Below are 288,358 nucleotides of genomic sequence, written 5' to 3'. Positions count from 1 at the left end.
ATGCTGTATTGCTACCCCGCTAGAGAAATACTCCCTCACGACTGCACCTCCTGCATTTCCTGGAAGCTATGGGATTGGTGGACATGTGGAGGGTGTATCACCCACCAACAGAGACACAATATATGTTCTGGGGTCCACAAAAGCTTTTTCCGCCCAGATTACATCCTCGCCCTGCGGCACCGGTTGGTTATGTCAAAGAAGTAAGACACCAAGCTTCGGGAATATTCAACAACTCTCCAGTTTGGCTACACGTGGAGTATGGGAAGGGAGACTGCACTCGGGTCGCACCTATTAGACCCTGATATCATTGAAACCCCACAATTAAATCAAAGTTAGAACAAGAAATTGAACACTACTTTGCTGAAAATGACAGCATGGTTGTCTGGGCTCGGGTCCATCGGGAGGCCTTCAAAACAGTGATAATGGGGCACGCTCTGTCTCAGATCTCCGGGGCGAAAAAAGACAGACAGACTCCGATTGGAGGAGGAAATTGTCAGATTGGAGGAGGGCCTCGCGACGTCAACAGACCAAGACGCAACACATATTCTCTAGTTGACACAAGAGGAATATAGATCAGAGGCGAGAGAACCTGCCAAAACCATGCTCAGCCACAAGTTGGGGAGCATATACAAGTTGAGACTGTTACCGGCTTAGACAGGAGGGAAACAGCGAGCCGACTGGTCACAGAACTCTGGCCAGCAAACCGGGAAAAGCTCAACGATCTGAAGAACATCGCGGACGAGTTTGGTAAATATTATGACTTGGTCTACACTTCCAGGTCCATCAGACAGGAGGAGGAAACTAAAGAACTACTGGCGGAAATGTGTCTGTCGGCATTGGCTGACGAGGACAGAAGGTCGTTGGAGGGAGACATTGCCTCAGACGAAATAGCACAGGCTATTCGTTCCCTGCAGACCAGAAGAGCAATGGGCCCTAATGGCCTCCCAATAGAATTGTTCAAAGGCCTGATAAAATAGCCCCTACCTCAGAGCAATGTTCATAGAGAGTCTTGAGGAGGGATCCCTTCCCCAGGACCAAAGATTGGCCACCCAGGTAGTAAAACCTAAGAAGGGGAAACCAAGAGACAGCTGCACGTCATACTGACCCATATCGCTGCTGAACGCCAAGGCCAAGATATTGGCCAAATTGCTTGCCACCCACTTGATTTGCATTCTTCCAAAGCTGGTCCATCTGGAACAATCTGGATCTATGCCATCGCATAACATATTCCTGAATTTAAGGAGGGTACAGGGTATTATGGGAAGGGCTGACACCATAATGTAAAATGCAGTTGTGGTGTCTCTAGACGCCACCATGGCGTTTGACACCATAGAGTGGCCATACCTGTTCGCCATCCTGGAAAGGTTGGGATTCGGTCCTAAATTTATCCCCTGTTCAGATCCGAAGCCACCAAAGTCATCTGCGGCGTTCCACAAGGATCATCTATCAGCCCCACCCTCTTCAACATCTACATGAGCCCCCTCGCGGCCATCGCACGCCAACACAACCTCAACATCATCTCCTACGCCGACGACACCCAGCTGATCCTCTCCCTCACCAACGACCACGCCACCGCCGGAGCCAAACTACATGAAGGGATGAAAGACGTAGCCAAGTGGATGATGAACAGCCGCCTGAAACTGAATTCAGACAAGACGGAAGTGCTCATCCTGGGATCCTCTCCCTCGGCCTGGGATGACTCCTGGTGGCCCCCTGCCCTGGGCAGCGCACCCATACCAACGGACCACGCACGCAACCTGGGCTTCATCCTGGACTCCTCCCTCTCGATGACCAGACAAGTCAACGCCGTCTCATCGTCATGCTTCAACATCCTACGCATGCTCCGAAAGATCTTCCGATGGATCCCCACCGAAACCAGGAAGACGGTCACCCAGGCACTCGTCACCAGCCGACTGGACTACGGAAACACCCTCTATGCCGGAACCACATCCAAACTACAGAAAAGACTCCAACGCATCCAGAACGCCTCCGCTCGACTCATCCTGGACATCCCCCGACACAGCCACATCTCCGAACACCTGAGAGACCTGCACTGGCTCCCCGTCAGCAAGAGAATCACGTTCCGACTCCTCGCGCACGCACACAAGGCCCTCCACGACCTGGGACCCAGATACCTCAACAACCGCCTGACCTTCTACACTCCCACCCGCCAGCTACGATCGACCAGCCACGCCCTCGCCGCCGTTCCACGCATCCGAAGAGCCACTGCGGGAGGAAGATCCTTCTCCTACCTGGCAGCCAAGACTTGGAACTCCCTCCCCATCCGCCTCCGTCTGACCCAAGACCACCTCTCCTTCAGGAAGCAACTCAAGACCTGGCTGTTCGAGCAGTAGCGGACCCCCCCTCCCCAAGCGCCTTGAGACCCTCCGGGTGAGTAGCGCGCTATACAAATTTCTTGATTGATTGATTGATCAGTTAGGTCCAACTTTTATACACTGACCCACTAGCGCAGGTAGTAGTCAACAACGAAAAATCTGCTATATTTCACCTCCACAGGGGGACTACACAAGGGTGCCCCCTGTCCCCCCTGCTGTTTGCACTTACATTAGAACCCATGGCCTGCTGGATCCGATGAGACCCCGTAATAAGAGGGCTGCATTGGGCTGATGACTGGGAGGACCAGACATCACTTTACGCAGACTACATTTTGTTATAGTTAGCTTCCCCAAATCGATCCCTGCATAGAGTCCTTAACACCTTTACAAATTTCGGTTCATAATCCGGGTACATCAGTAACTGGTCAAAGTCGCACATTTTCTTACTTCAGGGCACACCGCTGGTCCTACTGCAAGAATATCAACTCAAGATAGTGACAGAGGGGTTTAAGAATTTGGGGATTTTTATCACTAAGGATCCCAAATTATTTCATAGTGCTAACCTCTTACCACTGTTGCAGCGACTGAAGTCTGATGTAGAATATTGGCAATCTCTTCTGTTGTCACTATTGGGGAGAGCCACATTATTTAAAATGATGTCTCTGCCTTGGTTCTTATACGTCTTTCAAAATTCACATGCCCTGATTCCCACATCATATTTCACACAGGTGGAAAGTGTGCAGTGAGCGCTTCTCTGAGGGATTGGTCAGCCGAGAATCGCGTTACCGAGGTGAGTGCGGAGCTGGTGTGATGGGGGTATCGGTTTGCCAAATATTAAAAAATACTACTGGACGGTACAACTAGCATCTATCAACCACTGTATATACAGGTCTCCTACAGATCCTGGCTATGCCATGCATAGGTGACTCCTCCCCTGGGGGAATTATACACAAGCACTATATTCTAAATCGACAAAAATTCCCCCTGATAGGTCCTACAAAGCACTCATTACAGGTTTGGCACCAGGTCCAGAAAGATATGGGATGGACTAAAATCATAACACAGATTACCCCGCTATAGGACTCTGAAAGACTGGGAAGACGAAGGGGTTTGATAGGTGGGACATGATAGGGATCTCTCGAGTGGGCGATCTCTGGTAAAAAGGAGAGGTAATGCCCTTCGCAGCCCTCAAACACAAGTTTGAGCTTGCAGACACTGAAAGATTCAGATACTTGCAGGTGCGACACGCACTATACACTTCATCCCGAAGGGGGAGACCCCTCCTGAGACCTCTCCTCTCGAGGATAGGCTTCTGGACGGCTATATGCCCAGGAAGGCAATTTCCCTGACGTACCTAAAACTTATAAATCATTCACCTGATCCCCTCCCGCGGCTCCGTGCAACGTGGGAAAGTGACCTAAGAAAACTTGATGAGGAGGAGTGGATGGAGGTGCTGGCATCCCCGAGGGAGGGGGCAATATCCTCAAAGTTGAAACTGGTGCAGTTGAAAATACTGTTTAGGATATATGTAACCGGGCCGGTTTAGGTCAAGATGGGGTATGGAAATGACATCAATTGCAGACGGCGATGTGGCCAAGAAGGCACATTTTTTGATGTACTGTGGGAATGCCCTCACATAGCTAGATATTGGAGGACAGTTACCTCATGTATGGGAGAAGTTCTGTGGCAGACAATTACAATGGAGGCCAAGCAGTGTCTCCTGAACATATGGGAGCCGACTGACTTGGGCAATAAAGAGGAAATCTGAGTAGCACAAGGCTTGATGGTCGCTAAGAGAAACATTGCAAGGAAGTGGGGAGTCCACACAGCCCCAACGCTGAGAGAATGGGAAGGTGACATGGATTGGTCCATGTTTCGAGAAAAAATGGTATATGTCACAAGAGGATGCCCTAGAAAATGGACACAAATATGTGGGAAATAGAACAACTATAGAGGTACCATATGAGAGCCACCCATGTTAACAGCACAGCCCCTTCCCCCCCCCCCCCCCCCGGAGGATCTAATCATTTAATGTTCTATCGTACACTGTAAAGTATACTTCGCAGGATACTGTGGAATTGTGTGTAATGTGTCGCTAACTACCGTGCCTTATGATTTCTATCAAATGTAAACTGTGACAGGACAGTGTTTTGGTTAACAATAAAAAGAATTATATATATATATATATATATATATATATATATATATATATATATATATATATATACACACACACACATATCTGATAAAACAAAGGCCAATGGCCAGTCCATTTCAGCACACTGTGCCACAGCACAAGGATTTGCCACCAAACTTGCCCTTACTGGCATTGCCAGGGAACCTTCTTACAAAGGGGCATAGCAGGCTCCTAAAAGATGGTACTTTGGAAAGGGGGGCTGAGGTTTAGGGAAGGGTAGGTTAAGTTTTGGGAAAGGTCTTCTTGGTTTGGGGGGTTTTGGGCTGGGTTTAGGGTGGTGGGGATGCATTGTTTTAGGGGTGGAGTGGGAAGTGGAAGGGATAGGTTTGGGTGTGGGAGTTTTTTCTTTTTATGGCTAGGTTTGGGGGGTGGGGATGCTTTTGTTCAGGGGTGGACTGGGATGTGGAAGGGTTGGGTTTCGGTGTGGGAGAGGTTTTTGAGACTTTGGGCAGGGGTTCAGGTTTCAGAAGGGTAAGGACAAGGGCAAACATGACATCCTCATGGGGAAAACAGGTAGGGTCTTAAGGATGGAGTTTGGATTGTGAGGAAGATGGAGTGGAAGTGTGAGCTGGGTCTGCTGTCTGCACTGTGTATTGTGCTAGTGTCTGTTGTGGGGGTGACTGTGAGCATTTGCGTTTATTTTGGAGTGACTGATGTGGATGTGCTGGGTGTTGTGGCGGGGTCAGTGAGTGTTGGTGAGGTGTCTGCAGTTATGGTTGTTTCTGTGGAGGGGTCAGTGTGTGTTGGTGTGGTGTTTGTGGGTATGGGTGTGTCTGTGGAGGGATCTGTGTGTGCTGGAGTGGTATCTGTGGGTATGGGTGTGTCTGTGGAGGAGTAAGTGTGTGTTGCTGTGATGTTTGCGGGTTTAGGAGTGCCTGTGGAATGGTTCTGTATGTGTTGTTGTGGTATCTGGGGGGTATGCTGGGGTGGTGAGCGAGGAGAGTGCCTGCTGTGTGAATGTATATTTGAGGATTTTTTTTCTACCTTGCATTTGTGTGTGATGCTTGTGTCTGATGAAGTGTTTGCATGCTTAGGTGTGCGTGTGCTTGGGATAGGAATGGGAATAGGGAATTTGGATGGGGAAGGGGTGAGGGGTAGAAGGTTGGAATGGGTGGAGGGCTGCCATGAGGAAGGAGACCAGAGCCTGAAAAGATTTCTGTAGGCCAGACATGGCAGAGCGAATGCCTTCCAGGTAGGCAACCATCTGGGTCAGCTGGTTCCTTTGCCCTTGGATGGCATTCAGAACTGTGGTCTGGCCCTCAGAGATGCTCCTCATGAGGTTAATAGCTTCCTCATGCAGGGCAGCAGGGGCTAACATAGCAGGTGGTGAGGTGCCTGGAGCGAAGGCGATCGCTCCCCTCTTAGGGAGGTGGCCAACTTGTGGGGTTCAACAGGGAGGGTGGCGATGGAACTGGGGTGGTGGAAAAGGATTAAGGTGGAACTAATCCTGTTGCTTCCGTCACCACTTGAGGATGACTCAGATGATGACGAGCTTGAGCTGCTGTTTTTCCGGGCTACTCCTCACACCTCCCATGGTCACTGGGTCCCTTTGTGTCTGACGTCTTACGCCGAGAACCGCTGTGACTAGCTCTATCCCCACCATTGTTGCCCCTTCACCTCTGCTTCACCTGGATGTATCTGCATTGAACAGGTAACATGGGCTTATTGCAACTGCGTTTCCAGACCTGGGCATCACAAATCAACAGAAAACATTGGAGAAGTCCACATATCAGCCACCTTCATGGTTTCCTCCATAGGCTTCAAAGTTAGCATGAGCACATGCATGCATGCTACATAACCTGCAAACAGTTGGGTCCACTCATGTCATAACCCCAGACAGTCCCAAATGCCTTGTTGGAATTGTCTACACTCCATCCTTATGTCCATACTAGGATAGTTGATCACCGTGTATATTTTGGCACTTATTGTAGACCATTTTAAAACAATGTGACCAAATAGGATGGATCCAAGTGTGAGATTTACACAATGCTCACACAAGACTCAGAGTCAAACAAATGTAACGATTATTCATAACACATCATGATGTCATAAACGTCAAGTTGAACACCAATGTGCCATCAATTGGTGTTGTGGCAGACATCATGTTACATGCAAATGCTTATTGCACACTGTTGACGCTTTGCACTCCAGATGTCCGCTACCTGAAAATTCAAATGAAAGTTGTACACATGTAGTTTAGCTATGTATCACATTTAGCAGATGATGTACCCTGGTCCCAACATTTTGTAGACAGATACTCTGAATTCACACAGCACAACACTCCATGTAGCCATATGAACCGCCCCAATCCTGCCTGGTACAGGTGGTGAGGCCAGTTGTAGATTGTATATCCAAAAGCCAATACACCTTTGAAGATTTTGGGTGTCCATGAACATCTATGACATAGAGATGTGGGATCACTAGTCCCAATGGACAGACACATCACACCACTTTTTGGAATTGCATAATCTGATTGCCTTGTATCGATCCCTGTAGACACTCACATATGGTCCCCACAGTTCTACATCTCACTCCATCAAGCATGTCACCAGTCAGTGCATGAGTGTTTTGAAACACTATTGCAGATGAAACATCAACTCACAAATGCACGCTGGCCAACATGTAGGCACTAATGCTGATGGCACCACTAGTGTTTGCACTCTCATTTCACTATATGACCTATACTTACCAATGGGTACTGCTGTACAGTCACTGCATGTACTGTGCACTATATGTCATGTCACATGTAATAGGGCCACCATCACATGAGAGACTGTAGTGAGAAAACATCACCGCTCACACAAGAAATACAAGTTGCCTCTGAGGTACAACTGTCACCCAGATTTACTGAGAACATGAGATGATTACTCACTTCACTCAGCCATGAGTCTGCTCAAAAGGAGAGAATTTGGATGTGGACAGGACTCTGCTGTGTGAGAAAGTGCCATCTTTCTTGCATTGGTATGCCCCCACTTTTTTCTGACTGCTGATGTTCTTTGACTGAGTGTGCCCTGGGCTCTTGCCAACCAGGTACCCAGGGCCTGTGTTCTTTCCCTAAAACTGTGTTATAACTAAACCCCAATTGACATCTCTGGCCACCTGTGAGCCCCTAGTAAATGGTTACCTAGGTACCCAGGGCATGTTGACCAGAGAAGACCCCTGAGGGCTGCAGCACTTATTGTGCCACCTTCAGGGGCCCTGTACCCTGACACCCACACACTGCCTTTGCAATCTGAGTGTCTAAGTACAGAACCAAAGAAAGAGTCGAGATGGCACACATCCCTGTGTGCCATGCCCACAGAACCCACTGATCTGGCGTACTTCAGTCACCCCTCTAGCTGGGTGCCATATGCCAGAGGTGTGTGCACATGTTCATGAGCCCTGTGCCTCTACAGTACCCAGGGCCATTCCTGGGCACTGTAAGTGCAGTAATGCCATTAAGAGTATATGGTGCTGTGAGGTTGTCATTACGAACTCCACAGCACCATAACGGCTACACTGAAGACTGACAAGTTTAGTACCAAACTTCTCAGCATATTAAACCTGCACTGATGCCAGTGTGGGATTTAATGTAAAATGCACCAGAGGGCATCTTAGAGATGCCCCCTGAAAACCTAGCCTACAATCCACGTCTGGGCTGAGTGGCTGCAGAGGCTGCCACACAGCAGACATGTTGCTGGACCCCTGGGTGGAGAGCCCCCGCTCTCCTGGGCCTGCAACAATGCACATCCTGGGCGAGGTGCTAGGTCTCCTCCCGCAGGATGGGCAGGGGGAAGTTTCAAAGGCATGCCGCCTCTGTGAGCTTCTCCAGGCCATTTGCTGTACCCAGCAACTGGCCCCACCAGTCCTGACCCCCACTCTGGCGGGAAGACTGGCCGGAAAAACTACGTCATGAAGGGGGGGTGCCAGCCTGTGCCAATCCCACCCCTCATGTGGGGGAGACGAGGTGAAGCACAACCCAGGGCTCCGGCCATCTTGAAGATGGGGAGCCCTGCCCAACCACAGCTAGGCTCCTGTCCCCCTCCCACAGGAGAGGAGCAGGCTAGGGGGTGCACTCACCCCAGGACAGGGACCTATTGGTCCCTGTCCTTGCCCTACCAGTAACGCCATTAGATTCAGTATTTAGGGGCTTCCTGAACCTTCCTTACTCAGATCCCAATAGGAAAAGAAGTAAGAAGATCAAGAAGAAGAAGACCCACCATGCAGCTGGTAACACCAAAGATGACAGGATTGAACTAACGTGGTCAATAGAAGAAGACACCATCACATTCCTGGATGTATTGATCTCAAAAACACCCACAGGTTTCGAAACAGATATCTACAGGAAAACCACTGATCGCAATAATACGTTGCATTTCACAAGCTTTCATCAGGGAGCCTTAAAAAATCATCTCCCATACTCCCAAATGCTAAGAGCGAAACGTATTACATCTAACACGGAACTAGGTGAAAAACGCATTAAAGAGATGGGTGAGAGATTTTCAGAAAGAGGATACCCAAAAAACATCATAAACCAAGCAGAAAACAGAGTGTCAAAAATCACTAGAGAACAGGCGCTAACAAAAACCACCAAACCTAAAGAGGACAGAATTGTCTTAGTATCAAAATTTTCCACAACAAGCTCCACATACAAAAAAATCATTTTACGACACTGGTCAATCCTTTCTTCAGAAACTGAATTCAATAACATCTTCAGCAATCCACCAATTTTTGCATACACCAGAGGAGAAAATATCAAAGAAATACTATCAAAAGAAACCAGTATGAAAGAAAAGACAAGAGGAACTATCCCATGCATGAATTGCAACAACTGCAACAATGTCATTAAAGGGGATGCCATCACACATCCGATGAGAGGCCAAACCATCAAACTTCGTGTAAATGCCACATGTGACTCAATGAACCTAATATACCTTCTCAAATGCCCATGTGGGAAAATTTATATTGGCAAAACAGAAAGAAAAATAAAAACACGGTTGAATGAACATAAATCAAATAGTGAAATCTAGTGTAGCGGTACACTTCATGGAACAGCATCACAACATCGCACAGCTGAAATACATGGTCTTAGAAATCATTGAGAAACGGGAGGGAAGGGACAATAACAGATTCCTACTCCAACGCGAAACGGCATGGATATACCGTCTACAATCAATGAAGCCCTTCGGGCTTAACGATCGGACTGAACTCAGTTGCTTTATATAATTAAAATTAAGAGACTCTGACTAGTGACATCTTTGCTGCCCATTATACTCATCTTTGTATATATTGCACAATGGTAAAACATATTTTATTTCCATTTATTATGTTATTTCATTTCAAGTTGTGACACTATAGGTTATCCACCATATAACTTTACACACACCTATCATGACACCCGGGCATCATAGTCCCCTTTTTATGTTTACTTGCGCCATGTGACCCTAATCATGTGATCATATCACATGACTGACACACCAGTGCCCGGAACCAAACACACCGCGACCTCCATAGCCGCTGGTCATGAACCGTGGACAGGTTTTTTAACTTAAGAAGCACCCAATGCCTAAGTAAGTCTAAATACGTTTTCTACTTTTATTTGAACCCGTTATCCCACCACGGATATTACAACCCGTTCTCTCATGTTTGTTATAGATAGAACCCGATCACGCACCCACATTGGAACTTGAGTAAGTACAACTTACACGTCATTCCCACCGTACCGGCTTCACTTTTCGTTCGTTTTTTTCGTATTGCACGTTTTTTCCAGCATGCACAACACACCACACGCTGTATATATTTGCATGTATGCTTGCAATACTAACCTAAAAGTCAAACAGTATGTTTTCATGGAGTAACATTGTTGCATCACAAGAAATGTCCCGTTTGTTTTTTGCTCGCAGAGCTCCTGGAAAAAGGGCATTGGCCCGAAATGCATTGGAGCATTCAAATATAATTGTGGATACAAATATGAAAAGAAAAAGTTTGTTATAATGAATACACAACGGATATAAAATGAATATCAAGTGAATATAAGAAAATAAAGAGAATACATGTGCATCAAGCATTGAGGAGTCTATGTTTGAACCTAAAAGTGTGCCCAAACACAGGGATGCACCTACTGTGATAGTGTGTGCACTTCTTCTGATTTCATTAACTAACGGAGCAGGACGGCCCCGTCACCTGTAGGAGCACCTAACCATACTGATAGTGAGCTCAAATCAGAAAAATTTATAAGAACTTTTGAAAGCTGTGCAACACCCCAATTATATGAAGTCTAACAACAGGACGACAACAACTGACTTGACCCCAGCCCTACTGGCTGTCGATCCTGGAACCTGCTCCTGCCTAATCCTGGCGACTCCTGCGGATGGCAACCTTGGGACACCCAGAGGACCTGCCTGCCTTGACCCTCTTAAAGCCTGGGACTCTCATCAGCAGAGGCTCTGCTGCAACAACACCCCTGGTGCCAGCCAGGAAGCTCTAGACCAACCCACTCTGCACCCGCCGAGCCCGGCCCGTGCCCGAGTGATCTAGGACCACGAGGATCCCCCGGGTGACTGGGACCTGAAGTCCAGTGCCTAAAGACCCTCCTCGACGACTCCGACACCACCTGCAGCCTCAGGACAGAGGACCCCTCTGACCGCGACCAGCAGGGGGTAAGATTTCCCGACCTCAAAAGACACCCCTGCACACAGTGCCCCATGCCCCCCTGTGCCCAACTTCTGGGTGCCTACCTATCCTCCAAGATCCCAACTTACCCCCCAAAGTGTTGGTCACTCGAGAAGATCCTTCGTCCCCGAACCTGCAGCCTTTGTTCCCTTTTCAAGTTCCTCAGTGAATAACATTGAGCGCCTGACGGCTCAAAAGCACCCTGCACCCAGCCGCCCGAGTGCCCCTGGCAGTGCAACCTGTACCTCATCCTACTTCCCCCATTGCCCAGAGCAAGTGACCAGGAGCCCAGCTCCCACAGCCACGTGGCCTGCTAGCCAGCAGCCACCAACCGGAGGCCCCCTTTCCCTCATTGGATAACATTGGGCCTAACTACCTCTGCACCCGTCCGCCCCTGTGCCGCTGGGGGTGAACCAACTGTACTTACCTGACCCTGGGGGACCCCTGAGTCTATGCCCAGAACCCTAACATCACCAGCCAAGTACTCACCTGGAAACCGATAACTCACTTACCTGCCATTGGATAACATTGACTGGTTTGACTCGAAAAATCTTTTAAGTGTGAAGTTTTGGAAACTAAAAATATTCATATAAAATCACCCGAATTCCGAAGTACTCACCTGTGATCAAGGGAGAAGCCAGTACTGTACCTTGTAGCTCAGTACTGAACCGCAAAAGTAATCCTTACCGGGTTTACAAGTAATCTGTATTTTCTCCATAGGAATCCATTGTCTGCTTTTCTATGAAATTTCTTCTGTCTACTTTTGAAAATTTGAAATATTCTGTAAAAATCATACGAAATACTGAAACACAATTACTCACCTGTTTTAAGTTGAGACCCCAGTGCTGGACCCAGGAGCCTAGTACTGGATTACAAAAGTAACAAGAGCATACTTTACCTGCAACCTGAACTTTCTCCCATTGGATAACATTGCCGGTTTTTCATTGAAAAGTTTCTAAGTATGAACTTTTAAAACAGCTTTATATTCCTGAAAAATCACTACCATAACTAAAACGATTTTACCAAATTGGTTTCAGCTTAGACCCCAGGACTGAACCTAGGATCCATTCCTGGAACTACCAAAGTAATCTACAAAGTAATCAACTGTACATATATGATGAAAACCCATTGAGCTGAATGCTATAGTGTTTAGAATTGTGTTGCCTACTGCAACCCCTGTATCTATTGTGTTCACAAAGTTTATTGCCTCTTGGCAAAGTAATTACATGAGAGTACTCATATTGTGAAAAGTATATTTTTATACCTGTTGGTTCTAAAAATAAAACAACTATATCTGTTGATATAAAAACAATTGGCCTGGAGTTCAGTCCTTGAGTGTGTGAAACCTTTTGCTGACTGAGTGTGTACAACACATGCTTTACACTGTCCTCTGGTACTGCCTTACTGCTCGACCAAGCTACCACTTTTGAGAGTAAGGTAAGTTCTGAATGTAACTTCTATTATACCTCTGGGGTACCTTATTCTGGTCCAGTACATATAGAGCCACTTTCTCACAGTACCTACTACCACACTGATACTAACAATAACTTATCTTGTGTGTGGTACATGGGCTACCACCAATAAGATTGGTGAAATGCCTGTCTGTAACACTCAAAGTTGGCAATATGACATGCATGACTCTAGCCAGGACTCGCCCCCATGTAGTTGCTGTTGGGCCCTCAACTGTCCATCAATCCGGGAAGGCCACCACCAATATGCAGGCCATAAGGGGTCAGGGTCTGGCGCGTGCCCCTTCCACATTGGAAGGATTTACCCAGCTGGACCTCCATGATGTTCCAGTCCATCGCCGCAGATCCTCCAACCTCATTCTGCAGTGAGCACTACACCTGGTTAAGATCCCAAGGCCCACATCTTTTGGGCATTGGCTCTCCAAATGTCCTTCTTCTGATGGGTGTTGACCTGTATGGATGCAATGGAAGTAGTAATAGATTGTACCTGGAAAGGCTAAGCACAGCTTAAGCATGGATACAAACTTTTGTGGTCATCTGATGACTAACCTCATCCCTGGTCAAGACCTACACTGACTGAGGCAGCCCACTTACATCGTGTTGGCTAGGGTCATCCTACATGGAATGTGAGGTGAGGTACCATGACACACAGCACACCATTTGGACCTTCTGAAGGGTAAACTACCTGTGCATGGCTGTCCAGACACCTGTACTGCCAGGCCCATTGCATTGATGCATATGGTCCATTGAAGCAAGTAACATAGTATACATAACATCCTAAGACTACGGTCACATGGTAAGGGCTGGTATGTGTGACACTCAGAGCTACTTCTCTGCGGACTGTGTGGACATGCGGTCTACTTATATGAAAATCCTAGCAAGTCATAATGAGTTTGTGTTAATTGTACTGCCATCAAAGGACATCCCTTTTGCCATATGTGGCACTGTAACACGGAACACAATCAACATACCATTGTATGTGTAGTGTGATAGGGAATATTGTAGCCAAGCAGTTGATTTACATTTCTACATCTATTCAAAACTAACCCACTATCTACACTGTTCATGTCTCAGATGTGCAAAAGACCTGGGTAGTGTAAGGAACACTATTAGAAAAGTGTTAACACATCTGTGTTAGTCAGGGGACAGTCATTAGTGACAGACACACATTGACACTGTGGGTCAAGGGAAAGAAATATCAGGTCAGGGGATCACCTCAGTCATCATGCCTCATATTATCCATGTAACAGTTATCAGGGCTACTAAAGGTACAGATATGTCTTTCTGGGAACATACATAAATCAGCAGGCCTACAGGGACATTACTATGTGCATCAGTTCTCCTGCCACAGTCAGGCATAGCTCTCTGAAGGCTGAGGCTACGTATACCACATAAATCTCACATTTACCCCAATTCAATATAGAAAAGTGAAACTTCTGCCCACCTCATATGTGAACATAAGGCTGTGTGGCACTCTGGAGAGGTCTGCAAGGTATACTACCTTCCAGACAACTGTTTTACGAAGTCTGATGTATGCTAAGTGATCAGTGCAATGGTACACTTGGCTAAGGTCATCCTCAAATTCTTGTAACAGTATACAGACATGGTGTGAACCCTTTACATAACAATTCACATATACCATGAGGTGTTTGGGGAACTAATTGTAGCTACTATGAAGCTGAGTCCTGTATAGATATATGTATGTAACACAAGTATAAATCACCCTTATCACACATTCCAATGGTGGCCTTCTCGCCACAAAGTCCAGGACCCCATATTCCATTACATGTGTGCCCTATGTAGTGGCTACACAATGTAGGCAATCAACATAATGCTTACACTCTGACACTCAGAGGCACATTTTAGCCTATGGGAATAATAAGAAAGCAGTAAAATAGAGTTCAATGTGTATTTGAGAAACTTACTGTTCCTCTTGTGAGCCATACAGCTTGGCATACTGGGCGAAGAACCCTTGTCCACCACGGCATCCAGCTCCTCTGGAGTGAAGGGAGGAGCCCTCTCTGCTGTAGTGTGTGCCATGATTGCTTCCAGAGGTGGCAAATGGAGGAGGTGTTGATAGCAGCAATGTCAGGAGGCAAATGTGCTATTTTTCCAACCGTTTTGTACATGTACGTCACATTCGCGGTCATCAGCGTCTGCGCGCACAGCCATTGAGCATGGCCATCATTATCCCCAATGTTAGGCTATTGCTGTGTTCGCCATGCATGCGGCCACGTACCGCGTGGGCGACTTCCATCGGTGGCATACGTTTGACATGTCCTTTTAGTGAAATCAGGCATCCGCCATATTAGTGGTTGGAAAAACTGTATTGGCGATAGTTCAGTGCGTCACCACCACTACAAAATTAGGATAAACGTGTTCACATTTGAAATGCCCTGTTCCCACGTCATGCGCTGTCCAAAACTTCGAGTGTGTCGAGCGTCACTGTGCACATAGGCAAAATTTGCACAGCGCGCTGTATACCACGGTTGATGGTATTTCACATGAAATGTTATGCTACCCTCACTCTAGTGGCAATTTACAATTTCAGAATTGATGATGTGCAAAGTTCTGTTACAGACCTGTGAAGGCCAACTTGGGAATGACAGGTGGATGTTCAATATTTGACAATGATGACATAAAATGTGTACTGCTTCTTGAAGCATTGATGTTCAGACGCATGACTTTTGCCTTACTCCTCTAATGTTACTCTACACACTATGACCAAAATACATGTTTGTGTTCCACCTCACACAGGTACCCTGGGAGAGGGAGGAGACACCAGCCTCCAGTGTGCTGCCCATTTCCCGACCTACACACCAGGGAAGAGCGACATGTCATCCAGAAGTTCCGTTTGCATTGGCAAACAATCCTGGATTTATGACATCAGTTGGAGCCTGACCTCCTACCTCACATCAATAATCCTACATCAATACAACCACTTGTTAAACTCATGTCTGTTTTGCATTGTTTGGCTACAGACTCATTTCAAGAGGTGCCAGCAACACTTTTGAGACATGTGGCCAGCTACATCAAGTTCCCCAGATGGGAGGCTTTAGCCACTGTCAAGGTGTATTTCTATGGATTTGGTCACATCCCACATGTAATTGGGTCCATTGACGGAATCCATATTGCCTTAGTACCACCGCAAGCCAAGGAGTGAGTGCACTGGAACAGGAAGCACTTCCATTCTATCAACAGGCAACCTCCCGGCTTACCGGATTTGTACATCTCAAACATCTATGCCTAGTTCACAGGATCTGCACATGATTCCTTAGCACTGTGGAACACACCATAGCCCAGCTGATGTCACAACTACTACCGGAGAGGACCTGTCTTGTAGTAAATGTGATCTGTCCTACCTTTTTGTGAATAATGTCAGGTACTATGATCTGAAAATGTGCAACTAAATGTTGCACTTCTGTCTATCTTCTATCTAGAAGACTTAGCGTATCCCAACCGTCCACGGTTTTTTGCACCACTGAGGAATCTTACAACGCCAGAGAAAGTCTGCATCAATGAGGTCCATGGAAGTACACGGCAGCCAATGAAGTGGGCTTTTTGGCACCTGAACGCCAGATTCAGATGTATAGACAAGACTGGGGGAGCCCTCCTCTATTCAACTGGGACGGTGTGGAAGATCACCATGGCCTGCTGCATACTCCTTAACATTGCATGTACGACAGAACATACCTTACATCACAGAGGATGCAGGTCATGAAGAGCCAGCGGGTGGGTACCCTGAAATGCCAAAAAAAGATGATGATAGTGGTGGAGAGAAAGGAGCTGCCTGCGTCAAGATCTCATCCAAAACTACTCATGAGTGTAAGTATGGTATTTGACTATTAATGCAATTCTTGAAGTGATGTTGTGAGGAGGATGTTAATGCTACATGCTAGGAACGTATGGGTCTGAAAACATACAGGGAAAGGTGTTTGTTTTTTAAGTGCAGCTTTGTTCTGCTGCAAATTTTGTCTCAAACTGTTTTCTCTAGTAGTTGCCAATGTGATGTGTGCTATATGCATATTTTGTTAGCTAATCTCTCTGTGTTGGTCTGTTTTAGGTCCCTTCAACATGTCATCTTCATTTGGACATTTCAGAGATGTGACATTAGCAGGTATATGAAGCTGTTCAGATGTACGAAGTGGACATGGATTGATCCTGGGAATGTCTGTCACAGAGTTTGGGTGCAAAAAGCCGGTACCAAGACAGCTTGCACAGCGATAGGATGGAAGTTACTTGGCTTCCATTGGACTTGTTCCTAGTGGTGTGTTGGTCCTAATGTAATATGTGTGCCATCACGTGATCCAACACAATGTTGTGTTGTGTCCAATTCATGCTATCCTGCCTTCACATTGGCTAAATCCTCATTGTGTATGAACTGGATGTAGCTGTTGATGTGTCTCCTCGTTGTAGGCCAAAGTGCTTGTGGCACATCACTGACATTTGTTTATGACATTTCAGCAAATATGACAAGTTACATCACATGTGATACAACGCATGCCATTACAACGCGGTTGTTACAACGACCACGTTGTGACATCACATACCATTACAACGCAAGTCGTTACAACGACTTGCTATAGAGGGCACTGGATGTTGGAATAGTATAATTCACTATTCTAACTCCAGTATGTGCAACAGTAGGGAAGGTGTTGGATTTTAAATACTCCACATTCTGCCCCCTACAGCAAGTCGTTGTAACGACTTGTGTTGTAATGGTTTGAGGTGTAACAACGCAGTTGTTGTAATGACCGAGTGGTAATGGCATGCGTTGTATCACATGCGATGTAAACGATGTCCCCCCATTTCAGCAAATGCAAGCAACACTGGATTGAAATGACTCTGTGACCAGAAACCTTTATACTGACATGTGTTTGTTTATTTGATGTAGGATTCCTTTCGTGAGGTAGGCAATATGGCCCCGGCTGATGATGTAGACCTAATTTATTGTTAACAATTGAGTAGATTTTTGTCCGATATATCCCTTCCTTATATGTTGTGAAAGTCTGCAACTGATTATGTGATCACTGACACAGAATCACTGAGTCATGGCTTATTTGCTATGTTTCTGAGATTATGTCAGCCTATGATTTGAACAATGGAATAAAGATTTTCTCAGACCGGACACTTCTATATGTGTGTTCTTGTGACATGGTAGCAAGCCTGAGTTGGACATTGTTTACATACAACATATCCATGCTTCCAGAAGTCCCTAGTTTTGACACTGCATAGGTAACATGGTAGTACATTCATTATGCTATACGTGAGAATCGCAAAAATAGACAATGATTAGGTGACGTCTGTTTTAATGAAGTGAAAAAGGATAAGATTACGAGATTCATTTAAAATTACTCAGTGTAAACAAAAAGTGAAATCTTCAGTCATGGTGGATGAAAGTAGTAGAGTCCAAATTGTCAGGTGTCCAAAGCTCAACATACTCCTGCCACCATATCTGGAAAGGTGGACAGGAATAGTCCACAAAGTGAATGTGTAGCACACAAAAGGAGGGCATAAAGGGTAAGGTTTCTTCCTGGCGGTGGTGGGTGTGGCTGTGCACCTGGATTTTTGGGTGGAATTCTCTTCTTTTTGTCAGTGGTGGAATCCAGAGCTACTGTGACAGGGGGGCGTACAGGCATGGGCTCCTCTGGCAGGGCCTCCCTTCCTGGCAGTGCAGCAGATGTGGACGTGCCGGGTGTTTTTCTTTTACAGAAAGGGGTAGGTACAGGTGGAAAAGCCCTGCAGAGGTTGGTGTTGCTGTTCCACAACACCCCAACCAGAGAGGCCATGTTGGTGTTCATGCCGGCCTCCTCGGTGTAAATGCCAGCCACCCTGGTGTGTTTGGTGTCAAAATCCCGAATTTCAGTCAATATCTGGCCCATGACACTTTGGGAGTCGTGGTAGACTCCCTGGACTTGGGTGATGGCAGTCTGGGTGTCGGTGTCCCCAGTGGGCTCCATCTGCAGGCCCACAGTTACCCTCCCACCATGCCTACCCCCATGGCCCTGTTCCCTTGGCACATATGGCATCCTCCCACAGGGTCCTGGTTCCTCCATGACTGGGGTGGTGATAGCCAGCTCAGAATCCAGAAGTGGGGAGGCACAGGATGGGAATGACTGTGCTAGGTGTACAGTTTGGGGGTGCAGTCGTTGGCTGTGTTGTTACAGCTGTGGTGAAAGGTATTGATGTGGGCACAGTGAGACCCTCTGTTATTGTCTGCCGAGGATCGCCAGATGGGCAAGGACCATCATCCATCACTAAGTACTTAATCCTGGGATGGAGAGGAACTCTGTTCTGTTTCCAACCTCAGTGCAGGTGCAGTGGCAGATTGACCTGCTACGAAATAGAGAACATTGTTAATGGTGGAAGTGAGGTATCTAAATCCACCTTGTTTGTGTCAACGTAAATGTGGACCTAGAATGGAACAAAATAGATAGAGATTAGCATTGTCATCTATTTGCATGGAGTTACAATTGGTTACAAGACATTTATAGACATTCAGTAGATGTAGTAGATTTCATCAGCTCATTAGATGTGTGAATAAGTCACATTTTGGCTTTAGGGATAGCCATGGCATCTCCAAAAACCTGCTATAAACACAGTGTAGTCATAACATGTGTATTTGTCCATTCCAAGGCCTAGTTGTATATAATACAGTCAAACACCCAGCTTGGTTGTATATTTAGCATTGTTCATCATGTGAGAAGTGCAGCGCCAAAGGGTCACCTGCCACTGCTAATCAGCCGAGTTTCTTTAATTGCTCACATATATTAAGGGTACACTGTTGTAATGGTGTCACTCGTGCCATCAATAGTTGCCATTGATGAGATCAGGACACCATCAAGCAAAGTATTCAGACGTCTGAGTGGAGCATTGTCTGTATGTTGCACAGTCCATGATGGGTGAAGATTAGTAGTGACACGGCAGGCGTGAGAAGGGGCAAAAGATGACTAGCATCTTGGTTAGAGTTGCAGTGACAGGGTCTGATGATAGTTGTAGTCACTTCAATCTCACTTTATCAACACTTGAAAAATGGTAAGCTGCATGATGAGTGAAGCTCAGTAGTGACATGGTAGACAAGTGTGAAGGGGCAAAAGGAGTCTAGCTTATTGGTGAAAGTTGGAGGGAGAGGGCCTTGTGGTAGTTATAGTCACTTCAATCTCACTTTACCAACATTTGACAAATGGTAAGCTGCATGAAAAGTGTGACGCTCAGTAGTAAAATGGCAGACAAGTGCAAAGGGTCGAAAGAAGTCCAGCATTTGTTTAGCGTTGAAGTGATAGTTGTAGTCCCTTCAGTTTCCCTTCACCAACACTTGAAAAACGGTTATTGTACCATAGCTGTTGGAAACATGCATTTGGGATGGACCATACCTTTAAATATTCATACATATCATGGGTCCTGGATTTATATTTTTATGGTAATGCACTTACAGACAGCATTGCAACATGTCATGGAGTTGGAAACCATATGCTCTTATGCGCAGCAATACACATTGCCACAGGCAAATCAACTTCTCAAATACTTGAGTATTGCATGTTAGGGAATTAGATAGAGAACACAATAGCAAAAGCAGAGTTGAGAGCGAACAGGACATTGTGATATTGTGGCAGTTATTGAAGTGTAACTTACCAGAGTCCACTACCTCATCTTTTCCTGTCAAATCCTCAGAATGCAGGCTGGCCAAGAGATTCTCCTCCCAGGGAAATAATTGTAATGGTAACTAGGAGGGCCACCACCAGTCCACTGAGCCTCCACATGGTGGTTGTTGTACCTGGTATGCACCCTCAACCAGAGGTCTGTCCACCTCCTCCTAATGTCATCTTGTCTGTGCAGGGTGGGACCAACAGCATTCACACTATAAACTATTCTGTCCCACATTCCTGTGTTCCTACTTGGGGGTCGATTACGATGCCATTTGGAAGGGCTCCGAATCAGATTCGTGTTTGCCAAATCCGATTCGGAACCCTTCTTTCTGACCGAATCGTACACATTTCCCAATGACCAATTACGATGCCCGGAAACCGTTCGAGCTGTCCATTTCGGTTCCAAAAGGCCTTCGGATAGGTCGAGTCTTTCGGAGCCGAATCGTACAGCTCTAGGGGCACGGTTTACGAGCAAGCGATTACGATGGCGGATTCAGACAGCCGTTCTGATTCTGTCTGCCTGAAATGAAACAGCTGCCGGAATCTGTCTTTGGGGGCCTGTAGCAGGCCCCCCTTCACCCAGGGCCTTCCGAATGGGGCCCTTGGGGGTATCTAAGCGACCCCCCTTTCCAACCATGCACAGTGGGACAGGCACCATTGGGTGCCCGCCACAGGGTGCACGATTTTCCCCAGCCACCCCTTTTTTCAATGGGAGCCTGTGTTCTCATTCGGAACACAGGCTCCCATTGAAGTCAATGCGAGTCCAACCGAATCGTATCCGGAGGCATCCAGATGCATCGGAATCGGTCCATTGTATTTGCAGAACCCGATTCATTCGGAAACGATTCTGAAACCGATTCGGTCGGAAGGGTTTCCTAACGAGATTGTAATTGGCCCCTTAGAGGAGTATGCTGGAATTGGCTACCAAAAAGATGTGGCTTTACTTTAATGATTTCATCCACCATGGCTGTCAACTCTTGCTCAGTGAAGCATGTTTTTTCTTTCCTAGGCAGAGTAAAAAAATATATTTGAGTGAATATCTGAATGAAAAAAAAACAAGTGATCGGGGTAAAAAGGTGCACAAAAATGAGAAATGGTGCAGAGTGCTAAATGGGAAGATGAAAAAGTGTAGCTGAGAAAAGGGCTGTCTGTCTTGCTGTGCTGCAGTTGTGAAGCAAAGGATGCTGGTCACGGATGGGATATGTTTTATAGTGTAATTTGTAGGTGTGTCCACTTTCCAAAACACATCAGGTGTCGTTTTTAAATCTATCCAATGATCACTTTTGTGGTATTTGCTTTTTGCGTGTACTGCGGTGGTCATCAGCTATTGGGTAACCGCTGTTTGTTAAGCACAGTAGGGAGACAGAGAGTACGACTGTGTAGTCGTAATACGCTATGCGAGTAGACTGTGGACCTGACGGCATCAGTAGACGAAACGTCGACGTTGCAGACTGCTGCGGTACCTGGGGTACGACCGCCGTATCCAACATCTCAAACAGCACAACTCATAATACAGCAGGCGTTAGATCACCAGCACAGCGGTGTCATACAGGACGCTGCAGTTGGACCGTCAAACTCGTAATGAGGGTCTAAGTGCAGAATTTTTGAGGTGTCTCCATATACTTTGATTGATATGATAGTAACAGCCTTGTATGACAGTGTGAGGATAAATGTTTAGAATGGTTTGAATCACGGCTAGCTCAATATTTTTGGGGGGTATTAGTTATTTGTTTTATGTTTCAAATGATTTAAGAGGTCGTAGTCAGTGCTGCTTTGTAGGTGAATCATGGCTTCCTTGATCTTTTTTGTGGTAGTAGTTATTTGTTTTATGTTTGAAATGGGTTAAGAGGTCGTAGTAAGTACTGCTTTGTTTATTTGGTAGAAGGGCATATCCTGGAATATATCCCTTACTTCCATTTCTGTTCCATTATGGGTGTGGTAGTGCTCTCTTATATGAATTACAACATCATCTTTTGTGGTTGCCCTCCCATAGCATGCATTAGAATAATATTTATACATTTCCAGTTCATATTTTCTGTTGATGCATTTTCTTGGCTGTAGGTGTAGCCCCTATCATTTAGTTTGCCTTTCAATGAAGTGATATGCTTTGTGGCCTCTGTCATTGCATATGAATACAGTGTAATAGTATAAATATATATAATATTGTAAAGTTAGTACATTTGTTATTCACATGTAAAAATATGCCACTACTTCTATTTTGTACACTAACATGTATGTTCTGTTTAGATGTATCACACGGTTTTGCAGATTTTCCGTTGGAGGTGTTCTAATGTGTGCTTTCTTTCCGGTTGCGTTGAAAAAAGACCATATGTTTCATTTTAAATGTTAATTTGTTGGTTGTTGTAGAGGTCATTAGGTTTTGTTTTGCTTGCAATGTGGATGGGTTTATAGTTTTGTATAAAATGTATATATTTACTTACTTTCTATATCTTTTTCCTTTTTTTAGGAAGTCTATGTAAAGAGGTAGAAGTTAGGGAGTGTTTTAATAATTATTTGCTATTTTAAGTTTTTAAGATTAATAACAATTATGCTTTTGCTTAAATATAAGTTGTACTTACTTTGTTAGTTAGTTGTTGAGATGTATATATATCTCTTCTTTAATAGTCTGGTGAGAGAATCCAGCAGAGTTTCCTAGCCTTGCAGCATTTGTTGTTTTTGAAGTATTTAGGCCCTTATAACGACCATGGCGGTCAGACTGCCAGGCCGCAGCATCGGCGGTCGGAAGAATGCCACCAAGCCGGCGGAATACTAACCACCTCATTTAGAGTTCACCATCGGGCTGGCAGTGTGCCGGTGGCTGTCTTGCGGGGGCAGCAGCTTCGGCTCGCAGAGAGAGCCTGAAGGCAATGGCACCACACTGCAGCACCTGCACTGTTGTGCGAGTACTGTTGCCATGCACCATCTTGTCCTCGTCTTAAAAAGGTCTGCCGAAACAAAGGTCGTGATTAGCATGGCTGTGCCTGCATTTGCACCACCTCTATTCCCCACTGCTTTCCCAATTGCCGCTGGATTCAGAATTTTGGCAGTGGTCTTGTGGCAGTTCGACCACCATGTTTGTAATCGGGTGGTTGGGCCACCAAGGAGGCAGCGGTCAGACCGCCACCATGGGTACTGCGGTTTTGGGACCGCCACACTCGTAATCAGGCATTTACTTGCTTATTTAGTGCACCTTTAACATTGTTGATTTATTGTTTGATTTCATTGGTTAAAGTTGTTTATAGTTTTATTTTATTGGCTATTTTAATTTTAGTTAGAATTTTGTGTATTAGTTAATTCCTTCTATGGCAAATGCTAATTTAGGTTTTGTTTTTGATGCATGATATCTAGTTTGTAAGTTTGTTTTTAATATAGCTGCGTTTAAACATATATTTATTAATATTTACCATGCTGTTCAAATGTTTGTAATTAATGCTCATTTTGGGGGGGTTGTATTGTTAATATTTTAGTTATATAATTTTTTAGGGGTGAATGGAAAATATTTTGTTGAAGTAATATATTTTGATTTAATTTCAATATGTGAATAAAATGATTTTTATTTATTTGAAGCAATTTGTTTATGTAAAAAGTTTTAAATGTATTTATTGATGATTATGTCGTTATTTTTGGTGATAATATTGTAATCGATACTGTCTGAATCAATACTTTTGGCATTTATATTTTTATTTAAAGGTAATTATATTTTTTTCAGATATTTATGTTTTCGATATACATAAAAATCAATATTCTTAACAACGATATTTGTGTTCTCAATATCTGTGGTTTTACTAGTTAAGTATAGGAAGTTGATATTTTTATTATCAATATTTTATTTCTGATATTTTTGTGTTTTGATACTGTATGAATAGATATTATGTCAGTGATCCATCTCAACAGCCTGGGACATTGCCTCTTGCACTACCAAACAAACTTCTTCAAGTTCCCACAATAAAAAAAATTTAAAAATGGGTCATTCTCTGTTCTCAACCCCATCCTAAATGAATAATCTTCTTAGGAGCTCTGCCTGATCTCTGATTTGTTTTTATTTCAGAAGAACAAATAATAATCTTTCTTCTATTCAGTATATGATGTGATGAGGGTCTCTGTTTTTTACAGCTAATGCTCTCCAGCACCAGGAAACCTTGAATCGAGCATGTGCCACTGCAGCAAAATTCTCTGCTCACCTCCAAAGAGGCCTAACTGGTCAATGTACATCTTGGGTCCACAAGACCTGATGCGCCAGGCTCTTTGCCTAGTTTCAAACGGAAGACAGTTAAATAGCTCCTTGTGGCCACAAGAGTGGTACTGTAGACAGGCAAGGCCCTGGAGATGTATAAATGTATCTGCTGGTCTGGTTTAATCTTACACATTTTTCTATGTCCAGATAGGTTAGGAAAGCCTGAGTGATTCTTTCTAGAAAGAGGCATCCCATCTTCCAGGGTTGCTATGAAGTGTTTATATTCCATAAGCAGTCCTGTTACCATTCTTGTAGTCTTGTTTCTATCTAGAAGGTGATAGCAAAGTGACATTTTAAGAGGGGTTAGGTTCCGTTTTATTTGTATTTGTTGTATGTTCTGAATGTTGAGAGTTCCTTGATGACACTTATTGGTCTACTTTCTTAAATGCCAATGTTTTATCAATTATTTTGGATTTATTTGGTTTTTTCCCCTTTTTCTGTTGGCTGTCTGTCGACTACAAAAAATATACAGTAAATCTATACTCCACAATATTCAATATTGACTTTCTTACATGATATTTGTGTACTAGATATTTTAACTATAATTTATTTTTTAGAGTCAATAATTTTTATTGAGCGGGAACATGGCATGAATACACAGCCCAGCTGCCTACGTCAACTTGCCGGCAGGGCGAAAACTCAGTGCATTGACACAGCGTAAGGGCCTACACCCCGGAGATCGACCCCGCGTTGCGTACTCGGGTCCTTGACCCACCTGTGCTGCAGTGTCCACTTTTTATCAAAAAGACAAAACAAAATAAAACAAGCCAACCCTCTCCTTTCCCCCGTGAAACAACCCCCCTCCCACTCCCACCCCACTCCGCATCAGCTTCTTCCATCACAGGGCCTTGCTACCATCACTAGGGAACCCAAAGAACAGTCAGCCCCCTGTCTTGGACACTGGTGGCTCCAAGGGGATGAGTTGCAGAATCTGTAGGTATTTCGGGCAGGTTACCTCCCGAAGGTCCTTCGATAAGAGCTGCAGGAATGGGCTCCAAAGCTGAGTATATTCCGACCCCTTCCCATCCATTCCCATCGAAAGCCGTTCCATCGCTAAAATGTGCCAAAGCCTTTGGAACCAATCCCGAGGGTCGGGTTCTGCCGGGGAACGCCATCGCGCTAGGAGCCCCAGCCTCGCAGCTAATAACGCCAGCGCAATCTGTCTACCTCTTAGTGACGGCAGGGGAAAGACTTTAGGGTAGGGAAGCTCTAGCAGCGTGTACTTGGGAGAGCGGGGAATGTAATCTGAAACGCAGCATCTATCTCATTTAAGACTGTCGCCCAGTACCTCTTTAGTTTCGGGCAATGCCGTAACAAGTGCGCCAGCGTCCCGGTTAGGCCACACCCCCGCCAGCAGAGGCCCGACTTGGAGGGATCCCACACCTTAATGCGCGCAGGGGTATAATACCAGTACGTAGCTACTTTGTAGGCTGACTCGGTACCCGCAGTGAAAGCGGCCGTGTACTGCGCTCGATAGAAGACGTGTTCCCACTCCTTTTTCATCAGCGGGCGCCCTAACTTTGTTTCCCATCTAACTTGTGCCGCCGTACGCTGCCTCCTAGGCTGATGTACTATCATTGCATATAATTCCGAGATAAGTTTCCGGTCGTCCTTCTTACAAGCCACCCATTTTTCCAGCGTTGTCAGAGGGCGGGACATGGAGGCCACATTAGCTGGGCGGGTGACCCAATGTGCCACCTGGGAGTGATGAAAAGCATCCGTGACCGGCAGCGGAAAGAACTCTGTCCGCAGTCGGGCGAACGGGATCAGACCATCTAAGTCAAAAAGGGAACCAACACTGTTACAGCCCTCCTCCCGCCAACGATGGAAGACCGGGGACGCACGACCCGGCAGAAAGTCCAGGTTATCCGACGATAGGAGTCATCGGGGAGGGGAACGAAGTCCACCCTTTGCGTTGAGCCAATTGGTCCCATGCCTTCAGGGTCGGAGCCGCCACCGGGGAGGAGTATAGGCCCCAGGATCTTTGTTTGCGCGGCAGCCAAAGCTCTCTCCTGATATTACAGCATGCTACCGTCTAGTCCATAACGTTCCAATGTTTGCTGGACATGGGCCTGTTCCATTCGACTATATACCGCAAAACGGTCGCCTGGAAATAAGCCATCAACAGGGGAAAGCCCAGTCCACCTGACGCTTTAGGCATGATTGCCACGGATAGGGCCTGCCACGGCCGTTTGTTGTTCCATAGGAACCTGTTGAGCAGCCCCTGCAGCTTCCGGAGGACGCCGTGCGGGGGGGCTTAGCGGCAGAATTTGAAAAAGGTGCAGTATGCGGGGAAGCACCGTCATTTTTAGAGCTTCCAGTCGTCCATACCAGGCCAGATTGAGATGGGACCAATCCACCAGGGCTTTCGTAACCTGCTCCACGAGCAGCGCATAATTCAGGGATAGCGTTGTGGCAATAGAAGGGGCCAGTCGTATACCCAAGTACGGGATATCAGAGGAAGCCCATTGGAACTCAAAGTCCCGCTTCAAGTCCCGGACCTCCGAATCTGGAATCGATAGGTTAAGAATTTGTGACTTGGAGTAATTAACTTTGAAGCCTGCTACTTTCTGGAACTCAGCCAGTTCCTTCGAGAAATTGTGCAGGAAAGAGTAGGGGTCAGCGAGCTCTAAAATCACATCATCCGCATAGAGGCTAATCTTATGCAGGTCAGCCCTAAATTTAATCCCAGCTACATCCCCGTTTGACCACACTCGCTGAGCGAACGGCTCCATATAGAGCGCAAAAAGCAACGGGGAGAGGGGGCACCCCTGTTGTGTCCCCCTCTCGAAAGGAAACAGTGCCGACCGACAGCCATTCACCCGAACCGCCGCCCGAGGAGCCGCATAAATACATTGAACCCACCTTGGAAAGTTTTCCCTCACATCGAAGGTCCTCAACACTGCAAACAGGTATTCCCAATCTACATGGTCAAAGGCCTTCTCCGCGTCTATGGAGAGCAGGAAGGCCTGTGTCCGCGAGCGGTGAACCCTGTCCATGAGATGCAGCAGTCGCTTCGTGTTGTCTCACCCTTGCCGCATGGGGACAAATTCCACCTGGTCTGGTTCAATAATCCCATCCATTAAGGGGCTTAGTCTCGCCGCAAGCACTCCCGCAAAGAGTTTAGCATTGATATTCAATAACGAGATCGTCCGATACGACCCACACTCCGCGGGGTCCTTCCCAGGTTTCAGTATGACCCTAATGGCAGCTTCCGACATAGACGGAGTCACCATCCCCGTATCCAGAAAAGAATTAAACAGACGGGCCAAGAGAGGAGCCAGCTCCCTACAGAAGGTCTTATAGCAAGTGGCCGTGAGGCCATCGGGTCCCGTTGATTTCGTAACTTTGAGTTTTGCAATCGCCGAGATGACTTCTTCTATTCGTATTGCAGAGTCCAAACTCTCCGCCGAGTCCCTATGCAGGGGGGTTATCCCAGAAGAAGCGAGGTCGTCCGTGATTCCCGTGGCAGGTGTACCCTCCGCCTGATACAGGGTCTGGTAGAAACGGCTGAAGGTTTTTACGATAGCAGAGTCCATGGTATGCTCCACTCTCTGCGCATCCCGCGCCACCTGCACCATATGCAGTTGAGAGCGTGCCCGAAGCATATGCGCAAGCATCCGCCCTGACTTGTCGTCGCAGAGATAACATTTGTGGCGTAGCGGTAATAGGGCGTGCATAGCTCTGTCCATGTCGAGGTGTTTCAGCATGCGCCTCTTCGCCTCCATATCCCTCCAAACCCTCGGCACCCCAGTCCTCTTATGAATCGCCTCCAGGGCCCTAACCTCCCCCTCCAATTCCGCTCTCTTCTCCCTGCGCAGACGAGAGAACGTCGCAGCCAGCCCGCTAAACTCTCCCCTCGCTACCAGTTTTAGTGCCTCCCAGACAGATCCCAGAGGTGTATCCACCACCTTATTCTCCGCGATGTAACGTACGATAACCTCCCGTATCTTCGCCACCACCGATTCAGAGTGCCCTACTCCGCGCCAGCCTGCGGACGAGGGGCGAATCCCACTAGAGGTAAGCACTACGGAGATATGCGCGTGATCCGACAAAGATCGCAGTGCAATGTCCACCTCGGATAAGTGGGCCATTAGGGAGGACGTAGCTAAAAAGTGATCCAAGCGCATTGGTCTTCTGAGTAGTAGGTGTAATCGTGTTCCTGGGGATGCTGAGTGCGCCAAACATCATGCAACCCTCTGTCCCCCAGCCACTGCTTCCCCCCTGGGGTCAGCGCCCCCGCTTGGTTGGACCTCTGTCCCGATCTATTGATGTTAGCCCCCATGACAATGTTTAAATCCCCACCCACCGAAACGAGGGCATCCGGGGATGCCAGGGCCTGTGCCAGCGCTGTTTGCACGAAGGGTTCTTGGTTTGTATTCGGGGCGTAAATGGACCCAACCGTGATCACTGTCTCCCCCCACTGAATCCGCACCGCTAAGTACCTGCCCTTAATTTCGCCTATCTGTGAGATGACCTTACAGTGTGCACGCGCGCTAAAAAGAATTGTCACCCCATTTTTCTTGTTAGGACCTGAAGACCACAGCTGAAAAGGGAAGCGTCTGTTCGCCATTTGTCGGATATCTTTAGAAAGGAGGTGAGTCTCCTGCAGCAGGCATACGTCCCCCTCCCTGCCTTCCAAAAGTGATAGGACAGCCGCTCGCTTCACCGGGCTGTTAAGGCCGCGGACATTAAGGCTCACCACCTTCAATTACCTACTCGGCATGACCACGATTGAGACAGAACAGCAACCCAAGGCTCATCCCTGTAACATGGTTGGTCCCATAGCGCCCCCGCGGCCCTTTCGGGAGTCTACCTCCTGCCCCCCCCAGCTGATGCGGAGCCCCCAACACAATCCCAAACCCCCCCCCCCAGGTCCCCCTTCCTCCCCCAACCCAAGAAAACCCCAAAAACACAGGGTACAACAGTTCAAGAAAAAGGAAAATACGATAGTTAGTAGAATAGGCCCCAAAGGCATGGGAACATGGCACCAATCTGCCATACGCACAGTTCCTGATACAGGACTCTCCTCCAAACCAGGACATAGAAGATCTAGTTGGTTACCTCCGGTGGACTGTCACCTCCGGCGCCAGCTACCGGCCCTGCTAGGGCCCAGCGAAGGGTCCATACCTCAGGTCCCAGCCGCAGCTTCCGTTACCAGAGCCACAGAGGCCACCGCAGCCCCACGTTCCAGCAAACTCGCTGATAGGTCAGGTTTCGCCGCGGGAGCAGGCTTACCAACTCTCTGCCATTCGGTGGATCGCCGCCGTCACCTGCTGGGAGAGCCACCGGCTTCAGAAGAGGGGGTGGGCCGTTCCATCCCCAAGAAGTCGCAGGCCGCTTCTAGGGACCGGACCTGGACAAGCTTATTCTTCCACTTAAAGATAAGCCAGAAGGGATGCCCCCAGGAATAGGGAACATTCTGCTCTCGCAGGTAGTTGGTGACAGGCTTGAACTCCCTCCTTTTTACCAGCGTAGAGGCTGCAAGATCCTGAAAAAGCAAAGGAAGGTGGTCGCGGAACTGAAGGGGAGCGAGGTCACGTGCTTTCCTCAGGATCCGCTCTTTGAGCTGAAAGTCGTGCACGCACACTAAGATGTCAGGAGGAAGGGCCTTAGGTCCCTGCAGCAGACCAACTCGATAAACCCGATCCATTTAAATATCTTGCAGGTCCACCTCGTTAAGAATGTGCTTGAAGAGTGCCTCCACATATTCTCTCAGATCCTGCCCCTCACCCTTCCAAGGCACAGCCCTGATCCGGATATTATTGCGGCGGGACCTGTTCTCTAAGTCCTTGGCGTGGTCCTGCAGGTCCAGGTTCTGTTCCGTCAGGCGGATCACGTCTTGCTGAAGTTGATGGATATCCCCTGCCATCCCGAGATCATGTTCCTCCAGCGCCGCGACCCGCTCACCCACACCATCCACGTCCCAGCGCATCTCACGAAGATCCGACGCCAGCTGAGAGCGCAGTTCCGAAATGTCCTCCTTGATCGCAGAGAACAGCTCAACCATGAAGGCCTTGGTCGCTGGCGCCTCAGGATCGTCTCTCCGCGGGGACTTGTCTGCCACCGGCGAGGTGGGCTGTACCAGCGCCTTCTGGGCCCCATCTTTCACCGTCTTATCCTTCTTGACTCTGGTCGTCACCATTGCCATCCCTGCGGCAAGCGATGAAGGCACACCACCCAGACTCACTCCGTCAGCAGCGCCGTAGACCTCCAAGTAGCTTCAAACCTTTGGCTTCTCATAAGTCAGCCCCAGCCCAATCGCCGGTCTAGCTCTCAGTCTCCAGGCGGGCGAGCCACATCGCTGGGCGAAAAGCAAGAACGATCAACAGGGCCCTATGCACAGCTGAGTGCCGGCACTGACCGCCGTTGGTTGCGGCGTGACGAGAGGCAGCAGGGAGCCACATCCAAGTCCAGACCTCTCCCAACCGTCTCAAACCCTCTCGAGCTCCAGGGGGTGGGCTGACAGCAATCACTGCCACCCAGCCTCGCTCTGCCCTCCAAGCGGGCCAACCACCATCCACCGGCCCACGGACCGAGCCCCAGGTACCTCGGGGGACCCCCGTCACCTCCAGCCGCCTTCCAAGGCCAATGCAGGGAGACAAATGCCGACTATGGGCCTCAAGCGTCGCAGGGCTCCTGCTTGCTGTGCAGGAAGTGCCCGCTCCGGTATCACCTCCGCAGCAGGGACCCCAAGATTCTCGCCCTCTCCAGGTACGCTCAGCGCTCCAGGGCAAGGGCAAACCGGGTGCTACTCCTCAAACACCCCCCTGCTAATGGCCTCTCGTCTAGGGCCAGCCAGGGACCTCCGCGTTGGTGTAGCTACTACCACGGCAAGTCCCGCAGGAGACCGTCACTCCTCAGCTCCCCTATGTAGCAGAGCAGGTCCTTAGGTCTTTCCCAGTTCGAAATCCCCCGGGGCTAAGCCAGCTCAATCGTCGTCAGCTAGCAGGCGGGAGGCGGCAAAACAGTCATAAGGCCCACCGATCCTCCTCTCTGCGGTGGGATCAGGTATAGGGGCGGGGAAGGGGCCTCCCCTCCAGCGCTGGGCCTCTCCAATGCGCTTCAGGCCTCAGGCCTACTGCAGTCCCGGGCCGCCGCCAGGGAGTCGCGCAGTTAGGCCGGCTGCCCTGCCCTCTGCCAACCCGGGGCACCGCTCCTCACCTTCAATCCGCTTCGATCTGCTAGAGGCGTCCGCCGAATCGCGGACCGAGCTACAGGCGCCTCCGGTGGGCCCCTATGTTCCCTGCACCCGCCGGTGCCTTAGGATGGATCAGCGCCGTCTCCGGGCGTCAGGGATCACCAGCGCTCCAGCTCACTCGCGGCAGGCCCCGTCACCCCCGTCACCTTCACCGCGTGGGGCTCAGCAGGCCCCACCGATGTACCGTTGCCGCAGGTCGCTCACTTCCTCCGGGACCAGGAACACCCGGAGGGAGTCCTCCGCACCCCTGCAGCTGCCGCTCCAGGCGCTCTCGTTCCGCCGGGCAGACTACACCCCTCCGGGGCCGGCAGGCCACCTCGCGCTGCAAACCACGAGGCACCCCCGGTGCGCCACTCGTTCAGGCCGCACCTCGCAATACCACCGTCCGCAGGCTCGAGCTTCAAATAACGGGCACCAGACACTGCCGGACTACACCTGGAGTCGCGGCACCGCAGGTTCTGGCTCGGATAGGCGCCTAACAGGGCGATATCCAAGGCTGTGTGACATGCGGCGCCGGAGGGGACTGAAAGCACATCCTACTCCGCCGCCATCTTAGCCAAGCCCCCTATAATTTATTTTTTAGACACAAAAGGACAACCAATATTCTTTTGAGAGCTTGGGTGAGTGTAATACAGCAGGTAGGAATGTCAGCAAGGGAATTGTTCAAACACATATACTTATATGTAAAGTTTTAAATGTTTCAATATGTTAAAGCTTGACATTACAACTTAATTGAAGGCTGTTTTCAAATAACATAAAAAGAAACAAAACTTCAAAAGCAGGTGTATATATTGAAAAAATGTCACTTTGCTAACTATGTTTGTTAATGCCCTCGTACGTTGCCTCTTTTGCTAAGAATGGGCACTCCAGCAGTCTTGTCCCAGCCACTAATCACCCACCATCAGCCATTTCCTCATCCACATTCATTCCAGAACACAGGTAGCACATGCTACATCCCAGAAGAGATGCAAGACATACCATAAGGGTTATCCCATTTTATAAAAAAAAATCACCTGTAGACAACTGTGGACCATGCATATTAGATGGCAACATGTCATCTGAGAAGACAACTCAACTTCTTGCTCGGAAGGTTGGAACATACTGTGTGCAGGACGGGGCCACTCCTACCCTTGCCTGTGCACAGTTGAGTTTTGTTGAGTATACAGCCACCCCAATCCTTGTGTGCACCAGAGAAGCCAACCACTCCAGCCTTCAACAACAGCAGGATGTTGCTTCCATGTGAAGAGAAACCACACTAGCACTTATTTACAATAAGATGCAACAACCATGCAAGCCTTTGCTTACATCATCATTCTGGATCACTCACAGGCCATTTACGTAATTATTTGCATGCAACTGAATGTTGAGTATCTTAAAGGTGACAAGCAAGTCAGTCTGCAGCTGCAACCGAGTGATATATCACACAGCGGAAACAACTAACAATTCTTTACTTGATGCAATACACTACAAGACCTGGAGGATGCATTCACTGCGGTTTTCTGCAACACATTGGATGGCTCGTCACCTAGAGAAGACAACCACTCCACTCTCTGGCCTGTAGGAAACCAGAAACTGTGAAGAGGGGGCAACCAGTCTCATCATCTGTAGAAAGAACCATGAGTGTCTGGAGTAGACAGTGATCCCAGCTTTTTGCAGCAGGAGAAAGCGACTGGAACACTTAAAGCGACTGAGACGGCTGCCAAAAAAAACCCAGCTTTCACCTTGAGAAGGACTCATTATCGCTTAGAGGAAACACCCACTGCCCTCCTTGATGGCAGAAGGATGCAAGATGTCCCACGGGAAGCACTACAGCTTTCTACATTAGGAGAAAGCACTTTAGGCCTCACAAACGTAAGAAAATGCCATACCAATACCAACACAAAACAAACTCAAACTCGCTAAGTACAGACAGCCATTTCAATACTTGCCTATGTGAGAAGGCAAGATTAAACATAAGGACAGCCACTCCTGTCCTCACCTTAAGGAGGCACACTCATTCACGAAGCTGTTTCCCTCCCTCGTTTAGACACTGTACCCTCCCCTGGTCCCTCTTTTCTACCTTTCCTGTCTCCACTCAGCTAGGGTGATCAGACGTCCTGGATTACCCCAGACAGTCCCGGTTTTCAGAGGACTGTCCCGGTGTCCCAACGATTTTCTTAATGTTCAATCCAAGTCCCAATTTTTGGGACAAAGGCAGTGCAGGATTTACATATAAGCTACACAAGCTATAGCTTTGGGCCCCCCAAAAATATTATTAGTCCCAATGCTGCACGTCCAGGACAACCCATACTCTTCACCCAATGTTTTTAGCGCGTCTTTTAGAAGAACAAAGCGCTATTTGCCTAGGGCAGGGCAGGGTATCCAACTCCAACTGGTCGATCGCGAGCTATCGGTAGTAGCTCGCCGACCCTCTGAGAGTAGCTTGCGCTGCTATCTAATTATTGAGACGTCATATAAGGCTTTATAAGCATTGTATTTTGTAATCCTTCATTGTCTTTCACTGCTATCATCGCCCTTGCCCGCCCTCACACAAACCAGCTGCTCCGATTGGCTGAAGTGAGCTTAGCTGGGGTGGGGCGGGCTGAAGAACGTGATGTTCTTCCTCTTAGTCATGCGCCACCTGTCATTTCCGGGCTGGCACCGCGATTTGCAGCCTGAAACAGTACATCGCAGCCTGGAACCACACTTCGCATTTGTTTTCGATCTGGGCCTCCCGGAGCAGCTGTGAGTTAAGTGGGCCCCTAATCGAGCAGTTGCAGAGTCTGTAAAATCGGACAGTTATGAGGTAGGTGGGCCTCTAACTCAGCCGTAGCAGCATTGATAACATCGAAGGAATGCCTGAAAGGCCCCTAAATGTTAACGTTGGCTGCCTCTGCGCTTTAGATCTGCCTTCAGTAATAGAGCGCAGCTTGCGCTGCGCAGGGTCAGGCAACGTTAAAATTAAAAGTCCTTTTAGGTACTGGGCATCCGATGTTAAATGCAAGTTTCTTGCCTGCACTAATCCGCTTTCACTGACTTAACCACGCTTTCATTTGCCTTTGCGTAGTAGTCGGTGAAAGCGGCTCAGTGCATGCAAGTACCTTGGATTTTAACATCGGCTGCCATGCCACCGTGCATTACATCTGCGTTAAGGAATAAAGCATGGTGAAAGCAAAGGTTAACATCAAAGGTCCTTACAGCCAGGCACTTTCCGTTAACACGATGGCCGCCAATGTTAAATCCAAAGTGCTTGCCTGCTCTTATATAGCATATATATTTTTTACGTTTTTTTGTCAGTATAACAACAAATTGTAAGTTTAATATATAAACTTACAATTTGTTATTATTAAATATATATTTGAAAGAACTGCACATTAAAAAATACATATTATTTTGTTTTGATTGTATTAAATTAAGTATTAATGTATATGTTAATTTTTTTCGTCGTTAATTTAATTAATTAAACTAATATTAAAACTTGAGAGGATATTGTTAATTTTCTCTTTGCATGTTTATTTATTATAAAAATATCACTTGCTGGTAAGTAGTGGTAATATCACAGGAAATTTTCAATGAAAAAAAAATGTCATGCATTATATTACTTTTAAATGTAGTATGTTTATAGTTATATTAAATATTCTGCCCACAGTTTGCAAGATGTCAACCAGAAGTTATAAAAGTGGAGCTCAAAAGAGGAAAAAGAAGCAGAGAGCTGAAGAAGAGCTTAGCAAGTTAACAAAATTAATTTTTCTTAACAAAGAAGAAGATAGATATGGGGCCTGATGAACCAAAAGCCTCTACCACAGTGAGTCAGTCACGGGATATTCACCCTATTCCTGATACAGAGCCTGGTACATCTAGTTGTATAGAATCTACTTCAACGAATGAAGCAACAAATATTAAGATTTATAAACCAGAGAGTAGTACAAGCACAGATGATTCAGCATCAAAAAACAAACAGAATGATGTTGGGGTATGGGGTGATTTAAGTAAAGATGAGATTTTATACTGGGTAGAAAAAGGTCCGTCAGAATGTCAGCACTCAAATGGCTCATTTGAAAAATCAAAGAAGCTTTTTGCAAACCAAGACAGATATTGCTCGAAAAGCTTGTTCTATCCCAAACGGGCTAATGGTGAAAAATATTGCAGAGAATGGTTAGTATATTCGCCAGCAACTGGTCGTGTATACTGTTTCGTGTGTAAACTCTTTTCAAATTCTTCTACACCATTATCATCTGATGGATTTTGTGATTGGCTCAAAACCTATTTAGTTCAAAGTCATGAAAACTCTGCAGACCATAGAACAGCTTCTGTAACATATCTTACAAGAAAACGTGGCTCAACAATTGACTGCCAACTAGTAGAACAGATAAATAATAAACGGCAGTACTGGAAAAATGTTCTTGAACGAGTTGTGGTAGTCATAATTACTATGGCAGAGCGTGGTTTACCTTTCAGAGGAGATAAGGAAACATTTGGTTCTCCTCACAATGCAATTTCCTTGGATTACTCGAACTTATAGCAAAATTTGATCCTTTTCTAGCAACCCATATAAAAACATTTGGGAATAAAGGATCAGGTGTCATATCTTATCTTTCTAAAACAATATGTGATGAATGTATCCAAATTATGGCACAGAAAGTAAGAAACTCAATCTAGGATGATTTAAGAACTGCAGGGTACTTCAGTTTATCTGTAGATTCCACTCCAGACCGGTCCCATATTGATCAGCTCACTGTTATTGTGAGGTATGTTTCACCAGATGATGGGCTCCCTATTGAACGTTTTCTAACTTTCCTAGAGATGGGTAGCCACACAGGGGAAAGTGTGGCTAATATGGTGCACAATTACCTTACAAATGAGTGCAAAATAGATTTTAGTAAGTGTCGAGGCCAGTCATATGATAATGCTGCCAATATGTCTGGCAAATACAAGGGTATGCAAGAAATAATATTGAAGATTAACAAGTATGCTATGTATATTCCATGTGCTGGTCATTCCCTGAATCTTGTTGGTAGAGCAGCATTGACTTTTGTTTAGATGCAGTAAACTTTTTTGAAATTGTTCAAGAAATATATAATTTCTTTTCATCATCTACACATAAATGGGCAGTACTGTTGTCATTCTTCAAAGATGATTCAAAAGTTCCAAAGTCTTTGTCAAAGACTAGATGGTAAGCACATTCAATGGCCACAAGTGTAATACTTGATAGTTATGATGGAATAATGTCTGCATTGCATCAGCTGCATATTGATACTACAGAGAAAGGCGAAACAAGAAATCAAGCCATAAACATTTTGAATAAAATAGAGGCGTTTGAATTTATGGTATTGTTATATTTGTGGAGTTACTTGCTGGTTGAATTTCACAAGACTAGTCAATCACTGCAAGACCCCAAAATTAGTCTAGATGTATGTAGGAAATTGTATGCTTCACTTTCGGATTTTGTTAAAGGTTCCTGGGATCTTTTCGATCGTTTTGAAGAAGAAGCAAAGAAAAAATTGCCTGATGTTGATTACAAGAAAAGAAGATATAGAAGATGGCATATCAATGATGATAAAGATGATGCTTTAGAGAACCTTGAGCCAAGAGACAAGTTCAGAATCAAAACATTTATAACTGTGATGGATGCATTAGAGTCAAGTCTGGCACAGAGGGCCTCAGTATACAATGATGCTGTAAAAAAGTTTTCATTCTTAACAAAGCTAGAAGAGATTCATGAAGGAGGTAGTGCTTTATGCCAAACATATCCTGAAGATGTGAACATGAATCTTGTAGGAGAAGTCAAGCATTTTCATCAATATGTTAGACATAGTCAAGCCCATGGTTCAGCGGAACAAGATAGTCTGACACATCAGGATCTGTATAGGGTAATATTTAACGATCGTGTCCAATCAGCATTCCCTAATGTAGAAGCAATTTTGAGATTGTTTCTTAGTATGATGGTTGCAAATTGCTCTGGAGAAAGATCTTTTTCTCAGCTGAAGAGGATAAAAAATGAATTTAGAACAACAATGACTCAAGATCACAGGGGTAGGCTTCGCGCGTATCCAAGATGGACGCGTGAGCACAGGGCTCCCGAGACCCATTCCGCCTCCCGCATCTATCCTGTAAAGAATCCTGATTTGGACGACGGGTACTTTTCGCTGATGCCCTGCTGATATTTTAACTTTTTCCGAAAATCGAATTGGCCACCGGGAACCGGACTTACTGCACTTTGAAATTTGCGGCCTATACCGAAGACCATCCAGGGGCTTGAGTCCCCGAGGTGCCCAGGTGGCAATTGAACAACAACGGCTGGTGCGACACGTCTGCTGCCCCTGTGGTACTTTCGGTTTCGCTCTTGGTCATTGTTGACGGCGACTTGCTGCCGATCGGCACGGCTGCCCTGATTCTGCTGCCAGTCCTACGCCGGCCTTTGATCCTCGCCCTCTCGCCTCTACAGGCCAGCCACGAAGGTAATCATTCTGACCAGATCCCAAAGGTTCCGTCAGAGCTCGTCGCCCATCATGGCGGGCAGGGCGGATGTCGAGAAGCGTTCCACCAGAGGCCCATCCCGAGGAGGGGTTGCTCAATCCCAGACCATAGATCGCTTCACTCGCCCGAAAGGATCCCCAGGCGGAGCGAGCAAGGTCCTTGAGGAAACTGGTGATGGTCCTCCCGATACTGAGGAGCCAACTTTGAAGGATGTTATGGGCGCCATCGCAAGTGTCCGGACTACTATGGGCCAGCAGTATGAAACCCTGGCAGCTAAGATAGACACGGTGGCGATCGAAGTCAATCTTATCAGGACGGACTTGGGCAAAACCAATGAGCGGGTCAAGTCGCTGGATATCAGGACCGCGAGCCTGACCACGGATGTCTCGGATCTCCAGACCGAAGTCCGCAATCTCCGAACGTCCAATAACTTGTTTGCCCGTCGGCTGGATGATTTCGAGAGCCGGTCCAGACGCAACAACGTCCGCATTGTAGGTGTTCCGGAGAACTCCGCGGACTTGTCTACGGACATTCTGGTGGAAGACCTTGTTTTGTACCACTTGGCACCAAAGGGCCTCAGTAAACTTTTTACGGTGGAGCGGGCTCATAGAGTCCCTGGTGGGAAGCCCAAACTGGGAGCCGCTCCGAGGCCTATAATAGCCAGGATTTTAAATTTCCGGGACAGAGACGCTATCCTGCAAGCCTCACGTACCAATGGTCCCACTAAATTTGAGAATGCGTCGATCAGTTTTTACCCGGACTTTACACAGGCGGTGCAGAAACAACGTATGGGCTTTACGGGGGTGAAAAGGCGACTCAGGGAAATGGGACTGAAATACGCCATGCTTTTTCCGGCCCGCCTGAGGATTGAACATGGAGAACGTGCGCTCTTTTTTGACCGCCCCGAGGTGGCCAGTGACTGGTTAGACACTTTGTCGACGCATCATACCAACCCGGAGAGTTCGAGGGGCGCCGAAGGCGGCTTGGAAGAACAGGAGTAGTGAGTCTACGCCGGCGAGCCCAACTCTATGGCAGTGGCTCTGTGACTGTTATGTCTATACAGTGTGGATACCCGGGGGGTGGAGGATTCGGGACTCTTCCTCCTCTGGGGACTTTTTTCTATCTTCTTGTAGGTTAGTTTAATGGGGCGACAGGCACACTGCAAGTTGGGGTGGCTTTTTGGTCTACTGCTGGGGTGCAGGGTGGGAGGTGTGTGTTTTGAGGGTTCTTTTGGGGGTGGTGGGGGGATCTTTTCTTCTTGTTTGTATCGAGGCTGCGATTTGTTCCATATATTTCTGCTGTGTGCCTGTTTCGTGGCGGGGGGCAGAATGTTCATTTCTGGGATGGGGGTAGGGGGCTGAGGGTACTGAGCTGGAAAGTCAACGGTCTTGGTGATAGGATAAAACGGGGGATAGTTTTGGAATATTTGAAACGATGCTCCCCGGATGTGGTTTTACTCCAGGAGACACATTTAGTAGGGAATACGTGCCATGCACTGAATAGACGGGGCTACCGGTTGGTGGCCCATTTTGGATTTACCACTGGGTCGAGGGGGGCGGGCGTCCTGGTCAGGAACTCCCTCCCCCTAGAGATAGATGACACAGTGCTGGATGATAGAGGCCGCTATGCAGCTATTACGGGTCAGTGGGAGGGGAAGACGGTCTCCATTTTGTCTGTGTATGTTCCGCCTGGTCTACAGTCCACCACATTTACTGATTTGGGTAGGGTGGTTCTGGGGTTCCCTGACGGCTTGTTGGTGGTAGGTGGCGATTTTAATTCAGTTGTCAATGGGGACGAAGATCGTAGCCCCCCGAGGCTCCTTCCCACATCGCAGCTATGGCTGGGGAATTTTTTGGACATGTTGGGTCTAGCGGATTGTTGGAGGCAACTGCACCCTGGGCAGCTCCAGTATACCTTCCACTCGGGAGCTCACGGGAGTCTCTCGAGACTCGATTATATCCTCGTACCGGCGGTGCAGATGGTCTCTGTAAGGGAAATCAGGCATTTGGCTAGGGGGATTTCAGACCACTCCCCACTCTGGCTCACTATTGACGTACAGCTGGGAGCCGGGGGCCGGATTGCCCCGATCAACCCATGGCACCTTCGTAACCCCAAAATTAGAACGGAGGTGGTTAAGTGTATGGATTTCTATTTTGCTGAGAATGAGGGGTCGGTGTCCTCCCCTGTTTCCTTGTGGGAGGCTTATAAAACTGTGATCCGTGGCCAGACTCTGTCCTTGATTGCTAGCGAGAGGAAGCGTAAAAATGAAGAAGTGGTGGGCTTGGAAAATGAAATCACTGGGTTGGAGGAACGGATGGAGTCTGGGGCTACACCTGAGGGACTGCACTCTTTGGCTCTTAAGCAGTCTGAATATAGAGCTCTGCTGACTGACGCGGCCAAGGCATTGAATCATGAGCAACAGGGGCGTTTGTATGATGTGGGTGACAAGGCGGGAAAGTTGATTGCTTGGCTAGACAAAAGGGATAGATTGAATCGGGTGGTGCCTGTTGTTGAGAGAGTGGATGGAATGCGAGTGGTGGACCCGGTTGAGATAGTTGAGGCCTTTGCCCAGCATTTTCAGAAGGTTTACGCGCCGATCTCGGATAGACCGGAGGAAGACTCGCACTTGTTGCTCCGGGATATCGCGTTGCCTAGCCTGTCAGAATCGGACAAGGAGCTTATGGAGGCGGAATTTTCCACCGATGAAGTTGCGCTCGCTATCCGCTCACTTCGCTCGGGGAAGGCCTCCGGTCCGAACGGTATACCAGTCGAACTGTACAAGCTGCGCCCTGACAAAATGGCACCGTATCTTCGTCAGATGTTCTCGGCGTCGCGAGACCTTGGGTCCCTTCCTCGGGATCAGAGACTGGCGTCTGTTGTGGTCATCCATAAAGATGGCAAGCCCCGTGAACACTGTTCATCGTATCGGCCGATATCGCTTTTGAATGCGGAACCTAAGATCCTGGCGAAGCTTTTGGCAAACCGGCTGATAACGGTGATCAGTGACTTGATACACCCGGACCAAACTGGCTTTGTCCCCCATCGGAACACCGCGCTCAATCTTCGCCGTCTTCATGGCGTCTTAGCGAGGGCGGGGTCTCTCGATGAGCCGGCCATCTTGGTTTCTCTTGATGCCTCGATGGCCTTCGACACGGTGGAGTGGCCATATCTGTGGGCTGCCCTTGCTAAGTTTGGTTTTGGCCCTAAGTTCATCGGGTGGGTCAGACTCCTGTATGAGCAACCGCTGGCTCAGGTGGTGGTCAACGGCAGGGCCTCGGAACCCTTTCTTCTCGGACGCGGCACGAGGCAGGGATGCCCTTTATCGCCACTCCTTTTTGCGCTTGCCCTTGAACCCCTTGCTGCGTGGCTCCGCTGGGAACCCTCGCTCAAGGGCATTCGATGGTCCCCTGATTTCGAGGACCGTATATCGCTGTATGCCGACGACATATTGTTGTACCTGACCTCTCCTCGTAAGTCACTGGGAGCCCTATTTGACGTCTTGAGTTCCTTCGGGAGGAACTCCGATATAGTTATCAATTGGGCCAAGTCCTGTATCTACCCACTTACTGGAGAATTACCTTCCCTGCCCCGCATTTGCCCGATACCCGTTTCTAGAGGCGGCTTTAAGTACTTGGGGATCTACATTTCATTGGACCCCACAGTACGCTATGAGCGGAATTTATTACCTCCGCTTGCCCGGCTTAGGTCGGATGTTGCGGCGTGGTGTGGCTTGCCTTTGTCCCCTTTGGGAAGAGCGGCCCTGTTCAAGATGATGTCTCTTCCTCGATTCTTGTACGCCGTCCAAAACACACTTGATCTGGTGCCGGCTAGCTATTTTCGTGAAATTGAGGGCCTCCAGAGGAAACTGGTGAGGGGCGGGCGACCCCGCATAGCATTGGCAAAATTGACTTTGCCCTGGTACGACGGCGGTATAGCGTTGCCTGATATTAAACGGTACTACTGGGCATCTCAACTGAGCGCTGTTAACCATGCCATGTACGGTCCTGTTCCGAATCCCGCATTCGAGATGGATAGGTGGCAGCTGCCCGGGGGCGACTATAATAGAGCGCTCTATTCTAGAGCCGCCAGGAAGAACCTGACGGGTCCCACTGGGGTGGCGGTGCGAGTATGGGGTAGTGCAACTACGGCTACGGGGTGGACGGATAGGCTGACTAGAGCAACCCCCCTATATTTTGCGAAGAGACTGGGTGGTCTATGGACGTCGAAGGGATTCGATAGATGGGACCTTATTGGCATCAGTAAAGTGGGCGACTTCTGGGCCAAAAACAGAGTCAAGACTTGTGATGAACTGAAACAGGAGTATAAATTGAGTGATAGGGAATATTTCCGATATCTCCAAGTCCGTCACGCACTTGAATCGGTTTTCCCAGCTGGTACTGCGATCCCGGAGTCCTCTCCCCTGGAAGACAGAGTGCTGGACGGACACGTACCTGACAGCACTATCTCTCTTATCTATAAAAAACTCATTAATGACCGTTCGGACCTCCTTATACAGCTTCGGGGTGCATGGACTGGCGATGGACTGGAATTGGACGATGAAGACTGGCAGGCTGCGATATCCTCCCCTAAAGAGGTCGCGATTCCGGCGCGTCTCCGACTGGTACAGCTGAAGATTCTGCACCGTGTCTATGTCACGGGTCCACGATTGATACATATGGGTTATTCTACCGATGGGCTGTGTAGGAGTGGCTGTGGTATGCTTGCTACCTTCCTCCACATTATATGGGAATGTCCGGAGGTAGTGGCTTTTTGGACGCGAGTGCATGCGGTGATGGGTGAGGTGACGGGTGTTGGGTTATTGCCTGAGGCCAGACGCTGTTTGTTGAACGTTTGGGAGCCGAATGACTGCATTGTTGCTCAGACTCAATGGGTTACACTGGGCAACGTGATTGCGAAAAGAGACATTGCTCAATTATGGGGATCTCAGAGGGCACCATCAGTCCTAACTTGGAAAGAAAACATGGACTGGTGCATGTTTAGAGAAAAAATTGTGTATGTCTCCCGTGGTAGGCCCAAGAAATGGGGAAGGATATGGGGTCAATGGAATTCATACAGAGGAGAGATTTGCACTCCCCCCCTTACGGAAGCTCTCGACACTCTTTAATTTCCTTGACTGTACGTTTCGGTTTCCCAGCTTCCCGTTGTATGTGATGTATTGCTTGCTCTCGGCCCCCCCCTCTCCCAAGATCTCCCTTTCTTTGTAGCAATACTTATTCTTTGCCTTTCTCCCCCTGCCGTATGAGACAGTCATTACATTGCATGGTACCGCCTCGACTTCTTTTTGTGTTTTATTCTTTGTTATTTATAATATATAAAATGTGAAAACCTTTTATTTATCCTCCTATTGCCGCGAGCTCTAGATAACATCGTGCCTCTTTGCTGCCGGGCCCTCGGGATGTTGGCTGATGAGCTGTGCATTATTGTGCTACTGTTTTTGGGTATAACTGACCAGCCCTGGTGGTTGTAGGTCTGTAACTGTATTCCCTTTCTTACAAATAAAGGTTTTTGAAAAAAAAAAAAACATTGACTCAAGATAAATTATGTTCCCTCAGTCTCATGTGCATAGAAAGCGACAAACTACGCAGTTTATCATTTGATGATGTCATCAGTGACTTTGCTCAGGCAAAAGCAAGAAAGAAAATATTTTAATTTAATATAATTCCTTAATCCTTATAACATGTTTCAAGAGATTAGATAATAAGCCTTTGTAAATTGTGCCTTTTAAAAGAACTTTTGTTTCTTTTTACCAGAGTTTGCATTTTTAAGTTTGTTATGAATAAAAATGATTTTAAGTTAAAGATTTATTATTTCACTATCAATATACTTCTTAATTGTATTTCAGTTTAACCATCTAGGTATCCGAAAATCATATTTGTCACTGACATAGTCACATAAATATCTGGGCTTATAAAGGGCCCCATATTTCAAATAGCTTAGGGCCTTATCAAGTCTAAATCCGGCACTGGACAAAGGTCAATTCAGCCAGCAAAGGAGAACTGAAAGGTATGCCTTCGTTAAATAATGTATCTGTTTCAGGAAGTGCGGGTTGATTTGAACTGCATGCATGCTGCAGCAGAGAGGAGACAGAGAGGAGTTGGGTTATTCGGAAAGGCTTGCTATAGCTAATGGGCCCATAAGTGTATCTTGTAAATTTTAAATATAAATATATATTGTCTTCTACAACAGGCATCTTCGTGTGATGTATGTAAGGCGGCCAGCCTGGGTCGCCGAAGGCAACCCGACGCTGTCATGGCGTTCCAGTGAGTCCGTCAAACGGGGGAGTTACATTTGGAACAGGAGCCAGTTGCTCAATTCATCATACAGCGGCGCCTGGTTGCAGCACATCAAGCCCCGACCCACATGGGTAATACTTAAGGTGACTATTTGGTTGCAACAGTGGGCAAATCACTTGAATAATACTGGCAGAAATACGAGAACCACAAGGCCACAGTGTTGGCCACGCCCACTGGGGCAGGTCCTTGGAATAGAAATAAGAACTGCCAAAATCCTGCTCAGCTGTTCTTTCTTCAGCCCGATTCCCCTGAGGAAGTGATCCACGAAACGCTTTGGGAAGGGACCTGAGAAAAAATTTGAGCAGACTGAAGTGCTGTCCTGACGCTGCTGTCTTTGAATAAACCTATTGTTGGCAGAAAACATCTTGTGGCGCAGTTGTCTTCTACAACAGGCATCTTCGTGTGATATAAATATATATATATATATATATATATATTAATCTAACTGTTTTATTTCTATAACTGTAAATATATATATATTGCTGAAACACGTCTGTCGCTTTTTTGCTGTGATTGGTCACAGAAAGCTGAATAAAGTGCTGTGAGCTGTACAATTGCCTGGGAGTGCGGTACTTCTTTTCGTAGTGGCACTACGAGTGAGGAAGTGGAGCGTGAGATATATATATACATATATTTATTTATACCTGAAATGGTTATAAGCAACACCGCAACCCCTTTCTAAGTAGAGCAAAACACTGTTTCAGGGGTTGCTTTTACTCATTTCACGTTGGCTTGGTTGGTATTTTACCAATTCAAGGCTGTAATACTGTGCCTGGAGTGATAAATGGCTTTTGTCATTTTACAGCTCGGCTAGGATAGTAATGTGCTAGTTCTATGCTTAAAGACTTTGCTGTGAAAATGGCAAAAGACTTTGTCCCTTTCTATTTCGGCGTGGATGGCAATAGGCTAATCCCATGCTTAAAGACTTTGATAGAAAAGCAGACATTTGAGATGAGCAGATCTAGAGTGTTGCTGGTGTTGAGTGCTCTATACAGGAGCTCGTTTCCACCTAAACTTGAGAACTACCCAGAATTCTCTGCTTGTTTTTTGCAAAATGTATGCGTCACTCTATGCCTGAAAGGGTTTTGTTTTGATTATATACATATATTGTTGGACCCGGCCTCATGGCGTGGTCCTACCCCTCCCGCATGGCCGGCCCAGGACGACATCGGCCCTCCATCGAGCCACGGTCGCCCCCTTGGCGCTACCCTACACGAACTACCGACGAGAGCAACCACCCTGGCAAACCACGGCTCTCCCCCCTGGAACACGGCGAACCCTGCACGCCCCAACACTGCCGGTCCGGCTACCACTCCAGACCACCACTACAGGCCCGACTCCATCTTGGGCCCATCACGTCCCGAGCACGTGGCCTCGGCCCCGGCCAAGGCCCCAGCGAAGCCCCGACATCGAGGCACCAAGATCCCCCCTGGGTGGTAGAGTGGCCACTCAACGGATCCAAGAGGAGGGGAGTTTCGATGGCCCTCCAGCCGTCCCCGGACGCCTGGTATCGATCGCCCTCTGGCCTCCCTGGGCGCTGGCTCCACCCCCCTGCTGGGTGTCTGGACACCACCATCCCGGCCCCTCTGACCCCCAGGCGCGAGGGTCCGGACATCAAAGGACTCGACTCCTAAATCTGGGCCAGCCCTGGAGTAGAACGCCAGTTGTATCCCTGAGTCGAGAGCCCTGCTGACGCTGTCGCGGCTGACCCCGAGAAGAACTCATTACCCTGAAGCCTGAAACCATCTTTGGAGCCTGCTGGCGCTGCCGCGGTCCATCTTCGTTGAAACCATCTTTGGAGCCTGCTGGCGCTGCCGCGGTCCATCTTCGCTGAACCATCTTTGGAGCCTGCTGGCGCTGCCGCGGTCCATCTTCGCTGAACCACCTTTGGAGCCTGCTGGCGCTGCCGTGGTCCATCTTCGCTGAACCACATTTGGAGCCTGCTGGCGCTGCCGCGGCCCATCCTCGCCGAAACCACCTCGAGGCCTGCTGGCGCTGCCGCGGCCCCTCTCCGTTAAAGACCACCTGCCGAGTCCTGCAGGCACTGCCGCGGCTCGACCTCTCGGAACCCCCCAGCTCGAGGATTGACAGCTGTGCGCAGGGTATCCCTTCCTTCACCAGAACTGAGACTGTCCCGCTACCCTGTTCCCTGTTTACGAGACTTTTCCGATCCCTCGGTCTGCCTGTACATATCGCTGAAGATAATCAACCTTTATTCTTGATAAAGCCTAAGAACTTATCCTCTTGTGTGGTGTCCATTTGTAGTGGTGTGATTACTCTGCTGTAGGATCCTAGGAGAGGACCCTCACCCAGGAGGCCTCTCGATAACGCTCAGCTACTTCTAGAAGGAGGGGTGGACCTAGGGGTGGTCAGTCAGACATCTTCTGCCTCCCCCGGGATCGCCTTTCTAACATATATATATTTTCAAGGCTACGGAAAAGCAAAAATCGGGACAGGCCAGAAATAGAAGTAAGGCTTTAGTCCGACTCTTATATCTGGCCTGTCCCGGTTTTCCCCTCTCAACATCTGGTCACCCTACATTCAGCACTTTGAGGCGACCTTAGGGTGACAGAGAGCTATCCAAGCTTCCAACATGGTATAACATCAAGGCACGACTCAGCGGTGCACATGGGTACTCGGTGTCTACCCACTATTTTCACAGGGTGGACACTGTCCACCCTGCTAAGAAGTACGGCCCCACAGAAATATGTTGAACTTGTCCCAATGTAATTTTAAGACACCAAGACACGTTCATCAGCTCCTGCACGTTGTCTGATTTCGATTCCCAGCAGCAATGTGCAGACAGCGAGCCTTAAGGTCGCCTTTTGATCGAGTATGGGACTGGAGGCATCCTGGAACCTCACAAATGCAAATGTACCAGCAAGGAAACAAAAGCACACAGCTTGTTCTCTCTTCACAGGTACTTAGGAGATGAATGCATTTTACGTTGTTGTATATGAGCGCATGTACTGTAAGAATATCAGATAGGTTGTTCTGTCTCAGTATTTAGACAAATAACAATTTAAATAGCACTATTACATTTATTTTATAGCGCTACTTATCCCAATGCAGAATGTTAGAGCGCTTTACATAACATACACATTACCCATTCCAAATATATCATCTAAACGTGTAAATTAATTCAAGATGTGTTAAATGAGTCAGTCAGGGTTACAAGTTGTTGGAGTCAAATACCCTTCATAGCTCACTGTGGTCTACTAGAAGGATTACTATGTATTAACTGCAAGTAACAAAAGGATCTCTGTTCTCAAAGCAGTAATCCACTTACGGTATGCGATTTACCTATCTACATAAAATAAAAATCTGTGATCTGCATGTTGCATGATATGCTTTGCAGGAGACAACTTTTTTAAACATATTGTATTGCATTTTCCGTTGCCATATGTTATAACATACACCTTTCAGAGCATCACTTCCAGTGAGGTCCCTTCCTGTGATGCCACGTGGAATGTCAGGCGTCGTGATGTCATGTGCTTTGATGTTAAGCGTCATGTCACTTACATACTGCCTAACTTGGTCCGCCCCCCCCAACTTCTTTTATTAGGTCATATGCCCTGTGTATCATTACATTAAAAAGGTCAGAGGATACACGTGGTCCACCCCTTGACTGTGGGATGGTACAAGCTGTTCCAGAGGACAGTCACTTGAGAATGATCTCGCTCCGAGGACCTGTTGTGGAAAGTTTGTAAGCCGTTGCAGGGTGTGTGTGAGTGACTACCGCCCTCCCCGCCCGGCACGCAGGAGGCGAGGAGGAAGTGTAGAAAGCAGAAGTTACAATCTGTGTTGAGGGAGGAGGAGTCGCTGCACAGATAGGAGCCAGCCCGGGGAGCTAGCGGGGTAGAGGCGCGTTTACCACCCGCGGAACGGACGGCTGCGGGGCTGTCTGTCTAACCTGCCTGTCTGTCTGTCTGCCGGCGTACCATTAGCCTATTCCCCTGTGTTAAACTCTCTGATTGTCAGCCTGTCTTCCTGGTACCCATCTTTCTTTCACCCTATCTCTTATCAACCTGTCTGTTTCCCTTTGCCACCCTGTTTGTCTAACTCTGAGTGTGCACTTCTGTGTCTCTCTCCTGGTGTTTCTGTCTACCCAACAAACCAACCCGCCTCTAGCAGTCTCTTAACCTGTCCCTCAGGCGCGCCTCTCTTCCCGTCGCCCCTCAAACGCGGGGTCTTGTCTGCTCCAATCCCGCAGAAAGATGCAGGCCATAAAGTGTGTGGTGGTCGGAGATGGGTGAGTGACCTTGAACATGTCTATCACATTGTGTGCCGTGGTTTTCGGTATTTTTGTAATGTTAATAGGTCATCTTTTGGCGGGCACTCTCAGTACTGTTCGGTGCAGGGGGGCGGGGAGGGAGCTCGGAGCTGGGGACGGGTGGGTGGGCATGGAAGTCTGCTTCACAGCTGCAGCAGGGGGAGGCTCTTGAAGCAATGCAGTGCTCTGTCGCTTCTCCGGGCCCCAGCTGTGTGAGATTCCTCTGCTGTCAGTTGTGACACAATATCAGCAGTTTGAGATTCTTCCAGTAAAGCACTGCGCGTGCCACGACTGCGGCACTGTGGGCTTCCTGCCACAGAAGGCACCAGCAGCGCGAGCTTCCGCTGCTAGCGGCCGCCAGTATCACACCTCAGCAGCGCGAGTTTCCTCCAGCAGAGTCCTTTCAGTGACATAAGGCACCACCAGTGCACGTTTGCTCTGCTAATGTCCTGTCAGTACTATAATACCTCAGCAGCGCGAGTTTCCTCCAGCAGTCCTTTCAGGGACATAGGGCACCACCAGTGCGCGTTTGCTCTGCTAATGTCCTGTCAGTACTATAATACCTCAGCAGCGCGAGTTTCCTCCAGCAGAGTCCTTTCAGTGACATAAGGCACCACCAGTGCCCGTTTGCCCTGCTAATGTCCTGTCAGTACTATAATACCTCAGCAGCGCGAGTTTCCTCCAGCAGTCCTTTCAGTGACATAAGGCACCACCAGTGCACGTTTGCTCTGCTAATGTCCTGTCAGTACTATAATACCTTAGCAGTGCGAGTTTCCTCCAGCAGAGTCCTTTCAGTGACATAAGGCACCACCAGTGCGCGTTTGCTCTGCTAATGTCCTGTCAGTACTATAATACCTCAGCAGCGCGAGTTTCCTCCAGCAGAGTCCTTTCAGTGATATAAGGCACCATCAGTGCCCCTCCCCAATTGATGCCCCCTTTGTTAGCATCCTTCCTTCTCCAGGGATTCCCTCCCTAACACCTTTTAACAGTATCCCCTCGTCTCCTTAACCACGCCCTCTCACATGCATTTCTGCATGCAGCTCTTTGATGGCAGGCAATAGTTCACTGTTCAATATTATGATTTTAACTTATAAACTGCAAGTAACAAAAGACTCTCTTATCACAAAAACAGAAACCCACTGAGCTATTTACGTTTTATGCACTTTGGGATCTGCATGGTGCATGTACTTTGCAGCTTAAACCCTCTGCACTGTCTTATGATGAGTCAAAACTTCCATCAGACAAAACTCTAACTCTCTCTCTCGAGCAGCTCCATTACTCCGATAGTGCCTCTTCAGTCCTGAGACTACAGCAGTGTGAGATTACTCCTAATGGGCAACTGGAATTATGCGGCAGCGGAGAAAGTCCAGTGCTTCATTTGAGCCGGTGGTTTCCAGTGCTCAGCACTGGCTTTTAACTGGCAACACTGGTCTTGTGACAGTCTGCCACAAGGTGGCGCTGTCTGGCTAATTTAGAGACACCACAACAGCAGTTGATTTTAATTCAATATGCATAAAAAATGACTAGTACCTGCCGTCCAAGCCATTCTTCCAGCTTTGGCGGCCAGAAATAGTCTGAATTGTCACACTTTTAGGAGTGTGATGGTTAGTAGTTGTGTTGTTACTATCATTGGCAGCATGGCAGGGGCAATATGTGGTGCAAGCTGCAGAGGCCTCCTCATGCTAGCCCTGGCACTTATTTTTTACAAATTAAGTACTGGGCGAAGGACATTATGTGTCAGGTTACCTAAATTATGAGGCAAAAAAAATATGTGATTTAATGCTGCACATTGTATGGCAACATTTCCTCATTATTTTGCAGTTTCAGCAATGCTTCAGAAGATTGCAAGTCATTAGTATCAATTTAACACCTAAATGCAGCAATCAGCAGAAGAAAGGTGGCCTGTGTGTGCTAAAGGGTCTGTCACTGTCCAGCAACAGTTGTGGCAGCGTTTTTATGACTTTTGAGCTGTTTGAGTTAGAAACACTAGAAGGTGCAATTTATGCAGAAGATGATGGATTACGTGCAAGTGCAACAAGTTGTTAATTATGCATAAGATGCGGGCGTGGCCAAGCAACATGTCCCGACAGGACGTGAGTCCTAAGGCTCCCGGACGGCCTGCTGCATTATCCTGATAATATCCTGCAGCTGTGCGCACTTGGGTGACTTCCAACGGCTTAGGGGGCTCCTGATGCTTTGGGGACCCTGCAGGAGAACCTGGGGCCCTGGAGGTGCGTCTTAGATAGGGGAACCTCTGAAGTGGGCCGCCCAGACTAAAACGGACTGCGCGAGGCGGCGCGGCCTGACAGGAGCCGGACGAGGCCTGCAGGCATCGGGGGAGGCCCAGACGAGGAGAGGCACGGATTCGGGCTGCTGTCCCGATCGGATGAATTGGCCCTGTAGCTGCCTGCCGCTGCATCCCGCGCCGGTGCCTAGAGCAGCCGCGGCCGGTGGTGGGAGTACCTGCCGGGCGGTGACGTGGGGAGGGGCAGGGTGGGGGGTCGTAATGTATGGATTACGGAGTTTAACAGGTAAGTAAACATATAAACAAATAAAACTAATTTTGTTGCGCGCACTGCATTGCATTTGGTGGTGCAGTGCACGCAACGAAATTCGTTTTATTTATTTATATGTTTAGTTACCTGTTAAACTCCGTAATCCATACATTACTACCCCCATCCTGCCCCTCCACTCCCCACGTCACCGCCTGGCAGGTACTCCCACCACCGGCCGCGGCTGGCCTAGAGAGGTAGAAGCCTCCTGACCCTGCCCGGCACGGGGTCTCTGCAGCCCTGACGGGATCAAGAGAGCCAGCAGCAGAGCCGGAGACAAGTGCACTGAGCCTGGGGCTGCCCCACACCTGCTGCCGCTGGGCTTAGAGGGGCGATACTACTGGGGACCTGCGGCTCGGACATGGCCAGGATATTGACGGCATTGGGATTGCGTTGCGGCAGAGGAGGAGAGGCCTGTTAACCCTGTGAGCTCCTGCCCCGGGAGTGCCGGCGACCCTTGTGGGCGGAGCCCGACGAGGTGAGCAACCGGGGCCCCTGGCTAGGAATCATGGGACCCCTCATCCGGGATGAACAGCACCTGGGGAGAAGTGTTAGCCCTGATTGAGGAGCCTGTTGGGAGCTTGGGAGCCCTGCTGTCGACCTTCTGGTGGGCATCCCCTGCAGTCGGAGGGAGGCAGAGGAGCCATGACGGGAGCTGTGGGGGACCCTGAATTAAAAGCGTGGGGGTACCCCAAAGAGGATTGGAGCAAGGGAGGGCCTGGCCTGTTGAGCCACCTTTGCCCTGACCGGGCCTGAGGCCTGCATCGCGCCTGGGTGTGATGCGCACAAGCTGAACCATAGGGCTGGATTGAGTTTGTGGGCGGGCTCCTTCTGAGGTACAAGCGCGAAGGAGAAGCCGGGAGGAGAGCCCTGGGGGCCCTGTTCTGACAACACACAGGGATCGTGAGATGCACTGAAGCCAAGGAGGGTCCTACCTGCCGGAGCGCCTCAATCTTGACCGGGCCTGGGACTGGGAGGCCCACATGGCAGCGGCGCCAAGGGATTCGTCCATGAGAGGCCCTCATTGGGGGAATGCCCCCCAGTGAACAGTTGTGCAGGCAAGTTGAGCCACAGATTGAGGCGGGACTCCACACACCAGCAAATCTGGCCTGACACTCCGGGTCTTCGACGGACCTCGCTTCTGGGCATTGGAAGGCTACCATAGCTAGGGCACAGGAGCCTTAGGAGTGACAGGGGTCAGTCTAATCCCACCGGTTTTGGGAGCAACGGAGAGCTGAGTAAGCCGATAGAAAGCTGGGTGACGGCCCGGTTGCCACCCCTGTGGGCAGGAAGAGACAAAGACTCAAGGTCAGGAGTTTCATTAAGGGGGGAACGACCTGAGAAAAGCATTTGAATATACCAGGGGCCTGCAAAATAGGGAAGGACAAGCCCGACGGCAAGTCCAACCCCAACACGATCACCCAGTACACCACCCAGCGCCTCCCTACGCAATGAATTACAAGGCAGTCTGGACCCGATGGGGACAGTGAAGCTGTCAGCGAGCTTTCTCGAACAGAGATTTAGGGGTCCAGAAATGCCCTGGAGAAGCAGATCGAGACTGTATCAATAGACGTGAATCTACTCAAGGCAGACTTATGAAAGGTCATGGATAAAGTATCTACAGTGGAAGGCGACATCGTACAGCTTCAAGGTGAGGTGGCGGCCCTAAAGCAACAGGTGACACAGTTGACCAACACCACAGGGGCACTGGAACATCGAGCCGAGGAGGCGGAGGGCCGGGCCTGATGCAGCAACATCAGAGTCCTGGGGATCCTGGAACATGTTGAAGAGGGCAAAACTGAACGCTTCCTAGAACACTGGTTTAGCACCAAGCTGTGCCCCAGGGGTTTCTCGGAGGTGATTGTGGTGGAAAGGGCGCACAGGGCGTTGGTCCCCCCGCTGTCCTCGGGGGCCCCTCCCAAGACCATCATTGCTAAAATCCAAAATTATTGGGATAGAGACTGCATCCTTAGGGCTGCCCAGGAGGCCTCGGACTTAACCTACGACAACACCAATGTTTTGGTATACCCTGATTACACCACACAGGTCCAGAAGCAGAGGAAATCGTTCCTTGGAGTGAAACAGAAGCTTCAGGAGTTGCACCAACAATATATATGTTGCTTTACCTCGCCAAACTGAAGATGATCTCGCAAGGGAAGGCCCACTTCTTTGAGTTCCCCGAGGAACTGTGGAAGTGGTTGGAAATTCGAAGGGACGCTAGTATCCAATATCAAAATAATTCTACCAAGAGCTGCAGTTCACCTAGTCGTTAGTAGATGTCCCTCACGAGTCAAATGCAAAGCATTGAAATTATTCTTACATCAAGCTGCAGTTCCACTAGTCGTTACTAGATGTCCCTCACGAGTCAAATGCAAAACCATTGAAACCCTTTCTTCAAGCATTTGCATTTGACTCATGAGGGACATCTAGTAACCACCAGTTGAACTACAGCTCTTTGTAGAAATATTTTGATATTGGATACTATATAATATTCACTGCCCACTGCTAATCTCATCCCATAATGCTTTGCAGGGTATTTGGTTGGGAATGTTTTTTTGCCAATTACTGTGTTTGGGGTGGTCCTAAGAGGATGGGACCACCACCAATAAATCGTTCAATAAGATGTGCTTTTTTGTTTTCAAGGCATCTGTTTGGTACTCCTCCTAGGTTAGGGAGGATACCAAAATCATCACCTCTCTCACTGCTTGCTAATTTTTCAGTTTCACTTTTGGGAAAGTACTATACGCACTTTAGCATGTAAAGATAGAGATACTTATGTTATCATAACTGGAACTGTGCGAAGATGCCATTTGCAATTATTTTGCAATATTTGCACAGTGCAGACAAGTACACATGTCATCAGCTATGCAGACTATGTGAGTGATGGTAGGCAAACATTTAAAGCATACATAAGGCATACTCAACTGCACAGGCAGAAGGGGGGTGAGGGGGGCACCTGGGGGAGGGGTGGGGTAGGGGTTTGGGATTCAGCAGGTATCCTGTAGGCACAGAGGGATGCACAGGGAGGCCGCGGACCTGGGATGGCTGGGTCTACCCTAGGTTGGAGGCCGCGTAATCCGCATACTGATGCTAGTGGTTGGGCAAAGCCGGGAGCCTGAAATTGTTCAGGGGAAGTTCTACGGCCCCTGTTGGGCTGATGCGACGGCTGTGCACGTCCTGGCACAAGCATGGGGTGGGCATACACGCATGCACTGTTGCAGCTCAGTTGCCGTGGGTGGGGCGGTGATATTGGGGGTTATTTACATAATGTATTTATATGTTAGTTAAACAGCATACAGTAGGTAGGCCAACCGCACGTGAGAGGGAGCAGGGGCACACCAACACAGTACATCATAGGGACAATAGGGACTAAGATCATCAGCTGGAATGCAAGAGGGTTGGTCACATGCACAAAGCGTTATAATGTCCTTTCATTTCTCCGGCAACACCACGTTTCGGTGGCATGTCTGCAGGAAACCCACTACAAGGAAGCCGGAGCCCAGAGGCTGGCGACAAAATAGAGGGGACAGATTTTTCACTTATCATACTCTTCCTACGCCAAGGGGGTGCTAGTGTGGGTGGCCCCGGGGATTCCGTTTGTCTTGCAATACATGGAGGTGGACATAAATGGGAGATACCTTCTCCTGAGAGCCAAAATAGATGGGAGGGAAGTAGCAATACTAAATACATATGCCCCAAATGTAGACAACCCACACTTTTTCCAAGCCCTTCAGGAAGGGAAGTCTTGGTTTCGGAATTAGAGGCGCCTCTTATATGGGTGGGTGAATTCAATTGTGTGCTAGACCCCGAGATTGATAGGTACCCACCTCATAGAGGGACAAAGCCACGGATGACGGAGAAACTCAGGTCATGGGGAACTTAGGGGCACAGGACGTTTAGCGACGAAGACACCCTACCCAGAAGTTGTACTCTTGCCACTCCCCCACACATAACATCCACAGCAGATTGAACAGGGTGCTGGTAGCGAACCTGGAATCTGATATGTTCATTGAAGTGACCCATCAGGCCCAGTTCCTCTCAGACCACTCCTCGATTGCCTGCACGGCCGGATGGGGGTCCCAGGCCCGACACCCGAGGGCCTGGAGTTTGCAGTCGGAGGTACTGGATGATCCGCAAGGTAAACAACACATTGAGGGAGCACTGACTGACTACATCACACTGAACTGGGAGGGGGCAGCTTTGTGTAGGGCCACAAAATGGGAAGCCCTAAACGCTGTGGTGAGAGGAGCCTGCCTTAGCTTGACGTGTGTGGTTCGCAAGCAACTCCAGCGGGACCTGAGGGAAGAGGAGGCGGCCTTGCTAGCACAGACCCAGGACCGCTTGAATCTTTTAGTGGGGACTGGGGAATAGGAAGTACAGACACGCATATGCAATATCTGGGACAGGCTAGACAAATATACTTTTAGCCAATACCAACATCGCTTACACAGGGAGGGGGACAAATCAGGCTGCTTACTAGAATGGATCCTCAGAAGAGAGCAAATCCCCGACCCAATAGTGGCGCTGTGCATGCCTACAGGCATAATGGTCCACCCTGAGGCAGAGATACTGCAGGCCGTCCGGTCTCATCTTCAGTCAGTCTATACGGCGGATTCGACGGTGAGTGAGGGAGCTTATCTTCCCTACCTACAGACCATAACCATGAAGACACTCCCCGAGCAGGCTAGGAAGAACTTAGACGTTCCGCTATCCATCGAGAAAGTACAGTCTGCACTTCAGCAGCTTCCGGGAGCTAAGTCCCCGGGTGGCGACGGTTCCCCCCCAGAGCTTTATCGGGCTTTCACGGCACCTTGTCCTGAGCCCTCCTACAGCTGTATGAAGAGGCCTTTGAGTAGGGTATCCTCCCACTTAGCATGAGACAGGGCGAAATATGCATGATCCTGAAGCCGGGATGGGACAGTTGCGAACCCTCATCATACCGCCCAATCACAATGATAAATACGGACACAAAAACATTGTGTAAACTGTTAGCTTCCCGTCTGGGTCCACACATGCCTCACCTCGTACATGAGGTCCAATGCGGCTTCATACCGGGACGCAACACAGCAATGAACCTATGCCGACTAAGCCACATTATGCATAAAGTGAGAGACCGAGCGGAAGAGCTGCTTCTCGTGTCAATAAACCTGGCTAAGGCCTTCGACGTGGTAGACTTGGGGTACCTCTTGGAAGTCCTCAGGGCCTTGGGGATGGGCCCTAAATTCCGCCGGTGGATCCAAACATTGTACAGTGAACTGCGTGCTCGGGTGAGACTGGGGGGGGCTCGCTCTGAGGAGTGGGTGCTGGGATGATGCACCTGCCAGGGGTGCCTGCCCTCGCCCCTATTAATCACCTTAGCTATTGAACCGCTGGTGGTGCAGGTAAGAGCAGAATTAGACCAGTGGGGTGTCCGGGTGGGAGACAAAAATAATATTATCTCTTTATGAGCAGATAATGCGCTCTTTTATTTGGCATGCCCCTGGGTAGCCATCCCCGAACTGCTGCGTCAACTGGATAGGTTTGGAGAGGGCTCTGGACTAAGACTCGACCACAACAAATCATTGATCTTTCCTTTGGCAGGCATGTCTGCGGTTCCTCTGGGGGACCTCCCAGACTTAGGGCTTAGATGGGAACGGGTACGTTTTAGGTATCTGGGGGTCCAGACCACGCTGAATGATACTCAGGCAATCGCCCTGAACCTGGACAAGACATTCACGACCCTGCAGCGTTTGGTGAAGTTCTAGAACACCCTTCTGTTGTCCTTAATGGGAAGGGTAGTTATTTTAAATATGGTAACACTCCCTAGGTGTCTTTATGCGCTCCAGAACTCGCTCTCCCCGATCCTGACGGGAGTATTCAAGCAACTGAACACGATCCTGACCTCACTACAGTGGTCGGGGAAGAGGAGTAGAGTAGCCCTTAACATTCTGACAAGTAGCTATGAGGAGGGGGACAGGAAGCCGCATGATCTGATTTATACTACTATGCCGCCCAATTACAGCATGCGGCGCATTGGCTGATGGAAGGGGACAATTGGGAAAAGCAACTGTTGGTGGGTTGCGCGGACCCGGTGGCCCTCCAGATAGCGCTGATGAAGGATAGGGAGTGGAGGGAGATTTCCCCTATGTAGTGCGACATACTGTGAGTATTTGGCAGCGGTTTGTGGAGAAGGTGCTATGTAGAGCGCCATTCCATAAAGAGCTGGCGTTCTGGATCCTTGCCCCATCAAAGAGATGGGAACACACATGTCATTTCAGGTCTGGAGGGATGGCGGCTGTGAGGTCCTTGCAGACCTATTTCCGAATGAGACTTTTATAACACACGAACAGGCAAGTGAGAGTTTTGCCCTTGGGCAGGGTCATTATTTGCAATATAGGGGAACCCAGGAAGAAGTTAAGGTCACCTGGCCACAATACCCGGATTATGTCCCTCCTTTACAAAGCCATGAAGCAGGACTCTACTGCTCTGACACCACCATCAAGGGCTGCCTGGGAGAGAGACCTCAACACACAACTAGACGAGAGGGCTTGGGCGACCATTAGCGATCTCACGCATACAGTCTCCTGTAAAGCTAGGTTCAAACTGATACATTAAAATTTTGTACACTGTACTTACCTTACACTGGTGAAGTTAAAACGCATCTCCCACAACAAGGATGGTAAATGCCCTAGGTGCACCGCAGAAAACGCAGACTTTATCCACCTAGCGTGGGAATGCCCAGTGGTCAGACAGTTCTGACGGGGTACACACATTCACAGGTCTTCTGCTAAGGGAGGAACCATTACAATGCCTACTGGCCTAAACAACGGAAACTGTCCTATAAATTACTGCAATTGATGCTAGTTTTGGCCAGACATAGGGGGGGGCATATCGTGGATGGGGCAGAAAGGCCCAGAGGTAACGGTGTGGCTCAGAGATATCAGGGAGTGGGCGTTAACTGAGGAAACACACATGAAGCTCACATGCAAGGATGAAGGGCTACAGGTAGACCTAACAGAACGGAGAGAACTATGAAGCACAGGTCTAGCAGCGGGAGAGGGAGGGCCCGAGCAAAGTACATATGAGAGTGGTGGGAGCGACACAGGCGCGGAGGATCACCAAGAGAGTGATGGATTGGGTGACTAGCTGTTACAGGTGCATGCCCCAAGGCAGAAATGTTCTAAATTAAAGTCCTGCATGATACTGCAATGTAAGCCAGCACCTCTGTGGAACTCAAAAGACGTTTTGTGGCCCCCAGCATTGCAATCCCATATTCAAGGGGGTTACATATTTCTGTATGCTGTAATGTTGGTGTTCTAATGTCATGTAAAAATGAAAAAGAAAGTTAAAAAAAAAATTTGCAGAACACGCTGCAGAATTGTAGGATTCCAGTGGCCCAGCAGAGAAATAATATAAATCCTGAGCAATGTGAGCTTCCTTCAGAACTTTGAGCTTCCTTTAGCAGTGCCATGACAGTGCTATAAGACCTCAGTAGTGGGAGTTCTGATAGCTTGAGCCTCCTCCAGAACAGCCCTGCCCCTTCCAGTGCTGCAATCGTCAGGCAGTGTCATGTCAATGCTTTAACCCCTTAGCAGTGTGAACTTCTTTGGATAGTGGCCAGTCATTGCTATAAGACCTCTGCAATGTTCACTTCCTGCACCAGAGGTGGGACAGTATTATATGGTCTCAGTAATGAGCTTCTTCCAATGGTGTCTTGTGGGTGTTATAAGACCTCAGTAGTTGAGCTTCCTACGACAGCGCCACCTCATTCCATACAGTGGTCGAGGCGCATTTAATAAAAGTATGGGAACTGTGATAGTGAATGCATTGGAGGCAGGGGTAGTGAGAGCTGGGGGTGAAAGGTGTAGCTAAAAACACAAAATATACTGTAATTTTTTGGGTCTTTCACCTTTGGGTAGCTGCATATAAAATAACGTGCAGCTTAAATGAGGAATACATTTTTAAAAAGTTACATTAATCAGTCTGAAGTGCACTATAGTACACTATGAAACCTCTATTAGTTAATGCACTGCAGAGATCTAGGTGTAACCAGAGAGCCACATAATTAAATCTTGATTGCTGGAGTGGACAATAGAGAATTGTGTATTTTTATTGCTAGGAGGTCCCATCCTGTTACAGAAAGCAATCTGAAAATGTACATAAATATTTTAAACTTGCATTAGACAAAGTATAAGTTAGACTGCTACAAAATGCAAAAAAATGTTTAGGATAAAATGGTGCTTCCAAAATATAGGTTTTAGTCAGTGGCGTAGGAAGGGAGGTGCGGTCCGCCCTAGGTGTCATCAGTGAGGGGGGTGACAAAGTGGCAAAATATGTGTTTTAAATACATATTTTTGCCATTTTGTCATTTTCTGCACCGGGTACCACCTGACCCTGCTACGCCACTGGTTTTAGTAATACCCAGACTGTGTGTAATGCAATTTTTTTTATATAACTGTCCCTTAAAAGCAAGTACTTCAAAGCTCAGTTGGTAACTCCCTTGCACCATCACTCAAAAAGAGTACATCTTTGTCATCACAAAGCGCCAAATGATTCCATCAATTAAAGCCAATAGAGGCTTCCAAGCACCCTTTACATTTGCAGATTAACCAGTTGTGCACATCTGCATTTCTTGCAAGAAGGCTTATTTATGGTTTATCGGTCTGCCCGCTTTCGGTTTCACATCACAAGAGATTCCCTGAATGAAACTTCAGCTGAAGCATTGAACCTATCAAAATTAACCGTCCCAGGACGTTGGTCTTTTCACAAAAAAGTAGGGGAACAGTTTTTCATAGATTAAAAAAAGTATGGGCACGTGGTGCTCTTCCGATCCCGCCCACTTCGACCTCTGCTTCTATAACTCCATAGCGTGCCTTTTCTCAAGCAGTGCCAGGTCTCTCCTATAGGACCTCAGCATTATAAGCTTTCTCCGGAAGTTACCTATCAGTGCTCTATAACTTCATAGTATTAGCTTCCACCACCGCTGCTCTATCACACTTCATCAATGTGAGCATCCTCTGCAAGTGCCAGGTCAGTGCTGTAAAGCCTCAGCACTGTGAGCGTCTTTCATCAGTGCTTTAGCTTCTACCTGCAGTGCCATTTCAGTGCTTTGGGCCTTAAGGAGTATGAACTACCTCTGGCAGTGACTTGTCATAAGGTTCTGGCAGTGTATGCATCCTCCAGAAGTGACCTCCCAGTACTATAAGATCTCAGCAATATGAGCTTCCTCAAGCAAAGGACATTTTATATTCAAAGGGCCTGATTATGAGTCTGGAGGTCCATGGACTGCCACACTGGTGGTGTTCCGTCTGCCAGATTACAACTCTCTGAGTCAATCCGGTGGTGGACTGACGGCTGCGCCAGGGTACTGCTGTTCCCTGGCAGTGGCGCGGCAGAGGGGTAATGCAATCTGCTAAGCGGGACTGGTGCAGTCCCACCGAGCATATCACAAGTTCCTCCACCGGCAGTCCTTTCATGGCAGTGTGGCCGCTACGAAAAGGCTGGCAGTGGGGGTCCTACATGGCCCCTATGCCTCCCCTGCCATGGGGAAACATTCAAGAGGCACAACATATGTCCCTGCCTGCTTGCACCTCCTGATACAGCACTGCATGAACTTCAAAGTCCATGCTGTGCCTGAACATTTTTGCCGTTCCCATTGTGGTGCCCTTTTTCAGGGCACCGCTGTGGGAAAGACAAAAGGATTGTCTGCCTGCATTAATTCAGGTAATCAGGTCGGTGGTCCTTGTGTGGCTTTGTCGCAGCCGTGCTGACGGAGAGCCGGCGCAAGTGCACCAAAGCTGTAATCAGCCCCTAAACTCTCAGTTCCAGCACTAGTGACTTGTCACTATTGTGCAGCTTCAGGAAGTACAAGCTAAATGAACAATTGAAAATGTAAAAACGTACTGTCAATGTCAAGGAATTTGAAAATTGAGGCAAAAAATAATATTAGGATCATCAGATTGATTTGTGGGAGCAGTGCAAGCGCATCAAACAGAATATAATATGTACGAAGAGTGGCCTCAAGTGAATTTAGGAAAGCTCCAACCTTTCTATTATTATTGTTATTGTTTTTATTTATGTTTTAGCGAATTAAATAAAATGGGTCATCATTTGTGTATCTGTTTGATGAATGTTTTTTTCTCTATTTTTTGTGTATTGTTTTGCAGTTCAAATCATGGACAATGCTTAGGTCGAGGTCCAGAAAGGACTCTGTTTTCTTTCCAATAATAATTCATTGGGGGTACCACGGGTCCAGTAACGATTAATTAATGGGGTCCCCAGAAGTCAGAAGGTTATGAACCTGCCTACACTACTATAGAGTCCAGAAGTTTGACCTTCCTCCAGCAGTGGGGATTATCTAGGATTTACTGTAATGGTAGAAGAGTTTGCCCGAAATGCATTGGGTTTGAACTACCATCAGGTTTGAACAACAATCCTTTGAAAGGAATTTTAATTTGATTTCAAACAACAATGTTGAATAAACATCACTCCAATGACTACCTGTTTTCTATTCACTGAATAAGATTGGAGGAACCTCCACATCAGAGTTTGGCTGTGCAATCCTGGGACGTTACCCGGCTGGATAACGCTTCCTATTCTCATTGAATCTCTAGGAGTGCCCTGTCAGACCTCTAGCACTCTAACAGTGGAAGCATCCACCGACAGTGTGGGCTCTCTCTATTGCTCTATGACTCAAGCAATGCAAGCTTCCTCCAGCAGTGCCTTCTGAGTGCTACAGCACACCACTGCTGTGAGCTTCACCAGTTCCCCCCAGCAATGCCAGTTGCCTTCAGCACTACAAGGACATATTTAAGATTTTTGGGACAAGACATATTTTGGGGCCTCTGTTTGGAACAACTTTAAATGCATTGCTCATTTTTAGGTAATTCAAGTCCTCGAGAAGCTAAACCATATTGAGTTATATGTTAAACTTTTAAAAGCAGGACCTATGAGACACCAGAGAAAGCTGATAAGAGGCAATACACAAGATCCGCAAAAATACAGTACACTTAAAGGAAAGTTCATTTAGTAGGCTTTGTAGGTTTCTGTGCAAGTCTTTATTTTTCAAACATCCTTGGTAAACAAGTGGAAATAGCCAACGCATTTCACCCTTCACAAGGGCTTCTTCAGGGCATAGATAATGTAACGAAGATTTGCATGTCACTTTAAAGTGTCGAGCTGTAGATATGCTTGTAAAGCGTCCCTCTTGGTAAACGTTTTCTCCAGAAATGAAGGCATTAAGCCGGTAGTTTGTGCCCTTATATCCTTAGTTCAATGGAAATATGCAATGCCTCCAAAGGTTAGAGAAGTAACTCCTGTGGCACTAGTAAGCCTCTAGTGTATTCAGTAAAAGTAGTTGTGCGTTCAGTCATCTATGTTCACAGCAGGCCCGTGTCCGGCAGCCGCAGCAGTACCTTATCTTTTCCCTGAAGAAGCCCTTGTGAAGGGTGAAACGCTTTGGGTGTTTTAACGTGTTTACAAAAGATTTTTGAAAAATAAAGACTTATAACAGAAACCTACAAAGCCTGCTAAATTAACTTTCCTTTAAGTGTACTGTATTTTTGCTGATCTTGTGTATTGCTCATCAGCTTTCTCTTCTGTATGTATTTATGGTCATGTGGCAGCTGGCCATTTGAGGTGGGCAATACAATGTGCAATTCACTCTTGTGACTAGCCTAGATAGTGCAGTTTCCGTTTACCCTGCTGCCTTTTGCTTTTATTGATACCTATGAGACTCCAGCAGGCACGGCATCTTCCAGCAGCGCCCTCTCAGAGCTACAGGCCTCCTTGACGTCGGACTTTAAATTCTTACTGACTAGCGTCCGATTCCTTTGTGGGACTAGAGTGCTGCTTTTCTCTGTTTCCTAAGTTCCTGTTTGTGAAATATCAGCGTTATTGAGGTTTATATGAGGAAGTTAGACATGGCAAAGGGTGATACCGGGGCAGTGTGTTTCTTTCAGACTCTCCGTGTCCATCACTGCAGCACAGCACCTGCCGCCAGCAGCTCCAAGAGAATTTTCTGTCTTGAAACGTGTGCAGGTTCTTTTGGCCCATGTTCTTCGAATATTGATCATTTTTTATGTTGGTTTGTTTTAAATGTACTTTTTTTGTTGCGAAGTGTGCTCATTTCTTGTTTGACGTTTCCTAAGTGTTGATCAGATAATTAGATTTACCTTCACACAAGGCAAATGCCCAGTCATATAATTTAACTAATAATCAATGTTTAAACTGATGTCACTGAATGTATCCCCACCATTTTATATTTCTCTCGCTTTTTCTTTCCTCTACCTCAAACATTCTGCCTCTTACTCTCTCTATTTCTCTCTCCTCCTTTCTTCAGTGGCCTGTTCTCTCTCGCCCTCTATTTTCGCACTTTCTCGTTCTCTTTGTCTCTGTTGTCCCCTCTGTCACATTCTTTCTCTCTTCTTGACTCCCCCTTTTCTCTTCTCTCTTTCCCTCTCTTCCTTCTCCTTCTGCCTCACTTTCTCTTCTCTCCCCTCTTTTACGCCTCTCATACCCTCATTATCTCTCTTCTTCTCTCCACCTATGTCTGTGTCCATCTCCTTTTCTCTCCTCTCTTCCCTCTCCATCTGTCTCATTTTCTCCTCTCCCCTCTTCTCTATCCCTCTCATACTCTCCTAATCTCTCTTCTTCTCTCTCTCTACCTCTGTCTATGCCCATTTCCTGATGCTCTCCTTGGCCCGCATCACCTCCGCCTCTTATTTCTCCCTGCTTACCAGACCACACTGGGGCCCAGTGGCTGCAGTCATTATAATGAAGTCTTGTCTTTTTTCTCTTCCAGAGCTGTGGGTAAAACGTGCCTGCTCATCAGCTACACCACGAATGCCTTCCCAGGAGAGTACATCCCCACAGTGTGAGTACCAGACTGCAGAGATCTGCCCCGCCCTCACTCTCTACGACCAGAAACCCAGTAGGCTCCTCCCCAAGCAGATGCTTTTTGCAGAATGACTGTCAAGCGTTATCGGATGAGATTGGTGCAAAATCTTCCTAGGAGAGGCCCAGGATTAGGCCTCGGTCAAAATAAGGATCCTGGGAGCATAATATAAATACACTGGGGAAAAAAAGTCTGCCTGTAGTATAAACGCAGCTGTTTATTTACAGGCACTCGGGACCTGATTCACCAAATATTCTTACAGCGGCATCTGCAGATGGCTAATTATCTCAAATAATCTGCGTGCATCCGGGGCCTCTCGGGGGCTGGGCAGAAGCGATTTCCAGAGAGTTTTACGTTCACGAGGGATATGCTGAAATGTGTGACTGGCAGCAGCTCCGTCTAACTTCGGGTTGGGAATTTAAAACTAAACTATGAATAAGCCACTCGGTGCTCCCATGGGTGGTGTGGATATGAGGCTTCGTGCCGGCTGACATCACCAGGCCCACGCGGGTCTTGTGAGCCAATGATTAACAGCTCTGTATGCGCGCGCGCGCTGCTCTTCACTCGTGGAACGCGGGACCAAAACCTGCAAGCGCAGCATCTGTGCTTCTGTGCTTCCTGTCTGATGAGCCCCCGCCCCGCCTCGCCACCTCAGCTCGACGGTGAATGGAGAAACTGCAGGCTTTCATGCCGCAGGTGCACAGCGGCGAAAGGGATTGTTTTAGTACTGTTAAAAAGGGAAGACTTGTCTGCTTCTAAATCTAATTCCTTACCCACCTGCCTGCCTGGGGCCATTTATTGAGTCGTTTTAATGCGACAGGAGCACAGTGGCGTATTGCAAAATGATCCTCCCCACTCCTTGCAGAATGTGACGAAGGGCCCCTGAATCTCCCTTATCTCACAGATACTATTGGCTTTGGGTGGAAACAGCCCAGGTCCTCTCAGGACAAGTGGTGGGACGTTCATTTGGCACTTCTTGCATTCTCCACCTCAAAGCAACCGGCCTTTGAGAAGTTCGATCAGAAAATGGGTAAAGAGTTAAAAAAAAAATCCACGAGAAGTGCCCAGGCAAGTGAGCTATCAGCACACAAAAGGCCCTGAGACTTGGGAACTCTTCCACCGATTTTTCAACAAAGAATCCTCACTAATGCATCATAGAAAGGGAAAAGGTGAAAGGGCAAATTACGCCGTCTACTCAAAATCCCCAAAACGTAAAAGCAAGACCTTAAACCAGGTATTCTCTTGCTGCCAGACTGTAGAACGTTTACGTTGCACCCCTTGCGAAACTGATTGAGTCATCCGGGGTGAGAGTGATCTCCTACGCTGATGATACTCAGCTTATTTTTTCTTTTAAAGATCACTCGCCCCTTGGTTTTACAAATTTTAGAACTTGTCTTTCTAATATTGTAGCCTGGATGACCCGTAATACGTTAAAACTTAATACGGACAAAACTGAGGTGCTGTTTTTTAATCAAACGAGTCCCATGTCACCGGCCACCTGGTGGCCGCCTGAACTCAACCCAGCGCCTCCCCCGGTCATGGTGGCGCGCAATCTTGGAGTTCAGTTCGACAACGAACTATCTTTTAAACCCCAGATCCAGAAAGTCACCTCGGCATGTTTTGGTAAAGTCCACATGTTAAAAAAAATCGCTCCCTTTCTCCCTACGGAATCACCGAAGACACACGCTTTAATTACCTCGCACTTGGACTACGCGAACAGCTTATATGTGGGACTTCCGGCCTACCTCCTGCATCGGCTGCAGATCGTGCAGAATGCCGCGGCCAGGCTGATCTGCAAAGTTCCCTTTCAACCCTCCATCTCACCCTTCTTGAGGAAATTGCATTGGCTCCCGATCTCTGTTCGTGTTAAATTCAAGGCCCTGGTACTTGTTTTCAGGGCTCTGAATGGAAAAGGCCCCAAATACCTGAGACACACACTAAAACCAGTCCACTCTTCTCTCAATCTCAGATCCAACCACCTTCGTCTCCTACTCCCTCCTAGATTTCGACTTGTAAGGAAAGGTGGTAGAGCTTTTGCTGTGATTGCATCAAAATTGTGGAACGCTCTCCCTATTAGCCTCCGTCTCATTGACATCGAATCTCAATTCAGGGGCAAACTAAAGACCTTCTTATTCTCTGGCTGCTAACTTTTCCCTCAAATCTGCAATCTCAGCGCCGGGATACCCCCGTTGGGGGTAGCCGTGCGCTTAACAAATGTCAAATAATAATAATAATAATAATAGAAGCAGATCCCAAACCTTGTCTCTTTCAATCAATCAGGGTTTCTAAAGCACGGCTACTCACCCCGTGAGAGTCTGAAGGCGCTGCAGGAGGGAGCGGGTGAGGGGGGCGCAGCGAATCAGACTAAGTGCTGAGTTCATACGAAGAGCCAGGCCTTGAGGTCATTCCTGAATTGCATCAAAGAGGGTGACTTCCTGAAGAGAATGGGCAGGGTGTTCCATGTCTTGGTGGCGCAATAGGAGAAGTACATTCTTTCTGTGCCGGTCTTGCGGATTTGTGGAACGGTAGCCAGAGAAAGCTGGGCGGAGCAGAGGTGTCTGTTGTATACTTGGATTGTGAGGCGTTGATTCAAGTATGCAGGTCCGGCGTTGTGAAGAGCCCTGTATAGCATGGGTGAGGAGTTTGAGGGTTATTCTTCTCTCGACTGGGAGCTAGTGGAGGTCGCGGGGGTGTTGAGTGAGGTGGCTGCAACGAAGGATGTTAAGGATTAGTTTTGTTGTGGCGTTCTGGACATTCTGAAGTCTTCGGAGGAGTTTCTGGTTGACACTAGCGTAGAGTGTGTTGCCGTAGTCGGGCTTGAGGCTAATGTGGGCGTGGGTGACTGTCTTCCTGGATTTGGTGGGGATTTATCTGAAGGTTTTTCGAAGCAGGTGGAGTGCGTTGGAGACAGTGTTTATCTGGCGGTCCCTTGTGAGCAAGAGTCCAGTACGATGCTGAGGTTCATGCGTGGTTTGTGGGGGTTAGGGGACTTACTACCGCAGACGGCCACCAGGAGTTGTTCCAAGCGGAGGGGGAGGCTCCCATGATAAGGACTTCTGCCTTGTCTGAGTTGAGCTTCAGGCAGCTGTCCTTCATCCAGGCGGCAACGGCTTTCATTCCTTTGTGGAAGTACTTCCTGGCACCAGTGGGTACTTTGGTGAGGGAGAGGATCAGCTGGGTGTCATCGGCGTAGGAGACAATGTTGAGCCTGTGGTTCCTGACGATGGCTGTGAGAAGGGGGGAATGTAGATGTTGAAGGTGGTGGGGCTGGGGGATGAGCCCTGGGGTACTCCGCAGCTGATCTCTGTCGGTTTTGAGAGGCATTGTGGGAGTATAACTTGTTGTGTTCTGCCGGTGAGGAAGGAGAGGATCCAGTTGAGAACCTTGTCTCGGATACCGTTACAAAAGGGGGTGGTGATGGACGGAGCATCTGAATCAATCAAACACTCACACCCAGTCAAAAGATCTGGGTTTAATCCATCACTGTTCTTTAGCCCACTTTGCCACCCCAGTTCAGACATGGCTATATGCAAATCAGTCTGACCCTGTGCCTCATGGGAACATTCCAGCCCGAACTGCCAAGCCATGTCTTCCCTGGACCGGAAACAAGCTTCCGAGGACCGGTTTCTGGCATTCCAGCCGTCTTCAGCCTGGCTTGCTTGAATCCAGTGGCAAAGTGAGCAAGGGACTCACGTCTGAGCATACCCTGCCACACTTATGGCGGCCAAAAACGGTACAAAAGGGGGTGGTGATGGACGGAGCATCTGAATCAATCAAACAGTCACACCCAGTCAAAAGATCTGGGTTTAATCCATCACCGTTCTTTAGCCCACTCTGCCACCCCAGTTCAGACATGGCTATATGCAAATCAGTCTGACCCTGTGCCTCATGGGAACAGTCCAGCCCGAACTGCCAAGCCATGTCTTCCCTGGACCGGAAACAAGCTTCCGAGGACCGGTTTCTGGCATTCCAGCCGTCTTCAGCCCGGCTTGCTTGAATCCAGTGGCAAAGTGAGCAAGGGACTCCCGTCTGAGCATACCCTGCCACACTTATGGCGGCCAAAAACGGTACAAAAGGTGGTGGTGATGGACGGAGCATCTGAATCAATCAAACACTCACACCCAGTCAAAAGATCTGGGTTTAATCCATCACCGTTCTTTAGCCCACTCTGCCACCCCAGTTCAGACATGGCTATATGCAAATCAGTCTGACCCTGTGCCTCATGGGAACAGTCCAGCCCGAACTGCCAAGCCATGTCTTCCCTGGACCACCCCCTTTTGTACCGCTTTTGTCTCGGGTACCAGCATTGTGGAGACTTGTGGCTTGTGTGTTGTGGAAAATTGTGTTGGAGGCCGCCGAGAGGGCCAGTAGGACGAGGGCTGTGGTTTCACCCTGGTCAAGGAGGGAGCGGATGTTGTCGGTGGCAGCGAGGAGGGCGGTCTAGGTGCTATGATTGCTTCAGAATCCAGATAGGGAAAGGTCCAGTAAGTGGTTGGTTTCGATAAAGTTGGAGAGCTGGGTGCTGATGGCTTTTTCAATGACTTTGGCTGGGAAGGGGAGCAGGGAGATGAGCCTGAAGTTCTTGAGGTCCGTCGGGACCGCAGAGGGTTTCTTCAGGAGGGGGTTAATCTTGGCGTGTTTCCAGTCATCTGGGAAAGCATTGGTCTTGAGGGAGCAGCTGATGGTTCGGCATAGCTCGTGTGCGATGGCATAGGCAACTCTGTGGAAGATGCAGCCCAGGCAGGAGTCTGAAGGTGCTCCAGAGTGGATGCTTTTCATGGTCTTTATGGTGTCGTCCGTGGTGAGTAGGGACCAGCTGTGCAGAGGCGTTCTAGGGGTGGAGGGGTCAGCATCGGTTGTGGTGGTTGCTGGTGCGGTGAGGTGGTCCTGGGTGTCGAAGTTGTCACAGATAGTCTTGATCTTGTGGTAGAAGACGGTGCAGAGTCTGATGCAGAAGTCTTGGGAGAGTGGGACGTGTGTGGCCTCGCTGTCGTGTTTGGCAAACTCCTTGATGATGTTGAAGAGTTCTTTGCTATTGTGTGCATTGTTGGTCATCCTGTCTTAGAGGGCCTTCTTCCTTGTGGTTTTGATGAGGTGGTGGAGTGCGATGATGGCTAATTTAAAGGCGGTGTGGTCTTCCGTGTTTTTGTTGTTCCTCCATGTCTTCTCGCGCCATCTACAGTTAAGTCTGGACTCTTGAAGCGCAGGGTGAACCAGCTTGCTTTCCTGACATGTTGTTTGCTAGTGGCTTTCTTGAGGGGGCAAGGGTGTCAGCACAGTTTGTAATCCATTGGTGGAGGTTGCATGCTGTGGTGTTGATGTCTGAGAATGTCGGTGGTGATGTGTCGTTGAGGAAGGTGGTGAGTTGAGCTTCTAAGACTCTTGTTCAGCTTCTCCAGGGTTAACGGTGGCCATGCTGGTGTGCTGTGGGTTTGTTGAAAGAGAAGTGTATGTAATGGTGGTCGGTCCAGGGGAGTCCGGTGGTGTGGCTGTAGGAGACTCTGATTCCTGTGGCGTAGACGGGGTCAAGTGTATGTCCTGCTGTGTGTGTGGGAGAGGTGACCAGCTGTTTAAGTCCTATGTTGGTGATGTTCCCAAGGAGGAAGGAGGTGTTGGGGTCGTTTTGGTTGTTCAGGTGGAAGATGAGGTCTCCGAGTAGGATTTGGTTGGTGGATGGCAGGGTTTATGGTGCGATGAGGTTGTCAATGGCGTCAGTGAAAGAGGCACAGGGACCAAGTGGTCAGTAGCCAAGGGTGTCACAGAGGGTGGTTTTCGGGTTGATCTGGATCTGGCAGTGGAGGTGTTCCAAGTGGGTGGTTGGTTCATTTGAGTGGTGAGGCGGAGGAAGCTTTTGTGGACGGAGGATGGCGATGCCTCCTCCTGGCCAGATGGGACGGTACTTGCAGATGATCTTCTAGCCGCTGGGGATGGCGGAGGAGATGTCTGGCATTGAGCTGGAGTTCATCCAGGTTTCCGTCAGGAAGGCGAAGTCGGGCGAGGCGGTGTCGAGGAGGTCTCAGATCTCGGTGGCATGTTTGTGGAGGGATCGTATGTTGAGGAGGATGCACTTGAGAGGCTTGGGTGTGGTGAGGGTCAGTAGGTTGGGGGAGGGAGCCTGTGTACGGAGGTCGGTGAAGGTGAGGCGGCAGTGAAGGCAGGAGAGTGGGTCGTGGGTGTTGGTTGGCGTTGAAAGCTGACAGTTGTTGCATCTGGGTTTGAGATCATGGAGGATGCTGGCGTCATATCGGTGGTGGGTAGGAGGACCAGGGTCCCTGGCGCTGGGCGCCGTCAGGTTGCAGTTGGGTTGCAGACAGGTGCAGACTGGCTTGCATTTGGTGCACCTTTAGCATGCCAGTGGCGCGTCTGCTGTGCGTGGCCGCCATTAAGCAGTGTGAGGGAGACAGCTGGTCAGCTGGGAGGCGGGAAGCAGGGAATGTGAGAAACAGCGCAGTGGGGGAGGGAGGGACGGCGGGGTTAGCAGCTGCGGGTAAACGTGAAAGCTCTGGAGGGCAAGAAAAAGAGGCAACAAGAGCAAAGAGGCAAAAGGAAAACAAGAGTTACTGGTCCAAGTTTCATTTTTTGAACGAGAGGTGATAACTCTTCCTTAAATACTGTGTTTACTACTGTATGCCTACTGCTAGATTCAATATCCCTTCAACTAAGCTGCTATACATAGTGGTGCCCTCTTCCCATTTCTTCTGTTTTACAATACCTATATTTCTGTTATATTTGGACCCATTTTCCTCGATAACTGTTAGTCGTCATTGTTTGCAAAATGCCTCAGGTTGCCAAGTGGCTAGGGTTACCCTATGGAAAAATCAAAATAAACAAATAAAAATTAAATAATGCCTCCTCTCTTCGTTTCCATCCTGTTCCTCGCTATTTCCTCTTCCCTCAATTTCTTTCAATATTACTCTCTCCCTTCAATGTCTCTCTGTTTCCCTACCCTTTTTATTTTTTGGTTACTTTTACCCTTTCTCTGCCTTTCCACTCCTGTTTCGGCCTCCCTTCCCTCCTGCCTCTGACCTATTTTCATGTGCTGGTTCCAGGTTCGATAATTACTCCGCCAATGTGATGGTCGACAGCAAACCAGTGAACCTCGGATTGTGGGACACGGCAGGCCAGGAGGACTATGACCGGCTGCGACCCCTCTCCTACCCCCAGACGGTATGTAATACAGGGGCTTGCTTGGGTCTGAATGTATCAAAAAAGTGTTTTCTGAACACTGGCTGGCCGAGAGGGTAAGGAAACACAGAACAAAGACTATTAGGCTATTTAAAGTAAATAATCAATGTTAGTAGTATGAGAGTATAGTAAAATGGGACCCATCTTAGTGAAAGAGCAGTTACCTTAGGAAGCTACTATAGGGTCATCTCTAGGATTGTTTTGGGGGCCTGGGCAAGGCATTTTTGGAGTTCCTGTTCACAGCTACTTTGAATTTTATTACCCACTACTTCAAACATCCACGATGCAAAACAATATTGAATAGTACTTTCAAAAGTGGGGATCACTCAAAAACATCCAAAATATTTCTTGGTTGGGGCCCCTAAATCCTTAAGATGACACTGGGAAGAAAGAGACAAGGTTGGAGTTAAAGGTAGGTAAAAAAGGGAAAGAAGTTGAGATAGAAAAATAGAGGTGTTATACAGAGAAAAGCCACTTTCCCAGAGGGCCCCTTGGAAGATGGGCGGCTGGCCAACTGCCACTTTTTGTGCCTGGTCTGGTAACGTGGCCTGCTGTGGCAGCGACGATCCAATGCTGCACTTCACTTAAAACTTTTTTTGGGGTGTGATTGTTTAAATGCTACATACATGCTTGGTGCCACGGTCTGCAAAGAGATGTTCGTCTCAGAAGGTTCTTTTAAAGTTTGCTGGCCTAAGGAAGACATTTTATGTCAAATTACTGAAAAGTAATCTTTGCAAATCGGCTATTTTTTAAATTTATTGGTGGGCGATTCATTTTCATATGCAATTTTGAGTGATATATGACCATACTGCAATCAACAAGTACACCATGTAAATGTAGCTCCTTTTAAATGCAACTTTATCCAGTAAGCAAAGACTAAGTTTGTCCTTGGACAGAAAATAATAGGCATTTGTAGGCTTTCTGTAACAGAATCCGGAAAAGCCAATAGGTCTTGCCTTTGAAAGTCGTTAGCCAAACTTTTGGCTTCAGCAATGCTTGCCATCCATGCTGAGAAGAATAGGCAAAAATAAAAACAATTTAAAATAAAATAAAGACAATTTTAAAAAAATGGTGGTTGTTGATGTTCAGCAGCCGTGGCAAAATAACCCAAAATAAATGGTTCCAGAGTGATGACTCTGGATGTGTGCGTATGCAACATCACACATACTGTGGCAGCAAGGAAGGGAAGAAAGGAAGAAAACACATGCACTCATATGAAGTACAGAAACTTAAAAGCAAATAGTAGACTCTCATATGTGTCATGGAAGAATACAAGTTATCCAATCAAAAAGATGATAAAGGAGCTGCTTCCCACCACTCCACCCCAAGGAGAAGGACAAACAGAAGCAGAGGAAGGGGAAGCTGCTGAATAAGAAGCAAGCACACGAGATTGACAAGAAAGGCAACGGGGTGCCCAAAGTCAACTTTCAGGCACGGGGCATCCATTGGGGCATTGGGGCGTAGCCCCACCAAGCCTCGTGGTGTGGACGCACCGCGCCTGAAAAGCAGCACTGCAGTCAGTCAGTCTGTAAGTTCAGTTGTCACCTCACACCCGAGTCCCAACACAATATGGGAGCGCACGGCACCAGGGGAAGGGGCTGGGCTGGGCTGCTGCAGCTTGAGTGACAGTCCACACTCAGCTGCAGCAGTAGTTCGCATATGTATTTTTGGGCTTTGATCAGCCCGCACATGCGCTTACTTCTTCCCCCTTAGAGAGGGACCCAAGGGGTGCTGTTTCATACAGCACCCCCAGGGCCGCAGCCCCTGGGGTTGAAAAGGGCGAATGGTATCTGTGCCCCCCTAGCCAATCCTGGCGCTGCATGCAGCGCCAGGATTGGTTGGTCAACCGCGCAGCAATCCATATTGGGCACCACGCGTGGGTGGTGGCACACTGCAGCAGCCGCACTTTCTATGGCCAATCTCTGTGTGACTTCAGGTGAAGCCATGCAGTGATTGGCCATTTTGGGAGGCATGCTGTCTGTCTGGCTGCTCGCTTCCTAGTCTGTCTGGAGACACACACCGGAGAGTCTGCTGGTGCCTGTCCTGCTGCTCGTCGTCGTCGCTCGTGGACTTCACTTGCAGTTGGACTCGTGTAGTCACAAGTGAGTGTGAGTTCATAAAATCAGAAGGAACATGGGGGTCGGAGGAAGAGGAGCAGGGCCTCAGCGAAAACACACAGCTGTGAGAGACTAAACTTTTGAATAGGCTGCCAAACACACTTCTACCTGAAAACAAGCTCCTCGGCGGGAGAGAGGGGTATAATGACAGTGCAACAAGCAGTGGGATTGGGCTGTTATGTGTATCTGCCCCCGGCAGTCCGCATTGGGTCGTGCCGAGGAGCTTGCAGAGTACACACAAACCAGCATGTAGTATGGATTCCCCCAGAGCTGCAGGACACCCACAAAGCAGGGGTGCATTGCCTGGTTTAGTACTAGGCCTTCACGTGTCAGTGTGATGTGAGGGATTTAAGAGGAGGAGAAGAAGACAGACGAAGCGGCCACGGGAGAGGCGCAGGGAGAGGAGGCTGGGAAAGGGGCAGAAGAGGTGAAGAGAGTAGAAGAAGAACACAGGGCAGAGTGTAGACGGGGTGCATCAGAGTGTAGAAGAGGAGGACAAGGCAAGAGAGGATCAGAGGGCTCAGGAGGTACGTAAATCTCAGGAGGTACGTAAGGCAGAGGAGGCACGGAGGGTAGAAGAGGCACGGAAAGCAGAGGAGGCGCAGAGGGCCGAGAAGCAGGGAGGGTAGAAGAGGCACGTAAAGCAGAGGAGGCGCGGCGGGCCGAGAAGCAGGGAGGGTAGAAGAGGCACGTAAAGCAGAGGAGGCGCGGAGGGCAGAGGAGGCACGTAAGGCAGAGGAGGCTCGTTTAGTGCTGTAAGATATGGGGTATTTTGTAATGTATTTGCATTTTTCATGTCTACACTTTCAGAATTGCTTTCTAAACATTTTGCCCTCTCAAATTTGCTGTAAAATGCTCCATTTGCACACACTTTGCAAGTCCCTCTCCCCTCGAGTCCCTCCTATGATAGTCGGCTTGCTCGCTATCCACATAACACTTATCATCAACTTTTATGCCCCACCAATTTCAAATGTCACCAGCCACCCCTGTCAACTTTAAGTATTGGTGTTGTACATAAAAGGTGTTTCAACAACTGACAAGTATGCAGGACCTAAATTAGAGTCAAGAACTAAAAATGTGGACAGGATGATGAGGTAAATTAGTGTTATTTGGCCCGGCTGGGCTAAATTCCCTTACAGAATACAGTACCTAATGGCCCAGCAAAAATATTGTGTGAGATCGGCTCACTGTTCAAGTCAAGTGCCTGACGGCACCCTCTCGATACTACCAGGAATCAAACCATATTTGGTATTTTTGAAACGAGAGGTCTTAGTTTTTTATTTTCCCACCAACCACTGTGTTCCCCCATAACCAGGTGGAAGAGCAATGGCATTCTTAGTGGTGCGTCTGAGACTACAACAAAAGTTACTTTTACCAGACCTTGCACAAGGGGAGCAGGAAGTGTTGACCTACAGCCACAGTAGAGGTTGTTGTGCAATTCATATATAAGAGCAGCAGACTGCTGAGCTGCACCTGCCTACCCTGTCCGCTATAGACTATGATAAACCAGTGAAGAATATGGACTGCCTCCCTATGCAACACAAAGAACCTCCTCACCTTGGAATGGATATGACCGAAATAACAGGGCTTCAGCCTAAATGAGAGAACACCAAACATCGAAACAGCATTCACCATTCATTAGTAACAGGACCCTAACATTAGTAACAGGGTGCAACCTATTTAAACGAACAGCTGTCTTGGTTATATGGACCCATAGGACCTGGTTTTCTAACAGAGTCCATTCTTTGAAGCCCAACTGCAGACATTCGTTTTTGTTAAAGCCCACAGACTTAGTAGCAAAGTCTAATCGTGAAAGCAGGCCCTAAACTTAGAAAACAAGCCCCTATCTAATTTACAGCCCGCCACCCAACCTTATTAGCAGAGCTTGACCATAGATACAGAGCCTCATCTTAGTAACAAAGCCCCCATTAAAAAAAATACATTGGCAACGTCCACAGGTGTGGGTTTAATTGGCTGTTGCATGCAGTGTTAGCACATTTTAGCGAGACACACAGGAGGGAGCCAGAAGGAGTGAACAACAAAGATTATAGTTGTAAAGTAGTCCCCCATGCAGTTCAAAGCAACAACACACGTGGAGGCAAAAGGATACACCCAAACCACCAGTAGCATTGGCTGAGAGATAAGCACTCCACTGGGCTGAAACAAGATGTAATTCATAAAGACTCCAGCCAATGGCTGAAAAAAGCCGGTTGAAGAAAGCCATTGAATGAAAGGGGTTGCCCCCAAGCCAACTCTAAACCTAATATTAGGAATACGTTTTTTATTCAGATGCACTGTCAAAGCCCAGGCCTTAGCAACCACGGTGGCAGGGCGCTTATCTTGGTCACTGTGACCCACACCACTGTTAATGTATCTTGTTAAAAGTGTCACCACTGGCACAGCTACCAAGTGATCATAAGTCTTGGATGATACCATATGCCAGTCCTGGTGGGTTTGTCGCCATCAGCACTTTTAATCCCAAGACTTGTAAGCCAACACTTAGAAGGGGAAATACAAAACCTTGACAACTTTATCCATGATGGATACAGAGACTTACTTGCCAGATGTTTATATGCTTGGGAGCTAACCCATAGGGGCTCCTGTTATCCTTCATGGTTTTAGCTCAAAGCAACATTTACTCTTTTCGTGCGTTCAAAGAAGGTGAGGTCACTAGATTTAGGAGATCTGTTACAAACAAATATACCCACATTTTGCTACATGAATCAATGTGATGCTTCTGATCACCTTTAAAATTTCTACTACAAACAAATGGGCCCTCACTTGTATGGTGAACTAGTTGGCCGAAGAAGCCATACGTTTCTTTTTTACTAAAATGTTTCCAGTCTAATGTGGAGTATGATGATGATTGGAATCATCCAATTTCCACCAAAGCCCCCAAATCTGAAGGAGAATCCATGGTGGAGGTTCTTTCACTATACTATCCCTATGGTAGAGGACATTCCACTAGCATATTCGTCACTATAAACCTTTGACCACAAATCTTGGGATTTCCCATTATCGCCCGCTCTAAATCAGGTCCTTAGAATGAACTGCCACAAAATTGCTGCCACAGATCAAGACTCAATGGAGCAGATACAACAGGATTGGAAAGGTTCAACTGGACACTTCTGGTTTACACCTCGAGTCTATCTAACATCATTCATGAGTGGCAATAAATGAATGCCAGGAATAGCTTGTAAAGGACATACCAACAAAGAGGTCACTCCAGCACGAACATGTGGTGTGATGAGAAATTAGTGACAGATGATAATGGAAAATAAATCAAGTACTGAGTGTAAAGTTGGTAGTTGAACTCATCAACGGATACTTATTAGGTATAGTTACATGGTCTCTGCTCCATTCAAGTATGTTGCTCTAGCATCTGCAAGCACTTGCTGGTGTTTTATGGATGCTACTGTTAGTTATAAACTTTTGTACTGTTCTACTGTCCACCCATTTTGGCTGAAGGTTTTGCTCCTGTTAACAATATTATCAACGTATCTACCCCTTTTAAGTGACATACATAATGTTGGGTCCTTTCTTGTGCTACCTGTTTTTTTCCAAAGCAAACTACTATCTCAGGAACGTCTTTGATCTTGATCAAGAACCCATCAGGAAATACAGCATAAACGGCTAAGGCGGTATTAACATTACCAGCAGCCATGACTATTGCCTCTAAAAGTTGGGAAACGACTTCCAGTAATATTGTTATCATTGGTAACTTGCAGAATTTCATCCCAGCACACTTATGGAAATTGCCAGGAGGCGTGTGGTATTACAGACTCACCAGGAATTTGCTGTCTATGCTGCAGCATTACTACCAGGATCTAAATGGGCCCTTGATAGCTTTAATACCAACTTGTGGACCACCCAGCATCTGTTGGCAACTTGGAATGGCGAACTCAGCTGCACATTTTTAGAATACAGAGAATGTAAGGGAGAAAATCAGTGAAAATAAAAAACAACCATTGTCAAAGCTAGGAGGTTTGGCTTAGACTGCCAGCCTTTTGCCTTAGTCCATGCTTGTTTTTATTTCATCATGGTTTTTGTAAATCTATATGGGGCAGATTTACAACCCCCTTGTGACACATTTACGCTGCCCTTGCTTCACTGCTGTGACACATCGGTGGCGTAAACCATGCGCCATGTTGCGTCTTATTTACAATGTCACCCATCTAGGGAGATGAGTCACGTTGTAAAGCCCTGCGCCACATTAAGCCTGCGTCAGGTTTAATGTATGCAGGGTGGGCGTTCCGTCGGAAAAAGCCTCGGAAAAGTGACACAGTGAAATTTACAAGATTTCACTGAGTCACTTTTCCGATGCCGCTGCGTCAAAACTCTGCGCCTGCTTGAAGCAGGCGTAAGGCGTGACGCAGCATGTTAGGTATGGGCAGCCCCTGAGCATTGCTGGAGTTGTGTCGCGCTTGCTACACGACTCCTGCAATGCACCGCCCTTACGCCATCAGATGCGTCACGCATCTGTTTATCCTCGCGCCACAATGCACCGCATTGTAAATGCGGCGCATCTGTGGTGGCACAAGGGTAAACTTGCGTGACGCATCTTACCTGGCGCATCCCTGCTGATATGCAGGGATGCGCCAGTCCTTGTAAATCTGCCCCTATTGTTGGAGAAAATGCTGGGCTATCACCAATATAAAAAAATACTTTGGCTGAAAGCAAAAATATTTCTTTGTTCTCAAAAAGCCCACCTTGCAATAGTAGTTCATGGCAGAGAAGGACTCTACATTGTAAAAGAGCAGAATGCTATCACCCACAGTGGTATTCTTCAATGGCTGAATAGGGCTGTTCCACTGCTCCCTGCTTTATGCTGTAATGGGCTGAAGAAAAATATGAATGACACAACGGTACACCAATTGATTAAGAAGGCTAGCTGAAAGCCCCTATAAGTATAATATATGTATAAATACTGTAAAATCAAAAGACCTTGGCTAACGGCACCCCTAAAAAGCAGTTGTTTGTCAATCAGCAGCGAAAGGGATTCCAGAATTTTCTCTGCTTTATGATGTTCTGTTATGTTTTGAGATTTATTCAGTGGAGAGCCCCTTTACAAAATCCGTTGTACAAAAATTCCCTCCAGGACAGCCCTATTAGTTTACAACCAGCACAGCTAAAGGACAGCGGTTCCCAAGCCGTGTTACAAGAAATGAGTCCCCATTTGTGTGACACCAAAGTTCTATGTTAACACGAATACTCTTTTGCTTTAATGCTATTGCATGCATTTGTAAATTCAGATTGATGGCTGCCTGTCAGACTGCTGTATGCCTTCCGCTTCCCACCCTCGAACCAGTGTCTGTATTGTACAAATCCTCGTCTGTATAAGAATCCTTAGAAAGTTTAATGAAAGTTTTCCCTTTGAAGGCCACCACTTCCTAGGAACCTAACACTACTTTCCAGATAAAGGAGGCTTTTTTTGTTTTTTAACCCCATACATAAGTCATTTCTTCAAATCCTTTCATAGAAGGCAGCTTAACTTGTGCAGAGAGCTTTCCATTCTCTAGATGTGAGAAGAGTATCTAATAATTTTTTTAGAGGAGACACGGATGTCTGGAAATCTGAACAGCTGTTTGTCAATTTAGCCCAATCAGAACCGATCAATCTTTCTCATCCGTCCTTAACGAGAATGAATGTCTCATGTCTGTGTGTGTGTGTTGGATTTGTAAAGCGCACGGCTGCCCGTAAGCGTCCCGGCGCTGGTGACCACTGGGGAACCCGTCCTGGCTTTCCCTGTGAGGTGGTCCCTTCTGGGTATCTCCAAGGTGAAACCAGGCATCCCCGGCGTCTGTGGGGGCCGTTGTAGAGATGAGGCAATCTTAATGCCCAGAGTTGCCGAGTGTGATCCCTGGTTAGAGTAGGCGCCGAGGCGAGAATTGTCGAGTCCGCTGACCCTGGTCCACGACGCCGCGTCGGGAATTGAACCCTGGTCCCGGGCCGTTCTCTGCTTCCGGGTCTGCCGCCTCTAACCAGTGAGCCACACCACTCCACTCTCATGAATTATTAGTCTATGTCACCCAAAAAATTAGCAAGTTTGACCCATGAATGCTCAGTGTGTCTCCAGAGAATAGGCTGCTGGGGTTCTTTGTACCAGGCCATGCACATTTTAGGTCACCACTCTCCTGTTACAACATGTTTTAAAGTAATAAAACGGAAGGCCTGACCTGTTCCTTCTTGATGCAGCAACACCATAAATTGGCGCCAAATATCGTCTTTTGCTCTTCCTTAGTGTTCACGTCTTCTTAATGCAATCAGGTGCTTGGATCATTGTTTCTTAACCTGTGGTATCAGGGCCACTGGGGGTCAGAAACGCCTACTCAGGGCGTCTGCAACTGTTTGAAAAAATAAAATACCATTAAAATTAATTTATTACAATTATTAATGTGTAAACAAAGAATCAAAATTGAAAATTTGAAATCTTTCTCGATATTTGATTATGAAATAAAATATTTCAATGTGTGTTTTGTGTATACTTGTTTCTGTATTTGTGTGTATTGGTTCAAACCATAGAAATTGCTTAGGTCGGGGTTTCTGGCTTCCAATAATGACAGAGTGGGCGGTCCCCGGATTCAAGAAAGGATTCAGTGGGAGTCCGTAGAATTCAAAAGATTAAGAACCACTTCATTAGAAAATAAAGAGAGGCACCACAAACTTTTGTCCCCTGAGCCCCTAAGGTGTCTGAAATGCCTGGAAATGTTTAGAGTGCATCCTGCAAGGGGGGAAACTATGGCTTAATGAGAAATATTCCTATTGCAGAAATGTACAAAGTTTCCACGTAGAGATCAATTCATTTTTCACTAGACCCTATTGTCTCGATTCAGAATTGTAGTGTAGCTCCTATTTTCCCAATAGGCTCTGCGCATTGGAATAGTACCTACAGCAGTAAAGGCCTAGGCCAGACGTTAACTAGGTCTACTACTGTCGATACTAGACTTAATTTTTGGGTTTGCCAGCTAAGCTCAGAGTTCGCTAGAAACTTTCTCGAATGTTCAAGGAAGGATTAACTTCCCTGATTAGACAAGAAGGGATTTAGTTTCTGACAACCATAGAACATGACAACTTTGCTCTCCCCTAATCAAGAGTCAATCTCGAGAGTCGTGTGAGCACAAGGCAATTATTTTACTCAGTCAGTACGTGCATTCTTAGTCTCATCAGAATGTAGAGAAAAGGAAGAGACGGGCGTGTTCAATAAAAAGGTGTTATTTATTGATCAGTCTCTTTTCTCGTACAAGAGAAATGGATCGATATTATTGCAATACTTATAGTTAAGTAAAGTGCATACATTAGAAGCAATAGTATAAAATAATACTGTAAAAACATTGATATGGTTTCTGAGCCATATGATGTTAAAATGATTAAAATATATTTACATACACATATACATTTGACTAAACGTACTCAACTGGTGTTTCTAAATACGCCTACCCCGTGTACCTGACCTAAGTCTAATGCGTGGGCGGGAATAGAAAGTTACAGTTTAAGTTAAGTTTGTTTTTGCCAAGTGAATAACTAAAGAATTCTCTGTGAGGGGTTATTCAGTTCTGTACCTGGAAGTTTAGGATGAATGAGGAATGGTATCTCTTTCTCTGCTCTCGATATTCCAGGCTGCCTGCGAGGGCTGCCCGAAAGCGCCGGTGCTGGGTCTCTCGGCTTGAGATAGCAGCGCGTCTCTCAGCGCGTCAGGAAGGCGGGGCTGCTGCCAGCGGGGTCTGCTTCTGCTCTCGGCTTCGGCAAGGATGGCTGCTCCGTCTTGTCACCACGCGTGTGTTTGCATAGGGCAAGGTCGGCAATATTTATACCTTAAAGGTGCCGAGATTGACGTAAGGATGGACATAGATACGTCAATAAAGATGTCATACGACTTGCTCGTTAGCACATTCTTTACTAAAGTTCTCTGTGAAATCAAAACAATGGCCGCACGGATTATCCAGGTTGTCATAGGTTTGATTTGTTATGAGAACGTCGTATGCCTTATCAGGGGCTGGAGGAATGTCGCTTGTCTAATTAGATCTCAAGCGTTATGACCTAATCAGATAACACGTTCCTGTGCCGTAGTGTGACTGCGTCAGATAACGGTATCTGCATCATGGGGGTTTTCATGCCTCATGGGCTGACTGTTAGTTAACTTGATAGTTAGTTTAACCAGAATAGGGTCAGGAATAGGGGGACTGATTCAGAACCTATAGAAATACACGACACCCACTCCACGCTAACTATGGTCATATCTACTAATCTATGCATAGTATAACATAGTACAACCTACTATAGAGTATAGTGTATACCTTACCACCCCAAAATACATAAATGCATTTCGAAATTTTCAAATATACTGAAAAATTGCAGTCATATATATTGTATGCACTTAAGCTATGAATTAAATGCAAAAGTAAACACGCATTTTTATGCATTATTGCTTATTGGTATATGAGAAATACACATGAAATGGCTCTTAATATGGCTATACAGAAAGGAAGTCCGAGACCATTTCATCACATAATAAAATGTATGTGAACATACCAGCGGGCAGCTAAAGTCTATAAAGTATCTAAAAATAGAAATTTTAGTTCTCTAGGAATAGTTTCTTACTTTAAGCAGAAGATCAGTGTCCCGGGAAAAAATATGTAGAAAAATATTTTAAGGGGCATGCTGAAAAAATTGCTGTCCGTGAACTGGAGTGAAATTGTTCATGTGACTTTATTTTTAAAGTTGAAGGCCGAATTCAGGGAACGCCGTGTGCGAGTTTACTCAAAAGTCTCTATTTCTGTTCTGAAGAGAACATCATATCATTCAGGCTTTCGAAAAAACTGTCAACAGCTTCATGGGAAAGTTCCACTAAGTCGGAAATAGGGGTAACCATGCATTCATGCGCATGATTGTCTCCATTGACATTCTGATTCGCATTGCTGACAGAAGGTCGTACCTGTTCGATGCTGCTTTCATCTTGAACTTCACTACTCTTCAATCGCAGTGGTGAAGATTCCAGGAATGCCGTCATCAGGATTGGCAGCCTTTGAGGGCAGCACAAAGCGTGAACCTTGGTAGGAACCAACAGTGTATCTGCATCCACCGGCGCATCCGATTGTAGCGTCAGACAGGTGTCTAACACGCATTCTTCTCCGCATAGCAGACACCTTAGTACAGGTAAAACACACCTTTGCCACATTGGTCGAAATGATAGAAACCAAGTCATGTTCAGGTCTCTAAGCCGGGAGAGTCCCAGGATTTTTGATATCCGGTCCCGGTATCCAATGGCTAGGATCGTATCTTCCATTGTCGCGAGAGTTTGATCTGTGACATGGGTTGCCATAACGAAAAATAAGGACTAGGAATAGGATTCCTGCAATTAGTCCCAGGATCAGGGGAAGTCCGCCAAAAATCGAATGGACGAAATCTGGAAAAATACCCAGTATGGCTTTGAATGGTGTTAATGCCATCGAAAATACTGTCTTAAATACCTTTGAGACCCCAGTGGTATCAGAAATATTTAAGATTTCGCTCAGGATTTCCGCGAAATGTACGGGGGAATTAGTTGATAATAATGTATGTATCTCTGCAGTCGTCCTTGCGACTTGTAGATCATACGTTTCTTTTGATGACGTGAGCCTTGTAGGCGTCTGAAGAAGCACTGTTTTCATTCTGCTTAAAGTGTCTATTCGAATAGAAGTAATTTTCAAACTGGGCCATGCCCTTGCCTCCCTGTCTGGAAAGGAGCTGGGGAACAAAGAACGTCCACAGCACTTGACCTTCGCCGTTGTAGTTACTAGATAAGGAGTCCCGGGCATAAGACTGCAACATCTGCGGTCTACAATAAGAATGTAACTCCCATTATAGAGTCTTTGAAAGAATGGTTCTATTTCAGTTGCAGGTGCGCCTTGCTGGTGACATGAAAGGTTGTATGAATTCCCTTCACAGGCTCCGTGCAAACTAATACCGTTACACAGAAGCGTGCCGCTTAGTGACATAGCACAATTGTTGCCACTAAGAAACACTTTCTGTCCTTTATTACTGACACATGCATGTGAATAGGGCAGGTTCCAAGTTGTTTTAAGGTACCCCTTTCCCAATTTCTCGTACATGCCAGCCTGTATATATTTTTGGCAGTATTGAAACCTAAAGGTTGAGATTGGAATATTTATTATTCCGTGGATTATCCATTCACTGACAGGTCGTTCTGACATTGTCAACGGTAATCTTTCTAGTTTTTCAATGCTCAAGATTGTATAATCAGCACCCTTTTGTGCCATACCGATTTGTCTATCAGTAAGGTTAAAGATTTGGAATAGTGACGTTGTGTTGATTAAACGCCAAGGCACATAGCCTGAACGCAGATTTTGTAACGTCCAGCCAAGCTGTACAATGGAACGCAATTGTGACTGACCATGTTGTAAAAACAGTAAGTCTTGCGATAATATATCGATTGCTGAAGACACAATGCTGTCCAATGAAAAAATTCTGGAGGACAGAGTCATTAACCCATTGTCCACTACAGAAAGTGATTTTTCCAAATTAATACGGTCAATTTCCCGTATTCTTTCTGCTGTTTCAATTTGAGTAACCTTCCAGGCCTCATTGTATGCTGCATATACAGAGGCTGCTATGAAACGCTTGTGACGCTGTTTGCGTGGTCCCATTATGAAATCACGCAAGTCAGCACCATCAGTAAGTAAAGTTAGGTGTTGCTTAATTTCAGGCAGTGTGGAAGTTTGAAGCCATTGAAGGCATAATTTGCCCACACTGTAGGTTGCTATTATCCCTGGGTGATGTCTTTGGGGATATCTAGGGTCTGGCCTGGTCATTTTGAAACCCTGTGTTTTATTCAGGAATCTATCTTGACAGTTATTTGTATCTGTGGGCCAGATCAACCATTGTTTCCAATCAGGATGTGTTCTGTTTTGGTTAAGTATATGGTTTACGTCTATTTCTTCATCTGTATCAGAGTTATTGCTAAACATTGTTGGCTTTGGAATAGACGGATTATTTAAATCTTTGATTTTGGCTAAGCCAAGACAGGTGGTTTGTTGAACAGTGTCATTTAAAAATATCATTTGTTCTGGGATCATGCAGGCTCTAAACAAAGCTTCTAAACCCTGTACTTGCCATTCTTTTGTACCCCAAACACTTTTCAAATCAACATTTTTGTCCCAATAATCAAATCCAAAAGTATTCATTTTTTCAAAGAATGAATCTGAATATATCAATTTTGTGTTGGTTATCATGGTTTTCATCCCTGTCTTGTTTGACAATTTAAAATAAAATGTTTCAGCATTACTTATGTTAAAACCTGAAAAATATGAATATTTGTCATACACGGTTCTAGAGCTCCCTTTTGGAGGTGTAGCGCAATGTTCCCATTGATTATAATTTAAAACATTTCTAGGTTGTGCAGATTTATGCAAAAAATGGTTACCATAATGGTTATAGCAATACATACTATCATAATTTGTAGAACCTTGCAAATAATCATGTTTTGTAAATTTAGCAGACATTACTAAGTCAGACATCATGTTGTTAATACTTTCGAAGTCCCAATCATCAGCAAATGAGTTTGGTTTTGCAAAGTCACTCAAGGAGATCTTGATTTGGTGTGGATATTTCAGGATCTCGACCGGACCATAAATTTCATAGTCAGTGTTGTCCCAGGCTACCCCACCAGGTATCGGATTGGCTGTGAAGTTGGCTGAAGAAAGTTCTGGAGAAAGTTCTCTTTTCTTGACATGTGAAGATGTGTGTGGTTTGAGGACCAAGTTGATGTTCTGACTTGCTGTGTCCATTTTAGCATATTTTCCCTCAATGAAGCGTCCCAAAGTAAATACCATGATGAGCCAAAGTATGAGGATAAATGCGCCAAAACCCACCCAAAATTCAATCCATGGAGAAATCAGATAAGTTTCTTTCAGTTGTTTCAAAAGATCCTTAGCTTTGTCTTTAAAGGATTTTGATGATGGCTGTGTCTTTGATTCACTGAAGCCTTCAGAGGAATCATCGAAGTTGATGAAGTACCCGGATGCAGTTCTGTCAATTGTTCCAATTGCTTCAGGATTTTTGTTTCTTGCATTTTCACTTGGTACTTCAGTATAGATTGGTGTGTCTCTGCTAAATGTCTTTATTTGGGTTTTAAGAGGTCTTAGTTCTATTGCATTGTTGCATAGTCCTTCTTGTTCTTCTGTAGGCGTTTCGAATGGGATGAGCCTCTTCGTTAGAACCTCTGTACTGGTAGCAAACCTTGGTGTTCTGCTACTTATTGGGAGTCCACTTGGCCTACTGTTTGTTATCGGCCACATGTTGTGGTTTTACCAGGTCGATGGATACAACTCGGTTCTCCTTTTTTCCAGCAAGTGGCGGTAGTACAACTGATCTTGTCCCGTTGACAGACAAGACAGGAACTGCTTTTCTGTAAGAAGGCCCAAATTCCTTCTTTACCGCGATCTTCTCCCTGACTAGATCCCCGACTTTTGGAATCCAGACAGGTCTTGCTGGGACAGGTGGTGATTCTTCAGTGGTTGTTGGCTGCTGTTTCAACTGTATGTTGCTCAGGTCTTTTCTTGTTTTGTTTAAGTCCTGCAAAATAGCCAAACGGTCTTTGACATCAAAGGTTTTTTCTATTACCACTGAAGTCTGACTATCAAGGTCAGAGATCAACATCCTAGTTCCGAATAATAATTCGTACGGACTGAATCCCTTCAGAGAATTTCTTGGCAAGTTATTTAGACTACATTGGACACTTATTAGATGTTTGACCCCCCCAGCTCCCGAACCTAATATCCTTTCCATTATAGATTGCTTTCTGCCTTGGTTTTTTCTTTACACCATCCCGTACCCTCAGGAAGGAAGTGAGAAGATTCCCGCTGGGCTGTGCTCATTTGGCCATGTTTCCCCCCCAGGCTGGATTGCCTGAGTGAAAACAATGGTCGAACGTAGCATGCTCTTAGCGTATATGCCATTTAGACTCGCAAATCTTTGTATAACAGTCCGGACGTCAGCCGAGTGCTGTGGATCTACATTATAAGTGGAAACTAGCCTGTATATGTTAATCGCAAGCCATTCTTTTTACTGGTGATGTTATCTGCAGTCAGATTCCATCGTATTTTATTTTTTCTCTCCCCACTGCGATTTCTGTTGCAGTTTGGGCAGTTTTTTACAAACATGGTATGATGTAGGCTCATGCCTGGCCACCAGTACCGTGATTGTAAATCTTCCAGAGAATCTTTTAGTTTGAGGTGTCCAAGACCCTCACCCATATGTGCGTCTGCGATTAACAAGTTTCTCCTGTCCATGTTTGGAATCACTCTATCCCCCACTCCAGGGATTCGAGCAAAAGGGACGGAGTTTGCATCGATTATGTATGTATAATTGAGTGGATAGTTGATCGGTAACGCTGAGCAGTCGCCTTTTGATGACGTTTTCACCGCCAGCATTGTTTCACCGTCAGTGTATTTTAATGTACGCTTTTTTCGATCTACGGGAGCCGATTTAGTGGCTGCCGCTGCGGCTGTTTCAGCCAATGAATTCCCTACAACGTGAACGCCATCACGTTGATGACTCAGTGAGTGAGTCACGTGAGTCTTTGGTAGTTCTTTTTGTAAAAGAGCTATTTGTTCCCAGAGCAGTCTCTGCTTTATTGGTGCATCTGTGTCATCTTTGTAACCGTTCTGAATCCATGTCTGCAAATCGCTGTTATATGATTTGACGCAGTAATATGAATCTGACACTATAAGTGTCGGGAATTCGCGATCCGCATTATCTAGCGCCATTTTCAATGCGATTATTTCAGTTTGTTGTTCTGAATTAGTTTCTACTGAGTGTGATTTTGTTAATCGAGGTTTTAGTTTACCTCCGCGCCACACTTCTTTTGTAATATCACATGTGGGGTTGTATGCTTGTTCTCCCCAAACGGAGGGTTGAGCATGTCCGTCTGTATAGATTACACAGGCGTAATGTCGTAGAGGCAGAATGTCGATTGGCAGAGGATACGTCTTTTCATATTTTAGATTTTTTAATTCTTCTAGTTCTGGATCAAAGTAGTAGTATACTTTGTCCGTTGTGATTGAATTCACCCATTGTATCCATTCCGGATTCAATGTTGTTGTTGGTAAATTACACGGTGTTGTTAGTGCCTCAAAGGCTGATTCTGCTGTTCTGACTGTGATATGTCTACCGTCAGCTATGTCTTTTTCTCTAGCTATTGCGGTTTGAACTGCACGAATGATTTTTTCTGTATTACTGAATTTCTGTTCAGCTTCTGTGTACATGTGTGATTTGAATGCAATTGGTACCATTTCTCCCTCATTAGAGGTCAGATATGTGAATCCGCATCTCCCTGGGATGACTCGGATCACAAGGTTGCGTGTGTTATCACGTGTTTCTAATTTTGTTTTAATTAGCATGTCTGTTTGTAAGGATCTCAAAATTTCTGTGTGTGTTTGAGTCCAACTGGATCTTTTAAAGTCTGGTTTAATTAGATCATAAAGGGGTTTGACCCTTTCTGCGTAATTTGCAATGTATGTTCTTCCGAAATTTAGGAAGCCTAGAATTGACTGTAGGTTTTTTAGTGTTTTAGGAGCTTGGATTACGGCACATTTCTCCAGGAAATTGTCTGCCAGGCTTTTACCTTCACTTGATAACTCATATCCTAAGAATAGGACCGTCAGATGGGCAATTCTGGACTTTTTGAAGTTGAATTTGTAACCCTCTGCAGCGAACCCAAGTATTATGGTGTTCACCCTTTTCAAGTGAGTCTCCAAGTCATCATCTGTTAAGTAAATGTCATCAACATAAGATAATGCTTCATCATCATATAGTTGTAGTAATTCTGTTACTCTCGCTGAGAATACCCCCGGGCTGTTCTTGTACCCCTGGGCTAACCGACAGAATTGCTTTTGAGTGCCATTTACTGAGAATGCAGTTAAATATCTGCTCTCTGGTGCTATGTTTTGACAAAAGAATCCATTGGAGATGTCCAAGGTTGTTTTGTATTTTTTGCGCACTATGTTATTCATTAGTGCAGCACTGTGTGAGGTTTGCACTGCAAAGGTTTTGCAACATGTGTTAAGGTGTCGGTAATCCAAAACTAGACGGTACGAATTGTCTGGTTTGGAGACCGGAAACAAAGGATTGTTCATTTGTGAGGTGCAAGTTTCAATCACCCCCTGGTATTCTAGCTGATCTAGTATTTCATTTACTTGTTTTTTAGCTTCTTGCTTAATTGGGTACTGCCTTTGTGCAGTAGGTTGTGATTTTAACTGGATTTTGTGAGGAGGAGAATCCTCATCCCATCCTACATGATTTTTATATAAAGCAGGTGCTAAGGCCACTGCCCACTTTCTAGCAAGTGTGTATTTTTTATGAATCGGTATTTGATTCGAGAAGGCAGGCATAATTACTTCTTCGCCATGAGGGCACTCCCTGACAAACTCTGGTGGCCAGTCTTTTTCAGCTAGAAGGATGTCATAGCCTTTGGAGAGGTTATCCCAAAATAGTCCCCTTATTTTCCTAGTCTTATCTCCCTCTATACGTAATGTTATCTCGTATATCTTGTGGGGCTTGCTAACTCTGGTGTCTGCAGTTTCCACTTGAAGGTATTCATTCGTGTCCACTGTCTCCAGATGATTCATAAGGACTTTGCGAGCTATGCTCACCTCTGCTGCGCTGTCTAGCATTGTCTGAGCCCACTCTCCGTTTTTCAGTTGTGTCCTCAGTATTCTCGGCATTGTTAACTACCTTGATACTGGCTACCTTCTTTTTTGGAAATTGTAATTTCTTTTTTTGCTGAGCAGCTTCCTTGTCTTTGGACTTGGCGTGCTCTTCTGATCGTCCTCTTCTTTCCGATTTCTGCGAGGAATTCTGAAAAGATTGAGAGGGACGTGTATCAGTGTCTTGATATCTATCAGGTTTTTTAATATTATCCCTATTTCTAAGGTTATATCTATTCCCCGAGGGGTCACTCTGCGGTGACCTCTGTCTTAGGTTTGGAGATTTCTCTCTTCGCCTGGGAGACCTTCCTCGGGACTGGAATTTCTTTTCTTTAGGATTGGATTGTTTGTTTCCATCCCAGTTCTTTTTTGGTGAATTATTATTATTAAAAAATATTTTTTCTGGACTTGTAGTCAGTTGCGGTTTTACTGGTATTCCACCTAGACTATCTCTGCCTAGTTCTTCATAGGATTTTTCTATGATTCTGGCTATTTCAGCTGGTTGGTCTGCTATATCTGTCTCTTTTAACCTCTGGCGGATCGCCACGTTTGCTGCTTCACCTTTTATGTTGGCTAGTAATATAGCCGAGACCTGCTTGAAGTCTTTTAGTAATTTCATACCAAGAGTTAAAGCAGGTTCTGGACCGTATTCATCTTGAATTTGTTTTAGCACATCTGGTATTACCGAAATGGATGGAACACCGTGCGTTTTTGTGTAGATGGAAGCAAAGACTGTACCCCAAGTGTCACAGTCCTCAATGTGTGGTGCGATTCCCATTGGGAGACATATAGTCAGAATCCTGTGTTTTTCCAGCGGGGTGGTGTCAGGAAACACCGCCTCTATTTGGGTGATTTTCTGTGCCAACCAGAATGGTATTTGTTCCCGTTTAGCTGGAACTTTACCTAGGCAGGATTGGATGTTCTGTGGTGTGATTTTATTTGTGTTCCCCTGGTGAGGGGTCAGCTGTGGAAGTTTAATCGCTGGCTGAATTGTTGAAGTCCGCATTACATACTGAACTAATTGTCTATGAATTTTTAGTAGTTGTTTTAGCTGTATTAACAGCTCTGCTGCAGGCATTCTATCGATGTCTGGATGTGGTGTGTATCCGGCTAAGACCGGCCACGTTGCTCCTGGTCTTCCTAAAGGACCGAGCCTTGTAATGTGATTATTATGTTTTAGGGCGCCATCAAATAAGAGCAAATGCTCTTGGAATTTGAGTGGTACTTCCACCTCCTCGAAAGGAGTGTACTCATTAGGAGGTTCCTCTATTTTGTAATAGTGGAAGTACTTTGTTACAGCATTTGCTGCTGGAAAATGTATCCATGAATAGTATACCTCTGTCTGCCGATATTCGTGTGCCTCGATTACGAATATGACTGTGCCACCTCTAGGTGTCAGTCCATTTTCTATAAGTTTTAAGGTTATAGATCTCCTTTTAATGACCGGAATGAGTTATATTCGGGTCTGCTGCTTGCATGGTAGCATCAGCATCTGCGAGTTCAGTAGCTAATCTAACTGCCTCTCTTTCATCCTCATTGTCAGACATTTTACTGTCAATAAGGTTATTTTGTTTGTTTGCAGATCAGGTTTCTTTATGGAAACAGAGATTAGATGCACAATATTTTGGGAATGTTTTTATCCTTCAACGTTGACTATACCAAGAACCATACATAGGAGTTCCCTCCTGCGAGGTTTTGGAGGATATTACCTTTCACCCACTCCAGACGTCTTTGGAGTATTTGGGGAAAAAGGGGTCTGAGTGAGAAAGCACGACTGAGTTACTCTAAATGTCTTACGTTAGTTTTATCGCCCTTTCCAAACGCGTTGGGCGCCATGTAGTGTAGCTCCTATTTTCCCAATAGGCTCTGCGCATTGGAATAGTACCTACAGCAGTAAAGGCCTATGCCAGACGTTAACTAGGTCTACTACTGTCGATACTAGACTTAATTTTTGGGTTTGCCAGCTAAGCTCAGAGTTCGCTAGAAACTTTCTCGAATGTTCAAGGAAGGATTAACTTCCCTGATTAGACAAGAAGGGATTTAGTTTCTGACAACCATAGAACATGACAACTTTGCTCTCCCCTAATCAAGAGTCAATCTCGAGAGTCGTGTGAGCACAAGGCAATTATTTTACTCAGTCAGTACGTGCATTCTTAGTCTCATCAGAATGTAGAGAAAAGGAAGAGACGGGCGTGTTCAATAAAAAGGTGTTATTTATTGATCAGTCTCTTTTCTCGTACAAGAGAAATGGATCGATATTATTGCAATACTTATAGTTAAGTAAAGTGCATACATTAAAAGCAATAGTATAAAATAATACTGTAAAAACATTGATATGGTTTCTGAGCCATATGATTTTAAAATGATTAAAATATATTTACATACACATATACATTTGACTAAACGTACTCAACTGGTGTTTCTAAATACGCCTACCCCGTGTACCTGACCTAAGTCTAATGCGTGGGCGGGAATAGAAAGTTACAGTTTAAGTTAAGTTTGTTTTTGCCAAGTGAATAACTAAAGAATTCTCTGTGAGGGGTTATTCAGTTCTGTACCTGGAAGTTTAGGATGAATGAGGAATGGTATCTCTTTCTCTGCTCTCGATATTCCAGGCTGCCTGCGAGGGCTGCCCGAAAGCGCCGGTGCTGGGTCTCTCGGCTTGAGATAGCAGCGCGTCTCTCAGCGCGTCAGGAAGGCGGGGCTGCTGCCAGCGGGGTCTGCTTCTGCTCTCGGCTTCGGCAAGGATGGCTGCTCCGTCTTGTCACCACGCGTGTGTTTGCATAGGGCAAGGTCGGCAATATTTATACCTTAAAGGTGCCGAGATTGACGTAAGGATGGACATAGATACGTCAATAAAGATGTCATACGACTTGCTCGTTAGCACATTCTTTACTAAAGTTCTCTGTGAAATCAAAACAATGGCCGCACGGATTATCCAGGTTGTCATAGGTTTGATTTGTTATGAGAACGTCGTATGCCTTATCAGGGGCTGGAGGAATGTCGCTTGTCTAATTAGATCTCAAGCGTTATGACCTAATCAGATAACACGTTCCTGTGCCGTAGTGTGACTGCGTCAGATAACGGTATCTGCATCATGGGGGTTTTCATGCCTCATGGGCTGACTGTTAGTTAACTTGATAGTTAGTTTAACCAGAATAGGGTCAGGAATAGGGGGACTGATTCAGAACCTATAGAAATACACGACAGAATCCTGACAAGTACAAGTGAGCCAGGCATCTTTGAATAAACTGTCTGGGTAGCGTTTTTAGGATTATCAATAAAGACCTCATGATGGTGAAGGAACATATACTTCTAATCCCAGCTATCCATCACAGAAATCTTCAAGTGATAGGCAATCCTACCTTCCCCACCACTCCACCACCACCACCATTGCCACCTCCAGGTCAGTTTACAATTTGGCATTCCATAGGCAAGTTAGATTCACAAACCTATTGTCCAATGGAAAAGGAATTGGGAGATCAACTGTCAATGCTGAGCTATCAATGAGGGTCCCACGAGTAAGAATGAGTTTCCTACTGTGTGCTAATGTTTTGTGGCTCCAAGATTATAAGTGGGAACTGATGTAGTGTTGGATGAGAACAGAAAATCCTCCAATTTCTGGAAGAAGCGCTATATCTGGAGGAGATTTCACCAGTGGAATATCTCTAGGCTTGTGGCTGTGTTTTCATTGTTGGATTCTTTCCATTAATTAAGACTTCCTTCAGAAATCAGAGCATTTTTTGGTTACCATCCAACTGGAAATCGGGCCTTAAACATGTGCATCCTAATAACCCAGCTGACATGATCAAACAAAGCAATTGTCTAGAATGCCTATTGTTGGTTATTGTTAGTATGCATTTTTTAACAAAGGGATTTGTGCTTTTATTTCTCTACTCTGGAAAGCCCCTTTAAAGCATATGGCCCATATATTATTTATGTTTTTAGGTCTAGCTTGATGGAGCATCTGTTGCCAGGTATTATGTAATCAACAAACAAGAGCTTTCAGAGTACTACTGAGAGAGAGGGTTTTGCACTGCCCACATAACTATAGGATTAGATCGGGCCTACATTGTGTGCTTTCATTGAAGAGTGCTTGTATTGCACCTTTTGGCTTGTGGCACAGCTTATACTCAATAGAGCAGAGCTGGGTTGGTTATGATGGCAAGCAAACTATCAAGGCTATAGGCCTGGTATGTTTATTATGCAATGTTATGAGAACAGCAGTAGGGTTGATACTTTTATAGTGAAACACATAGGTTTATATTAATTCATTTAAGGGTGGGATAGTGCTACTCTGTATGAAAGCCTGCAGAGAAGAATTTTGTTACATGGACCCTCAAAGATTACAGTAGTAGGCAAGAGTTTTTCTGTTTGTTACCCCAGTGAAAAATGGTGGATGTAGAAGATTTGTTCCTGGAAAATCCTTGATAGGCCCTCTTACGAGAGATAGTATTTTGCTTAGCCAACTGTAATTTTGTATTCTTTTGGAATTTTATGACTGTGTGCCACAGGTTTGCCGTGTGGGAAAGTTTACGCTCAAAACAATAGGCCTGAGCTGTTTATTGCCACAAGCCATAGGCCTGATTGGAGCACTGGAAAATTTAGTTCCGATGTCAAAGGTCGGATGTGCTATTTATACAAATTTATGATAAAGGCAGTAGGCACTGCTTATTTACGGCAAAAAGTATTTGTTCAAACCACTAGGCTTTTAACAGTGTGTTGTTATCACATTGTGTTACAGGCTATGTGCATGTATTATTTTACATGTACTCTCATGAATTACCTTAGTAAGCAATGGGTTTTGTGCTTGCCACCCACTCTGACAAGCCCTGGCAGTTTTCACTTTCTTGTTAGGTTCTGTGGAGAGGGGTTGTATATTGTTTTGCAATCTGTATTTTCTACATATTTGTATATGTCTAACTGTATGCATGACAGTTGCCAGTGTATTTGCACTTAAACAGTACGCTGCTTGGTTATGGTGTGAAACCACTAATCAAAGCACTAGACATAATTGGTTCATTGGGAAAAGTTATGCCAGATTGTTAGAAATGGGGGTCTCTGGTTGGCAGCAGTAGGTACCTTAGTCCAAATAGGGACCCTTGCTTCTAGTCATGGTAAGGGGGATACACACTTTAGATAAACCCTGCTCACCCCCTGGGTAGCTTGGCACGAACAGACAGATTTATCCCAAAGGCAATGTGTGAAGTATTTGTACTCAAAACACACAGTAATAAAGTGATAACACCACAAATGGACACCACACCAGTTTAGAAAAATAAAGTATCTTTCGCTAGACTTAATTCCAAAACAACAAAAATCCAACATACATGTAATAAGAATATGACTTTAAAAAGGTTTGAAACAACTTGGTCCATAGAACACTATGGATGCATGATTCTACACAAAGTACCTGTAGATGCACCAAAATTCACAAGGCCAAACAGCAGCAGAGTAAGAAAGTGTTGGCAAACACAGCGATGCATCAGTTCCTGAGTCTTTGGGGAGGCGAGGCAACAGTTATGCTGCACACAGGAGAAGTGATGTGTCGAATCTGTACTGTAGGGGGAAGTGAGGCGTTGAAATCCAAGACGATTCTGGTCGGCGGTGATGCGTGGAAAAACTTGGTGCACAGGTACAATGCGTGACACACCGGAGGTGATGCGTTGCTTTGCGAGGCTTCATGTCATCCGGCGTCGGTGCTGGGAGCTGCGCTGCGAGGCTTTGCGTCGCCCGTTGGAACTCGGCGAGGCTTTGCGTCATCCAGCATTGGTTCCGAGAGGCTTTCAGCTGTTTGGCGGGACGCGGTGAGGCTTTGCATCGTCCAGCGTCGGTTCCAAGAGGCTTGGTGCGGTTTCGCAATGCTTTGCGCCGGGTTCTTCCAGAGATTAGCTGCAAAACCCATCTTTGTAACGGGAAGGAGGCACCTCAGGCAAGGTTAGGACTCACAGATGGCAGACTCCAGCAGTACCAGCAGATTTGCAGGAAGTCTTTTGTGTCCCTGAGACTTCTTAACAGGGGGCAAGCACAAGCACACACACAAGCCCTTGGAGAAACATCACATGCAGGATACACAGCAAAGTCCTTTGTCCTTTCCTTGACAGAACCAGCAACTGCAGGCAAACCCCACACATCACACAGGAAAGGGGCAGTACTCCTCCTCACAGCTCTCCAGTTCTTCTCCTTGGCAAAGGTTCCTCTTGATTCCAAAAGTAATCTAAAGTTCTGGAGTTTAAGGCTACTACTTATACCCCATTTTGTCTTTGTTCTCTTTGTGCAAGGGGCTTTGAGCCCAGTCCAAACCAGTTCTGTCCTCACTGGTGCAGAAGGACTACAGGGGGAGGAGGCAGCATTATGCAAGGTAGACAGGCCCTATACAGGTGCACGGAAATCTCTTCCCACTACTGTAAATTCAGCCAAGGTCTATTCAGCTCAGCTCCGAGTCGTCCAGGAACGGCCAGGCACATCTCAACCCCCCTTGCCCCCCAGTGGCTGTCTGTAGTGAATGCACATTCCCAGCCCCTGTCACTCCAAAATCAGGCTGTCAATACACAAACAGGCAGAGGCACACAGAATGGTTAAACAAGAAAATGCCTACTTTCTAAAAGTGGCATTTTCAAACACACAATTTAAAAAATATATTTGCTAAAAGATGTGTTATTACATTTTGAGCTCAGAGAGCCTAAACTTTACTTCTCTATCTTATCCCAATAGGAAGTTATACTTGTAAGATATTACAAACTATTTCCCATTCTATCCTAAGGGGCAGATAGCCTTTCAATAGTGAAAAACAAAATTGGCAGTATTTCACTATCAGGACATGTCACACACACCAATACATGTCCTACCTTTCACATACACTTACCTGAAGGGTGACTCACATGTAATAAAAGGGAAGGGTAGGGCCTGGCAAGTGGGTGCACTTGCCAAGTCGACATGGCAGCAAAAACTGCGTGCAGACAATGCAGTGGCAGGTCTGAGATACCATTTCAGGGCTACTCATGTGGGTGGCACAACCAGTGCTGCAGGCCCACTAGTAGCATTAAATCTACAAGCCCACTTACTTTGGACTTACTAGTAAATCAAATATGCCAATCATGGCTAACCAATCATGATAACAATTTACACAGAGAGCATATGCACTTTAGCACTGATTAGCAGTGGTAAAGTGCCCAGAGTCCTCAACATCTACATGGCACCGCTCGCCCACATCGACCAACTGCACGACCTCAACATCATTGCCTATGCCGACAACACCTTCATCCTCTCCCTCACCAAGGACCCCCACACCGCCAAAACCAACCTCCACGAAGGAATGACGGCCGTCGCCGAATGGATGAGGAACAGTCGACTAAAGCGGAACTCGGACAAGACGGAGGTCCTCATCCTCGGATCCACCCCTTGCGGCCTGGAACGACTCCTGGTGGCCGACCGCACTGGGAACAGCCCCAACACCCACGACCACGCCCGCAACCTAGGGGTCACCCTCGACTCCACCCTCTCCATGACCAAGCAGGTCAATGCCGTCTCTTCCTCCTGCTTCAACACCCTATGCATGCTCGGCAAGATCTACAGGTGGATCCCCACCGAAACAAGAAAAACTTCACCCAGGCCCTCGTCAGCAGAAGATTGGACTACGGAAACGCCCTCTACGCAGGAGCCTCGGCCAAACTCCTGAAACGGCTCAACGCATCCAGAACGCCTCTGCACGCCTGATCCTTGACATCCCTCGCCGCAGTCTCATCACACCCCACCTAAGAGACCTGCACTGGCTCCCCGTCAACAAGAGGATAACCTTCAAGCTCCTCACCCACGTGCACAAGGCACTCCACAACACCGGTCCAGCGTACCTCAACACCCGACTCAGCTTCTACACCCCCACCCGCCAGCTCCGCTCCACAGACCTCACCCTGGCCACATTCCCCCGCATCCGAAGAGCGACCTCCGGTGGCAGATCATTCTCCCACCTCGCCGTCAAGACCTGGAACACCCTCCCCATCCACCTACGGCAGACCCAAGACCTGCTGTCCTTCAGAAGACTCCTCAAGACCTGGCTCTTCGAGCAGTAGCAGCATCCCCCACCCCCCAGCACCTTGAGACCCTCACGGGTAAGTAGTGCGCTTTACAAATGCTATGATTGATTGATTGATTGATAGCCAACAACAACAGGTCAGGAAAAAAATAGGAGGAAGAAGCAAAAGGTTTGCGTATAGCCCTGCAAAAAGGCCCAAGTCCAGCACAGATTCTATAGGTTTAATCTGTTTATCATGAAATGTAATGACAAACTCAATACGCCTGACTTATTTTTGTGAAAAGAGCTCTATAGGGTGGATTTTTATTACACTGTTTAAAGCCTGTAGGCAGTTATTATGCTGTATGGAATCTCAAAGATCAAGGGAGTAGGCAAGGTTTGTGGTGTTGGTGATCTACCTGAACAAACTGTGGGGAGAGAAGATAATCCTTATTAGCTTCTCTGAGTTCTGATTTAATATTTTGTGATCATTGTAATTGTTTACATATTTATAATTTTATTACGGCCTGCCTCACATTTGCCTTATGGGAATAGTTATCCCCAACCCAGTAGGTCTGAGTTAGGTATAGTGACTAGCCAATGTATAAGATTATGGGCTTAATTGTCTGTTGTGAAAAGATATGGTAAAGGCAGTATGTTAAGCATTTAAGGATTGATTGTGATTCCTATGTATTAAAGCATACTTTGCTACATGCAGTGTCACATATTACCATAGTAGGAAAGGGTCTTGGTGTTGGTTAATCCTCTCTGTGAAACCTTGGTAATAGAAGATTTGCACTGTGAACATTTTTATAAATGTATGCCTGAAGATTGCATTGTGGGAAAGCTTAAGTTCCATACAATAGGCCTGAGTCGGTTTGGAGACAAGCAAATTTTAGCAACCATGGGACTGATTGGTGTGCTTGGTCCTCTTATGCCATATGCCATAGGTCTGGTTCTTTATTATGAAAAGTTGTGGCAAAGGTAGTAGGATTGGCTTATTTATTGTTAAAAGCAATTACCAAAGCCAGTAGGCCTCTAACAGAGGATTATAGTCACACTGTGATACGCACTGCATACAGGTATTTTATACATGTAATCTTGCAGGTTACTATAGTAGGCAAGGATTCGCTGATAAATCCTGGAAGTTTAAGATTTTCACAGTGATTATTCTTATTGGGCCCTATTGAGAAAGGGTGTATATTATGTTTCCAGATGTAATTGTGTATTTTTATAACTGTACTAGCAGCCCGTCCCGGTGTTGTCCGGGTATGAAATAGAATGTGTGTAATGTGTGTATTTGGCAAGGGCAATTTATTTTAAAATCTCGTGGTAGACAACATTTTTTGTTTCATTAGAATCGGGACGGAGAAGGCCTGGCTACAGCCCTGGTTGATGTTAGCAGGCGCGTGTAATGTCGTTGAATGAGAGAGTTATCAGCCGCGGGTAGATCCGTTTAATGAGAGAGTTGAGTGACAGAGAGTAGGAGAGGCTGCAGTAATTGTCCCCACAGACACGCTCATTTGCGTGTTCCTCCGCTTGAGGCCCAGATGCAGGCCTGATTGATGTTAGCAGGCGCGTGTTCCCCGCTTGAGGCCCAGCTGCATCCCTGGTGGATGTTATCAGGCGCGTGTAATTAGTGTACTGATCCGCCGCCAGAGCCCGGCTAGGGCCCTGGTTGATGGTATCAGGCGCGTGTAATTTCGTTGAATGAGAGAGTTCAGTAACAGCGCGCAGGAGAGGCTGCAGTAACGTTACTTACCACACCTACAGCTGAATGTGTTTGTCACACCCCCAGCACACAGCCACAGCAGACGATCTTCTGATTAATATACGACCCACATGGCATGAAGGGCGGAACGTAGCACACGCTCCCAGCATTTCTCACGCCCCCAGCGTGCCCCTTGATGCGGCGCAATTGCGTTCACATGGCATGAAGGCCAGACACACGCCCCCAGTGTTTCTCTCGCCCCCAGCGAGTCACGCCCCCAACGTGCCCCTTGATGATGCGCAGCAACGTAATTGGCGCTTGTATGTACGACTCACATGGCATGAAGGGCGGACACACGCCCCAAGCGTTTGTCACGCCCCCAGCATTTGTCACGCCCCCAGCGTTTGTCACGCCCCAAGCACACGCCCACAGCCCACGATATGATGGCCGTACCACACGCCCTCAGCGTTAGTCATACCCCCAGCCCACGCCCACAGCACAACGCAGACATGCCCACAAGGGACTACTTTGCTGGCACGGTTCTTTTACCGTTTAAATGTATATGGTGTCCGTTTGCATAGCCTATGTCCTTCTGCTGCAACTGCCCTTTACAACGCTGTATTGGGTGTTGGGATTGGAGCTGTGGTTACTGAGATTACCCGCCTCAAAGGTTTGGGCTCTCTCTTTATAATATTAGTATGGATACCTAATGGTTGCCTTGTGGAAAAGAGTTTGCTTCAATACAGTAGTCCTGAGTTGTGGTGACACACCAATGATAACAGCTATAGGCCTGATTAGTTTACTACATAAAGGTAATTCAGATGCCATAGAACTGATCTGCTTATCACAAAGGCAGTAGGTCTAAAGCCAATAGGCCTTGAATAGTGCATTTTTTCTGAACCTTGTTAAAGTCTGCCGTCAGGTATTTTGATACATGAAATCTTAGATTATCTTTGTAGGGTAGGATTATGGTGTTGGTTCACATTTTAAGAAACCCTAGGAGTAAAAGATTTGCACTGTATTAATTCTTGCTGGAATCTCTTGCTCTGTCTTTTTTAATTTCAAAATATGTTATTATTTTTTAGGATACAGAGATAGAGAGAAGGGTGATAATCAATAGCAGTGGGGACAATGCTTACAGCATAGGATTTGCAACAAAGCCTAGATCATTAGGATATATAATGTTGTTCATTGCCCAGGAAGTCCCATGCGGGAGGTAGTCCATTGATTTTGACTTTAGGGTTGTTCCAAAGGGTTTGATTGTTGGATTTTGTTGGGGAGTTTTTATCATGGGATTTTAGGGCTGCGATGGTGTCTTTGAATATGATCTGGGAGTGTTTATCTATTTCAAAGTTAGCAATGAAATTAAGGAGTATGGTTTTGCAAGGAATTCTTCCATATATAGCCAAAGGGGTTTGTCTGGGGTTTGGGTGTGAAACCACCAAGTAGCTTTTTTGATTAGAAAGGCAAGTTAGTATTTATGAAAATTGGGGATTTTCAGGCCATAGCAATGTTTGTTTAGTTTTCATTTGTTAAGGGCAATACTTCCTCTTTTCCCTTTCCATAGGAAATCGAATATTATGGAGTCAAAACTGTTGTAGGGGTAGCATGGAGGTGATAAAACGTATTTGTGAGTCAATTATCATCGTGGTACATTCCGTGCATCATCACCATATCATAAATGTAGGCGAACACAGAGTATTTCTTTAACTTTTTTAAGAAGGTTTTCTTCAGCTAGTTTCCTTGTATTGTCTATGTTATTTTTGAAGTGTATTCCTAAGTATTTAATTTGTGAAGATTGCCTGTGTAGTTTAGTATTGTTCACAATGCAGGGCAAGGTTAGGTTGTTCAGTGGTAAGACTTCAGTTTTTTCGAAGTTTAGGGAGTAGCCTGAGACCACCGCACAGGAGTTGATTTAAACCAAGATTGCAGGGATAGCGTTTTCAGCATCTTACTTGAATCGTCTGTGTATGCAGCAATTTTATACGTTTTGTTCCTTATTGAGAGACCATTAATATGCGTGTTAAATCTGATTGGGGATGGATTGCTAGAAGATATAGCAGAGGGGAGAGTGGGCAGCCTTGTCTTGTCCCTTGTGCAAGGTTTATTTTGTCTGAAAGGTAGCCATTGACTTGAATACGAGTAGGTGGTTGAGCGTAATAGGCAAAGACCTGGCAGATAAAGGTATCACCTGGGTTTAATTTGAGCATTACTGCAATAAGGAATGTCCATGAGACCATATCTAAGGCCTTTTATTCATCCAAGGCCATGGCAATTGTGGGCAAAATGAGAGATTTAGCTATTTCAATGATGTGGCAGATCAACCTAATATTATGTGATCCAAGACTGCCTTTAACAAATCCGGTTTGGGTCTGATATAAGGGACGGGAGAACTTTTTCCAGTCTTGTCACCAAAATTTTACAATCTTCGTTTAAGAGGGAAATGGGCCTGTAATCTTTTACCTCTAGAGGGTCTTTCCCTGCTTTATGAATTAGGTTATAGTGGCCTCGGAGGCTGTACCTAATATTTTTCCATTCATTTCATAGTGTTGGAAGAAGGATTCCATGTGGGGTAATAGTTTGTTTTGGAAAGTTTTATAGAAGTTGACTGTTAAGCCGTCAAGGACAGGTAGCTTACCAGGTTTTAAAGAGTCAATCGCATTCTTGATCTCTGCAAAGGAGAAGGGTTGGTTGAGTGTTGTATTGTTGAAGTGAGCACTGGAAGTTGAATTCTGTCAAGGTAATTTACACAGCTAACCATCGAAAATGCAGTTTTAGGGGGGCTATTTAAGTCATTGTAGTAATCGTGGAAGATCATGACTATTTCCAGTGGGTCAACGATGGTTGCTCCCATTTTGCTCCTGATTGCAGAGATGTAGTTGCTGTTTTTTATTTTTTATTTTAAGTAATTTGCTAGTGTTTTACCAGCTTTGTTGGATTCTTTAAATTCTTTCATTTAGTTAGTTTGAACCCTGGTGCATGCCCGACCACTTATTATTTGCTATACTCGTATTTTAGTGGTTTTAGCTGGAATAGGAGCTCTTGTTTTTTTAGTTCCAATGAATTCATTTTCTTGTTGTTTGATTAAGTGTTCTAGTTTGTTTAGTTTTTTGTTTGTGCTTTTGTTAATGTTAGACATGAAATTAATGTGCTCCCCTCTAATCCTAGTCTTTATGGCATCCCACAAGGTTTCTTTGGATAGCTCGTTAGTGTCATTTTCACGAAATAAGTTATTGATGGCTAGCCTTATTTTATCTATAAGTGTTTGGTCTTGGAGTATTTCATAATTGAATCTCCAGTGTTTCATTTAGGGGGAGTTGTGGGATATTTGTAATTCCACGCTGATGCATGCGTGGTCTGAAACTAATATAGGTTTGATAGTTGGTGCGGAGGCAGTTGGGGTGAGAACGTTGTCTGTGAGTATGCAATCTATCCCGGAGAGCATATTGTCTGACTGATATTTACACGCATCTTCCATCCACTATAGTGTTTCACAAACGGTAGTGAATCAGTCCACATCAGTCTCTGGCTTTCAAAATGAGTTGACTTCACTGTCAGGGCTGGTTGGTCAATCCTCTGGTGTCAAGTTTCTTCTTTTATACTTCTATTTGCATTTACTTGTTTCTCCTTGTTTTATTTTAATGTTTCTTAAGACGATACTACAGCTTCAGGGGGACTGCTTGTTTGTATAACATTTACAGGTGGTAGGATATTGATACTGTGGGATAAGGTTTCCTTACTTTTCCATGATGTTTGTGGGCTGACTGTGGTGGTTAACCTCTGCAATTATCTGCTGCAAAAATGGACCACGAAGAAATATTATAGAATTTTGAAATTAAGAAAATTAAAAAGTTGTGGCATTTTAATGGCATTTCATGAGTAAATCTTGTATTAGTATTTTATGCTATTTTTAAAGATTGTTATGACAACTTCTATGACGTTGTACTGTTGTACTGTATTTACGCGTAATGCGGAACACATTTATAGGTATACTTATAAGAACTGTAACCATACAAGTGCCATTGTTGCATAACCAAGGACCTGTCATCTCATTAGCTGTACCTATGTTTCAGGAAACTGAAGACACAACTCATCATAAATAACTACGTACACTGGGACAGTGGGTGTCACTGGCAGACACACTGGCACAGGAGGACACTGGCAAGTACATTAGGACAGGAGACCCTAAAGTGCTGTGGGACAGGGTGGACACTGGATGCCACACTAGGTGCCATGCACACTGGTACAGATGACACTGGCGCACATTGGGTAAGGGGGCAACTACAAAGCTCACTGTGACAGGGAGAGACTTCAATCAACACTATGACAGGAGACAATCACATCCCCGTTGGGACAGGAAGACACGGTATACAGCCTTTACAACGAAACTTTTACAACAAACTACCATTACAACGCAACTTTTACAACGCAAACTATTACAACGCATAGCGCTGGGGGGCGCTCTAGGATAGGGAATAGGTTTAATGTACTATCCAACACCTTCCCTACTATCCACAGGGACTGCAGTTGGAATAGTAAATTAAACTATTCACTATCCAGCGCCCAAAAGCATTATGCGTTGTAATGGTATGCGTTGCAAACCTTGCGATGTAAAGGTAGGCGTTGTAAAAGTATGCGTTGTAACGTCATACATCCGGAAGACACACAAGAACAGGGGAGAGTGACATGCACAAAGGCAGGGAGGGACTGACAAGCACACCGGGGCAGGGTGGCATTTTCATACAAGCCTTTCGGTCATACCAAGGATGAAAAACAACTAACATAACGCGATTTAACAACATAAAATAGCAATATCCATAGTGTATTGCAGCGTGGCGCACACTGCAATATAAAGCTCGACTGGCAGGCACTCTGTTTAATAATCTCTCCTTCCTGTAACAGAATATGGCTCGCAGAGTTTCCTTGTGCAGCCGGTAAGTCCCTGGGCAGCCCCCGGGGACAATCCGGACCAGGAAATAGATGCTGGACCTCTGGCCTGGCTGCTTTGGCTCCGGACCAGGGTTCGTGCTCCATCAATGAGTTACCAGAGCAGGCCCAGCCCGAGTTTCCTTCACCCAGACAGGGCACGGCCTGGCAACTGGTCTCGGCAAGGGCTCGTTAGGGGAATATCACCGCACGTGCGAAATATATTCACGGAGCGTGCACTGCTCATTCGCAACGTGAGGGTCCTCTCATTGGAGAAGTGAGGAGCACACCATTTCCAGAGAGAAGAGAATACTCGTGGGGTCAAACAGGGGTCAAAAGGGACAGCTCCCTAGAATGCCTGGCAGAGGGGTCTGCGGGGGCGCGGTGGAAAATGAAATATGTTCTCAGAAGGCAACATCACTATCAGGTCCTTTAAATGTAAATATATAAGTGCGGGTCCTCGCTATTTAGAGTACCTGCTCGCTCATGAATAGTGTCTGTACTCCCCCGTTAAATGTATTGCAGCAGTGCTGAGAAGTGCGGGTACTCTGACATTCAAGTGCGGGTACTCTCAGTCAGTACAGGACAACGCCTGCCCATGTAAAGCATCGGTACTAGCAGCTGCGGCCTTTCGCCCACTCTGATTCAATCAGGGGAAATGATTGATAAGGGAAAGGCTAAGCGGACCTTAGCCTTAGTTCGTAGGAGGGAGCCCGTGCTCTCCACGGAAAGGCCAAGGACTGAATGGGCTAGATGATGAAGTCCCTTACCTCCCCTAAATATCTTGTTTCAGTGCGAGTCCAGTGGGCATGGGACTGCGCTTCCCTCTTACTTTCTTGAAGTGGTTCTTTGAGAGGTCAATGATTGAAAGGGCATGAGGCTCTATCCCCTCTCACCAGTTAGAGGCCATCCTAGAGAAACATAGAAAGAACTGAAGACATCTTCCCTGCCACCCCGAGACATGATCCTATCAGAGAGAGGCCAAGAAGTGGATGTGCATGTGGGGCCGAACTTTCCACTCGCTTTTGGAAAGGGGTGAAAACGTCTTGGCATAGATTTATGGGTATGACTGTATGGCTGTTGGGTGAAATTTAAATAGGTATCCTGAGTGTAGAGAGCCACCCGGCCTCTATTCCAAGGCACAGCCATTGTATCACTCCCCGGACAGAGTGAGGCCCGAGTAGATAAATAAAAGGGAGGAAGGGCGCTCGTGGCCTTCACATATATAGGTTGACCAACCGTCCGTAAATTTCACAAACCGTCCGTCATTTTGGTGTGATGATGTCCATTGTCAGTAATCATTCCTTTTATGGACGCCTTTTGTATATAATTTTGGACATTAATTACAACGTTCCCTGCGAGAAGCCCCAAGATATTAAAAGTTCTCAGGGGCCAGCCCGCACTTCTATGTTGAACTCCAGAGGCTGCAGCAGCCCCTCCCTGAGCTCTCACAGACTGAGGGCAGGCCCATTGTCATTCCGATTGAGGCTGATTATCCCCTTTTGAATGACAATGCGCCACCACCTGCCTTTAGCATATCATGTGCCAGTGAGATCCAAGTTCCTGATTACAGAGGAGCTTTCCCCAAACAGAGTACTGTGGGGAATTGCCACCTTGTGCAATTTGTCAATGTTGTACACAGAGTGAACAGGGCAGGAACAGTGACAGGACAGAAGAGGACAGGAAAGGAGAGGTGATGGGGCAGGAGAGGTGACCAGGCAGGAGAAGTAACGGGCAGGAGAAGTGAAGGGGCAGGAGAAGTGACAGGGCAGGAGAGGTTTCGAGTAGGAGCAGTGACGGGACAGGAGAGGCGACAGGAAAGGAGAGGTGACGGGGCAGGAGAAGTGACGGGGCAGGAGCGGTGATTAGGCATGAGCAGGAGCGGTAACCGGGCAGGAGCAGTGAAAGGATAGGAGCAGTGAACAGATAGGAGCAGTGAACAGATAGGAGCAGTGAACAGATAGGAGCAGTGAACAGATAGGAACAGTGAACGGGGCAGGAGAAGTGATGGGACAGGAGTATTGATGGGGCAGGAACAAATATCGGGCATGAGCAGGAGTGCTGACCCGACAGGAGCAGTGAACGGGCTTTTCTCCCTGCGCTTGCCCTCAATTAAGCTGCCTTACGCCAACGCAAGGGTGCCTGTGTTGAGGGGAAGATTGTTTATGTGCAGGAAAGTCCCCCTTCCTGAACATAAACAATCATTTAAAATAAATGCAACTTCTATGTGTGCTGCAATAAACAGCACACATAATAAATTACAAAACTGCATTTAAAGATTGTTGAACAATCTTCCCCTCAACACAGGCACCCTTGCACTATGTTACAAGGGTGCCTCAAATTGGCGCTAGGCAGCTTAATTTAGGGCCAGCACATGGGGAAATGCAGGGTTGCACCATATTCTAGTAGATATGGTGCAGCCCTGTGTTCCTAAAGTGGCTAAGCGTGTTGTTAGCCTTCTTGGCTTAACGACACGCTTCACCACTATCTTGTTAACTATGCCCCTAAGTTTCCCGTGCTAGAAGTGGTGGCATCCACAACATTCTCACATGTCAAATCAGTACTGGACAGAACCTTCGCAATGTTAGGTCTACCAGACGAAGTGAAGTCGGACAATGGGCCACCCTTTCAGGGGCGTAAGTTTCAGGACTACCTCGCATCTCTCGCAATCAGACACAGAAAAATCACCCCGCCCCCAGTGGCCTCAAGCCAACGGGGCGGTGGAGAGGTTCATGAGAACTCTGAACCGGGCCCTTCGAATTATGGCGAACTAAGGTGAAGATGCAGAGACATGTTGACACCAATTTTTAAATGCCTACAGACAGACCCCACACAGCACAACCAACTGTGCTCCAGCTCACCTTTTATTCTGGAAGCCTGCTCGAGACAGCATTCCGGTCGATCCTGAGTGGTGGCCAGCAGACATTGATATATAGGCTACTCAAGCCATGCGAGTGATCACAAATAGAAAAGTAAGCATGCGCCGGATGGCGCAAAACCCCTCACTGAAAGTAAGGGCAACCGTGGTAATCAAAGACAGATACCCAGGCTGGAAATTCAGGACCCCTTATGAATCCGATATCTGGATTGTGACCCAGATTGATGGCACAATATTAACTGCTCAGAGAGGCTACTGCACCATCACAAGAAACATCTTGCGGTTCAAAGAGGTGGCACATACCCCAGAGAACATTTACGGATAAGAGGGGGAGTCAACCAAAACTTAGAATAAGATTTTGCCAACCTCTCCTTTGAGGGTAGGGATGGACATGGTGCATCACCGGACAGGAGAGACCCCCAAGAAAACAATCTATGTTCAACCGGAACCATGGCTGAACACACACCAGTGGGAGGTCTGGCATGACAGGGCAGGGCTTTAAGTGGGCCGGGTCTCACCGGGTCTGAGCACCAGCAGTTTTTTAAAGGGGGCCTCGAATCGGGTCTCTATCGGGCTCTGTTTTGTGCCTGCTGTCACTTCAGTCCGTGTTTTTTTCCGGACTGCAGTGACAGCAGGCACATTGATGTGCGCTGCTCACACTGCTCCCTTCTCACCAGTGGAGAAAGTACGGCATGACGTCATGCCAAGTGAGCATTGTAGGGGAAGGCAAATCCTTTAAAAGAGAGTGATTTTCTCTCTGGACTTCCCTTCTCTTTTTGATACTCAGAAGCAACAACATTGTTGTGGTGTCACGAGGGCTTTAAGTGGAAGCTTTTTCAATATTATATACAAGCCATAGTTGCTGCTTATTTATCTTCTGAAACTAACAACCATCGACAAAGCCAATAGGCCTGACTTGTTGTTGGTATGATGTTACTTGTTGTATCATATATCTGGATGCAATGACAGAAACAGCAAAATACAAGACGGACGGCACACCATGCTAAGCACAGATTTTTAGCTAATGTATTTTTAAGCCATGCCCTGAATTACATTGGCCACAGCAATAGAGGAAGAGTCCAAGTAACAATGTTATTAATGATATAATAATATAGTCCATAAACAAATCAAAATTCCACTCAAGCTTCCTTGTATATTGTTTCCGTAGTTTGATTGTTTTATGATGATTTGTGCTTTATTCATCTTCACATAATTCAACAAGCTGATATTCCCACCAATGTACAAATGTCTTCTCCACAGCCTACGCGTTTCATCCCTCACGGGACATCATCAGGGCTCCTATTCTTGATTAAACCGATCCGTCATTTTAGCCTACTCAATTCAGTCTTCTTTGATATAATAATTCACTTCCTTTTCACCTAATATCTTCCTACACTTCATGTGCCCCCATGCATATTCATAAGCCTTCCTTAGGGAACGATCTCAAAATATTGAAAAGTATATATGTATCCACCTCCTATTTTGATCAGACAGATCAGTCACTGAGGAAAGTCAATTCAGTCTTCTTGGCTATTTGTATTCACTTCCTCATTGCCTCATTTCTGGCTAACTCGCTCCGTACGTCCTTCTCCGTCGACAGCTTGGCCCGATAAATCCTGCTGTACACCAGAATATACTCGCTGTGTGCACAAGTTATTCCCGCATCGTGTGAGTAGTTCTGAATTACATTGGCCACGCCCCTTTGAGAGCCCCCCCCCCAGTTTTTTCATCCCACTAAAAGCCCTGTGACAGGGGACCAGAAGCCTCTTCCGCAGCCAGAGGTATGATCTTTGACCGAACCCTGCCCCCAGCCAAAGATTGCGAGACTTCGTATGTCAGAAGCAGTTCCCATGAGGTTGTTTGTTTTGTAACTTTCTCAAGAATGGGAGGGAAGTAGAGAGCCTCTCAGTCTCTATTCCAAGTCCCACCCATAGTGCCCACACCGTCATCCGCTTCCCCCTCCACATTTTACATTTGCCCATACAATGATTACACCGGTCACATTGTTTATGGGAAAAGAACTGCTGCAGGTTTATTTTTCATATAACAAAAGTATGCCATTTTGTGGGTTATCTTACGGGCGATCCAGGGCAGGCAGCCCCTCGCTTCCCCGCCTGCCTAATGAGCCAGCCGGCACGGTGGGTCGACGCCCGGACAGTGCAGCACCTTTGTAGATCCCCTTCCGGATCACGTGATCATGTCTTATACTCCCGCCCCTTTCAGGGCGGAGCGGGTATGGCACACCCCCGGTTGGTCAGGCCCCCCAACCGCCCGAAGGACTAACGGGGCGCCGTCACGGTTTTCCAGGAACCTCCCTGCGGCTCCCGGTCTTTGGCTCTGGCACCCTTACTGTGCCAGGCAGAGGTACCCTTACTGTACTCGTCTGCCGCAGAGGTACCCTTACTGTACCCGTCTGCCTCCAGATCGCCCTGTAACTCCGCCTGCAACACAAAAGAAAACATTAGAACATCCAAATATGCATGCCACCTGCCCAGCTGCTGGGTACGAGGATAGGGTGGGTGCAGCGAGGCAGGCAGCAGGACGACTGGAAAAGAGGCCGAACAGGAAGCGGCAGGGATCTAAGTACCCTGCCCACCCCCAAGTGTCCCCTCCCCTGGACACACGTCACTGGTGCACCGCCCAGGGGAGGGCTTGGTGAGGCCGCCGTGAGCCTCTCCCTCCTAGGGGACAAGTGGGGTGGCTCCGACTAGTGGGCACTAGAGGGCTGCCCTGCTGATGTCCCCCTGCGGGAGACGCTGGCAGCTGTATAGTGCTCACACCGTCATCCGCTCGCCCGCCACATTTTACATTTGCCTATACAATGATTACACCGGACACATCGTTTATGGGAAAAGAACTGCTGCAGGTTTATTTTTCATACAACAAAAGTATGCCATTTTGTTGGTTATCTTACGGGCGATCCAGGGCAGGCAGCCCCTCGTTGCCCCGCCCACCTAATGAACCAGCCGGCACGGTGGGTTGACGCCCGGACAGTGCAGCACCTTTGTAGATCCCCTTCCGGATGTCTTATACTCCCGCCCCTTGCAGGGCGGAGCGGGTATGGCACACCACCGGTTGGTCAGGCCCCCCAACTGCCCGAAGGACTAACGGGGCGCTGTTGCGGTTTTCCAGGAACCTCCCTGCGGCTCCTGGTCTTTGACTCTGGCACCCTTACTGTGCCAGGCAGAGGTACCCTTACTGTACTCGTCTGCCGCAGAGGTACCCTTACTGTACCCATCTGCCTCCAGATCGTCCTGTATCTCCGCCACAGCTCTGGAGGAGGCTGCTGTCGATGTCAGAGCCCCCCCACCTCCCAGTTCCTTACTTACACCCCGCAGCTTCCAATGCATCCTGTACATCAAGGAGAAACATATCCATCCCAACTTTGGACAAGTGCACACCATCTTTTTCATAATAACCTTCCACTCTTGCCTGTATCAGGGCATGCCTGATGAACCCCAAGCCTCTCCGTTCCATGAACTTCTGCATGGCCCTGTTGATCCTTGTGCGTGAATGCTCCACCGCAGCTAAGGACCTGCTCCCCCGCCACTCCCTACGTGGAACAATCTCTGACCACCATAGCTCGCATGACCCCAATCTATTGCTGATTGCCACGAGGTCTGTTTGCAAGGCCTGTATAAGTGCCCTCCTGCCCATGGTCACCAAGTCATTGCCACCCAAATGGATAATCAAGACATCGGGTGGGGGTCCCCCCAATAAGAGGTGTCGCTCTAGGCTGCTTCTCACGCTGCTCCATCTCATCCCGGGGAAGCCCATCCATACAAACTGCGTCCGTGCAAAACCCCGGGTCCAATTCTTGTGTGTTGCCCACTGTGCCAACCTGGCAATGTAAGAGTGTCCCAACAGCCACACCTGACAACCTGATGAGTAAAGGGGACGCCATCTTGTCATAACTTGTTTAATTGTTTGAAAACACTGCACACATTAGTCATTGCACATTATTAATACTCACAACACACATATTTACACTTCATAAGCTCCATATATTTAGGGACGAATGTAACGCTGAAAACAATTTGATTGCCAGCGCCCCACGCTCTTAACGCCATCCGGCCCCATGCCTGCTTTGAATGCAGCTGTGGCCGCGCCAATCCTAAACGAGTGGCTGGAAAACTTTCTACCTAAACCTGCGAGACCCGCCTGAGACAAAGCGGCGGCCATGATGCGGTCCATCTGAAACCTAGTCAGGCGTGCCCTGTCTGCATGTATAAGGAAGTGCCCTGTAGCCGCCAGTCTTATTATCAAGTACTCCCTTACCATGGTGACCGGGCAGTATCTGGAGTCCCCCAAAGCTTGTAGTACTACTGTCCTACCCCGCACCGCCTGATCTGTTTTTGACCTACGAATATGTAGTACCAGTCTTTCCTTTACACAAACATCCTGGAGTGCCAGGGCCGCCCCTGACGTGTCTGTCTTGGATTTAGTGACGAGCTCACTCACCCTGAAGGCCCCGAAAAATGCTAGGCAGAATGCTGTCGTGAAAAGCCTAGCCTCAAAGGGGGAGTTGGTGACCTGTGGTAACACCTATCATGCCCTGCAAGGTGGGGAAATCTATTGGTGCCCTGGCGTCTGGGATCCCCACCTCATCCCTGGCCGATCCCTTCAGGGCAGCCCTAACCTTGAACGAGCCAGTGGGGTCGTAGCCCCCGTTAAGCTTTGTGTCATGCCTCAGAGCAGCCAGGTGGCTGCACACCCATGAATGGCTCTTGCCGGTGTCCTTGGCCCACACCACAAAGACCTGCACCTGTTCCTCCAGTGCCATTGTCTCAGCTTTCACAGACTCTATGATTGTCTTAAATGTTCGCAACTGTGACCCATATTTCTTCCTGGTTGCCTGAGCCTGCGAACGCTCACCCATCATCTTCAGTCGTTCGCCCACCGTAGTAGTCGCCATAGGGATGCCGGGAATGGCGTCATCTCCACCATCGCCCTCGCCCGCGGCCAGGCCTCTCGGAAACGGAGGTACTGAAAGCGAGAGAGAGCGTCAGCTGCCACATTCCTCACACCCTCAATGTGTCGTGCCCTAAACTCGATGTTGCTGCCCAAGCCCACCCTGACCAATTCTCTCAACAAACTCAACACCAGGGGGCATGTGGCTGTCAAACCATTTATTGCTTGCACTATGGCCATATTATCCAACCAGAACACCACCTTCCTGTTGCCGAATGTTTGTGGCCACAAATAGAGTGCGACTATAATGGGAAAGAGCTCTAGCACTGTGATGTTCGAGGTTATCTTTCTCTTCCGCCAAGCATTGGGCCACCTCATCGCACACCACTCCTCCCCCAGGATAACACCAAAGCCTTCCCTACCTGACGCATCAGAAAAGAGACAGAGTTCGGGGCTACTAGCCCTAGGGGCCCTCCAAATGATAGTCCCATTAAATTGCTTTAACACCTTCAGCGCTACCGCGTTTACCTGCCCTGCGCTGAGAAAGGAGTAAATGGCTTGTTTGTGACAAAGCCAGCTCGTCATGAGCGCAGGGCAGGTAACGCCCATGACGAGCTGGCTTTGTCATTAGCGTCGAAGTGGTTAAAGAAGTCCGCCCACATCTCCAGGTCGGCATTCAACCCAGGGCCCAGTCTCACCAAATTATGCTTATTGCCTAAGTTGGTCGTGGCCTTGGCCAACCTGCGTGAAAATACCCTGCCTGCTGGTATGACTCGGGAAGCAAAGTTCAACTTGCCCAAGAGGCTCGGGATCGCCCCCAAGGTCGCTTTATCCTTGCCCAACAGCGCCTGAATGTCCTGCTGCAGATCCAAAACCTTGTCCGCAGGGAGCCTAGATTCGCCCTTGATGGTGTCCAGCTCAATGCCCAAAAAGGTCAGGACCTGCGCAGAACCCTCGGTCTTACCTGGGGCAAGGGGAACCCCGAGGTGCCCAACCATTTCCTCAAAGGCCTGCAGACCCTCTGCACACTCCTGAGTTCCTGCCTGTCCAAAGAATAGAAAATCATCTAAGTAATGTGTCACCTGCGTTACGCCCTGTGTAAGAGACAGAGCCCATTGTAGGAATGAACTGAATGCCTCAAAGTAAGCACACGATACTGCACACCCCTTTGGCATACAGCGGTCAAAAAAGAACTCACCTCCCCACTTAAAATCTAGCAAATGCTGGCTGGAGGGGTGAACCGGCAAGAGGCGGAAGGCTGACTGGACGTGCAAGAGACGGCTGAATGCTGGGCACCACACTTACTGCAGTTATGCGTGAATTTGCATGACCTACCCCAGGTGCAAACACCCCCATTGAAAAGCCTGCATGTTCCTGAATTGAATTGCTTGCGCCCTGCCCTCTGGCCCCTCCCTTGACCCCCACGAAAAGGCTGCTGGAATGGCCATTTGGGAAACTGTCGCTCACCTTTCTTACTATCTACCTCACCCTGCGCCCTGTATGGCATCTTCTTCTTTTCGTGGGTAAACCTGCACATGTGTTCCACCCAGAGCTGTATCTCTTTCTGATCCCACCCCAGATCCGGGCATATGGCCATCCTTTTGCGGAAATCCTGGTCATAATAAAACCAGCCCATACCCCATGACCACTTTGCCTCTTGCTGGATGGTGCTTGCATATTGCATCAAGGCCTCACCTTGTTCGGGGAACTTCTGAATCACTACTGCCGCTAGAATGTTGAAAGCCGCCGTCCAATTCTCTAATGTTTTTTCTGGCCAACGCTGATAACGCACCTTTTTCTCATCTTCCTTCCCCCCATCTTCCTTGTATCTACGCCTGCCGCCCCATGCATAAATAATGACAGGATATCTACATATTCGCGCCTCCATATTCCTTCCTTAGCTGCCAATGGCACTTGCCATGCCAGGGAGCAACGGCCCAAAGCCAGTGGCACCTGCGTGACCAGCGGCCGGGGTGCCCCCCCGCGACTTCGTTGTGTGTCTCCCCTTGGCGGGGGAAAGTACCGGGCGGGCCGGACTGCGATGCGTCAGTCCCTGCACTCGTGACTTGTGAGTGACCGCTGGGAACCCCAGTGGCGCTGGTCTGGGGAGGAACACTAGGCAGGTTGTCAACGGATACTGTGGTCGGAGCAGCTAGCATGGCAGTTCCAGGAATCCCAGGCATAGCGGGCCCAGTGGCTGCCCCAGTGGCGACCCCCTTTCTACTCTCTGCGCCAGTTGCGTCTGGGGCAGTGGCCTGACCCTCCCAAACTTGCAGCACCGTCGCCGGTCCCACCACTGGTGGGGCTGCTGGCACCACCTGTGGCATTGCCGACATAGAATCCAATCACTTCTGAAATACCGCCATGAGGCCCAACATATCGTCCATCGCCTTACCCATTTGAGCCAAGTCAGTCAGGCCTGTGGCCGAGTCCTGCACTACTACTGGTGCGATCACTGGCTCAGGGGCCCGCGGGACGGTGGCCGGCCTCCCTTTAGCCGGGGGTGCCTTGGCCGGAAAGTCCTTGCTAGTTTGCTTGCGCTTCTGGGTGGACCTCCATGGCTCCTGGGTCAAGAGGCCCGCCGCGTCGTCAGGTGGGGTAACGGCTACTATGCCCGAGTCTTCCTGTCTGCGCGCCTCAATGAATCCTTGCGCCCACGCTAGTCCCTTTGCTTTAGCTATGGCCATGAATTCCTCCCACACCCCATCTTGTGGCGAGCCCTGCTGTGATTCGTCCACACAGGTTACTTGGGAGAACAGTGGAAACGTAGTCCCCAGGCCGTCTATCCGAGCGGTCGCTTCTGTCCTTGTGGGTCCCTACGGGTGAAAAGGTATATGCATGCGTGATCAACCCCCCCAGTCCAGGGCTGCGACCATGGCTGACCCGCCGAACACCTTGCTCCATTGCCCTCCACCAGTCCCCCCACACCTTCATTACTTACTTCGTTTACTGCTTCCCAGCGCACGGGGAGAGGACGTGATTGAAAAGGTCACGACACACAGCGGGCGACTGTCCTCACTTTATTGGGTGCCCGTCGCTGAACTGAACTCTTGCCCTGCGAGAAATAGTAGAATATTAATTACCATGCAACGGTTACTGTATCCCCATGTGCATCCTAACACCTGCATTCTCACATAATTGGCCCTGACTAACATCTCTCTCCACACGTACTGTAAATGACATTTCAAGTAGCGGTCAAGGATTTAAACTCGCCCTACTTCAAAAGGGCGCTGTGAAGCCTGTGTCATGTACCCTACTTACAACCTTACGACAAGCGCCTGGTGGAGTTAAATTCTAATTAACATTGCGGAGTCACGCGTAAACACTCGTTGACGTGGAGTAACACCTAGCGAGTGGCAGCCAATGCACCATTGGCACTAAAGCCAGTCCCCCCATGACCCTAGTTCCCACCCAATAGCATGGCTATGGACAACGGCGAGGGAGCCCCGGTGCGCTTCCAAAATGGAGGACGGGAGCACACCCCGCCTCCAGGCGACAGGTAACGTCGCGGGACTCCCATGTGGGGGAGGGAGCACCGGCTCACTGCCTTGATGGAGGGCGGGAGCCCACCCCGCCTCCACCTGTCCGATACGTTGCGGGGCTCCCCTGTGGTGAGGGAGCCCCGGTACGCTGCTAAGCTGGAGGTCGGGTGCCCACCCCGCCTCCCTGCGCCATGTACATTGCGCACATATCGTTGCGGGACTACCATGCGAGGAGGGAGCCCTGGTGCACTTTTCCACAAATGGAGAACGGGAGCCCACCCCGCCTCCAGGCGACAGGCAACCTTGCGGGACTCCCCTGTGGGGGAGGGAGCCCCGGCTCACTACCTAGATGGAGGACGGGAACCCACCCCGCCTCCATGCGCCTGGTACGTTGCAGGGCTCCCCTGCGGAGAGGGAGCCCCGGTGCCCTTCTGAGCTGGAAGACGGGAGCCCACCCCGCCTCCACACGCCCGGTACGTTGCAGGGCTCCCATGTGGAGAGGGAGCCCCGATGCACTTCTGAGCTGGAGGACGGGAGCCCACCCCACCTCCACGAGCCCTGGACGTTGCGGGGCTCCTCTGCGCGAGTGAGCCCCGGTGCTGACGGGGACCCCGGCGCAGCCGTACCAATGAGGCCCGGGCGAGGGAAACCGCGGCACACCCTTCGATGGATGGAGCTAGGGCCGGCACGTTGCTAGGTCACCTGCGGGGTGAACCGCGGTGAGGGCGTAGGCCACGCGATGCATAGAAGCATGGCCCGGGCTTAACCCAGGGACGGGGCAGGGGGGGGAGAGAAGTGCGGCACTTACCAGGCTATAGAAGAACCCGGAACGAGGGACTCGACGACGACGACGGCAGGCAGCAGGACGACCAGAAAAGAGGCCGAACAGGAAGCGGCAGGGACCTAAGTACCCTGCCCGCCCCCAAGTGTACCCTCCCCTGGACGCACGTTACTTGTGCACCGCCCAGGGGAGCGGCTGGTGAGGCCGCCGCGAGCCTCCCCCTCCTAGGGGACAAGGGGGGTGGCTCCGACTAGTGGGCACTAGAGGGCTGCCCTGCTGATGTCCCCCTGTGGGAGCCGCTGGCAGCTGCAGTGTATCACTCCCCAGGCCAGGTGCATCCAGAGGAGATAAATAAAGCGGCGGAAGGTCCACTGTGCCCTTCGCCGACACAATAAGACAGTCGGGCAATCCCCCGGTGCGCCGCACAGGTGGGGGCTGGTTTTGGGCCCCTGGGGCCGATTTTGTTACAGGGCCTGCAAAATCGGCCCTGTAACAAAATCGGCTGAAAACCGGCCCCGGCAAAGAGCTCGGCGGCACCCCCAACACCGGGGGGAGGGGGGGCGGACGATCTCTTTGCCAGGGCCAGTTTTGGTTCCCAGTCCGGCCCTGAAGACAGTGTGCGTGTCACTTCATGTAGCGCAGCGCTGCAAAGTGCGAGACCTTACTCAAAGGACCAGCCACCACTTTACACTGGGGTCGGAGTCCTGAATCCTTCTAGGAGCTGTGGCATCCTCTTCAAAGCACAAATTTACTTCGAAACTCCCAAGTCCCTTGACCATGTCCTCTGCACTTCAATCTGTGGAGCAGTGCACGCAGGGCCGGACTGGGAACCACAACCGGCCCTGGCAAAGTGCTCGGCCGGCCCCCCTCCCCACTCGGGGGGTTGGAGGTGCCGCCGAGCTCTTTGCCGGGGCCGGTTTTCGGCCGATTTTGGTACAGGGCCGCAAAAACGGCCCTGTAACAAAACCGGCCCCCAGGGGCTCAAAACCGGCCCCCATCCGTGCGGCGCACCGGGGGATTGCCCGGTGCCCGCTATGGCCAGTCCGGCCCTAAGTGCACAGCTCACACTGTACGGTCGGATGTATGACGTTACAACGCATACTTTTACAACGCCTACCTTTACATCGCATTTTTTACAACGCATACCATTACAACGCATAATGCTTTTGGGCGCTGGGTAGTGAATAGTTTAATTTACTATTCCAACTCCAGTCCCCGTGGATAGTAGGGAAGGTGTTGGATAGTACATTAAACCTATTCCCTATCCTAGAGCGCCCCCAAGCGCTATGCGTTGTAATAGTTTGCGTTGTAAAAGTTGCGTCGTAATGGTAGTGCGTTGTAAAAGTTTCGTTGTAAAGGCTGTTCACCTGTACGGTCACCTTAGGGGTTATAACAGGAAGGGTCATACTCTTGCAATATCAACTTTAATGCTGACATTTAATGTTTTTTCTTCTTTTCTGACCCTTCTTGCAGGATGTGTTTCTGATCTGTTTCTCCCTGGTCAGCCCGGCCTCCTACGAAAATGTGCGCGCCAAGGTAAGCCATGGGTAAAGGCATTGGGACAGATTTTTCAATACATTCATGGTCTGGGGGTGGGTGTGCATATTTACATGGGTGAGCCAGGTGTGATCTAGCCCACATTAGAATACACTTTGTAGAAGTCCTTAGAATGTAAGTGCTTGAAGCTCTCACAGTAATTTTCATGATTAAAAGGAACATTTTGGAAGGATTTTTCTCCAAAGTGAACACTATTTACCACTTCCTTAATCTACATGATGTGACTTCTGGCCTCCTCATAGCTGTGTCTTGGCCTCACCACTGGAGTGTCTTAGTGCTCCAAGTTTACTTCCAAAATCTGAAGCTAGATTTTTCCAATGTCCTTCGCATAATGGCCGTGAATACAATGCTCCCTCGAGTCCACTGTCAGTTTGTATGAAACCAGCTGAAAAGTTCTCATGGCAGTAGAGGGTGAGGGATGTGAGGGGCGAGGAGGAAAGAAGGAGAGTGTTGCATGGGTGATAGGAAAGTGATAAGACTGAAAGTCCTGATTTCTTTCTTCAAACACTTTAAGGAGGGGGAATTCTCAGGTGGTGGAAACGTTACAGGGACATCTCAAGGTGGGGGGAGCTGGTGATTGTTTACCCCAGGGCCCTGCCAGGGGCACAACTTAGTCAGTGAGATTCGAGGGATGTGAATCTCAAATTTTCCAACTAAAACAGCAATGGGCCACAGGGAGAATGTGGAGGCAAATAAGCTTTAGAGTGGCTGTTCCCATGAGAAGCACTGTCAGTACTGATTTGCATTAAGACGGTCTTGGGGGCTGAATCAGAGTTTGGCAAACAGGTACTATGTTGCATAGGTGACTGAATACCCTGTCCACCAAACTCAAGGTCCACCCGCCCGATTGTGAGTCGGGAGGACAACAAGTTTTATGCCAATGGAATAAAATGTAATCTGTCAGTATAAAACTTTCTTCAAAGGCCCAAAAGAGTAAATGCCATGGAAAGTAAGCATCTGAACATCCGCCCTGTTTAGGGAAGGCGGTCAGATAGCTTGTTTTTCTTATTGTCCGTCACCAACAGGTATATCCTAACAGTAAGGGATAGTGGAAAAAAGAAAAATTACCTCCACACCATGGGAGAAAACTAGCACGGGGACTATTCGTTTTTTTATTTCTCAAAAATAAACTCCCGCCTTGGGAGTTTGTTTTTGAAAAATAAAAAAACTTAGGAAAAGTTTGGCAGCCTGCTCTCATGTTTGATGCAGCTGTCTATTAAACTATTCCTACTATTACAGGAACCGCCATGACAGCGGTTCCTGTCAAAGTACAGAGATCTCCTCTGGGCTGGTGGACATCTCTAAAACTGAAAGGCAGAGTAAAGGAGTAAAGTCCTCTACCAAAATGTCTGCCTTTACTCCGTCTGCTTAATCCTAAATCAGGCTCTCTGTCTATAGAGACACATTGGGCAAAAAACAATAGTTTGGATTGCTACCCTGAGGGATACCCAGTGGTTAGACTATTTATAAACATGTGTCCCATTATCTTTTGTGTGTTTGATTGCTATTCCATTGCTGTATTATGCCTGTACAGCTGAGCCGGACATAGCTTTCCAAGCCTAATACAGCCAATATCTGTGAATTCTAAAAGGGGTACTTCTATTGGCATTTGCGTGGCTTTGCAAATACCACAAAGGGCTTTGCATTTGGCTCCGTCAAAAAAGTGACGCAATCCTTATGCAAATTCTTTGTAAATCTGGGCCCATATACATTTAAGCTACAAAAAATGACCATGTAAAAACTTCATAATGATTTTTTTTTTAGAGTTTTATATAGCGCGAACTAGACCCGAGGATATCAGGTATCAGAGCCCCTTACATGAGCATTAGTTATGTTACAGATGGACACATTTATTTTTGTTAGGCACTGGGCGACTAAGGGCCAGATGTAGGTAGCCCAATACCGGTCGGTAACGGCCGAAATTACCGAATTTCGGCCGTTACCGACCGGTATTTAGGCTTTGAGATGTAGGGAGGCAGGTTTAAGAATTCGGTAATTTAAGGAATCGGTAAATTACTGAATTCTTAAAATACCAATTCGGCAAATTACCGAATCCTTAATGTAGGGAGCACTCAAGTGAGTGCATATTTCATTTAAGGATTCGTTATTTACCACCAACTATAAGTTGGTGGTAAATACCGAATACCTTTAACAAAGCAATTATTTGCTTTTTTTTTAATGCCATGTGGCAGACATACATGCCCTTAGGGCATGTATGTGTACCACCTGTGCACCCATGCACTATTCAGGGGTGCAACAGGGTGTCAATGTGACATCCTGCCACCCTTGAAAATGGTCCCGAATCGGTATTTACCGATTTGGTATTTACCGATTCGGTAATTCCCAATCATTCCTATGAGCCTGCAGACCCATAGGAATGAATGGAAATTACTGATTCGGTAAATACCGATTCGGTATTTACCGAATCGGTAATACCGAATATTACCGATTCGGTAAAATGTACCGAATTTTTATCTACAAAATTTACCAATTCTGAAATACCGAATCGGTAAAATTCGGTATTTTAGAATCGGTAAATGGGAATTACCTACATCTGGCCCATGGTGATTTTCACAGAATAACAGGATCTTGAGCGTCGTTGCCGAGACACAAACCCGTTTCCCCAGCTTCGAGGTTGACCGCTGTAGCCGTAAGGCTACATCCTCTTCCCTAGTTGAAAAACCAACATCGACATAGCAGATCTCACTCGGGCCCCAAGATTAAACTACCAAGCCAAGAATATATTTATTTGTGGCATGTTTCACCACAGCACCCCTAAAACACCCCCACGCTGACACTGATGAATGTGTTTGCATATTGGAAAATATGACTTATTCGTGATCAGACATTGAACGTCATTCGCAACGCAGCAGCGCCATATACTGGTAAGTTTCCAGGGCAGGGCCCACTAAAGTTTCTGACAGCTCTAGCAATTTATGCACTAGCTTGAGAACATATGCAGAGAAGGCCTGTTTGTGGATTTTGGGTAAAAGTTTTGGGTTGAAGCCTGAACATCATAGACACAAGAGTTACATGGTTGTTTCCTAATTGGGGTTCTGAGTATATGGGCTTGGCGTTCCAGATTGAGCGGCCATACTTTAAAACTACACACCAGGCTTTCACTGAAGAGAGCTGAATGAGGAGAACCAGTGCAGCAGCTTTAGAGTTTGTGTGATGTGGGTGGTTGGTGATCATGTGACACAGTCTTTAGGGGAAGCAGTGGGGAGCTCTGAAACAGACTGAGGGACTGGACAGTGCAGCAAGGTCAGGAGGAGGGGTCATTTGGTTGCTGCCCCTCCCCCGCACAAGGGCACAGGGATAAAGCCACAAAAGGAGGGAGACTAGTTCAGCTTCCGGGAGACCTGCTGAGAGCTGCAGAACCACGTCCAAACAGAGCTCCATCTGCACTTAAGCAAGTGCCCCGAAACTGGGGAAGCAATCATCATCCTGAAGTAGGGGCCAAGAAGAGAGGTGAAGGAATGGGCAGCTCGCCTCCATTTTATTTGTTTGAATATGTTTATTGCTTTTTTCTTTTATGGTTACAGTTCCAAAAAAGAACACAGTTTACAATAATGATGTCAGCTAAAAATTGCGCGTTAATACCTTACAATAGCATGATGATGAATTACATTGTTAGCAATATTTAATGTAAACTGAAAAAAATAATTTGCCAGTCCGAATACCCGTACTATTAATGGAAGACAAGTCTGACAGGAAATGTATATGTGAATCATAAGAAGTGGTACTGCAACCGGCTGCTTCTTACATCAAATGAGCATTTACTGTTTGCAACAAGGAATAATACATAATGACAGAAATAAACAGTTGAAGGTCTCAAACAAACAACAATGAGAACGCTTGTGGAGAAATACCCTTAGTAGTAACTGTCATGTCAGCCCTAGCTCCACCGTCAGCGAACCCCACCCCGTCTAGTTGCTAAATGAATTAGTCATGTCTGTCCCGTGTCCCCAGGTATCTCATCAGTGGGGCCATTTTTGGGCAAGGGGCGCTCGTCGTCCAGGTCTAGCACGCACATCTACCCTTCATTTTGAGGATGTAAAGCTCCCTTTCTTTCAGTGGGATGACTGCAAGCCTATCACAAACCCTAGCACCCTTTTGCTTCCACTCCCCCAGAGGGATCCAGTGCTCCCTCACAACCCCTCTAACCTCTGTCCTTGTCGGTGATTTCTGGTGCTGCCCTACTCTTCCATTCTCTTCTCCCAATTTTGTTGTTATATTCCCAACATCCTTTATCACTCCCAGTGGTTCTCCATATCCTTTACATGCCTCACTTTCTCCATCTCCCAGTTGCTGCTGGGTCTTCTTGTACCATCTCTCTAGCTCCACGTCCTAATGCTTCCTTGAGCTCCTCACAAGTTCTCTCTTTTATTCCCCTTCCCAGTGGTACATAGAGGTTCGCCATCATTGCCCCAGCACCCCTGTAATCTTGGTGGGCACCAAACTGGACTTGCGTGATGATAAGGATACCATTGACCGGCTGAAGGAGAAGAAGCTGTCCCCTATCACCTATCCACAGGGTCTGGCACTGGCCAAAGATATAGGTGAGTGGTATGTAGGCTCTGTGTGACACAGACACGCCATAGAAAACCCAATGTACTCACATTTCTATGTATGTATGCAATATTTTTACAACATGAACCTAGCCAAAAGACAGCAGTGTTCTGTGCAAGGTTAAAGGCAGGGATGGCACCTCCATTAGGGCAGAGGAGCGTTGCCCCACTGCTTTACTACCATTTTATGTTTCTGTTTCTTGCACTGCGAGAAAGCAGAAGGGTTGGTTGGGGGTGGGCAGGTCTGCTCTATGGCAGGGGAGGAATGGCTTGCCCACTGCTGAGGGCGCTGACTGTTTGCACGGTCATCTAGGACCGACCAAATCAATCATGCACACTCTGCCTTTTCTCCATGTAGGCTGCATGCAGCCTATATGGACTGCCGGGACCCGGCAGGCCAGCGAACAGGTAAGTTATTTTAATTTATTAATCCCCCCTTCCCGCACGAACCTCCCGCGCAATACCCCATGGCCCCCCACCCATGATTAATGCCAGCCGCGACTGGTTAAAGGCAAAGGGCCAGTCAACAGGCGATAGGAAGAATAGCTGGTTTGTGGACTGCTGCTGCATCATCATGATATAGTGTTGTGTAACTAGGTAAGCCCAACTCTTTCCTAAACTGAAGCATGTTTGGGACAGTCCTGATACAGGGTTTTTGGGATACAGATATATTGTTACAGATCCCAGCTGAATAGGTGGAGAAAGCATGTGGCCTCTTTTGTACTTTGTTTCACTTCTTTGTCTCCATAGGCTCCTGGCTGCAGGTTTACAGAAAGCCACTGCACTTGAGAGGCATGTATCTTGGTCTTTGTTGGAAATTGGCCCTCTCTGAAGGGTCACCCCAAACTTTTTGCCTTCCTCCTTCTCTTTTCCTGACCTTAGTTTAGTTGGCTTTAAGACTCTGAGAATTGTGCTTCCTCCTCTAAGCATGGTAACATTGGCTCATACCCAATAGGCATATTTAATTTACTTATAAGTCCCTAGTAAAATGCACCACATGTGCCCAGAGCCTGCAGTACTGACTGTGCCACCCACTTAAGTAGCCCCTTAACCATAGCTCATGCCTGCCACTGCAGAGTCTGTGTGTGCAGTTTTAAAATGCCATGCCGACCTGGCAAGTTAAACCTCTTGCCAGACCCAAAGCTTTCTTTTTAATAAATGTTGGTTACCCCTAAAGTAGGTCCTGGAGAGCGCAAAGGCAGGACACAGTGTATTTAAAAAGTAGGACATGTACTTTTAAGTTTTACTTGTCCTGGTATTGAAAAACTCTTACATTTGTTTTTCACTGCTGCAAGGCCTATCTCTCCCCTAGGACAACACGGGATTATCTTATTATACAATATAAGCGTAATTCCTAATTGGGAAGACATAAGTCCTCCAAATCTTTTCTCTCTGGAATCCCAATTTAAAATCACAACTTATGGTAAAGTCGCATTTTAAATTGCAATTCTGAAAATGCCACTTTTGGACAGTTAACATTTGATTACTCTATGCACACAAGTTAAGGCACTCGAGAATTGTATTCAGTTACGGTATAGTATCCCTCTCAGCACTCCTTGATAGGAGTGCTGGACTCACACAAAAAATGTAAAGGGTTGTCCTCACACACCACCAGGTGTCATGCTTCATCAAAGGACAACCCTCGCTCTCCAAAAATAAGGTTTGATGGAGAGCGGGCCTAAACCTGTAGACAGGGAGGCACTTCTAAATTAGAATGGGTCAGTATAAACAGTGAATTAAAAAACAATGTGGCATCCTAAATCTTATTTATTCTTTGGACAAACCACTTGGCATTAAAAGATGAAAATGTGGGGATAAGGGGAACTATTACCCCATCACCATTATTACCATCGCCAACATGTTTCTGCCTTGTGGCTCTACTGAGTCGGCAGCATTCTTCAAGACGAACAAACGGGCTCCTGATGACTGAATGTTGTAGTATGAATTACCTCATTAGTAGGGTGAACTGTGTCTACCTCTAATCTAAAATGGTTCATAGATACCTCTAAATACATAAATGATTTATTTAGGTGCCATTATTGAGAAAAGGGAGACTTAAGTAACGCCTATATGATATGTAAGCATGCACATTGCATGCTAGTGTGATATTGTGACACTTCACAAGTGAGGAGATCATAAAAAGCTTTTCTCTACTAAATTGTGAGACCATATTTCAACCTTACCCCAACGAAGGGACTTCAATGCCCCATGGAAGAAGTGCTCAGGGACCCCTCTAGTTACATGCAAGGGATAGTAAGTTTTAAATGTAAAGGAAGTTCAAGTTAGACTATCGCACCCTTACTTGCATTCAGATATATCCAGGGAGAGGCTCCCTGCACTCATTCATTCTCTTACTGCCTCAAGGTATGTTCCTCGCTGTACACCTACACGCATCTGCTCCTTCCTCCCAACGATGAAAGAATGGAAAGGAGGACGCGTTTTTAAACACATCTCATTTTGTGGGAAATGTACTGCATCTGTAGCTAATTGTTCGTGCCAGTGCATTCACATTGGATGCACACGCGTGTTTTCTGGTGTCTACAGTGATGCCGGACTGGGGTGTGCATGATGACGTGTCGGCCCCAGCCGCCGCTTTTATCCCATTGCTTCATCAGAGTTGTGGTCTCTAGATGCTGAACGGCACTGTCAGATTATATTTAACTTCTTTCAGGCTGTATAAAGAAATGCAAAGAAGTACTTGATGTTAATACCGCTTCATACATGTTGGATGCACCTGTGCATTTTATTATTATTATTATTATTATTTATTTTTATAAAGCGCGATAGTCACCCGGAGGTATCCCAGCGCTAAAGAACCATGAATTCACCAGGTCGAAGGGGGAGAACTAAGCAGAGAAAAAAAGGGAGGGGGAGTACAGATTTAGGGAAAAAGATGGGTTTTTAACAGTTTCCTGAAGCGCAGGTATTGAGGTTCAAGACGTAAATTACGGGGAAGTGAGTTCCAAAGGCGGGAGGCTTGTACTGAGAAACGTCTACCTCCTGCTCGGGTTTTCCTGAATCTAGGGATGTTGGAAAAATTTTCTGCATTGGAGCGGAGGGACCTAGAGTTCCTATAGGGAGTGATGATGTTACTGAGAACAGGAGGGCCTTGATTCTGCAGCGTTTTATGAACAAGACATAGGGCTTTGAATTTGACTCTCTCCCTTATGGGGAGCCAATGGAGGAGTTTAAGAGCGGGCTTGGCAGATGATCTAGCCGGGGTGTTAGTGATGATCCGGGCAGCCGTGTTCTGAATTATCTGCAGTCTGGTGAGGGTCGCTTCGGGGGCACCCATGTAAATCACATTGCTATAGTCCAATCTCGATATGATGAGACCTTGGACTAAAAGTTTTTGGGATTTAGGGGGAAGAAGGGGCAGAACTTTCCTCAGAGATTTTAAGAGGCCGAAGCAGGTCCCTGCCACCTTCTTTGATTGTGAGGTAAAGGAGAGAGCGGAATCGATCCACACACCCAAACTTTTCACCTCTTTTTTTGGATCAGGGGGTGGACCCAAACAGGCTGGCCAGCTGTCCAGGGGAAGTGAGGCTCCTTCCGGGCCTAGTATAAGGACCTCGGTTTTTGTCCCGTTGAGTTTTAAGGCTGATCTGTTCATCCAATGATGGACCTGCATAAGGCAGTTGAACAGATCAGCTTTCTGTTGCTTGGGATGGGATAGAGACACCACAAGTTGAGTGTCGTCGGCGTAGCTGACGACGCTCACTCCGAAAGGGATGATAACCTCCTCCAATGTGGACATATAGATATTAAATAAAGTGGGACTCAGGGAGGAGCCCTGAGGCACACCACATTGGAGGGGCATTTCGGAGGAGCGGGCGTTCTTTTCCCAGATCTGGTAGGACCGTTGGGCCAGGAAGGATGAAAGCCAGGATAGGGCTGTACCTTTCACTCCCACCCCAGCCAATCTTTTGATAAGAAGTTGGTGGTCAACTGTATCGAACGCTGCACTAAGGTCGAGGAGGATCACTGCCACTGATCCTCCCCCATCCAATAGTGCTCTTGCCTCCTCTACAGCAGCCAAAAGGGCGATATCCGTGCCCTGTCCAGGTCGGAAACCTGTCTGGGAGCTTTTTAATTTATTATTGGCCTCTAGGAACTGAGAAAGTCTCCTATTGACCAATTTTTCTGCGACCTTGCTCACCCCCGGCAGTAGGGAGATAGGTCGGTAATTAGTTAGGTTCTCGGGGTCCAGTGTAGGTTTCTTCAGCAGGGCTTTCACCACCGCCTTCTTCCAACTTAAGGGGACGGTTCCTTGTTGGAGTGAGGTGTTAATCAGGTGGGTAAGGGAGGGGATGATGGTGGGGGCTACCTCTTTAAGGATACGGAGGGGAGCAGGGTCGCTAGGGGAGCCGCTCTTCATAGAGTTGAACACATTACTCACCTCGTCTACCGTGACCTGGCCCCACGTGGACAGGCAGGTGGTGGTGTGTGGACAAGTGATATTTTCCTCAGGGCTGGAGGGGGGAATAGATTCCAGAATTAGTCTAATTTTGTCGTGGAAGAAATTGGCTAGTTTCTGGCATTTCTCCAGATCGGCTTTAGGATCGGCCGTGGGTCCCGTTCCTTGTCCTTGGGGTTTAGACAGCTCTTTAAGGATTGCGTATGCTTCCTTACTGGAGCAGCCTGCTTTCTCTATTCTCTCCTGAAAAAACATGCTTTTGGTTTTATGAATGGCAGTTTTATAGTTCAGGAGAGAAATAGAGTAGAGGTTCTTGTTGGTCGATGTTTTGTCGCGCCTCCAGGAGCGTTCGGTTTTTTTACACTCTTGACGTAGAGTTTTAAGCTCAGTAGTGTACCATAGAGCTGGTGATATTCTTTTAGGTTGTTTCCGAGTGGTAGTTATCGGGAGCAATGTATCCAGAGAAGAAGTGATCCAGTTGCTGAATTGACTGTCAGCTATATTGGGATCAGATGAGAGCGCAGGGGTGGACTCTGCAAGAGAGGTGGCCCAAGTCTCCGGGGATAGTTTGCGCCATTGTCGGTCGGTGACTTGGATTTTAGGGATCGAGTCAGTGGAAGTGGGGATTTCCCAAGAAAAGGGTACCAAAAAGTGGTCAGTCCAGGGTAAGGTCACCGGTGGGTTAGTAGTCATAGTTGCTATGTTGGTGAGGATCGGGTCCAATAGATGGCCTTTCTCATGGGTGGGCTCTTTATTCACTAGACGGATGTCTAGAGATGTTAAGTCGCTCCTAATGTCCGATGCTGCTCGATCCGTGGGGTCCAAGAAATGAAAATTCAGGTCACCTAATATAAGGAAATTGGGGGCAGAGGAAGCTAGTTGTGAGCCGGATTCAACAACAGCATTGATGAAATTACCCGGGGCCCCTGGCGGGCGGTAAATAAGAAGCCCTGCCAGGGTAAGGGCTGGGGCGACTTGGATGGAAAATTGGCCGCTCTCACAGTCCTCAATACCAGCATTGGTCATACGGCAGGTAAATTGTTCCCTGTGGATTATGGCTATCCCGCCTCCTCTCCCTCTGGGTCTATTAAGTGTTTGACAGATATACCCGGTGGGAAGGGCCGTGACAACATCCGAATCGGTATTGTCAGAAAGCCATGTTTCTGTTATGAACAAAAGGTCAAGCTCCTGGTTCTGAATTAGGAGGTTCATTTCGGTGGCATGTTTGGGGAGGGAACGGCAATTAAGAAGTCCTAGTCTCAGGACGATGGTGGGTGGTTTCAGGATAGAAGTCAGATTGCATTGTGAACAGGTCAAGAATGTCTTACCTGCAGTAAGGTGTCTAGAACGATGCCTGCCTTGGATGCCTGTGATGACGTAGCGGCCCTGGCTGTCGCATTTATCCCATAGGTTCATGGGATTTGTGGTTTTTAGATGCCGAATGGCATTGTTAAATCATATCTAACTTATCTCAGACTGTATGAAGAAATGCCACAGTGTACTAGATTACCGATGTTTGGATATTGTGTTTTGGTCTATATACACTTAATCAGTGTACGTGGCCCATACGTCATGGGGTAACATGACAATGTCCAGTCACATTTTTCTCTTCGTGGCCAATATAAAAAGCTTTTATATATAGTAGGTTGGAGGTCAGCTCACCTTTGAGACCCCATGGCGTCTAGTTCCCTCCCATGGATATCCCAGGGAGTGTGTGTTGACATTTTCTTACTTTAGCCGCCTACTGTATGTCTCTGTTCAGTCTCAGGTAGGTGACGCCTGGGCTTTGTGTTTTCCCCCTAGACAGCCACACACAGAAGGCCCTTAGGTGTGACTCGATGGGCCATCCTGGAAGATAGGAGGGAAGAGCTCGACACAGCCTGACATAACATCTGAACAGACCGTGTCCCATCCACACACAAAGAGCTGCATACCCCCAAGTAGTGAGTCTGGAACCAGGGCAGGAAGGGAGGACCATTGTGCACTTCAAAGACTCTTCTTTGAAGTCTCCCCCCTTCAAAGGCACACTGGGTAAGTATTGGATCTACGACGCTGCCACTTCAGTACACTTCTGGACCTGAAATAACTTGCCAGGAAGAAGAACTGCTGTGCTAAAGGACTGCCACTCTGCTGGACTACTGCTCTGGAAGATTGCTGCCTTGCTGTATTGCCCTGCTGCTGTCTCTGACTGGGTAATGACGGAACCTCCATTCCTTGAATCCTTGGTGACTACAAGGGCTAGCTTACTAGCCTCCTGATCTGAAGTCCCTGCTCCTGGACCAATGGAAGTGGGCCAAATGTGCTTGCTCCAGTAGAACTGACGCATCCTATGCTGCAACACCAGAATCAATGCATTGCCGCTGCTGGGGGAATAGGATAAGTGCATTGCACTTGAAACCAGTGAACTGTCAATAGAACCATTGCATCAGAACAACTGCATTGTCGCCACTGCAGAGACACGATCGAGGCATCCTCTCGACTGCGTGGAGAAACCCGGCACATTGGCTTCGAAACCATCACATCTCAGAACCAGTGCATTGTCTTTTGAACCAGCGCATAGTCATCGTTGAAGGAAAAACACATCATATCGTCTGCGGGTTTGAAACAGACACATCGCTCGGCTGCACCCCGCATCTTGGCTGCTGCGGCCAGGATCAAGGAACTTTTTTTCAGTGGGCCTTGCGGTGTCCCTGTATCCGGCCCGTACTTCATCACGGTCGACCTGAACTTTTGACTTTGTCCCTGTCTGGCGCAACCAGATCCCCTAAATAGGCGCTTATTGTTTCTAAGTGCTATTTTCACATTTAATCTTTAGAAATTCAGATCGCGACTTCTACTTATTGGATTTTTGTTGTTTTGGTCTTCTGTTATTTATAAAATTAGGAGCTATTTTTCTACCCTGGTGTGGAGTCTTTTTGTGGTGTTTTCACTGTGTTACTGTTTGAAGTGTTGCACAAATACTTCACACATTGCCTCTTAAATCTGACTGCTCTGTGCCAAGCTATGAGAGGTGATCACAGGTTAATGTAGGGTGTGTTGCTGACTTACTCTGACTAGAATTGTGGTTCCTGTTTGGTAAGGGTGCATACCTGTCAACCAGAAACCCAATTTCTGACACTCTTAAAGAAGGGCAGTGTGAATTCTGGGAAGCCAAGGAGTAGGGCATTGCCACTACCAAATGCAAGAATATGGGGGGCTTGAACAGCTCTTCTGAATTTGCTTTCTGGGAGAATGTTACATTTTGTTCAGGAGAAAGAGTTGGTACCAGGCCATCGTGGTTTTGTTGGTGAAGTGCTCCGTAAGGGTTAGATCGGTGTCCAGAGGAGAAACATCCTTTACAAAGAAGGCAGAACCATGACCTGCCTTTACAACGCAGTCACTACCCTGACTGTGATATTACCTCTCATTCCTCATACCCCGCAAGTTGTTACAATGACTTGCTTCAGGGAACGCGATGTTAGACTGGTGTTGGATTTTAGGTCCAACACCTTCCCTACTGATACACCCACTGGATTTGTAATAGTAATTTATACTTTTCCAAAGTCCGGCACCCCCTAAACCAAGTTGTTGTAACGACTTTCGTGGTAAAGGAACATGTGGTAATGTCGCAGTCGGGGTACTGACTGCAGTGTAAAGTAATGCGTGGTAAATTAATGTGGGATTCCGTCATACAACAAGCCAGAGTGAATCCTAATTACTTCTCATTGAGTGAAAGTTTGTGTTTGAATCAATCAAAGTTGATGTCATTGAGCCTGGTTTGGACTAGTTCTCGTATCCCTGGACTTCATGCTCTTTTCCCACTGCTTTCCCCTTGTTAATGGGTCTAAGTCAGTGAGACTTCTATGATCAGTGGTACCTAGAAGTAAACATTAGGCTAGTTGGGTTATCTCAAGCTCTGGAGTTCATGAACTGCCACTCCAATTCTGAATGAGCAAAGCAATGGACAAAGAACTAAAGGACAGAGAACTAATCTACAGCAAGCTTGGTATCATTCTCTGAAAGACCTCAATTATGAGCAGCTGCTAAATTCATATATGTGCCAGAACTGCTGTTACTGCATATGTACATATTCAGCAGGGGTTGATTTGGAATCCATCAGTGAGCAGAATCCCTAAGTGTTTTGCTGTACCTGTGCATAATAACAGGATCGTATGGCTTGAAGTCTCGAATAAAGGGGTGAGTGTTCATCCCACAACACTGTGACTCACGCAAGACCATAAAGGTTGCACTTTTTGTTCTCACCAGAGACAGCATATGCACCGTCGTTTGCGAGTCATTTTGTTGGCTTAAAAGGGGCTTAGAGCGTGCCCTTACCATTGGTAACTTCATTGTCACTCATTTGCTGGCTACTGTTGCGTGTCGGCTTCACTTCCGCCTCTTGTATTTCTCTCTTACCCCTAGAGGATGTCCCAAGTACTTCTTCCTTCCTTTGTGAGTGTTCTTCAGCTGCTCACCCTTTCTGGCACAGGCTTTTTTCTTGCACTAAGAATGCATGCGTCTGCAGGCAGTCTCCCCTCCTCCCCATCTTGCGTGGCGCAAGTTGTCGCTTGATTTGTCCCCCTCCTGCTTTGTTGCCTCATTGTCGTTGCTTCCCCATCCCCTCCCCCCTCACCATTGTTGCTTTGCTCCATACCCTCGTTCCACTCTTCCCTCACCATGTTATTGCTAGCCCCATCCCCCAACCCATCTCCCCGTTGTTGCCTGAGCCTTTTAACTCCTGCCCCCTCTCACCAGAAAGAAACAAGCTATGATACACCAGTGCTGGCTCTGCCACAGTCCTTGTTATCCTAACTTTTAGCCATGCTGCACAGCACCTGCACTGCAGTACGACATGGCTAAAACACACTGGCATAGCCAATAGCTCTCGCATATGCAGGGCCCCTGGAATTGTCCGGCAGGAGATGACCAAATTACGCAGCAGGGTTGGGTGTATTTTGAGGCAAGGAAAGGCAAATTATGGAGCACATTTTAGGATAGTATTAATTCATTTTTTAAGTTGCTTTACTTTTGTGGAAGTGATCCTAGCCCATGAAATGCAAAACTTTACGTTGCCACCTTTCTTCTTCATTAGTCATAGGGAACCCTCTAGCTGTTGGGCGAAAAGGAAGAAAGCTTTTGAAACTTCGAGCACAACTATGTGGTCCTAACATGGGTGCTAACGCGGGATTTCTGGTTACTAATTATCTTACCAAATCCCATTTCCTGTCGACTGAATCGTTGGTACCTGTCTTGAGTAAAAGGTAATCTCGCAATAAAGCAATCAATTTAAGAACTTACACCACTCTAAATGACCACTGACCAAAATTAAGTTTTAAAGATTTAATATAAAGTCAAAGATAACTGAAGATACAAACTTCTCAAAATGAGATTAAGAAGATAAATCGGTATCACTATGAACATGAACTTTTTGAATAGTCTGAGTCTGAAGAACAAAATAATGAGTACAACTTCTAATAACATGAGCGTTGCCAAAATGAATACAAGTTGCAACTTCAAAGTCATTACAGAAAAGAAAATTAAGGTTAGTCTGTCCCTACACTATACTAAATGACATCCCTACTTAGCAAGATCTTAACCCTCTAGGTGTCAGCCGTGGTGACTTCCTAAGAAGATCACGCACTTCTCTTTGTCTCTTCTCTGATAATGGGTCTCTCCTGATCAGCCTATCTGCCTACCCATCCGCTTCCTTAGGCTCCCAAAATCATCTGCTCTGCTCTCCTCCCGGGTCACTTTCCCTAATACCAAATCACATTTCCAATAGAAACGCCCCTTGGGACGCCCCTCACGTGGTACATCTTTGCGCGGTAAACTCCATGATGGTACTCTTGAAGACCCTCGTTATAGTTGACCTTGGTTCCCAGGCTCCTTCTTCCGTGCGCTGATACCCCCTGAAATTCCTGGAAACTCCTACAGGCCTGCGCAAGGCGCCACTGAACAAAGTCCCTTTCATTCGAGCTGATTAGGACCCTCGCACCTGCATACAGCTCGTCCTGCAGTGGGCCTCAAATTCCAGCCTTCACCATATCTTAGGCCATAAAACACTCTCAGAGCTCCATACTGGACACCTCACGACCTCTCCTCTAACGAGCACATGGCAATTTAAACTACATGACATTATCTGCTCTGGCCTACTTGATTTACATGCAGCAGGTTCCTGCACTCTTAAAACGTTAACTTGATTTAAACAGCAAACATTCTTAACTAGCATACGTTTCTAAAATAACACATCTATAAAGCATATACTTTTAACCCTAAGTTCAATAGTACATTTTGAAAGAACCATGTCAACTTTATCTCACATTAATTTAGCAGCACGTTCAGGTTTGCTGTGAATTGCCCTAAGGCCTACACATAATACTGGATTTTCTAAGTTACATTTAATTCGGACATGATTCTTTTAACATGAGAACATGAGGTTTTCACATATAATCCAACATTTCTACATTTAATCTCACACTGTTATAATTATGGTTACTCTACTTAACATTCTATACGTTTCACTACTGAATATAAACCACTCTGTATATTTCACTCCTGGATATAAAATACTCGTGTGCAAAACATGTTTAAACTAACTACGTGCTTGTAAATATGGCGTACTTATACATTTTTTCTCAAACTTGTGCTCTCTCAGTCCCCCCTTTGATGACCTTCAGGGGTCATCATTACCATGACACTAAAATGTAGAAGCTTTTAAAGTGAAGTCAGGACAGTACCACTTCTTTTCATACTCTCTAATGCTTTCAGACTTTTATATTGAGTGTCCTGCATCGCTGTCAACTCTTCTTCCTGTTTCTTCATAGCTCTCTGTAACCTATTTGCTCTATACCATTGATACAAACGCACCAATCCCCACAAAGTGATTACACAAATCACTACTATGATGATGGGTTTCAATATGTACCAAACGATACCCTTTCCTAAGTTGGCAAACCAACTTCCAACTTTACCCATTCCATGGCCTACTTTTTCCCACACATTTACCTTTGCCAGGTCCTCAATTTCGTAGTGTATGGCAGTGATGTTTTGTATATACTTCTCTAGAGGCTTTGAATTGTCTGGAATGTAAGTACAGCATTCCTGGACCTTCAAGGCCCTACAGACTCCTCCCTCTTTTGCTAACAGAACATCTAAAGCAAGTCGGTTCTGAAGAACCATTGCCCTAATCGATTGCATCTCCCCTTCTATCAGCATCAAGGATCTTGCAGTACTGGCAGACAGTCTATCTACGACTGTAGCTAACCTCCTGATCTTAATGTCATTCATTATCAATCCTAAGAAAGGGAATGCAGCACCTATTACATCTCCAACTACTTCTGCTGCACCCAGCCCTCGCTTCCATCTAGTTGATATTTCTTTCTTAGGCGTGTCTAAATTCTCAACATGATATATTTTAGGAAAGACAACAGCCAGATAGCATGATCCGTACCAATTATCTGGTAACTTCACATAGGCATATTTTCCACATACAAAATATACATTTGGTATTGCTTGCATCCCTTTCATGAAGTCCTTAGAGTAGTACTCCAATTGAAAGGCATGTTCACAATTTACTTGTCCTACATAAACGTTTTCATAATAGGAGTAACTCCTGTGAATGCACAGTTTCCCCCGTTTCTCCTTATCCAAAGCAATTGGACCAATACTACCTTTTCGTTGTTGTGCCCTTTCCTCCTTGGTCCAATCTGTTTCTCCTTGTCCTGATGCCTTCAATACCTTCTGCTTCCTGTATCTAGTATCTACCTGTGCTATAAACTTTTTCTCAACTTCTGATATTTGACAAGTCAGATTGTTGATTCGAGCATGTGAAGTATCTAACGTTCTCCATGGAATAAACCATTTGTGTAATCTGTCGTCGCTTTTGTAGTAGTCCCATTTGTTCAAATGCTTGAAATTCGGAACCTCTGGCAATGTCGAGTCGAAATTCGAGAAGTAATACTCAAATCCGTCTCGTCCATAAAACATACTTAACAATAAACTGCACGTTATCCCATATGTCAACGGGAGATGATGGTATTTGATACCCTCCTCCACCGAAATTGGTAATTGCATACAGACATAGCAATCCTTTACCTCCATGGCATCAACATATTCATAAAGCAACTTAGCATAAGCATTTGACTTGTAATTCCCCTGTGACTCATCCATGTGTAACCTTTTTACTTCTGCATCTAACAACGCTTTGTCTTTCTCATTGATGTTTCCCTTCTCCTTAATAATGGTGGTTCTCGGTGTTGACACTCCCTTATCCTCCTTAACTGTGGTTCCATCCCCTTCGTGTCCCGCTAGGAATGAAACAGTTACCACTAAAATTATAAGAGAAACCACTACTCCTAAAAATGTAACAGCTATACATTTTGCCCTGCGGTTCGGGTTGCCAGCCTCCATGTTCTCAAACAGTGTAGTTTTCGACTTTCTTCCAGCATTCACTTCCTCTTCTTTTCAAACAAAGTCTTTCTCTCTTGCAATGTCTTTCTTGGAACACTTGGAAGCTTGACAATTTGTTTCCGCAAAACAATTCAAAGTCCAGTAAAAATAGACAACCCTAGCCCTTCTCCATCCGCTAAAAGGAAACCCCTACCATTTTTTCTTCTTCCACTCGGCGCTAGGTTATCTTGCAACAATTTACAATTTCTTTTCAAAAGTCTTATTTTCGTCTGAAGTTATGTATGACTCAAGGAGTGACACTACTTCTTCATAAATGTCCATCCGAAGTATCATTCCCTCAGGTTCTGGACAGTTCGTACCACACCATGGAAAGTCAACTTTTTCTAGGATTATTCTCCTTATCTCGCTCAAGACAAGTGGACGGACAAAATTGAGAGTTAGCGTTTTTTCAATTTCCAATCCTGGTACTATCAGTTCTATATCCACAATTACAAAGGGGTCCGTTCTAATCAAGATCACTTTCTTCACTTTTCCAGATCTGCACCCCCTTGAAGCCATTCGCAATATGATATTAGTCCACAACAATAAGTGCTCCTAGCATTTCTACTACTCTCTCAAGCATTTCCAAACGAAGAAGAGTTCCCTCCAATATTGGATATCGTGAACAGCAAACTGGAAACTCAACTGTTTCTAAAATCAACTTTCTTATTCCACTCAGGAGAGCAGGATGAACGATGTTGAGTGTCAGCAACCTTTCGGTCTCCGCTCCTGGCAGTAGAAACTTTATTTGCACTGTGATGATCGGGTCAGTTCTGATCAGTTCCACTTCCCTGATCCTCCCTGTTCTGTGTCTCCCAGACATCTGCAACGAGGTAGGTCCAATCGGGAGTAGAGTATCTTCTGCTAGGCACTCGCACCCTACTTGATCTTCTAAGACCCTCCTCGGCTTGATCCTGGATATCTTCTTCTGGATCTGAGTCTTCGGATATAGGAGTAAGCGTTTCTTCCTGGGCCGACCTCAAACTTAGCCTTCTTCTCCTTGTTGGCCAAGTGGCAGCTCCAAGCCTTATTCTCCTATTCCTTGTCCTCCCACTTGGTTCTTGATCGCTCCGATACGGATCTGAGTCTGAGTCGTATTCACTTCTGCTCTCTCCTTCAGTTGCGTCTTCTGTCTCACTGCCGTCCTGCCTTCGCTCTTCTTCTGAATCCGATGCGTTCCCAACTTCTTCCGACACCTCCTCAGCTGCCTCAATCCCTTCTTGCGACTCTTCTTCCACTTCCGGGCTTTCGTCTGGGATGGGAGCTGTTCCTTCTAGAGGTGCTGGAACTCTTCGAGTATGGGATGCATGAATCCAATTTGGCAGCCCCCCGCACTTCACCGCGGTGTTCGTTATCAGGATTACCTGAAAGGGCCCACGCCAGCGAACATCTAGGCAGTTCTTCCGGACGTGCTTTTTAACCAAGACCCAGTCCCCTGGGTTCAGGTCATGACACAGGTTCCTCGCTGCTGGAACTTCAGCCGCATGCACCTGAAGGGACACAGAATGGATGGCGTCAGACAGTCCTTTACAATAATCCAAGATCAGATCATCTGTAATATTCAATAGAGCAGTAGTTGGAACTGTAGGAAGTCTCATGGCCCTCCCCATCAGGATCTCGTGGGGAGAGAGACCTGTCCTCCTATCAGGTGTGCTGCGCATGCTCATGAGCACTAATGGAAGAGCATCTGGCCAACTCAAAGATGTGGATGCCACTACTTTAGCCAATCTATTCTTCAAAGTGCCATTCACTTGTTCCACAATTCCTGAAGCTTCTGGTCGATAACTACAATGCAGCTTTTGATCGATATTCAGTGTGGAGCACAACATCTTCACTATTTCGCTGTTAAAATGTTTTCCTCTGTCCGATTCCAAAGAGGCAGGCACCCCGAAGCGCGGTATCAACTCCCTGAGCAACAATTTAGCCACTGTGAGTGTATCGCACCTACGTGTAGGGTACGCTTCAACCCATCTGGAAAATACGCATACAATCACCAACACATACCGAAGGCGATTGACTCTTGGCATTTCGATGAAATCTAGTTGCATTCTATTGAAAGGCCCCCCCGACCTCCCAATGTGACTCAGTGTGACTGGTGTTCGTTTGCCTACGTTCAGTTGTTGGCAGGTAACACATCGCTTACATACTGATTCTGCTGCTATTCTGAATTTCGGGCAATACCAAGTCTGCCTAAAAACTCTCATCATAGCATCCCTTCCTAGATGTACTGGACCATGTATTTCTCTCGCCATGGGATTAGCTAATTCTTCAGGTAACACAGCTCTCCCATCTGCTGAAACCCAAAAATCCATTTCACTTCGCACACAACCTGCTATTTCCCATGCCTTTTTCTCTGTTTCAGGTGCGTTCTCCTGCATTATTCTTAAATCCTCCCAAGTGTCTACAGTTTCTAACATCATACTTAATTCAGTCTTTTCTTCTGCACCTTCTATTTCCACCTTTCAGAAAGAATAACTTTGTTCCGCACAATAGCGTGCGACTTCATCAGCATATCTATTACTTTGTGACACAAAATCTGTATTCTTAGTATGAGCTACACACTTCACTACTGCGATGTCAACAGGACCTTGTAATGCTTCTATCAGCAATCGCACAAATTCTCCATTTCGAATGGGCGAACCAGAGGAGGTCATGTAACCCCTCTGAGACCACAACTGCCCGAAATCATGAACCACACCGAAACCATATTGGCTGTCCGTGTAGATGGTGACTCTCTTTCCGTTTCCTGCTATGCAGGCACGAGTTAGGGCAATAATCTCTGCTACCTGTGCGGAATGTACTCCTTCCAGGCAAGCGGCTTCCACAACTCCAGTAATGGTACAAACAGCATAAGCTGCTCTCAACCGACCAGTATCGTCTCTTAAACATGAGCCATCAACAAAATAAATTTCATCGGGGTCAGACAATGGCTCATCCACAATATCTGGTCTGGGTTTCGTGCATAGTTCAGTCACATCAAGGCAATCGTGGTCTTCACATCCTTCGCCTTCTATTACGGTAGGTAATGGCATCAAAGTAGCAGGATTCAAGACAGAGCATCTCCTGAGAGTCACGTTTTCTGCGGCAAGTATAACTTGCTCGTAGCGCGTGAGCCTACTATTGGTCAGATGCTGCGTCTTCGTCCTGGTCATTAACAATTCAACTGAATGCGGTACATACACCACCACTGGATGTCCCATTACAATACTTTCGCTCCTTTCAATGCTGACACCCGTTGCAGCAACGGATTTGAGACATCCGGGCAACGCTGCGGCTACTGGATCTAATGTAGCCGAAAAATATGCAACTGGTCTACGGGCATTTCCGTGGGTCTGTGCCAAGACTGACAAAGCACATGCCTCTCTCTCACAGCAATAGAGTGAAAACGACTTTTCATAATCTGGCATTCCCAGAGCCGGAGCACGACATAAATCGTCTCTCAGCTGTAAAAACGCCACCAGACATTCTTCATCCCATGGTACCGGATCACTCACCTCCTTGTGCGTCAGTTTCTGTAAGGGCTTCGCTTTCAGTGAAAAGTTAACTATCCACTGTCGGCAGTAACCCACCATTCCTAGGAACATTCTAACTTCTCTCTGTGTTGTAGGCGCATTCATTTTCATTATTGCCTCAATCCTCTCTGGGGACACCTTACGTTTCCCTTTTTCTAACCTGTGCCCTAGATACTGTACTTCTGTCAGACAATACTGTAACTTGCACGGAGATACCTTATGTCCATTTTCAGCTAAATGATTCAGTAAGGCAATTGAATCTACTTTACAAGCTTCCTCTGTCTCTGACGCAACAAGTAGGTCATCTATGTACTGTACCAGAACCGAGTTCTGCGGCAGTACTAGATTTTCAAGATTCTTCTTCAACAACTGATTAAAGATGGATGGACTGTCTGTGAATCCTTGTGGGATTCGACACCATGTTAAAACGCGATCTTCCATTTTAAACGCAAAAAGGTACCTGCTCTCTTCATCCAATGGGATTGAAAAGAAAGCCTGACAAAGATCTATCACTGTGAACCATTCTGCTTGACATGGTATTTGAAACAATATCACTGATGGATTCGGTACCACGGGACAACATGAAACGACTATGTTGTTAATCTTTCGTAAATCCTGAACTATCCTAAACTTCCCACTAGGTTTCTGCAAACCCATAATCGGGGAGTTACAAGGACTGCCCACGATTTCTTTCAGTATTCCCTGTTGAATCATTGACTCGATCACAGGCTTTATTCCCGCAATCGTTTCCTGGGACAGTTTGTATTGAGGCGTTCTTGGAAACTCAACATTTGGTTTTACCAGAATTTTTACCGGTTCCACCCCTTTAATCAATCCTATATCTTCTCCTGTGAAATCCCACACCTCTGACGCCACTGCATCTCTTAAGTCTTGTGGAAGATCTTCTACAGTCAGAGTAGGATATAGTTCTACACAGAATTTTGAATTGGCCACCTTAAAGGTAGCATCATCGTCGGTAGTCTGTACCTCCACTCCTTGCGGGGTGCAGTATATGGTGCAGTTCAATTTGCACAACAAATCCCTTCCTAACAGACATACCGGACTCGAGTCACAAACCACAAACTGATGTTCGTTCATATGATTGCCTATTTTCACAGATACTGGTTCTGTCAACGGACTAGTCATTCTCTTATTTGCGACTCCTACCACCTGAATTGTTTCCCCTGACATCGGCAAGTCTGGAACCACCGCTGATCTCAGAGTCGAACGAGTAGCCCCAGTATCCACTAAGAACGTAGTGGGACACCCTGCCACTTCTGCCTCAACAAATGGCCCTCTTTGATCCACTTCTAGGACTGCCCCGAGGGTACAATCCTCTTCACTGCTCACCCGTTGTCCTGTCAATGGATCAATGTAATAACATTTTTCTTCCTCAATAAACAGAGGCATTTGTTTAAAGACCTTTCCTCCAGCTGTTATCTTCGGTGGCTGTGGGAATTGGGCCCGTGGAGCCGAAGTCCCCCCTTTGGCCACCTTATTACTTGGGACTGTCACTTTTTGCACTGGGTCTTCTTGGACCTGTTCTTCTACTTCTAGCTCTCCATTTTCAGGGTAAAAGGGACACTCGCGTCGCCAATGCCCCACCTGGTGACACAGATGACACTTTGTCGTTTTCTTTAAAGTGGCAAAGTCTATCCTAGGTCTCTGCCCTTCTTCATTATCTTTGCTCTGACCATTTGGTTTCCGTCCCATCCCCTGTTTCTGCTGGCCACCCTTCCCAGCGGACTGCATTTGCACCACCATCAATTTCTCCTTTAGATTCTTGGCTTTAGAATCTATCTCGTCACTGCAGTACCTCGCATATCGTAAAATCTCATCTAGTGGTTTGTTCTGCCAACAGATTAAATGTTGCTGTATCATCAAACAAATATCAGGTCTCAACCCCAAGACAAACTTTGACACGAACTGCCCTATGTCTTTGGGATCCATTACATCTAGTCCACTGTATTGCTTGAATGTTTTCAACAATCTTTCATAAAACTCGTGAACTGTCTCCTTGGGTTCCTGCCTTGTTCGGTCTATTTTTACCCAATCTATATCCTGTGGTGGTACCTTATCTTTCAGCCATGCTATTACCCTTTCATACTTTCGCATGACAATCTCAGACGGTCCATTAGTTCGAGCATCCCTCAATGGTTCAGCATTTGGCCATTCGACACTAGTCTTACAAGGGGTCCACAGATCAGATGGGACCACGATGTCAAACAACGTGTTCAAATCTATCCACAGTACTTTCGAGATTTTAACGAACCTCTCTACCTGCTTATACCATTCGACTGGATTGTCCCGCAACTTCGGAAATGAGTTGGTAAATGCGGCTAAGTCTCCTCTACTCCAGGGCACATGTACATAATTTCCATTTGATATTTCTCGCAAAGGGAATGCCTCCATCTGCATTACCCTTCCCTCAGGGGTCATCACATTTGTACTTCGCCTAACCGTGCCCTTTTTCGACCACCTTTCTTCCCATTTATCCAGTTCTCTCCACACTCTTATCCCTGTTACCAGCTCTCTTATGTGTGTTTTTAATCCAGTAGTTCTCTTCTCATCTAGATCTTGGTCTGCGTACTGTAATCTGTGGTTGCTCTGCAATGCCCTTGTCCTAGACAAATCCACGGCATACTTGTCTGCCAAATCAGTCAGTTTTTCATGAAACGCTCTAGCTTTCCTAGTAATATCCTTTGCCATGAACAATAACTCATCCTGTTCGTACAATTCTATCCTTTCCAAAGGCAATGTTCCATCTATTATCTCATCAACATCTGATTTTAAACTGGTAACATCAAGCCTTTTTGCCTTAATTTCAGCTTTCAAGACACTCAATTTAGCTCCTCCATCCGCATCTCTCCCATCCCAGCTCCGAGATCTACGTTTAGGTATGGGTGAATTATAAGGAGTCCTCCCCTGTTCCCATCTCTCTAGATCCCATGCCTTTCCGTCTTCTCGGGGTGGGTGGTGAAACACTCCTTCATGCCTCATAGCCCCTCTCTCCCCCTCCGGGCTAGTTTCACGGGCTGCAGGGTAAGATGTTCCATTACTCCCTCTTTCTTCCCTACTTCCCTGTGATTCCTGATTATTCGAGGCGTGGCGGGACCTATCGCTGTTCTCCTTTCTCCAATGTTGAACGTCTTCCCCAAGTGTATGATGAAGGCACCTAAACCTATTCTGAAAAGCCCGTACCGCCTCATCTCCTCCGTTCCCCCAGAGACGGGACATTTCCTCACATTCTACAATCCTAGTATTTTGTTCCGGCTGTTCTCTCTGATTTGTAGGACATGCATCCCCTCTATTCTCTTGACTTTGGCCTTCCCGGCCCTGACTACTCTCGCTGGCCCCACAATGAGATACTGTCCCGTTGCCCCTGCTTTCCCACTCTGGTTCCGTTCTTGTCCTGTTACTCGGAGATACTATGGACCCGTCCCATTCCCTCAAATCAGCTCTTAACTCTGAAAAAGATCTTGGCCGCGGTCCCCTTAGATCCATTGGTCCTCTCGGACCTCCCTGTTCTGAATTGGGACCGACAGTTGTGTCTAATGGGGTGTTCCACGTTACCGAACCTGGTAATTGTTTCCATGCATTCGTCACATTATTCCTCCTTTCCATCTCAATCCTTTCCCTATCCAATTGCCTTTGTTGTTCCCCTCTATCTCTCTCAGAATTATAGATCGAAACTATGGGTCCTATGGTAACAGGCACTTGAAGAGCGTCTGGCAATCCCACAGACTCAACCCTTTCTGTGGTTGGCGTTTTCTGCACCACAAACCTTCCCACTACACTCTGTACAGTGTTGTTTGGAGGTGTTTCTCCGCCTTTGCTAGGTGTCCATTCCGATATAGGGAGTGGTGTATATCCCTCTATCTCATTCCCATCTTCCCTTGCGAGCCCTCTATCTTCTATCAACCCCACTCTCGGAGGTGGTCTATCCATTAACAATCTGTTTATCAGATTGTCCTCCGACTCGCTTTCCTCGTCTTCTTCCATGAGGTTTCCTCCTCCTGACACCTCCCTCATCGGATACATTTTCTCCACCTCAATAGTCTGTACCCTCCAACGCTTTTCCTCCTCATCCCATTTGGAATCTCGCACTGCCCTTACCGATCGCGTCAGCCTTTGTTGACGCCTGTTCAAATTTCGGTGGTGTGCAGCCTTAATCCATGCATTAAGAGCCTCAAACTGTGTTGGTCTAGGTGAGGGTTTCAATGAGGACATGGTTGCCTTCAGCCGATGTAACACCTCTAACTTAAACGTCCCGTACTTTGGGAACTGCATTTCCCCATTCCCTTCTGTAAGCTTATTCCAAGCCCCAATCCACAATATCGTATGCAGCCCAACATTCGTTGCCATATAATGAGCTGGCGTACCCTCTGGGGGAGCCTCTTCCCCGTAATAATGTTCACTTCGTTTACGTTTGAAAATCCCTTTCAAACACTTAAAACACTTCATGATTTCTCTTTTCTCCGCGTTTGTTTACTTCCTGATGACTCTCCACCAATCTCAGCGCCGTTCTCACTAACTGGCCTATCCGTACGCGGCTTTCCTCCGACGTCACGCTAGCCGCCCAACCAGAGCGCGGCTCTAGCTAACGTCACACCAACCGCTCAATCACAGCGCGGCTCTAGCCGACGTCACCCGTCCCCCTTCGCAGCAGTTCCCCTCCTTTCTCAGCTCGTCTCCTCGGTCATGCACGCATCCCATTCATACTCTGAAAAATGATTACTTCCGTCCAAGCGATCACCTTTCTTTGACTGTACGCCCACAGTCTTTCTGTAGTTGTCACCTTAACTTGGCGAAATGTCTTTCCGATTACTTCCAGACAATCGCCTTCTCCGATAGGTTACTCACACACAGTAACTTTCGACCAGCGTCCGTTACTCATACACTCACTCTTACACTCCCCCTATCTTGGATTCACGGCGGTCAATGGTACCTCGTGACCTCCGTACTATGGTCGACAACTACCCTGGATGTTCGATACACCCAAAACCACTTAAGCTCTGGCCTGAACTTAAGATTTCACCAGTTAACCCGTTTACCAGGTTACCAGTTTACCAGGTTGCGCGCGCTCACAACCTTCTCTCATTCACACTACAGGCATTCAACTCCGCAAGACATTACAATACAAATACAACACAAAACACCGCAATCTGTTCACGCATGACCCTTTTTATACTCACTCTCCGATACTGCTGCTTTTCTCGCACCGTCTGCACCTTTCGGCACACGATTCTTCCGCTGCTCGTCTCTCGGCGTCTCGGGCCTTGGGGTAAACTAACCTCTCTAGATTACCTTCCTCAAGAAGATAACCATCCTCACTCTGCTACCAACTGCTAACGTGGGATTTCTGGTTACTAATTATCTTACCAAATCCCATTTCCTGTCGACTGAATCGTTGGTACCTGTCTTGAGTAAAAGGTAATCTCGCAATAAAGCAATCAATTTAAGAACTTACACCACTCTAAATGACCACTGACCAAAATTAAGTTTTAAAGATTTAATATAAAGTCAAAGATAACTGAAGATACAAACTTCTCAAAATGAGATTAAGAAGATAAATCGGTATCACTATGAACATGAACTTTTTGAATAGTCTGAGTCTGAAGAACAAAATAATGAGTACAACTTCTAATAACATGAGCGTTGCCAAAATGAATACAAGTTGCAACTTCAAAGTCATTACAGAAAAGAAAATTAAGGTTAGTCTGTCCCTACACTATACTAAATGACATCCCTACTTAGCAAGATCTTAACCCTCTAGGTGTCAGCCGTGGTGACTTCCTAAGAAGATCACGCACTTCTCTTTGTCTCTTCTCTGATAATGGGTCTCTCCTGATCAGCCTATCTGCCTACCCATCCGCTTCCTTAGGCTCCCAAAATCATCTGCTCTGCTCTCCTCCCGGGTCACTTTCCCTAATACCAAATCACATTTCCAATAGAAACGCCCCTTGGGACGCCCCTCACGTGGTACATCTTTGCGCGGTAAACTCCATGATGGTACTCTTGAAGACCCTCGTTATAGTTGACCTTGGTTCCCAGGCTCCTTCTTCCGTGCGCTGATACCCCCTGAAATTCCTGGAAACTCCTACAGGCCTGCGCAAGGCGCCACTGAACAAAGTCCCTTTCATTCGAGCTGATTAGGACCCTCGCACCTGCATACAGCTCGTCCTGCAGTGGGCCTCAAATTCCAGACTTCACCATATCTTAGGCCATAAAACACTCTCAGAGCTCCATACTGGACACCTCACGACCTCTCCTCTAACGAGCACATGGCAATTTAAACTACATGACATTATCTGCTCTGGCCTACTTGATTTACATGCAGCAGGTTCCTGCACTCTTAAAACGTTAACTTGATTTAAACAGCAAACATTCTTAACTAGCATACGTTTCTAAAATAACACATCTATAAAGCATATACTTTTAACCCTAAGTTCAATAGTACATTTTGAAAGAACCATGTCAACTTTATCTCACATTAATTTAGCAGCACGTTCAGGTTTGCTGTGAATTGCCCTAAGGCCTACACATAATACTGGATTTTCTAAGTTACATTTAATTCGGACATGATTCTTTTAACATGAGAACATGAGGTTTTCACATATAATCCAACATTTCTACATTTAATCTCACACTGTTATAATTATGGTTACTCTACTTAACATTCTATACGTTTCACTACTGAATATAAACCACTCTGTATATTTCACTCCTGGATATAAAATACTCGTGTGCAAAACATGTTTAAACTAACTACGTGCTTGTAAATATGGCGTACTTATACATTTTTTCTCAAACTTGTGCTCTCTCATGGGGATAGACCGAAAGACTGCATTACTTATGCATAATTTGTATAATCTAACCGTTGCGCCACATGCTTCTTCCTCCTTCTCCTCCCACCTCCTCCTCCTCGAGAAGAGGTATTCAGCCTCCCCTTCTCTTTTCAACCCCATGTTCGGAGTGTAAATATTTGCGCAACATCTTCCTGCGCTCTCGTCTTGCCTCAATCGATCACTCTATACAAGTGTACCGTATAAAGTAATATAATTAAATAAAGTCTACCCCTTCAGGCGAACCCCATGCCAATTCAGTCGCCATCTGTGATTCTTACGTTCATTTGCTTATGCACGTTGTAACTCTGCAGCATATAAAAACGTTAAAAAGGAACACAACTGTAGCTGTAATGGGCCAGTTATGGACTGTAAGACGAAAAAACATCTTCGGGTTTCAGAAATTGGACTGAGCAACCTCAGGATGGCCGGAAAGATAGATGACTGAGTTGAATATTTGCTGTAGAGAACTGTAATTGACCTATATGTCTACCTAAATTAACTGGGCCAACTTCATCCTTTCATCCTTCTCAAGTTGATACAAAGAGAGCCACTGACTTATAAAGTGCCAGTCAGTGTCGTCTATTCACCTTCTTTCTTCGTTTACAACCATATAATCCTGGTATATAATCCTAGCAGTCATCTAGGTAACCGGGCAGAGCTAGTGGCCGAAAAAGAAGCTTGTTCACACTGTTTGTCTGGCTACTGTACGTCATTCAGCAGATGAAACTTATGTAGTGCTTCAAAGTGGCTCAAAGTAGGCCTGTTGTGCTTTACACAGGATTGATATAAATATGTAGAGACATGGTCAGTGTCACTGTCTTCTGGCTCGCCGGCCTCGGTAGGAACTGTAACCAGTTTGAACTCTGGGATGGAGCAGGGCTAATGCCTTCCATGCTGCTGATGGTGCTTGTTGTAATGATGTTGATGCAAAGTGCCCAGTGACCAAACTGGTCAGGCACTCGTGCCGGCCCGAGTGAGGGACGAGGGCGGGCGGAAAGGGAGGAGCTGGGGGACCAAGGAATCAGTTAGCCGTTAGCCTTGGCAGAGGAAGGACCACGAATAAAGAAGGTCTTGAATTATTACCCTGTGTCTGCGTGAGTTACTGGGCCAGACACTACAACTGGCGATGAGGCGACTAGACCCCAAGCGTGTAGACGGCTACAGCGGCAACCAGGCGGTAAATATCCGGCCCGGAGCTCGCCCCACGTCTGGAGGCTCGAGCGCGCCGTGCAAAGTGCCCACCGGGAGCCCACCCCGGCGGCAGAAGAAGCAAAGCTCGCCCCACGTGTGAGGCTCGAGCGGATCGCCCAAAAGTACCAACCGGGAGCCCACTCCGGCTGCAAAAGACAAAGAAAACAAACCTCATCTGCAGCTGTGACTCTGGCAGTGGATCGCGGCTGCAAAGCGACAAGCGGTGAGTGGGGAGTGGAAGCGCCGAGTGATTAAGTGGCTCCGGCAGAAAGAATGAGCAAAACGACTGAAATCTCGCCGAAAACGAGATTCCCGGGCGGCCATCTTGGAGTCAGGCAGCATTGACCAATCCTCTGCGAGGGATCATCGGCGGCCATTTTGAAGTCTGGCAAAGAGCCAGAAACAGCAAACAAGCATTAGCGAGTGACAAACAAGCATTGGCGAGTGCAACAAAAATAACAAACAAGCACTGGCGAGTGCAACAGAGTAACAAACAAGCACTGGTGAGTGCAACAAAGACAGCAAATAAGCACTGGCTAGTGCAACAAAAAAAAAACAAGCACTGGTGAGTGCAACAAAGTAACAAACAAACACTGGTGAGTGCAACAAAGACAGCAAACAAGCACTGGCGAGTGCAACAAAACAACAAACAAGCACTGGCGAGTGACAACAGAGTAACAAACAAGCACTGGCGAGTGCAACAAAATAACAAACAAGCACTGGCGAGTGCAACAAAATAACAAACAAGAACAGAGAGTGAACTAAGACTTCAAAACAGTCAGAAACCACAGGTATACAATGGCCGACCCAGCCCCCACAAGCATGATGAGAGCCTCATTTCTACGCAGCCCCGAGCCCCTCATTCTTGAATCCGGTGGGAGCATGGGTCCACGATGGCAAGAATGGATAGAAGATTTTGAAGACTTCATGAAAGCATCCAAAGTGACAGACCTCGAAGAGCGACTGTATGCTCTCAAGAATTTGATTGGCAGAGAAGGTGGACGATTCATAAAAGAACTGCCAGAAGAGTCCTCTGATTCCTGCACTAAAGTAGGTGAAGCGCTTGACCTCAAGTTCCTACAGAAAAGGAACATCGACTTTGAGCGGTATACATTCAACCTGGCCACGCAAGAGAAAGGTGAACAAATGGGGGCGTTCGTAACACGTCTGAGACGATTGTCGAAGTACTGCGAGTTTGACAAATTCTCAACTGAGGACGCCCTGCGACTAAGAGTCATAGAAGGATGTCTCTCCGAGCCACTGAGACGCAAATTGCTCAAGAGAAGCTACGCGTTGGAAGAGATCGTAGAGATGACGAGAGTAGATGAACAAGCTGACGAACACGCGAAGAAAATAGAAAGTGGAAAAAGTGAGAGACGGGAACAAGTCTTCAGAATGCAGTCTCCACAAGAGCACAGACGGTCCCCACCACAGGCTCGTTCCTCCAGATCCAAGCGACATCACCACCAGTCAAGCAAAGGACACAAAGACAGAGTCACACGAAGGGACGATCAGACAGACAACTCAAATGCTACCGATGCTGATACGACTTCCCGCATGCAGATGCATGCCCAGCACTAGGACAACAATGCCGGAAATGTGGTAGAGACAACCATTTTGAAAGCATGTGCAGGGCAGTACCGAAGAGTGACCACGGGGGAAGACACTGACGACACCAACCTTCAAACAGTCGTCATCATGTCAGAGCAGTCCAGGATAGACGAGACTCATCCACTGGGTCGTCACAATCCAGCTGCCGTTCCTGCAGGACATGTCAATCTCGGTGGTCGTCATCAAGAGAATCTCGATCCCCATCCCCCATCATCGAAAAGAATACCTTTACCATGTAGCTGACCTTGATCAGCTGAAAGAGTACCAGCGTCTAGACATCAGAGTTGGCTCCCACCCCACCCAGTTAGTGCTAGATAGTGGAGCAACGCTAAACTACTTACCAGTAACAGAGTACCAACGCATGAAACCACCACCAAAGCTAGTTAATGCCACGTACAAGTGTATACGTGGATGGCCAAGAAGCCACTAACATGTCTTGGGAAGTTCGAGACCGAACTGTAATATGAAGATCGAACAATATCAGCCTACATCCATGTCATCGAGGGGCCTGAAGCCGACTGCCTCCTGAGCCTAGCCACTGCTGAGCGATTGAAATTGGTGGACATCTTATTCAGAGTCACTGACAAACCAGCACTCATCCAGAAGTTCCCCAAGCTCTTTCAAGGCCTGGGAAAAATGAAGAACTGCCAAATAAAATTGCATATAGATGAACAAATCACACCGGTGGCGCAACACCACCGAAAAATCCCGTTTCACCTGCAAGAAGCCGTGGAGAAGGAACTCCAAGACCTGCTGGAAGCCGACATCATCGAGAGAACAGATGGACCAACTCCATGGTCGTGGTGGTCCCAAAGAAAGGAGAAACCGGCCGAGTCCATCTGTGTGTAGACATGAGGGCGCCCAACACGGCAATAGAGAGAGAGAGACATCCAGGCCCTCACATCAGTGACATGATCACTTCCCTCAATGGAGCCAAGATTTTTTCAAAACTGGACCTCAACAAAGTGTACCACCAACTAGAACTGCACGAAAGGTCAAGATACATCACAACATTCTCGACACACCTTGGATTATTCAGATATAAAAGACTAAGCTTCGGGGTGTCATCAGCAGCAGAGATATTCCAAGAGGCCATCAGGAGAACAATACACCACATTCCACAGGTCCTAAACTACAGCGATGACATCCTCGTTTATGGAGCAACGACTCAAGAACACAACAAAGCACTGGATCAGGTCTGTCAGGTGCTGATGGAAGCGAACCTCACACTCAACCAAGATAAGTGTGAACTTCACAAACACACACTAAAAATTTTCGGACACCTATTCTCTGGAAGCGGAATGAAACCAGACCCAGAAAAGGTAGCAGCGCTAAACGACACACCAAGCCCGGAGGACGTAGGCGATGTACGATCATTCCTAGGCATGGCCAGCTACTGCTCCAGATATATACCTGACTACGCCACGCTAAGCTACCTGCTAAGGATGCTCACTAAACAAGGACAGCCCTTTCAGTGGTCCACTCAGTGTGAAGGGGCATTTCAAGAGATCAAGAGAACCGTAGAATCAGCAAAGAACCTAGCGTACTTCAATCCAAAAAAGAAGACGGAGATAACAGTGGATGCCAGTCCAGTAGGATTAGGAGCCATCCTTGCGCAATATGATAGAGAAGGAGACCAACGGCACATAGTAGCATATGCCAGCAGAAGTCTAACGGACACGGAGAGAGCATATTCACAGCCAGAAAAAGAAAGCCTGGCTGTTGTCTGGGCGTGTGAACACTTCCACATTTTCATTTTTGGAAAACATATTACACTGATAACTGACCACCAAGCCTTGATCACAATATTTGGAAACCCGCGAGCGAAAATGCCACCGAGAATAGAGCGATAGGGCCTACGGCTCTAAGAGTACACCTACACCATAATTCACAAGCCAGGAAAAGATGAAAACCCTGCAGACTACATGTCCCGACACCCCATCAGATCCAGCAAATCAGAACAATCAATTGCGGATGAATACATTCACTTCGTAGTAGACCAAGCGAGGCCTCCGGCCGTTCCACTGGAGGCCATTTGTGAAGCGACGCAAACGGATGCCACCCTGCAAGAGGTGAAACGTCTGATCCAAACTAACAGCTGGAGACACACGCAAAGCAATGAACAAAACAACCACGAGATGGCGGCATTCAAACATGTCCACGAAGAACTGTCGATAGCAGCAAATGGTCTCATCTTACGAGACACCTGAATAGTGATCCCACGACAACTCAGACAAGGGGTCATCAACCTAGCACATGAGGGACACCGGGGCATAGTAGCCACAAAAAGAGCACTCCGTGAAAGAGTCTGGTTCCCAACACTAGACCTGATGGTGGAGACGACCCTGAAAGACTGTCCGCAATGTCAACTGGTAAGTCGTCCGGATCCCCCTGCACCACTACAAATGTCTCCACTACCGGAGGGTGTCTGGCAACACATTGCCATTGACTTCTTTGGGCCAATCAAATCGGGCAAATACGTCCTGGTCATCATGGACGAATACTCCAGATTCCCCATCGCACAACTGTGCACATCCACGAAAGCATCGAGTGCCATACCGATCCTAGAGGAGGTCTTTGCCGCATGGGGCATTCCCCTAGTGGTGAAATCAGACAATGGGCCTCCTTTCAACAGCAGTGACTTTGCTGATTTTGCTCAGGACCTCAACTTCACACACCGCAAGATCACACCACTATGGCCACAGGCCAACGGAATGATCGAACGTTTCATGGCCACGATCAAGAAGACCATCCAGCAAGCAGAACTCACCGGAAAGAGCCTTCAGACAGCACTCGACGAGGTATTGCGAGCGTACCGAAATACGCCTCATTCCACCACAGGCAAATGTCCTGCCACTCTCATGCTAGGATGCCCAGTGCGCACCAGAATACCAATAATGAATATGGCAGCGCACGAACTGTATCTCGACTCTGATCATGAGGCGATTGCGGCCAGAGACAAGATAAAGAAGGAAAGGATGAAGGACTATGCCGATGAGCGACATCATGCTACTCCCCCTCAAATCCAAGAGGCAGACTGGGTGCTGGCACGACAAGAGCAGCACAGAAAGACTGATTGCCGATACCATGAGGTTCCACTCAAAGTGATACAACAAAAAGGAACCATGATCACTGCAGAGACCGATGGAAAAAGACTTACTAGGAATGTGACGTACTTCAAAAAATGCGGACCCAATGTCAAAGAGCTACTGACTGAACCGAAACTGGAGCAGGGAGACCCAGAGACACTGCCAACTCACAGTCAGTTATTGATGGAGATTGCCGATGAGAATGAGCGCGACAATCCCAAACTCCAGTCACGCCCCAGACGTGTGATCACGAAACCGTCTCGCTTTATCAAAGAATTCTAAAGAAAAATAATTTGCTGTTTTGCTGTGGTGCATATTATTTTGTTTCTTTTCACAGAGAGAGATGTAATGATGTTGATGCAAAGTGCCCAGTGACCAAACTGGTCAGGCACTAGGACCGGCCCGAGTGAGGGACGAGGGCGGGCGGAAAGGAAGGAGCTGGGGGACCAAGGAATCAGTTAGCCGTTAGCCTTGGCAGAGGAAGGACCACGAATAAAGAAGGTCTTGAATTATTACCCTATGTCTGCGTGAGTTACTGGGCCAGACACTACACTTGTGAACCCGTGAAACTGACATCCACAGGTGCCTTTCTTCACAAAAGATGAAAGCTCTGCTGCTGAGCGATGATTCGGTGGTTTAGGTGTTCTGTAGCTCTGTCTGGTGGGTAAATGGGTGAGGCATTCAATGCAATGCTTCCTAAGATGGGTGTCCCAGATATTGCACAGGGCCACAAATAACAGGCTATCACTCTCTGCAAGGGCTACTTCATTTGACTTTGACTTGACTTCCATAGCGGGACAGGCCTGGGGACCCCAGCGCAAAACGCACCCTGATAGAATAATATTACCCAGTGTGCTGAGCTTACGACAAAGTGATAGAGGGAAATGCTCAAATCAGTCTCAGCCACTGGGAATTACTCTCGCATCTGCATCTGTACAGGCAGGGACTAGCCATATGCAAGTCAATCGTGCACACTTAAAAAAGGACAGTTCAGCCTGCTCACAAAAGCAACTCAGAAGCATTCTGGTCTTGTTGGGCCTCATACATAAGGTCTGACTTTGCTATATGTGGGAGAGCAATGTTTCCATGACTGGCTTCACCTAGGCTACTTAGGTGAACTTGTACTGGCGACAGATGTAACCTCAGAGTGTCAAAGCCATACCAAATATATCCGTGATTGTTATATACAATCCATTTTTTAATGAAAAATGAAGTGAACACCAAGTAGTTGAATTTAACCAAACCCACCATTGTGCCACCAGATGCCACTTTGATAGATATCTTGCATATATGTATTCTTCTGCACAATGGTACGAGTCCCCACTGCCTGGTTGCTAAACACCTTAGGGCTTATTTACAAGGCCCTTGCGCCACTTTTGCGTCATTTTTAAAATGGGAAAAGTGACGCAAAATTGGCGCAAGGGCCTTGTAAATCTGCCCCCTTGTATGGACTTCAGCAAAAAGTAACAGTGGGCTTAGAGCCTGCTCATTACTTCCCTTGATTTGCTTTACAGTCGCCCGTCTTTCCGTGCTTCCTCTATGGCTTTCCTTCCCGTTCTTGCGTTTATCCTTCTCCTGCCTCATATCTTCTTTACCATCCTTTGAAGGGCTGACTTATAACCGTCCACTGCTCCTTTTTAAGGATCTGTTTTTGTTGGCTTTTAACATGTCATAAACTCCTTGACAGCTGTTTCCCTCCTCACGCTTCGTGTTGCTCCCCCTCAATCCCCTTCCTCTCTCCCTCATATGCTGCTTTCCCATTCGATGTCTGGCCTTACATCACACGCTCCTTGTTGCCCCCTTCTCACCTACCCCAGCTTTCCCCTTTTTATTAACCCGCTCTCATGGCCCAATTTTGCTGCACTGTGTTTGTAGCTGCACTAGCGAGTAACACTTCTTGGTTGCAGCTATCCTGCCCACAGAGAAGGTGCTCTGACCAGAGCATCCAAAACCTTTATTTGATTCATCCCAAACTCCACATTTGCATTTTCTTTCTTTTTGACTACCCAGATGTCACTCATTTATTTTCTCTTTGGTGTTTTACTTGCTTGCCGACCCTCTCTTTCTTTTTTCTTAAATCCTTACTTATCTTCTTACTTCGTTCCTCAGTCCCTCCCTCTCTCGTGCTTTCGTTTAATTGATTTTCTAATTATTTATCCCTTTCTCCCACCTCGTAACATAGCGCCTCGCATTCAGGTAAACCTGTTCAAATATTAGTTTACCATATCAGTTTTACACCTGCTTACCAAGCTAAAACTTACAACAACAAAACATTATTAATAATCATATCGGTGAAAAAGGTTGCATTTACAAATGCTTTTTACCTCACTTATTACTGTAAAAGAGGACCAATAAGGTTGCTACAGCCATTCTTTTGCAAGCTGTTAGGCAAAGTTATAATGAAGGAATAAAAACCCCTAGAAGATCAGAGGAATTTCAAATCTTATGGCAGACACCAAATACACTATTCATAGGCTCCGCATACAAACATTCACCCAACCAGGTATAACAAAGTAGCTATTTACTCTTAATCACAGGAAGCTCTTTGGAGTGTCGTGGGAGGTATGAAAGTGCTATATAAATTCTGCAGTACAATACAATTGAACAATACAGCCAATACCAATCGCTTTAAAAGGCACTAGTACCTCCTGCCCACGCTGGACCACTTTAAAACAATATCTGCTTTTCAGTGCATTTTGTCAGTGCCCAGATGGGCATTACTGATGATGCAGATGTTTTTTCCGGGCCTAAAATGTATACCTCCCTACTTTGGGGGTGAACATGTTCCTTTTGATGCAATCCTAGTTCTTAGAGCACGAGTTAAAATGAGAATTTGTTTCCAGATGTTTAATAGAGTAGAACGCCTCCATGTCCTATTTTTAGAATACACCACTGGGTTAGAGTGCCTGTTATAGAAATCTTTGTTTTACCTGCAGATCACAGGTTTCACTCACAGTCACTTAAAGCATGTAGTTAATGCATATGCGGTGATAACAGATTCCTACCCCCGTACTGCAGCTCAGTGCACGGATACGCTTTCTGCAGGGAGGGAAGGAGTGAGTGAGAGAAAGAGAGAATGAGAGAGAGACAGACCCACAGGTCACAAGTTCCAAATAGTGCGATAGGTCACCAAGCTGATTGATCTTGTTCACAGTTCTGCAAAATCAACAGTTGATGGACAGAATGCAGAACAATGTCATACATTCACCCCAGTACAGAGATCTGGGCCTAAATCCGTCATTTCTTTTGCACTCCACACCACCCCAGTTCAGACATGGCCATATGCAAATCAGCCTTGACCCTGTGCTTCATGGGAACAGTCCAGCTCGAACTGCCAAGCCATGTCTTGTTTACAGTTCTGTTAGCGGGGCGACTAGAATTAAGCAACAGTGACAAACCATATTTTAACGCAGGGTTGACCAACTCAAGTGGCAAGAAACAACTCTTTAATTACGTTTTGATTTGATTGAGCTAGCTAATTACGTTTTGATGTGATTGAGCTAGCTAAAATATTTTTGTGAGAATCAGTCAATTATGCAGCAAAATAAGGATTGTGTGGCAAATGTGGCAAATCCTTCATAATGGGGAATATGGTGCAGCCACATATTCACATAAATCCTGTGGCACAAATCCCTGTCAGTTCAAAAATCCCTTCATGGTAAACCTAACTCTATCCTATATCCTTAAGTGGTAGACAGGGTCAAGCTGGCCTATAGGAAAATATGGAGGTTCTAGTACAGGTCTGATAGGTCAGTTTGTGGGCTGTCTATTGTTTACTGGCCGTCAGCCTGTTTAATGCTCTGGTTGGCCCCATGCCTTCCAAATCATCTATGAAGTGTGCTATTACAAGTTTAAAATTGCCTCGATTTGCAGAATGTGGGCCACATTTTCAGCTATTTGATTCACTAATTGGGGTACGCTTATTTTGGTGTCCAAGCCTATTTTCTATTCCAGTCCGATCCTGAAGGCAGATCACTAAACATCACTGCCTTGGATAGCTGTGCCGTCTATCTAATCTTACAATGCTACAGTGGCGGCTCGCCGTGGGAGTGCTGCAGGGTGATCGGGCGGGGCAAGGTGGGGGGTAGGGGATGCCGACATACGACGGACAGGAGTAATGTAAGAAATTAAATAAATAAAACAATTTACCTTACTCGCGCTGTATCGCCGAGTTAGCGATGCAGCGCGCGCAAGGTAAATGCGCAGGGTAAATGCCATTGTATTCAAGCCACTGGATTCAAGCTAGCCTGGCTGATGATGGCTCATTAGTCAGAAACCGGTCCCAGAATGCTTGTTTCCGCTCCAGGGAAGACATGGCATGGCGGTTCGGGCTGGACTGTTCCCATGAGGCACAGGGTCAGACTGATCTGCATATGGTCATGTCTGAACTGGGGTGGCGGAGTGAGCTAAAGAATGATGATGGATTAAACCCAGATCAGGTGACTGGGGGTGAGTGCTTGCAATGTTCAACACTCCGTCAATCATCCCCTTTGGTTTTGCTTTATTATGGCAGGAAGTGACATCACAACAGGAGTGACATCACAGCAGGAAGTGACATCACATGTACAGCAGATCTATCATTTGCACATATTGCAAGATTTAACAATTGAAGCTGCTCAGTACTTAAGCCTGTGACTTAAGGTCCCTGTATGGAGGAATTAACAGCCCAAATGTGGATGAAGTTTGGCGTACAACTACATTAGTCAAGCCATTAAGTGCTGTAAGCGAGATATACTAAAACATGGCCCCATGAACAAAAGCAGAGGTTGTGCGTTGGAGAAAGCCACACGCTAGAAACTACAATAGTAATTATGAATGTACAGTTTGACAACCTCATTTATAGGCAAAGCACAAAATAAATATCGATAAATACAGATAAAATGGCCAAAAGATAAATATGGGTAAATACAGATGGAAATGTTAAAAAAAAATACCATAAAACTGGGAGTCCTACTTCAGGTTTCTGAGCATTATACCTAGAGCCACTGGAATTAAGCCATTATACTGATTCTGTGACATAATTCTACACATTATTATAGGCATTCTGCATTTGCCACATAATCCATCATCTACTGCATAGAACACAGAATTTAACAACTATTTTTTTAGCTCAAACTGACCAAAATAACTAAAATTAACCCGTGTTGCGGCTCAGTGGAATGCCCTATGCAAAGGCTGCAAAGGCTGATCGGTCAGCTTTCTGTTGCTTATTACTGTATTTGGATGAGGTAAAACCTTTGCCCAGGCAGTGTCAACATGTAAAAAAGTTACAAAAGAATTAAGAAATAGTATCACAAAAAGTGCTGCATTAGGTCAAATAATTTGCCTTTTCTTGCCGCATAATTTGGTTCTCCTCTGCCATGGCCCTGGTAAAGGCACAGAATCGGATATCTCTGCATAAGGTGTACATGGTGCACTTTCTCCATCCCTGGATGTATGGGGACATTAGGTGTCCATGATAATGCGAGACTGACATTCCAAAGCTGTAACACAAAGAGATGGCGTGCACTCTTTTCCGGTTGTTTGATTGCTTGTGTTGAAAAACTGCAAATAAAATGCCCTTTTCTGCATCCATTGAAATCCGATACCCAGAAGTTCTGAATTCAAGGAGTGCGATAAATTGCACCATCCACGAGTTTGCCCGTAAACAAAATGGGACACAGCATGCGAATTTTGGTGCTTTTCGCACCAAAAACAGCATTCAATTATATTTACCGGGACTTTCCACCTCCAATTAAATTTCGCCGGTTTGACATGCCAAAATTTCAATAGGGAAAAATCCAGAGAATGTGAACATTTTCCACTACTTCTAATTACAACAGTTGCGCTGTACAGAGGTGTGTTTGTAAAGGGGGGGGGACAGTTTAAGTAGACTCTCGTAATCTAGGCCTAACTTAATTTTGTAGGCTAGAGCGGCTGATTTTGAAGCTGAGGAACCAGGTTGGAGTCTGGTGTCGGCTCAAGCATCGTGAGATTCTGGGCAAATCACTTAATCTCCCGGTGACTAAAAATGAATGCGTCAGTCAGTCTGTAATGTAACCGGTGCTCATATAAAACGCTCTGATACCTTTGGGTCGAGTTCACGCTATATAAAACTTCAACAACACACCACAATTCAGTATTCAGTATTGAACACTTCTTACCATGAAACTGTCGCCAACCGTTGCCAAGATGAAAATGTTTTCCTAGGTGTAGATCGTAGATGCCACGGACAAGCAAGGCAGGTCAGGCAGCAGGTGAGGTCAGGAAGGGAAGTGGAGTCTCGAGCAGGTCAGGCAGCAGGCGAGGACAGGCAGGTAGGGAAGTCTCGGGCGGGAGGCAGGTCAGGCAGCAGGCAAGACCAAGAAGAGAGGGCGAGCCGCGAGACAATTTGATATCCGGATCCGGTCACTTCCAAAGAGGAAAGGAGCCAGAGCAGACAAGCCTGAAAAATAAAGGGCGTGGAGCAGGAGGGCGGGACTGCCGAGTTGCAGACACACCCATCCAGTGACGTCTACTACAACCACTGATTGGTCGCAGATCACAGCGTCTACTGGTAGGTGCCCGCAGGGGTGTAGTGACCGATAGTCCGAGGCAATCACCCGGAAATGCGTGGGATGGATGGTGCGCGCTTCAGCACGCTTTGGATGAGCACGGCAGGGTGGAAAATAAGTGGGGGGACACCGTCCACCCGCGTGGTACCCCAACTCGTGCCCTGCATCCATCTATAGTTTAGGGCAAGCTTCGGTGTTTTGCAACAGGTCTCTAGCAGGCCCAAGGTCTGTTGAAACTGCTCTGTCTGTTGTGTGGTCTCAAGACCCCTGTATCAAGCAGGAGTTTCATTAGATTTAGCCTATTAGACAGCATATGCGCTGTCTGTTGCAAGACATATTGTGGCTTACCATGAACACAGAGGGTCTCTGAGCTTGCGAATTGCATACCATTGGTTGCCTTTCCTTGTCAATCTCATTAACCTGCTTCTTATACGTGTCCCAGCTTCTTAACCTTGTGTTTGTTCCTTCCATGGGGCAGTGTCTCTTAACTGTGTGTGTGCTTTCCTGGTGTTGGCATGGCCGGACTGGGAACCAAAACCGGCCCCGTGAAAGTGCTTGGCCGCCCCCCGGGAGGGAGGTCTGAGCTCTTTGCCGGGGCCGGTTTTTGGTCGATTTTGTTGCAGGGCCGATTTTGCAGCTATGCTGCATAAACGGCCATGTAACAAAAACGGCCCCCAGGGGCCCAAAACCGGCCCCACCCTTGTGGCGCACCGGGGGATTGCCACGTCCGGGCCTGGGTGTTGGTCTTTGATGTTAGGGAACTACTTTTTCTTTTTGTGTAAGCTCTCACAGAGAGTGCATGTGTTTATGATCCGTCTCCCTCGTGTACTTCTCTCCTCCCTCATGCTGCTGCCTGTCCCAGTGTGCTTCTGCCCACCCTCACCCTACCGTGCTAACCTGTGGGCTTCCCCATGCCCCCTCACCCTCCCCGTGTCGCTTCAATGTCTCCCACCCTTCTATTGCTTCTGCATTCCTCTGCCCTGTCCATGTTGCTTTTGTCTCCCACCCTCCCCCGTGGGATGTATGACATTACAACGCATGCTTTTACCACGCATGCCTTTACAACGCAGTTTTTACAACGCATGCTGTTACAACGCATAGCGCTTAGGGGTGCTGGATAGTGAAAAGATTAATTTACTATTCCAACTCCAGTCCCCGTGGATAGTAAGGAAGGTGTTGGATAGTAAATTAAATCTATTCCCTATCCTAGAGCACCCCCCAGCGCAATGCGTTGTAATGACATGCATTGTAATAGTTGCGTCTTAAAGGCACTGCGTGGTAAAAGTTGCGTTGTAAAGGATGTTTCCCTCCCCATGTTGCTTCCTACCCTCCTTGTTGCCTCCCTTCTGCTCCACATCTCCTTTTTTTTTTTTCTTTTTTTTCTTTTTTAAAGAACCTTTATTGTTGTAGTACGGAGATACAAACATGGGCCTACAACCAATCCGGCCGGCCGCTATTCAAATCGGTTAAAAAGTAATGTTGTATAAAAACATACAGCGGTCCGGAGGTCAAAGGCAGAATAGCATCCAGGATATGACATATAATTAAAATACCATGCGATAATAAGGATCTGAGACGGTTCATTTTGCAATAACGAAAAATAAAGTAAAAATCAATGTCGCATAATCACACACATCCCTAATACAGCTAACTAAAAGCAAAAGGTTTTAAGCCAGCGATGTACATAAATTGAAAGAGACGGGGGAAGGGGTATATGAGTCAGGATAGATGCAATAAACACAAAGCAATCATGGCTAACTAGCCCCACCCCTCAAGGCGAAACACAATATGGGAAACATGGAAGACGACAACATCGAAATAGGAAAAGGGCAAAGGGCCATAGAAACAAAGAGAGAACAAAATAACAAACCCATCCCCCAACCCCCAACCCTACACCCCTGCAGAAGGCTACGGCCTACCCCCCCAGCAGCGTGCCTGTCACCCTAAATAAGAGTCCCGAAATACAGAGAAGAAGAAGAGAAAAAGAAAGAGAAAAAATACAGGAGAAGGGCCCTCGATCTGGTTATCCGGCCCCTCCCACCTCCGCGTGAAAAAATTGTAGAAACAGTAATGGTAGAAGAAGTACAAGTAGCAGCAATCACGTATAACGCAATCAATTACATCCCCGCTAAGCGCCCCTTAAATCACCATCAACCATCTATGAGTCCCTCCATGTCCCAAGCGAATTCACCCCTGGCCTCGTCTGTCAATAGTACCAACGTTGAACCATCCCTCAGACGGGATACAAAGTAGCACAAAGGGTCCGATTGCACCAGGAGGATCAGGCAGTGTCATCGCTCCATAGGATCCAGCCACCGAAATTTCGCCGAGGATACATGGCGGAAGTCTGATTGTGACAATGTCAACACCGCCAACAGTCTCGAGTCCGAACACAGTCCCGCCAGACATGGAAAGGGAAACACACAATGCGGGAAGCGCCGAAACCCCGACGGGGCCACCCAAACCGTGTATCGACGCTGTTCATCCACTCGCCGGTCAGAGAAAGGCCCCGATGAGACAATCACATGCGCCACAGGTGTATCCACAGTAAGCTCACGAACCAAATCTATCCACGTTTCCGAGAATGTAGACTCATCCGGGGAATACGTCAAGGAGGCAGAGGCAGACACATCGGCGCCTCCTTGAGAGCGATCCGTGCCGTTACAAGATGGCGGGACAACAATGGCGGCCATCCTTCGTCCCAATTCTCTGGCCTCCCAGATCAGGGCAGTTTGCAGGGTTGTTAGTGCAGCCAGTATATGTTTGGGCGTGGGCATTTTCTCGCGTAGCCAAACCCCGGGATTCTCTTGTGCACCGGTTTCTCTGCCCGGATGAGGGGTGCGCGAGAAAGTATCATCCGCCATTTCAGCCATCATGTTCTCGTTCCCCTCCACCTCACCACAGGATCGGGTCCAACCCCCGTGAGCAGCAGGATTCACAGCGGGATCTCAATAGTCGGGGCAGGCAACAAAAAGGAGAGTCACCAAAAGGCTAAACAAACTCCCTGCTGCCTCTCGGGAGTCACCCACCGGCTCCCGGGGGGGGCTGTTAACATGACAGGGTATCACACCGAAGGGGAACTGGGCATCATGGACTCTCTCCGGCCCAGCTATATCGCACCTCCCGCAGGGCAACCCACTATTGGGAGTGGGTTGGTATCACCTCTTCCGGCTCGCAGATCTCAGGTTCTCTCCGACCGGTTTCCCATCGCAACCAGAGGCCGCAGGTGTTGCAATCACGGCCGGACACTCTCCTCACTCGAGATCCCGGTCTCAGCACCTCGAAGGCCGCCAAACAGACGGGGACATTTCTTCGGGTCTACTGCACGATGGAGCCTCAAAAGCAGATGGTAAGTGAATGCTTTCCTTCACCTACTTAGATTAGCAAATACTGCTCAAGTTTATCACCAGCATATATGTGCTGGGCAGGAGGGCTCGCGGAGCCAAGCGTTTATGCAGCCATCCCGATCGCCATCTTGGCTCCTCCTCCACATCTCCTTTTAAAAATACTTTTGTGCGTTTTTTGTTTTTAATTGCCTACCCAATTCTGATCGTAACTAAAAACAAAAAAAGGCACCTAGGTAATTTTGCAGGCAAGCGTGCCTACAAAATTAATTGTGCTGCCTCGTAAACATTTTTACCATACTGCACAGCACTGAGGATGCTGTGCTTCATGGCTAAAATCCATTGCCGAAGCCAATAGTTCACAAATGCAAGACCCAAAAGCTTTCCCAATTCTTGTTTTCTTCTGGCCCTTGGATGGGGGGACTGCATGGCTGGTACCTGTCTATTTGAGGCATGATCTCTGCCTCACTTGTCATTAATCCTGAAAACCTTTTAAGTACCTCTCCTTTTCTGCTCTCCAGGCTCTTTGTTTTTTCACAGCCTCTTCGTTCCTTTCTCACACTGTCGCTCTAAAATTTGCGCTCCCCCTGCCGGAGCCCTCAAACAGGGTCGGATTGGGATTGCAATTAGGCCTGGGCAGTCCCGCTAAAGTATCCCACATTCGGAATCGGGAACTTTCATGAAACATCTTTTGGTTAATCTCATTGGACTCATTTTTAGAGAAATGTTTGTTAACCTAATCATTTTAAAGCCTATAGAATCAGTAAGATTAGTGAAAACTAAAAGCACTGCATTTTAGCCTTGTGGGCGTGGTGAAAAACAATAGTCCATGGGCCACAATACCTGATCTGGCTTGGGTTGCCACCTGGCTGTTTTTTTACTGACATGACCTGAATTTTAATATCCTGGCAGATGCGCAAATGAAGAAAAAAGCACTGAAAATCTGTATTTTTTCCTCTGATCAGTATGTATTTTAAACAGTCAAGGTATGGTGAAAGCACTTTAAAATGTGTTCTAAAGCTGCTTTACTCATCGTGATTAATAGTTAAACTAAAAAAAGACAGAAAAGCCATGTACTGTATTCAGGTATGGACTTGAAGCTCCGTCAACTCTCCACCCATATATTTCATTGGCCTGTGCCATTGTCCTTTGTAAACTGTGGCTTTTCATTGGTCAATAGGCTTAGTCGTCTCATTTTGTAACCTCCCATGGCGACACCCCCTGTTACATGTGTTGATATTGGGTAGGCTTTCATTACAGGATCCAAGCACTATTTCCTTAAATTGTTTTCATCTGCCTGCTGTTGCAGGCAGGACACGCTCTCTCCTAATGCTTTATTTTATGTTTTATACCACGGCACGCCATAGTGGCGGCTGCGCTTTAAGTTTATTTGAAGCGCCGAACGTGGTTGCATGTTTTTTTTCTATTTAATCAAATTTTTTTTTTTTTTTAAACTGCCCCGTGCCACCCTTGCACTTCAATGGTGGACAAACCCCTTTCTTTAGACCAGCTGCATTTAAACAATGGTCTACAGCCGCTGTTAAAGTGAAAGAGTGACACGGCACATTTACAAAAAAAAATTATTTGCAATGCAATAGGTTGTGCATTTGTGAGAGTTTAAGCTATTGTCATTTATAGAGGCAATGCTCAAACTCTTGTAAATGCGAGACCTATTGCATTGGAAATGCTTGTTTGAAGTTTGCAGATGCCTAACTCTACTCTTAGCTGCTCTTTTTCCCTCTCTCTCTGCTCTTCTTTCGCGCCCTCCCTCCTCACCCTCTCACAGCTCTGCCTGCTTCACTCTCTCCCAACTACCAGATCTTTTAAGTTTTGCTCACACTACCATCTCTTTACAATCTGCACGAGTCCCTCTTCCCCTTATCGCCCACCACTGCAGGCTCTATCGTGGCCCTTCCCCATCTCACACATCACATTTTGCATCTCCAGGAAGTCGCTAAAATATCAGACGCCTTCATCAGGAAACCAGACCACATCCCTGTTGATATCACAAACGGTTGCCTGTAGCCGTACGAGGGGGGCAGGGTCTGAACAACCCAGTTCAGGGCTTAAAATGCTAGCGTTCAGCACCCTGGCACCGGGCTGCAAGGCGAGCACTATATCCAGACTCTGGCTGCCCAGGAAATGTCTGCCGGATAAACTATCCGCGCTTCTCAAACCTGAACTGCCAAGAAAGAAAGCTAGAGGGAACCGACTGAGTCACGTCGGTCTTGGACTGCACCTGCCTGGACTCACATTCACCCTAAATCTTCTCGGTCTGAACATGTTTTAAAGAACATAAATAAACCAATGCCTTCTACGCCCTCAAACATCAATCGCCCTCACATTGTAAACTTGACTTGACAGGTCAGCGTTAAACAAACAATGCCACCCTACCGTGCAAAAAGAACAATTGATGGACAGAATGCAGAACAATGTCATACATTCACCCCAGTACAGAGATCTGGGCCTAAATCCATCGTTTTTTGCTCACCATGCCATTTCAGTTCAGCAATTACACCAGCACACTGCCTCTAAAGGTCCGTAAGGTTGTGATGGCGTTCCGTCTCTAGAAACCTGGGGCCTCATTTATGAGGCTGTGCGTCTCTTTTAAGCCGCTGGTGCGTCACTTTTTGTGACGCATCAGTGGCGTAAAAATGCGCCTTGTTGCGCCATATTTACAAAGTGACTCATCTAGGGAGATGCGTCACTTTGTAAACCCCTGCGCCACATTATACCTGCGCCAGGTATAATGTATGCAAGGGGGGGGTATTGATGCAAGAAAGGGTCGTAGAAGTGACGCAGTGAAATCTATGAGATTACACTCCGCCACTTCTAGGACGCAAATACGTCAATTTCTTACGCCTGCCTCACAGCAGGCGTAAGACTGACGCAGACCCTTTCACATGGGGCTTGCCCCATGTGAAAGAAAACATTGCTGGAGTTGCTTCACTTTTGTGACACACTCCAACAATGCGTCACTTTTGCGCCATACAGATACGTCAGAAATACTGACGTATCTGTAACTCCTTGCGCAATGATGCGTCATATTGTAAATATGACGCATCATTGGTGTCGCAAGAAGTGCGCAATGAAAAGTGACGCATCACTGTTTTCACGCAGCAATGCGTCACTTTTCATAAATGAGGCCCCTAGTCCTGTTCTGTCTGAGGTTTGGATGTTTGACGTAATCTGCTGGCCTCTGAGTTTGTGATCTTGGCCTCTTGTTGCCTGGTGGTGTCCGTGTTGCGTTCTTGACGCTGATAGTGTCTGTTGTTCTCTGGGTGTGGTGTCTCTTAGTGGTTGTTGATCCATAGCTTCTCCTGTTGCCTGTTACTCTTTGAGAATGTGTCAGGGTCAGATGATCTATTGTTTTCTGTAGATTACTACTAACTGTTTCATAAAGCATCTTTATTTTTTTGTGTCTGTTGGTCTGTCCTGTTGATGCCTTTCTGTGTCAGCTTGTCCGTTTGCCAGATAGCTTATCTTCTACAATTGTGAATTTTGTTCTCCATGTTCCTTATACTGGCTGGTTGTGTTCGGTGTTTTGCGTACTGGCCTCTGCGTATCTGCAGTATGCCACCGTCCTCGTTTCTTATACTTGTCTCTTGGTGTTTGATAAGGTTTGATTCTGTTTGATAAGGGACGTTGCTGTCTGATAGTGTCCCAAGCTCACAGATATTCTTGCTGCTTTATCTCGAACTCGGACTATTCTTCCTGCAGAAAACAAGTACAGAATGACACTAGCATTTTATGACTGAACCAAGACTCACAGCCGGATCTTGTTGCAGTTTTCAAGCATTTGACACTAATCGTGTGGCACCGCACCTTCGTTGAATAATTGCTGCAACAGTATAACAGCAGCAATGCCTACTATTCAAACGAACAATCAGTTGACAGAGCCAGTCATGCAGCTTGATCTTATTTGAGTGTACCTTAAAACCCTCCAACCACACCTGAGCGCACTTTATGATCGAACAAGTGCCCCCGCTAGGCTGTTTAGATAAAAACTTTACCTGTGTGGCATCGTACCATTATTGAATAACCACTGCAACTGTGCAATGGCACCGGTGTCCACTCTTCCAAATGAATAATTGTTGGAAAGTGGGTTTCTGTTGCAGTAACCACCCCCACACTTTTTGCCAGACTACTGATGCACTTTGACTTGATGTGCCCTGGGTCCCTGACAATCAGGTTTCCAGGACCTGGGTTATATCCCCAAAACTAACCCAATTTGCATCTCTAGCCACTGGTCAGCCCCTGCTAAATGGTTCCACAGGTACCCAAGGCACTGTGACCAGGGAAGGCTTCTAAGGGCTGCAGCACTTATTGTGCAACCCTTAGAGACCCTGTACCTTTACACACACACTGCCTTGCAGGCTGCATGCTTTGGTGCAGACCAAAGTGAAGAGTAGACATGGCAGACATCCCTGTGTGCCATGCCTACAGCCCACTGCCCTGGCATAGATCAGTCACCCCTCTAGCTGGGTGCTCTATATTAGTGGTGAGGGTACAGGTGCATGAGCCGTGTACCCCTACAGTGTCTAAGTCCTTTCTTAGACATTGTAAATGCAGTGCTGCCATTAAGAGTATATGGTGCTGGGAGCTTGTCATTACGAACTCCACAGCACCATAATGGCTACACTGAACCCTGAGAAGTTTGGTATCAAACTTCTCAGCACATTAAACCCACACTGATGCCAGTGTAGGATTTAAAGAAAAATGCACACAGAGGGCATCTTAGTGATGCCCCCTGAAAACTAACCTACCATTAGTGTCCAGGCTGAGTGGCTGCTTTTCAGCTGCCACCTCCAAACATGTTTCTGGACTCCTGGGTCGAGAACCTGCTGCTCTCTGGGGCCTGAAACAATGCACATCCTGGGATGAGGTGCCAAGCCTCCTCCACCAGGATGGGCAGGGTTCACGAAGGGGAAGCTTCTAAGGCTTGCCGCTTTTGTGAGCTTCCCCAGGCCACTTGCTGCTTTCACAACTGGTCCCCACTGGTTCGGACCCCCACTTTGGGTGGGAGAATCGGCGGGAACAACAAGTGAGGAAAAGAGGTGTGCCCACCTCTGCCAACTCCACCCCTCAGGTGAGGGAGGCGAGGTGAAGCACAACTCTCAGTCCTGCCATCTTGCAGATGGGGGAACTCAGCCAACCAGGAACAGGCTCATGCCACTGGAGGGTGGCATAATAGGGGGTGTACCCACCCAGGGAAGGGACCTATTGGTCCCTACTTTTTACCTACCTGTAACGCCCCTAAATCTAGTATATAGGGACACCCCTGAACCTTGCTTCCTCAGACAAGAAGAAACTACAGGAAGAAGATGGACCGAAGAACCGTGCAGAAGCTAACAAGAGGAAGACTACCACTGACTTGGCCCCAGCCCTACCGGCCTGGCTCCACCTCAAACCTGCTCTTGCAAAATCCCGGTGTGCCCTGCAGTCAGCAACCTCAAAAACCCCAGAGGACCTGCCTGCCTTCAACCTCAAAGACTTTGTCTTCCGTGAACACCAGATTTGTTTATCTGCAACCTCTGGCCTTGGCCGGAAACCGTGAATCCGCACCACGCTGCACCCGCTGTCTACGGCCAGAGCTCGAGTAAGCAAACACCACGAGGAGGTCACCCCGGCAATCCTGACCCATGATCCGGCAACCCCTGACCTGCCTCAAGCCTCCAGCCGACGCCTGCAGCCTAAATCTAGAAGGCCTCCCCAACCAGGAGCGCGTAAGTAGATCCAACCCCAAAAGGCACCCCAGCACCCGATGCCCCAAAGCCTTGGGTGCCAAAACTGACGGTGCCTAACCAACCCCTAACTTCCCAATTTACCTCTCAAAATGGTGGTCGCACCCTGAAGACCTTTGTCCCCAAACCTGCAGTGCTTTTGCAAACCTGACGTTCCCTATTGAAAACAACATGGCACCTGATGTGGAAACAGCACCCAGCCGCCCTTGTGCCGCTGAGGGTGCACCTTTGGTGCTACTTTGTTTCCCCATTTGCCCTGAGCTAAAGTCTAGGAGCTTTGCTCCCACAACCAAGTGGCCTGCTAGCCAGCAGCCACCAACCAGAGGCCCTCTATCCCCATTGAATAACATTGGGCCTCAGAACACTGCACCCGGCTGCCCTAGTGCAGCTGAGGGTTTAACAAGAGTGCATCCTTGACCCTGGCGGACCCATGAGTCCAACTCCAGAATCTCAACTCCCATTACCAAATTCTTACCTTCAAACCGATAACACTATTTTCCTCCATAGGATAACATTGACTGTTTTCTTGGAAAAGTGTGGAGTTTGAAAACCTAAAGAAGTTCTTTAAAATTGCACTAACTAACAAAAACGATTTTACTTACCTGTTTGCAGGAATTATGTGAATTCATTTGGTGACTGCGTGTGTTCAACAAATGCTTAACACTGTCCTCTGATACTGCCTTACTGCTGGACCACACTACCACAAATAGAGAGTGAGGTGCTATCTAATTTTGCCGCTGCCTACCTTTGGGGTTCCACTGGACTCTGTGCCCACTATACCTCAATTTGGTATAGTGTACGAAAGTAGGATCTGCTTCTTATAGTTACCCCTACTTTTTGCTGGTGTTTCACTGTTTTTCGACTTTAGTATGGCTGGGGTCCTGCTATCCAGGACCACAGGACCCCAGCTGCTTCCTCTCGAAAATGATTCCATGTACTTTAGGTACACTCCAGTTTGGTTACTGGGGCACCCTTATAAGTCCCTAGTATATGGTACTTTTTTTTTTTTGTGAAACAACAACGGTCCATGCAAAAGAATTATATGCAAAGCAATGAATATAGACTGAATCAGTTCTATATTTGGGGCGACATGTCCAGCTGGACAGAGGTCTTCAATTTTTTACTCAATTGAAATATTTCATACACAGGAATACCTTCAACAAATCCCCAGTGTGAGGCACAAGCCTGTACCCAGACACAGTCAGATCAATACAAAAGTTAAACAGAGGAAAAGAGCAGGGCTTTTCAAGGCAAAAGCAGCGATTTCTGTAAAGTATTGAGTGTACAGAAATATCAGTTAAACACCATTACATATAACATATAAATCAAGCATTTGTATATGGTGTACAATGAGTCGACGGCGTTTCGGTCCCACTACTTAGTCATGGGGACCATCATCAGGACATTTATATTTGCCTTTAACATTATAAGCCTCTAATGCCGGGGGGGGGGAAGGAAAAAGGTTACCCTGATCGGCACGGGCAAGGGCTAAGAAAAGCAGCCCAGAATCGGGCGCTATTGAGGTGGGCCGCGCTTCATTGATTAAAATCCGCGGTACCAGGAGAAGAGCGGTTTAGTCGGTAGTGGAATCTGTACCAGGGCATGGGTACCCAGAGGCCTACCACGGGCTGCATCATGTATTATACCACCCCTGGGAAGCTTCCAAAATGACACCACAGGTCTGCTACAGCAGCCTGTGTAAGGTGATGTATGCACTCCCTTACTTAGATATAGGTTCCCTATATCTACCTTATATCACTACACATATAAACCTATTAATCACCCCTATGGCAGGCCTTATCAATCCTGAAGGCAGGGTGCTGGGTTTTGTGTGAGAGGGTTCCCTTGCATGATCAGGGCCCCTCTGCAGCCTTCGGAATCTATTTTGCGGGGCTGTTCTGTGATGGAGCCAGACCATATACTCTTAAGTGCATTATAACCTAGTGGTAAATGCTAACTTTGGAATGGCTGCAACGAAACATGTCGTGTTTGGTGTAAAACACTTTGGAAGCAACCCCAAGGCCAGTCCTGGCGGCGGGGGTATGATTCCATCCTTCTAGAGGGGGAGACATGTACACACCGGTACATCCAGCAGCAGGATGCCACAGACACAAGTCTGGCCTCCTGCTGCTGGACGAAACTCCGGCAGGGGAGGCCTGGACAATAGGTTTCCTGTCTCAGGGAGGTGTCACCACCTTCCAGACAGGCTTTAGTGTATTGGGGCTGGGTGGGTGCACTCCAAGAGTGCTTTGAAGTCAGCACTGGGGGCACATTTGGTGCCCCTGTGCATAGCCCAGTTCAAACCGATTGCAGGGGCTATCAGCCCCTGCTCTGGCGCAAAACTGGACAAAGGAAATGGGTGTAGCCACCCCTCTTTCCAAACCCTCCCATAGGTGGGTCCCCAGAGTTTGTCCCATCCCTTCCTTGGGTACAAGATAGGAACCCCTGGCAACAGGACTTTAGATTACACCTGGACGATAATGAATCCTGGAACTTCGACGATCTACAAGGCGCTAGATGAGTGAAGGATCTCCATTGGAGTAAAGGAGTTACTCCCCTGCGTGGCAGGCACCAAAAACGCATCTGACCGGTTTGCATCTCCGAAGCTCCCGTGAAACTACGAGGTATTTGCAACACAGGGTTTCCAGACTTCCCAGAGGCTGACCAGAGTCCCCAGCAAAGCCCTCGTTGGTACAGTGGAACCGGAACCCCTGGACACCGTGCACATTTCCAAGTGCATTAGCTTCTCGACGTCCCTTGAGGCTTTGCATTGGGTTACTTGTATCCCAGAAACCCAGCACCTTTTCCACTGAAGATTGCTGGCTTACACTCCACGAGTGTTCCGTGGGCTAGCCCCTTGTGTTTTCGCGCAAGGTACCTTCGCGATCCCTGGTCTGTCGACTGGTGAGACCCTGAGAAGGCAACTTTGATACTTTCCTTGGGCTTCCCTGGTTGCTCCAGATGTGCCCTGACTCTCAACCACTTGGGGAGTCCCCTGGACCTTGCTGGTCCACACCGAAGCATCTTTTCTTTTTCTGTGTGGGTTGCTGTTGCCAAGGCTTGTTGTGTCAAATCCAGGCACCGACGCCACAACACTCGACATTCTTTGTGGGACAGCTCAAATCCGGCTCCTGGTTGTCGGCGACGCCTCCTGGTCCTCGTGGCTGCAGAGTCACGCTTCACCTCTTCGCACCTGAATCACCCGACATCGGTGGGCATTTGTCTACCGAGCCCCTGGTCACTGGCAAGTGACCCAGACTCTGTCCCCTCTGCTTTCAGGTTCTTCACATCTTCGAACCAGGCTTGGATCACACCGGACACTTCTCTCCTTCATGGCAGCAGCACTTTGCAGCAGATCGCCATTGAAATCAACGACGATTCCCGACACCATTTGACACCTATGCACCCAGCTTCCGTGGGTGAGGTAACTCGAGTACTCCAGTGCTCCCGTGGGTGTTGGCCCTAGAATCCCTTAAGTTTAAAGTGGTTTGCTCAAAGTTCTCTCCTAAGTGTCCTTAATCTTTAAAATTCCAACCACGACATTCCCCATAGAAGCTAACGGTGATTCGCGGCTGTGTTCTCACACTGCATGCGTCCCCGTGGGTCCCGTGTCACTACCTTGGCTGGTTCCTTGTGGTCCAAGCGATTCTACAGGCTCTAGGTCTTGTGTCTAGTCAAGACGTGGTTCTTATGCCACTTTCCTAATATATGGTTTGGTCCCCCCTGGGGCCCAGTGTATATTGTGCTATTTACTGAAGTTCTATTGCATTTTGATTGTGTACTTTGCTCTGTAATCTCATAAAGAGATTATTAGAGAATGTTTAGAAATAAATACATATATTTCATATATATACCTTGTGTTGTTCTCCTTTCATTTAGACATTCAAGAGGTTATAATCTGGTAAACCAAGCTGCTTTACACGCCTTCAAGACTTAGCCTGAAGGTTGCTCTCCATAGCTACCATTAGGATAGCTTTCAATAAAGGTTGTCTTAAACCTATCCTCAACGAGGGTTGTTCGGACTGGTGCAAGGTGCCCACTATAACTAGTGGACAGCATATGTCAGGCCAACTTCTAACATATAGTATATACAGAGCTAGCTTCCTACAATAATCAGTCGCAAGAGCAGTTACCACGCATTCTGACTTTACTTGAGTACGTTTTAGATTTGAACTAAGCGCCTGTAATGAAGCAGGCCGTGCAGGGGTGTCCGAGTTTCACACCCGACCTCCCTTACCTATTTTGTTTCGTCTGCTGGTATATGACCGCGATAATAAATAAACGGGTGGAGCTGTGTGCAAGCAGTCCTGCGCCAACACGTAACCAGTGTGTCGTCCATTATTGCCCCGTACAGCACACTGATCTCAAATGCAGGTTTGGGCCTGATGGAACACTAAGGCCCACAACACAACAACTGGCGACAAAGGACGGGATACACCATCCACCAGGTGATGCTTGGAATGGCCCGAGCCCGACACCCTCAGCAGTGGGAAGCAGCATTGCTGCTGGCCAGCGTGCCCCCGCCTTGCAGCCACAGCTGTTTTTGAAGAAAGTTGTGAGCCTATGGTGGCCCGCATCTAACAGCCCACAGCCCACACTCCACGTCGCACCCAGCTGAAAACACGTGTTTGGGCATCTCAATTTTTAGAAAAAATGCCCTGCGGTGTAGGGAGTGGCCCAAACACATACCACTGCCCCACATGAGCTCAGGTCCACGCGCTGCTGCCAAACGACGCTCCATAGGCAAAACGAGGGAGGAGACAGCACAAGGATCAAGCCCATAGCCTAGCAAGAAGAGGAAAGAAGGTTCCTAGGGTGCTCAACAGACACGTGGCATGCACCACAACAGAGGAGGAGCAGGCAGGAAACAACATTTTGGGGCTGACCTCAACTGACGTCCTCACCAGCCGGCATCACAGCAGAGTGCAATCACAGAGGAACTTACCCATCAGCACTAGACAACCACACCCATGGCGTCCGTGTGCTCGCTATTGAGCCTTTCATCCTTGCTGGTGCACCATTCTCCCAAGCCACCAAATGGGCAATGTGGGTGGACCATCTAGTGACGTACTTTGCAGCGGTCAGACTTGAGGCACAAAGTCGACGACCAATGATTCCCCACCTTGGTGGTTGGAGACTGCTGTCCACAAACTGTCCAGGAAAGTACGTGAGGCCAGACCCCCGTATACGTACAACACTCTTGAAGAAGCTTTGACTACTTACTTTGCACCCCTAGCCAATCCAGACACAGAACGATGTCTACTCAGACAAGCCTGGCAGACTTCAGAGGAGTCACTGGCTGAATTCTATGCTAGGCTCAGTTATTTGGCAGCCACGTGCACCCTCCCCGATGAGCAGGATGAAATCGACGTCTCGTTCATCTGGGGCTGGGAATCAGTGAAACTATGAGAACACATTCTGCAAGTGCCCTGCATGACAATGAACAATATGGCAGATCAAAAGAACTGTCAAACTAACATGCAGTCCCCATGGAAGTCAGGCTCTAACGGACCATCAAGTCCGAACCCGTAAACCAAGTAGGCGCCACCTCCCCACCTAAAAAAACTGAAAGAACGCCCAAAGACGCCACAAGCGGCCACACCATGCACCCCACATGAAAGAGACTGCCTAGCAATAAGACAGAAGTGTGTCAGCCTGCAGTACAATGAATCTCTATGCAAAAGTCTGTAGATCGACACAAGCCCAAAAAGGGCCCAAAAGGAAGACCATCAACCAGGTAGAAAAGAGTCTGTGACAGCCAAAGAAGACAACATCGATGACAACAAATCAGAGGGGACGGTCCATGTCATCTATATCATAGAGCTGGAATCGCATCTGCTGGGCCTCAAGATGCCAAGTCATGGTAGATGGTCAACCGATAGTGGCGCTCATCGATACAGGTGCCTTAATTAACATCCTACTCTTGGCGCTACACAAAGGCATGGCGGCACCATTGGTGCAACCGGTAGCCCTGAGACATTGCCCTGCAGCTTTATACGGATGGCCTAAAGTGGAGGCCGAGCTACTGAATCTGGAAAGAGCCGACACCATTGAGAAGGTGGAAGGGCTCACACCATTCATATCACCCATCGTCGTTGCTTGCAAAGCAAAAGAAGTCGGGGGTGCACATATGTGTCAACATGCAGCTCCAGAACACCGCCATCAAGAGAGAGCGCCACCTAATACCTACCATGGACGACATAGTGGAGGAGCTAGCAGACTCCAAGTGGTTCTCGAAGATTGACCTACGCTCAGGGTACCTCCAGATCCTCCTCACACCTGAGTCCCGGCATGTGACCACCTTCTCCACTCACCTGGGTCTGCGCCTATATAAACGCCTCAACTTTAGCATCACCAGTGCAGCGGAGGTGATGCAGGACATCATCCAAAGAGTGATGGTGGGCCTCCCTGACTTCCTGAACATCCATGATGACATCATGTTCCATGCTCCCATACTGGAGGAGCATCTCCACAGGTTGAGGTTCATGTTTCATCGTATGCAAAGCTGTGGCTTTACCTAACACAGAAAAAGTGTGAATTCCTGAAAGAAGAAATATGCTTCTTTGGATACCATTTTTCTGCTAAGGGGATTACCCCAGACCCTGCCAAGGTCCCTGACATTCAAAATGCCCCTGCACCCTCCAACGTCACCGGAGTGCAGAGCTTCTTGGGAATGGCTGAGTACTGTGGCCGTTTGGGGTCCTGAGCAAAAAAATCTTTCCAAGACACCAAGCCAGCCCTGTCTGCGGACACCACTCTTTCCTACTTTGATCCCAGCAATGACATAGAGTTGTCCGTGAATGCCAGCCCTACAGGTCTGGGAGCAGTCCTGTCCCAGAGGCAGCCATGTGGAGAGTGGGTTCCTATCACCTATGCCAGCCGTGCTTTAACACCCACTGAGCAACGGTACTTTCACATCGAGAAAGAGGCAATCGCAATTCATTGGGGATGCAGGCATTTCCACATCTATCTCTATGGACACCCATTCATCATCAGCATGGATCATAAACCCCTACTGCCACTCTTCAAAGGTTTGGCCTCTAAGCCTCTGTCAAGGATTGAGAAGTGAATACTCCAACTTCAAGAATACCACTTCTCCGTAGAGTACCAACTGGGAGCCCACAAGCCGAGGGAAAAACCTCTCGAGGTACGCCCGCCCTGCGTACCCTCAGGAAATACAGGAAGCCAAAGACACAGATGAGTATGTGAGAATTGTGGTGGAGAGGTCACGCCCACTTCCCATCTCACTGGCTGACATCATCGAAGCTACCTGATCAAATGACTGCCTCCAGCAGGCACTGGTCACCATCCAATCAGGAAGACAGGACACAATCATGGCTACTCTGTCCCAGAGAACGGTGGAGGCTCAGAACATGCTCAATTCGCTGAGTCACATGACGGAAGAACTCACTGTCTAAGAAGATGGATGCCTGCTTCGAGGACCTGCATCGAAGACCTCTTGGTGCCAACCAGTTTGACCCAGCCGCCGGTGAATCTCACACAAGTGTCACACAAGGGAGTTGTCAAAAACCAAAGGCAGGCTTAGAAATAAGGTGTGGTTCCCCTGCCTAAACAAGAAAGTCAAAAGAACAGTTCAGCAGTGCAGTCTCTGCCAAGCCACCAGGGGAAGTGACCCTTCTCCGCCCATCATCACAAAGCCATCACCGAGTCACCCATGGCAATGGGCTAGTGCGGATTATGGAAGTCTGCCAGACAGTAGGCAACTCCTCATTGTCATAGACAACCATTCCCGGTACCCGGAGGTTGAGATAGTGATGACCACCTCCACTGAAGAAACCATCCCTAAGCTGGAAAAAATAATGGCCACCCATGGCCTCATCCAGAAGCTGGTCACACAGATGGGGGCCCCTGAGGACAGATAACAGGCAGGTTGGACCATTTATGTATTGCGCGCCTTACGTTGTTTCACACTGCAGTCTAGGCCATTTCGTCTCTTTCTGCAGTGTGACACTAAGCGATTTTTCGCAGTCTGCCTTCACTTACATATCCCTAGAGAGTATAATGGCTTCTCAGAGTCTCTAGTCTAGAGTATCCCACCTGGGTTCTGTCTTTCCTCTAACTTTGGTACCAGTCTCGTGCTTTTTTATCTCCTTCTCAGATGAACCCTATATCCCACTGAATTCATATACTTAAGTGCTGGCCGTGTGGGGCGTGGAATATCTCTACCTCTTCGCATCTTATTTATGTAACAATCGGATCAACGTGGCGTTTATACCTGACTTTATCCCAGCTAGGTCTAGTCTACTACCTCGTAAAGCAGGACACTTTTTCTTAAACATCTCATGAGCTGGAGTTGGTTTCCCTGTGACCCCCTGATCTAACATTTGCGGATAATGTCTTTATTCCTCTAGACCCCTGGGTTGAACTCCTCATTTTTTTATCTATTTCTTGACTGCCGGTATTCATCTTAGAGGTCCAAAACCCAGGTAGCCATATCTGTCTTGTTATCTTCTTGTGGACTAATCAACTCTGTTATATCTAGGTCTTTCCACAACGGATTCTTCTGGTGAACTTTTCTTCAGTATTTATATCCCTTGTCACGGGTGTTTCTATGGACTCTCTCTTCTATTACTTAGTATATTTTTTGTGTGCACTCCACCCCACATTAAGTGATACGAAATTTTACCTTGATCACCTTTATTGCTATCAGCCTGCAAACGTCTAAGTTTTTCCCCCCTCCCATGTTTTGTTATGTAGGAATTGTATTTTTGCTTAAATATTTAGATTTATTTCATAATATATCAAGTCATATATTACATCAATTCCATTATCCTTTCAGGCGCATTTTGTCTTGTGTCCCACACATGATCTGACAGCCCTGATGAAGGGGTGACCCACATTTGGGTTAGACACCGAAACACACATTGGCGCTGGAGAACCGCGTGCCCCCGTTGTTTCCACCTTCCCCAACAAGCAGATACTTGTTTATGGACTGTATTAACTCACTAAAATAAGGATGGCCTGATATTGATCATGTATCTCTATGTCTGATTAACGTTTATGTATTTTATGGCTTTGTAATGTTTAATATTGTGAACTCACTATGAGGTCGTAGAGTGCATGAATTTGTCTGGGTCTGTGGGTGTTTGTGTGTATTGAGAGAATGTATGTGGGGACTATACTTATGTGGGAATTTCATTATGTTATATGTCTTTTTTAGAATTTTGATAAAATGTGATAAATAAAAAGTATATATGTTTTCACATATCTTTTTTCCTACCTTGTCTGGGGAAATATTTTCTGTTTGTATGGTTAGGTTCTAACATATCAGTGACTTTTGAGCGCTTTATAAGCATTTTTCAGGCAGTTTGGGTCTTTTCAGATTGTATTTGGCCTCATCCAGAAGCTGCATACAGACATCAGGACAGCATCTAGCAAACTACCGCATGTCTCGAGGGACCAATCATCGCTGGATCACCCCTGTTGGTCGAAAGCAAACGGTGAGGTTGAGAGGTTCATGCGAACCTTCACAAAGACTATTAGAATTGCCCAGGCAGAGCAGCAATGCATAGAGAGTGCTATCTACACATTCCTAAAAGACTATCAGCTGACGCCCTACTCCACCACCGGAGTGGCACCAGGCACCCACTGCCATGGACGGAAAGTCACAGATGTCATTTTCCATCACCCTACCTGGAGGCCAGCCCCAGTGCCACCCAACCATGACCAAGTTTACCAGGAAGAGCGAAACTTGCAGGCATCCCAGCGCAGAAGATCACAAGTCCCAAAACTCTCGATTGGGGACTGGGTGCTCATCGATGACTTGCAACCTGGAGCAAATACTAGCTTCCCTTTGAGCTGCGACCTTGGAAGATCTCTCAGATCAGTGGGACTATAACAGCCGCCAAAGACCGAAAGACAGTAACTCAAAATTTATTTCACCTCGAACTGTTCAAGGGAAACCCCGGAAGACTGCTGGATCTCTTCGATTTGCCAACGCAGGAACCTGTGGATGACCTTGTTGGAGCTGATCTGGTGCCTGCTCCATGGCCCCCTGAGGGGCTGTTGTCTCCACCACCCTCCTGAGCATAACAGGATCCTGTTGGCCATGGACATCAGGCGGAGGGTGGACAGACTGATGCTGAGCAGCCGAGACCCAGTTGGGGTCTCTTGAGGTACCATCTCCGGCAGAACCCAAAACCATCCCATCAGTTTCAGGACTATGTGATGGACTAATGGAGAAGAGACAGTCTGCTGTTGTAGTCCAAAGCATACACCACCAGTATCCTTTTTAGGTCTCGCCAGCGATACTTATTGTCAGCGTCATGCCTCCCATGGGAGACAGACCGGGGCACGAGCAGATTGTGGTCTGTGGACGCGCCCGTCCAGCCACGCGCACATCTCCTGTCCCGAGGCAAAAGCATGCAGTTTCACTTTCGCGTCGACACTGCACTTATTACAGGCTTTTAGTGGACACGTAAACAACACAGCATTCAACATGTAAGTCTTTAATGCTTTAAATGTAGATATACCCCACTTACCAGCAATTGTGGTGACTTTGCGCTGGTCTCGTATCTTCATCGGCATACTGCAGCACCGCGCGGGGCTCCATCCTGATCACAGGAGCCCCCTAAAGTCTGCCTCGCCACCACTGTGCACGAGCCGCAGATCCAGGAACAGCACATGTGCGAGCAGCCCTCGCGCTCCTATCCCCCTCTGTCTCCTCCCCGGCCCGGATGTGGAGCACAGGTGCCGCGATGCTTGTTCTCAATAATAACAGTTTCGGAGCGAATGGGGTAAATGCGCCACTAAAGCCCAAGGCAATAAGACAGTTATGTATGTAAATGAATCGATAATTACACATAACTGTGCTCCACAAAGAAATTAATTAAAATGCACATTTTCATAATGAGCCACTGGAGGGCAGTGTTGGCAGATAAGTTTAAACCATTGGGGATAGTGCCGTTCCCTGTTCTTAATTTTCATGGACACAATACTCTGCATTTCCGCGCCACTTGTATTCAGAACCTTGCTTTATTTATTTTCGTGCTATTTAACTGATTTTCTCTATTGTAGAAAATGTGTTGCTAAGGGAAGCTGAAACAAGTGAATTTAATTAATGCTCCAGAGAGTATGCGGCGTTTCCAGCACAACTGCCGTCTTTGGAACTAAGAAAACCATGTTCGAGTCTCGGCGTCGGTTCAATATTGTGTGATTCGGGGCAAATCGCTAGGAATAGCTTCCAAACGAGGCAAAGGGTTGAGGCGCACATTTCGACCTGCTCCTTTTGCTGAGTGGCTTTGCAGGTCTAGTGCCTGGGGAGTGGGTGCTTGAATTCAAAAAAGCTTGAAACTACCTGAAGGAGGAAAGAAGAGAGCAATTAATGTGTATTCAAATGCTTCACATTAACAATTCTAATTCATTATTAGGATCGACTGCGACCGTGGATTGCGAGCCACAGCCTTTTTTTCAGATACATTTTCCTTAATGTAACGTTTTTTACTTAAATTTGGCACTCGGCTTAACTTGGTATCTTAGGTGTTTGCCTAGTTATAGCATGCAATCAGTAACGGACACCTTACATCCTAGACACACTGTTTGTATGATACATTTTAAACCCATATTTACGAGATGTCTGCATTTATGCGTAATTTAAGAATCTGCTATACATCAAATCTAACTATGCACCTAAAAATGCATCTCATTTCCTGATTGAGCAGATTTGAGGCTACTACATAACTCCGTGCGTCTGAGACAGAGTTTCCAGTCCCGGGTTTCTTCTTTGTTTATTTGACAGCAACATAGCAATTCTGCAAAGCCCAACAAGTGCAATGTGGGAGTTGCAGTATTAGTCAGTACACAACACACTACACAACATTGATTTGTAACAGGAAAAAACAGGGCTCAACGCTCTTTGCACATTACAGGTTACCCCGTTCAGGTTGCAGTAAAGTTGTGGGTGTGCAGTATTGTTGTCGGGCATAAGTTAAACAAGTATTCCAGCGTTCAGCTGTCCTTCCTGCTAATTATGTGCTGAGTGATTAACCATCTTGTTATGGAATGTCTCGCTACTCTGATGGATTTATTTCTACACAGTGCACACTTGTATGTGGTATAATGACATTTCTAGCGGAACATGTAATCAAAATTATTATTTTTTACTGCAAATGCCCCTATTTATTTATCATTTTCATTTGATTAAGTAAATATTACCACCAGGGCCATGAAAAACACAAGGCTGACTCAGATGTGATCCTCCAATGTGGGAAAGTTTCCACTGTCTGATCCGGGAGTGGGAAGGAATACGTTCCGCTTATAAATATCCCAGAAATGCACCAAAGTATATTATTTAAATTAACTCGCTCCGGTCGCACGGTTCCACTCGCGCTTCGCCCGTTGGACAGCGGGCACATTGTGCACCACATGTGTTTTCTTCAGCATGCCACATTGCCTCACTTCAACCCAGTGAGTGACCAGGCACCTTCAGCCCCTTATGCAGGGCCACTGGCGTAACGAAAACTGAGGGGGCCTCCCTGCACGGAACTTAGAGGGGCCCCCTCCGAGCTCAATCAGGAGCTCTCCGTCCAGAGGGCAGTGCCAAGGGGGCCTCCTGAAGCTTGAGGCCCCCCCGCACTGCGGGGAATGCGGGGGCATGTGTTACGCCCCTGTGCAGGGCCAGTGATGTGTGCGTCTCAAGAGTCGGGGTTGTCTTTGCCAGGCACGTTTGCTTGTAGTAGGCCCCTTTTTTGCAGTTTTACAAAGCGCAAATTCGACTGAAGGCATTGGAGCGCTTCACACAAGCACCAGTTGCGTTCTACAAGAGCATCCCCATCCAACACTGCTTGCTCACAGACTAGGCAAGCACCTTCCCCCCTCCCTCCCCTAGTTCTCCCCCCTCCCCCCTGACTGTATCTATAAGCTGTAACAAAATATCACCCCTCAGCCTGGGAAAGTGCAGCGTGCGTCACACGCGTCCCAACTTTTGTATCTGGGTGTTGAATGTGTGGTGTGTCTGCGTGTTTATTTGTAATATCAATACATCTAAGTCTCGTAAATACAACACATATTTCATTACAAATGCTATAGGGGTCACATTTGCGAAAGTTAAAACTATTGGCATTGTAAATGACAAAGCTATTAATTTCGCTATTTTCAAAACCAACACATAAATATAAAATGTGTCATTTACAATACCAATAGCTCAAACGTTCCTAATGCGAGACCTATTGCATTGCAAATGCTTGTTGATTCAGTTTGTGTTTATTATTGGTTCGTGACTCATGGTCGAAATGTTTTGTTGTGGAGATATCTCCAGCTGGCAACCTGCCGAAATGTTTTGCTCATTTACAATGAAGGAGGTATGTAATCTATCAGGCCGCGCAGGAGTGTCCGCGTTCCACACCTCAGGCTCCCTTGCCTATGTGGTTTCACCTGCTGTCATGTTTGCTGTAATAAATAAATGGGCGGGGCACAGGCAGGCAGTCTCGCGCCAGCATGTAAGCAGTGTGTGTCATTCATTACTGCCCCTGCTCACCGCGCTGGCCTGTGCCTGGTGCAACACAGAGGCCCAGAACCCAACAGCATCTCTGCTGAGCTTTATACAAAGCCTTATTTCACTCTCTAAGCACTGACTCCTTAAATTGGGTGGCATCGCACTGGACATTTATTGCAATGGCATAACGACGACGGTGTTCATCACTGGAACGTATAACCAGCTGGCATAATAGCTATCGTCATCTGACTATTCGGTATTCTCAATCATTTTGCACGATTTGAAATGATTTGATAGAATATCTTTTTTTTAAAGGTATCCTTTGATTGCACACAATGGCGCGCAACACCCATTGAGCTCACGGGGCTTCAGCCCCCCCCGTCGTGTGAGTCAGCCCGGGCAGAGACAGCTTCGGGGGCTGGCGACAATCTAATTGCAGCCGCACCTGAGTACTTAACAGGTCTTTAAAAGACCATCTACTTGTAAATGAGGCTTTTGTTGTGTTTTCACCCCATTTTAAAGCCACTCTGTCTATGCTTTGAAGAATTAGCCCCCCCCCGAAATATTTTTCAGCCCCCCCCCCCGAAATTTGTCTCTAGTTGCCCGCCATGGTCTTTTTTTTCGACTGTTATTTTATTTTTCTTCTGCGCCTTTAGGCACATTTTGTTTATCATTTAAGGTGTTAATTAACTGTTACATTATTGATGACATTAATTCATTAAGCACAGAATAACACTGGCAGCCCTCCACATTTTGAACAGGTGCAGCATCGAGGCTGGGATTGCATCGAGCCAGCGGCGCGTGCATTTAAAACCTTTTTGAAGGGGTTGGCACCTTTGTGCCTGTCTAGATCATAGTTACTTAGGCTGTGGCTGGGCTGCTTCTGATAATACCAAATGACCTTCTAGGTAACGACTACTTCATAATATGTCAAAAACTATAAACTCAACACCACAGTACCCCAAGTAACAGCAACAGGACGTTGAGGATTCTGATGTTCAATATCATCTAAGTGAGAATGGTGTCAGAACTTACATATTCATATACATTGTGCTCAGTATGTATGTGTATGGTATTTCTTTAGGACAAACTTACCAAAAGGCAGCAGAGATCTGTACATGGTAAAAGACAACCTTAAAGTTAGTGAGGGATATGAGAGGAAGCTGGGTTGTGGAAGGAGGCGAGTCTTAAAACTCTTTCCTAAATTGGAGCAGCATTAAGGCGGTCCTGATGGATATGGGGATGTTCTTCCAGATCCTGGGTGTTTAGGTGGAAAAGTCCTGTCTTGATTTTTTCTTTTTTACACTTTTTAGTCTGCAGTCTGATGGTGTCCTGGCTGTGGGTGTCCTCAGAATCACCAGAGATGGTTAGGCTGCCTGCAAGATAAGCAGGGGTGCTGACCATGATGGCTTTGTAAAAGACAGCTGGTTTTGAAGATGGCGTGAGCCAGCAAGGGATGCCAATAGAATTTCAACAGGATGAGGGTGATGTGATCATATTTCTGCAGGCCCTGGATAAGATGTGATTCAGTGTGTCGGATGCCCATAAGAAGTGCCAATGTGGAGTCTGGGATTCCATGGAGCAGGACAGTATTGCCATCCAGATACAAGAGTAGAAGTTCAGAAGTTGATATTTGGAAGAAACAGTTTGACTTTCTTTAGAAGATAGAGCTGGTACCAGCCATCTTTGTGAGGTGTTTTTTTTTGGCGGGGGGGGGGGGGCAACGTCGTTTTCAATTGTGAATTCAAGTGACTTGGCATTCCTGTTTGTTGTTCTTGGCAGAGAACTGGAATTGTGCCTTGGTTAGGCTGAGCTTCATGTAGACACTGCACATCCAGGTCTGAATATTGTGCATGCAGTGTTTATGAGGGGCTGGATGTTTGAAGTAGAGGAAACTTCCAAGGAGATTTGTGTATCATCAGCTTATTGGTAAATCTGGATACTGTTATCTGTAAGCAGAGCCTCAAGCAGCTCCACGTAAATATTGAAGATGACAGGAGGCAACATGAAACCACGGGAATCACCTCAGGCGCTAGTTTGTGAACTGGTGGTGCCCTTGTGAACAAACTGATGTTGGTTAGAACTGAAGGAGAAAAACCAATGAAGGACATTGCTTATGAATCACTTTCGGCACTCCAGGGTGCACATGAGGGTAGGACTAAATTACTTAAGCACCCACTATGCAGAATTGTCTGTGACTTACATGTCACTCATGCCTTACTTGTACATGTTTTGCCAGCAATGAAAGTTTGTACTAGTCTGTTGTGTCGGATCTGTTCTGCAGGTAACAGAAGATGGCAACTGCTACCTTCTGTCGGAGATGGAACCTAGCTTTGCTACTGCCATGTTGCTCCGGTTCTGTCTGGATGCAAAGCTTGAACTACTGCTGTACAATTTGTACATATCCTGTGATGGTGAAAGCTTGTGCTGCTTTAGTCCAACAATGTGTATAGGGAGTTACCCTTTCTGGCAGGAAAAGGATTGGGTCAACAATCTAACAAAAAGAGGGTTCCTTCTCCTGGGAGTAAATAATGCTTAAGATCCCAACTGGGGGATGATTTGCAATAAAGGAATGGGTTGCAGTGTTACGCTGATTACCAAATTTACAACTCAATATGTATGGACCATAAAGATATCATTAAAACCATGAGGCATACCTGTTAGTTAAAACATTTTCATACATTTATTAGAATAAGTAATCTTAGGTAGTAGTATGTACAAATCATATACACAATTTTATTCACACATTTAAAAAAGGTTATTCAAGGAATAATTAAAAAACATTTAAAACTTTACTAATTTGGTACTTAAACATAAACATTACATAATCATATTCATAAAACAAAAAATTGTTACATGAACGAAAATGTTGACGCGGCGTTTCGGTGCTTTTATTCTATTCTGCACCTTCTTCAAGGATCTTAAGCATTATTTACTCCCAGGAGAAGGAACCCTCTTTTTGTTAGGCTGCTTTAGTCCAAGCCATTTCTGTCCTCTGAAAGAGGGAGGCTTACACAGGTTCTGCCCAAAGAATACCAGTTCAATGAAGAAAGGGTTTCCATTGCTGGAGCCCCATCTTATGAAAAAAGGATATTTTGAATGCACTTGCATAGCATGTCCTGGCTAATCAGAAGCTTTTGTGCGACTCAGGCATGAACTAGTGGTGGGGATCTGACTCACAGAGCCTGGTTTCCAGCTTGACCAAGCTATTAACCCTGGGAACTAGCTTTTCTTCACTGTGCTTCCCTTCCATTACCATCACATTTGAGAGCTCTTTGAAATAATTCAGTTCAGGATGAGCCCTACAAAAATCTCTCTTGTAAAGAATTCACCAGACCATAATGCTACCACATCCATAAAAAGAAAGAAAGACATACATAGCAGAAACAAGACAACTGACTTGATTCAAGAATCATTAATTCAGTTATCAGGACAGAAAGTGTGTGGCTCACTAATTCTAATAATGCCACTTAGTGCAGTGATATAATCTAAGATGGTAAAGTGAAAAGATCCAAAATACACTTATTTTTCATTTAAAGTGTGTACCTAAGCTTTAAGTAAAATAGCCGTTAGAGACACTTGCAACAGGGTAGGAAACTAGGCTGAGATAAGAGCTGTTCTCCTTAGCTTCTGATAGGCTGTTTTTTTTTTCAGAAAAGATGTTGGGTATGTGGCTCATGGTCTCAAGGTAGATGCACACCAACCAACCACACACAATAAGCTGAGTATATGGCGTAGCAATATAGGCATGGCCTGTCTCATAGAGCGGGCTACAATTACAGTGAGAAGGCCTGTGAAACATGCAGCACACACCAACAGCCTCGCCAATAGCACAAGTAGGGCATTGGGAAACTAGCCCAATTTGCCCCTCACATTCTGATGGAGATGAACATGCCACATGAACCAGGGACTGTTTTACAGCATTTGTTGTGAGATACTTATGCTCCTGAGGTAGACACATGACCCCAAAGGGGAAATATTTGAGCACCAATATATTTCAATGGAAAAGAGAAATGCGGTCCATTGTTCAGTCCTTCTGTTTTGAATGTTGTGGTAGGGAGACTCCAGTAAAAAATGTTTTAGCTCCTACAATTTTAACCCCTTCCATGCTGCCGTCGGCCATTGGCTGACGGCAGCACTACCTCCCCAGTGCTGCCGTTGGCCAATGGCCGACGCAGCCCCGCCCGTTTTGCGGAAGTGCCGCACTTCCGCAAAATCGCGGGCGCAGTAAACGGGTTAATGTAGGTCTGACAGTTTAAGAAAAGGAGAAGATAAATGTCAACATGAGAGACCATAACTTCACCTAACAAGGGAACCCATAACTATTATACTGTAAAACTAGTGGAGAATAGTACTCCCAGATGCTTCCGAATGTTAGGCGTGTAACCCACTGATAAAGCGTACCACATTCGGTATGTCAGTATACATCATCGTATGTGAGATCTTGAGTGTGTGGAGATTCTTTAAGAGGGTTGGGTGATTCTTTCTGGGGGGTTGTACTTTCTATGCTTGTGTCTGTTTACAGAATTTATACAACAGTCCTTTAGCACCTCTCATTCCCTCTTTAGTTTGCTAGCTACCTGTGTTGTACCTCTCCTCTACGTGTAAGAGAACTGTGTGATGTTTCTCCTGCTATTGCTACTGCCACTTATCCTTTACTTATTTGTTTTAGGAAAGGATGTGCTTCTGTTGTCCATGCTGTACCTTTACTGCGTTGCAAAGCTCAGTACAAATCTTTCCACTACACCAAAGAAAAACATTTTTTTTTTCACATAGCCCGCATCTTGTTTTAATGCATGAGGTGTGTGAAAGAGCAAACCCTCACAAAATATGTAAACAAAGATTACTTTTGGTTTTACATATGAAACCATAAGGTTTTTACAATAATGAAACAGCTCGAAACATTTGAAAAATAGCTAACAATCGGCTCTGTGTCATGTATATCATTTTCAGCCCATTATGCCATTTTACCCAACAGCTCTTAGCATGCTTGGATTTTGAGCCCACAATGAATGGCTTAAAAGCAAAAGTACAAGCCTCACAATGCCACATACTCTTTGCCAAAAATCAAGGTATGGCTAATGGTTTCATACGTCATAGTTTCACTTGGCAGACGTGAAATGGACAACAAAATGTATCTTATGATTTTCTGCATTTTTCTTGCAGGCATTCACTGGTTAAACAGCCCAGTGGGTGAGAGAGAGAGGGCAGAGGGAGAGGAGTTGGCCTAACGCTTAGGGCAGTCGACCTCAAATCTGGGGAACCGGGTTCGAGTCTCGGCAAGGAGGTGCAACATCCTGTGATTCTGGGCAAATCCCAAACATAACAAGCATTAGGAATGCATTAGGGCTCGGGTTTGTTTGAGTTTCATATAATGGCATTGTAAATGGTAATGTGTTTTAGCCATGTTTATTGGAGAGATCTGACAGCTGTTGATGATTGTGCCAATTGAAAGAGTGGCTGGTGCACTGTCAGCTGTTGTTGTGTGTGTGTGTTTAGTGAAAGTTGCACTGACATTGTTTGTTGTGTGCGTGGGTGTTTAGCGGCACTGATGCATGGTCGTGTCTGTTTTTGGTGAAAGCGTACATTGATGGTTGTTGGTGTTTGTGCCTGGTGAAAGCATTCATTGACGGCTGGGGGTGTGTTGTTGTGTGTGTTGTTTTCTGTGTAGTTTTCTGCACTCTCAATCTGCACTCTCAAACTGCACTCTCAAACTGCACTCTCAATCTGCACTCTCAAACTGCACTCTCAATCTGCACTCTCAATCTGCACTCTCAATCTGCACTCTCAATCTGCACTCTCAAACTGCACTCTCAATCTGCACTCTCAATCTGCACTCTCAAACTGCACTCTCAAACTGCACTCTCAAACTGCACTCTGAATCTGCACTCTGAATCTGCACTCTGAATCTGCACTCTGAAACTGCACTCTGAAACTGCACTCTGATTCTGCACTCTGAATCTGCACTCTGAATCTGCACTCTGAATCTGCACTCTGAATCTGCACTCTGCACTCTCAAACTGCACTCTCAATCTGCACTCTCAATCTGCACTCTCAAACTGCACTCTGAATCTGCACTCTCTAACTGCACTCTGAATCTGCACTCTGAATATGCACTCTGAAACTGCACTCTGAATCTGCACTCTGAATCTGCACTCTGAATCTGCACTCTGAATCTGCACTCTGAATTTGCACTCTGAAACTGCACTCTGTATCTGCACTCTGTATCTGCACTCTGCACTCTCAATCTGCACTCTCAAACTGCACTCTCAATCTGCACTCTCAATCTGCACTCTGAATCTGCACTCTGCACTCTCAATCTGCACCCTGAATCTGCACTCTGAATCTGCACTCTCAATCTGCACTCTGCACTCTCAATCTGCACTCTCAATCTGCACTCTCAATCTGCACTCTGAAACTGCACTCTGAATCTGCACTCTGAATCTGCCCTCTGAATTTGCACTCTGAAACTGCACTCTGATTCTGCACTCTGAATCTGCACTCTGAATCTGCACTCTGTATCTGTACTCTGCACTCTCAATCTGCACTCTCAATCTGCACTCTCACTCTGCACTCTCAATCTGCACTCTGCACTCTCAATCTGCACTCTCAATCTGCACTCTGCACTCTCAATCTGCACTCTGAATCTGCACTCTGCATCTGCACTCTCAATCTGCACTCTGCACTCTCAAACTGCACTCTCAAACTGCACTCTCAATCTGCACTCTCAGTCTGCACTCTCAAACTGCACTCTCAAACTGCACTCTCAATCTGCACTCTCAATCTGCACTCTGAATCTGCACTCTGAATCTGCACTCTGAAACTGCACTCTGAATCTGCACTCTGAATCTGCACTCTGAATCTGCACTCTGAATCTGCACTCTGAATCTGCACTCTGAAACTGCACTCTGAATCTGCACTCTGAATTTGCACTCTGAAACTGCACTCTGATTCTGCACTCTGAATCTGCACTCTGTATCTGCACTCTGCACTCTCAATCTGCACTCTCAATCTGCACTCTGCACTATCAATCTGCACTCTGAATCTGCACTCTGCACTCTCAATCTGCACTCTGAATCTGCACTCTGCATCTGCACTCTCAATCTGCACTCTGCACTCTCAAACTGCACTCTCAATCTGCACTCTCAATCTGCACTCTCAATCTGCACTCTCAATCTGCACTCTCAAACTGCACTCTCAAACTGCACTCTCAAACTGCACTCTCAATCTGCACTCTCAATGTGCACTCTGAATCTGCACTCTGAATCTGCACTCTGAAACTGCACTCTGAATCTGCACTCTGAATCTGCACTCTGAATCTGCACTCTGAATTTGCACTCTGAAACTGCACCCTGAATCTGCACTCTGAATCTGCACTCTGTATCTGCACTCTGCACTCTCAAACTGCACTCTCAAACTGCACTCTCAATCTGCACTCTCAAACTGCACTCTCAATCTGCACTCTGAATCTGCACTCTCAATCTGCACTCTGAATCTGCACTCTCCATCTGCACTCTCAATCTGCACTCTGCACTCTCAATCTGCAATCTGCACTCTCAAACTGCACTCTGCACTCTGCACTCTCAATCTGCACTCTGCACTCTCAATCTGCACTCTGCACTCTCAATCTGCACTCTGCACTCTCATTCTGCACTCTGCACTCTCAATCTGCACTCTGCACTCTCAATCTGCACTCTCAATCTGCACTCTCAATCTGCACTCTCAAACTGCACTCTCAAACTGCACTCTCAAACTGCTCAATCTGCACTCTCAAACCACTCTCAAACTGCACTCTCAAACTGCACTCTCAAACAGCACTCTCAAACAGCACTCTTAAACAGCACTCTCAAACTGCACTCTCAAACTGCACTCAGAAACAACACTCCGAAACTGCACTCTCAATCTGCACTCTGCACTCTACACTCTCAATCTGCACTCTGCACTCTCAAACTGCACTCTCAATCTGCACTCTGCACTCTCAATCTGCACTCTGCACTCTCAATCTGCACTCTGCACTCTCAATCTGCACTCTGCACTCTCAAACTGCAATCTGCACTCTCAAACTGCAATCTGCACTCTCAATCTGCACTCTGCACTCTCAATCTGCACTCTGCACTCTCAATCTGCAATCTGCACTCTCAATCTGCACTCTCAAACTGCACTCTCAATCTGCACTCTCAATCTGCACTCTCAAACTGCACTCTCAATCTGCACTCTCAAACTGCACTCTCAAACTGCACTCTGCACTCTCAATCTGCACTCTCAATCTACACTCTGCACTCTCAATCTGCACTCTGCACTCTCAAACTGCACTCTGCACTCTCAAACTGCACTCTCAAACTGCACTCTCAAACTACACTCTCAAACTGCTCAATCTGCACTCTCAAACTGCACTCTCAAACTGCACTCTCAAACTGCACTCTCAAACTGCACTATCAAACTGCACTCTGAATGTTGAAGACGTGGTTACGCGAGGGTGGTGCTTCTTTTCTGTTTGTCCCGAGAGTCCCTGCCTATATCTGTGCCTCGGGGTCCCTTTTTCTCTGGCATTGTTTGTTGAATCTTGTTCAGTAATGTGGCACACGGACCCAAACTAGCATACCAGTGCAAACGGGGAACTAACCCCTCGCTGGTAATCTGGGGCCCAGTCCTGCACTTTAGGCGTTTTATCGCTGGTAGCTGTGGGCGGTGTACATTTTCATTTTATTGATGTGTTATTCTCTCATGGATTCGGAAATAGTAGATTATTGTCTTTCTATGAAAAAAACTTTAAACGGGGCATCTCCCAGACGCTTGTGCGTTTTATGCCACATGAAATGTTGGGATGGTGTTCCTACTGTAGCCAGGTCCAATTAGTCAACTAAACGTGATAAACAAACACGTCTTTTTGTCTGCTGTCACCCCCTTCGTAGCATTTGTTGTGTGGAATAAGTGTCAATGGGTACTTTTCCTGTCTGTCTCCATTGAAAAAAGCGACCTCCTGCCGGGTAACCTACTTGTCCATGCGGATTAACCAAATCCTCTCTTTTCAGATGTTGCCCCATACAGATGTAATAAAGGCGTTATTTGTGTTTTTTCTTTCTTTTTATAAGCCCCAGCCTTGTTAAAATAGTTCTGTTTCCGTTTAATTAAAATACAAGTTTTGTTTTGGATTTGTATGCAAATTTAAAAATAAGTTACTTTATGGTACCACTGCTCTATAAATTACTTTACCCTGTATTTGTCAAACATGTGTGGTCTTTCCTAAGGTGCCAGGTGTCTGCCTTCACTGATCACTTCAGTATTGCCTGCTTTTTAGTCAGTCAGGACACTTTTGGATGAGAGTTTTGGGATAGATAACAGGTTTGCACCGCTCAACCATTAACTCAGTGGTACACCACCTTTTAAACCACAGCACTATTTTACTACCTGGGTTCATAAATTGGTTACGACAAAAGTGAACAACATCAGTGCAAGCCAAACAAAATCTTATCTTGAACAAATCCCCATTTCAAAGTAAATCCTGCAGTCCGTATTTATGGTAATTTCTTTGTTTTATTCCAAACGCCAGAATTCCAAATAGGTAATATGACACGATAGGCTATATGTAATTTTCGCTCGCCATTTAAAAAAAAAAAGTGAAAAAGCGAGAAGTTTTACACTTTGCTTTGATGCGGACGCTTTCTTACACTGTGGCATGGAGTCATCCTGCTCAGCTCTCGGCCTCGCGCGCGCGCCACTGCAGGCATATGTTTTCAATTATCTCCGCCGTGATGGCGAGATAATTGAAGATATATGGCCTTCTGCTCTTAAGACCATGCCTTTCACGTCTGCCCTACACGGAAAGAAAACACAGGAAAAGCACGAACGCCGCCATTCACAGCAGACTGGTGAACGCTCCCACAACATCTGCATTACATTATCGCGGCACCCTGACAGCTCCTAATTGAAATTAATGGACTGCTGTGCGCGTAACCGCACAGAAAATGCCAAAATGGCGAGCGACCATTACATATAGCCTATCGTGTCAAGGCTACTAAAAAGACAGCACAGCGAAGACGAATCACTATGCAGATGCCATAAAAAAAGCTCGCGCACTAAGGAATGTTTCTTTCCCGAGCCCTAAAGAAACTTTTTTTTTTCTTTAAGAATAGGAGCACGGAGCTCCGCCCCACTTCGTGGTGACGTAGGCCGAGCCCTAAAATAGAATAAATGTGTCCTCATGTAACGTAACTGGTGCTCGTGTAAAGCCCTCTGATACCCGATACCTTCGTGTTAAGTTTGCGCTATATAATACTCCATAAAAAATGTTTTTTTTTAAAAAAGAGTTAGCCTTTCAAATGCAACTTAGAGCATATTGCTGCTAATGGGCTAACATCAACACTCCTTGGAAAAACAACAGGCTAAAAAAGATGCTATTCACCAGAACAATGCGATCAGCAGAAGCTAGACCTGTCTGAAGAGACACAGAGAAAGGGAAAAAAAGTACTGACATACCTCTTAATGAGGAGAAGTTGGTGTGGTTTAGGTGGAGCACCTGTAGCACCAATATGACAAAGACTGCCTTAAACAGGTGTAGCACTTGCTGCAAGTATGGCCCACGAACGCTGCCAGTGCAGAAGGAGCCAAACGATTGAGCTCACCTCTCTTCAGGGTCTCCTCTTCCAAAAAATAGTGCGTTACCAACAAAATTTTCATATGCATTTTGCTAAACAAGCACTGGCAAAGCCAATAGGTCTGGTTTTGTCTACCATCCTTTTGGCTTTGTTAATGCTTGTTTTTTTGTCATGGTTTTTACAAAACCTTATTGTTGGTAAAGCTGCAGCCTCTGTAAATTTACAAAAAAAAAACACTGGTTAAAAGCAAAACCTTTTTTTGGTCTCAAAAAGCACACCTAGCTTTAGAATCGCCTTGCACTGAAGAGAACTATTTTGTGTGTGGATGTGCTCCTTTCGAAAAAGAAGAATGCCATAATTCAAAGTAAAGCTATCCAATGGCTGGAGTGAGCTTACTCATCGCCCCAAGATGTTAGTTGTTGTAGGTGAAAGAAAAATGTGAATTACAGAATAAAAGAACAATGGATGAAGAGGGCTGGCTGAAAGCCTCAGAAATGTTCAATATTGATTCACCTCAGGAAACCTGTGAGAAAATGGTGGTAAAATGGTGCCCTTTTAAACACGACTGTCAAAATGCAGACAATGCCTAGATTACTTAGGGGATAATCCCATTACTCTAATGTTGCCTTCCTCATCCCAAACTTTATAGTGGAGGGACAGCTTGCCAGACAACTCTCAATGTAGCATTATTTTAAACCTCACTTCTTTGTAGCTCCAATAAAGTGGGAAACTACCCTTAAGGCCTCCTGGTCACAAATACCCATTCCCAAGACCCTAAACTGCCTACCAAGAAGGAAGGGAGGGAGGGGGGCGTGGCTTGCAACATGGCAGAGTGAGTCGCACTCCGCGCCAGCTCCGGCTAGTCGATTTAATCCGACATCGCTAATTGAATCCACCGACTTTTAAAACGCCACAAACTGCGGCAGATGCTGAGCTGACCCCGGCGGATACCCCCGCCACTGCTTCTGAGCCTCGAGAACGCAGAAATCGCCAAAATCAGCGATTGACTGCGGGGCTGGGGCCGGATCCAAGATGGCGGCGGTCGCATCGGATTGCCGAATGACCCGGGGCCCGGGTCTGGACGCCGCCTGAGGGGCTGGGGAGACTCGGTCCTGTGTCGCTGACCACCTCCGGGGTTGGCAACTGCCCCAGAGCTATCTCTTGTCGCGCCGGGACCTGCCTGGACCCTATGGAGGCTTACACCGGAGTGACGAGACAACCGCCTGCCCCTCCCCCTGAGCGGCGCTGAGGCCTGGGGGAGGGGGTGCCCAGGGTTCGGTCCCCTGACAAGACCCGACGTGGGGGCGGCGGTGGAAGGACCCACTGCGGCCAGCGACGGAACGGCCGCGACTACACCCACGGATTGGAGGGCGCGCCGGTTTGCAGGCGCCCGGGGCCGCGGCGCACTCTTGAGGAGAGGAGGCTGACCTTGCCGCGGATCGGAGATCGAGGAGAGACGGCAGGCTCGGAGGCACACAGTGAGGGGGTTCTTTTACTTAGCCTCAAGTCCCGCTCCCTCTGCCCAGTGCCCATACTAACCAAAGGGCTGGTCCAGACAGGGTAAGGGCTTGGGAACGGGTGAACGCTGTTGCTGCCCAGTCACGTACGGCGTGACCCATCGGATGTGCCCCCCCCCCCACTGGGTTGAGAGATACTGCTCTGGACCCGGCCGGTCGCTCCACCAACACAGCTACCCCGGCCCACCGCATCCAGGAACAGATCACCGCGGCCTGAGGCCCTCATATACCGGGGTGCTCCCATGTGACTCTTGGCGCTCTTGCCCTGCTGGGCCCCCACACCGAGAGCACGGTGGAGGGCAGAAGTGGTCTTCGGACACATACTCGCTCTTCTGACCCGGCCCTCCCCCTCCCACGACAGAGAAGTCAGTCCGTCATGGGGAAGAAGGAGGCGGTGGCGAAGGCACAGAAACAAGGCCCCATAGACAAATTTGCAGTGGCGCACTCAAGTGGTGGCGGCAACCCGACGGGATCGAGCTCAGACACGGCTCTTCTGATGGGTGCGATACAGGCCTCCCGAGCGGACATCCAGGCATCTAGAGCAGCCCTCGAGGAAGATCGGAGAGGTAGGGGTGGAGGTTAACCTATTGCGGCAGGACTTCAGAAATCTTACGGAGAGGGTCACCACGGCGGAGACGCGGCCGTGAGAGGCGGAGGAGGTCATACACGGCCTTCGGAAAGATGTTAAAGACTTACAGGCGGCCCACAAACAACTCCTATGGAAGGTGGACGACGCAGAAAATAGGGAACGGTGGAATAACCTCCGTTTTGTGGGTTTCAGAGAAGGTATTGAAGGGACTGATATGGCGGCGTTCCTACGCACGTGGCTGATGGAGACCCTACCCCGGGCGCGCTTCTCCAATTGCTTCATCATTGAAAGGGCACACCGTGCACTTATGGCCAGGCCGCTTGCAGGGGGGCGGCCAAGACCGGTCATCGCGAGGTTCTTGAACTTTCCTGACAGAGACTTGATTCTCCGAGAAGCTAGGAAACTGGGAGAGCTTAGATTCGAGAACGCGCAAATAATGATTTTCCCTGACTACAGCCAGGAGGTACAGAAAGCTCGGCGCTCCTTTGACACAGTAAAGGCCAAACTCAGAGAATTGAAGATACAATACATGCTCCTCTTTCCAGCAAAGCTAAGGGTCATATATAAGGATAAAACGTACTTTTTCGTTCATCCGGATGATGCATGGCAATGGTTGGAGGAACGCCCACCCCTTCGTAGGGGAGAGGGGAACAAGACAACCGCGCCACGGACTGACCCAGTAGTCGGAGAACTATGGGAGCGAGTGCAGCCACAAAGGAGACACAGGTCACAGGGACAAAGGAGGACACAAACGATGCCATATCCATCACAGAATAGGTCCCCCAGAAAAGAGAGTGTCTCCGGCTCCCCGCAGCTCGAAGGCCCATCGGGATCCAGGTTCAGCGCTCTTGCTATAGAGGAGCATACGGAGATGGAGAGTGAAACGGGAGGAGAAATGTCTGGGGCTGAGGAAGGGGAGGACCAATCGCTTCACCCGCTGGTAATGGCCATCCAAGAACAAGAGAATGGGCCTGCCGCAGATAGACCAGTGACGCCAAACGAGACTGTTCCCCGTGGCACTTGACTTGACAGGATGGTGGATGAACATGATCATGGCTAGACCATATGGAAGCACGCAAGTGACTCACACGCACCCCTATTTCTTGGTTCACAACTGTTCCTTTTCATTGTTGTTGTTGTTTTCTTCTTCCTTGCTATATCTTCTTCCTATAGAGAATTTATACTCAACGCTGTGAACTTTGGAATATCTGGCCGCTTTGGCCACTGTGTGATCAACAAGTTGGGGTAAATCTACAGGGGAGGGAGATAATTGGGAGGACGACAGACCTTTTCCTACTGATAAGGCCTATCGCGCAGGGTGGTAGGCGGTGGGCCTGTTGGGGGAGGAAGGTGGGGTGGGGGGAGAGCGGGAGTATTGGGGAATGTTTTTGCATTGGCTTAGATGCGTAGAGGACAGTACGCGGGGGGAGGGGGAGGGCGTTGGGGAGAGTTGGGGGGGAGGAGGTTGGGCAACATGAAGAATGCATTCACATGTCAGGCAGACACGCGCATAGGGCACCACACTTCGCCGCAATCAGTCAGATGTTCCTTGATGATAATCAACATACTCCACCAGACAACGATCTGCAGCCCGCGTCAGCCGTCCCCGCAGGATGTTTTGGCCCTTATTCACTCACCGCCAATATGATTGTGGGGAGTCCTAAAGGAGAGCCCGGTTATAGGGGGGGCATTAAGGTGTTGACATGGAATGTAAACGACCTAGGCTGCAGATCAAACGAGGCTTAGTTAATAATTATGTCAAACGGTCTGGGGCAGACGTGATATTCCTTCAAGAAACGCACCTACAAGGCACTAAGAGCGCATTCCTGGCGAGAGGTCAGTATAAGGTCCTGGCACACGCAGGGTTTACATCGGGATCCAGAGGGGTAGCAATATTGATTAAAAAACATCCCCCAATGAAAGTGGCACAGATATAGAGTGACTGCCAGGGTACCTACGTAGGAGTAAGAGGGACATGGAGACGGAGAGACTACACACCTATCTCAGCATATGCTCCGCCTAAACTACAAGCGGCAACATTGAGGGGTGTATCAGACATCATCCTCAACACCTCAGACACGACTCAAATCATTGGGGGAGACTTCAATGACGTAATGTGTACGGCTGCTGACAGGACAGGCGACCGAGACAGACCCCACACTGTGACCCCACTAGCCAAAGCTATGATGACGCTGGGCCTTCTGGATGTATGGCGCTGGCTAAACCCAGCCATCCAGGCATACTCCTTCTTCTCGGGAGCGCACAAAGTCTACTCCCGCCTAGATTACATCGTCATGGCGAGACAGGCGCTACAAGTGACAGACTCAGCAGAATATCACGCCTGGGGGATATCTGATCACTCCCCTCTGACGGTACAGATTGGTAGGCGACAGACGGAGGGCCCCACAATCCTTAGACTCTCAGCTTGGGACTTGCAGGACCCGGACATTCTATAGGGGCTGAGGGCCGACGTGAAGGTGTACCTAGCCGAAAACGTAGGAACCGTGGACTCCCGGGTGGTGTTGTGGGAGGCGCTTAAAGTAGTGCTCAGGGATAGGGCTCACTGTAGACTGGCGGAGGCTAGGAAGAAGAGACAGTCAGAGATCCAGACCTTGGAAGCATTAATATTGCAGTTAGAGGCTGAACACCTACGCAATAGGGATGTAGGGACCCAACAACGCCTTGCAGATACACAGGCCCAATTCAGACAACTAGTGACAGGGGAGGCTAAGACGCAAGCATTAGCCACTCTCCACCGCATATATGACGTGGGTGATAAAACTGGCAAACTTTTGGCATGGCTTAGCAGGAAAGAGAGAGATGAGCGTTGGGTAGATAGGATACGAATGGGCAATGGCGAATGGGTATCTACTAATGCCAAGATAGCTGATGCGTTTGCCGACTACTATGAAACCTTATACAAGGTTCATGATTTGGGAACCAAATTGGAGGTGCTGCAATACATGTCAGCCATCACCCTCCCAACTCTCGAAGACACTGACCAAATGGACCTTGAGTCCGATGTCACCGAGGAGGAAGTTAGGGTGGCATTGACTAAACTTCGAGTGGGGAAAGCCCCGGGCCCCAATGGATTCCCGGCAGAGTTTTTTAAGAAAATGGCTGATCTCCTGACCCGACATTTACAGGGCCTCTTCCGACATGCGGACGAGGAGGGACAATTTCCGCCGGACATCAGACAGGCCACGATTGTCCCAATCCACAAACCCGGGAAACCGGCGGAGGACTGCACATCATATCGCCCCATTTCATTATTGAATGTGGAGGCTAAGATTTATGCCAAGATACTGGCCCTTTGTCTGAGAAAGGTCATCCCGGGGTTAATACATCAAGACCAGACGGGGTTCATCCCGGAAAGGGCAACTAGATTTAACCTGCGAAGAACAAATAATTGGCTCAGTGAGGTAAAAAGCAGATCAGAGCCCCACTGGTTCTTATCTTTAGACGCAGAAAAGGCGTTCGATGCTGTCCATTGGCCTTTCCTCGAGGGAGTGCTAGAACGAATGGGCTTCGGACCCAACTATAGGCGCAAAATCAGAATACTCTACATAGGCCCTAGTGCCCGTGTACGGGTTAATGGGGCGATGTCAAGGGCCTTTCCCATCCAACGGGGAACTCGCCAAGGGTGTCCCCTATCACCCCTGCTCTTTGCCCTGACTATCGAGGTGTTGGCCTGCGCTGTACGACAAAATGAGAGGATAACAGGGTTCCAGATGGGACCGGCAGATACACAGGGCGAGAAACTATCATTATATGCAGATGATGTTCTGCTATATGTCACGCATCCGGAAAACACCCTACCGGCGCTGTTTGATGAACTGGCAAATATGGCACTAAGTCTGGATACCAGATCAACTGGCACAAGTCGATGCTATATGACCCCAGAGGGCGCACAGACTGGCTCCAACTGCCACAGAGACTGCAGACGACTGTAGACGGATTCCAATATTTAGGGATATTTATCACGACAGATAGTGCCCTCTCCTATGAACGAAATATTAACCGTTTCATACGTGACTTCAAGAATGATGCCGGTAGGTGGCAAACGCTCCCCTTGACAATACTTGGAAGGGCAGCTATGTTAAAATTAACACACTCCCTAAATTCCTCTATGCCTTTCAAAATGAATATTTCCCAATGCCAACTAAGACCTTTCAGGATATTCAGGCGGAGCTCCGGTCCTACTTATGGCTGGGTAAACCCTAGAGTGGCATTAGCAACATTGCAGCGCCATCAATACGATGGAAGAATTTCCCTTCCTGACCTAGAAGCTTACTATTGGGCGGAGCACTTAACCCCCGTAAATGAATGGATACACGCTCCTGCCACGCACCCCACATACACTCTAGAAAGGCACGTCATGGGTGCACATTCATGCCTCCACTATATATATGGGGGGAAGGGTCAGGCCAGATTACTACCGGGTACTAAGATCACCCTGAGGGCATGGAACAAAGTCTCGAATATTACTGGATGGGCTGTGGGAATGCTCCTGGCTCAAAGAACTTGCCAAGCTGAAGGGGTTCAAAAGCTGGGACGCTATCGGCATTTCCACTTTGGGGGATGTAGCCAAAAATGGGGAACTAAAACCCTTCACCTCTTTACAGGCTTATTTTGGCCTACACCGCTCCCAATTTTTTAAATACATACAGTTGAGACATGCATGGAGGGGGGAAGTAACATTACAAGAGCCACTCCCAGAATATGCGCCGCTAGAGGGTCGCTTATTACAGGAAAAGATCCCTGAAAAAGCTGTATCCCTGACTTACACGACGATCATGAATAATAAACCAGATAGACTGAAGGGCCTCCGAACCACATGGGAACGTGATGTAGGGGAGATGGATGACATAGACTGGGGAGTGGTCCTGATGCACCCTAGGGAGGTGGCCATCAAGTCTCGCTTGCGCCTGATCGAGTTCAAGGTCCTACATAGGGTGTATTATGATAGGATACGGCTTCATAAAATGGGGAGAGTGACCGATCCTAGCTGCCTGCGTTGTGGACATGATGATGGTTTTTTTTTCCATATAATATGGTCCTGCCCGAAGATCTGGGAGTACTGGGTGGAGATTACCGCCGAACTGAGTGAAGTGTTGGAGATAGACATTCCATTGGACCCGGGGCTCATCCTCTTGGGCATGACTAATGATGTGGACCTGGCCCGCCCACTGCTAATCTTTTTAGTCCTAGCCTTAGTAGTGGCCAAAAGAGACTTAGCGAGGAAATGGGGGGCGCCTGATACACCCCAACTAGAGGAGTGGAGGAGGGGTCTCGGCATGTACATGGCGGCTGAAAGGGTCACATACAAGGCAAGAGGATGCCCTAAGAAATTTCGGAGAGTATGGAGTAAGTGGAGACGCTATCATGGCTTAGACGGAGGTCTCTGAGGGGGCATGAGCCTATCTATGCTAGCTTGTTGTGGGAGGACACGCCGAATGTAATTAAGGGTGAAATTATGGGGCAACCTGCTATGAAACGAACATTTGTATTGTGATGTTTGGTCTTTGCTATCTCACGAAAATGGTGGAGATGTGGGGTTGAGGGAGCGGGGACGCTGCTTGATAGTGCTATGCCGTTTCTGTATTTTGCTATGTGGGAAAAACAATAAAAATGTTTTAAAAAAAAAAAAGAAGGAAGGGAGGGAATAATGTCAGGAATTAGGACGGTAAAAGTGGAGTAATTGGATTACTGGTGAGGAATCTTGTAATTACTTCCTCATTCCCATTTCTCATCCCTGTCATTACATATGAGGATTTAACCGAAGCGGCTCCGGAGCTGTAGCCAACAACAAATGCTGCTCCAAAAATACTTGGCCCTGGAAACCCAAATCCAGCCTGTAATGGGTCAAAAAGTTAGAGAGAAAAGATCAGATAGCTGTCATGCACATATCACTGAGAGACACCATAAGGATCAGTCCAAGATGTCTCCAATCCTCTTGTAAGATGTCCCTGGATCTGCCCAGGTGCAGCCATGACTGAGATGTCACAGCCCAAGTAAATAGAAGGGTTCACCCTATAACTCAAAGTTCTAAAGGTAACAGAGGCTGTCACAGCGACAAAAAGGCGCAATATGATCAAGGTAAATGAACTTACAAACACCCATGGGCACAAGATTAGGGTGAAAAACAGCAAGTAACATCACTGAGGTTTGATGAGAGCGATAAACTACTTAGGGATTAAACCCAGCACCCAGATTAAGCACCCCCTTATCTGGAAACATCAAGAGAGCTCTTTAAATCAGAGGACCCACCTACTAAATTCCTAGCAGATGTCAAACCTACCAAGAAATGTTTTAAAGATATGGAATTTCAGGGAAACCTCACCTCAATGTCCCCAATGGAGCAGTCTGGGGCTTGGATAAAACTAGAAGTGAATGCCCCCAATAGAAGGCCATGCTAAGGAGAAAACTTTAATGAGCCAGGATACAAGAGGGTCAATAGATTGCAAACCCCACCAGGATTCCCAAAGGTTCCTGATGGCCACCAACCAAACTTTCAAAGTAGCCAGAGACAAACCCTAGAGAAGAGCACTGCAAAGAAACTGACGGGCCTGGTAGGATCACAATGCTATGGGACAACCCCATTCTCACTGCACCTCTTCTGGAAGGAGCCCAATGATGGTTATAGGCTTTACGAGTATAGGTATGAACCACTAAGACAACCTCCACAGTTAAACCGAGATGTTCCAGGCTTAAGCATTCAACCGCCACACCCATAAGTTCATCCACTGAGGAGAGAGGATTGATAGAGCGAGAGACCAGAGAGGGGACAAGGACACAAGCAGCATCCACTCTAGAGTTTAATCCATCTGCTTGACAGCTCTGGACCAAGGTTATTGCACCACATCACACCTCCACACAGGATTACTAGCACTGCACACCGTTTCACTTAGAGCAGCCATACTAGAAGACTTAGAAATAACTAGAAACAGGAAACATGCGAATAGCAGACCCTTCAGCCTGAGACATCAAATATTCTGGCGCCAACCCTTCTTTGAAATGAAATATGAATAGAACCTGAGGAGCAAAGCAGGCTCCTGGATTGCAACAAGCCCACTACTGGAGGCTCAAATCTACTGCAAATCTCTGGAAACATGGAGAAAAAGGCAGAAATCCTGTAACAAGGGGACGCTACAGCACAGGGACTCCAACCATTAGTTTTCCCTAATATGTATTATGCACAGGAAAAGATTAGGATCCTGCACCCATGGAACTATTCTAAAGGCCACTTAAGGCAATCGTATGAAACAAGTGCCAACTTGATGATTCACATAGGCCTTGGTAATAGTGTTGTGTGTCCTCTGATGAATCTACCCTGTGATCCACTAGTTCCATAAATGCCTGAAGCACCAGCATGGATGCTGATAGCTCCTTCCAACTAAAAGAATGACCTAAGTCGTTTGGGGTCCAGAGACTGTGGACAGAACTATTGGAACCAGAGTTCTAATGGAAAATCCTCTTTGCAAGATTAGCAGGATCTAACCACCAAACCAGTCCCTGGACAATCCCTTTCACCATTGGAATCATGCTCTCACAGCACCAGGATACTGGATTCCATTGGCAGTAAATGCGACAAGATACTAGACCCAGATGCAACCAATTTCAAAGAACCACAAATACTTCTTAAGCACGAGAAGGGAGCAGAGAAAGCAGCATAAGGACAAAAAAACTCATGTAGATTAGAACCCTACCCCACTGGAGACCACCTCTCTCTAGATCCCCTTGATCTTTATCCATCTTCAATTTGGGGCTGACTTCTGAGTCTGAGGAATTGGTTATATGTGAATCTATCTGTTCTGGTGGTAGGAAAACCATGCCGGAGGAAGTCTGGAACCTGGCTCCTGAGATGGATCCAGCTGTGACTAGAATGCATTGATTAGGAAGCATTGGACTTTTAGAGCTGGTACACCTCGCCAACCACTGCTTTAGTCTTTATCCTGGAGGAGGAACGGATCACCCAATCATCAAAGCATGGATTAAGACCAATTCCTCGGTTATGTGGAATAGCTCCCAACAGGATCCATACTTTAGAAAACATTTTCAGAGCATAATTCAGACTGAAGGATTCAATCGGAAATGAGAGGAGAGAATGGAAAATCTCAGGAATCGATGAAGAGGAGGCTATGCAGAAATATGAAGGTTAGCATCCTCTAATTCCAGAGTTGCTGTAAAGTGCCCGAGCACAATCACTCAAATGGTGGTTTAAAGTACATCCCTATGAAATGGTGTGCATATAAAAGGTCACACCTTTCAAGTGAACTTTCCTGACTTGGAAGTCCCTGGACTTTTGGAACATTCCAGAAATGGCAAATCATATTTCCAGTTCTTGAAGGATTTAAGAAATAAATCGCCCAGTTGAGGACCAAAGACATTCTACCATAGGACTGAAAAACAAAAGCACTGCTGCCTTCTGGAGACACTCCCCCATCAATGTACCAGATTCAAAGGCAGTAGCACCAAGTGAGTCAAATAATACATTTGTCTCAAAATGAATTTAGAGTTCCATTCTGGCAAGAAGGTCAGAAGGGTCCTCCCCCACCACCCCGGTTGAGAAGAGGGACCTACATTTGTTAACAAGAGTCCTTGAAGCAAACATAGAGCACATGGAAGACCCCATAGCCAGATCGAGGTCAGATGGTGTCTTTTTCAGAGCCCCAACCAGCCTCTTGTAAATGGGAATGGAGGGAGAAGCATAATCCAAGACAACAGTGGAACGTCCTGCCAGATTGGACAACATTCAATCCGCCATTACTGTTTGAGGAAAATCCTAATCTTAATTAGATATGCTCACACCAGAAACTTTGGAATGGCGATGTAAACATCCCCTACCTTTCCATCAGAATGGCTCCTTTACCACTAGAATAGTAGGCACGAGCTCTGGAACAACCCTAAGAACGTGTGAATAGGGCAGAACTAGTACTTGAAAGTACATGTAAACTTGGAACCTCCACAGTCTCGGAAGTAAACTCCAGCTTTTCTCTCATGAAGCCTTTGGCTGGGTCAAATGCCTATTTCACCTCTAGATGACCCCAAGCATTCAGCATAGAGGAGACAGAATCAACATCATATTCTGTGGATGTCCAAGAAAAAAGAAAGGACAAATGCGAGTCCGTCAAATACTGTCTCTGATGCCTTTTTCTTCACCAATTAATCTGCAAAGATCTCTGACATGAAAGCAAGGATCTGTACCTCAGCTAGCCCAGGTGCAGTCGAGTCGTCACCAACATTAGAGGAGTCATCAGGTGAAGACTTCTAAGCACGTTTACTTCTTCTATTACCTGCCGTTATTGAAGAATAGAAGGCAGATATGAAAAGAACAATGTCAGAAAAAGTATAGACACAGTTCTTATCTGAGATGCTGTCTTCGAAAATGCTGCCCTAAGGACACTAACTCAGAAAAACATAGAATATCAGGTGGAATTGACTTGTAAACGTGAACAGACCCAATCCAATAGGGCCACTACCATCTGAAAGCAGAGTTGTGTGATGATGCAACTCTCACTGGGGAGTCACCGCTGCAAGAGTCCAACACTCATCATCATCATCATCAAAAATCTTTATTTGACTATTAAAAAACAGTCATAAAAGCACAGACAATATAATACATAAAAAGTGGCACATATTAAAAGTACAGACATTGGCGTCATCCATTACTAGTTCGTAACACAAAGGTTTCCCTCGCTGTAATTGATTTTAAAATAAACAGGGCAGTGCTATACCATGTCAAAGGATCTTCTAGGCTTACAAGGAATTTCATAGTCAATTTATGGGACCTGATTCCACGGTTAACAAACAGGGGCTTCAAATAAACATTCGTAAAATTACAATAACATTTGAAGAACAATATAAAGTGCAGAGTGCTTTGTTTACTCTTGATTTCACACGGGCAGGGCACCTTATCTGAAGGACGTATCTTAATTTTTGGGAAAGAGACACAATAGTGTACAATACCACATCTCAGCCTCAATAAAACAAACCGATGCTGCGCATGAGTCACATGCAACAGGTAACCATTAATTCCCTCTTCTAACATGTATGTTTTGTATAAAGCCACATTTAGTTTACTCAATTCCATTTTTGCTCTACGGTTCTGTCTAAATGACAAGAAGGAGGCCTTAAGTTCTTTCTTTTTAATAGTTAGTATTTTTCCAGGGTTCCACCATACAGACATATTAAATAAATTCCCCAGTGTAGTGTTAATATAAGACAACCAGGGAATTTTCGGGGCATCATCCAGGTTTAGGCAGGGTAAAATGATGGATCTGGTAAAAGCAGTTTCTTCATGTTTCCAGATTTGGGCCCATAGTAATAAGGGTCCTGCCATCAAGATGTACTCTAGAAATTGCAGCCCCACCTCGTGATGTGCGATGGTATTCAATACAGAGGATGGTAAAAACACAAGCGTTTTATACAGCAATTTTCTTCAGTTTGTAACGCAGCTCTATTTGTGTAGCCCCAAAGTCCTGCCCCATATCTAGCAGTACTTACTCCTTTAGCTTTATAAATGGTAACCATCTCCTTAATTGGTCGATTTCCCAATTTGGCGGCAAATTTAAAAATCCCTTGGTTGGCCCTACTCATTTTAACTTTTGTATTTATGATATGTTGGGACCATGTACTGTTATCTGAAAACAGCATACCAAGCTAGGAGAAATAGTTTACTGTACAAATTGGGGTACCATCTATATGAAAGGTTCTACAAGGTTTCTTTTTAGGCTCACCTACCAGGGTAAATGTTTTCGATTTGTTGATTACCATAAAACCTAAGAAACCATCCATCAATCTTTGGAGGCCTACTGGGGTCCGTGCCAATAGTACTGCGTCGTCTGCATATAATAATACGGGTATCGGACGACCAGCCACCCTGGGTACATCAACTTGAATTTTCTATAGGTAAGTATCAACCTCGTTAATAAAAAGGGAGAATAAAATTGGAGCTAGCACGCATCCTTGTCGTATACCCGACCCACTTTAAATTTAGGGGTACATTCTGCCTGGGAGCCAAAACGAACCACGCTGGTTAGTTTTTCGTATGAGTGTGAGAGGAAGTTAACAATTACCCAAGGTGCTCCCAATTCGATCAAGGTATGCCATAGTAAGTTGTGGGCTACTAAATCGAAGGCGCTACTCGAATCAGCAAAGCATAGATAAAGGGAGCCCATCTTTGGCTTAGTGTATTTGCCGATGAGTAGCTCCAGATTAAGGCATTGTTCAACTGTCCCCAGACATTTCTGGAACCCATACTGCACAGGTGTTAGGCTGCAATGCTCGTCAACCCATTCCTCCAACCTTTTAAGTAAAACCCTACTCATGACTTTTAAAGAGGTATCCAGGAGGGAAATGGGGCGATAATTTTTTGGGTCCATTTTGTCCCCTTTTTTATATATTGGGACAATAATAGACTCACCCCATGTTTGTGGCTGAATTGAACACTCTAGTTAGAATAGGTCCCCATAATTCCGGTTCCGATTTATAGACGTCCACTGGGACTCCATCGGGACCTGCTGTCCGCCCCCCAGCACTCTCCTGAATTGCCTGTATGACCTCTGCACATGTGATATCTAAGATGCAAATTTTCTCCTCGTGAACATCCCTATCTAATTCCCCCACTATCTCCTCGGCGTTGTTAAACATTCCAGAGAAGAGTGCCACCCATTTTTCTGCCCGGATAAATGAACCAAACTCTTGTACATCATCATTTTTTTAAAAAAAGGGGCATTTACAGTGTCCCAAAAGAGTTTGCTGTTCCTTGAGGTTATCAGGTTATCCCATGCTTCTTTCTGTAATACCTTTTTCCTATTTACTAGAGCTATTTTATATTCTTGTTTTAGGGATTTGGGGCCAGATGTAGGTAATCCCAGATTACCGATTCTTAAATTCCGAATCATACCGATTCGGTATTTAAGAACTGGCAATCGGGATGTAGGTAATTTTACCGATTTAATTACCGAATCGGTATGAATCGGTAATTACCGAATAGGTATTTACCGATTCGGTAATTGCCATTGATTCCTATGGGCCTGGAGACCCATAGGAATGAATGTCAATTACCGAATCGGTAAATACCGATTCGGTAATTGGGGGAAACATTGAAGGGTGGCAGGTGTCACTTTGACACCCGGTTGCACCCCTCAATCGGGATGTAGGTAATTTTACCGATTTAATTACCGAATCGGTATGAATCGGTAATTACCAAATAGGTATTTACCGATTCGGTAATTGCCATTGATTCCTATGGGCCTGGAGGCCCATAGGAATGAATGTCAATTACCGAATCAGTAAATACCGATTCGGTAATTGGGGGAAACATTGAAGGGTGGCAGGTGTCACTTTGACACCCGGTTGCACCCCTCAATTGTGCATAGGTGCACATGTTGCAGACATACATGCCCTTAGGACATGTATGTCTGCAACATGGCACTGTTTAAAAAGCAAAAAAAATGCTTTTTAAAGGGTTTCATTATTTACCAACAACTTCTAGTTGGTGGTAAATAACGAATTCTTAAACCCCTGTAGCACTGATTACAGTGCTACCTACATGTCAAAATACAGATTCGGTAATTTTACTGAATCGGTAAAATTACCGATTCCGTAAAATTACCGAATCTGTATTTTAACATGCGCCTACATCCCAAACTCCAAATACCGGTCGGTAACAGCCGAAATCGGCCGTTACCGACCGGTATTTGTCGTCCTACATCTGGCCCTTGATCACCAATGCATCTCGCGGTGTTTTGGATAGTGCATATTTGAGCACCTGGAGTGCTATGGTACAGGTATTGTCAAACCACCCCTTCTTGTTTTTAGCTGTGTTACCGGGTTGCCTAGTTAAAAGTCCTTTAATATATATGGTGATGCAGTTAAAATTACTTATTAATACAATTGGGGAAATATCGTCCTGAAGGCAATAGGCGATTTCACCCTGGTTATGTGTAATTATTTGCTTTAGTGTCCTACTTGGGTCAACGCCCGTCCACTTAATTCTAGTTCCATTATCCTAAATGGGATAATATTGTCCGCTATGGAAAAAGCTTCACCCTTTGTGCCCCAAAAGAACAAAGGTAAAGCCAGTAGGTTGTGGTCACTCAGAATGGAGGGGAAGATGATAGGGTTTCCACGGTAAACAGCCATTAGTACACGACTGTTTGTTTGCATACCATTACAACGCATTTGCAACAACGCATGCGCTGTAACAACGCATAGACTTTACTATGCATGCTATTACTTCGCATGTGCTGTTACAACGCATGTGTTGTATTGGACACGGCAAGAAGTCGGGGAGAGGCGTTGGTGAGGACCCGGCGCATGACAGTGGGGAGTGGAGTTTTTTAAGAAACTGCAAGATGGCGGGAAGATGGCTGCTCAGGGATTTTGAGGCTGGATTGGATGATTGCAGCCATGTCGGGCGAGGAGGCAGCGATGACGGCAGTGAGGAGTGGAGAAAAGCAGCCGAGGACAAGGGACCTGCACCGAGGAGGGAGAGGTAAGAGGGGCTGTGATTTGTGTTTGAGGAGTAGTGTGAGTTGTGCAGTGTAGTGTTTGTGTGTTGGGACAGTAGTGGTGGATGGGGAGGGTCGTGCAGGGGTTAGTTTTTTAGGGTTTAGGGTAGTGTTGTAGTGTTAGTGTAGTGTAGGGTAGTATTTTAGGGTTTAGGGAAGTGTCAGGGGGTCGTGTAGGGTAGTGTTTCAGTGTAGGGGACGGACTGGGGGTAGGGGTAGGGTCGTGCTGGGAGTAGTGTTTTAGGGTTTAGGGTAGTGTTGTAGTATTTGTGTACTGTAGGGTCATGTTTTAGGGTTCAGGTTAGTGTCAGGTTGTCGTGTAGAGTAGTGTTTCAGTGTAGGGGACGGACTGGGGTAGGGGTAGGGTCGTGCTGGGGGTAGTGTTTTATGGTTTAGGGTAGTGTTGTAGTGTTAGTGTAGTGTAGGGTACTGTTTTAGGGTTTAGGGTAGTGTAAGCGGGTCGTGTAGGGTAGTGTTTCATTGTAGGGGATGGACTGAGGGTAGGGTTGTGCTGGGGTAGTGTTTTAGGGTTTAGGGTAGTGTAGTATTTGTGTACTGTAGGGTAGTGTTTTAGGGTTTAGGGTAGTGTCAGGGTGTCGTGTAAGGTAGTGTTTTAGTGTAGGGGACGGACTGGGGTAAGGCGGGTAGGGTCGTTGGGGGTAGTGTTTTATGGTTTAACGTAGTGTTGTAGTGTTAGTGTAGTGTAGGGTACTGTTTTAGGATTTAGGGTTGTGTCAGACGTTCGTGCAGGGTAATGTTTCTGTGTAGGGGACGGACTGGGGGTAGGGGTAGGGTCGTGCAGGGGGTAGTGTTTTAGGGTTTAGGGTAGTGTAGTATTTGTGTACTGTAGGGTAGTGTTTTAGGGTTTAGGGCATTGTCAGGGTGTTGTGTAGGGTAGTGTTTCAGTGTAGGGGACGGACTGGGGTAGGGGTAGGGTCGTGCTGGGGGTAGTGTTTTAGGGTTTAGGGTAGTGTTTGGGTAGTGTAGGGTATTGTTTTAGGGTTTGGGGTAGTGTCAGAGGGTCGTGTAGGGTAGTGCTTCAGTGTAGGGCACGGACAGGGGTATGGGTTGGGTCGTGCTGGGGGTAGTATTTTAGGGTTTAGAGTAGTGTTATAGTGTTTGTGTAGTGTGGGGTAGTGTTTTAGGGTTTAGGGTAGTGTCAGGGGGTCGTGTAGGGTAGTGTTTCAGTGTAGGGGACAGAGTGGGGTAGGGGTAGGGTCGTGCTTGGGGTAATGTTTTGGGGTTTACGGTAGTGCAGTGTAGGGTAGTGTTTTAGGGTTTAGGTAGTGTCAGGGGGTCGTGTAGGGTAGTGTCTCAGTGTAGAGGACAGACTTGGGGTAGGGGTAGGGTCATGCTGGGTGTAGTGTTTTAGGGTTTAAGGTAGTGTTTGTGTAGTGTAAGGCAGTGTTTTAGTGTAGTTTCAGGGGGTCGTGTAGGGTAGTATTTCAGTGTAGGGGACAGACTGGGGGTGGGGTAGGGTCGTGCTGGGGTAGTGTTTTAGGGTTTAGAGTAGTGGTGTAGTGTTTGTGCAGTGTAGGCTAGTGTTTTAGGGTTTAGGGCAGTGTCATGGGGTCGTGTAGGGTAGTGTTGCAGTGTAGGGGAGAGACTAGGGGTAGGGATAGAGTCATGGATGGGGTAGTGTTTTAGGGGTTAGGGTAGTTTAGAGTTGTATAGTGTAGGGTAGTGTTTTAGGGTAGTGTTGCGAAGTGTGTGTCATGTAGGGTAGTGTATATGGATGTCGAAATTAGAGTAATGCTGGGGGGGTTATTTTTTAAAAAAATGCGTTGTAAATCTATGCGGGGAATTGGGATTCGTTGTAATGACATTTATTATGCATTTTAAAGCTAATGCGTAGTAATGGTTTTCGTGGTAGAAAAATGCGCTGTAACGGTACTTGCGAACTAAAAACAACAATGTGAAAGTATGCGTTCTTTTAGTTTGCGAAGTACCGTCATATATTCGGTTTCCACACCTTAATATATCCAAGGTGGATACTAATATGTGGTCAATAGCCGAGTACATATTTCGCCCTAAAAAAAGTTGGGAATACAACCCAGTCTTGGCCGCAGCCTCCCGTAAGTAGGAGGAGATGATATTTGGATACCATCTGGTTGAAGGCTTCCTCATACTCACCCCAGGAAAAACACTATCCATCTTTTCCAGCAAGCACAGCAAAAAGACATAGACAGGAGCCAGGGAGTTCAGTTAACTTCGCACAAGAGCCCCACCTCTGTCCGTCCATCAACATGCGATCATGGAGGGGACAAAACAAAGCAGCGTGAAGTCAGGCGATTGGAAAGTCAAGCCAACAGGATTCTAACTATAGTACCTGATGCTCAGTAGGACCAATTGATCCAGAAGTCTACAATGTGTAAACAGAAAAACCATTAGGGCTTCTGGGTAGTTTCCCCCTTAATAGGAGCAACTAGGAAGGCAGCGGGGTTTAAAATATATTTGAAGGGTAGCTGTCTGAACAAGGATAAGACCAGGAAGGAGAATGAGGAGGTAATGTATTTTCACAAGGAGCGATCACAGTCACATGTTATGACTATGTCCTAGGAAGGAGAGTTAAATACACAAATCTCACAATCTCAAACCGTAGGCAGCAGAGCTAGGCAAGCTTTACTAGCTCATACAGCCGCACAGGTGCTGGAACAATTTTAAGAGTGGGAGTGCTGTCATGTTATGTTATGTTATGTTAAATTTTATTTATTCAGCGCACGTACGCCCGTAGGCTTCATAGCGCTATCGGAAATTGAGGGAGCACAGCATAACACCTAAGAGTACATTAGTGCAAGGGCACGTATTCCACCTATTTAAGAATAGGCTTGTCTAAACAGCCACGTTTTAAAGGTTTGTCTAAAAGTGAGAAGAGTATCACTTTGTCTTAAAAATGGTGGAAGTGCGTTCCATAGAGAAGCGGCAAGATAATGAAAACCGCTGCCACCCTGAAGTTTTTTCTTAAATGATGGAACCCTTAATAGTTCTTGATGGGTTGAGCGAAGATTGCGTGAAGGGGTGTATTTGCATACCAAATTCTTTATAAATTTTGAACCCTTGGCTTGCAAAGCCTTGAAAATAATACAACCGGCTTTAAATGCAACTCTCTGGGCTACCGGCAGCCAATGTAGATTTTCCAATACTGGCCTAACGGATTGCCTTTTAGGTTGTTTGCTTATGAGCCTGGCTGCCTGATTCTGGACATACTGCAGTGTTTTAAGCTGACTTACTGGAAGGCCTAAATACAAACTATTTGAAAAATCAAGCCGAGATAAAAACCAAAGCAATGATCGCTTGAATTAAAGCTGAATGAGTTAGGAAATGAGCAATTTTCTTTATTTTCCTCAATTGGAAGAAACTGGATGAGACTACCGTGCCAATATGGCTTTTAAGCGACAAATCCTCACTAACAGTTACCCCCAAGCTCTTCACAGTATGGGATTTAGTGGGAGGAGTTCCCATGTTATCTGGCCAGAAATGGGGTCCCCAACTGATTTCACTATTCCCGGGCAAGATAAGTTCTGTCTTGCCCGGGTTGAGCTTAAGATGGTTCAGATTCATCCATCTCTGGATATGGGACATAGTTTTTTTAAATTCAGCCGCTGCATCTAAGGAGTCCAATGAGAAAACAAGTTGCAGGTCGTCTGCATAATTAAAAATTGTAACCTTGTGGCTTCTCAGAGAGTGCAGTAGAGGGCGCAGATATAAATTAAAAAGTAATGGGGACAAAGACGATCCCTGCGGGACTCCGCAGATGGAAACAGTTTTTGGGGCTGTGAACGTCCCCAATCTAACAGATTGAGAGCATTCGGAAATGAAAGATTTCAGCCAGCTCAAGGCGGGACCCCTGAGGCCGGCCTGTTCGACACGGTTGACAAGAATGGAAAAGTCAACCGTGTCGAACGCGGCCGACAGATCCAGAAGCACCAATGCTTGGTGAGCGTCTCCATCTGCATTAGATCTCAGGGGATTCTGAACCGCCAGTATCACTGTCTCGGTCGAATGACCAGGACGAAATCCGGCCTGATTCGGTTCCAGATATTCTGTAGATTCGATGAAGTTTGACAGACAATTGGAGACATGGGCTTCCAAAATTTTTGACAAGTAAGGCAAGAGAGAAATCGGCCTATAATTTGTGAGGTCATAAGGATCAATGCCAGATTGATGTTACATCTCTGAAGTCATAGGGATACTGAAAAATCCATGTGTTATACAGAACAAGTGTAGCAAATGAGCCACGCACATTCAGAAGGAAAGAGTTAGGGGAGCAGTAAGTGCCTGGTAGTGCATTTCGGAACACACTGTCCCAAAAGCATGGTGTGGTAGGGTAACACCATTACAAAGAGTATATTTTCATTGAAATGGCCTCTTTGTACGGCTACTAAATTTGCATCATCTGCTAAACATATATACACTATACTGGCGTGATGTATAAATGATAAATGTGTGCTGAAACTCGAGTATCAGCGCACATTTATATATCACACCAGTATAGTGTCAGGTGTGTCCTGCCAGTAGCCTGCTTAGAAGCCCTCTGTGGCTGACGGCATGATTTATCAAATTCTTATCCAATCCAATCCATTCTTCTTAAATAACAGCTGCACAACTAAATAATGTCTGTGGCGCATTTTAATTCATGTTTACTTCAGCTATGACTATTCAACATGGACCTAGATTCACAGAAAATTCGTGGTATACAAATATTTGCAATATAAGAGATTGGTTTAACTGCTTAGCACTTCCTGCTTTCAAGAATCATCTTTGATAAACAAAGAGTGTGTCACCTGAGCAGTAAAATACATCTAAAAGACAGTGTGTAGGAAGGAGTTGAGTCATTTTAGGAAATAATTAAAAATACATCTGTGACAGATGATTAGAAAGTATTGCATTCTAAGCCGGAAGATACCAGGTTTTGGCAATCACAAACCTTTAGATACTACAAAGAAAGACGAAAAGATAAGGATTTTGTGAATGAAATGAAAAACAACCAGCAGGAGCTGTGGGAAGAAATGCAGGGGATGATTAAAACAAATAATGTGTATGTGCTTTGAAAAATGATTAACAGAGGGAAGAAGACAATTTTATTTTAAGGGTTTTAGATGTACTGTTCCGTAAGAAACATATAACAAATATGTTATCTGGTTGTTTCCGCGAAGCAAACATGATAAATCTAGCCCTGAGAAGGCATTTGTCTCCTGCATTACGGTAAAACCACAGGCTCAGTGCAATGAGCAGCCATTCCAAAATTATTCATCTCTTTGAAGCCAAAAAGACCAGCGGGACAGCGATTTCAGCAAACATTTATGCTGCTCGGTGCCCAAGTCATTTGATTACTCTGTTTAAATTATGTATTGTTAGTGACACTGTTCTTCTTCAACCTCGTGAAGGTCTTTTTTAAGCTATACAAACTGCTAACTTCACAAAATTAATGAAATTTAACAAAAAGTCGGTATAAAACAGAAATCGCGCCCAAAAAGCTATTTAGAAGCAAAATGAGGGTTGAAAAATCCCTCTCAAAATATTTTGCTAGAGGTTTTAGATGAAGCTTTGGTGACTTTGCCTTTGTAGATGCAGGTCCAGGCAGGGAAAGTTGCAGCAAGTAAGCTGTACAGTTTCAGGGAGGCCTGTGGGGCTTGTTGTGTCCCCGTTGCTCAGAATGGGAGGTCAACCAACTGACCCTTGGAGTTACTCAGGTTAGCCTGGGGTGAAGGTAGGAGGTCCAGTCTTCTTTCACAGAGAGCAAGGCAGGACTCAAGCAACAGTGCAGTCCTCTGAGGAACAAGGCAGGCCTCAAGCAGCAGTCCAATCCTCTAGGGAACAAGGCAGGTCTCAATGAGCATTGTGGTCCTCTGGGGAACAGTTCTTCTTCTGCAATGTCCACAGGTCCAGGAGTGTACTGATGAGTGGCTAAGGAGGTCCAATATTTATACCTGGTGCCACTCTTTGAAGTGGTGGAAACCTCTAGACCACCCCTACATCTGGTTCTGGAAAGTTACTCCCTGCGCAGGCTCCAAATTATCTAGGGTGACAATAGGTTAGTCTCAAGTTCTTTTGCGAGTGTGCTGGAGGCAGCCCCTTCAAAAGTAAGTAGGGTAGGGAACCGCTCCGCTCCGCCCCTCACATCGTGGCAGGATGGCCCTCTCTATGCTATACAAAGGTCCTATTGTTTGCTGTCTGGACCCAAAATGCATTCCTAAGGAGGAGAATTAACAGGACCAGGCAGTTGGAAACTCAAAGAATGCCTCAGAAAGGTTAGGGTAGGAAAATGTCAACTTTCTAAAAGTGACATTGTCAAATTTGTAATTTAAAATCCGACTTTACCATTAAGAGGATTTTAAATTACAATTCATTTGAGTCCACACATGATATTTCTACCTGTCCCTAAGCAAACGTTAGCACTTATTAAATGTAATAAGGTAACCCCACGGTATCCTATGGGAGAGACAGGGCTCACAGAAGTGAAAAAAGATTTTGGGAGCTTTTCACTACCAGGACATGTAAAACTTAAAACCTCATGTCTTATTCTTGAAATACAATGCACCCTGCCCAATGGGCTGTTTAGGGTCTACCATAAAGGTGACGTAAATGTATTGAAATGGGAAGTTTAGGACTGTCAAAAGGCTTATTTTGCCAGTACAAATTGGCAGTTTAGAACTGCACACAGACTGCAGTGGCAGCCTGAGGCATGTCTTTAAAGGGCTACTTCAGTGGGTGGCACAATACGTGCTGCAGGCCCACCAGTAGCATTTAATTTAAAGCCCTGGGTACATGTAGTTCCACTTTACTAGGGACTTATTAGTACATTAAATGTACCAAAAAGGTGTAAGGTGATTATACCATGTTTTAGGGGGTGAGCACAATCACTTTAGCACTGCTTGGCAGTGGTAAAGTGCACAGAGTCCTAAAAGCCAACAAAAACGGGTTCAGAAAACAGGACGGGTGAAGGCAAAAGCTTTGGGGTCGACCCTGCAGAGATGGCCAAGTCCAACAGAAAGGAACAACTTATCATTCTATAACGCTTGGCATTTTTTTCCATGGACGCAGCACCAGCATGTACAATTGTTTACATGTTTTATACACTTCTGGAATGTAAATGCTTGTGTAAACCTGAACCTGGATAGGAATAACAGTGTACCGAAGGAACATTTGTGATAATCTGCTAGTTAAAAATTGCCTTTCTCCCTATCAATCAATCAATCAATCAATCATTTGTAAAGCGCACTACATACCCACGAGGGTTTCAAGGTGCTGGGGGGGGCGCTACTAATCAAACAGCCAGGTCTTGAGTATCCTCCTGAAGGTCAGCAGATCTTGGGTCTGTCGTAGGCTCAGTAGGAGGGTGTTCCATGTCTTGGCGGTGAGGTGGGAGAAGGATCTCCCACCGGTAGTTGTTCTTCAGATGCGCGGGACGATGGCAAGTGAGAGGTCGGCGGAGCTTAGCTGGCGGTTGGAGATGTAGAAGGAGAGCCGTCTGTTGAGGTAGGCTGGGCCGGTCTTGTGGAGTGCCCAGTGTGCGTGGGTGAGGAGTTTGAAGGATATCCTCTTGTTGACGGGGAGCCAGTGAAGGTTTCTCAGGGGGGGGGTGATGTGGCCGTGGCGTGGTACATCGAGGATCAGTCGTGCCGAGGCGTTTTGGATGCATTGTAGTCGTTTGATAAACTTAGTCGGGGCTCCCGCATAGTGGGCGTTTCCGTAGTCAAGTCTGCTGCTGACGAGGGCCTGGGTGACTGTTTTTCTTGTATCTGTTGGGATCCATCTGTAGATCTTGCGGACCATGCGGAGGGTGTTGAAGCAGGAGGAGGAGACGGCGTTGACTTGCTTGGTCACTGAGAGCATTGAGTCGAGGATGATTCCCAGGTTGCATGCGTGGTCGGTGGGTGTCAGGGCTGTCCCCAGTGCCGTCGGCCACCAGGAGTCGTCCCAGGTTGAAGGGTTGGGGCCGAGGGTGAGGACCTCCATCTTGTCCGAGTTCAGCTTTAGACGGCTGGTCTTCATCCAGTCGGCGATGGCCTTCATTCCATCGTGGAGGTTGGCTTTGGCAGTGATGGGGTCCTTGGTGAGGGAGAGGATCAGCTGAGTGTCGTTGGCATAGGAGATTATGTTGAGGTCGTGCTGTCGGGCTACGTGTGCGAGTGGGGCCATGTAAATAGTGAACAGCGTCGGGCTGAAGGAGGATCCCTGGGGTTCACCGCAGATGATCTCGGAGGCTTTGGAACGGAATGGGGGAGGCGGACGCTCTGGGTTCTGCCGGAAAGGAAGGAGGTGGTCCAATCCAGAGCCTTGTCTCGGATCCCTGTGGCGTGGAGGCGTGCGCGTAGTGTGCGGTGGCAGACGGTGTCGAAGGTGGAAGAGAGGTCTAGGAGGATGAGTGCTGCAGTCTCGTCGTTGGCCAGCAGGGTCCTGATGTCATCGGTGGCGGCGATGAGGGCAGTCTCGGTGCTGTGGTTGCTGCGGAACCCTGACTGGGAAGGGTCCAGGATTCGTTTTTCTTCAAGGTATCGGGTTAGCTGTCTGTTGACAGTTTTCTCAATGGCCTTGGCCGGGAAGGGGAGCAGAGAGATGGGCCGGAGGTTCTTAGCAGCTGGAGTAACAACTTTACAATTAAAACACTATTCAGGAGACACTATGCAAACATTTAATTTGGGCAAGATCCTGCAAATCTTGGTGGATAAATCGAAAGGAATTTTGAAGACATTGTCACCAATTTACATCTTTTGCCCTGAGAATAAGGGTTAATGACATTACCCATCATATTTTATTGTTTTCCTGCTGTATGCTGTTGAAAGGTGGTATTGATGTGTTTAAAATCCAGTGCTGTCCTTTGAGGGTTATGGGGGTGGTGGGATTAGATCAGTGGAATTTTCAGGATAAGTTCGAATGGTATTTAGGGCCCACGTATTTTGGTAGCATGGGACTAAATATGCTCCATTTAGATTAATTTATGTATGTTTATATTTTGTGTATAGTCTAAAAATCTAGCATTGAGTTGACCTACCTGGATATATGTAGGACAGACGTGTTCTAAACCAGAGTAAAGACAGTGATGAAGGCATATATGTTGACGAGGTGTACTAGTGCAGATATAATGTAACGTGCAAACTTTCTGCAAGCAGTAAAGAATAGTGAATTAGTACAAGATAACTAAAGTTTATGGGTGTCAGTGCAAATTAATGTGAATTGTCATCACTGGAGTTGCGTTAAAATGAGGGCCTATTCACAAAGGAAAATCCAGCTGAGAGTATGACCAAATATACGTCTGTTACACCTGCCCAGGAATTTACAAAGGGACTCCTGACAGTTATAAGCTTTTTTATAGGTGGAGAGATCTCTTCCACAAGTATGGACATTTCCTACAACCATAAATCCCACTTAAGGGGTGGTATTGAAGGCTTCCCAAGGCATGATTCACCATTGAAGTATGTGAACAGTCATAAAAACATATGTTTTTGGACATTCGCAAACTACTGTCCTTCCCATTTCCAGTCCGGAAAGGATCATCAATTTACCTTGGCCAAGTGCTGGTGTAAGTTCTCCTTCCATGTTGGGAAGGAAAATTAATCACCATCAACTTTGGTAGGGGTGTTGAGATAGGGGTTCTCCATAGAATAGAAAACAATAAAAAGGTGCATTTGCACAGTGGAATCCCCCCCCTCCTCCCCCCAACCCTATGTGGGGTTATCTACCAGGAAGAACAGGGAAATCTACATACAAAAGGAACGCATTCAAAACAAGGGAATCACTTGATTTTCCAAGGAACCCACATGGAAAGCTGCTCCTGGTGCAGTTTTCTATGTGAATTGCTTGAGGAGATTGTGAATTCAAGAAAATGGTGAAACTACACTCCGATGTAGGTTTAAAAACCCGAGCACAATTTATTTTTAAACTAGGCTCCAATGTGTTTCTACAAGTTTTTAAGTGCATGAACACCTAGAGTTGTAATAATTATGTTTTTCTATAATGTGAAGGCAATCGACTGGTGTTACCTGCTCATTTGCAATTTTCCCACAACCTCCGCAAATATTCTAACTGTGTACTTACATATATTCGCTTCTAGAACAAATGTTCCAACTTCAAAAATGATAAAAGCAAAATACAAAAAATATCAACCCCAAGAGCAAATTTTCTAACCACCTAAATGATACATATCCACTTTCAGGACAAATGTCCTAACTGCACACATGATATATATTTCCAGCGCAATCATTGTGTCTGATAAATTCCCACTCCCAAATGTACAAGCTCAAATATAATAAATATGAACTAGCAGGGAAATGTCCTAACTAGTAACTACACAAATTACAAATAATCACAGAACAAATGCTTTTATAAACATCCCCTGCCAGGAAAAAAGCCACAACTGTACATATGCTATAAACTTACTGCTAGGGCAAATGCGCTCATTGTAAAATGATACACAGAGTACTTACACCCAGTGAAAAGACGCCAGCTGGGCAAGAGAAAGTAAAAACACCAACAGTGTCAGTCCAACAGAATACAAACAATAAGGAGTGGAAAAAAGACAAAATATCATGTGGAGCACACACATATCTCGCCTACCAGTATATGAAGAACAGATGCTTACTCCAACTTTGATTTTTCAAACAACACATTAGTGATTAATACCTCATCCAGATTGAATATTCAGACACTCTTTAAACAATAAATGCTCAGTTGACATTGAAATGGTGAGCGAAAATGAATTTTGAAAGTCATAGATGATATTCATACACCAACGTGAAGTACCTCAGAAAGCCAGAAGACATACATACAGAGAATGAGTATTCAGGTAAATGTATAAGTAACAAATACACACGAGTGTTAGAAAATACATAATCCTCTACATCCTGTTTGAATGTGACATAAAGCAGAACACAAACAATCAAAATTTACACCCAGAGTAAAACATGTTAATGGTATGGATACAATGGAAAACAATGTTTCATTGTGGAGTTATTTAAATACAAAGTTCATCAATAGGCGGATATATGATTCATCCAAACAGAAAACTAAGGACCTAATTATGAGTTTGGCGGTCCATGGGACTACTGAACCCGTGGTGGCAGTCCACTCGCTGTATTACGGCTACAGCGGTGGAACCGCCACAAGACTGCTGCTACCGCCAGGACCCTTGATCCCTTGGTGGTGGCCCAGCAATCAGAGGCCATAATATGCTGGCAGCGCAGCTGCTGCACCGCCAAGCATATAATGAGTTTCCTCGCTGCCCTCCTTTTCATGATGGTAAGCCCCCCATGAAAAGGGTGGGAGTGAGGACATAAAGGCGGCCCTACAAGCCCCCTGGTGCCCCTGTGCACGAGGGTGCATGCAGGGGGACACATAGTGTGTCCCCAGTCTGTATGCCGCCCCATGTTCCTGCATGGAACAAAATGCACAACATTGTGCATTTCAGTCCGTGCAAGAATGTGTTTTGGTGTTCCCAATGCGTAACCCTTCTAAGGCTCACCGCCTGGGACCGTCAAGGCCCCGCCCATCAGACCAGGAGAAAACTCCTAATCTGGCTGGTGTACAGCTTTGGAGGGATGGCGGCCCACTGCCACACCTCCAACGTCGCAATTAGGCTCCAAATATCTAAGAAATACTGTATAACAACCAGGAACAGTTTAATTTAAAAACATTTATTTGCACACAGGCTCAGTTACTGGTAAATGAGTTTTGAAAAAGGGATACGCGCTATGACAAACTCAAAAGAGTGCTATGTGTATATGCAGAGAAAACCAAATGACGGTTGACTCAATAAAGTCTATGCCAACAGAAGGTGTTAGGGAGTCTATTCGTTTTCTAGGACTTTTTTAGTTCAAATTCTGCTCCAACCAAATATGTAAGTAACACTGGATGCCCTCCTCTCAGTATATAGGTGTATCTAGTCCAGCGTGCACCTGTTGAGGGATATACTGTCATGGAGTTTTATAGTGATATTACAGTTTTTGTCAAAATGTACGTGAAAAGTTTTGTGCCCAAGTTTTGAAAAGAACACTTATAGAACATGACTCAAAACCTTTCAAAAAAGAAAATATCAACAAATATGGGGGTAAATCAACAAAAGTTTGAAAAATTGACTCTTGATTGCACCCTCCCATGTCATCTGGTTTAGACTAAGGAGTCAAAAAGATTGTTGATCAAACTCTAAACTGCTTCTCATTTTAATTGGATTGCATACATCAATGCTTGCTCCTTTCTCTTCACAGAAGCTGTGAAGTACCTGGAATGCTCAGCATTGACACAGCGGGGCCTGAAGACAGTGTTTGATGAAGCCATCCGGGCAGTGCTGTGCCCACCACCGACAAGGCCCAGGAAACAGGGTTGTACCCTACTCTAGCGGTGAGAAAATATTCTCTTAACCTACATGGGGTGTTTTCTCTGTCTAGAGAGCCTTTTGCCAAGTGTCAGAATTCCAGGAACTTGCTTTCCTGCCTATTTATCTCTCACACTTCTCCAACAGTGAGACTGAATGATGATTTAGGGAGTTATTTCCCCCACACACTGATCTCTAATGGTAACTCACTTTGGGCTAGATGTACCAACACCAGAGTAGCAAAAAAGTGGATGCAAATTTTGCACTGACGTTTTGCGTACCCAGTCAGGTTTTGCGAAGCAACCTATGTACTATTTGGAGATTTGCAAAATCACTATTCAGAGTGGGTTACAGTCTGACATACCTCTGAATATTAATGAGGTAGGATGCACATTACACTTACTCTGATAAGAAGTTATTACAGGGATGGTGACCCACTGAGAGCAGCAGACCACCATGCCTGTGATTGCATTTAAATAAATGTACGTTTTTTTATAAGCTGCCTCTTTTCTACAACAGAACCGGAAGTCCATTTAATGGTAAATTTATTTATTTTTTAAAAGTTTGTTTGAGAGTTATTTGTGGTCCCCAGGACTACCTCCTACTCTCCAGCAAACTCTTTTTTACCATTTGGGACCCTTTCCAATTTGCAAATTAGTTAACACCTCTTTTGACAAGTTGCTAACTTTTCAATGATTTGAGACCAAATTTCAGCTGCAAACCATTGATGCATTGCAGTGCAAATCACAATTTGCAAGGCATACCTTAAGCACACCCCTTCCAAATTCAATTATTCAATTCAGTTCAAAAGAGCTTTATTCGGTACGTACAACAACCATAAAAGCAGAAACAAGATTTGAAACAAGTGTAAAAACATTCCAATGCATAAAACAGTCCAATTAATTATCAAGCATGCTACCTTTCCTAGCAGCAATTGTTTTTTTAATAAAAGAAGCAACATAACAAATTCCAGGATCATCAAGAGTAACCAATAAATTCATAGCAGCGTGGATTGTTCTAAAATAGAATTTCAAAAAGAGGGTTTCAGAAAAAAAGTCTTAAGAATGAATAAAACTTACAGAAGAGCATAAAATGCATGGTGCTTTGTTTTGATAGCCCATCACAGGGGCATGGGGTCGACGGACACATTTTCATAGTACGGAAGGCAACTAGATAATGTACTATACTTAATCTCAAACGGGTCAGAACAAAGCGGTGTGAGGTCCTAGTCACTGACCTCAAACTGTTGATAAAATAAAAGGGTAGGTTGCTTCCCTACCACTCTCCTACGAGTCTCTATTTGATGAGCTAAAATGGTATCCTTGATCTCCTGTTTGGCTATGATTGTCACACAGCTGAGTCTCCCTGTATCTGAAGATTAAATAAATTACTAAACAAATCGATAATATATTTGAGTCAGGGGATACTAGAATTTTTATCCAAAAGTAAGCAATCTTTAATGATGGTTTGAGTAAATGTAATCTCCTTGTTAGCCCAAATGGATCTCCATAGCAATAATGGCTGCATAGCAATCTGGTTCGATAGGTAGTTAATGCCTACTTTACGATGTGTAATTTTGGTAGATGCTGATAGGGGTAGGCAGAAAAGGAGTTTTAAAAAAGTTGTTCGTGCTGTAGTATCTGGTTAGGATTGTGGCCCCAAACCCCAGCACTATAAAGGGCTGTGACAACACATCTAGCCTTATGGTTCCCCAGATAAAAGCCAAGAGCTTATCCCTGGCCCGCTCTACGTCTGCCCTCATGGGCTTTTCAACGAGATTAGGGAATAGGCAGATGGAGGCCCTCCTGAAAGTTTATGACAGCAAATGCATCCCTATTGCCACCTATGGGGCAGCTTTGTGGGGGTATGTCGCCCAAGATAAAATCCAAAGGGCAGAAAACGGGCTCTTAAGACAACTTCTGTTTATTCCTAAGTCTTCCCCCACCTTTTCAATCCACTCTGAGGTGGGTATGGTTTACATAACGGATAGACTGAAATTGGCCCCCTTGGTATTCTGGGCGAAAACATGGCTTAACCCGGAATTAACCTTGAACCACGCAATTTTGCTTGATGTTATGTCTCTTGACCACGCCATGAAAATACCCTGGTTGGATTACCTTAGAAACACTTTTGCACTTCTAGGGAGACCAGAACTCTTCCTGTCACCCTCTAACATTAGGCTGGCGGATGTTAAATGGATCCAGAGTCATTTCCTGGAGAGAGTGCGTTTGGCTAGAGAGGAGAGGGAATTAGCGAAACCCACAGTAAGATCACACTTTGGGGCCGATTCCGATCCGGTAAAATGCGCTCCGAATCATCGTACGGAGAGTTTTTTCCCCATACGAATCGTACCCGTAGACGTCCCGTACGTACGACGAAGTACGATCCGTACCAGGTGCCAAACTCCGTACGAGTCGTACAGGACTCCGTATGACTCAAATCTCCGTACGAGTCTCATTCGGAACCGGCTGTACGCGACATCACTACGGTTCGCGGCTGGTTTTTACGACCCGGGCCGAAGACGCCTGAAATGGCAGAAACCGGTCCCCGGAAGCTTGTTTCCTTCCCAGTGTAAGAATTGGCTTTTGTAGTCTGGTCTGCCCTGTTCCCATGATGCACTGGGCCAGGGACAGACTAATTTGCATACAGCCAGGTTCTGAAACTGGGATGGTGCAATGAGCTAAAAAACGGTGTTGGATCTGGCCCTGATCTCTTGACTGGATGAGAGTACTCTGCTTAATTCAGAGACTCTGTCCATCACCACCCCTTGTTGTAAATTATTTTGTCCACCCTAAGCGTGGAAGGGTATACTCAGATGTGAGTCCCTTGCTCATTGCACCATCAGGATTCAAGCAAGCCGGGCCGAAGACGCCTGAAATGGCAGAAACCGGTCCCCGGAAGCTTGTTTCCTTCCCAGTGTAAGAATTGGCTTTTGTAGTCTGGTCTGCCCTGTTCCCATGATGCACTGGGCCAGGGACAGACTAATTTGCATACAGCCAGGTTCTGAAACTGGGATGGTGCAATGAGCTAAAAAACGGTGTTGGATCTGGCCCTGATCTCTTGACTGGGTGAGAGTACTCTGCTTAATTCAGAGACTCTGTCCATCACCACCCCTTGTTGTAAATTATTTTGTCCACCCTAAGCGTGGAAGGGTATACTCAGATGTGAGTCCCTTGCTCATTGCACCATCAGGATTCAAGCAAGCCGGGCCGAAGATGCCTGAAATGGCAGAAACCGGTCCCCGGAAGCTTGTTTCCTTCCCAGTGTAATAATTGGCTTTTGTAGTCTGGTCTGCCCTGTTCCCATGATGCACTGGGCCAGGGACAGACTAATTTGCATACAGCCAGGTTCTGAAACTGGGATGGTGCAATGAGCTAAAAAACGGTGTTGGATCTGGCCCTGATCTCTTGACTGGGTGAGAGTACTCTGCTTAATTCAGAGACTCTGTCCATCACCACCCCTTGTTGTAAATTATTTTGTCCACCCTAAGCGTGGAAGGGTATACTCAGATGTGAGTCCCTTGCTCATTGCACCATCAGGATTCAAGCAAGCCGGGCCGAAGACGCCTGAAATGGCAGAAACCGGTCCCCGGAAGCTTGTTTCCTTCCCAGTGTAAGAATTGGCTTTTGTAGTCTGGTCTGCCCTGTTCCCATGATGCACTGGGCCAGGGACAGACTAATTTGCATACAGCCAGGTTCTGAAACTGGGATGGTGCAATGAGCTAAAAAACGGTGTTGGATCTGGCCCTGATCTCTTGACTGGGTGAGAGTACTCTGCTTAATTCAGAGACTCTGTCCATCACCACCCCTTGTTGTAAATTATTTTGTCCACCCTAAGCGTGGAAGGGTATACTCAGATGTGAGTCCCTTGCTCATTGCACCATCAGGATTCAAGCAAGCCGGTCCGAAGACGCCTGAAATGGCAGAAACCGGTCCCCGGAAGCTTGTTTCCTTCCCAGTGTAAGAATTGGCTTTTGTAGTCTGGTCTGCCCTGTTCCCATGATGCACTGGGCCAGGGACAGACTAATTTGCATACAGCCAGGTTCTGAAACTGGGATGGTGCAATGAGCTAAAAAACGGTGTTGGATCTGGCCCTGATCTCTTGACTGGGTGAGAGTACTCTGCTTAATTCAGAGACTCTGTCCATCACCACCCCTTGTTGTAAATTATTTTGTCCACCCTAAGCGTGGAAGGGTATACTCAGATGTGAGTCCCTTGCTCATTGCACCATCAGGATTCAAGCAAGCCGGGCCGAAGACGCCTGAAATGGCAGAAACCGGTCCCCGGAAGCTTGTTTCCTTCCCAGTGTAAGAATTGGCTTTTGTAGTCTGGTCTGCCCTGTTCCCATGATGCACTGGGCCAGGGACAGACTAATTTGCATACAGCCAGGTTCTGAAACTGGGATGGTGCAATGAGCTAAAAAACGGTGTTGGATCTGGCCCTGATCTCTTGACTGGGTGAGAGTACTCTGCTTAATTCAGAGACTCTGTCCATCACCACCCCTTGTTGTAAATTATTTTGTCCACCCTAAGCGTGGAAGGGTATACTCAGATGTGAGTCCCTTGCTCATTGCACCATCAGGATTCAAGCAAGCCGGGCCGAAGATGCCTGAAATGGCAGAAACCGGTCCCCGGAAGCTTGTTTCCTTCCCAGTGTAAGAATTGGCTTTTGTAGTCTGGTCTGCCCTGTTCCCATGATGCACTGGGCCAGGGACAGACTAATTTGCATACAGCCAGGTTCTGAAACTGGGATGGTGCAATGAGCTAAAAAACGGTGTTGGATCTGGCCCTGATCTCTTGACTGGGTGAGAGTACTCTGCTTAATTCAGAGACTCTGTCCATCACCACCCCTTGTTGTAAATTATTTTGGTTTTTACGACCCAGCAAGTACGATTCGTGTCGGGTACGCGCCGTACGACCCTTTTCCTACGGGAGCCGAAAACAGTCGTAAACGCAGAGTTCGCGCCGAAAAAGGTACGGAACGCCCCCCCCGGGTATGGCACGTACCCCCCATGATCGCAGGGGTACGCGCCGTACCCCTGTGATCATGTGGGGTACGTGCCGTACACCCAGCGTACATGGGGTACGCACCGTACCCCATGTACGGTGGGTGTACGGCACGTACCCCATGTACGCTGGGTGTACGGCACGTACCCCGCATGATCACAGGGGTACGGCGCGTACCCCTGCGATCATGGGGGGTACGCGCCGTACGGTGTGTAGGTGATCGTGCGCTTTTCCGTACGAATCGACGTGTACCGTACGAATCGCGTCCGGGTCGGCCGATCGGAATCGTCCGGTCGTATGCCGTCCGTACGAGTCGTACGGAAACGGCTCCGGATACGATTCGTACGGACGGGGATTTTACCGGATCGGAATCGACCCCTTTATGTTAACCACCTTCCCGTCCCTCGAGCCTTACCTCAAAATTGTTACTAAACCTCTACATAGATTTTTATTGACAAAATTTAGATTTAATATGATCCATTTTACCCTGGGTAGTTATCAATCGTGGGCTAAGCCTGAGGGAGCTCCCCCTTGTAATTGTGATATGTTTTCCAATCAAGACACCATGCACTTTATTATGTTTTGTGGGTTTTACGCGGGTAGTAGGAAAAAATATTTGTACCCATCTTGAGGGAGGCCGGCTTTATCCAAGTCAGGCCACCATTAATTTACCTCCAGATGTTGAGTAATACTCACATTATTTATTGCGTGGCAAGTTTTTTAGCGGCGGCTTTTAGAAGTAAGCATAGACAAGCGCCACCAAATGTATTACATTAATTATGGCACCTTCTATCTCGATTTTACCCCTGTGTAACTTGTAGCGCAATTGTTTACTTGGATCCAGCGCTGACTTTGTACATTTTATGAATTGTCTCTTTTTAATTATGTATGCAATTTTATGCCTTTTATGATTTTTAATAAAATCGAATAAAGTGTATTTTGACTGACTGACTGGCCTTATATATGTCTACCATTTCCTTAATACGATGATTGCCTAGCTTGGATGAAATTCTAAAAATCCAGTGGGTACTCTTGACCACCTTAGAACGAACATTAACAAGTTTGTGCATCCAATACCCATTTCCTGCGTAAGTTACTCCCAAGTAACAAAAGGTATTAACCGATTCCACTGGGGAATTCTCTATGTAAACAGTTTTGCATTTCTTGGTTTTCTGGCCACGGGCCATGACTAAAGTTTTGGCCTTGTTAATGTATAATTTCCTGTTATTGATAAAAAGGCTAAAATTATCCATTAGACATTGTAAACCAACTGGGGTTGTAGAGAGCAGCACCGTATTGTCTGCATAAAGTAAGACGGGGTTGCCAGCAATTTCTGGTGCTTCTGCCTGTACCGACCTAAGGGTTTTGTCAACTCTATTTATAAATAGAGAAAAAAGTAATGGCGCCAAGACGCAGCACTGGCGAATACCTCTTTTAACCTCAAAGTGTGGTGTACACTCTCCACGCTGTCCATATCGCACCTTGCACGAAAGTTTCTCATACAGCCTTGCTAGGAAGAAAATTATTTGTTTAGGGGCCCCTAGATTGAGCAAGGTTGGCACAAAATAGAATATATCAAAAATAAGAGGGGGGAGGTAAAAGAAGCTGTGATCTATTCGGCTTCCTTGTAGTCAACAAATATAAATGGGGAATGGATCACTTGTACCTGTGTAACCAGGGTTAGATATTCTTGCAGTCTTTTTTTAAAAACCCCTCATTCACGTACATAGGCCATCAGGCGGTATATCTTGATTCTCCGCCTTATTAAAAACGTGACAGCATCATCATTGGGTTTCTTTGATATGCTATCCTCCACCTAGAGGAAAACCACTGGTTTTAGCAGTAGTGATCAGTGACAAAAATTGGGGGTGCTCACGTGAGATAAATTAAAAGTTCCTTGCATTGCCTGAACTGTAACTTTATTCAGTTCGGGACCTGAGGAAAATTAAAAACAGTGTTGCGAGTGAGTAGACAAGTTACAAGTCTTACGCACTCAATCTTCCATATAAGCAGTCAACATGTTTCAGTCGAATAAAATGCCCAAGCGGGTCGGGCGCCTTCTTCAGGACCTAGAGTAAACAGGGTTGAGGCTGAGTAGTATCACAGCCAAGGTGAGTATTTTTTATCTCACTTAATAATGAGTCATGGGTCAGTAGGTACCCAGAGCCGTTGAAGGAAAGAAACAAAAGGAGAGAAAAGGTTTGTGGTGGTGCTGTACATATAACTCTCATAATAGTGTGTGCTGCCTAATGAACTTTTTTTTTAAAACGCATATTTAAAAAACACATACCTTCAAAAAGGTCATGAGCAAGAAGCAAATAGGAAAATGGCAATTCTTTAATCCCGTAAACTTTTGTATAATGCAGAGAATGTTACTGAGTTCACAACCCTAGATAGTACAGTGAATTTAGAGAGAGTGATTAGTGGGCAATTTGTGTACTTTGCATAAGTGTGCCACCCAGTTGTTAGAAAGTAACCAAGCGAGTAAACTAAGTCTTGGGTTCACACGGTAACTTGTCTGTCCTGGTGGTCTTGTGTGGACTAGGATGTCTTTGAAGCTTTTAGTTCTCCTGTTAGCGAAACTTGGTGTGGGCCATTTAAGTGAGCCTGATGTAAGTATTCACCAATTCTTATTTTATCTTCTTGACTGCATTTCTAACTACGCGGTACATGGTAACACAGGTCAGAACGTCTTGTGCAGTTTCCCTAGGCACTATTTCTAACAGGTTCTCTCTGCGTTGGTTTTTAGTCCTCTTCTTACATTTCTTCATCATTTTTGCTGGGTAATCCCGTTTAGATAGTTTCTCATAGAGGTTGTCTGCTTGGATCTTGCACTCCTCTAGTTCGCTGCAGTTACGCTTAAGGCACAGGAACTGGCTATATGGTAGGTTATCCCTGAGGGGGCGAGGATGGAAGCTTTTGTAAGAGAGCATACTGTTGTTGGAAGTTAGTTTTAAGAATGTCCTGGTTTTGATTGTATTGTTTTCTATATTGATGGTTAGATCTAGGAAGTCAAGTTTCTTGTTGTCTGCTGTGTAGGTGAATTTTAGATACTGGTCTTGTGTATTGATCAAGTCATGGAAACTTTTTAGACTTTCTTGAGTGTCTTCCCAGATCACGATGACATCGTCTATATAACGTTTCCATAATCGAATCTTGGAGAGAAATGGGTTGCTGTCATTTTGTATGAAGGTATTCTCAAAAGTGCTCACGTAGAGCCCTGCTACACTGGGAGCGAATGTGCTGCCTATTGATGTTCCATGGCATTGTTGGTACATAGTTCCACTATATTCAAAATAGTTCTCTGTAAGGGCTAATCTGCGGCATTCAAGAATGAAGTGTCTTTTTTTATTATTATTATATTACATTTGTATAGCGCATAAATCACCCGAAGGTCTCAGAGCGCTTGCAGAGAAACTCCTAGCAGAAACCCAGACAGGGCAGAGGCAGGTCTAGAAAAGCCATGTTTTTAGCTGTCTGCGGAATCTCAGGTAGTTGGGTTCCGTCCTAATCTGGAGGGGCAGGGAGTTCCAGGCTTCGGGAGCTGTTTTACTGAAAGCCCTGTCACTGTTTCTGGCCGTACGTACCCTGGGAACACTTAGAAGAAACTTGGTGGATGATCTAAGTGTTCTCACCGGGTGGTAGACCTTAAGCTTTTGTTCTAGGTATGCCGGGCCATGCCCATTGATGGATTTGTGGACAAGGCAACATAGTTTGAATTTAATGCGTTTTTGTATTGGGAGCCAGTGCAAGGTTTTTAAGCAAGGTAGTGAGGGGGTACGAGAGGGCAGGCCAAGCACCAGCCTTGCAGCGGTATTCTGTAAAACCTGCAGGCGGGCCAGCAGGGTGGTATTTGTTGAGGACAAGAGTGCGTTCCAATAATCAATCCTACTGATAATGAGTGCCTGTACTAAAGGCATACGAGCTGAGAGGGGGAGCCACTTAAAGATTTTCCTCAGACTACGCATGAGGCCATAGCTGGTGCCTACTACTTTGCTAATATGTTCAGACATGGACAGTTTATTGTCGATTATTACCCCAAGATTCCTCACTGAGGATTTAGGAAAGGGGCATGAGCCAAGGGAGGCTGGCCACCAGTTGTCAGACCAGATTTTAAAAAGCAGTACCTCCGACTTTCCTGCGTTCATCATTAAAAAGTTCCTGGTCATCCAGTCATGAATGTCTACCATGCAGTTTTTAAATCTGAGTTTAGTTACATCCGGGTTCTGATTTATTGTGATCAATATTTGGGTGTCGTCCGCGTAGGACACGGTCCCAAAACCGTGTTCTCGAATGACCTTTGCGAGAGGGCACACATACAGATGGATTGGTGTTTGGAAGTCCCATTTTTCATTAAAGAGTAGTTCCTCCAGGGTTTCCAAGGTTTTCTGATGAGGTAGACTTGTATAAAGACTCTCCACGTCTAGTCTGACTAAGAGCATTGTGTTGTCTGCAAAGGTCTGTTCCTGCAAGAGGTTCAGAAGGTCTTGAGTGTACTTTAGGTATGTCGGTGTTTTTTGTACCATGGGTCTCAGCTACTGGTCAGCAAATTGTGAAAGTGGTGCTAGAACTGAACCGATACCTGAGACTATAGGACGTCCTGGTGGTGGTCTTCTCTCCTTGTGAATCTTGGGAAGTGAATAGAAGTAGGGTACTTGGGTGATCCAGTTTTTAGAAAATCCGCTTCATTTCTCGAGATCCATCTATTCAGCTCTGCTTCTTCCGCCATCATTTCTATGGTTCTCTTTAGTCTCTTTGTCAGGTCTGTTGTGATCACCTTGTAGAATTTGTTATCCGAGAGGAGTTCGAGACATTTTTGGTCATATCCTTCTCTGCTCAGTATGACAATGCCTCCACCTTTATCTGCAGGTTTAATTATAAGGTCACCATTTCGCCGGAGTTTGTCTAGTGCCTTTTGTTCTGATCTTGTAATGTTCATGAATGGTTTTCCAGTCTGTTTTTTGATCTCCTCCACTTCCTTCATGACAGCTTGTTCAAAAGCTTGGATCTCTATTGGTATTTGGTGGTTTGGGGACAAAAGGTGGACTTGCATCGTAGTGTGGTATCACCTTCCATAGTGCTTTCATCTTTGTGTTAAAGAAGGTTTTTAGTTTTAACTTTCTGCAAAACTCAGCCATTTCGCATTGCAGCTTGAAAACATCAAGTGGTGGTGTGGGCACGTACCCTAATCCTTTGTTCAAGAGGTTCACTTGGTTCTCCTTTATGGCGATGTCTGTCATATTCATTATCAGTGTGTCATGCTTGGTCCTGGTTTGTCCTTTGACATACTCCTGGTTATGACCTGTCGTTCATGGTCCATCCAAGGGACTCCTTTTTTTCTTGCCCTTGTGTTGGGTTGGCCTCTCCCTAAAAAAGGCAGTCTTTGCATGTAGGGTCCCATCATTGGTGCCATTGGGGGCGGTCCTTGAATGTAGGGGTTCATCCATCCGTGATAGTTCGGTGCAAATGGTTGGAAAAGGGGAGGTGGTTGATCTCCATACTGGGGGGTGCACCATTTGATGGGGCTTCGGCGTTGCTGGCGCCTGCTCTGTCCCCTGTTCCTACGTGGGTGTATTGTCTCATCACTGCTCCAATCTGAATTGCCGGTTGAGGTGCCTCCACTAGAGTCATTATCAGTTGTCTGATCTGGTACCTTGCAATCATCCTTGGTATAGAGATGCATTTTCTCCATTGAAAAACATTTCAAGTCCTTACCTAGCTTTTGTATTTTATTCTGTGTTATGTATTCCTTTGTCTCATTCCCCTCACGGTTAATCTCCTCCAGTCTTTTCTTTTAGACAGAAATGTGAACCGTGTTTTTCAATTTTGCCTTACTTATTTGTATCTTTACTGTCAGTGCTTCCGTGAGTCTTGCTGGTCAATAAGGTCAAACGCACTGCTAAGATCTGAAAAACACAGGTATAATCTTCCCTGTTTAGCATGCGTATATTTGCCTATCAAGAGTTCTAAGTTAATGCATTGCTCGAGGGTTCCCAGCCCTTTTCTGAAACTAAATTGAACTGGTGAGAGTATCTCATTTTCAGTTGCCCAATTTTCAAGTCTCAACAATAGTATTCTGCTCATCACTTTATCTGATGAATCCAGAAGCAAAATGGGGTGATAATTTTTAGCTTCACATTTAATGCCTTTTTTTAAAATAGGAATTATCGCGGATTGACCCAATGACGGCGGTATATACTCTGTCATTGCTAAGTTAAAAACTCTAGTTAAAATAGGACTCCATAGATCTTTTTCGGTTTTATAAACATCAATAGGGACCCCATCTGGACCTGGTGCTTTACCACCCCTACTACCAGTCAATCCGTCATGAACTTCGTCAATGGTAATATCTAGGGGCATCACCAGCCACTTACTTCCTACTATACTTAGCGACCTAGATACATCGGAATCGGATGGATTAAAAATACTAGAAAAGTGTCTCACCCAGGCGTCACAATTGACATGAGAGATTAATTCTCAGAATGATTCACTCTTTAGAAACGGCGAGTTAACAGTTTCCCAAAATGACTTGCTATTCGCTGTATCCGCTGCCATGGGTAACTTGTCCCACGCTAACTCTTGAAGCTTGTTTCTCCTTGCCTTAAGGGCCAATTTATAATTAGGACGTACGTTTTTATAATAATCTCAGTATTTCTAGGTTTGCTACCCAAAGCTTGTTTAAGTTGGCTTAGGGCCTGGGTACAAGTATGGACAAACCATCCTCTATTTTGTCGGCTATTTTCCCCGAAGGGTGCAGTCAGTATCCCCTTGATTACAACATTGATTTTCCCAAAGTTGGCTAACAGCAGGGAGGGATTAACATCCTCATTGAGGCAATACGAAATCTCTGTATCACATTTAGGAACAATTTCATATAATTTTTGTCCCATTGGGCCTAATAGGAGCCATACTAGTAATAAAATGTTGATTTGCTACCGTTTTTAGTCCCCAAACTAAAGTTGACATAGAAATACAGTTGTGGTCACTCAATACCTGCTCAGTGATCCATGGAGTAGAACACAGATAGCTGCTGATGGCTGAGATAAGCATATAGTCAATAATAGAAGCAGCATTTATGTCAGTAAATGTTGGTAAAAGACCACCACTGGTATCCTGTGCACACTGTAGCAATTCAAGGTCATATATAGCCATCAAACAAATTAAGAGCTCCTCCAAAAGCTTTGTGTGTGAAATGCATACTTTCATCATCCTCCCCATGCATGTTCTCCCAGACCTTAGTCATCAACAATTGACAAGATTGGATATTAAACCCCCCACCCAAATTATAACAATATTAGTCTTAATAGTACTTAAAGAAATTTATCAAGCCCATTGTCTAATTCTAATACAATATTACTACGAGTTGAGTCAAACACGTTATTGTATTAATTAACCATGACCACATCCCTAATGTCTTTGCAATGTAACCATAACATCTAGGAGTGTGTTCCTATGGTGATAGTTCTTTTGACAGTAATACCAGATGCCTTATTTGAAATAAGAGTCAGAAGCCCCCCTTTGGCTCTACCAGCAGGGTAGTTGTCATCTATCCATTCTCCAGTAGGCTAAGGCTCCGGACTAGGATGGTTAATACCCTTATGACAATCATTTTCTTGGAGTGCACTCAAAGACTGGTATCTATTTGAAACTGGTAAATCATGGTGGGGTTGGATTGACAAAACTGAATTCATGCTCGGGGGGGTTTTGATCATCTTCCCTATGTTGAGTAAAACTTAAGTGCCTATAGAAGAAACCAAGTGGTTGCAATGTCATAATCGAATCAAATTGAGACAATGGGGGTGCTCCAACTAAGGTGTTTTTAGCCCATCTTGGGGTTCTAAAATTGATGATAATGCTGTCTCCTTTAAGATACTTCCGTAAGGGGCCAATCCATCCCAGTCTTCATGTCAGGAGAATCTGATTAGCTCCTGTCACCAGGAAGCCACAATTCTTGTCAAGCCTGTATACTACTCTGTTCTTTAGAGTGTCTTGGCTCTCCATTTGTCCTGGTTGCAGGGGAGGCACATTCACCAGAACGGCGACATATGGGCAGCATTCAGGGAGCAAATTGATAGAGGCGTCTGCTCTCCTCTCTTGGGTTATATTGAGACCTGACTTATCATATGTAGCAATTGGATGTTCCGCATCCATCCTATCCAACCTAGCCCCTCAAACTGATCGGGGTTGGTTAATCGGACCCTGCTGTCTTGGTGGAATATGGTTTGCTAATTCATTATTTCCGTTAGTGAACCATGCGCTTGCCATTTCGGCCTCCAACAGGTTCTCTACCTGTTCCTTTGTTTATTCCATTAACAGTAGGGGTAGTTATCTTAGACACAAGCTCATCTTTCCCTCCCGTGGTTGCATGGCTCTTTGTCCCAGCACTAGTGCAAGTGTCCCTCAGTAGGCCACAGATCTTGGTCACCTCGCTAAACAGTTTATCAATTTTCTCCTAAGCAGCTCCTCAACCTTAGATAAAATTGTAACTATGATTAGTGTTGTTTGTGAGTTAGCAGTGGTACTTTGGCCGTCTAAGATATCACATATAGGATCTTTAGGGGTCTGCATAGGGCCTTTCTTTCTTTGGAATTGCCAACCACCGTTTGTCTCTTCTTGCACCCTCTCTTCCTCTTCGGGGATGGGGATCTGTCAGATGAATGCAGGGGGAGAGAATCAGGTTGAATGAACAAGTCGTGTTCAGATTCTAATGCGTTTTCAGGGGGCCTAGGTGTTCCATGGGGCACAATAGGTGCAGCTTCTGCAGATTGCGTAGGCCCTCCCTGTAAGAATCTGCTACTGTTGCCTAACTGTTCCCCTACCATTGTGCCAGGGACAAGGATAGACACCGTTCTATCCTGTCAATGTCATCAGTGATTAGACTAAATGCTTAAACTAAAAATGAGTCAATTGTGGTGCGTGGATTATCGATTATAGCTTTTTGAATCTTACGTTTGATCATGGTGACTTCCCAGGCGATATTTGAGTATAGAATAAAAACGAGTCTGATCTATAATACAATACACAGACAGGTTCAATATAAAGTGGCTAGTACAAAAGTGCAAGGTGCTAAGACGTTATAAGAAATACAGTACAGAATACGATGCAAAGGAGCAAAAAGCTATGGTCAAAGTGCAAGATAATAAAGAATTATAAGAACACGCAAATATAAAGCAAAACGAGCCCTTTAGAAGAGTTCTCTTTTGTTAGAGTATTCCATTAAAAGAAAAGGTAAAAGATTAAATGTAAAAGCCAGGACTGAGCAAGGATTGTCACTAAAACCTCCTTAACACAAAATCCTGAACTTCAAGCGCAAAACGTGGAATGTAATAGGGGTACCCCGCTCTTCTGGGCACCGTTAACTTGCTCCTCAGTACTATGGTAGATGGAGGAACTTTGTTACATATGGCTTAGGCCTCTCACCATTTTACAGGGCAAATGTGTAAATTTCAAGATCTGTTTGTCAAGATTAGTACCTGTGATTCCATTATATCCATGTTGAGCCACGTATACCCACGTAGAAGGTTGGGCGGGAGGGTGAGCTATTAGTGACCCCTGCAGGAGGGGATCCAAGGGGGGTGGCCTAGCCCGGTCTCACACATCCGTGTATGGGCACAGACGGGCCCGCCCTTAGGCCGGGCACGCTCAACGCGTCCTGCGCTGCGGGAGCCCCTGGCGGGTTTTAAAGGCACCAACTGGCGCTGTGGAGGGCATTGGCGGCAGCCCCCAAAGGAGGGCAAACAACAAAGCAAGATAACGTCCCGCGCTGTAGGAGCCCCAGGCGGGTTTTTAGGGCGCCTCCTGGCTCTGTGGAGGACGTTGGCGGCTGCAAGCTGGGCCGTATGGGGATACCGCAAGGGACGCTGGGGAGTGTAGTTCGTACACACGGCTCCCAGGCTCCCGGTCCCCCCTCCTCAGCCCCCAACGGAGGGCAAACAACAAAGCAGGTGGGCATCCAAACCGTTATACATTTCTAAAGCACTTTGCGGTTCCGTGAGCCTTTACTGAGTTGCAAAACTTTAGTACAAAGCAAAAAGTAATTTAGTTGCATCAAACCCTGTGAGTTAGAAGGGTTTGGGATCACGAAGGGGCATATTTAACCGCATCCATGCGGTGCATTTTCCCGCTGTGCGCTGGAAAATTCAAAAACCCATTGTTCATGACGAGCTCACCTTGTCGTGAGTGTACCAGAGGTACACCTCATGACGAGCTGAGCTCGTCATGAGCGTCGAAGGGGTTAAAAACCCCTATCGTCACCACAATGTCACTTTTTCAGACCTTGTTGTGGCGATAGGGGCTTCGCCTTATTTACAAGGCAGTGTTAAGCCACTTAACACTAACACTAACTCTGTCTTCCACTCCAACGCAGATACCCTTGCACTATGTTGCAAGGACGCTTGCGTTGGCACTAGGGAGCTAAATTAGCACCAGCACACGGGGAAACGTAGGATGCACTGTATTTTTGTAATTACTGTGCAACCCAGTTTTTCAGACGTGGCGGAGCATGGCGTTAAGCTAAGGAGGCTAACGCCACGCTCTGCCACGTCTCTCATAAATATGCCCCTAAATTTCTTAGTACATCTGGCTCTTTGTAATTTGGCAGCTGTTCCAGGACTGAAAAACGCATTGTGCTCCGCTCTACTGTTTGGAAGGGGATGACATTTGAAGTTTGACGGTACGAGGTGCAGAGACTGTTTACCACATTGATTGCTGATTTCCTCGATTTGACTCGTTTTGACTGTTTTTCTCTTTAGTTCTGTTGACAGATGCCACAGGATCACGGAAGAACGCGCCCACTCTTGCCCAAGCGAGCCCTTCTGGAGGACTTTCTACCGAATAATGCCTTATTGTACTTCATTTAGGAACACCATCCTCGGCACGCCATCTTTACCTCTTCCCCATATTTTTAAGATTCTACGAGCGTCTATTTCGGCCTTTTTCAAGAATAAAGCCTTTTGTTTTTTGTGAAATTAGCTCTTTTTCTTGGGGTGTTTTTTTTGTTGTTGTTACTACAGTGAGTTTGAAATTCGTAGAAGAATCCTGAGTGAAATTGAATATTCTTTTCCAGACCCACCAGAAATCGCCACACGCTGCCATAAAACAATCAGAAAAAAAATGACTGTACTCCCCAAGTACATAAAATTAAATAAATGGGCAAGTCAATTACAAGGATCACTTTTCAACAGCCTCTAAGATATTACAATCTTCAAAATAATTTCACAAAGCAAGTACTGATCACTGTTATAGGTGTAATCATATATATTGCTGGTAATTACGTCACTTGTGAGGTCCTGTGTGAGGTAATGTGCAGGGCATTGGGAGACTTAAGGTTCCGCAGCAACACAATCTGTCAAATTTGCTGGACTTTTAAGGTTTTGCATAGGTGCACATGAGAGAAAATGAATTAGTAGAAATTAACGTTTTATGGTAACTACATTTCCTTACACAGAAAGTACAAATTCAAGCGTCATTAAATAAAGTGAATATTGCCAATTTCTCACGGCGTTGACAATCTCAAAAAAGTTCATGAGGTGAATGTGAGGATGCCTGTGCATGTTGCCACAACACATATAGATGTTAGAACAAGAGTTTTGTTGGAGTCAAATGAGGGACCTTCAAATCGCATTTATCAAAATATTTCTTAGATATAATAAACAATGTGTAAAGCACATTTTAAACGGTGTCACCTAATACATTCCTATGGACCTGCGGTGAGAGGAAAATTACAAAAAAGGAAATATAAAATGATGAACAATTCCAGAGGCTATCAGCAACGAGGCAGACTCCCCAGTAGAAAGGGAGACAAAAATGTGGGGTGGGAAAGTAGAGATCTTTTAGTAGAGAAGATGTGTTCCTGTATAAAAAATAATTTTTCAAATATACTAAACTCACGGTGCTTCATAGTTTTGAATGTTTGGGCTCTTGGGTACTTTGTTTGGCGTGCAGTCTTCCTCAGGACAGGAGGCGAGATCTCATTTCCTCCAAGTGTACGTCAACAATTTGTCCAAGTGCATTGAGATGCACATATTTTTCAGTTTCAAATCTTTATTTCGGTCACAAGACCATAAAAGTTAGACACAATATACATCCATAAAAACATATTACAATCATGTTTAAAATCAGTTCAAATCTTGGAAATATTTTAAAAACAGTCGTAATTATGGAAGCAAACACTCTTATTATTATTCCCTGGCCACCTTTAAAAGCCTTGTGCGTATAAACCAGATTGCAGGTAAAAATTTTGACATCGCAAAGACAATTATCGGGGATAAGTCAGTTTTTAAGACTCTGTATGCCGGTTGAAGCTGTCTGAAACCCAGATTTTTAAGCAGAGGAACAATCCAATGCTTTCTGCTGTGCCGATATGCTCTACACAAAAACACAACATGCACATCATTCTCCTGTGAGTTATTGCATGCGGGGCATGCCGAAGTGCTAGGTTGCCTCGTCCATCCTTTTGTGAAGGACCTCCAAGGTAAAGTCCCATACCTCCACTGTAGGAACAGTTTTCTTGTTAGAGGAGGCATGATGTCGTTCAGGACACATTCCATGTTATAAGTGACTTTACTTTGGATAAAATGAGAAGTTAGTGATCCCGGATGGACCTTCAACAGTGCTCGAGCCAGCATAAAATCATGATAGGTTTTTGAAAGCAATTTCTTGGAAATGCTAATGCTCGCTTTTTCCGGGTCTGTCCATAGTCCTGTCATTCCGAGGGACTCACACTAAAGGGTCGATTAGGATCGCGGACGGACTTGCGTCCGTCCGCGACCCCAGAGCAGGAGGGAACCTCCGCATGGCATGCGGAGTTCCCTCCTGTGCAATTAGGATGTGACCGCAAGGGTTGCGGTCACATCCTCTATTTTTAACATTGCGGCGGGTGGAGCTTCAAGCTGCACCCGCCGCAATGTTAAAAATGCACGCATTGCATTTGCATGCAGTAAGAGGCAGGCACCGCGCGGTGCCTGCCGCTTTCTGCATGCAAATGCAGGGGGGTACCATAGGTACCCCCATGTGCACCCCCCACCCCCCCTTCACCTAGGGGGCCCGCAACGGGCCCCCGCAGTGAAGTTCCGTATGTTTTTCCACGGCGGAAAACCCGCCGCGGAAAAGCATACTTTACAGGCCATCCTAATATGGTGGACGGTGTCTGACAGACACCATCACCATATTAGAGCTTTTCCGCCGCGGTTGTAAGCCAGCCGCGGCGGAAAAGCTGCGGACGGAAACCAGGACCCACCAGCCATCCTAATGTGGCGGTGGGTCTTTGGTCAGTCCGCTGAGGTTTTTCCGCATCCTCTGGGCCGGCGGTGCCTTCCGCCGGCCCTGAGGATGCGGAAAAACCGCGATCCTAATGACCCCCATAGTCTTTATATAGCTTAGCCAGGGTATGTTACTGGCTTTTGGGGTTAGTAAAAGGTCCTGGAGCTCTGCTCTGTAGGTTGTCAGGTCTTGGCTGCTCTACAGGCGGCGCCAAAAGGTCAGTGGTTTGAGGCCAAGTTCCTCGGTAATTGGCCTCACGCCCAAATCCAATCTTAGAGGGAGCAGTGGTGTACTTCCTGGAAGGATTGCTAACTGCCTGAGGAACTTATTTTCGGCAGTTAAAAGGCTTTGGGAAAATATATGGCCCCAGAGCTCTCCTCCGTAAACAACTGCCCCACGAGCCTGCACTTTGTATATTTGTATTGCAGGACCAAGGGGGCGGTAAGATGATTTACAAGCAATTCTTAGAATCCCTCCCGCCCTCTGGGTTAATTTCATGGTTGATTTGGTTTGGTGTGCCCCCCACGTCAGGTTTTGATTCAGGGTTATTCCCAGATACTCAAACGTCTTCACCCTTTCCAGGCTTACATCTCCTAACCTCGGGTTGGGTCTATTGGTCGGGATTGGGTTTAAGATCATAAATTTTGTTTTCTGCGGGTTAACTTCAAGGCCCCTGTCCCCGCAGAATTCCAGGAAGCCATCTAACACCCGCTGAATGCCCATGGGGGATTTGGACAGCAGCAGGGTATCATCCGCAAACATTATTGCAGGAACCCTGCTGCCGCACAGTTTCGGGGCATCAATATTAGAAATCCTAGCCAGGTGCTCTATTACCCCGTTCACAAAGATGCAAAACAGAGTCGGTGCAAGCACACAGCCCTGCCTTACACCTCTGCGAACGGGGAATCTTTTAGTTAGTGTACCACTTTTTCCGCACCTGACTTGTGCAAAGGATTGCTAGTATGTCTTTTGGGACACCCATGTCGTCCATGACCTTCCATAGCTTAGATCTGGGCACCAGATCGAAGGCGGCACACATATCCATACCGCGTACAGGGTGCCGCCCTTGATCAGCGCTGTTCTCCAATAGATAAGATTCAGTCTAAGTATTTGGTCAACCGTCGAGACCCCCCTCCTGAATCCCACCTGATATGGGCTCAGCGTGTTGGTTTCCTCTAACCAGTTCTGTAGCCTGTCTAACATCAATCTCCCAATCTCCCAAAGAGCTTCTGGGTAACGTCAATCAGACTGATTGGGCGGTAATTGGCCGGCAGCAGAGGGGATCCCTTTTTGAAAATAGGGACCACCTCTGCTCCCAGCCAAGTATCCGGGACCCCCATTCCTTCAAGGACCGCATTGAACATCAGCCTCAAATATGGAGCCCATATCCCCAGCTCCTGTTTATAAAGGTCTCCGGGTACCCCGTCTAGGCCAGGGGCTTTTGACACCGAAAGCCCTGCAATGGCAGCCTGTACCTCTTTTATCGTGAATGGTTCACCAACTGGTAAAGTCTCAAGAGTATATGGAGTGTGGGTCGAGGCACCTTCCTCTAGGGCATAAAGGGACTGGAAGTGAGTTTCCCACACACTCGGGGCAATGTTAGGGTCAATAGCTGTGGGAAGATCTTCCGAGCCATGATTCACAATTCTCCAGAATTTACGGGAGTCCCTGTTCCCTAAGGCTCTCGTGAGTTTCTCCCAGTGGGCTTCATCCCACTCCACCCTAGCATTTAACAGGAGATTTTTGTGTGTCCTTCTTCTCAGTTTTATTTCCTCCCTGCTATGACCTGCTTTAACAGCTAGCAGGAGGTCGCGTTTAGACTTGCGACACGTGGAGTTATACCAGGACTTTCTGCTCGTCCTGCCGGATCTAGCGATCCCCTTAGTGAAAAGGTCTGCCTCCATTACATTAATGAGGTCTTCATGCATTTGCCACAGAAGTGCCCTAGTGGCTTCATTAGAGGGTTTGTCTCCAATGGCAGCTGCCTTTTCCAGGACGGGGATAATTTTATCATAGAGTCTGGCCAACTTGTCATCACTTGAGGCCAGTTTCTCCCATCTCACTCTCCTTCTATTACTCTCAAGGGCCAGTCCTGGCTTTGGCCCTGAGTTTTCCAGTCCCTCTACCGTAATACCTGGTATGGCGTATTCCAATTCTAGGGCATTATGGTCGCTGTCCCCTCTATCAATTATCCTAAAGTCAATGATATGTGACCAGGATGACATTTGGACTAATACATAGTCCAGTCTCGATTCACTTCCAATTTTATTGTAGGTGGATTTGCTTGGGACGTCTGATTTCGAACGGCCATTACATGCCCTAATGCCATAATTAAGTGTGAGAGCTGTTACCTGCAGGGCAAGAGGAGTCCACACCCTTACACGGGGGGCCATGGTAGCCGGCACCAGCCACCTTGAATCCTCCTCTAGGGAGGGTCCATCAAGAAGGCCTGGTAATGGCTCGAAATTTACATTTACGTCACCTCCCACCAGGTAAGGGAGCCCCCTGGATATTTGGCTCAAAAACACAGAGAGTTCTTCAATCGTATTCGACTCTCTTGATGCAGGCACCGGTCTTGAGTAAACATTAATTACTACAAGTTTGTAGGAATTAGGCCATTCTATCTGTACCGCTAGAATATCGTCTGAATCTACGTTTAAGGTTTTAGCGTTACAGCCCAGGTGGGTAGCCACCCAGGTTGCCAGGCCTCCTGATGGTCTTCCCCGACCCCCCCACTCTTCAGGTTTTGAGAAAACTGCAAAGCCCTGGCGAGCATGCTCTTCTCTTGCCCAGGTTTCCTGGAATAGACATACACTTCTTGAATTAGTGAAGGAAGCCCATTTCTCACATTCCAACTTAGTACCCAGGCCCGCCACATTCCACGAGATCAGATTCAATGTTGATTCCTGGGACTCAGTTCTGTTCAGCTGTATTATTGGGGGTTCTAGTATATCCTCATCACATGTTCTCTCGCTTGAGGCTTCGACAGTAGTCTCTGCCATCAGCTGGTTAGACTCTTGGGGGGGTACCTGGGCCCGTGTGGCAGCTATATTTTCCTTAGGCCGAGAGGTGGGTCCCCAAGGGGTAGATCTACCTGACTGTCAATCGCACTCCTCGAGGTAGGAAAAAGCAGTAAATCTATTAGAAATTTCTAACGGAGTAAATGGAATCAAATGGTCCATTCTCCTATTCCCCTGTGAGTGGTCCTGTCTCCCCAAAGGCGTACAATGGTTCCTGGCGTTAACCGTGTTCCACCCCAGGTCATTCCCGGTGGGTGTGGGTCTGGAATCGTACCCCGTATAGCAATTGTTAGATGGCATAAACGTGTTGCGCTGTGGAGGTACTTGGGCTCCTAGATAAAATGGGGCATTCACCAAGGATCTTGGGTAGAAATATGTTAGGTCGTATGGGACTATGGCGCTAGTCCTACTACCCATAGACCCATTCAGTATGAAGCCAACAGCCTCAGGGTCCCTGAAATTTACTACGATAAGGTCACCATTTAGAGTTTTTTCCCTGCTGCCAAGCCAGGGGAGACGCCTGACATGGATAATATCTCCCTTAATGTAGTATGGGAGTGGTCTGTTTTGTCCTAGCCAGTGTATGGTCTTGTTTTTCAACTGAGAGTACCCCTCCCTTTTCCCTGCCTCTAGGGGGGGACTCCTGTGAGTACGACCACAAAGGGCACTGCATCGGGTGGTAGTTCAACATGGACACCCTGTTTTTTTTCCTTCCTGGAACTGTTCTGCCTACCACTCCCTGAGTGCCAGTTGTGGGTCGTTGAATTATGCCCTCCCCTCTGGGATTCGCTAGCAGCTTGGGCAGCTGGTTTAACTGCAGGTGGCTGGCAGGCCTGTACTGGTGCTCTCTGAGATAACGGCGCTCTCAATTGGGTAGTAGCAGGGATGATTATTTGCTTTGTTATTACTTTTGTTGCTACTAATATTGGGACCCTTGAGGGCAACCGTAGTAAGGACAGGGGGAATAGAGGGGATTGGGCGAGTTGGAAAATGGACTATGGGCATCAATGGAGGGACTGGTTTGGCCGGGTTTATGTGAGGCTCTGGCTGAACATTGTTGCCAAATGATGACTCCATGTTCCCAAGCCGATGTTCCACCCTTTTCAAAATGTCCGTATTGGGATCATAAAGGACCTTAGTAGATTCTCCATGGAATCCCAGGAGGTACCAGATAAGAGCGCCTCTTCTAGTGGGGGTGTTACTGACCTTACTTCTCTTAATAGGTCAGAAACCGGAGTTACAATATTGGAATCCGGAACCACGGATGTCAATGACGCTAGAGAAGGTGTTGCTGTGGTCTCGGTTGTGGGAGCGACTGACACATTCTCTCTAAGCGATTTACCGAACTCTGAATGGCTAAGCTTATGCCTTTGGGGTACCACCCCCCTCCTTCTCCTTTTGGCTGGAGGCGGACCAGGAGGTTTCATTACATGTGGCGTCTTGCCTTTCCTTTTTGATAGATCCCTAGCTGGAAGGGAATAGACATTAGTGGCAACGGGTCCTGTGTTAGCAATGCCTGGAGCTAACATGTCGGAAGAGAGAACAGTGTTTGCAATGTCAGATGGGGGGGGAGTGTCTCTAAGGAGTATGGGGAACTTATCTATGGACAGAGGGTCCTCGTTTATGGTATCTGGGATGATGTCAGACAAAGTGACCACGGACGATGTGTCCAGCAAGGGTCTATTCTTGAGACTTTCGATGGAACAGCGGCGGTCAGTCCTACGCTCCGCCATCATATCCTCCTTCTCCGCGTCGATGACAACCCTGGTAAAGTAGTTCTCGAGGGTACCTTTAGTGCCCCCCGCATGGCCGGTCATGTCAGCGGTGGTAGTCATGGTAGAATGCTCCTTCCTTACAGTAGCCCTGCAGTATTGGTAGGTGACAGAGGGGTGGCCCGTCCCGTCCTCCTCCGTCCCCGGACGGCCACAGACGGTCCCGCCCTTGTCCCGGGCGCGCTCCCGCGCAGCGGGTACACGGTGATCTTGTAATAGCGCGGGACGTGATTGGCGGGGGGGCGTGGCCGGCAGGGAGAGCAGCCCAGCTGGTGTGATTCAGGCGCGCAGGGACTCCTGGTCCACGGAGTCCCTGCCTTCTGCTCGCAGCCCTGCCGGTCGGATGGAGCCAAACCCCTCAGGTGCAGCTGTTTCCGCGGTTAAAACCGCGCTGCGGGACCCACGAAGCGGGTCCGGTGAGTTGCAGCCTTCAACCTCAGCAATGAGGAAACGTAAATGCAGGTGCAGTGGACGGGTGAGTATGCTGACAAAGTCCCAGTGCAAGTGTCCCACTGGCAGAATTCCAAGCCCCTGTTTAACTCCGTGGGCGGGGGGCGTTGCCGGCAGGGAGAGCAGCCCAGCTGGTGTGATTCAGGCGCGCAGGGACTCCTGGTCCACGGAGTCCCTGCCTTCTGCTCGCAGCCCTGCCGGTCGGATGGAGCCAAACCCCTCAGGTGCAGCTGTTTCCGTGGTTAAAACTGCGAGTTGCAGCCTTCAACCTCAGCAATGAGGAAACGTAAATGCAGGTGCAGTGGACGGGTGAGTATACTGACAAAATCCCAGTGCAAGTGTCCCACTGGCAGAATTCCAAGCCCCTGTTTAACTCCGTGGGCGGGGGGGCGTGGCCGGCAGGGAGAGCAGCCCAGCTGGTGTGATTCAGGCGCGCAGGGACTCCTGGTCCACGGAGTCCCTGCCTTCTGCTCGCAGCCCTGCCGGTCGGATGGAGCCAAACCCCTCCGGTGCAGCTGTTTCCGCGGTTAAAACCGCGCTGCGGGACCCGCAAAGCGGGTTCGGCGAGTTGCAGCCTTCAACCTCAGCAATGAGGAAACGTAAATGCAGGTGCAGTGGACGGGTGAGTATGCTGACAAAATCCCAGTGCAAGTGTCCCACTGGCAGAATTCCAAGCCCCTGTTTAACTCCGTGGGCGGAGGGGCGTGGCCGGCAGGGAGAGCAGCCCAGCTGGTGTGATTCAGGCGCTCAGGGACTCCTGGTCCACGGAGTCCCTGCCTTCTGCTCGCAGCCCTCCCGGTCGGATGGAGCCAAACCCCTCAGGTGCAGCTGTTTCCGCGGTTAAAACCGCGCTGCGGGACCCACGAAGCGGGTCCGGCGAGTTGCAGCCTTCAGCCTCAGCAATGAGGAAACGTAAATGCAGGTGCAGTGGACGGGTGAGTATGCTGACAAAATCCCAGTGCAAGTGTCCCACTGGCAGAATTCCAAGCCCCTGTTTAACTCCGTGGGCGGGGGGGCGTGGCCGGCAGGGAGAGCAGCCCAGCTGGTGTGATTCAGGCGCTCAGGGACTCCTGGTCCACGGAGTCCCTGCCTTCTGCTCGCAGCCCTCCCGGTCGGATGGAGCCAAACCCCTCAGGTGCAGCTGTTTCCGCGGTTAAAACCGCGCTGCGGGACCCACGAAGCGGGTCCGGCGAGTTGCAGCCTTCAGCCTCAGCAATGAGGAAACGTAAATGCAGGTGCAGTGGACGGGTGAGTATGCTGACAAAATCCCAGTGCAAGTGTCCCACTGGCAGAATTCCAAGCCCCTGTTTAACTCCGTAGGCGGGGGGGCGTGGCCGGCAGGGAGAGCAGCCCAGCTGGTGTGATTCAGGCGCGCAGGGACTCCTGGTCCACGGAGTCCCTGCCTTCTGCTCGCAGCCCTGCCGGTCGGAGGGAGCCAAACCCCTCAGGTGCAGCTTTTTCCGCGGTTAAAACCACGCTGCGGGACCCGCGAAGCGGGTCCGGCGAGTTGCAGCCTTCAGCCTCAGCAATGAGGAAACGTAAATGCAGGTGCAGTGGACGGGTGAGTATGCTGACAAAATCCCAGTGCAAGTGTCCCACTGGCAGAATTCCAAGCCCCTGTTTAACTCCGTAGGCGGGGGGGCGTGGCCGGCAGGGAGAGCAGCCCAGCTGGTGTGATTCAGGCGCGCAGGGACTCCTGGTCCACGGAGTCCCTGCCTTCTGCTCGCAGCCCTGCCGGTCGGAGGGAGCCAAACCCCTCAGGTGCAGCTTTTTCCGCGGTTAAAACCGCGCTGCGGGACCCGCGAAGCGGGTCTGGCGAGTTGCAGCCTTCAACCACAGCAATGAGGAAACGTAAATGCAGGTGCAGTGGACGGGTGAGTATGCTGACAAAATCCCAGTGCAAGTGTCCCACTGGCAGAATTCCAAGCCCCTGTTTAACTCCGTAGGCGGGGGGGCGTGGCCGGCAGGGAGAGCAGCCCATCTGGTGTGATTCAGGCGCGCAGGGACTCCTGGTCCACGGAGTCCCTGCCTTCTGCTCGCAGCCCTGCCGGTCGGAGGGAGCCAAACCCCTCAGGTGCAGCTTTTTCCGCGGTTAAAACCGCGCTGCGGGACCCGCGAAGCGGGTCTGGCGAGTTGCAGCCTTCAACCACAGCAATGAGGAAACGTAAATGCAGGTGCAGTGGACGGGTGAGTATGCTGACAAAATCCCAGACATATAATTTGTCAATAAACAACCTAATAAACAAATATCAAACTGTGGCCTCTTCCATATCTTTCGGCGATGCTCCATGGTCTATCACTCTTTGTAGGAACACAGTGCATTACACGATTACAGGCCTGTAACCAAATGCCAGTCAAGCCAAGCATGGCTGCCTTCCTTCAGAGAGCGTAGAAGAGCTGGAACTCAGATGATTATTATAATACATAAAATAAGCCTACAAATGTGCATTATAGCAATCACAGCAAGCAGTGATTCACCGATGCTCTTGCAGGAATAAGTATCTTATAATCACATTACTCTGTGGTAAAGACAGTCCATTAAGAATTGCTATGACTACCTGCACACTTTATGAGCACATGCCTATAGCACAAGGCATTTCCCTACTTACTAATAGTGAGTATTTGTAAAGATATGTCCAGTAAATCCTACTTGTGAATAATGTATTTTCGATCCATAAAAAACTCGTCAACCATTGCCAAGCTTTCAAACTCTTCACTTCACGAAGTTTGAGGAGGAAAAAACTTGCAACTCTGCTCACCCTTTCAACTTGCAGACCATGTCCTCTAACAACTAGTCAGAGGCAGATGAGGTCTACTTGTTAAGCTACTAACTTAGCAACCTGGGGAGTTGGAATAAAAATCGACCGTTGGTTGAAAATCAAGAATAATTCTGGTCAAATAATATAACAACCCTATGACTAAAATATGAACGTGAAATGAGAAGCAGTTCAATACTCAAAGGTGAAACTCGTCACCTGATGTACATGATCTTGTATCATTTCCCGACACCCAAACTAGTCTGCATCGTTCCCGTTGCTCTAGGTTCACACTACACATATACTACTGCATAGTGGTGAGCATGGCACAAACTTTTTTTTTACTAGTGATATATCCAGATAGTGAGTTGTGATTCAGTTTTGACCCCAGAAGCCTCTGCTTCTCATTAGTGATCCTATCATATGTTGATGGTTCTTACCAGAATCCAGTACATATGTGTCTCATCCTATGCTTGGTCTGATGTTTACTGCACCATCACTCACTCGGATCAGAAATTCAGTTTGTACTATGGTCCTTTCATTCTGTGCCAAGTGAGACAGAACGACGGAAACCCCATTGCTGACCTTTTTGCACACCACATAGAGCTTGTGTGCACTTTTAGTGTCTCCAGTCTCGAATGTGGAGCAAAATATGGTAAGTAAGGCTTGATGTTCTTCTAACATTCAGGACGGGAAGAACCAAACGCGCACGAAGAACTAGAGCTGAAAGAGCGCAAGCATTCCGCCTCCCCCAATACCCTATGGGGCCCTGCCTTTGATTTTAGAAAGGGGAGGACATCGCTTTCTCCAGACCTCCATAGAGTGAATATACTTGTGACATACCGTGCCAGGGGAAAGTGTCCCACCTGGCTAAGAACAGGGATCCAAACAATTACAATCAACTAATAAGCATCTTATACAAAGAAAGATTAAATAAACAACATTATACAGCATCATGAAAGAGGTCAAGGTAAGCAATTATACAGTAAATAGAGAGATAATGAAAAACAAAATGAGTGGAAGCAGGTAAGAATGTACATTCAAAAACAATATCAGTAATAACTATAATAATAATAGCAAAAAGGCATTGGGAGAAAATCACGGTGGTTTACGAACTTCGGCACTTGCATTATGGGAAGAATGGGAACAGGAAGCGACCAGGGATAAATATTTGGTCAGAGGGAGCCATAAAAGATCACGTTTGACTGCAAGGGAAATGGGAGTAACAAAATTAGTATCAAGCCTATGATGGAAGCAAACTGCATTCCACCAAGCACGAAAAGTGACATCATTAGCTTGTTTCCAGTGAGAGGTGATGAGGTGAAAAGCAATAGCAATCAAGAGGTCCAGTAAGGCATAATGTTGTGAGGGTTGAGGAAAAATAGGAGACAGGCAGCCCAGAAAAATATTGATAAGTGAGAAGGAGAAGTGAAATTTAAAAATCTTTTGAATCTGAGTCCAAACCAGATTCCAAAAACAAGCCACGAGAGCCACGAGAAGCCTGTTTCAAAGAGAAGGCCTTATGGTAAGACTTAAAATCAGGAAATTTAATACCTCCAAGAGATTTCTCCTTCTTCAAAGTAACAATAGCAATGCGTGAACGTTTTCCTTTCCATAAGAATTTTAAAAGAATGGAGTCAATCATCTTAAAATAATGAGAAGGAATGTGAATGGGAATCATAGAAATAGTATATAAAATAATATGTGCTAGCATCATTTTAATAGAGTCAAGACATCCCCACCAGGAAAGAAAAAGGGGGTTCCATCGTGTAATGGCAGTGGTCAGTTTTTTAGAAATGCAGTCAAAATTAATTTTAAGAGTGTCAGACAAGCGGGGAGCAAACCAAACTCCCAAATATTTAATTTTCAAACATTGCCAAGAAAAGCCAGAATGTTCAAAAAGGTGTTTTTGGCAGAGAGAATTAAGGGCAAAATTTCACATTTGTCAACGTTTAAACGATACCCAGAAACTGCAGAGAAGGAGGAAACTTGATGTAGAAAAGATGGAAGAGAAGAGTGAGGGTCAGAACAATAAAGAAGAATATCATCAGCGTAAACTGAGAGTTTTACTTGTTTAGAGCCAAATTGAAAGCCAGCGATGTTAGCATCATTCCTAATCTTAGTAAGAAAGGGTTCTAAAGCTAAAACAAACAATAAAGGGGATAAAGGACAACCTTGTCGCACTCCTCGCTGTAAAGGAAAGTAATCTGAGACCATGTCGTTTACAAAGATTGAAGCGTGAGGACTTGAATAAAGAAAGGAGATAAAAGAAATAAACTTGGGGGGAAAACCCACCCATTGGAGAGCTCGAAACATAAAATCCCATCCTGTTCTGTCAAATGCCTTCTCAGCATCTAAAGAGATAGCAGCTAAGGGAAGAGACAATGAGGAAGCCTTACTCAAAATATTAAAAAATACACGGGAATTGTCGGATGAGAGACATCCTTTGACGAAGCCTGATTGTTCTGGGCCAATTAAGTCAGGGAGAAGGGGATCCATTCTGAGGGCCAAAATTTTAGCGAAAATTTTATAATCAGTATTCACCAAAGATATTGGACGGTAATTCTTACACAAAGTATGATCCTTGTCATCTTTTGGTATCAGACAAATTAAAGCCTCTTGAAAAGAGCCACGTGAGGAGCCTGAAGCAGAAAAAGAATGGAAAAGTGCAAGCAACTTTGGAAGAAGAAGGGAAGAGAAAGAGGTATAGAATTCAATTGTAAAGCCATCAGGGCCAGGTGCTTTACCAAGCCTTAATGACGAAACTGCGCGGGAGAGTTCTTGGAGAGTAATATCAGCTTCCAGGGAATGGAAGTCAACGTGGGAAGAAGAAGGGGGGGAATATCTTGAAAATAAGAATGAAGGTCGGCCAATTCAGGAAAGGTTTCAGGAGTATATAAAGTTTTATAAAAAGAAACAAATTCATGTAAAATATCTTTATCCTTAAAGAAAGACAAACCATTAGGGCCCTGAATAGATTCTACCTTTTGTCTATCTTTCCGTATCTTAAGATAGTTGGTTAGCAACTTCCCCATTTTATTTTGACCGCCATAGTATCAAGAGTTGCACTTCAATAAAGAGTTTGAGGCAGCGGTAGTGGTGAATTTATTAAAAGCAAATTTGGCATCAATAAGTTCTTTGAGGGAAGATTCAGTGTTGTATTGATAATAAAGATATTCAAGTTTTTTAATATTATCCAAAAGTTGAGTCGACTTATCCTGAGCTTGTTTCTTCTTTTGGGACACAAAATTGATAATAAAACCTCTAGCAGCCGCCTTAAAGGAGTCCCACACCATTACAAAAGGGGAATCAGGGGATTGATTAAAGTCAAAAAATTCTGTAATAAAAGCCTTAAATTTGGTACAAAAGGAAGGGTCCAGGAGAAGAGAATTATTAAATCTCCAACACCCGGGGTGGGGGAAAAAGGGATGAGGTCAATGTCTACAAAACCAGGAGCGTGATCTGAAATTCAAATGGAACCAATGTCTGAGTGAAGGGTAAGTTGGGCTAAGGATTTACTCAAAAATAAATAATCAATGCGGGACTGGGAGTGATGGGAGGGGGAATAAAAACTATATTCTCTAAAATCAGGGTTACATAACCGCCAAATATCGACAAGAGCATTATTACGAATCGAAACAGTAATTTGGGAATGCATTTTGGAGGCAGAAAATTTTACTGCAGAGTTTCTGTCTAAAATGGGGTCAAGGATTTGATTGCAGTCACCACCAAAAATAACATAATCATCATTAAGCGTAGCAATTTTGTCTGATATGGCAGGCCAAAACAATTTATCAATACCGGTAGGTGCATATACGTTGAAAATAACCACAGGAATTTTATCAATAGATAACTTAACTAGTACCCATCTACCTTCAACATCGCATTCTTGAGAGATAAGGGAAACATTTAACTTCTTGTGACAAAGTAAAAAAACTCAGTTTTTCTTACCTAAAGCCGGTGAGTGATAAACATGACCCACTCAACAACGTTTAAGTTTCAAGGCTTCTGTCTCAGAAAGATGTGATTCTTGTAAGAGAGCCACATCCGTCTTTAGTCTGGCCAGATGAGACAGAACCCGTTCCCTTTTAATAGGGTTATTCAACCCTTTAACGTTCCATGTAACAACCCGGAATTTGAAACAAGTAAAGTGTGTGCTGAAGAATCAATGAAGAAAAAGTGAGAAGAAAGATGCAACTAGATAGAAGAAAGTAAAAGCGGATAAACTGAGAAAAAGACCATGTACGGAAGCACATAAGCGCAAAAATAGAAGAAGAGAAGAGAAAAGAGAGAAAAAGAAAAATAGAAAGAAAAAGAGAAGATTAGCAGACAACGAAAGACAGAGAAGAGCAATAAAAAACATACTTACAATACAATTGAAGAGCGGGGGTGACGACGCCAAGGGATGACGACCTCAACAACAAGAGCAAACGCCATCGGACAACCGAAAAGGACAACATGATAACAGACTACATGAAAAGTCGGGATGAGGAGAAGGAAGAAGTAATTCTGTGGAGGTAAAGGAAAGAGGCAATGAGATGACCAAAGAAAGAGCATATGCAATAATCAATAAGACATAAACAAAGATAGAATAACCATATAGGAAAAGAAGAATATTAAGGGAGAACAATAGGATGATGAAACACATCCAACAATACGTGAACAAATTGGATTACATAGAAAATGGGCAATAACTAAACAGCTCTAGAGGTGTCCATAACATCAACTCCATGTCGACGAAGAAATTCCACCAGAGCAAGAGGATCTTCAAAAGTCGTGGTTTTTTCCTTGTGTGTGACCTTAAAAAGGCAAGGATGAAGTAAGCCATATCTTGCATTGAGGGCATGTAGCTGTGGCCGTAAATCCAAGAATTGTTTGCGTCGGTCTGCAGTACCTTTGGCCACATCTTGGGAAAGGTATAGACGATGACCTTCCCAGATAATCTGCTTTTTAACTTTGGCAGCTGATAAAACTTGGAGAAGGTCAGTGTATTGCAAGAACAACATAATGACACCTCGAGGCTTGGTAGAAACCTTGGGACCCAGTCTGTGCGCTCGTTGAATATTAAAAGAAGCAGAAGATGGAAGGTCCAAAATCTTTGGTAGAAATGACTGGAAAAATTCTGTCGGATTGGAACCTTCTGTAAGTTCCGGCAAACCATAAAGACAGAGATTATTTCTGCGATTGCGGTTTTTCAAGTCCTCTGCTTGTCTCTTAAGGAGGGAAATATCCTTTTCCATGGTAGTAATCCGAGAGCAGGAAGATTGAACAGATTCCATGGATTGTTCTACAAGAAGAACACGGGATTCTAAGGATGACCATCTGTCATGTAAAAATTGCAAAGTCTTGGTAGTTTCTGCCATAAAAGGTTTCAAAGCTCGAATTTCCTCTAGAATAAGATCCATGGCAGCAGAATTTGACGAGTTAACAGGTTAAGGCGGATCTTTTTTTAGTCTTTTAGTCGATGAAGATTGCAGAAGTTTACTTGAAGACTGTGTTTTTGGAACAGCTCCAGAGGTCGCATCCGCTTTTTGTTACGCTGTCTTGCATGACTGGTGGAGTAGAGTCAGAGTCTGAATGAGCACGAGGATGAGTGAATGTGGAAAGCTTAAGGTTGCGGAGCTTCCCCATAAAAATAATGTGAAGAAAGCAGAAAATACCAGCCCGCTCAAATAAAGCGCAATACCTCAGTAAAAGTAGATGGCAAGTGCATATATCAAATAATTAGAGTCTCATTAATGAAGCAAAAGAGCATTAGCTAATTCCCAAAATACATTTGTGAGAGAAAGAATAGCTCTGTGAGCCTCCTGAGACAAAATGGCGGCACTGATATGCACATAACACTGAGAAGCATGCAAAAGTCAAGAAAGAACAGTGGAGCGTCATTAAGTGGAGTGGTGTGGCTCACTGGTTAGAGGCGGCAGACCCGTAAGCAGAGAACGGCCCGGGACCAGGGTTCAATTCCCGATGCGGCAGGGTCGCAGACCAGGGTCAAAACGGACTTGATAATTCTCGCCTCGGTGCCTACTCTAACCAGGGAACACACTCGGCAACTCTGGGCATTAAGCTTGCCTCATCTCTACAACGGCCCCCCACAGACGCCGGGGATGCCTGGTTTCACCTTGGAGATACCCAGAAAGGGACCATCTCACAGGGAAAACCAGGACGGGTTCCCCAGCGGTCTTCAGCGCCAGGATACTCCTTGGAGTCGCAGTGCGCTTTACAAGTACACCCACATTTACATTTACATTTACATTTGATGTGAGGGTCCAAACAAGAGAACGAAAAATGCCACAAAAAGAGCAACATTAAAGCCTTTTTGAGGTGAAATGCGCAAAAAACTGAGATTTAGCGCTATCACGGAAAAACAAAATGGCGGCCGCGCCAAAAGCGGGCCGATTTTGATGGAATTCAGGGCATAGAAGCGTCGAAAGAGGTCGTGGAGCGTTTCATGATGCTCACCTCATGTTCCCACACAAGAGGCAGTGTTGGAAGACTGCAGTGCAGGAGGAGAAATCTCAGAAAATTGCCCCGTTCTGAAGTCCGTCGGCGGAGCCCCGTCACAAAGCCACCATCTTAAGCGGCGTTCAAGCCACGGCCAACCCCCCCCCCTCCTTTTAACCTTAACCCCACCCCAATTTTAATAAATTCATCCATTTTTGGGACAGGAAGAAATTTTAGACCACAGTAGTTTTGTCATGGATCCACAACGTCTCTGCAATCCGCGACATACCCTCCTGGTGGAGGGTAGACCCAATGATTACACTATTGTTACTAATTCGCCAGTGGGGATAACATGCGACTGACTGAACATAGCTGTTGATGGTCACAAAAATGTTTTTAGAGAGTCTCTTTTTTGTGACACTGTTTCCTACTCCTCTTAATGTTTCGTGCTCTTCTAAGATGACTAGTGCTTACTTTGTAATATTACAGTGCTGGGGTCCCAATTTTTGCCTTAGACATCCTCAGCCAAACTTGAAGAGTGTTGGGATTGCCGAATACCATGGCTGCGTTGTCTTGATTTAACCTCATTCCTCTTTCTTACACCCCTCACCCTTTATTTCACTCCTGAAGATTCTTATTCATCCCTGCCTTCTACCTTTCTTGCAGTGTTTTGTCTTTTTCTTGCCCCCCCTTTCCTTATTTTGTGTTTTTCTTTATATTGATCTCGGCGAAAGTCTGATGAGGAAAAGTAAGTGACTGTTCCCAAACATGTGTGCCAGTGGTCCCTACCTGTAACCACTGGCTCAAATTACGAACTGGCTGATTCAGCTAATTTCCACAAATGTGAAATGTAGCTCAAGAACATTCTCAGACATGGTTGCCTGCTTGAGCTCTCGCAGGCTTTAGCAGCTACGAGAGAGAAGGCATTTCACTATGTCATGAATGGTGAAGGACGAACGCAGTGAGAGGGGTGGCGACCAGAAACACTAGGTTCAGGAAGCGGCTAAAGCCCAACATAAATGGAAGGAACACTGTGTGTTGTGTGGTGGATATCCACCATTAGAAAAAGATAGCCTCCCAAGAGGGGCAGAGTCCTCAATGTGTAGCACACAGAAACACTTTGCGAAAGTGTACATTTCTGAAGATATGGCAATGAGGAAAAGAAAGCACACCCCTCAGGAGTGACAAAAAGAAAAATTGAGGAAGCATGTGAATGACCTTCATGCTTCACACAATGAAGAATAGGAATAGGATTTGGTGACGTGGGAAAACCTCCCTTATTTTGCTAGTATCCCACCCCCTCAACCTGTGGTTCCTTCTCCCCATTTACAGGTGGAAGAAATGGCAGGTTTCCACCAGCAACATTTCGGCCTGGTTCGTTGGCTCACATCTTTGACTTGGTAGCCCATTTGACGCTGGGCTGGCAAGTCCTGGTGTCAGTTGCCCTGCCCTACTTGAGGCAGGGTAATCATCACTAATGTCCTTGCCTGGCGGTCCTGGGCAGGGAAGAAGAGTACTGACCCTGAGGTGCAGGGAGAAAATCCACTGTGTAGATAGACCGTTCGTTTTTAGACTAGTCTTCCAACCAGCTCAATCAGAGTTGCAAAATATCTATTGTGGGCTAGCCAAGAACCTACAGGTGCTACGGCCAGTCCATTACCTACTACTGGTCAGGTTTCTTGGCACTCTAATTTGCTTGCTTGCTATTCAATGGCTTACGTTATACCAGCTTGTCCATCTTGCGTTTGTTCCTCTCATGGAGCTTAGCCTCTTTATCATCTCTCTGACTGATTGGCTTCTACTGTTCCACTGCTTACCTTTAGGGAACCACTTTGTGTTTTTTGGTTAGGCACTCCATGAGAGTGCATGTGTTCTCCAGCTCTCTCCCTTGTGTGCTTCCTGCCACAAAGCACTCCCACGCACTCCACTTTACTGTCTCCATTCTGTTGCGAACGCCCCTTCTCGTGTTTCTTCTCTGCCAAACTCCCTGCCACACCTGCTCTCCATATTGCTTTTTCATTCCTATGCTTTTCACCCCGCTCTGTTTTGCTCTCACTCACGAACTGATGTTTTTTTGCCCTACTTGCCCACTTCTTGACGCTCTCCCCACCCACTCATCGATTGCCCACTATTATTTAGTACATTTTTCTTACTTTCTTTTGGAGAGGACTAGGCAGAAAATTGCTGTCATCAATCAATCAATCAATCAATCAAATCAAGGCACTTGTAAAGCGCACTACATATCCGTGAGGGTCTCAAGGTGCTGGGGGAGGGGAGGGGGCGCTGCTACTGATCGAAGAGCCAGGTCTTGAAGAGTCTTCTGAAGGTCAGTAGGTCTTGGGTCTGCCGTAGGTTGGTGGAGAGTGTGTTCCAGGTCTTGGCGGAGAGGTGGGAGAAAGATCTGCCACTGGCGAACGTTCTTCGGACGAGGGGGACTAGGGCGAGGCCGGCGGAGCGGAGCTGTTGGGTGGGGATGTAGAAGCTGAGTCATCTGTTGAGGTATGCTGGGCTGGTGTTGTGGAGAGCTCTGTGTGCGTGGATGAGGAGCTTGAAGGTTACCCTGTTGTTGACGGGGAGCCAGTGTAGGTCTCTCAGGTGGGGTGTGATGTGGCAGCGGCGGGGGATGTCTAAGATCAGACGTGCCGAGGCGTTCTGGATGCGTTGCAGTGGTCTCAGGAGTTTGGCCGATGTTCCTGCGAAGAGGGCGTTTCCGTAGTCCAGCTTGCTGGTGACATGGGCCTGGGTGACTGTTTTTCAAGTTTCGGTGGGGATCCACTTGAAGATCCTGCGGAGCATTCGGAGGGTGTTAAAGCGGGATGAGGAGACGGCGTTGACCTGCTTAGTCATGGAGACGGTGGAGTCGAGGATGATTCCTAGGTTGCGTGCATGGTCGGTGGGTGTCGGGGCTGATCCTAGCGTTGTTGGCCACCAGGAGTTGTGCAGGCTGAGGGGGTGGAGCCGAGGATGAGGACTTCCGTCTTGTCCAAGTTCAGCTTCAGTCGGCTGTTCTTCATCCATTCGGCGATGGCCTTCATTCCGTCATGGAAGTTGGTTTTGGCAGTGAGAGGGTCTTTGCTGAGGGAGAGGATCATCTGGGTGTCGTCGGAGAAGATGTTGAGGTCGTGCTTTCGGGCGACACAGGCAAGGGTTCCATCTAGATGTTAAACAGTGTTGGGCTGAGGGAAGAGCCCTGGGGTACGTCGCAGATGATCTCGGTGGTGTTGGAGCGGAAGGGGGGGGGGGGAGGCGGGTGCTCTGTGTTCTGCCGGAGAGGAAGGATGTGGTCCAGTCCAGGGCCTTCCCTTGGATACCGGCGTCGTGTAGGCATGTTCGCAGTGTGTGGTGGCAGAGAGTGTTGAAGGCGGCTGATAGGTCTAGGAAGATGAGGGCAACTGTTTCTCCGTTGTCAAGCAGGGTTCTGATGTCGTCGGTGGCGGCAATGAGGGTGGTTTTGGTGCTGTGGTTGCTGCGGAACCCGGACTGGGGCGGGTCCAGTATGCTGTTCTCCTCGAGGTAGCGGGTCAGTTATTTGTTGACGATTTTCTCGGTGTCCTTCGCCGGGTACGGGAGCAGGGATATGGGTCGCAAGTTCTTGAGGACCTTGGGGTCCGCCTTGGGTTTCTTGAGTAAGGCATCGATCTTGGCGTGCTTCCAGCTTTCCGGGAAGGTTGCTGCCTTGAAGGAGATGTTGATTACTTTCCGGAGATGGGGTGCAATGGCTGTGCAGGCCTTGTTGAAGATGTGGTGAGGGCATGGGTCTAACGGTGATCCAGAGTGGATGGTGTTCATGATCTCGCTGGTGTCCTCGTTATTGGTGCTGGTCCAGGATGGCAGGCAGGTGGTGTTCGTGGGGGCGGTGGCAGTCGGGGAGGTTGTGGCGTTGAAGCTGTTGTGGATGTTGGCGATCTTACGGTAGAAGAAGGTGGCCAACGAGTCGCACAGGTCTTGCGAGGGCGGGATGTCACTGGTGTTGGAACTGGGGTTGGAGAGTTCCTTCACGATGTTGAAGAGCTCTTTTCTGTTGTGCCCGTTGTTATCTAGGCAGTCCTTGAATGAGGCCCTCTTGGCAGCTCTGATGAGTTGATGGTGTCTGTGGGTGGCATTCTTGTGGGCGGCATGGCTGTCCGGTGTTCGTTCGCGGAGCCAGTTCTTCTCCAGTTTTCGGCATGTTCGCTTTGAGGCCTGGAGGTCTTCGGTGAACCAGGAGGCTTTCTTGCTGGTATGGCTGTTGGAGGGTGTCTTGAGTGGGGCGAGGGTGTTGGCGCAGTCATCGATCCATTTTCTGAGGTTGCGGGCGGCGGTGTCCGGGTCAGTGGGGTCGGCGGGTAGGCTCTGGGTGAGGCTGGTGGTTAGTTGGTCTGCGGTGACTTTGCTCCTGCAGCACAGAGGCATCTGTTGGGTGCTGTGGTGCATGGTGGGCTTCCTTTCGGTGAAGTGGATGCAGTGGTGGTCCAGTGGCGTTCAGTGGTGTGGTTGAAGGTGATGTGGGGGCTTGCGGTGAAGATGGGGTCAAGCTTGTGGCCGGCGGCGTAGGTGGATGTTGTCACGAGCTGTCTGAGTCCGAGGTTGGCGAGGTTGTCGATCAGGGTGTTGATCAGGGTGGTGGAGCTGGTGTCATTGTTGTTCTCGAGGTGGAAGTTCAGGTCCCAGAGGAGGATGTAGTCTGTGGAGGCGTGAGTGCTGATGAAGTCGACGATGGAGTCGTTGAACTGTGGTCGGGGTCCGGGGGGTGTGTAGACGAGGGTTCCTCTGAGGGTGATGTTGGGTTCGGTGTGAATCTGGAAGTGCATGTGTTCGGCGGTGCTGAGGGTGTCGACGGTGTTGGTGGAGACTCTGAGGGTGTTCCTCCTCCTACAGCATTGGTGCGGTCCCTGTGGGTGATCTTGTAGCCTTTCGGGATGGCTATGGCGATGTCCGGAGCTGAGGTGAGGTTCAGCCAGGTCTCCGTCAGGAAGGCGACGTCTGGGGTTATCATCCCCTCTGCTTCCACACTACTTTTATTTTTCATTTGTTTTATTTCACTTACTGATCCATGTCAGGTTGGTAAATGAACAAAATGGCACCTGCGTCATTTCGTAGTCACCAACCACACACTTGTATGCCTACTAAATGCGACAGCATATGCCATGCTTCACAGTATCTTGCCGAAAATTTACAGAATCACCAAAAGGCATTGGCAAAGCCAATAGTTCTAAAAGGCAAGACCTATTCGATTTGATAATGCCTATTTGTTTTCCAACAACTGCCCCCCAGTTCGAGGGTGCTACTGCTGCTAGAAAGTAAAATGCTTTGCAGAGGAACACAACAGAACATGACACCTACACGGCTAAGGTCATACACTTGACTGTAACAACTGTACCTGTGGTTGCAATAAAGGCTTTAGATTTCCCCAACCAGCTTTTAAGGATCTCTAACTATGGTGTGTGGGCCTCCGCCTGGGGAGTAGAGGCCATATCCCTCGTTTAAGTGATGGTCTGCCTGCCAAATGCCTCTGGTTTGCAACAGACTTTGAAAAAGACAGGCACTTTCCGAAATAACAAGCAACCATTCACTGCCTGGAGATAAAGCCGCTGATATTAATTTTTATATAACAGTTTTATTGCCCACAAACGGTGACAAAAAATGGCTGACAGAGGACAGAACAGTAAAAATTGACATAACAATTACTTTACGGACATACAAAATGTGCAGCCTAAATGCAGTCAATAGCAAGAGAACTTACACTGGCAATAAAATCATGAAAGGTAAGCAATGATTAAAAGTAATAGTTTGAAGCCATGGGGCGTGACATACAGTAAAGGGAAAATCATTTCAAATATGAGGGGCAGACATTGAAAGTGCTATCAAGCAGGACTTGGGATCGGCTAGAGCTTTTCCTGCTAATGTTACATTTAAAACGCCTCCGAATGGTACAACTTATAGATATTGTTGCACCTCAACTGGACCTGATCAACTAATTTCAGTGCACATAACAATGTATATTGTATTGTATTGTAATTGCATTTATAAAGCGCTAACTACCCCTGATGAGGCATCAAAGAGCTTTTTCTGTGAGTTGCAAGCTACTCTGAAACCCATAAAGGATTAGTGTTGAATTAGTATGGTGAAATATGATAGTAATATGAGTGGTGGATATATTAGTCAGTTATTTGGATTCAGAAAGACGGTGGAAGGATAGAAGAGGGAAAAAGGTTTGTATTTATATAGCGCTTGTTACCCCTGATGCGGGGGGGTTGAAGCTTTTTTTTGGCTAGTAGCACGCTACTCCAGAAACCCATAAAGGATTAGTGGTGAATTAGTATCATGAAATATGAAAGTAATTTGAGTGGTGGATATTAGTCAGTTATTTGGAGTGAGAAGGATAGCGGAGGGATAGAAGAGGGAAAAAGGTTTGCATTTATATAGCACTTGTTAACCCTGATGGGGTGTTGAAACGCTTTGTTGGGAGGTTGCACGGTACTCTGGAACCCATAAAGGATTAGTGTTGAATTCGTATAGTGAAATATGAAAGTAATTTAAATGGTGGATATAATAGTCAGTTATTTGGATTGAGAAGTGTAGGGGATGGATGAAAGAGGGAAAAACGTTTGCGTTTCTATAACGCTTGCTACCCCTGATGGGGTGTTGAAGCGCTTTTTTGGCGAGTAGCGCGCCAGCCTGGCGGGGGCAATCCGCCCGCCATCCGCACCTATATTCCCCCCTGACATATTAGGATGGCGGGGTGACCGCGGCGGACGGAAAGACAGTCCGCCGCTTTTCTGCCTCGGTCGCAAGGCGACCGGGGCGGAAAATGTTTAATATGGTGGCGGTGTCTAATAGACACCGCCAGCCATATTATGATGGGCTGCTTTAGATGCCTTTCCGCGGCGGTGATGCCGCCACGGAAAAGCATGCGGTCTTCACTCTGGGGGCCCCATGCGGGCCCCCAGAGTGAAGTAGAGGTGGGGGGTGCACACGGGGGGTACCTGTGGTACCCCCTGCATTTGCATAGACAAAGCGGCAGGCACCACGTGGTGCCTGCCGCTTTGTGTATGCAAATGCATGAATGCATTGTTAGCATTGTGGCGGGAGGTGCTGAGAGCACCGCCCCCCACAATGCTAACAATGCAAGATGTGCCCGCCACTGTGGCGGGCACATTCTAATACCCCCCACGGGACCCCCGCCCTTATGGCGGGCAAAGTCCACCCGCCATCCTAATGAGCCCCTAAGTGTTGAAAATGTATAAAGTGAAATATGAAACTAATTTGAGTGTTGGATATGTTATTCAGTTATTTGGTTACAGAATAGTAAAGCACATTAGACTTCACAACATAAACGAGACAAATATCAAAATAAAACCATGAAAGTTTATTAAAGGGTTTAAAGTTTACAGAAAGCACAATAAATGGCCAGGATCAGTCAATTAATCATTTTAGATCAAGAGACATCATGCACCTCACACCAAAATGCAAATAATCCAACAGCAGAACAAAAAAGCTCAGCTCAAATAAAATATGTCATATATTGGAGGTCATACAACACAGTATTGTCTCCTAAAGTTCTCAGGAGAAATCACCGAGGTCCCAATAGGTGAGGATTTGGGAACATTCACTCTTAGTGAAAAAGTGTGCTTTCGATCTCAAAATAAAAATCAGTTTGGACCTTGAAAAGTGACATTACATCTCAAGCACTGTTTACAAGGTACTACTCAAGCTGTGTTTACACGGTAGCTTGTATATGAATAGTCAGTGCACAGGGTGAAATGCAGGCAAACACATTACATGTTAAAAAGATGGCTGCAGGCAGAACCAACCATTTTTAAATCAAGGCCTACATTTGATAATGTCAGCATACGCACAGTTCCCTCAACATAATGTCTTTATTTCATTACATGTTAATTTTCTTTTATCAAGATAATGCTATTATGCATATCATTATAAAACTCTTTACCAAGTATTTTGGAATACCGGGGAGTACAAGCAACTTTCTTCGACTAGTGGCAGAGCTGCACGCAAACACAAGTTTTGAGGTCAAAATGGCTGACTGCTTGGGAATCGGGGGCCTCATTTATAAAAAGTGACGCATCGCTGCGTGAAAGCAGCGATGCGTCACTTCTCAGTGCGCACTCCTTGCGACATTCCTGATGCGTCATATTTAATGTATGACGCATTATGTCGCAAGAAGTTACAGATACGTCAGTATTTCTGACGTATCTGTAAGCGCAAAAGTGACGCATTGCTGGAGTGCGTCACAAAAGTGACGCAACTCCAGCAATGCGTCCTTTCACATGGGCAAGCCCCATGTGAAAGGGCCTGCGTCAGTCTTACGCCTGCTGTGAGGCAGGCGCAAGATTTTGACGCAACTGCATCCTAAAAGTGACGCAATGAAATCTCATAGATTTCACTGCGTCACTTCTACGACCCTTGCTTGCGTCAATACGCCCCCCTTGCATAACAAGGTGCATTTTTTATGCCACCGGTGCGTCACAAAAAGTGACGGACCGGCGGCGTAAAAGTGACGCACAGCCTCATAAATGAGCCCCCGGGGATTTAAAGATCAACCAGACCTAAACTGGAAATGTTTTCTAAAGTTGGTGAACCCTGATAAGATCAAGGGGCAAAAGGGAAGAGATTTTCAGGTCAGAGATATTGTGTTGTATATCCTTGCTCCTGTTATAAGGCGTAATTAAGAAATTAAAACACTTTAACCCAGGAAGGCACAACTGGCAGAGCTCAAACAGGATCGTGTTTCCAACCAATACACAAAGAATCTATGATGCCTGAAATTCTAAATGATAGCTATCGTCTAGAGAAAAGCAAAAGAGAAGACATGTGTCTGATCGAAAGCAGCTAATGTTGTGCATCTCAAACCTTCTACGCCACATAATGTGCCATTGAGATTTGTAATCAGGAAAAATTCAAGGGATTTAGCAGAGACAACCAAAGTAGGAGAGATTCCATCCGTAGCAAAAATGGACAGACTGAAATCAGTGAAAATGAAGGTTTATTCTGATGATACCAAACAATATCTACTTTCACCACATTAAAATTTGAGCAAGCTGCATGTTTCCTATTCTCGTTTGATGAGGGACAAGAAGACAGGAGCTGGACATCTACTTTAGGTGACTGCCCTTAGCATACTGATGTACAGACATCCACAACTGACCACCTGATCACCCAGTAGCTCCTTATAAATATTAACATTAATGGGGAAACATGATATCCTGTTACGCACTGCAGTCTACGGGGGGAATCAAAGTGAGCAGAACCTCAAGGCGCCCATCTGGACCCACTTAGCAACCTCAGATAAAAGAAATAAGAACTGTTTGAGAAACAGCACCAAATCCATTCAACTAGCAAGAACAGACAGACAGTTCTTTTGATAAAAGTATCAAAAACATCCATGAGGTTCAAGCAGCATTTGGACCAGGGCTTCAGTGGCTCAGCAAAGTCAGTCAGTCCCTGGAGAGCGAAGCACTCAGAGCTGTGTCCAGGGATACACCCTATTGGAAAGGCTGCAACAGATTACGATGGTCAATATGGCCCTGAAATAGCATTACCTCAGTCTTGTCGATGGCCTTTCCAATAATGGAAAGTTTCCAGTGGGCCGGAAATTAACATGACTAGCTCTGTAAAGACTCAGCTTTTAGGGGACCGGATCAATTAGTTCCAGCTTAAGGGGTCTAATATAATAACGGGCAGATTGCACCACCCGTATGGCGGTGGCAGATCCACCCGCCATTATCTACTGCCCGCCCCCCATTTCCCCCCGCCATATTACAATGACGGTGGGGGACCCTGGCGGACGGTAAGACCGTCCGCCGGTTTTCTGCCCGTCGACGAGTCAATCGGGCGGAAAAGGGGCTGAATATGGTGCCGGTGCCTGCAAGACACCGCCATCCATATTACAATTCAGGCAGAGATGTGCCTTTGCATGGTGCCGCCATGGAAAGGCATTACGTTCCTGATTGTGGGGGCCCATTGCGGGCCCCCAGGGTGTTGGGGGGTGCACATGGGGGTACCTATGGTACCCCCCTGCATTTGCATGCACAACGTGGCAGGCACCGCGTGGTGCCAGCCATGTTGTGCCTGCCATGTTGTGCATGCAAATGCACAACATGCTTTTTTTGCATTGCGGCGGGTGCTGCTGGAAGCACCGCCCGCTGCAATGTAAAAAATGCTGGATGCGCCCGTCAGTGTGGTGGGTGCATCCTAATATGCATCACGGGACGACCGCACATATGGCGGGTGGTCCCTTTTGCCGTTACGGTGGCGGGCGGATCGTAATAGACCCCTAAATTGGGAGGGAGCCAGTACCCAACAAATGATTAACCAAAGTACACTAATGATGCAGTATCACAGCCGCTAGATCTTTAAAAAACACAGGCTGGATTAGGGTAATCCAGGTTGGATGATGCTTCAAGCAAAGCACCAAATCCACAATGATGGACTAGATGGAGTGAGATAGAAGGTTTTGATTAAGTCATACCTCCCACATAAAGCTGATAAAAAAAATTCAAGAATTATCTCGCTGCAAAAAACATTGCTTTTGATTTCAGCGAGGTGTGCTGGGGAAGTGAAAAGAATATAAAACTACATTGACACCTCTGTGCAACTAGTAACTCAGAGGAACTGAAATATTCCCTTCTATGTCAGACAGCAAATTCAGAGCAATCGAGGAAAGCTGGAAGAAGCAGATGTCATTGAGAAGGGAAGTGACCATACCCGACCCTACCCACTAGACTTCAGCTAACAAACTAACCAAGAAGGTAAATGGGGAGGTCGTCCAGACAGTAGCATCATTCCCCGAATACAGCTTCAATATCATGCTTGGAGCCTGTATTTGTGAAGATGCATCCAGTGCCAGACTCAGTTTTGGCTCTGGCTCTGAGTTCCCTACTACTTGTTTGGATTTACCAACAACAGACACTGAATCTTCTCACATCACAGCTTTCACCTATGATGCGCTGGCTATATTTTGCTCTGTTCCAGCTTCTTCTGAAAAGCCTTCAAGGAATATAAGACGTTACAACGCATACCATTACAACACATACTTTTACATTGCAGTTTTTACAACGCAAATACCATTACATCGCATGATTTTACAACGCATACCATTACAACGCATGTTCATTGAGATATATTAAAACTACCAATACAACACATTCCATTTCCATGCGTACTAATACTACGCATACTATTACAAAGCATTGAATGTGTGGAATGGTTATAATTACAATTAATTGAATTTTTTTAATCCATCCCCTGGGATGGGATGCAAGGGAAAAAGGGGTTTGGGTGGGGGAGTTTATTAATACCCGGTTATTAGTTTCAATGCTCTGGTATTTTTATAGTGCCTATCCATTCGAATGCCTGGGTATTAATAATAAAATAAAATATAAAAATCGAAAATACAGGGGAAATTAAACATATAATTCAAGCATTTTTTTTTCAAAACACACTAATGTCAGTGTCAAAAAGTGATCATACGTACAATCTCTTTGAAGGACATAAAATGACAGCCTTCAACCATTTTCATTACAAACCCATAGCCAGCAACTGCCCAAAATGGCTGACATTCCGATAAGGAACGACTAAACGAACAATTTTACACATGACAAAATAAATATACATTCTGGTAGGTTGTAAATCAAGCAAAAAAAATGTTTTCAAAACATATTTTCATTTAAATTCTCGTTTACCCCCATAACATTATAAAAGAACCGTCCACCATTTTGTGTTCAGTGGCAAACTGACTTCCACAGTGATCACACAGAGCAGGAGTAGAAGGAGAATTGTGCTGTTTTACAAGTTGAACACTGCCATCTACAGACCGAAGTAAGTGTATGTTAAAAATAAAACAGCTCCAAAATAATTACACGTAAATCATAAGTACTTACAATACATTTTTTTATTATTTATAGCATTTACTGGTGTTGCAAACCAGCCACCTATCTAAAGCAGATATTCGTGAAATAATCTTTCCTTTGAAAAGTAATTGAATAAAAGAACAAAATGTATGTAGAAGTAAAAATCCCATAATCCCCCCAAAATATTATTAAAATGATACTTTTATTTATGAACAGAAATTAGACATAAATCAACACCAAATACCTAGCAAGAACAAACAAACCTTAACAGAATCCAAATTTAGTAAAAAGTTAAAAAAGAAATCAGAATTTCTTTTTAATTGATATTAGAAATAATACATTAGCAGACACTGATTAGTTATATGTTTTAAAAATTACTATTTTAAGACCTTCACGACTTTGCCTCAGGGAACAGGCTCAGAGAAAGTGTTGAATGGTGGTAGGGGCAAATTTACTATTTCAACTCCGACCGGTGCTTGCCTCAGGGAAAGTGCTGGAGGGTGGTGGGGACAAATTTACTATTCCTACTCCGACCGGTGCTTTCCTCTGTGAAAGTGTTGGATGGTGGTGGTGGCAAATTTATATTTATATTCTGCCCGGTGCCTGCCTCAGGGAAAGTGTTGGATGGTGGTGGTGGCAAATTTACTTTTCCTACTCGACCTGTGCTTTCCTCAGGGAATGTGTTGCATGGTGGTGGGGTAAATTTACTATTCCTACGCTGACCGGTGCTTGCCTCAGGGAAAGTGATGGATGGTGGTGAGGGCAAATGTACTATTCCTACTCCGACCATTGCTTGCCTCAGAGAAAGTGCTAGATGGTGGTGGGGGCAAATTTACTATTCTAACTCTGACAGGTGCTTGTCTCAAGGAAAGCGATGGATGGTGGTAGGTGCAAATTTACTATTCTGACTCTGACCGGTGCTTGCCTCAGGGAAAGTGATGGTTGGTGGTGGGGGCAACTTGACTATTCCTACTCAGAATGGTGCTTGCCTCAGGGATAGTGTTGGATGGTGGTGGTGGCAAATTTACCTTTCCTACTCCGATCGGAGCTTGCCTCAGGGAAAGTGTTGGATGGTGGAGGGAGCAAATTTACTTTTTCCTACTCTGACCGGAGCTTGCTTCATAGAAAGTGCTAGATGGTGGGGGGGGGGGGGCAAATTTACTATTCCTACTCCGACAGGTTCTTGCCTCCGGGAAAGTGCTGGATGGTGGTGGGGCAAATTTTCTATTCCAACTCAGACAGGTGCTTGCCTCAGAGAAAGTGCTGGATGGTGGTGGGGCAAATTTACTATTCCTACTCCGACCGGTGCTTGCCTCAGGGAAGGTGCTAGATGGTGGTGGGGGCAAATTTACTATTCCTACTCCGAGCATTGCTTGCCTCAGAGAAAGTGCTAGATGGTGGGGGGGCATATTTACTATTCCAACACTGACAGGTGCTTGCCTCAGGGAAAGAGATGGATGGTGGTAGGTGCAAATTTACTATTCTGACTCTGACCGGTGCTTGTCTCAGGGAAAGTGATGGTTGGTGGTGGGGGCAAATTTACTATTCCTACTTGAAACGGTGCTTGCCTCAGGGATAGTGTTGGATGGTGGCAAATTTACCTTTCCTACTCCGATCGGTGCTTGCCTCAGGGAAAGTGTTGGATGGTGGAGGGAGCAAATTTACTTTTTCCTACTCTGACCGGAGCTTGCCTCATAGAAAGTGCTAGATGGTGGGGGGGGGGGGTCAAATTTACTATTCCTACTCCGATAGGTGCTTGCCTCGGGGAAAGTGCTGGATGGTGGTGGGGCAAATTTTCTATTCCAACTCCGACAGGTGCTTGCCTCAGGAAAAGAGCTGGATGGTGGTGGGGCAAATTTACTATTCCTACTCCAACAGATACTTGCCTCAGGGTATGTGCTGGGAGGTGGTGGGGGTAAATTTACTATTCATACTCCAACAGGTGCTTGCCTCGTGAAAAGTGCTGGATGGTGGTGGGGGCAAATTTACTATTCCAACTCCAACAGATGCTTGCCTCAGGGTATGTGCTGAGAGGTGGTGGGGGGAAATTTACTATTCATACTCCAACAGGTGCTTGCCTCAGGAAAAGTGCTGGATGGTGGTGGGGGCAAATTTACTATTCCAACTCGACCGGTGCTTGCCTCAGAGTATGTGCTGGGAGGTGGTGGGGGCAAATTTACTATTCCAACTCCGACCGGTGCTTGCCTCAGGGGAAGTGGTGGATGGTGGTGGTGGCAAATGAATTGTACTTAAATAAAAAGTTAAAAGTTTAAACTGTAAAAATCACATTTTCATTTTTCTTATTTGTCAAGCATACAATCAAACAGTTTTTTTCCTTAAAACTTCTCAACAGATTAAACCATATAAACCAACTAGAGTAGAGGAACACAAAACAAGCCCATCAACACTGAATAAGCCAAATTATACAAGAAAAAATTATCAAAACTACAATAATGTTTTTTAGCAGGTACAGAAGCATTTTATTTAAAAATATATAATTGCATTAAAATTCTGAACCTCGCAAACAAAAGCAAAACGTCTTTCTTTCTATTACAAAAGCACTAAACTATTTCTTTGCAGACTATTTGCAAAACTAAAAATATCCAAACAAAAAATGAATAAAATATTTTCACTTTCTTCAGGACCAAAGAATGAAACGCACCAAACACAACATGGAGAAGAACTGAAAGAAAAATCCAACCAAAACCATCATCTACACCAGGACTTGCTAACCCCACAACAGAAAAACCTATAAAATGTAACCTTTTTCGTTCTGTCAAGTCTATGCAAAATTCACCTTTTTTTCATCAAAGGTATCAAAGCAGCAAACAATCCCAACAAGCATTATCAAGCCAATGCAATTAAAACCTGGTACAAATTTGAAAAAAAGATGTAACATAAACAATGTGCACTAACTTTCCACTTGCAGGCACAATATTTTTAAAAGCAACCACGCTTAAAATGCCCAAAACATTGTTTTTCCCCTTTTTCTTCTTTCTACAGAGAATGACAGCAAGAAAACAAGCCAAATACATATAATCGAGCAGTGTAAAAAGACTGGCTAGTCGCAGTGGCTATGTTTATTGTAAGGCGAGATTAACTGAGCCCAGGTGTCATTGGTGGTGTGTGTTTTATTACTCATCCCATTGCACCGGCAGAGCGGTTACTCTTGGTGACACTGTTGAAAGGACCACAAAGCATAACCACTCTGCCTCTGCAATGGAGATAGAAGTAAGAGAAAACATAAATGGAATCACAGCCCTGGCATCCACCTCCAATGAACATTATGGCTCACTTTTGAGGGAGGTGTCCCAAAACATTCCAACACATGTAGCACGTCGTATGCCCACAACCCCCAACCTACGCAGAATTATTCAGTGTAAAAAACAGGAAAGTAACCCCCTACGCATAACACCCCAAACCTTCTCTGATATTAACATTCCAAGTGAAATTTCTCTAACCGTTAATAATGAAACCTTTCTTTTGCACGACAACAAAATCCCCCTTAAAAGAATACTAATCGGTAGCACACCCCATAATCTTGTTAAGTTAGAGACTAGTGATATTTGAATGATAGATAGGACATTTAAATCCACACTACATCCTTTCACCCAGATATACACTATTCATGCCTCCATTAATAATACAAAGCAAACACAAGGAGATGATGAACAGAGTGCTGAAACTTTTCAGAAACTTACCCCCAGTCACAGATCTGGGTTGAATCCATCATCATTCTTTAGCTCACTTCTCCACCTCAGTTCAGACCCAGCTATATGCAAATCAGTCTTGACCCTGTACCTCATGAGAACAGTCCAGCCTGAACTGCCATCCAGGTCTTCCCTGAACCGTAAACAAGCATCCTGGGACAGGTTTCTTGGTAACACCCGTCTTCACCCAGGCTAGCCTGAATCCAGTGGCAAAGTGAGCAATCGACCCTAAGCATGGGCGTAAAATCCGCTCCGATCGCAGATTTTTCTTATTTTCGGCAAATTCGCAATCTGCGAACTCTCGCGAATTTGTCGAAAATCCGTGAATTCGCTCGTGGCGGATTTTTTGCTTGGTGATACAATATTGCGGCGTGCGGCGTGGTGCACAGCGTTCACTTTCCGTCATTAAGCGTTTGCCGAGTTGTTTTTCTCGATCATATTTTGCGAGTGCTGCGCCATTTTGGATCTTGCTGCGGGATCCCGCGGGAGTTTGGCGCCCGCGAATACGTAATCGCGGCTTGCCACCTTGCACAGCACGCCTCGCGAGAGTTCGTAATTGCGAACACTTAGTTGCGGCGGACAGGAACAATCTCGCACTCGCGAAATAGAGATTTTGCAATTCTGCACAAGAAATCCACCAGCAAACAGGATAAACCTTCAGAAAATGATGATTTTTATCAGAATCACTCCTCAGGTTGACATTTGCATGGCCTTTTTTTTGCAAGGAGTCTATTTTTGGGGGGGGGAGGAAGTGCCCCACAGTCTCCAACTTCCTGTTCCTGTCCAGCAGGCTCCTCCCAGTGCTTTCTTCATGTGCTGGTCACTTTCATTTGGACCTTGACCTGGAAGGATTACTTTTTATGGGTGCTGCTGGATATTTGAATTTGAGGCCTTTTTGACTTTCTTTGGATCACTTTTGGATTAGAAATCAACTTTCACAAGTAAGTTTGTTTGGGGCATTACAGTTGCTGCAACTACAATTTTGGCACTTTTTCAGAACATTAAATAAAATATATTGTGGGTAGCCACAGTATCCAGTAGGACCAGGGTTGGTTATGGGTGCATGATACAACTGTTTTGTTGAATTTAAACACCATTGAGGCCATGGATGGGCTGGGATTGTGCTCTGCTGATTTTTGTTGTTTTTGTCGTTTTTTGGGGGCTGCTGGTGGGGCCCTTTGCCCAGGGGTGGTGAGTGTTGCATGGGCCTAGTCTTTCTGTGGGGTGTCTTCTTGAATTTAAACATCATTGAGGCCATGGATGGGCTGGGATTGTGCTGATTTTTGTGTTTTTTGTCGTTTTTTTGGGGCTGCTGGTGTGGCCTTTTGCCCAGGGGTAGTGGTGCATGGACTGAGTGTGCCTGTGGTGTGGTCTCACTCTCTTTAATGTAAACATCCTGGATGGCATTGGATTGTGGTGATTTTTGGGTGTTTTTCTGGTTTTTTGGGGTGTACTGTTGATGTGGACTGGCCATGTGGGTGGTGGTGGTGGCTATCTTGAGTGCTGGCTGGTACAGGCAACATGTGCTTGGGGTGCAAGGGGCCATTTTGAAGAGAGGCAGTGTCTGAGGCCTGCACTTATTTTGCCTACTTTTCATCCATTATGCCCAGGGGTAGTGAGTGTTGCATGGGCCTAGTCTTTCTGTGGGGTGTCGTCTTGAATTTAAACAACATTGAAGCCATGGATGGGCTGGGATTGTGCTGATTTTTGTTGTTTTTGTCGTTTTTTTGGGGCTGCTGGTGGGGCCCTTTGCCCAGGGGTGGTGAGTGTTGCATGGGCCTAGTCTTTCTGTGGGGTGTCTTCTTGAATTTAAACATCATTGAGGCCATGGATGGGCTGGGATTGTGCTTATTTTTGTGTTTTTTGTCGTTTTTTGGGGGCTGCTGGTGTGGCCTTTTGCCCAGGGGTAGTGGTGCATGGACTGAGTGTGCCTGTGGTGTGGGCTCACTCTCTTTAATGTAAACATCCTGGATGGCATTGGATTGTGGTGATTTTTGGGTGTTTTTCTGTTTTTTTGGGGTGTACTGTTGATGTGGACTGGCCATGTGGGTGGTGGTGGTGGCCATCTTGAGTGCTGGCTGGTACAGGCAACATGTGCTTGGGGTGCAAGGGGCCATTTTGAAGAGAGGCAGTGTCTGAGGCCTGCACTTATTTTGCCTACTTTTCATCCATTATGCCCAGGGGTAGTGAGTGTTGCATGGGCCTAGTCTTTCAGTGTGGTGTCTTGAATGTAAACATCATGGATGGCATGGGATTGTGCTGATTTTTCTGTGTTTTTCGATTTTTTGGGGTGTATAACTGAACTGATGTTCCTCTGTCTTCCATTGCTTTTAGGTGCACAAGACTCAAGAGAACCACCAGTGCCAGGAAGAAGTCCTGCAGCGGTGTGTGTGTGTGCAGCATAACGTCACGCGACGTCACGTCTGGACACAGACAACTCTGCAACTCGTGCGACTGCTGCCTGCTGTTCTGACCTGCTCTGAAGAAGATGGCCCCAAAAAAAGTTACCCGTAGCTCCTCTAGCAAGAAAGATGCCAGTAAGGAGCAGAAGAAGCAAGTTACCAAGGAGACTGGTGTGCCGGCCGCCCCTTTTTTTGGGAGTAAAAAAAAAAGTATGCCTGCAGCAGCAGCGGGATCTGCTGGGGACCAAGCTGGGAGCAGCACCCCCGCTCCATTGGGCTCAGTGCCACCACCACCACCACGCCAACTTAAGTCCAAGCCCTTCACTGCTGCAGAGGCACTTAGTCTAGTTGTTCAATCACCATCGACCAGTGATGTTGGCTCATCGCAAGAAAGTAGCAGCAATGTCCCTCAATCAACACAGGTTGTTGTAACTCATCTGACGAGTGTTGAACAACCACAGCCGCAACAAAAACCACATGTGCAAGTACAAGCCCAAGTACATGTGGAAGGAGAGGCAGCGCAAGGAGATGCGCAAGCAGAGGTGCATGGAGGGTCACAAGTGCCCACATAAGTTGTTCCTCCCGAAGTAGGGGCACATCAGGAAATCGACAATCAAGGCGAGGTATCATTTGAGGAAGACACTCCTCCTGATGATCATTCATTGTCTTCCACACCCCTAGCAAGGAAGAGATCAAGGGTGGTGTCTACATCTTCTTCAAGCACACCTCCTTCTGATGATACGGATCAAAATTGGGAACCAGCACCACTGCCGTCTGAGAGTGAGGCACACCATGATCTGACAAAGGTAGTTAAGCGTAAAAGGAAGCTTGTCCAAAGTCTCAGAGTTATGGAGTGTGATGATGAGGCTCAACAAGAAGTGGCGGATACTGCTGCTGATGAAGGCTCTGACAACGACGACCCAGTCATCATAAAGGTCACTGCAGCCCCAGCGGGCATGCAGCAAACAGACATTTTGACCCTAGCCCGAAAAGCTGCTGAGCGTGATGATGATGATGTTCTCGACGAGGAGGCAGTGGAAACACCACAATCATTTGAGTTAAGTAGTACACCAACTTGTACCGCTTCCATATTTCTTTCTCGCAAGAAGGGACCTCCATCCACCTCGACCTTAATTAGTGGCGGTGAAAGTGCACAACGTACAAAAGTTGGGCAATCCAGATCCTCCACTTTATCTGGCATTAGCAGCATGACCACCACAACCAGTATCGCCGCCTCCTCCGGCCCCCACAGACACTTCAAGTCCCCAGTTTGGGACTTCTTTACTGTTTTCCCAAAAAGGGAAAAGTTCGCCATTTGTACCATTTGTAAGCTTGCAGTTAGTCGTGGTAAGTTTGGTACCAACTATGGTACCGGAGGCCAGAGAGGTCATCTTAAGAGACAGCACACTGTCCAATGGTTTGCGCACCTAAAGGCGATCAAGGAAGCCCGAATTGGAAGTCAAGAAAACGTTGATGTTTCATCTGATGATGACGAGGAGGAAGAAGACGTGTCAAACACTTCACTTACACCCAGTACCCCTGTCAGCAGCACACCCCATGTGAGGCACACTAAGAGTGTTGTAGCGAGTGAGACACCAACGCGAAAAAGTTCACCAGCGAGCATAATTGGATCAACGAAGTCATTATCAGCCCGTAAATGCTTGGTCCAGGACAACATTAGAACCATGTTTTCTTCAGACGCGCCATATGAACGCAACCACCCACTGACGCGTCTGTATAACACTAAGCTGGCTAAAATGCTAGCTGTGGACCTTCTCCCTTTTTCTTTTGTAGAAGCGGTAGGTTTTCTAGAATTAGTGGCAGCGCTCTGCCCTAAATGGAAGGTTCCTAGCCGGTTCTATTTTGCCAGAGTTGCGGTTCCAGCACTACATGAAGATGTGCTGGAGGTGATTGGGGCAGCTTTGCAGAAGAGTGCTGTTCACACTATACATCTGACAACAGACATGTGTACCAGTGGCGCAGGCGCGGATTACATGTGCATCACTGCACACTGGGTCTCTTTTTCAGGTGTTAAAGCAAAGCTAAACGCAGGTGTTGACCCGGACCAAGTTTTTAAAGCTGCTCGGAAACATGCAACACTAGCCATGTTTGGCTTGGAGAAAAGTCACACAGCACGAAACATTTTAGACGAGTTTAACAAAAAGGTCTTTCACTGGCTGTCCCCAAAGAAACGCCGGATTGGTTATGTTTCCACGGATAATGGCGCCAATGTAGTTAAGGCCATGGCGCTGGGTGACTATTTCAGAGTGCCGTGTTTGGCGCACTGTATCAACCTGGTAGTTCAAAAATTCTTGAGTGATAAAGACAGTCCAGCGTGCGAGGTAATGGCCACCTGCCGAAAAATGTGCAACCATTTCAGCCATTCTTTTAAGGCCCGGAAGCATCTGAGGAGCCTGCTACATGAACGTTGAATGCCAGTGAAAGCACTCATCCAGGAGGTGGCAACACGTTGGAACTCAACCTTCTACATGCTTGAGCGTCTGTATGAGCAGTATACGGTACTCGATCACTATTTCTTAACACTGGGTACAGCTCAGAAGGACCTGAGGATGGATGCGGCGCACTGGGAAATAGTTAAAAGCCTGACAGAAATGCTTCGTCCTTTTGAGGTCTTCACGCGTGCAGTCAGCAAGGAGGACTGTAATTTGGGAAAAGCTATCCCATTGTTGTGCATGCTGGAGCACCAACTGAAGGCGGTGTCTTCTGAGTTAGAAAAAGATGAAAAAAACAAAGACCCTTTTGTTTTGTCGGAGAAATTATTAGAGCGCCTACGTGGTGATGAACGTCTTAAAATGATCAACTCAGAACAGTATTACATTTGTGCTACTATTCTGGATCCACGCTACAAAAAGGCGCTGGCAGGCCAAGCATTCTTTCCTTTTGCTGATGAAGATGTTAAAAAGTACAAACGTTCGCTAGCCTGGTCAGCCAAGAGGTTTGAAAAAGAACGGCAGGATATTGAAGGAGAAGGCAGTACATCAGCATCAGCATCAGCAGGCCATCCCCAGTCAAAAGAATCCACTTCTGCACCTGTGGTTGTGGCACAAGTGACCTCTCAGCCGTTAAAGACACCGGCAACCGGATCATCTGCACCACACACAAGAGTAACATTGGCTGCTGAAGAGGATTGGCTAACTTTGCTTGGGTATGGTTCTCGAAAAAAGGTCACAAGCACAGCAAAGAGTAAGCAAAGTGGAGGAACCGTTGAGGACCTTGAGTAGATGGTGCAGGACTATCTGAATGACTCAACAGAGGTCTTTCTTAATGATGAGCCATTGCAGTATTGGCATGGGAAAAACAATTGTGGCCACAGCTCTCCAACCTGGCTATAAACTACTTGTCTTGCCCACTCGCAAGTGTGTCTTCTGAAAGTGTTTTCAGTGCTGCTGGTGGCATTGTAACTCCCACACGGAGCCGCCTCTCGCCCAAAAATGTGGAGAGGCTAACAATGATCAAGATGAATCAGCACCTCATACCACCAGATTACAAAGTACGAGAAAGCACGCCGCATGAAGACGAGGAGGACAGCAACGTAGATGAGGGAATTTGTTCTCTGTTCGGTGATGCTGACCTCATTCTGCCTGAATTCGTAGAGTATGATGACGAACTCTTATTCTTATTCCCTGACACCGAGCCCTGAAAATGAGACAATGAATCAATAACTTTCTTTTTCGTCCTTATTCACTTTTATTCCTGTGTGTCTGTCTTTCTTTGTTTTGCACAGTTAATTTAATTCAAACTTTAATCACCTAATCACAAAAACAAGCCCATCAGCAGAACTGTCTTCACTTGTTTGCTTATTGATTTGAAGGTGCCGCAGTCTACATTCCTCAGGTTCACAAGTTCAGAAGAACATGCTCCTCTATCCTCCTCCTCCAGACTCCTATTTCCCTCAAAGCAGAGGGCTGGATTACGCCCAATGAAGAAAGACTCAGCACTTGTGGAGGTGTTCTATTTCTTTGCGGGTGAGTTGACGGCTCTGGGCCCATTGCTGTGAAGCTCTAATAACGGATAAAAGTGTTTTGGACCAAATATGAGGCGGAAATTTCTTGCCGTTTTTGCTGACTTGCTTGCCTTTGAGGTGCTCTTTGGCGGGGTTCTGGGTGTTTGTGGGTGACTTTTGGTGTCTCTGTCGGAGCACTGCTGCGACAGTCTAATCTTGATTGCATTTGCTTTTCAGGAAATCCGTGGTGGAAAACAGGAGTTATGATGATGACCTAGCTGCACAGCGCGTTTGGACCGAAGGCCGAGAGATATTGTAAGTATGAGATTTTGCTTTTTGGCTGTTTGGGGGTGTTGTCGCGTGCTTTTTTGCGGGTGGGTTGGCGGGTCTCTTGGGGCATTCCTGGGAAGGTCTAATACTGGATAGAAGTGGTTTGGACAAAATCCATGCAGAATTTTTTTTTGCTATTTCTTCTGACATCTTGCTCAATGTAGCGTTTTCGAGGGCCTGTTTGGGGGGCTTCCTGGTGTTTGTGGGTGGGTTTTGGTGTCTCTGTCGGAGCACTGCTGCGACAGTCTAATCTTGATTGCATTTGCTTTTCAGGAAATCCGTGGTGGAAAAGAGGAGTTATGATGATGACCTAGCTGCACAGCGCGTTTGGACCGAAGGCCGAGAGATATTGTAAGTATGAGATTTTGCTTTTTGGCTGTTTGGGGGTGTTGTCGCGTGCTTTTTTGCGGGTGGGTTGGCGGGTCTCTTGGGGCATTCCTGGGAAGGTCTAATACCGGATAGAAGTGGTTTGGACAAAATTCATAAGGAAAAGCCTTTTGGCACTTTTTGTAACTTAGGGTTCGTTAGGGTTAGCCCTAGCAGCAGGATTGCATGTGTTTCGGGGTGTTCTAGATTTTTGCAACTGAGTTCTGGGGTCTTAGAGCACTCTTGGAGCGATGCTGGCTATGAATACTTTTGCTTGCTTGCAAGTGGTTTGAATACAATCCACGGTGGGTAAGGGGGTATTTGGGCCTACTTTTACTTTCAAAGTACGTTTTGTCACCATTTTTCTGCTAGGCCTCGTTTTTTGAGATCTGATTGGGGGTCTTCTACATTTTTGCGACTGGCTTTAGTAAGGGTCTTGGTGGGAGCATTGCTGGGAAGGTCTAATTTTGTTCTAAAACACAGTTTACAGTACACCTAGCTTGAGGGGAAAGATCCGCTAAATTAATTTGGCCATACTTATTTATCCTTCAAAAGGTGACTCAGACAGAGTACGCAATTTCAAAAATATTGTACTGTCTATTAGGAAAATCAAAGTGTGACTTTTTGCACCACACAGCGTACATACCTTATATTTATTTATCAGTGGTATTGTAATAGCACTTCCTGTTTTCCGTTCAATAATTACAGGCCGGGTTTCAGTCAACATCCGCCAGGCAGGCTGTGGACAGGGTGTCTTCTGTCAGTGATCACCAACATTGATGGACGAAGCGTCAGCTGGAATGGAGGAGTGCCGCTAATAAGAGGAATTGTTTGCTGCATGCAACTTACTTACCAAATTCAACAGGACAACTCCAACAACATACAGATACAGTATCCATTGTTTTCTTCTATGAGTGTGACTGCATTTCTTGGATCTCTCTCTGCTTCTAAATTGATCCCTACAGCCATTCTATAGGTTTTCATTCGGCTAATTTTTAAACCTAATTTAATGTAAGAAGTGTTTCTCTGAGTGCAGAGATAGGCTAGTCAAAACGCTGCAGCCCTGTACTGTCGCCTTCTAGTACTACTTACTTTTCAGTAACAATGCATGCAGTAGGGCATGCACTTCCTTTATGTCACTTAAAAGATTTGTGGTTAGCTTTAGTTTGTACCCAAAGATTTCTTTATCTTCAATTATTGTTTGTCCATGCTGTGCTTTTTTTTTCTTCTCTCAACAAAACCTACCCAAAAAGAAACCCCCATTCCCATCCATTTTCCAAACCCTAACCCTCTTCCCCCGAGCTGTGTGGTTTTGCTTGATGTCTGACTAAATGACATCAATAATTCCACACACTTGCTGGCGAGGATAAGGTCATAGCAACAGGCTGGTGACGGAATCCGAGGATATATTCTAGACTTACTCAGCTTCAGTACTATTTCTTGTAGTAGTAGGAGCCAATGTCAAATAAATTCAACGCAAGTACTAGTTATACTTGCAATACTTTACCATTTGTTAGGCTACATTGTGGCACTGTTCTAGTGTACTGTCACCTGCTATATTCTCTATCGTACCGTAACCGTTGTAATGCTACAGTAAGGACAAACCAGGTTTTGTTTTCTTTTTTTCCATAGGCATGCAACTGCCACTGTGTCACACCACTAGTCCCACCGCAATGAGGACATTTCATCCGCCCAGGATTGCCAACCTTAATCCCCATTTCCCGTGGAGCCAGCCCTGGGCCTAGCCCTAATTTCAAACACAAATTACAGGTAAGATAAGCGTTTGGTGGGAGGTAGTATAATGGAGTATTAGGACTAGACGAGAGATTGACGGTAGTACTACTAAAGTCCTAGGACTCTTCAGGAAAACAAACTTACTGTTAAACCCCCACCCACCAGACTCAAAAGCAGTAAAAAACAGGTATGGTCAGATAAAGTTTAAAAAAGTATATTTATGTAGCCCTAACAAAATAATCTCCCTCAAGACCCTCCCTAACCCCAACGATTGTCTTTCAAAAGTCCCAAAAAGAACCCAACTCCCAAATCCCACCCCCCAAAAGTCTCTAAAAAAAGGGCAAGGGACACTACACTACTGGAGGGTGCTGGTGAATTTAGCGGCCAGGGCATCATACTCCTTGCGGAGGGTGGCATGGTCGTAGCGGAGGCCCTCCACCAAGTTCTTGTAGCTAAGGACCTCCTGCTCCAGGTTGGACACTCTGAGTCCTAAGCGGCCCTGGCGTGCCTTGCAACTCCTGTGGGGGGCAGCTGGTGTCTTTGCTGCTTGGCGATGGCGGTTGGCTTTGGTAGCCCGGCTCCGTACCGCTGGAGCACTGCACTGGCTGGCAGCCCGTGGGGGCACGGAGGAGGATGCAGCTGTCCCAGTGGAGGATGTTGTGGTTCCACCGGTTGACTGCGTGTCCTCCTCCTCCAGGGCCACCAGACGCCGATATTCGGCGACAGTGGCATCCAGCCTCCGTTGCCGGGCCATTCGAGCCTGCTCCCTCCGTGATGTCGATTTGGAAGGAGCAACTATATGAAGAAAGAAAGACATAGTCTGTAACCAATGCTCCTTAACATTAATAACACAAAGTGATTGAGCCGAAAGTTGTGTCACAGTACAAGTAGCAAATTGAAAGCACAGTACATAACTATTGAGGACAGTATCTATCTAACCTCCCACTTCTGCATCCTTGCTCTAACATTAGTGGGAGTTTAATGAACAAATTCTACGACCACTATGGACTTCCATTACAGTCGACTATGACAGTACACCAGTCTTATTCTTCTTCTTCTTTCTTGTTTAGGAAAATTGGTACGTTATCTTATGCAAGCCGGCAGAATGCCAGCGCAGTGAACTTGCACCCGAGAAAAACAGACGCACACCATGATGAGTGAGACAGACTTGCGTTACTGTACCGGTCCAGTACATGCAGGTGGTGAAGCTATTACTTTTCTATTACGGGTGGCACTGAGAATACTCTGTTACAAGGGCTACTGCTTAATTAATGTACCTTTCACCCTACAGTGCAAATGAGTACTAGAAAAGGAAAATGAAGAAGCTAAATAATTTGATTATCTATCACTTCACATGGGATGTATTTGATGACATATGGGATGACTTTAGGTGCTTTGCTTATTATTGAGTGAACAGTGATACACCCACACATGAATGACGTACTACTACTAAACTAAAGTTATTAAGAGAGGTACGGAGTGTCCACCGTAATAACCGGATATATGCTGTGCTTGCAGTTGCAATACAAACTACTGCTACTATTCATGGTAGTAATGGACAAATTTACAATTTCTTTTCCTTGCCAGTTGCCTTCCCTACACTGGAACGGACGTGCGGGTGCGGTGTTACATGCTCTTCAAGGTAACACTTAGTTCATCCAGTGACCATCTACTCTCTCTAGATACACATATGCTATCTAAGAGTCAGATAATACCATGCTCCAGGCATCCATCCATTCAAAGTATATGCACACATACAGTTTCTGTTTCACCCACCCAGGCTGTTCTCCTTCCACCCATCCTTGCTTCATCATTGACCCAGCCATGCACCATACCATATTCTTTCCTTCCCAGCCACCTCGGGGACCAAGCAAACACATATCATTCTTCTTTGCCAGCCATCATAAAATTTCTCGTCCTTCCACACTTACTTACACCCTTCTTTCGCTTTTCGTTCATCCCATCCATCAAGTTCATCTAAGATCTTATTGGGATTCTTCTCACCAAAAACTTCACAGCTAAGTCGAAGTACATTTAGAGGAGGCTACTACCTGGTTGATTTATTATACACCCGTGCAGAAAGCACACTATGCAGTCTTCAATCTCAATAAGTAAGGAATATATAGCTTACCTCTTCCCGCCACCACCATGTGAACCCTCACAGGAACGTCCGGCACTTGCACCGCATCCTCCCCAGAGTCCTCGTCCAACACCACCACCTCCGCGCTGGCCCCGCCACCAGATGTTACACCTACAAAGTACATTTAAGAATGTTAGAAATACACCACTCACTACTATATAATATTTGGTCTAGGAGGAATAAAGAAATACGGGGGAGGAGCCTAGCTCGCGACCGAGATGGCCGCGTTTTAGCTCGGCTCCGTTCACCCGCCTGTTTTCTTCGTTTATCCTGTACTTATCCTGCCCCGGGAAGCCCTCCTTGCTGTGTTTCTGTATTGAGGACACCTTGCAGACACTTACCCGTTGCTCCGGTGATCCTGGGTGCTGTGGATCCTGTGCGGCGATCCCGCTCGCTTCGGAGCCTCCGGGGCGGGCCGGCCTGGACCTCCTTGTGGCGCCGGGCGGGACGGAGCACGATGATCGGCCCTTGATGGCGCGGTGGACGTGGTTGTGGAGGCCGATGTGCGTGTAGGCCTGCTGTGCCCGCTGGCAGACCCGGTGGGCTTGGCCTTGGGGTGAAGGCGCTGCCTCTCGTTGAAGAGCCTACTCCTTTATCCGGCTTGGACCCCCCTTTGTTCACCGGCCCGGCCATCTTGAATTTTCCGCCCGGACTCGGAGAACGGGGCCGGCGGCACGGGGGGCCGGCGAAATTCCTTCTTCTGGTGGGTCTCCTTCCTGCCTCGGGGTGCCCTGCCGCCGATCGGCTGGTCTCCTTTTGCCTTGGTGTTGCCCCGGCCGGGGCCGAGGACTTGCTGGGCTCCTAAGATGGCGGCCGACCCTGGATGTCTCTGCCGGGCCTGGGCGAGCACTGGGGGCCCGCCACATGGCCCGGATGCCGGATCTTGTAAAGGGTTTCCTGCACTTCAAGTTGTCCTGGATGCACTACACTCCTGGCGGACTTCCGTGGCTGCGCCTGTCTCCGCTGTGGAGGCGGACCCTCTTTTCGAGCTATTCGGGCCCCCGGCGTCGGATTTGGCCTCCTCGTTGCAGGGTGCGGCTGGCGTGCTCCTGGGATCTGTGCCTTCGGCGGCGACCACATCCATGGGTCGGCGAATCTCCGACGCCCTTCATCGTCCTGCTTTGTTGCCTCGGCCGCTGGTCCGCGGTCCGCTTGCATCCTGGCCTTGCCTCGATGATCCTACCTGCTCATTATCGCATCGGCTCCCCGGCCATGGCGCCTGTGCCGACCCGGCTGGGCTTGCCTCGTTGGAACTGTCCTTGGAACTGTGCCTGCGGTGTGAACGTTGTACCATGTACCATGACTTTCCTGGATCTTCCGTATTTTCTTTCACGTTTCTTCTCAGGACTGCCGCTGGCTCTTCCCCTGTGCCCTTGGTTCCTCGCCGTTTGGTCTTTGTTTGTTCGGACGGTTACAACTTTGGACAAACGAGGACAGGGCTGAAACGACTTTTTAATATGCGGTAGTCTTGTATTGGTCTGATAATCGACATGTGCTGGTATGATGATGTGTTACTCTATGGGGCTCCTGAAACTTATCCTGATATTGTTAACTTCCCGTGGGCTCAACCCCCCCCTTTTTCACAGGTGGTGGGATGGATGCAGATAATACTGTTCTTTGACCCTCTCCCGTGTGTGATATTTTCCCTTTCCCTTTCCCTCTCCCTTTATGTCTTTGTTTCTACCTTGTTCTTATTCTTCTATATTTCGGGTTCTAATTAGGGCGACAGGCACGCTGCTGGGGGGTAGGCCGTAGCCTTCTGCAGGGGTGCAGGGTGGGCTTGTGGGTGGGGTGGGGGGGTCTGTCGTTTTTTGGGGGGTCTTTTTCCTCCACTCTTTTTCTCCCTTTTGGTTCTATGGCCCTTGAGTATCCCTTTTTCGGGGCTCTGTCTCGTCGTGTGTCCCCCTGGTGTCTTTCTGGGGTATTTCTTTCCCGGGATTACGATGATTGTGAATTGCTATGTGTGTTTTCTCAAATTTTATTGTCTATTTTGTACCGGATTTTTGTTTTCCTGTTTTGTCGCCCGGGGGCGAGTGTTTGGGTTGGAGTCCCTTCCTTTTCCTTCTTCCTCCTTCCCCTTCCCCCCCCCCCTTTTGTGGGGTTTCCTTCCTTATTGGGGGTGCGTTTCGTATTGTTTTTGTAATTGGGTCTTTTTCTTTGATGTTTGGTAGGACGGGTGGTGACTGCGGTGGGTGGGCATTGGACAGCGCGCGCACTGGCCTTTCCTTATGTCCATTGTTTTGACCGGTGCTTATTGGTATATTTTTCTCTTATTTGTTTCTCCTGTATTTCTACGATCGCTGGGTTGCTGCCCGCCGCGGCCCCGCCCCTGTGGTTTGCCTCACGGCCCGTCATGATCCTATACTCCCTGCCCCGTCTTTTAAAAGAAAACTACCTTTCTAATGCTTGTTCCTGAGACTGCTCTACGATGCTTGTTGTTTCTCCTGTTTCATTGCCTTTGTATCCTGTGACAATCTGTGCATTGCTCTTGATGGTTTTGCTATGTGGTGGCCAGCCCGGTGGGATGTAGGCCCGTATTTGTGAGCACTCTATGTACAATAAAGGTTTTCAAAAAAAAAAAAAAAAAAAAAAACGAAATACAATGTAATAATTTGTAACTGTATACTCTAAAGTAAAAATGTCCCTTTTTCCAGGGAAGGCTGTTGTCTTGCTGCACTTTTTGGCACAACTGATGAATGCTTGCTTTTTATTTTTAACACACGCCACTTTTTCTCCTAACAGAAGCTTGACTTCTAAGAACACGATCAGGGTCAATCTCAAGTTCAAACCAGGTGAGAGCTCAGCTCGACCACAAGAAATGTGTCCAATTAATCGTTAGCACTAAGCACTTTTCCATTTTCAGGTAAACGTTTACTTTTATGACAAAGTTTATTTTAATAAATGTGTTTAGTTTTAATAAAGCTTTTAAACTTAAATAGACTCTGTGGTTTTTGGTCCTCCAGACTACAGTGGATGAGCTAAAGGTTTTGAAATTTTTACAAGCATGAGTGCCTCTGACACTTCTTGACTGACTCCGTACTCTTGTCCTGCGTTGGATAATCTAATCATCATTGGGGATCAATCATCGGTGACTTTGGGAGCTAAATGACTCTGCCACACTATCTAGTCAGTAAGGAGATTGGGGGTTCTTCAAAGTCTGATATCACTGAGGTATGTGGGAAGAAAGTCTACCTGCACCTATTATAATTGATAAACAATGCACTATTTAGTTTTCATAGTTCGGTTTGTGCAGATTTGTCCCTGCAACAGTAGTAGAATGGATTGTCCTCCTATCCAAACCAAAAGTAAAGTAGTATCTTATTCTTTCTTGGTGGTCATTCACCTTTTTATTGTTGGCAATTGTCAAAGCATAAACATTTAGAAGGCTTGAAAAGACATTATGGACAATCCCAGAGGACTGCACTCAGTGCATAGAGCTATTGCTGACTAGAATGGGAGTCCAATGGAATTGCCAAATGTGCAATCTTAGTTAGCTACACAGACAGACTAATAAGAATAATCTAGTAATACCACAGGGAGTCATAGTCGAGGCAGGATAAGAATTTAGATCCAGTCTACAAGAAGATCAAAGACGATTTAGAAAAAATCGAATGAGGAACGCTAGGAAAAATAGGGACTCTATATTAAAATTAAAACTTACTGGGGCCAGCAAAGGAGCCCTCGCCTGCCCGATCCTGGCCTGCATCCTCCTGAACAGCACCCTCCTCCTCCTCCTGTGTCCTCTTGCCCTTGGGGGGAGCTGATGTACAACATGAAAGAAAGAAAGACCAGAAAACATGGATGAGATTTGTCAACCAAATCAAACATTTCAAAAGAACAATAACAAAATATTTTGGAGAAATAGCAAATAGATAGACAACTATTCCACAGGATATATTGACCAATCTCATATGGTATACTACGTTATTCGTATTGCCTGATTTGCGGACCGTTGACTATGAAAGTTCCTATGTAACTCACTAAACAGACTACTAAAAAGGTTTGCCTAGGCCTGGCAGGCAGCAGTCCGCAGCACGCGAAGTGACAGACAAAGTCCATCGTGCTTGCAGATCAGTGAATACTCAAACTATCAATCCACCGACCACCACCACTATTTCTTCTTATAGCCATGTGTCTAAAGGAAGTACTGGACTTCAGTCTGTTGGGGCTGATTTAGAAGTCCCTTGCGGCTCATTTTCCTCCATTGTTGCGTGACTTTTGTGACGCAGCGGCAGAACAAAAGAGGCGCCATGGTGCGGCGTATATAAAAAAAAAATGACGCATATGGGAGATGCATCACGTAAATGTAAATGTAAATGTAAATGTAAATGTACAGGAATTTATATAGCGCAAATCACCAAGCGGTTTCTAAGCGCTTGCTTAGGGAACCCGTCCTGGTATTCCCCTGTGAGATAACCCCGGCAGGGTATCCGCAAGGTGAAAGCCAGGCATCCCGCCGCGAGGGGCCGTTGTGGAGATTAAGCAAGCTATTGCCCAGAGTCACAGAGTGTGAACCCGTGAATCGAGTAGGCACCGGAGCGAGAATTGTCGAGTCCATGGACATTTTAGGACTCAAGACCCCGCCGAGCCGGGAATTGAACCCTGGTCCCGGGCTGACCTTTGCTTCCAGGTCTGCCTCCTCTAACCAGTGAGCCACACTTCTTGTAAAGCCCTGCGCCATCAGGGGGCGTTCCGGCGCAAGGGAGGGCGTTCCTGCGCAGGAACGAATCCTAAAAGTGGCTGAGGGAAATCTACAAGATGTCAATCAGTCACTTTTAGGACAATGATGCGTGACTGAAACACTGCGCCTGCTTGAAGCCGACGTACGGCTTGATGCAGCATTGGGGGGATAGGGCACCCCAGAGCATTGCTGGAGCTGCGCCATCGTTGGCACGCAACTCCAGCAATGCGCCGCCTTTACGGCACAGATGCGTAAGTCTTCTGTGACGTTTTGGGCCCATGGGTGGTGGTGGTGGCATGGCGCACAATTACTGCCGCATCCCTGCTACTTTGCAGGGATGCGCCGGTAATTGATAATATGACCCTTAGTGTCTAGCATTACGCAGTTCTTTACACTACACTCATACATAATTTCTCAGGCCAATGAAATGAACACAAAATACAAAACAAATAAGCATAGTAGCAAGCAAGGCTACTGAGAAGGAGAGCAGTGCACCTGAAATGCATAGAAGATTTTGAAATATAATTTACCTACAATGTAATCGGCAGCATTATTGCTCCTGGTAAAGAACAAAGATTTGCAAATAACAGAGCCGGATAAAACAGAGTAGTGATGAAATAGCTAGAAATAGCTACTACTACTCACCAAGCCCGGGGACCTCTATGCCGAGCGCGTCCAGCAAGTCGCGTTCCCGGTCCATGACATCCGTCCAGCGGTGGGTGGCCTGGTTATAGGTGCGCCGGACCCCAGAGAGCTTAAACATGGCCCAGCACACCTTCTCCCACCGCTTCCGGCGCTCCCGGATGCCATAGCCGGTTGCGATCTTGCCGCCTCCCAGGATGGTCTTGGGGAGGCGGCGCTGGACGTGGAATATTAGTGCGGCCACCTCCTCCGCGCTAAAGATCTCCCGTGGCATCACTAGCTCCCCCCTCAAACGCCCGCACGGGAGCCGGGCACGGGGTGCGGGACCCTTCCCCTTCTCAGGGTGCTTCCCGGCTCCCTTTACCATGGTCTGGGCAGAAATGAAGTTAAATAATAAAGAAGAAATAGAATAGGGAAGAAGAAAAGGAAAGAGTTTAAAAAAGTAGTTTAAAATTAACAAAAAGTAGCAGAAAACACAAAAATATAGAGCTAGAAAAATAGAGGGATAGATAAAAAGTAAAATAGATCAAAAAAACTTCAAACAAGCAAAGGATGGCAGAGATTCAGAGAGGATACAGAAAGCATGCCCAGAACCATAGCAATGAATGAGAAACAAGATGGCCGCGCCCGTTCACGACCGCGTGGGTAAGTTCGCGCGAGATTTTCCTCGCGATCACGCGCGAAATTGTACTAGCGAGCAGCACACTTTGCGAGATTACACATAGCGGCCGGAAACAGAATTACGTCACGTAAACAAGATGGCCGCGCCCGTGTACGACCGCTAGGGTAACTTCGCAAACGTATCGCTACAAGCGCCTTGCGAACACGCACAAAATCACGCGAACATACACGCCGCAAAAAAAAAATAGTGTATTTGCACGCATTCGCGGCTTCCGAAATCGATCTCGCACGGATTCGCGCCCCGCAAATGGCGCGAAATTGCAGAAAAACGATTTTTGCTAAACTGAAAGCAATCAGCAGGTGCAAAAGTTCAAACTTAACATTAGTAACCATTCACTCTAGTGCTTCCTGAGGGGCCCCTCCAGAGTTCAGTTGCCTATTTGCAACTATTCTATGACCCTGCTATGACCCAAACAGCAGGCTCATAGAATAGCTACAAGTAGACCATAAAGGTCCTGTGAAAAAAATTTCACTGCAACAGAAAGGAAATTACAGATAAGGAAGGAAGCAGGTGCCAGCCAGACTGGAAGTTTCAAAATTACTGACACATTAATGACCCCCAAATTAATTCATGGCAGTTGAAGAAGGACAGGTGTGCTTCCTTTCACTGCAACGGAAAGCAAATTACAGATAAGGAAGAAAGCAGGTGCCAGCCAGACTAGAAGTTTCAAAATCACTGACACATTAATCAACCCCAAATTAATTCATGGCAGTTGAAGCAGGGCAGGTGTGCTTGCTTTTTTTCACCCCCATAATCTACAGTGATAAACAAACCTAATGGGTGGCAGTGAGGATGTACCAGAGGGTGGCATGGGTGTACCAGAGGGTGGCAGTGGTGAAACAGAGGGTGCTGTGAACCTGTGATGATAAACCAGACGTAGAAACAACATAGTCGCGGCTGTTGCGAGCCGAAAAGTAAGTTCGCAATTGCGAAATGGTCCACAAATCCTCGCGAACGCTCGCCAACACAAAAAACGTAAAAATCCGCAAATCCGCGAGATTTTGCGTATTGCGAATCTGTAAATTCGCAAATTCGCGTACCCGAGATCCGCTAGATCCGCCCATACTTAATCGACCCACGTCTGGGCATACCCTGCCAACTTAGGGCGAACAAAGCAAACAAAAGGAGATGATGGACGTAGTGCTGAAACTTTTCAGACACTGACCCCCAGTCATAGATCTTAGTTGAATCCATCATCATTCTTTAGCACACTTCGCCACCTCAGTTCAGACCCAGCTATATGCAAATCAGTCTTGACCCTGTGCCTCATGGGAACAGTCCAGCCTGAACTGCCAAGCCAGGTCTTCCCTGAATCGGAAACAAGCATCTTGGAACTGGTTTCTAGGTAACACCCTTCATCAGCCAGGCTAGCTTGAATCCAGTAGCAAATTGAGCAAGGGACCCAAAGAACGATGGATTTAACCCAGATCTGGGGGTGAATGTATGATTTATTCAGCTTTCCACCCATCATTTGTTTGCGTAGTACATTAAAAATACAGTAGTGCCGTAGTGTACAGTTTACTCGCTGATAAACAAACCTCAACATACACTGAATTTTTGTCCGTGATGAAAGCTAAAACTATGAACAAAAGTCCTAGAAAAGTGTTAATTGACTTTGAATTACCTATGATTAACACAATTACCAAAATGTACACGGATACCCAAATTTAAGGATTTTTTTTTTTCACTTTTCATAGGCTTATTTGAGAAAATTTCAAAAAACATTCTTAATTGAAGATTACATATCAGACAGTAAACTGCAATTTGAATTGAAGAAACTAACAGCACTTTGCTTTGTTCCTCCTGACAGTGTAGATGAACACTACACATCTATTACTGAATCTGACTATTTTACTGCAAACAAGACAAATTGGCACCCCTTCTAAATTACTTTGAAGACACATAGATTGGCCATTTAAGCAGGTCAGGTTGCAGGAGGAAGCCACGTTTCCATGTGAAATGGTGAAACCGCTACTCGACCTGCTTAGAGGGTGGAGAAAAAACAAATAATGCTACAGAGGGATGGCACAACTCCTTCAACAAATCTATAGGTAAACCACAACCTAACTTCTATCATTTTTGGACATTTTGAAGAAGGAGCAAAGATTCCAAGAAATTAGCATTGCGCAATCATTAACTGGTAGTGTGAACCCACGAATCTCTAAAAGAACAAAAGAAATGTCAGAGTGACTATTGGGTGTAATTCATCAATTTTCGTTGAAGGTGCTTCAGACTACCTAGATAATATTGCACACATCATACATTTCTAATCTACACTAACTCCTAAACCACCTTACTTGCCTGTTTCCCTAATTCTATTGGCAATTTCTGAAAATAATTAAATTATAAATTAAAAGTCGGGTTTCTTACCTTCAGTTGTCTTCTTTTTTCAACCCCACATTTCACCAAGAGTTTTGAGGAGCCCGTTAATACATAATACATGATATAAGCCATGACCCGAGTTAAAAAAAAAATGGACACAGTTTGGCAAAGCCAATTTTTTACAGCAAAAATTGTGCTGACAACTGTACTGTGCTCGCCTACAAAAAACACACCCCACAAAAAAATCCCAAAAAAGAATACTTGTTTGGCAAAAAACACAACAAGAAATCCATTGTTGCAATCCTCTCTTGATCGAATTCAAGTTAAAAAAAACTCAGAAAAGTAAAAACTTTTTTAAAAATCACAACAAAAAAATCCATCGTTGAAATACTCTCTCAAGCAAAATTCGGCATAAGTCCTAAAAACCATATATTGATGTTTTAAAAATGTCACAAAAAGTATTTCTGCAATCCTTGAAGTCTTTGTCAATGTTCCTTCGTCCTATCAGGAAAACTGCAACAACACAATACCTTAATTTTGAAAAACCTGTTGCATCCAAAAGAAATTACAAAAAAATATTGCTTTCATAACACTATTGTTTAAAAGAAAAAATAATCTTTCTTTTAAAAGAGTTGTATCAAACAAAAAGTGTTACGAAAGCAATCAGTCCGACATGGGCCTACAACTGCTACCTGTTTAGGAAATGTATTTTAAGTTAAAACGTACAAAAATATCAAAATACAACTTCCCTAGTTCTTATTACCTTCCTCCTCTCTCCTTACATTAAACTATACTACCCTTAATCAATTTTTAGTAATTGGAATTTTCCTTACCTTCCTTGCTTCTGATCCGGCCCGTGATGATCCTCTCAATGACGAAACATAAGTACAAGAGACAACTTCGTCTCTTTTTGGTCAAAAGGATAAAGGGACAATTTCTATCATTCACTTTAATGAGAAACCATGGGAAAACCTACAAAGAAAATAAAAATTATATGTTACAATACTTTTAAAAATCTATGTTTATTTAAAAAAAATAATACAACTAATAACGTTTTTTTTTAAACAACTTTGGGTTCATTTTTTTAAACTGTATTACATTTATTATAAACGTAATAAAATTCCCTACAATACTATTAATGTGTCAATTGAGATTTTTTTTAACTAATACATTTTTTATTTAAATGTATGTTTGTAAAACATTTTATATGTCTATTAGTGCAAACTCATGATGTACATATATGCTTTTAAAATTTTTGATAATATATTAACATACTTTTAATTGTTTATTAGTTTTATAAATTAAATTTGAAAATGTGTAATAATTCATGATAGGTTATAGTTATACCTTAATCTCAAATCAACTCCCAACCCAAAAACACCTGCAATTTGTCTTCATATCACTTTTATAAATTTCAAATTATTAAAAATAATATAACAATTTTACAATAAAAAAACGTATAAATTAAGTGATAGATAATACGCAAGTATTAAAAACAATACCTGAGTATTAATACACCCCCACCTAAAACCCCTGTTTCTCATGCATCCCGTCACAGAGAATAGGTGCCACAGCCTTTTGTTATAATTTTAAATATAATTTATTGTAAAATATTCTATTACTAAAAATAAATGTCAATTAATTTTTCAAGTATTAACATTATTACATGAGTATTAATACACCCCCCCACCCAAAACCCCTGTTTCCCATGCATCCTGTCCCAGAGAATAGGTGCAAAGACTTTTTTATTAATTTAAAAACATTTTTTTACAAAAAACTAACAGTAAAACTACATTTCTAAAAATTCTCAAGTATTAAAATTAATATCCGGAGGCGGAGCTAGCCTGCGTCGATGTAAGACGTGTAGGAGCTGAGCTCCGCGCTATCACCTAAAAAATCCTGTAATTTATCCTCTATCAACGGACGCTGAGTGCTGCTAGAGTGAGGATATACCCTCCGATCCTCGTTGGAATCGATTGGGAGACCGTCTGCGGAAATCTGACGAAAAGCGGAAAAGTTGGGACACACGCAAGCTTGCTGACGGACCAGGCACAGAGCAGCGGACTCGCCTAGACGGCTGGCCGGTGTGCGTGATCCT

At 46.5% G+C, this 288,358-nt stretch overlaps 1 protein-coding gene across 2 annotated transcripts; it reads left to right on the top strand.

The window, feature by feature from the left end:
- The first annotated feature begins 48,166 nt into the window (after window positions 1-48,166).
- LOC144825003 (ras-related C3 botulinum toxin substrate 2-like) lies at window positions 48,167-234,703 on the top strand. Of its 2 annotated transcripts, none has more exons than XM_078683917.1 (7): window positions 48,167-48,756; window positions 64,111-64,182; window positions 71,253-71,370; window positions 117,380-117,442; window positions 121,866-122,025; window positions 218,625-218,757; window positions 234,488-234,703. In XM_078683917.1, the coding sequence occupies exons 1-6, from the start codon at window positions 48,722-48,724 to the stop codon at window positions 218,753-218,755; spliced, it is 579 nt and encodes a 192-aa protein (XP_078540043.1). In that variant the 5' UTR covers window positions 48,167-48,721; the 3' UTR covers window positions 218,756-218,757; window positions 234,488-234,703. The 2 variants fall into 2 exon arrangements, with proteins under 2 accessions (XP_078540043.1, XP_078540052.1); XM_078683926.1 differs by having other exon boundaries at window positions 48,296-48,756; window positions 234,500-234,703.
- Window positions 234,704-288,358: the final 53,655 nt, after the last annotated feature.

The sequence above is a fragment of the Lissotriton helveticus genome, chromosome 1_1, assembly GCF_964261635.1.
Source record: "Lissotriton helveticus chromosome 1_1, aLisHel1.1, whole genome shotgun sequence".
NCBI classification, from domain to species: domain Eukaryota; kingdom Metazoa; phylum Chordata; class Amphibia; order Caudata; family Salamandridae; genus Lissotriton; species Lissotriton helveticus.
Note: the sequence above shows the minus strand (reverse complement) of the source record. Positions and strands in the feature narration are given on the sequence as shown.

What these genes read in the sequence shown, in the direction of transcription:
- LOC144825003 (XM_078683917.1), top strand. Translation starts at nt 48,722, where the DNA reads ATGCAGGCCATAAAGTGTGTGGTGGTCGGAGATGG. An exon ending in ACGAAAATGTGCGCGCCAAG is followed by an intron (nt 117,443 to 121,865) that starts GTAAGCCATGGG and finishes TCCCCTTCCCAG; the next exon opens with TGGTACATAGAGGTTCGCCA. An exon ending in GGCACTGGCCAAAGATATAG is followed by an intron (nt 122,026 to 218,624) that starts GTGAGTGGTATG and finishes TTCTCTTCACAG; the next exon opens with AAGCTGTGAAGTACCTGGAA.